This window comes from Seriola aureovittata, chromosome 6, assembly GCF_021018895.1.
Source record: "Seriola aureovittata isolate HTS-2021-v1 ecotype China chromosome 6, ASM2101889v1, whole genome shotgun sequence".
NCBI lineage: Eukaryota > Metazoa > Chordata > Actinopteri > Carangiformes > Carangidae > Seriola > Seriola aureovittata.
The window spans coordinates 22,246,383-22,494,786 of NC_079369.1; the positions used below are offsets into that span (position 1 = coordinate 22,246,383).

At 39.7% G+C, this 248,404-nt stretch overlaps 13 protein-coding genes and 1 pseudogene across 16 annotated transcripts; 7 read left to right on the plus strand and 7 right to left on the minus strand.

Annotated features, from left to right (window-relative positions):
- Nucleotides 1–66,109: 66,109 nt before the first annotated feature.
- On the minus strand, nucleotides 66,110–77,155 carry cp (ceruloplasmin). The gene is made up of 24 exons (XM_056377670.1): nucleotides 76,837–77,155; nucleotides 75,773–76,017; nucleotides 75,447–75,659; nucleotides 74,927–75,100; nucleotides 74,755–74,846; nucleotides 74,215–74,377; nucleotides 73,977–74,115; nucleotides 73,689–73,828; nucleotides 73,270–73,410; nucleotides 73,116–73,160; nucleotides 72,804–73,018; nucleotides 71,653–71,803; nucleotides 71,297–71,509; nucleotides 70,076–70,280; nucleotides 69,589–69,728; nucleotides 69,278–69,406; nucleotides 68,728–68,834; nucleotides 68,550–68,605; nucleotides 68,320–68,391; nucleotides 67,748–67,839; nucleotides 67,464–67,603; nucleotides 67,304–67,360; nucleotides 66,435–66,540; nucleotides 66,110–66,342 (listed from the first exon to the last, which is right to left on the minus strand). The coding sequence occupies exons 1-24, from the start codon at nucleotides 76,995–76,997 to the stop codon at nucleotides 66,317–66,319; spliced, it is 3,222 nt and encodes a 1,073-aa protein (XP_056233645.1). The 5' UTR covers nucleotides 76,998–77,155; the 3' UTR covers nucleotides 66,110–66,316.
- A 1,186-nt stretch (nucleotides 77,156–78,341) lies between these two features.
- Nucleotides 78,342–89,280, minus strand: tm4sf18 (transmembrane 4 L six family member 18). Its single transcript, XM_056378324.1, has 5 exons — nucleotides 89,141–89,280; nucleotides 85,408–85,643; nucleotides 81,679–81,747; nucleotides 80,652–80,794; nucleotides 78,342–79,724 (listed from the first exon to the last, which is right to left on the minus strand). The coding sequence occupies exons 2-5, from the start codon at nucleotides 85,585–85,587 to the stop codon at nucleotides 79,526–79,528; spliced, it is 591 nt and encodes a 196-aa protein (XP_056234299.1). The 5' UTR covers nucleotides 85,588–85,643; nucleotides 89,141–89,280; the 3' UTR covers nucleotides 78,342–79,525.
- On the minus strand, nucleotides 87,931–101,490 carry LOC130170732 (glutathione hydrolase-like YwrD proenzyme). The gene is made up of 12 exons (XM_056378319.1): nucleotides 101,253–101,490; nucleotides 100,279–100,432; nucleotides 100,048–100,201; nucleotides 98,493–98,699; nucleotides 96,882–97,034; nucleotides 96,711–96,798; nucleotides 94,845–95,016; nucleotides 93,520–93,676; nucleotides 92,194–92,376; nucleotides 91,914–91,998; nucleotides 91,101–91,196; nucleotides 87,931–89,320 (listed from the first exon to the last, which is right to left on the minus strand). Exons 1-12 carry the CDS (start codon nucleotides 101,350–101,352, stop codon nucleotides 89,175–89,177), a joined length of 1,695 nt encoding a protein of 564 aa, XP_056234294.1. The 5' UTR covers nucleotides 101,353–101,490; the 3' UTR covers nucleotides 87,931–89,174.
- Nucleotides 101,377–107,644, plus strand: tm4sf4 (transmembrane 4 L six family member 4). Of its 2 annotated transcripts, XM_056378323.1 has the most exons (6): nucleotides 101,377–101,530; nucleotides 103,303–103,360; nucleotides 104,295–104,384; nucleotides 105,876–106,021; nucleotides 106,595–106,781; nucleotides 107,126–107,644. In XM_056378323.1, the coding sequence occupies exons 1-6, from the start codon at nucleotides 101,499–101,501 to the stop codon at nucleotides 107,165–107,167; spliced, it is 555 nt and encodes a 184-aa protein (XP_056234298.1). In that variant the 5' UTR covers nucleotides 101,377–101,498; the 3' UTR covers nucleotides 107,168–107,644. The 2 variants fall into 2 exon arrangements, with proteins under 2 accessions (XP_056234298.1, XP_056234297.1); XM_056378322.1 differs by lacking the exon at nucleotides 101,377–101,530 and having other exon boundaries at nucleotides 102,923–103,360.
- Nucleotides 107,645–108,168: 524 nt separating this feature from the next.
- Nucleotides 108,169–110,660, plus strand: LOC130170733 (transmembrane protein 69-like). The gene is made up of 3 exons (XM_056378321.1): nucleotides 108,169–108,276; nucleotides 109,198–109,242; nucleotides 109,345–110,660. The coding sequence occupies exons 2-3, from the start codon at nucleotides 109,198–109,200 to the stop codon at nucleotides 110,128–110,130; spliced, it is 831 nt and encodes a 276-aa protein (XP_056234296.1). The 5' UTR covers nucleotides 108,169–108,276; the 3' UTR covers nucleotides 110,131–110,660.
- A 620-nt stretch (nucleotides 110,661–111,280) lies between these two features.
- slc25a24 (solute carrier family 25 member 24) lies at nucleotides 111,281–125,803 on the minus strand. The gene is made up of 10 exons (XM_056379153.1): nucleotides 125,202–125,803; nucleotides 122,664–122,790; nucleotides 122,457–122,544; nucleotides 119,630–119,741; nucleotides 115,722–115,880; nucleotides 115,115–115,267; nucleotides 114,725–114,832; nucleotides 113,839–114,006; nucleotides 113,525–113,675; nucleotides 111,281–112,563 (listed from the first exon to the last, which is right to left on the minus strand). Exons 1-10 carry the CDS (start codon nucleotides 125,379–125,381, stop codon nucleotides 112,382–112,384), a joined length of 1,428 nt encoding a protein of 475 aa, XP_056235128.1. The 5' UTR covers nucleotides 125,382–125,803; the 3' UTR covers nucleotides 111,281–112,381.
- Nucleotides 125,804–127,709: 1,906 nt separating this feature from the next.
- Nucleotides 127,710–146,340, plus strand: LOC130171147 (EEIG family member 2-like). Of its 2 annotated transcripts, none has more exons than XM_056379006.1 (11): nucleotides 127,710–127,962; nucleotides 132,806–132,926; nucleotides 134,010–134,039; nucleotides 134,462–134,578; nucleotides 135,164–135,210; nucleotides 136,136–136,230; nucleotides 139,322–139,423; nucleotides 140,421–140,655; nucleotides 141,421–141,557; nucleotides 141,848–141,917; nucleotides 142,683–146,340. In XM_056379006.1, exons 1-11 carry the CDS (start codon nucleotides 127,817–127,819, stop codon nucleotides 142,723–142,725), a joined length of 1,143 nt encoding a protein of 380 aa, XP_056234981.1. In that variant the 5' UTR covers nucleotides 127,710–127,816; the 3' UTR covers nucleotides 142,726–146,340. The 2 variants fall into 2 exon arrangements, with proteins under 2 accessions (XP_056234981.1, XP_056234982.1); XM_056379007.1 differs by having other exon boundaries at nucleotides 139,325–139,423.
- Nucleotides 146,341–146,412: 72 nt separating this feature from the next.
- On the minus strand, nucleotides 146,413–151,786 carry henmt1 (HEN methyltransferase 1). The gene is made up of 9 exons (XM_056379005.1): nucleotides 151,556–151,786; nucleotides 151,182–151,294; nucleotides 150,056–150,190; nucleotides 149,666–149,848; nucleotides 149,307–149,493; nucleotides 148,282–148,495; nucleotides 147,992–148,121; nucleotides 147,410–147,573; nucleotides 146,413–146,818 (listed from the first exon to the last, which is right to left on the minus strand). The coding sequence occupies exons 1-9, from the start codon at nucleotides 151,628–151,630 to the stop codon at nucleotides 146,709–146,711; spliced, it is 1,311 nt and encodes a 436-aa protein (XP_056234980.1). The 5' UTR covers nucleotides 151,631–151,786; the 3' UTR covers nucleotides 146,413–146,708.
- A 3,173-nt stretch (nucleotides 151,787–154,959) lies between these two features.
- Nucleotides 154,960–156,233, plus strand: LOC130170423 (trace amine-associated receptor 13c-like). The gene is made up of 2 exons (XM_056377676.1): nucleotides 154,960–155,126; nucleotides 155,429–156,233. The coding sequence occupies exons 1-2, from the start codon at nucleotides 154,960–154,962 to the stop codon at nucleotides 156,231–156,233; spliced, it is 972 nt and encodes a 323-aa protein (XP_056233651.1).
- An 858-nt stretch (nucleotides 156,234–157,091) lies between these two features.
- On the minus strand, nucleotides 157,092–199,485 carry LOC130170924 (uncharacterized). Its single transcript, XM_056378626.1, has 56 exons — nucleotides 199,206–199,485; nucleotides 198,592–198,852; nucleotides 197,292–197,561; nucleotides 196,426–196,689; nucleotides 193,870–193,988; nucleotides 193,065–193,206; nucleotides 192,312–192,578; nucleotides 191,626–191,886; nucleotides 190,874–191,134; nucleotides 189,382–189,636; nucleotides 188,942–189,202; nucleotides 188,592–188,855; nucleotides 187,598–187,858; nucleotides 187,225–187,485; nucleotides 186,090–186,347; nucleotides 185,715–185,978; nucleotides 185,335–185,598; nucleotides 184,904–185,164; nucleotides 183,934–184,188; nucleotides 182,512–182,775; nucleotides 181,811–182,068; nucleotides 181,432–181,695; nucleotides 180,472–180,732; nucleotides 179,604–179,864; nucleotides 179,014–179,277; nucleotides 178,274–178,534; nucleotides 177,804–178,064; nucleotides 177,348–177,608; nucleotides 176,944–177,213; nucleotides 175,920–176,180; nucleotides 175,475–175,735; nucleotides 174,282–174,545; nucleotides 173,437–173,679; nucleotides 172,483–172,743; nucleotides 171,761–172,021; nucleotides 170,980–171,240; nucleotides 169,661–169,918; nucleotides 169,316–169,576; nucleotides 168,975–169,024; nucleotides 168,643–168,853; nucleotides 168,035–168,295; nucleotides 167,232–167,492; nucleotides 166,875–167,135; nucleotides 165,983–166,243; nucleotides 165,410–165,670; nucleotides 164,995–165,252; nucleotides 163,831–164,094; nucleotides 163,472–163,732; nucleotides 162,185–162,445; nucleotides 161,353–161,613; nucleotides 160,983–161,240; nucleotides 160,470–160,730; nucleotides 159,939–160,226; nucleotides 158,813–159,049; nucleotides 158,136–158,201; nucleotides 157,092–157,992 (listed from the first exon to the last, which is right to left on the minus strand). The coding sequence occupies exons 1-56, from the start codon at nucleotides 199,483–199,485 to the stop codon at nucleotides 157,709–157,711; spliced, it is 13,950 nt and encodes a 4,649-aa protein (XP_056234601.1). The 3' UTR covers nucleotides 157,092–157,708.
- A 6,617-nt stretch (nucleotides 199,486–206,102) lies between these two features.
- LOC130170468 (fibronectin type III domain-containing protein 7-like) lies at nucleotides 206,103–216,383 on the minus strand. 2 transcript variants are annotated; one of them, XM_056377744.1, is made up of 15 exons: nucleotides 216,322–216,383; nucleotides 215,906–215,958; nucleotides 215,065–215,080; nucleotides 214,654–214,914; nucleotides 213,977–214,237; nucleotides 212,612–212,872; nucleotides 211,228–211,491; nucleotides 209,923–210,177; nucleotides 209,578–209,835; nucleotides 208,785–209,039; nucleotides 208,154–208,408; nucleotides 207,781–208,041; nucleotides 207,563–207,592; nucleotides 207,356–207,393; nucleotides 206,103–206,897 (listed from the first exon to the last, which is right to left on the minus strand). In XM_056377744.1, exons 1-14 carry the CDS (start codon nucleotides 216,329–216,331, stop codon nucleotides 207,362–207,364), a joined length of 2,472 nt encoding a protein of 823 aa, XP_056233719.1. In that variant the 5' UTR covers nucleotides 216,332–216,383; the 3' UTR covers nucleotides 206,103–206,897; nucleotides 207,356–207,361. The 2 variants fall into 2 exon arrangements, with proteins under 2 accessions (XP_056233719.1, XP_056233720.1); XM_056377745.1 differs by having other exon boundaries at nucleotides 215,263–215,958; nucleotides 216,322–216,367.
- A 136-nt stretch (nucleotides 216,384–216,519) lies between these two features.
- Nucleotides 216,520–226,747, plus strand: stxbp3 (syntaxin binding protein 3). The gene is made up of 19 exons (XM_056379403.1): nucleotides 216,520–216,624; nucleotides 217,914–217,963; nucleotides 218,144–218,225; nucleotides 218,357–218,433; nucleotides 218,570–218,642; nucleotides 218,785–218,885; nucleotides 219,305–219,450; nucleotides 219,841–219,934; nucleotides 220,319–220,443; nucleotides 220,577–220,675; nucleotides 220,792–220,849; nucleotides 220,948–221,013; nucleotides 221,482–221,562; nucleotides 221,838–221,973; nucleotides 222,363–222,469; nucleotides 222,613–222,711; nucleotides 224,806–224,891; nucleotides 225,519–225,667; nucleotides 226,031–226,747. Exons 1-19 carry the CDS (start codon nucleotides 216,582–216,584, stop codon nucleotides 226,132–226,134), a joined length of 1,776 nt encoding a protein of 591 aa, XP_056235378.1. The 5' UTR covers nucleotides 216,520–216,581; the 3' UTR covers nucleotides 226,135–226,747.
- A 2,687-nt stretch (nucleotides 226,748–229,434) lies between these two features.
- Nucleotides 229,435–239,322, plus strand: ankmy1 (ankyrin repeat and MYND domain containing 1). Its single transcript, XM_056377699.1, has 20 exons — nucleotides 229,435–229,794; nucleotides 230,780–230,926; nucleotides 231,023–231,214; nucleotides 231,616–231,666; nucleotides 231,749–231,990; nucleotides 232,144–232,360; nucleotides 232,576–232,737; nucleotides 233,630–233,760; nucleotides 234,000–234,492; nucleotides 234,579–234,763; nucleotides 234,882–235,053; nucleotides 235,287–235,427; nucleotides 235,534–235,647; nucleotides 236,024–236,131; nucleotides 236,273–236,395; nucleotides 236,590–236,691; nucleotides 237,017–237,182; nucleotides 237,290–237,395; nucleotides 237,530–237,684; nucleotides 237,968–239,322. Exons 1-20 carry the CDS (start codon nucleotides 229,561–229,563, stop codon nucleotides 238,168–238,170), a joined length of 3,444 nt encoding a protein of 1,147 aa, XP_056233674.1. The 5' UTR covers nucleotides 229,435–229,560; the 3' UTR covers nucleotides 238,171–239,322.
- A 267-nt stretch (nucleotides 239,323–239,589) lies between these two features.
- LOC130171165 (E3 ubiquitin-protein ligase RNF14-like) lies at nucleotides 239,590–244,518 on the plus strand (annotated as a pseudogene).
- Nucleotides 244,519–248,404: the final 3,886 nt, after the last annotated feature.

Consider the following 248,404-nt stretch of genomic DNA (forward strand, 5'->3'; position numbering starts at 1 on the left):
TTAAAATGAATGTCAATTGGACAACACATTAGGTTTAATCATTATGACGGAGCTAAAATCCAGCATCAACCTAAAATGTTGTATATTGTCAATGTTCATATTGTGCAACAAACAATAAGAAACTGACATGATCAAAAAGAGGCAGCCATGTTATTCACAGAGACATGGCTTGAGCATGCATGATCATTTTCATCATCAGCAGCACATCTCCAGTGTATATATACTGTGTGTATATATACATATATATATATATATATATATATATATATATATATATATATGATTTGCATATGTGTTTGGGTTTTTGTACTCCAATATGAGAAATTGAGCATAAGGACAATTTTTCTATTTGAGCATTAACATTTGATTCTCGTCTAGGAATTGCCATAATATGTCAATAAGGGTCTTCAAATATTTACACATTCACAGGCCTGTATTTTTCTTTTCTTTTCTCACCCTAACACTAACCCCAGTTAACCTTAAAATTTCATCTTTCCCCTCAAACAGCTGTTGAAAAAGTGAGGGCCCGCCAAAAATCTTCTATTCCGCCCAAAACGCTCTCACTCTCAAGACTTCATACTCAAATTTGTTGTCAAAAAGACATTGCAAGACACACATCCTCAAGGAGCTGCTGTTGTTCCTGTGGGTCAAGTCGTTGGCAGCAGATCAGATGGTCCAGACATGTGACTGAGGGCTTATTCCCTGGTGGCTGAACAGAGTAAAGGGCGATACATTTCCAATAAACAGCCACTTCTCCCTCTCTGTTTCTGTGAGTGTTTAGCTTCCTCGTGGAGTATGGAGTCAATATTTACAACAACATGAGTTACTTTACATTTTAAACTGCCCGTATGCTGGATTTACCCATAATCGTCACCGATGGCCTTAAAGTAAACTTTCATGGACTGCGTGCAAATTCAAATCCTGTTTTGGAGGAAAAAAAAGGATCATTACTGTAGCAGAAAATGCAGTGGAAAAACAGTGTTTAGAGGCAGCTGAGGTCTTTTGTTTCCCTGTTAAATGAAGCTGAAACACAGCAATACTTTCCCTCTCTAGAGCAAATTAAATTAACATAAATTTACATCGCAGATTGTTGTTCCTCCCAAACTTTTCAGGGGAGGGTTCTCTTTATGCACTACATGACATTATTGATGGGTATTAATATGCTTCTGTCTGCGGAGTGTAGATAAAGAAGGCTGACTTAATGACAAAAACTGAAACATCCGGGAGATGGAGAAGTCAAAGTCATTCTTTATGATGACGAAATTCCCTGCCAATTTCTAAAAGCTGGAAGTTAAAGACTGATTCCAACCCTGGACATAAATGCAGATTTGATGTTGTAATTAGTGACTCTGTGCAACACGGAGCAGAGATCAACAGCGTCTTCCAGAGTTCATTCAAATCTCAATTGAAACAAGTGAAACTGTGCTAAAACCGTTCTTGCACCAAGCATTCCCCTACACAGGAATATATCTCATTTAAGCCTCAGCAGATAATGAAAAAATAAATCTCATGACCAATAAAACTTTGGTACTGGAACTTATTAACTACAATAACTTCTAAGCAGAAGCAATCCTGCTCCAATAGTGCTAAACCCACTTTTAATGAAGGCAACACAATCAAACTATTAACTGCACAAGTCAGAATTCCTTGTCAGGAAATTTACTCCAATCAATTTGACTTGTTTACAAGAGAAAAGCTCTGACTCTGCCCTGGAGTCAGAGGCAGCAGGAGGATGAACTGGCCCTGTTCAGACCTGCCATTAACATGCATCTCAGGTGATGCGTTCAGGAGCGGACAGCTCTAAGTAGCCTGCATCAGTTCACACCTGGCATTAGAATGCGTCTCCGCATGCGTCTCGAATGACCAGTTGTGACCGGATCTCACTTCCCCCCTCTGTATGCAGATAATCATGTACATTATTCTTGTGTGCAATTAACAAATGTGTTGTTGTTTTTCACCGGTGGGGAGCAGCAATGCATTTCCTGTGCCTAATCTGCTGCAAATTAAAGGACGAAGTAGAAGAAATCAGAACAAACCAAATCAACTCAGACATTTGACGCACTCGTGATATCTCTGTGGGCTTTTCAGTGTGGCCATATGCAGCTCAGACCACCTCTCAATGTGGTCTGAGTGATCAGATCTCAATGAGTCCTCAGTGCGTCTTGCCTTGTGCAGTCACACCTGTACCTGAAGTTTAATGTCACTCAATTACTGAGTGTATTTAGTAACCTGTATGTTTGTCTATATACCCGAATGACCAAATATATTACTGTATGTTGTATTGGATGATTTCAAAGTTCATTGTCTGGTGAACTATTTTAAAACTATTTTAAAAATTATTGTCTGCTGCTGAACACCTGCTTTATTGTTGGTCAAATGATAATCATCTGCAACAATTAATAAAATAAAATGAGAATGAGTCAAATATCACATTGTCATCAAACACGAGATAGGATTTGAATTTTTAATCCAGGTTCCACGTGACTCAATTGATTTCAACAATTCATATGTAGAGGAGGAAGAAGTACTGAAATCCTTTAGTTAGGTAAAAGTAGCAATATCACACTGGGAAAAATATTCCATTACAAGTCATACATTCAAAAGCTAACTTACATAAAAATGTAAACAGATTTCTGTCTGCATGTCAGATTTTCTCACTTTTATCAAAGAAAAAAGTTAAACACTTAAATGGCTGGATGAGAAGGAGAAGTTTTTCTACAGCAATGTATTATTGTGTTTATTTTCAGAGCAGATTATTTATTTTGTGTGAAAATCCTATACTGCGGGGTAACTAAATATAGCTGCCAAATAAGTCTAGATATATCAAAATTGACAGGCAACTAAAGGTCCTGCACTGCACACTCACGCAGCCGTTTTCACTTTTCTGATTAGAGCTGAACTGCTGAAGCTGACTGCAGCTCTGCTGGGAGTCCTGACAGGAGCTTTAATTAGCCTGAGTGCAAACACTTGTGTGGATGAGCTCCTGTGTAAGTGACTAAAACTTTGTAAAAACAACTGTTCCTCCAATTTCTTCCTTTCTTGTTTCAGTTGATCAATCTGTTGTTAGAAGCAAACCACTGCTAGCACATCTCTAGAGTTAGTTTTCATCCAGCTGTTTTAGATGCATATTCAATTTGCACATAAAAAAAAAAACTCATGGAAACACAAACAATTGAAAAACTGTGTGTCAATAAAAGCAAAGTACAACAAAGTGCAATAAAAACAGACTTAACAAATATATAATGATGACTGAAACTTGTGACTTCGTCCACTAAAGAAACATCAGATGTGTGTGGACCAATAAGGAGAATGTAGCCTTACTCAAATTAATACATGAAACAATTTTTTATCACATTTCCAAACTGAAATCTACGTTTTTGACAGTTTGATGTTTGACTGGTGTTCATTTAATCACAATCTTTTAATTACGAGTCCTACATTTGGATGGAAAGTGAGCTATCGTCACATCCAGGCTTTAGTCAGATCTGTAACTAAACAAATCCTGACAGATATTTAATCTACTTTCTTGTTGGCACTTTGTCTGTTGTTACTGTTTTGTGATTGTTCATTTGTAATTTTTTTTACTTAGTTTTTCTGTAACCAATTTACTGCCATTATGCATACTGTCTGAGGCTACTGTGTTGCTAACACACCATCATGTAGCCTAACTGTTAATTTTCCTGTTGGGCTGATCTGTCATTAACTTTACTTGTTCTACTTTTAGTCTTGTGGACTTTATGTATTTCTTAACTAAAATAATTTCTTCATTACTTATTATGCTGATTTAATTTGAATCTAATTTAATATTATGCTTTTGCAGACAAAGTTGAAAATCAGTTCACCAGAACCAGCAAACTTATTTTTTTTTAATGCACTGATTTTGTTTTAGACAAAAACAGACCTTCTCATCATGTTTTTTATTATTATGTGAAATATATGTGATAGTTCCACAATTGAATTTCCTGAAAATTTACTTCAGTACTCTTTAGCTTTACACAGAACCTGGTAGATGACTTTATCCAACAGCCAATACAGCAAGTCCAGTATATCATCTTTGTTTCTATGAAACATCTCTCCGTACCATCTTAATTTTATTAACGCATGGTGCTGTCAATCATCCTATCTTCACTACCCACATATTGCATAATGTGACATCAGTAAACAGCACACAGCATTTTTACTTAACTGACTCATAATGAAATGAAAACCAAAGGGATCATAGAAACCAAGATTAAATGTTAGATATTGCAGTTTAGTCTGGACAGAGCACTGCTTCCTGCTGTTTGTGTTTCACTTCATCACCCAAGACTCAACACTACAACTTTATTTTGAGTAATAAAAAGGCAAATCTGCAGCATCTCTGGAGAATCTGTCATGTTTTTGATTTTAATAAAGCCTTAAAAATGCCTGCAAAACTTAGATTTAGCATTTTACCCTCTTTGCATATTATCTGAGTGAGAAAAGAGAAAAGATGGACTGAAAGTGGGGATGTAGAGAGTGAAACGACATCTGATTATCCAGTAATGGAACCACAGGGACTGCAGGTCTGATAGAGCCCAGTGGAGCAGAAATAATGAAAAAAATCATTAACTCTTGTGATGCAGTATTCTCCGTATGCCCATGGTATTTAAAATCCTATTCAATGGGTCATTTGAACCCGTTGTATTATCAAATTAAGGAAATGGACATTGTTGTGTGTTTCCAAATCATTGAACTCCATCTTTTTAAAATTTTTTCTATAATTTTCTAACACACTCACTCTGATGGGAGATTCAAACAGCGAAACTGAACGGTGACCTGTGCTAATATTTCACCATGACGTCGAGACAGATGTCATGATTGAACGCTTGCCCGCAATTCTTGGTCTTATAATGTATGGAGCATTAAATGATATTAGATGTGACATTAAAATGCGTTTCCCCGCTGTATTCTCTGTTTATGAGTGTTGTAGTTTGTAAGATTAGAAAGAAATCAGTGGGTCGAGGCTGACGAGGTGGGATCAGCCTGACTCGTTATGACTAATGAGACACACCTGGGGGAGGGAGGCCAGCAGGGCTGAGTTGGGCCACACTGAGATGGTCTTGAAAGGTACAATTGTTTGATTTTTGTTGTTTTCAGGTGTGGAAGTTATATTGTCGTCCATGTTTGTACCCATGAAATGAAAATCTGAACTACCAGTATCAAAAAAGGAGGCAGGCAAGTCAAAGCTGTAAGAGGCCTACCGGTCAGAATGGCCTGTTTCACTGCCGTGCCTTATACTGTAGAGGGTTGGGTGGGTGAGTGGGTCAAACCTGTTTTACCCAGGCCAGTGAAACTGAACACACTCCTGAGAGACACACAGAATGTCCTCACACTGCATCATCTGCTACTGTTTCATCACATCTCCATCATGGTTCAAATGTCCACAGCCGCCTGATTACCAGAATTGTTTTAGCATGTTTTTACAAGCAGCTCATTTATGTGATCAATATGTTAACAGATACTGTACTTGTTCTAATTACTATATGCAACATGCCCCCCCCCCCCCATCATATGTGATGCTGGGTGTGGTCAGAGGTGCAGCAGACTTGAAACTTTTAACCAGGGAGAAATTCACTGCTCTCCATCTGGTTAGAAGTTACTCTTTAAATATTGGCATTTACATAACCTTCACACAAATTTCACTCGTCACAAATTAAACCGCTCTGGCAGGTACTGGAAAAAAGGCACTAATAAGATACTGGTCCAGTGGACACTGGCACATCTGCTAGGACAGTGGATTGTCTCCAGCAGTTGCGACACATCCATGTCCAGTGGACTGTGAAGTCAGGAGGAGGGCACATGAGGTGGATAGAGTTGAGGGTAGGATATGTTCTCAAATGTCCCACAGTGGCCTAATGTGTTGCAGCACACTGTGACGACTCATGGCGATTACAACCTGTTGAAATGGAGCTCAGACTTGTAGCACCCGTCCCCTTGCCTGTTCTCCCTTGTCTGTTCACTCCCTCGTCTCTCTTGTGGTTGGTATGCACGGGAGCCGCTCTCCCTCTGGACTTCATCAGATGATTTAGACTGCTGTGAACGGACAATCTCCAGGTAATTTATTTACCCAGAGTGAGTAATTCGAGCCTTTCATCAGCAGCTTCCTCAGCAGTGAACGGAAAAAGGCAGAAAAAAAAAAAAAAATCTAGGAGAATCCTTGTTAAATTCATAGAAATTTTCATTCCTTCATTTATTTATTTTTTAAATTATTCTAAGTCACTGAATACAAATCAGCTCAGACAGCGAACAGGAGAAAAGAGCGTTCACTGATGATATTGTGCTGGTAAATTGTAGGAAATTGCAGATTACAATGAAAATGAGCCATAAATTCCTAAAGTTTGTTGTCAAAATTTTTATCCACAATGAAGAAGCAACTTGAGATGCACTGAATTAAAGAGGTGGGTTGAATGTTAATAATGGAGGAAATCCAAGCCGGCCACTGCAGCTCGACTCTCTGGGCCTGTTCATCTGATAACCCATCTACAAATTGAACCCGGGCTTCTTGACATGGAGAGAGGTTTTGGATTTGGTTCTTTGAAGTTTGAAAAGTGGACCTCTGTGTATTTGATGCACGTCATTGCTGGCTATTGTTCCACGGCAACAACCACTTTAAACGTTCACAGATTCTTTTCCATTCGATCACTCGAAGAGGACGTTCCTGGGGGTTTAGCTTTTCAATCTACGTGGCCGTCGCAGATAGTTTTACAATCCCTCAGAGCTTCCTTCGCAACTGCTGCTCATTTTGTTTCAGTATCACTACATGCTTACACGATTCAAAATTACCTAAATACCATTAGGATTTCTCCTCATCTCCAATCTAACATGTGGGCTCAGGCTTTCCACGGCTCACTGGAATGATAATTAAATTTAACACACCGCTCACTCAAGGTTGGTGTCAAGTGTCATGAATAAACGGGCACTCACCTGAATGAAGAGAGTTGATTAATGCTTCTGTGCACAGATGAAACACCAGCAATCAGTAGTAAGAGAACAGGCGGGAGGGTGGAGGGAGAGAGGGAGGGAGGGAGCGGTGACTCTGCTGCTGCTTCCTGCTGCATTCTGGAGGTGGGCAGGATAATTACCAGCGGCCTGCTCCCTGATTAGTGATCTGATGAGACTGCAGCGCTACGAGCAGAAACAGCATCACCACCCACCTGATTATAAACGACATCGCAGACCTCTGTTGTCAGTTTGTATCCATCATAATTGCTGTGGAAAATGGATCTGGAATAGCAATGCGGCTTTAATGGTGGCAAAACAGCGTGTCAAGTTTAAAAAACACAAGCAGGCAAGCAAGTCTGATATGGGCAAAAAATAGAAAGAGGTGCTGCTTGGGTAAATATTATTCATGGTCGCATACAGAGCTGGCTCTTTCTCTCTCTGACATGTTGGAGTGTTTCGTTCGTTCGTAGTTGTGTAGCTGTAACACAGGCAGAACGGCACGGCACGTAAATGCTCCTTTATGGGATTTGTCGACAAGAACATGAAAAGAACAAAACCTAACAATGATGAACAAGTGTTGTCTGTCTAAAATCTGGTATATTTCTCTGAGCATAGATCTCTATTGCTTTCCAAAACCTATTAAAAACACACCACTGAGCCACAGTGTTGCAATGTTTGACACATTACTATGGACACAGACACTGTATTTTATTTTGGGTCAATCCCACATACACTGCCCTGCTGTTAAATACTGAGTAAAGCATCAACGTGTATTCTTCCACAACTGTAAATAGTCACCAATCAATGGACTATTTGTTCCTGTCTGAGCAACATTTGCTAAGAACTACAGGGCCCCGCTTTTTTAAGAAATTCCTGAGCCTTCTTTAACCTAGGTTTACCTTAGTGTGGTTGTATGCCTCCCTGTTTATCCAGAATCATATAAAATGTGTGAAATTTTGTCATAATTGTTGTGTGAAATCTTAAGTTATGACGAAAAAGTGTTTTGTGTGGTCACACTGACCTTAACCTTTTGATGTTTGAGATATTTTATCAGAGATATTTTATCAAGAATGGGACAGACGGATGGACGGACAATCTGAAAACATAATGCCTGCGGCTGTTGCTTAGAAATGAACGTATGTATTTGTGTGTCACATTAAAGACACAATTTACCAATACGTTACGAAAAACGTCTCTCATCCAGTTTGCTTCGCAGCATTTCTACCTTTTACTTTGACGGCCACAACCGAGCGGTGTGCCTTGGTTTTCCAGGGATCCCATTTTGCCTTTTTGTTGTAACTGTTCACTGCGTTGTGTCCAGTTCCTAAGACTCATCAGCTGTTTCCCAAGGGCAAAAATTCAGCACAGTCATTGTGTGTCACCAACGTGGGTTCAGAGTTTATTTTTGCCTATTGATACCTTTTTTATAATTTGCGAATGAGAAGTAACAATGCGAAGTTACATCAGGAGGGCACTCTTGTGGTCTCCTCCTTGCCTGCCTCAACAAGAAATTTTAATATTCCTCTTGATTCATATCAATTATCACCACCAAGCCACCTTGAGGCCTCAGCTTTAGATAATATATTGATTCCTCTCAGACATTTTTCAGCATCACCTTTGTCTCTTATCGCCATAGCAGATTTGTGTGTGTGTGCGCGTGTGTGTGGAAGAAGGTGAAGGGCTGAGGTTAGAAGCAGTGGCTGGTTTTTGACACAGCAACATCTACACAATGTAGACTATTAATTAGGAACAGTGCTACATCTCGCCTCCACCCGGCCAGCGTTCAACCCTCCAGTGATCCGATAAGAGTACAGACATAGATCACTGGGCTTTGCTGCTCTGCTGATTACATCTTCAGCAGGATTATGCAGAAGAAGCTCCATAAATAAAAGCGGTGTGGCGGACACAAAGTCTCTAAACACCTCATGTTTTATTGATATTCTCTGTGAAAACAGTCGGAGTTCATCCCTCAGATCACTCACTGCTTCCGTTCATCTCTCAGGATGTCAGCAGGACCTCCACTTCTTCAGCGTCCAAGTGTCGTGATGGATGATGGGAACTAGATGTTTTGTAACAACGTGCAGTATGAAAGCCGCTTGGCTGCTTTTAAACTTGGGAAACATGCAAGAGGTCAAATAGGTTTACCTTGGCATGTGTTTCAAAACTGTTATAAAGTCTGAAGGATGTTAACAGCTGCTCATCTCAAAACTCCAGCAGGCAAGGACACGTTTAGTTGACAAAGAGTGAACAACAACCTTGTAACCCTGAACAACACATTTGCTTATCAGCAGGAGACTGGAAATTGTGACAACAAATAAGCTGATAGTGTGAATGACTTCACTTTTTTTAAAATTAATTTTTTTTTTTTTTTTTTTTACAGTTCACGCAAACTTTTTTTTTCTTCCAGAACTTATGTACTTCATCTTTTTGACTGATTTTAAGGGAAGATAATTGTAAGTGATAACAAGGCTAAACACAAGCTAACTAACTACAGTTCAATCAGGAGAAACTTCATTCTGAGTCAATGAATAAACTTGCAGTGTGCAAAACAAGAGGGGAAAAGTGAGAGATGTGACAGGCTTTGGCAATTACACCCCATCGCGATGTCATCATATGAAAGGGGGGTGAGGCTGTGCGAAATATAGGAAAACAGGCATAAAGATAGAAATCTGCCTGATTGAACTCTCACTTAGCTTCATTCAGCAGCAACAGAAACCTCAGCTCCTCTCTGAAAAGCTGTTTTCTCTGCCCAACGGTCTCCTCACATTCAGTAGCAACTGCTTTACACAAGCTGTTATGTTTTGGCAGCAGTGTAACGTGGCATTCAACACAGATGTCCTTCATGCGCATTGAATTTTTCACACCCCTTGACCTAAACTGAACTGTATTGGTTGTCAAAAAGTAATCTCACCTCAACTTTAGTTTGTTCAGCTCTACGTGAATGGAAACGATAGGAGATGCTGCTGTTGTCGTCTCGCAGCTGCTCCTGTGATGGGTCACCACAGCGAGTCACCACAGCTGATCACCATCCGCATATTTGGCAAAGGTTTTACACCAGGTGCCCTTCCTCATGCAACCCCCCCGGGTTCGGTGTTAGCCGAGGATCGGGCCGCCAACCCAGGGATCGACGGCCAACCTGCTCTACCACATCCTGAGGTAAAATCACTTCCTCTGAGCATTTTCTCCTTCCCTTTCTTTCTTTAAGTTTTCTTTGCCTTAGATTGCTCTCTTCCCTTTTTACTAGGCCCTGTTCTCTTGCATTAACAGTGTTTTTTTTTTTTGTTTGTTTAATTATTCATTTCAGCTCTCAGTTCTTTCAAATTGGGTTGTTGGTTTGTTTTATTGTCGTATCACAGGGTATAATCTGTTGAAATGGGTCCACCCTGTTGTGTGTGATGTTGGTGGGGATCAGCTGCTCCATCACAGATAGTGGAAACAGGTTTGCATCGTTATGTCTTCTTAGCGGTGAAGGGCTCTGCACGGGTAAGATGTAAGCGGATAGGTAAAACAGTTCTGCAGTAAATGGCATTCTGTTAAATCTGGGGCACTTATCGATATGTATGTGTTTGCCCGAAGGCAAATAGTGACATCAGCAGTAACTTAGAAATCTTACATCAACATTTTGTTTATTCTTTACTATGATTATGATGCATGATTCCTGTTTAGCTCACCCTGTACTTACCTGAGCAGGTGGTAGGTTCCAGTTAGATAAAATGCCATTCACTGGTCACAAGGGAGAGATAACAGCAGCTTGCCATGAGGCTGTAGCAGCCTTTGTTTGTGGGCTTCCTTGTTGATTCAGCTTAGGTTATTATGTTTTGCGGGGTTAATAAAGTCCTCCTCTTTTGCACTTACCCCTGCCTACTGACCTACACCTTCAACATCCCTTTTAATGCCTGTAAACCCCTCTTTTTGACATTGAACATCTGTCCTGTTGTGTATCTCGCAGCTTGAAAACTAAATATAAATCACCTGTGAACATGGCCCCTGTTTTTTTTGTAGACAAGTTTGGCCAATTCTTCTGCTGGCTATGGCACCAGAGGACATATCTAGAAAATATAGAAAAAACATGTTTTTTCATGAATTTGAATTTAAAATATGTGGTAGTTTTATTATTAGAGCAACAGGTCTTTTTCTTCAGAATACCCTGAGGGGGCTGACAATCATAAATATATACAGGAAGGTAACATATAAAGTATAACGCTACAATGTGGAGGGTTTAAAAATTCTCTAGTTTGGTGCCACCTAGTGGTAATTTAAGAATAATGCTGTGACAAGCAGAAAGCGACACATAATCTGCACCAATTTTTGGGTTTTTTTTTCACAAATAAAAAAAATGTTGTCAGGATAATTAATAATGATAATAATTATAATAATAATTATTATTAATTAGCCCGATAAAAATATCACATGCTTGTTACATCCGCCTGCACCCTCTCCCACTGCGGATCGTGGCCTTGCTGTGGTGTGATTTGTTGTTTTCAGCTCCTGTCTCGAGGGTTTTAACCTGAGCTGGCACAGTTCAGTGCTCCTCGAGGCTATCATAAGTCCAAGGACAGTTTAATGTGAATATTCACTGCAGCTCAGAAAACAAAGTGTAAGCTTTCTAGAAAAGAGATATAGGTTAATATCTTTTTGAGGCTGATTGGTGATATTTCTTATTTTATTCATTTGACTTTTTGCCAGATTAGATTTCAATCTTTAAGTTTATTAAGTTTACAATATGTGTCTTGGGGTCACAGTACATGTTTAACATGTGGAGGCAGGAATGCATGAATTTGATCATTACCAGATAAAGTTACTGTAAGATTTAGACCTCAGTCAGCCATATAAGCCCATTTAATGGCTTATACCAATGTTAGGAGACGCATTTTGATGTTAGATCTGGCTCAAATTGTGTGCCAGTAAAGGTTTAATAGCAAAATTCATACAAATTGAGAGTTTTTAAAATCAATTTTGGTAGGTCAGAACAACATTATACCATGACATACCAAGAATATCAAAGCCTCTGCATGTAAGGTTGTATAGCATAAAAAAAATGCTATAATAACTGAATTTTCAATATTTTTTTCTGCCTCTTTTGATCTGAAGTTGTTTAACACATTGGAGCAGATGTCAGAGAAGTGGGCACTGATAACCATAAATAAATATATAAGTCAAGATGAGTTTGTTTGGTTCATTTGTTCAGACATGGAGGCACAGCTGTAGAGAGGCAGGCTGGCCCAGGTGGAGCTGGAGAATACAGTTTAATTTCACCATCAGGCAGATTGAACTGTAGCCACAATAGATTCTGCTCCTGCACCTTCGCTCCGTATGCGAGTAAGAAGGTCACATCAATATGTATGCAGAAATGCTCCACTTGAACATTTCCTTGCTCACCAGCACACACGCATGTTGTGTGCTGATCGAGATGACAAAGGAATGAAAATAGTATTAGTTGTGCACAGCCATGTCAAATTGTACCGTTATGTCCCTACACCCAAGAAATTTGAACATAATTTGAATGATTTTTATCAAATGATTGGACAACAAAAAGAATATTGCACACTTGCTTTGTAACCTGAACATGTTGTTAAAAAGTTAACTGTATTTATTTAAAGGGATTTTCATTGCATAACAATTAGGCTGTGCTTGGCTCTCTTTTTTTTTTTTTTTGCTTTTTTTTTGAAAAAGCATGTATTTTGTCCTTTTTTTTTTTTTTTTAAAGTCAAACTGAAAAAATGTATGTCTCACGAGTAACTTAATTTCATCACACTCTGCATGGATGATGAATTCTTGGTGTCTGTAATTTCATTGGTGCATTTTTTGGCAGGCATTAAAAGTGAGAGAGTGGTCATTTGTCATGGCCTAGCTTGCTAATCTGTCTCCTGTTGCTAAATGCTGTATGCAGACCTTTACCATGACCTCAGCTCAGCCTTTGACACAGTGAACCACAGCCCAGCTGTCTGCTGGCATCAGTGATGTGGCTCAGGACTACTTCATCTAATATCTCTATGACAGATCATTCTCTGTTATTCTTGGACATGCCCCCTCCTTTCATGACTCTCTCTTCTCTGATGTCCCGCAAGGATCAATTGTGGGTCCCCTTTTATTTCTAATTCTACCCCTGGTTTCATTGGAGTTTCATTGCTGCAAAGAGGATACGCAACTGTGTCCCAATAAAGCCTGGTACCAGTGATGTGTCATTTATAATGCTCTGCTTTACTGAAATTAGAAATTGGATGTCCAAAAATTTCCTGCAGTTGAAGGAATCCAAATCAGAAATGGTTATAATTACACCTTCTGGCCCCAGCACTAGCAGCATCCACCATCTCTCGTCTAGTCTGGGTGTCTTATCTACTAGGGTTAAAAAACACACCTGTGGCCTTGGTGTTAGTTTCAACTCAGTTGTCCTTTGACAGTCTGGTGACTAAAAGTTGTGCAGTCCTGCTTGTCCATGCTGTTTTATCTCCTCCAGACTCGACTATTACCATGCTCTTTATTCTGGTATCAGCAGGTAGAACATCAAAAGATTATAACTAACACGAAACGCAGCTACCAGGCGACCATATCACATCAATCCTCACTGCCCTTCGCTAGTTACCTGACTCCGAGTCTGCTCACTGCTAATAATGGGTCCAACAATTTGAGTTGTTACTAAAGTTGTTTTTACTGTAAAGCACTTTGTAACTATTTTTCTAAAATTGCTATATAAATAAAGTGATCATTAGTATTAACTCCTGAATGCCAGCTCTCAGGTGTCATCCGTTGCCATCATGGGAAATGTCCAATCAGAGGCCGGAGACACAGTTTCTAAAAATATGCACATTAGCTGTAGTTTCATTATATTTAAAATTCAGTTCAGCTTTAAGAAGAGAATCACACAGAGACACAAAACTTAATGTCTTGCTGGTCAGTTGCGATGATAATGTGCAATCTTTCAAAAAAAAGCAGTTATAAACACAACATATTCATGGGGTGTTTTCCTTTTGCAATGTAATATCTATGGTCATCAGTTTTTGCAGTTGGCTCTTTCTAACCACCCACACTCTGATAGATATATATTTTTTTACCCCACTCAGAATCAGATTTGTGGGTATCTGGATTCAAATGACATACAGCGTTTATACCCGTCCGTGCTGGCAGCATCCAGCCTTTCGTGCTGCGCGTCAAATTCCCTCAACTCCTCCGTGTAATTATTCAGACTCTGCTCCTGTAATACATCAGTAATGCTGTTTATGGCCCAAGGTCAGAGCAGAGAGGCCAGGGAGCCAAGCCTGTGATGGATTAATAGCTTCCAAGGCTTTGAACTCTCTGAGACAGTAACACATTTCAGCAAATCAAGAAGGGCCCCCTTCTTTTTTAGACTCCTCTCTGACACTTGAGAGGAATAAGGTGGAAATATGGCCTCAGTATTTCTGAGTGTTATACTGTGATCTGAACACACATCAGCCCGTAAAACAAAAAGCGTGATCACATATATGATTAATATTACAAAAGGTAGGGTTGAAGTTGCATATCCAAACTGGATTTGTTAGTTTCCCCCCAGTTTCCATAAAATTAATTAAAATGAGTAGTTTAACAAGTGTTGCCTTCTGATAAGAGAATTTGGAAAACTAGTAAGTAGTAATCCCCTTTTCATTCACATTTTATTGTTGTGCTTATTGAGGGCTTAGAGCATTGATGCAATTCACCCATGAGTTATTCTGGTTTTTTTTTTTTTTCTTCTTCAACTGAATACCTAATCATTCAGCCTCGTTCCGTCTCAAAATCCAGATTGATTCTTGTTTTGTGTTGCTCTCTGCTCACTACTAAATCTGCCGTTGTGCCTCATTTTGCCTGAAAACATGTTCAGAATGCCATGGGAGATCTCTTGGCACCCACCTTGAACTTGAAAGGAAAGTTGTTTTCGCTCTGAGCTTCTTGTTCAGCCACGGTTCAGTTGAATGCACGATACAAAATAAAGGAGCTTGTTACCACCTCCTCCAACATCTCCCTCCGTGGTTCGTAGCCTTACTGTGGTTCAGTTTTGTTTGCAGCTGCTGTCTGCAGGGTTTTAACCTGTGTTGGCACAGTTCAGTGTTCCTCGGGGGTGTGATAGCTCTCTGGACAGCTTGAGAGAAATGGGGGAACCAGAGCATTGTGGTTTCTAGAAAAGTTCTGTGGCCATGAGTTTTAGTCTTTAAAGTGGATGGACAGTGTGGAGGACAAAGTTTACAGAATTAAGTATAATTGTTTCAGTGTTAAATGTGTCGTTCATCATGTTTTGTTTTTGTATAGTCGAGAAGAAGATGCATGAGCTTGAAAGCTTTCGGAGTACTGTAGATATTTTAATAAAAATTTACATTTGGTCTGTGATGATCTCGAATGGTCCATATCAACCACTGGAATGAAGAGGAAACATATTCCATGTTCTGCAGTAGTTCCATGTTTTTGATACCAAATTATTTTGTCACTTGGCTGTTTGCTGAGCTCCGCCACCCTTAATTACTGTTGCTACACTTGTCAAGCTTTCCATTCTAACACAATGTGTATATGCAGTTTACAGTGTTAACACTGGCAGACTTACAGCTCAAATTCTTATTAATTGTTTCTTGATTTCAGAGGTAGACAAAAACAAGCTTTCGTGTTTTTATTCACGGTATGATGGATCCAAGTGATAGCAGGTAATATTGTTTTTATGTGTGGCTTCATTATGGAACTGTTGTCTCACTGCTACTATGAATAAATACAGACATAATGATAAAGAAAACAGTAACAGAAACAGAACGGTTCCAGGTGAGGATCTCCCATAAAACGGCTAGAGATGTCACATCTGTCCATCATGCGCTGGACTGCAAAGCAGCAGAGCGGTGCAAACAGTGCACACAGCCATGTGGGTTTGGTAGCTACCTGTCTGAGATGTTCGGTAGAACTGAGGTATGTAGCACTGTTTGAAAAAGGTTTTGGAAAAGCTAATTAAAGAAAAAAATATATCACTCTCCAACCTCTTTAAATACCAAGCCCCACACTCGCTGCTTCAATGTGGAGAAATTTTTTGACAGGCCCACTGTGCCTTGTTACAGTCACTGAGCAATTACAATCGTTTTTTTGTTTTTTTTTGTTAAACAACAATGAACTCCAACCAGCAAGCTAATTATGAGGTGTGAATAAATACATGGTACGCATATCCTGTGCCCTGCCATGACATCTGATCATTTTATTATCTACGCACCTCCATTTCAGTTTGACTTTTGGTCTTTCCTGACCGCTCAACACAGAAAAAGAGGAAAGAAGACAAAAAGTCAGCTATTTCTTTAGTTCTTCGCCATAATTACAGTGTTAAAGGGCTTTGACATCACTTAAAATATCAAAAAAACAATTACACAAGACATGCAAATGATAAGCCACTTATTAGATCCTATTTGAGGAAGACAAAAGAGTTCCATTAAAGTCTCATGAGGAGACATACAAGAGGAAAAGCTTCACACAATAAGAATTAAACCTGCTTATTTATATATTTTGATAATGTCACTGCCAAATGAGAGATTGCAAATATTAGCTTTCCACCTTGGGTATTTCAACCAATAAATTAGATTTATACCCAGAAGCCTAATACAGTGTGGACTCTTCAGTGGAAGATTTATTGTGTACTGTGTTTTTTTTTTTTTTGTTTGTTTTTTTTTTCTGATGGCTTTCAGTGTTGTAATTTCTTCAGGATATAACATTTTATTCATCAACTTATTGTCCAGATGTGTGGACATGGGACTTAATGAGACACTTAAACCACAAATAAAATGTACACTTGAGTATATCTCTGTCAGCAATATGGTATAATGAGTAAAGTGTATTTGTGTGAAATGTGATTATAGTATATCTTTGATTGCTTAGAGGGGGTCGGATGATTTCCACAACAGTCCTAAAAATGACCCGGTAGTTAATTAGCACCTGCCCGACATACTTTCACATACACTGATAAACTTTATTAAGGTTTTGCATTTCCATTACATTAAAGTGCATCAGTGTACCAGTTTCTTATGGAGGACCAGTTTACCAGCTGCATGCTATGTGCAGAGAGGAGACGGATATAGCTCCGTGAATACAATACATTCCCTCAAAAGGCAACAAAACTTGCTCTATAACTTGTATGAAAAGTTGTTTGTCACAAATATAATAACTACTGAGGTAAAACAGCTTTTAATTAAATACCAGCTATTAGTTCACAGACAGAAATTAAAGGTGAATACATTTCTGAATAAAGTAAAACTTGTAAAACTCGTTTTGTGAGTCAATCAGCAAGATTAAAGCACCTGAGTTAGACCTGCATGTTTTCTTTTTTTATTTCTTTCAATTTATTTTTTTAGGTGGTTTTTGCCTTTTAATTTTGATAGCCACAGTGTAAGAGAGACAGGAGACTCGCAGCAAAGAGCCACAGGTCGGACACAAACCCGGGCTGCTGTGGTTCGGTCTGAGCCTTTATAGTACGCGCTCTACCAGGTGTCTTCTTTCATATAAAAGATTACCTGAAACCATGGCCAACAATTGGGATCCTAAAAAAAGATTTTACAAACAATTTCAAGAAAGAATCGTGCAGACTTTATGCTTTGATCTTAAAACAAATATCTGACACTTTTTAAGTAAAAGGCTTCTGGGTTCTTGCTCCTGTGGGGGATGTGTGGAGGGTGTGAGACACTACAGGCAGAAGTCCATCATATTTGTTTCTCACTAAATATTGTGCACAGTGTGAAACAGTTTGCCTGACACATATCCAGGCCCTGGCTAAGATCCAACGCCACGCACCCGCCCACATCCCACCACCTGGTCCCAGGTATCTCGTCATGATCAGATTACATTTGTCAGCCTTTCCTCTGAAGACCCCATCCTGCTCCTTTTTAACACCCTCTCTCTGTCTCTTTGGCTCAGATACAAACTCCACTCTCACCGAGTGTCGCTTAAGTGTCCCCATGCAGTCAGTGCAGTCAGGGTGTACAGTGAAAGCTAATGCGATAATTATTTCTCTATTCGACCCACACACTTATCAAAGGCCAACTGCCAGGCCCGGAGCATGCCAGAAGATTCCCAGGCGGTTGTAGCTGGCCAGAAGATAATTGCCAAGTGTGGAAGTTACAAGTTGGAAGTGTGAAAGTCAAAGAAAAATGGTAAAAGAATAAGACAGTGACTAATGGTGCATTACGGGGAACATATGTACAGAAACCAGAAAAAGCAAGCAGAGTTTTACTTTTTTCATAGGTCAAAACAATTATTATGTGCAGAATGAGAGCGTTTTTCATAAAGTTGTATAGAGTTTTTATAAAGTTTTACTTATGCCAAGAGCAGATTGGCCAATATCAACCCAATATCGGCCAACCCAAACCTACATGGGCTGCTGGGAAGGAAAATGTGATGAATGAGTGTCAGGCACAACAATTGCTTTTTTTTTCCTTTTTTTTTTTTTAATCCTATGTAGTGGTAGACAGCTGGTACAGCATCTGGGACACCTAATGTCATACTGATAAATAAATAAATCTAAATTTTTTGGTTTGTCAACTAGAGCGCACAGAGTGTTCTTCATACTCAAGTGTAAACATGACAAAGCAAAAGAGGAATGATGTTGTATTTCATTTCCAAGAACTCATAACCGCTTGGCTGTCACTCTCAGATCGAGAGCGTTATACAGAAATACCACAATAGTGACAGTGCAGTCACATAGTGCAACATTTTTTACCCACGCTGGGATGGAAAAAGACAGAACCCACCTTCACCTATGGATGATTCCTGGTTCACTTTCACTCATAAAGCTGCGTCTTTATGCGTAGACATTCATCAGGGCTGAGTCAGTCCCTTGGCACCTTACCAATCACCTATGTACATGAAAGGCAGCCAACTATAATTGGTCGGGGTCCAAGATAATCTACAATGTTTCTCAGCCAAGTCACGGCAAGAATTTATGACTTCATTATCTAATCTGACACAGCGACCACCTCAAGACAAAAAAGTACTGTGTTGTATGATCCTACTATTAGCAAATGAAAGAGGGAGAGCTGGGGACACGAAATGTGATCAATGAGTCAACGGCAGCGAGTGGAAAAAAAACCATTACACAACAACACAGCACACCGTGAAATATGAAGCAACATGCAGATGTATAAATTAAAAGGCAGAGCAGTGACACAACTACACAATATTGCACATCACAGCAACTGCACACACACTTCATGCTGAAAAGATCTCTGAAGCTGAGATCAAACATTCGAAAGCACCAGATTCTTGTTTTTGAAGCAAACTGCGGATAATGCAACAGCGTCTGTTAAATTGTTCCTGAATATTGACATCCACATTTGATTTGTGATTAGAGAGACTCAAGTCAACACTCTGCAGTCTCCAAAGCAAGTGTAGAAAATGGGAAATTGTGGGGGTTTTTTGCTGCAAATGCCAGTAAAGCACATGAGATAATGTCACCCACTTTAACCAAGGATCTTCTTCATATGATGAGGATGAAATCAAATCTGATCTGAGCAACCTCTACTCATGTAAGAAGTGGGGTCAGGTCCACATATTAAACAGGAGTTTTACAAGTGGAGTGTTCCCTTGGGAAATAAGGCCTGTCATGGCTGATATTAAATCCACATTTGAGGCTCTTTAACCTTTGTTGGTTAAACATTTGGGATTTCAGTGGACCCTGGAGGAGACTCAGCAAAGTGTGAGTGATGGCTCTTTGCAAAGGCAGAGTGGCAGAGGTTCTGCACAAATATTAAATCTAACCACTGAGGCTTAAAATAGAGGCAAATGAAAATGTATGTTTATTCTGTACATTCCTCATATAATAAAATGTCATATTCTTATCCTAAATCTCTCTTAATCAGGACATACACCTCGTCAATTGCTATCTGGGCATGAATGTTGGATCGTCTGGACTCGGAAAGACCAAACTGGCACCACAAAGCTACTGGATGGATCTGTTCTATTTATGATCAAGTTTCATTCATTTTCACCAAAGACTAATGAGAGGGATTTCATACCTCTGAGTTTCAAACTCTTCCTTTTGGAAACAAGCAGACACAAAACATAAACTTAACTTTGTCAGTAGTTGTATTAGGGCGCCCATATGGCCCATATGGTTAATTTTGTACAATGCTCAAAACACAAAGAAATGGATGATTGCAAACCATCCATTGTTTCCCCAATATTGTTTTTAATGACTAATGAACACAAAAAAATACACCCTGGAAAATCCGAATTGTCCTCCTGCTACACTACTTCCCAAAACATTCAGAAAAAAATATGAAGCTGCTAACGCCTTGTCGTCGAGGCGCTGTACTGTGACAGAGAAGTTAGATGCTTTAAAAAAGTCACGTTAAAGCACAGCAGTTTAGGGTACGTGACAGTCACAGATACAGTATGTTCGAGTCGAGTGCACTAGAGATTGACTCTCACAACAAGTCTGGTCGACACTCTTGAATTTTGCTCGTATGAGAAATTTGGTGAATCCATCAAGTTCTCTTAAGTCACTCGTACTTAATAAATCTGTTCTTACAAGAGGCTGTTGTTATGGTAGAGGCCCACTATGTCCGACTGATGATGATAATCCTCTTTAATTGCCCTCTGCCCCCCTCACCTTTAGTCTCACTCACTCGTCTGTGCCTCTTTCCCACCACCTACTCCTCTTCTACATGAAGCTGAAATGCGGAGATATGTGCAGATATTCAATTTTCCATACAAATCGACACAATTCATGCTGCTAGTCGTGCAAGTGTTACTAATGTTTTTTCAATACCCTTCGAATTGGCCTAATGTGAAAGCCTCCGACTGGCATGACAGCATTATTTCCAATTGTAAAGCAATAAAAAAAGAAGCCTTTGCTGTTCACAGATCCCTCCCACACCTTCCTACCAGCCCACTCAGAATAAGAAAATCCGCGTAATTACAATATAGCACAATCATACTCTGCCCTAATTATGTAAAAGCATGTAAATGATTCTACTGCTCTAATAGTTACATATTCATATATTCATTGTGCAGCGAACCAAATAAGATATTCTTAATGGGAATTGTACATTATGGTCATTGGTTAAATTACTTTCAGAGTTGTCAAAACGATCATACATGAGAAGCTTTCAGCATTTACCTTACGCTGTCATGCCCCTGAAGGACATAATACCAACTAGCTCTCACAGCTCCAAATCCTCCTCAGCTAAACAGCCAAGTACAAATACTGCTGATTTGTGCTTAGCTATTTAAAGGATAAATAGGGATGCTAATGTAAACTAAGTGAGCTGTAACATCAGTATGAATATGCTACCAATTAGTTTGGTAGCATTACAGGAGCTATTTGAAGGTTTTCTATTGCTACATAGCCAACGGTAGCATTAACAGTTGTTTACTCAGTTGTTTACTAGTCCAGAAGACACATTGTGAGTTCAGCATCAAACTTCATTCCTTTACTCACCAAGACCTGTTTCCAGCGGTGGAAAGCAACCCTCTGGATCTTCCTCTATTTCTATGACTTCCTTTGTTGTACTTTGCCCAGTCAGACTGTCCGGTCACTTTCCGATACTGAGTCACTGTAGCAACCAGGCTGCTCTAAAAAAAAATAACACGGAGGGAATATAAAAACCTCTTGTCTTGAGAGCCTGGACTTCTCTTAGTAGGCCGCTACATGAATTGGGCCGGTGGGCTCAATGTGAAAAAAAAAAAACAAATTAGAACAAAACAAAGAAACAGAGAGAGAGAAAGGAGAGAGAGCTGTGTTTTGGTGATCTGCCCAGTCGAGCAGGCCACACCAGACCTTCAGAATTTGAATACAGAAAAAAACAATGAAGGAAAAAAAAGCCACTAAAATGAAAATATGTCTGGTGCTTTATTTACTGCTGTTATGTCCAGTTTGAATTCTAATGTCATACTCTATAGCATACTAACTTCCAGTTATAGAGAGTGGAAAGTGAAAAATAGAAATCTAATTTAGTACAATGCAAACTGAGCAGTAGCTACTTTATTTATTAACTCTCAGTTTGTCTTGATGCTTGTTTGTGTGCAGTGTGTTATAAAGTCATTTTTGAGACTGTAGCTAGTTTGTTGTTGTAATTGTGGCCTGTACAATGAAAAGGTCTTCATAAACTGCAGTATAGAATAAATAAAAATGAAAATAATAATAAAACCATTGTGGAATCTGTAAATTAATTTATATAAATGGTAATTAGACTATGATATTATAATATTATATAAATATATTTTTTGAGTTTGTTTATTTCATCATAGTTAATTTAACCTTGGTTTACACATGATTCTTGTTGGTTGTATGCGATGGTGTTTCTCCAGATAGGTGTTATTTGGCCAGTCCCTTTTTTTTATTCCCACTCTGCCCCTGACATGGAGTAACTAATGTACAGTGCCACATAAGCAATGCTCAAATCAGAGATGGGATGAAGCAATGGCAAACAATGTTGACTAAGACACGCCCCCCAGGAACAACAATGGGCTGTAATTTTGGGGGTACTGGAGCATCACATGAGGCACATCGGCCCTAGAAACATCTTTCCTCACTCTTTGAAAAAATATATACATACATTTTTTTCAAGCAATGGGCCCACTCCTAAAGTGCCCACATCTTCTATAAACCCAGGTTCCTTTGGTGTGAGCAACACTGTGTTGGTGCCTCAAAAAGTCAAAGTCAAAATTTGACACTTAATGCAGTGTCTGATCTTGTCAGATGTTTTGCCCTTGAGTGAAAAGTCCTCCTGTCATGCCAGGACTATGTTCCAGCTCCTTTGCATCATCTAAGTCAAAATTTGTCATAAAGGGTTTGGACTTCATTATGGGACATGGCATTGCTGGAGGAAAAAATGAGGCCTGTTCTTGAAGTGATAGAGAAGAGGTTTGAGACAGTTCATCCGCTTCAGTGTTTGGCTCTGGAACTTCTGTTAGTTTTCTTACTCATCGTTTTCGAGGAAGAACCAGACTTGAGTGACGCAGTGTTGGCATCTGTTCTGGCCAGTGATAGATTCCCTAGTTCTAAGTGACACTGATTGTAACGAGCACACAACACCTACAGCGTCTAAAGCGGTTCTGGACATAGATGCACCCAAGATGAAAACTCGAACAATATGATTCTGTGTCACTCCCCTTTCCCCTCGACCTGCCTGGGGTCGTAACACATACTGATGACCCTGACATCACTGCTTTTTCCCCGACCATTAATGATTCGGCTCCAGACTCAGCAGGGTGATGGAGGATGAGGAATTCAAATCATAATATGGAGGAAATCTGCATAATGAAGTTTAAGTGAGTGCCCTGAGACAGAACGGCACCTATGACCCCTTCCTCCCCCGGGGGTTACAAGGGGAAAGAGACCAGAGGTGAGAAGGCTGCAGCGGCCAAGGTGAAGGACAGACACTTCCTCCTTTCTTTCTACAGGCTCCTTGAGGGTTTCATTCCCTCTTTCTTTGCAATGGTAAAGAGAAACTGCATTGATCAGGTATTAATGGCTGCATGAGTCATTAGTTCGGATAGTAGTTACTGTTGGCAAGGTATCATACTATTGACAAACATGTCAGCAAGGGCTCATTTAGAAGAGAGTATGGAGAGTGGAGCAGCTTGAGATGCTCAGTGTTTCATCTGCTCACCTGCTAAGCTCACACAGACTCATTACCGAGTACACATACACACACACACACACACACACACACACACACACACACACACACAAACAAACAAAGCACACTACTCCCACTCAAGTACAGTACATCATCCAGGGGCCAGTCTTCTTTCTGAACTTTAGGACCTCCTACCAGCATTTTCTGTTTGATAGTTACACACTGAAGCGTACCTTCCTGTGGGGCTGATAGATAAGGCTGCACTATGACTCATTTCAGTCATTTGGCTGGAAACAAATGTAGGAGTTAATAAGCAATTTGGCTGCCTTGTGTGGACTTATCTAGTCTCAATTAGCTGGCTCAGACTTAGTTCAGAGTTGATAGCCATAGAGTGAGCATTCTAAATGAGTTTGCTACCTTTTGCTATAAGCAGTATAAATACATAGTGTGTGTGTGTGGCTTGCATAAAAACACATTTCTAAATAGTAAATGTAAGGAAAGTTCTAAATGTGAATTGATCCATTTTCTCTCTGTCCAACTTTCCACCTGTCTCCCACACTTTGAGTGCTCCTACATCCTAAACACTTTCATTCTTCATTTCAGGTTAGTGTCTAAATAGTTGGGGTTAGGGTTAATACACCCTCTCTTATATGGCAAGAATACCAATCAACAGCAATAAAGGTATTCTGGCAAAAGCTGCAAAGACTGGTACGTATGAGGGGCTCAAACTGGCCATACTGGGAACTGAACAGCTGCCTGCACAAGCTGGTACAGCACAGCTAAAGTAATTAATAGTCATTCATCTTCAAATGTGAATAATAGCCTTGTATTATTATTCTAACTTTTCAGAATGAAACCATCTGTGTAAAACCACTGTTCTGGTTTGTGACTCAGAGTTGTGGGGACCGGGCCTTCGCCATCGCTGCCCTAATTTTCTGGAGCATTCTTCCTCCCAACACCCTATTTTCCACCCGCTGTTGAGATTTTCAAGAGTCGTCTTAAAACACATTTTTCCCATAGCTTTTCGTGCATAACTTAACCTCTCTGTAGGTCCATGTTGTCGATATGTGCTTTGTGTGACCATGTGCCTTTACCGTTAATATTATCATGCCTCTGATTTTCTTCTCTTCTATTGTGTTTGTTTCCTTCTTTTGTCTTTTATTTCCCTCTGTGTGTTCTGTCAAGCTCTCTGGATCAAGTTGAGTGATCATTAGCGTGTTCCAAAGTCCACCAAACAAAAAAGTCTTTGGGATTTTCGTCTTCTCCTCCAGGCTGCTTGATTTGCATTATGAAGAGTCAACACAGAACAGACTGTAAAAACTTCAACACTGCTCTGGAGAGGGAACTGCAGCTCGTGGTGGATGAAGGGCTTTGGACCTTTGGAGGGATCAAAACGTCTGAAAGATACATATAAGATACAATTATGAAAGATGGGGAAGATAGGCAGGAGGAGAGATTTATTGGAGGAACTGTATACCTGTACAGGAAACCCCTCGTCACAGGCTAAGATTAGATTTATTTTTTTAAAATATAAATCGGGGAATCAATAACTGAGTAGCGGTGAAGTAAGTGATTAAAGTTTTAATGGTATGTCTGATGTATTCGTCATAGTGTGTTTTGGGTCCTGTAAAAGGAATATCGATGGAAATGATACAAATAAGAAATTGACCTGGTTTTTCACTTTATAGAAAACCTTGGCAGGAAAATGCCCCCACAGCATAAAAGAGCCACTCGACCCCTCACTGCAGTGGTCAAGCAATTAGGCCTGTACTGCTCTTTGTGTACATCACATATGCACCCCCCCCCCTTTGCAGGTCAGTGTCTATGGTTTGTGCAGCACTGAACTCCCAAATGTGCATTTGTGCATGAGAGAGAGGTTAATGCACTGAAACCCCGCAATAATGTCCTTAGCTCTGTCATGGTAACATTCACCATGTTTCTTCCCCTCCGGCTTATAACTGCTCCCTAACCCATGTACTGTATTTTCATGGACCTTTACCGACTTTTTCCCGCCACTCGCTCTCTACAGCACACCTGCCCCTCAGGCCCATTAGCATACCTGCTCTTCATTACCCTTTTCGCCCTGTACTCAGTTTATTCGTGCTTGTTCTTAGACCTCTGCTGAGGCTCTTCTTGGACAGATGCCCGGTTGCCATCTGCAAGTTTGCTTGTTGACTCAAAGACTATTAAAGCTGCCTTCTCCCTGCTGTGAGTCTGCTTTTGGATTTACTTGGATGTGAGACACATGAAGCTGTTATTTGAATGATTTTTTTCTCTGATCACAGTCTGCGGACTGGAGCAGAGCTGACCTTGATTTGCATGTATCCCAGGTGCAGTCAGATTTGTGTTGTGGCCATCAGAGACACACATTTGTGACTAAAGTGAAAACAATGTGTTAAATCACATCTGGATTTAAGTGGATACAGGGCATTTGAATGACGTGTAAATGGGGCCTTGCATTTAAATATTTTCACACATGATGTCACAGATGAACTGTATGTAAGCTTCTGCATTTGTTGTTTCTCCACTCATTTATTCAGGGTTTCTGCAGTGGATGGCGACAAGAACAGGATTATAAAGTCAGTGCAATAAACCAAGGCTGCACCACAGGATAAAACAACCACTAACAGTGCCAAGACTTTGTGTCACAGGCCCCCTTACATACTGTAAGCACTAAATAAGAACAACCTTCCTACACACCTACACCAAACAGGTGGCTTGGTTACAAGCTAGCACACACATACACGACAAAAACTCTTTTCCTGTGATCCATATAATCCATACCTTGCCTGATGAATTAACTTGAGGTGAACTCCTATAAGAGAGGGAATGGCAGATGGAAAACAGTAATTTTCCTCATTGATGTCTAATGCAACTTCCATTTAAGCTCAATGTACAATCTTGCACAATACATTGGCATCTTAAAACTCTTCCCCTGCCCAGCATGATGCTGTCTATTCTGGGAATGAAAATACAGAAACAATCCCCTCTCAGTGTTGCTGACGCACCCCTCCATCACTGCAAACCAAAATCTTTTGTGTGATCTTACCATGAACCTGTTATCAGACCACAGAGCCCATCTAGTGGCATTTTCTTCTCATGTCCAGTGTCCAAATCTGAATCACCTTCAGTTGTCCTTATCACTTACGAGGCAGACCATGTGTCATCTCCTTCTCAAGTGGCTTACTGTCACAATTGTGGTAGAAGTACATTTTATTCATATTTTTTTTGTCATTAAGCACAAACATATACAGAAAACTTACTGTCTCTTCCAACATTTTAAAGTGTCAGAGTTCATTAACGTGATGACTTACATACAGTAGTTTGTCATAACTCAGTGTGCACTAGTCACAGTGTCTTTTCCAATACAGAACATTATGACAAAGGGTTGTCATGACACCTAAAGACTCATCACAGAAAATTGCAAACAATAACTAAAACAGCAAAATAATTGACAAGGTCCAGTCTCCTCAGGTTGTGTTTTGAAAGATGAAAAATATACTTCTGAATATTATCTGTGAGATCTTCAGATTCTGAAGAAAAGGCTGTGATTTGGTCCAAATAAACTAAAATAGAGGGTATATACTGCTGTTCTAAAACTGTAAAGAACAAAAAAAAACAATTCATTTTCCGCAGTCTGGGGACAAATAAACAAACACCTCTTCCATTGCCTCTTTGCTTGACCCGTGATGACAAGGGTCAATGGTAAAGATTGTTTTGTGGAAACAGACAGAGGAAAATGAAAACAGAGGGTTCGCAGTGAATACTATAGGTGTGAGTCCCTGCAGAGTGGACTAAGTGTAGGGCTGGAGCTGAGGGCAAACCCATGAGCGAGCAAAGAAAATGCTGATCAGAGGCCTCAGGCTGAGGGCTAGATGTGTGCTAGAGCGCAGTGTGAGAGTTCAGGCTGGGAGAAATGCTGCATTGTGTGCAGGATCTTAAATGAGCTGTCAGGGGTGTTGAGACAGCTGATGCTTCTTCTGTTTGAATCTGTGTATTATAAATTTCACAATTTTCATATTTCCCATATTACATAGCTTTTGTTCATAAAAACGCAGCACACACATTATGACCCCTTATTCTATTTTTGGCTCACTATACATTGACTTTGATCCTATTGGCTCTTGCCATTTAAAATTTGTGACTTCTGAACAATTTTCTTGGAGTCTCACACCATGTCTCAACACATCTATGTTCAACAGAAGAAACCAGAAACTGTAATCACTTTATCATTTGAACCTGGCTCCAACTGCTGGTCATATCTGTCTCTTATTTTGAATGTTTTTGTGCAAAATTAGGCGCTCTGTGAACACTAAGTGGGGAACATTTTGTATCGGGATGTTACATTTAAAAGGGAAAAAAAACAAAGTGTGTTTGTTAGTAAGGTGTAGCCTTACACCGAGCTTCCAAAAGAGCTACAAGCAAACAAACACATCGTTTTCCTCCTCCCATGATGATGAGAACACATCAACACAATAACACATTTATTCAGCTGTCTCTCACACGTCAACGTCTTTTCCTTTTCTGACCTCCACTTTTTGCTCATGAAGCTGCAGTGCTTTTTGACAGACACCCACCTCACTGACAGATTTACCTACAAGCTCCTGTTGAAAGGTTCAATTTAGGACTCAGGGATGGATGACGTTAAGACATATGCAGCTTTTGGTACCTACAATAAGTCACAATTTAGATACTGTTTAATATTTTGTGCAGTCATACAAAAATAGTTTGGACTGTTCAGTAGCTCATGTATGGGCATGTAATCCTGTTTGCTAAATGACAATTCTCAGGTCCCCATATGTGTCCATGATAAAATAATCTGGCTGTCCAGCCTAACTGCTGCAAAGAAAATCTTGGCTGTACGGTGGAAACCATCACACATCTTGTCGTTAAATCATTGGTGGTACCCGCTATTAGATATTCTAACATTAGAGCTTTTCATTGCATGGTCTCATGGTGCTAAAGGGAAGACTTTAAGATCTTGATCTGAAGCTCTTTTAGTTGTTGAATCTCTTGCCAGAAGAAGGGGAAGAACTGGGTTTGGGGTGGGAGGGGTGGGGGTATACGCTATGCTGTATAATATTTTCATTCATACAGTAGTTGATTTTATAGATAGGTACAATAAACCAGGAATTAATTCTATGTTTATTTATTTCAGAAGTATATATGTATATGCATACATGTTTTTTTTTGTTGTTGTTTGTTTTGACAACATGAAAACTTGTTCACACAAAGAAATAAAAAGTGGCTAAGTGCCTTTTCACTGTAGTCGTGACTTCTACCTGCACCATGCCCGCCCACGTCCACGAATCGTATTAATATACAATATCTAACTGTCATCTGTCTCTGTGACTGTCCATACAGTCACAACAGACATTCAGCATCCCTACTTCTGTGCTGCTTTTATTATTTCCTTGTGCAGTCATACAGCAAGAATATAAACAAACAATAGAAAAGGTCAGTGGCGTCCCCCCTCTCAAACCTGTTGGACAATGGCGAGCCTCGAGATTTCAGTTGTCAAGTTGTCGAGTCTTGCTCCATCACACACAGATATGAGTGAGAAGTAAAATGCGGTCCGACTGCAGCTTCTCATGAGCCTCCCACGTGTCATGCTCTCATGATGAAGTTCATCAGCTGCAGGTGAACGGAAGGTGCTGCTGCTCACACGTGTCACGGAGGTAGCACATGCATGTCCACACCCTCCCCCGGGCGACAGAGTAAGTGGGGGAAATATCTGCTTTGTGCAGATTGTGATAAATTTAAAGCCACTATGTGTAGAATTTTCAACTTTCGTAAATGTAACTTGAAGCAGGTTTCTGCACCTTGCGGAGCAGCGGACATGTTCCAGATGCTCATCTTCTGCATTAGCAGAATTAAATGTTAACATTGGAAATCCATGCAGCACAGCACATGACACGACAGGCCTCCAAGTCACTTGTCAACAAAGTGGAGAGCTTGGCTGCATCCTTTGAATTACTCAAAGAGACAGACACAAAATACAAAAGCCAGCTGGAGCAGATGTGGCTGTGCTGTCAAGCCACATATATAAATGAAATACCTGGAGATGTGGAGAACAGGGATGATTGATAGCAAACATACAAACACAAAAGCGGGCGTGCACACAGACAGGTGAAAAGATGCGCGCACACAAAGAGTCATATATGTATATACGTATGCATACTGTACATACAGGCATTCTTAAAAGATATACACTCCTGTCACTGCTGCCGATATGGCTTTTCTACCTATTGCCTATAAGAATAATGACTGAGCACAAAGAGTTTTTCAGGAATCTGTAGACACCAGCCCCTGCTCATCTCCTTTTCTTCATACCCTGTTCATCCCTCTTCCCTGCTGAAGATTTCAGGATGATTTCCTCCACAGAGTGTAATAATGTCTGCCTGGAGAAGAGAGATGAGTTGGCTCCTCTGTTGAAGTGCGATTTGGCTCTTTCTTTTTCAGCTTTGGGGGAATTGGAAAAAAACAAAATAATTAAAAGCAAGTACAGCTTCAAAGAGGACCCGATGAACCACTGTGGACCAATGACAATACCTTTCAGAAATGTATTTATTTATTTATTTTTTTGCCTGTGATTGTGAGTGGCCATTTTGGGAAAGGACGGTTATTTTGCACAAACCAATCAGTATGAATTGTTTATCGGACCTTTACAGTAGAAACAGAAGCTGCATGTGTGGTTCCTGAGAACATTTAACTGCTTTTATTTCACTGATCAAAGTAACATGTCATTAGCAATACACTGAGCTTCATTTAACTATTTATTATTTCATCATCAGGGCGCTCTCAAAAGTGTATGGACATCAAGCCTCTCGACTTCTTTTATCCATCCTCCATCAACATACCTTCACAGATTGAAGACTTTGGACCTGAGCCAAATCAGATCAATGAAAAACATACCTCTTCATCATTTAACAGCAGACCTAATCCAAAAGAGACCTGACGATGAGACCGAGCCCAAAATTTCCTGCACTTCGCAGGTGACACAATTTGCCTCATAGAAAAAAATAATTGCTTATAAAAGCAACTATAAGCATGTACTGTTGCATAATAACTTATTCATCATAAGCCTGATTTCTCTGAACTCATTTCTCTCAAGTACAGAAAGCAAGTTGAAACTTTTTCTATAACACATGGGAAGATCAGAGATAAAAAGCCCTTCATATTGTGAAGAATCACCTTAAATGCACTGGGTTTTAGAGTTGTTATTTAGTCTATCGCAGCATCCTTGATAGCTCTATCACTTTCACCCACACTTGTGGTCATATTGTTTGGATTCTGTCTCTGGCAATGACCTACTACGTCTCTCATTGGTTCATTTGTTTCTTCAACTGCCAGGCACCAGATCTTTGAATTGCTGAGCAATACTGAAATGTGGGCAATTTGGGTGTCTGGAGCCAGGATATCATTGCCTTCTCTTGAATATAATATGATGTAAATTATTGGGTATAGTTGCAAACAGTACTGATGGTTCTATTAGTCACTTTGGATCGAGCATTGAGGATAATTCTTATATCCAATAAAGTTGTAAATTTCCTTAACAGGTGCAGAACAACAAAATGTTGCATCAGGTGAATATTAACAGCACTGATGTTTAATTAAAAATGCCATTCGTCATTTGGGCCTGTAAAAATAAAAATAAAAAATGACTGGTGCAGCAACATGATTATGACTCTCAAAAGTCAGATGTCTAACAAAGATGGCCAAAAAATAATTAACAGTGAAGGTTAAGAAAGGCCAATCAAGCCAGCAAGTGTATCCTTAGGAAGCTTGCCAGCTTGATGTTTATTGGGCTGTGAAACTGAGCAGCCTGGAGTGACCCTGTAGGCAGCCAATCAAACATGTTTCAGCACAGTCAGCCAAGCAACAGCAACAAAACTTCAGGGCAATTTCTGCACAAAAACATTGTTCTTTAATCAATAACTATCACAGCGAAGCTTCTTTAGAATTTTTGCTGACCTTTAAGAAACCGCATATTGTGGTTTGATAATAATTATGATAATAATAATATAATGATGATGATAATAATAACTGACATATACTTAAAAGCAGCACATTAAGGTAATTATGTGACAGACAATATCATTAAAGTAATGTCCTACAGAACTACAGATTATTACCAAGTGTGCTGCAACTCCTGCTCCTGTATGTGAGCTGCGATTTGATCTTTGGTCAATGTGACATAGTGTACAAATGTGATCATTGCAACATCAATACGTTGCATCCAGAAAACTGCAAATGGAAACTAAACTTTGCAGTGCAGCTTTACACATGGCACACAGCAGAAACTCAGTTTCCTCCTCAATGGCTGCTTTAATGACAGCAAGAAACTCAATCTGGGGCACGAAATAAAACACTGGGATGAGCCTCAGCAGGTATCTGCAATCGAATCCACCAGCAGCACTCCCCGTTGAGATATAACTCAACTCTTCAATTGTGAAATGTGCTTAAGTCCACAGGTGAACAAAGATCAAAACAGTATTCCTGGTGTGCAGCACAGCAGAGTAGTGTGCTTTCTTTGAAAATCGGTTGCAATGGGGGAAAGGAGAATTTGCACAGGGAATTTTTCCATTCTCATTTCTGGGATAGAAAAAGATTTCTAAAAGATGAGCTATGAAAAATAACCAATATAGCTTTTATATGTGATTACTTTCCAGTGCAGGATTTCAAAGGCTACTGAGTCTTACAGAGACTGTCTCACTCCAGCGAACACTTCCTAGACACTGCGGTTGTGTGTTGTAGTCACACACTGATTTTAGAGGAAACCGTTTTACTTTATTTGTTAAAATCCACTGCATTGTTTACTCTCCTGTGTGATGAAGGGGTGGGGGGGTGGATGCCATTAGTGTAACATTTGCGTTTATGTATATTTTTCCTCCCTGATTAGCAATATCCATTCCCGATTCTTATACAGCTGCTACATGACTGTTTACCTGGAAAAAGTGTTTCCAGTCATTCTTCCAATATTATGCATGTTGTTGTATTTTCACCTGCAGTGAAAATGACTCATCCCCCACTGGCTTCCCCAGCGAACAGGCTACTACTTATACTTTAACTCTTTTCTGCTTAAAACGAGAGGGTAACACTGTCTTCTGTGTAAAAAGAATATGCTACATATAACTTCCACTAATGTGTGGAAAAACAATATCCAACTTATACAACAATAAACATTAGCAAGCTAATGTTCAATCAGCATGTTGTATATATATTTTATATGTGTGACAGTAGGCTTTTATCCTGTGTAAGTATTTTTCTAGTTTTTGTATTTTTCATTTTAAAGCCAACGTGAGTTTAGAAACATCATTTTATACTAAAAGGAGATATTATTATACTGATTCTCGTGGCTTTATAGTGCTTCTTCAACATGCTACCATCACCTGCACTTTACTTACCATTTAGGTAATTTAGCATAGAAATTACTTTAAAACAAACAAAATGTTCTTGTCATATGTTAGGTGTAGTTTGTTTTTTACCTGACAAAAAAAACATCATGTGAAACACAACTTTTTGATTTGCAAAATGAAGTCCACTTTCCCCAGTGAGAATCCTCAGTGAAGGAAACCTTGAACTCATTGTCTCATTATTCATCGTGTCAGCGCTAACGCTTGCTAGCTGTCTCCCATCTTGTATGGGATTTGCATGTGTTTTGTCAACAAAACCTGATAACCTATTTGCAATTAGTAATATTTGTTTTATCAATTCTGATCCGAGAATTGTGGAGGAAAATGTATTTTATCTTCATGTCTGCACAGAGAATGAAAGAACTCACATGGACAGAGGAAATTAATACTCACATAGGTTTGAATTGCACACATTTTTATGAGGGTTTTGTAAAGTACAGTAAGGTTCTTTGCCCTTCACGAAAGGGGTAATAAATTATGGCGTGTAACAACCCATGAAGGTAACGAGGCTAGCTGGCAGGTCTGTGTGGGCTTGCACTGGGCGAATCCAGGGACTGGGAGGGCTGGGTGTCATTTAGGTGGCAGCTCTTGGCGAGCGGCTGCAGAGGCAGCAGGTGGTCCTGGTCGTACCAGACGGGTCCTGTCTCCCATTGGAGGGTTTTTCAAACAGGTGGTTGCCGCTGTGAAAAAGGTTAGTGACATTCCTCGCTGCCCTTTTCTTCCTGCCAGTGGCATTACAGCCATCAGTGATGGTCCGCTGACAGCTCATGACCTGCTCTGCAGTGCAGACGACACTCTGGAGCTTGGCATTGGGGCCAGAGGTGGCCTGCTGATTGATAGGTCTGGAGGGCATCTGAGCATCTCAACTAATTATGATTAATGCCTGCGTGTCTGCTGGATCACAAACTGCAGATGCGTGAAATTAACTTTAATTACTCAGTTTGTACAGTTCAGTTGTTTTTGTTTTGTTTTGCTCTGATAAAGAACTGACTGAGCCGCTGTGCGGATGAGCAAAATACATCAACTGTTTCAAAATGGCTCAGGGAGTGAATTTTAATGTAGTATGTAAATGATATAGGTCAATGGTTTATTTGTGTACTATTAATAATACTGGAAACCTACTATGTTTTTAATATTTCATCAACATGTATTATTAGATGTAACTTAACTGTTTTCGAGGAAGCAAGAATCATCCTCCCTTGAAAGTGGTGAAAACAGATACAGATCTTTTCTTGTTTCTACTTGTGTTCACATCCCTCTGGTCGATACAGATGTCGTACAGATGTAAGCTCACAAAGCCTCCGCAGTTCCTTATCAAACGGTTCAAATGCCTATTGAGTTGCTGGAAATGTTATACCCTTAACTGACTCATCTCTGGGTAAAAAGCTCTTCCTTGTGCTTGTCTACCTACTAAATAGCCCAACCTTACAGACGGCCTCCCTGATGCGAACATGATAAATACTCTTTTAAAGCTGCATTAAACTGCATCATTTCATGCTGGCTGGCTCAAAGATGCATATATCGCACTTAATGGAGTCATAAGATCCCATGCAATATTCATGAGCTCTTCACACATTCAGGCAGTGTTGTCAAAATACGCTGAGCAACTTTTCAAATACCTGCTCTCTCTCTCTGTCTCAGCGCCAGTTTTCTTTTGGGTGGTCAGCAACTCGACTCACCGTGTGTTGATTTAAGGTCAATCCGCTGATGACCCCATTATAGTGGATGATCTTGTGTCCTATTGAGCTACATTCAGGAGTCATTTTCATTTGTAGGGATTTCTTGTGTTTTCCTTTGCTTTTGTTTTGTTTCGTTCCTTGAGGCTGCAATGGAAATTATTAAAGACAGCTTGGATTTGCATTTTGCATTTTGCATGCAAAATGCAAGAGGCTCATGTAGCTGCTCAGCATGGAGACCCATTACATTTCAGTCATATCCGGAGATAATCCGTGTGGGAGGTAAATTCCGAAATCACGTGAGGTCCTCAGGTGATTCTGGTCCATTGCAAATAGGGCATTTTCCATGTAGCCTAACAGAGATGTTTCTGTGTGGAGGCTGTTAAACAACCCACCAGTGCAGCTGAGTAGAAAACAAAAAGCTTTTTATTTTTACTTATTCATTAATGGTTCTATTTGTGAATTTACACCTGATTTAAATAAAATGGCTAAGCCCATACACAAATCCAATTCAAATGTTCAAGATGCATGTTAATGTCAGGCATAAAATGGAGATTTCTTCCCCATTCAGTACAACTGCCTATTAGGCTGACTGTGGTCACTATTTATCACCACCTTACTTAATATTTCCCGCAAGGGTTTTTGCATAGCTCTGCATACCCCCAAACTTTGCCATCATGACGCATTTCAGGCTCCAGAATTTAAGTTCTCCACTGCTTGAGTTTATATAAACGTATTTCAGGATGTTATGGTGCACACTTTATGAGTGGAGAGGTGCATTGTTGGGAGGTGTGAAGATTGTTTACTATTGTGTTCAATGTGCTCGAAGCAGAGAGCCATGGAAAGAGAGCGGCAGTAACAAAAGTAATTTACAGTAATGAAGAACTCTCTCTGTCAGTTAATGTTTTGGAATAAACACTTCAAGGCAACAGTGTGGACCATTTGCAAAGTTAATCTGTGGATTTATGGACAGTTACTGAAGTTGAAGGCCTTTGCTTAAAGGGTTATTGTTGTGCTACATCAGGTGAAGTTTGTGTCAGCCATCTGGGCCTTGGAGCTTATTCAAGTAGACTCCTGTACTTCTTAAGAGACTGTGTATCTATACTATGCTTTGCAATGTCTATTTAGACTTTCCTATGTCAGTGAAGTCTCCCTGATCTTATTGAAGATTTGTCAGCATGTTCTGAATGTGAATTTGTCAGCATGTTCTGAATGTGAAAGAAAAAGAAAATGGAAGAAAAATGGAGTCCGAGCTTACGGGAAATATTGCCTTTTCTACAAAAAATAAATGTCATTGTAAACAGTATGTACATGTGGACTCACCCAGGGTGCATTTTTTTTTAACAGTAAATAAGAAAACTTTATCCCAAATTTTAAATAAATTTAGCCTGAACCTAATGCATCCCTTTTCTAAAACATAGTCAATTTAGCGCTCCAAAAAAAAAAAAAAAATTCTATCTGCTGAGGAAGTTGGTAAGATGCAGTTAAACGCTCGAGAAAAAGGAAGTGGACATTGACTAGATAGTGTTCAAAGCTGCTATTACATTAGAGAAAGTTTTGGTTAAATAAACATTAATAATTTAATAATAATAATAACTAACATATAAGCTACTTAAAAGCAACTTGTTCTTTCCTTAACTGGAGTCAACTGCTGTGAGGCCCGAAACACAGCCGGGACACAAAAGTTTAACAAGGCTGTAATTACCGCAAGTGGATACTGTACTGCATGTGCTAACAGTGCTAATTAGCAGAACTCATGACATGTTTCAAAATTTCTCACTCGACTCACTCCACTTGAGAAATAGTCACAGAGTACCCAGTGACATTTTCTTGACCTTTTTATATTTGTTATGAGTGAGAGCATAGTGCTCTGCCTGCTTCAAAAATCAGCACATGAAAGAAGTCTCTTTCATTCCCCCAGAAACTGTAGCCATAAATATATTCTTATATATTAATATAGATTTTTAAAGGAAATATTAATGTCCTCTAACAACCCCCGTTCATGTTTTACTCACTCTCCAGGAATATTTCCAGTTGGTAAGCCATTTATAAATTTTGGAGAATTATGTCTCTTCCTCTGTTTTTTATTGATGTTCTCATTCAGTTAAATTGTTAATAAAATGCAATTCTTATCACTTGTTGTTCATATTTGTTTAAAACCCCATTTTATTATCTCCCAATTGATTCTCCTGCAAATTTGCTCTTCTTCACCAATAACAGTCATACATTTAATCTCTTCTCCTCCTCAGGGAGAAGGGTGAATGTTTGATTGGTTGACAATTGCATGAATTTATATTCAAATTGAGTTTAAATATGTTCGTATTACTCACCTGATAAAGATTTAATCTAAAACTTAATTGGATTTTTCAGATCGAACAATTAAGTGGATGTGAACATACACACAGAGTCCTTAAAATGAAACTTGCATTAAGCCAGATCAGCTAAAATGTTGTAAGTTTCTTATGTAGTATATTCTCAATAGAAAAATTTTTTGAAAAACCAAATGTACTGATAAAGGAAAAAAATCCAAAAATACATTTTAAAAATGTTGGTTGGGCATCATGCAAACCGACTTTCCTCAAGAAATTATAGCCAGGATGTCAATGTTAAGGCTACTAAAGATTTTATCAACCTGGTGCCTGTGTTTTAACTGGACATGACTTATTGTTGTGTCCACATGTCCTCAGTATGCCATTGTGATTCAGAGCACCACTATACAAGATAAGGAATGACCCCCGAAAACAAAGATAAACTCTCACTGTGGGCAGGCAGATTAAGTAGTGCTTTCTGCAGGAGGCTCTGATAAGCATGAAAACAAGAGACTTAAGGAACATTTGTCTGAACAGATGGACTGTGGACATTAAGGAGCTCAAACATTATCATAAATGGTCAACAACAAATCCTTTGACTTCCCAGCATGGATTTGTCTGACTTGTTTGTTGTTTTACTAGCTTTTTATAGTTGATTAAGCTCTTGTTTGATTTAAATTAGTCCCACTGAGTTCAAAAAAGCTCAATAATGGAAGACCTGGCTAAAACGGTGAGATTAACTGTGATTAACTGTGATTATAATCTGGATCTTTAGAATTTATTCGCCCCAACCTCATGCTTCATATCCTAGTGTCTATTTCCAACAGGCCGGGATTTTATTAGGGCAGGGCTCCTCTGTGTCACAGCTCTAATTTTGTAATTTAAACTGATAACACATTACAAGCAGTACAAGTCAGGGTCAGATATACATCAGGAAAACGCAGTATACTCATTACTGTATATCTTGTTATGCAGGTACAGTATATTATAGATCCCAGTAGGTATGGCAGGTATAATATCAGATAATTAATGCACAATAATGACTGAGTGATTCACAAATGAGTAGTTTGCACCTTCAAATTAGTTACCTAATTTAAGTATCTTTATAGACAAACATCAGTTTATCACAATGACAGTTAGTGATTAGCTGGTGAACATAGTGGAGCATTTAGCAGCTAAATAGCCAGATATCCCCCTAAAGAGTTGGTAGAGACCAAAAACAGACCTATAGGAGGGTGATTATTGGACTTAACTTTCATTGTGTGGCCAGAAACCTGATTCCAAATAAATGATAATGTTGTTCTGTGACTGCTCGATGTGTGAATAGACAACTGTTTGCTATAAGTTTGCCATATTAACTTAAAAGGCGATGAGTCATGTTGTGTTCACAGCTTGTTTCCACTGTCCGCGTTGCCAAATACATCAGTTATTCCAGGTTTAACAAGCCAATGAATACATTCAGAAAGCAAGGCTGCTACCCCAGTGGCCAACTGTGGTACTGCAACAAATCCTCCGTGGCCCAAAAAGTATCTTCCCCTTATACGACGGTTGTAAAGTTTTGATGGGACGCCTCCAACTCCAAACAAGATCAGATTACTGTTTGCATTCAGGTTATGAAGGTTTTATATTGAAAAGCATTTTTTCTTTGCAGGACATAATCCCACTGAAAAGTCAATGGGGCTAAGCAGGACTGAGCAGGCAGGTAAAGCAGAGAAACACTAATAAAGTAAAATAAAAGTGCAAAAGCAAACCAGAAACTGACAAAACCTTTTTAGCTTGTGTACTCAGTGAATAAAAAGCACCCTCTTGGCATCTTTAATCCAGTTCTTACAACACATCCATGTAATGGACTGACATGAGAGTGGTATCTATCTCCTCATCTAATACTCAGAAAGTAAACAAATGACACAAGTGGCTCTGACTGTTATAGCGGCAGGCAGGCAGCTTCAGTTGTATGCCCACAAATGACTTCATATTCCCAAATTAAAAATATTAAGCAATCAGTTGATGAGTTATTCTCTCTCTCTTCTTGCTCCCTTTTCTCCCTTCTCTTTCATTGTCTCAATGCTCTTTGGTGGCCATCTTTGGCTGCAGGAGTTATCTAAATTACCAACATATTACCAGTGGGCTGCTGGTGTATTGCTGTCATTTTCATCTTTGTGCCCAGCTGCAACTACGCAAGAGAGAACAGCGTCTTTACAGTGGGACATCAGTCTGTCTTAGAAAGTGAGAAAATCTTATAGTGTTTGGGGGAAAAAGAGAACATCTGGCTGCCGAGTCTCCAGGCTCTCATTTAATCTATCACACAGACACACACACGTGTGCGCGCACACACACACACACACAGATACACACAAAGGAGTTTGGTTATCCCTCCTAGGGAGTAATTAGATGTTGGCCTGGTCCAGCTGGGAGCCCCCTCACCACTCCACATCACACACACACACACACACACACACACACCCACTCAGCAGCAACAGACAGCAAAGCACTGGATTGTTGCTGAATGAGTCACCAAAATAATTTAAAGGGAACTCTGCGACATAGGATCCAAACAGGGGAGCTCGGGATAAAAGGTCAGCTCATACTCCAAGACAGCCCCATTTTTCCCTGTCCTCAAATAAAGGTCAAGCTCTCTCCTGGTCTCCTCAGCAAGACAGAGCTTAGGGGAGGAAACAGGGGATTGTGGCCAGTCAGTAAAAACACTTAAAAGCCTGGTTAAGGGTCAGTTATGATACTCATTCTTCTGCAGAACATTAAAGTTCCTCTATAGGGACACAACTGTCTTTGTTCCCATTAACAAATTCATTTTTTTTGGCCCTATGGGACCCAACATTGTTAGAGTCCCTGATTATTTTTACAAAGGCATATAATATAGATGGTAAACACACTCTCCAACACCCAAAGGCAATAAAGATTCTGTAGCCATATTTCTACTTAATACAGTACACCAACTAATATAGGTATTGTAGACATTAAGGAGTGTACTGTAATATACTTATTTTGGGCTCTCAGACAATACATATTTAATGCATGTATTAGACACATGAAACAGTTGGAAACACAATGGGAAAACAACTCAAGTGTCTCTACAGAGTCAATACATCTCACAGCATGTATTGGGGGCATGTATTGTCTGAATATGGGGAGAAGTGGTGCATATTTTGTTTCACATGAAAAGCGACAGTCACAGTTCTATCAAGAAGGATGAAAGAGAACTTGAGAGAGAAGTTCAAACTCTGGTTTCTTTCTCACCTCCACACAGCTGGCCAATTAAAGCAAGCAAGTGTTTGTGAATGTCAGATTGTCAGTTTCAGAAAGTTACAGAAATAGTTCGACACCTACACCAACCCCCCCCGCCCACCCACTCGCACCCCCACAATCCAATGTCAGAAAGTTGTAGGGGGTAGGGTGTCTGAAGCTTTTCCACAAACAGTTCTGTAGTGGCGGCTTAACACCTTGCAGATACAGTAACAAGCAGATATGTGTTTGAGGCTCCAAACTGCTGACCATATAGTAATCTCTGAAAAGTCCAATTCCATGTTTGCTACTACGACCCAATACCAAGGCACCAAAACATGTTGCTACAGAGAATAAACCCTGTTATGAAACAACTTTGCCAAACTTCCACATCTACTTGCTCGCATTTTCTTATCCTGCAGCAGTAAACATTCAGTTTATTGAGTCGTCATTATCCAGATAAGGTATCCAGACCCAGATCACATGTTGAATTCAGGTGTAAATGGGACCAAACAGCAACAGTCTTTAAAGAGACTCCACAGAGTGATCCAATTTCACTATCATCCAATAATTACTCACTATCCTTCAGATGACTTCTCTGACCACGCTTAGTGGTGCGGAAGAGACTAAAATTAAATGTCTGCTCCTTGTCGACCCGCTTCTGTAGGGTCCTGTTTGTTTCCTTTGGTCCTTCAGTTGCATGGAGCAGCTAGAACCGAAGCGAAAGGAAATACAAGCTTTTCTGTTCCTCTCTGTCAGCTTTTCCTCACAGCTCCAGTCAGAGCTCCCAGATCTCGCCCGCAGCCGTTGCTTTTGAACACAATGCCAGTGTCTCTTCTCTGACAGGAGCCTTCTTTACCATGATATTAGGAAACTGGTTTTTGTGTGAGAAGATAAAAATAGGGTTTGTTAGTAGAGCATGAGGACAATGAGCTCAGCTACAAGCAGAGGAGCCTTCTTCCACAAACACAAATACAGGGGCCAGAGCTGAAAAATAGCCTTTGGCACAATTACAGAAATGTTATATTCATGTTCACTTTCCTACCTAAAAACATACACCCACAAATATGAGATATACACCTAGTATTGGGTAAGCATAATATATTTTTAAGTGTAGTACAACAAAAAGTTAAGTTATACTTTATTAATTAAAGTAGCAGCCAAATTGAAACAGGTTATGTCCTGGAAGCTTCAAATGATCATGACAATTGATGTTGTTCAAACTGAACATTTCATTGACTGTAGCACTGCAGTTTTAACAGAGGAGAAGGTAAATAAACAGACTTCTACACCGGACATCTCACGGCCACATATTATTATTATTATTATCATTATTAAAGCTAGGGAGGGTACATCCTTGCTTAATCAAAAATAATGGCATCTATAACTCAAATGACACAATGTATAATGAGCTATTGCCATTAGCAGTTTTCTTTTGAATGATTCTTCTGCATATTATCTGTAAATAACGTGTTTCAAAAGCTGTTAATGCTAACGTTAGTGTAGCAATAAAAAAACTTAGAAATAGCTCACAATATATCACAATAGTATGACTTAAATACAGCTAGAACCTGTTGATCCAGTGATCAGTCAAAATAAAAATAATAAGGTATATTAAATATAAATACATGAGAAACCCAATGATGTACAATAACAGAAAAAGTATGAATATCCTCAAATGGCAAGTGGTTGCAGGACATATAATTGGACAAACCACAATATTATTATTTAACATAGATAAAAAATTAATAATTTCATGTTTTTAATCACTAAATGATGAATGATTCTTTCAATATAAAAGGGTTGTTATATAACTGAGCGCTAGACAAATCTTTGATTTCACATGTGATTTTTAAATGTCCGAGTACAATACAACTGACCTGCTTTTCATGACGGAGCAAGGGCACTGATAGACAGCCTTCAACAGAAACATCATTCAGCAGGGCCATGACATATAAATGAAAAGTAAAACATTCACAAAGTGTCTCTGGGGATCTATCCTGACAGAAAATTGCAACGCCTTGCCTGGCAGTCAAACCCGAGGCCGCTCCACCTCTTCTTCTCCTCATAATTCATGTCGCATTTTCCAGCACCAGCCTTTTGAATGCTGCGTAACCGCGTTCACCGTTTATTTCATCATATTTAATCCAGGAGCCAGGAAAAGCGCGGCGATTCAGGCACCCTGAGCAATTAGGACATCCTGAGGTGTTTGAACAGCATGGAAGTTTAATTTCAAAACCACTGAAATTCAGAGGAGAAACACTGCTGTGGACAGACCGGATCACCATTCGACACATGCACTAGAGTTTAGAGGAAACGGAGGTGTAACACACACTGTTTTGAAACATCAATATTCCTGTAGCTAACTTAATAATTGGTTCCTCCAAACAGCACACCGAAGTCTCTCCAGCATATCACAGGGACGAAATAACAGTGTTTGAGTCGTTCTACAAAACGATGTTGAATTCATAAGCTTGTTGCTGTGAAACCATCGAGCAAAAGTTTCCCACCTCAAACGTTTCCAATGAATGTCAATGAGAAAGTGCTATGAACAGGTGCGAACAGGTGCGCTCAGGGCTGCAGAGGCGGGTTGGGACGGCAGACTGTGTGTGTTTTCCCGATGTACAGAATATCATTAAACGCTACAGAATGGCCGATATATATCTTGACAATGGTGTGAACTCTCTCTGGCTCTCTTCCTGAGCTCCAGCCCTCACAGAGACCGTTCACTCTCAACACGTCCGATCACATGGTACCAACGCGACCGTCCAACGTGAACATGACTGGGATATGGACGGTGTTATCTTGAGTCGTTCTAATGAGGAGGAGAGATGAGCCCGGAGTCAGAGAAGGCCGACAGATTGACAGGTCTTCATTAGACTGTTTTGTTAGGGGGGTTATAATTAATCCTTCTGAGACCACCGCTGACTATCCCCTTGACCAATAGAGAAAAGAAGAAGTTAATGGACTGAATGCAGATGCAACATACACTGTGCCGTTAAAGCGTGCAAGCGTGCTCTCCCGCAGAGAGCTGGCGTGCATGCTCGGAGAGTGAGGTTGTTGCTTATGATATATTTGCTGCTTAAAAAAATGGATTTTCAACCTCAATGTTTCTCTGGCTCACACAGTGGGAAGTTACTGAAAGATCTCACAACAGAACGGTGACTGTTTGTTATAATGAGAAGGACTCGGCCACCTCGGCACCTTGTGATCTAAAGGCTCCTGGCTGACTGAGGTTTAGGGTTTGATCAAGACTGTCCACATCAGAAAAACTACAGCACTGGTCATTTGTTCAAAGACTTAAAAAAATTTAATACACACATTTTCCTGAGAAAAGATGCCTTGTGACTGTACAAATTATGGCCATGGTTTGGCAGAAGCAAAGGCCTAAATAATGAGACACAGTAGCTCTTCAGATGGTGTGATCGACAAAGTCAGTTTTGTCAGTTACGGTTTTAACCTTAACTACTACTACTTTTAGTAGCCTAAGCTTACAGGAGCTATTTATTAGTAAGTTTTGCTATTGCTACATACATTAGTATTAACAGCTGTTTACTTACCAGTCGAGTTCAGCATCAAACTCTGTTGCTTTACTCACCAAGAGCTGTCTCCGGAGGTGGACACGTTAACACTTGTCGACACAGATACCACTTCTTGGCAACTGCAAGAAATAGATTAAAGAATGTAAAACACAGTTGTTGTGGGGAATGTATAAAGCATGATATGAACTAATAAAATGTGTCTAGCATTGCAGATGAGATCAGTGGCTACAGCGGGATTCCCGCCAACTCTTCGTATCAAGTATAAATCCAGGTTAAACCTCCACCGCAGAATCTTTTCTGCTGCTCAGATTCTTTGAGAAGTGCTGCAAAGAGCAGAGCCTTGAACCGTAGTCTTTACTATAAACGTTCAATTGCTCGACATGCCTCTGAAAAAGAATTACAAAGATGACTTTTGAGGATTGGATCATTTTGAAACATCAACATACATCATAAGTACTGAACACTGAGCTTTCAGAAAATGACCACTGAAGTCATGAGTAATATTAATGGGACAGTGAAGTTGACCAATGACATAAATGCAGTGTTTAAAACTCAGCCCCAGTTGAAGGTGTCAAAACATCAGCTGGATATGAACTGGACATTTATCATTAGTCAGGAATCACTGTTATACTGTGAAGCAGTTGCTAATATTTTCAACTTAATTATTTATCATATTGTATATTCTTTTTTTTTTTTAAAGTATATTTTTTTGGGCTTTTTTATGCCTTTATTTGATAGTATAGTGGAGAGAGACAGGAAGCAGAGAGGGGGAATGACATGCAGCGAAAGGCCGTCCGATGCGGGATTCGAACCGGGGCCAACTGCAGCGAGGACTGTAGCCTCTACACATGGGGCGCCTGCTTAGACCACTACGCTACACGACGCCCCGATCATATTGTATATTCTTATCAAAGTTTTTAAAATGGAACTTTGACAACTTTCTCAAGATGATGTTGAAACTTTATCTACTTTCAGTTGTAGTTGTAGTTTATTACTGTCATCTTTTTCATATACCTCATGAAATGTGAGCATAATAATTTCAGCGTCAGTGCCAGTCCATTTGATTCACAAGTGGCACAAAAAAAATATTTGATGTCTCTCTGCTTATCTTCAGCAAAATCTCGACGGGAAAACTCGGTGTTAGTTTTGAGGTTTAAAACTCTTCAATCACAGTAGTTCTGAGGGAGGTTATCTGCCACCGGCCACGACAGCTGACCCGTGCAGGTGTAGAACAAGTGCAATACCTCCTTTTAGAGCGCTCTGAGTGTGGGACATGTGTGAAATAAGATACTCAGATCAAATCAATCCATGCAGAAAAATAGTCCCTCAATGCGCTCACCAGGAACCTGTGTGTATATGTGTGTGTGTGTGTGTGTGTGTGAGTGTGTGTGTGTGTGTGTGTGCGCGCGCGCATCCTACTGAGTGTCTGTAGACATCCTGGCTAGTTCAGTTTGACATTCAGGGTGGGCTGTCTATTCTCAGACACAGATTAGCAGGAAAGAGCTCAGGCATTATACTGAAACCCTCCCACCCTGAGGTGAACTTTAGCTCGTCCTCGATTTTGAGGCTCATCTCTCTCAGGTGTTCCTCTCTTTAACCAGCCCGCCGCAAACCATGAATCCTGTGCCTTTGTCTCCAGTGTGTGCGTGTCCTCTCTCTCTTTTACAGGATGCAGAGTAAAAATGCTGCTGCTGACAGAATAAGCGTTAATACTGTGAAAGGTCAGCAGTATGGAAGCAGACACGGAAGAGCGTTGTTAGGAGAGCCGTCCGCCTGTCAAAGTGATTTCCTTTGACGCTGGATCTGATTCTTTTGGGAAACCACGAGAGGCTGATGTGCAGACACACACAATGGCAGATCAACAACCTAGGCAACAGACAGGCATGAAACCAGAAAGACAGTCAGGCGGGGGGGGGGGGGGGGGGGGGGAGACAAAAACATATGATCACACACATAGATGGCAGCTAAAGAAAAAGTGATACGCAAGCAGATCCATCAAATGGGCTCATTCGTCAAAAAGACAGTGAGACTCAGGACAGTTCTTTGGATGAAGCTGACAATATTTCCCTCTGTCTGTGCCTTTGTGCAGAGGGTAAGACATTATGATGAATGGACCCTCATTGTGAGGAAAGATAAGAAAAAAAAAAAAAGAAAACTCATATGAGCTAAGAAACACAAACAAAGACAGGTATTTTTTTTTTATTGTTTTGACTGTGTGTCTAATGAGACGAACTTCTAACAGGTCTTCACACATAGGAAATTACAACACTGTGCTCACCAGACAAGCAGCAGCATTGGTTTTTTTATGTTTATATTTTTCTAAAAAAGCTTTTTCATCTAAATAACGACTGTCGGCTACAGGAGAACAAATCAATTCAAGTCTCCTCATATTAAAAATATAGCTGAAAATTCAAATTAGAGAGATTTAAGTTTAATTATTAACTTTTAAAGTTTTAACTCAGAGTTTGTTCCATAACCATCATTTGATGGGTGGGTTCCTGTTTCGTTTGTATCCTTTGCAATCGCACAGGCACACAGGTGACGCAGTACACACTCCTGTCAATGTCTGTCTCAAAAATGTTGGAGGCCCACACCTGACCCCGTAACAGTACAGAGGCCGAATGATGCCTCCTCAGAGCGCTTCTTATTTTAATGTTAAGGATCAAACATTCAGGACTGAACTGAAGCAGGAGAAACTCAATTTTTTTGTGTGTGTGTGATGGGGGAGAGATCACTTGTCGGTTTCACCACCTGTCTGTTGACTCTCTTTCATTTTATTTCTCCCTGTTGCTAACCAGCTATTCATTTTGATACTCCAGTTTTTTGCCGTGGATTTTTGGATGTAATCTTTTAATAAGTATACAGTGTGGTCCGGCCGGCAACAGTTAATATGAGAAAAAAAAACAGTGAAAGGAGTTTTGAAACATTTTAATTTTTTTTAAAGATGATTTAGTTTAAAAAAAAATGAAATTCAATATTATTTACATATTTTTTTTTATGATTACATCATTTCACCAAACATTTGTCGGTCCACGTGCAACACATTGCGGCCCACCAGGTTGGGAGCCACTGGTCTATGGACCCTCCAACCTGACCACATGAAAATAATCCAGGTAGCAATTACATTTCCTCCAAAACAAATATATTCATTTGCAAATTTATGGCGTGTTTTGTAAGAGATACGGTTGCAGTGTTTGCTCAAGTAACGTGACATTGTTATATAGCCAAAATAATTAACCACAAAAAAAGGGAGGACAAGGCCTATCAGAAAATGTTTTTGAAGGGTAACGTGAGATGACCTTTTTTATGACCTTTCATGAATTTAAGAATGAAAAGAAATGTCTTTAAGACATGTGCAGCCGTCAAAATGTCTTTGTGCCTTCACGTCTCCTCCTCTTACTCCCTGTGGATATCCGGTGTCAGTTACTAGTTGCTCCCTTAAGGTCCACTCTCCTCCTCTTCTCAAAGCATCAATCCACTGTCAGCTCTTCTTGCCTCCCATTGATAAGAGCAGACAAATATCTATCTAAATCTACTGCCAGCATGGGAGATAATAAAACACACTTTATTCTTAGCTCTGCCATTTCGGTGCATTGGAAGCTGGAATCTTGCCACGAGTCAATTGTTATTCTGAAAATGAAACCTATTGAAGGTAAGGCTCTGTAATAGCGGCGTAATACAGCGGCTGTGTGATCTATGAGGTACCTGGTATGGAGGGGGAGGCTGAAGAATGAGCAAAATAATACACAGGACCTTGAGAGAAAATCGCCTTCCGTCTGATGCATCGGTCGGCCATTCTTCTTACTGTAATTACTCTGATCTTTGGATCCCCGGCCCATAAGGAATCGGACCACAGCTCGCGGAAACATGAATAATGGAAATCCTAAAGGAGTCTCAATTAAGATTTTATATTGGGAGAAAATGAATGATTCACATCTTAATATCTCAAGTGCTAAAGAGGCTTTTGGAGATCTCTGACAGATATTGTGTTTTATTAGTAATAAGTTATTACTCCCCCCCTACCCCCCACCCACCCCCACCCCCCAGCAGCAGCGGTGGCTTGGCAACCATCAAACCGTCAGGATTCACTGTCAGAGACAAAGTCAGAAAGGCATGTTATTGTAATTCCACCACTTCCATTTATGTTTCATTAAACAGCTTCATAATATACAGCCCAGGCCAATGACGGATGGAGGGATATGAAGAGCATCAATAATAAAGGAGCAGACATTGATAGTCAGACAGATGTGTGTGTGTGTGTGTGTGTGTGTGTGTGTGTGTGTGTGTGTGTGTGTGTGTGTGTGTGGTCTGCAGCCACCCCATGAAAACCCGACACACACTCACACAGTGTATCCGCAGTCAAACAAGGCCTCCCCTCTGACTCTCGCGATCAGCTTTGCATGATGATTACATCCTCTACACTGATTTATGTGGCGTCCACCAGCACACCTCGCTGCTCTTAACCCAGTGGGAATGCCAATAGCCAGATGGGCTGAATGTGTTGACACGCAGTTAAGTCCACCAGAGGGTTCATTACACTGAAAAGACAAGTACAGAGCAGACAGGCCTTTAGTTCATGTCAACCATTGGTTACCTTCATTCATCACAGGGCGTCTGCCTAATGTCAACAGGGCTTCTTTTAGATGTGCAGCACAGCCTCGGTGTTATATCGGGATGTTTGGCTTTTGTAGCTATAATAAACAACATGTTTTTTCTTTTGCCTGACTTGTACGTGGATCACGATTCCCTTCACGCCTTTTTTTGTAAGACATTGTTAGGTACACTTTCTGCTGCATCATGCTGGCTAAAAGAATGAGTCTGGGTAAGCCAGATAATAAGAAAGAGCACACTGAAGCCAAAATTTTTTTTAAATAAAATTAGTCTCGACGCTCAGAGAATTGCTAAATACGGTTACATTCAAAAAAGAAACAGGTAATGCAGGGCAAGTAGACAACACCTTTACATCCAGCCTGGCGCTGCAAGATGCAACAGGTTGTAAATGAGACCTCAGATGTGGGACGGCAGGGAGGAGCTGGAAACAGAGCTGCCGATAAGTTATCAGAGAAAGATGACTGAAATCCTTCAGCTGGTTAAAATATGTTAAAACAACCAAGATCTTAAAAAAAAAAAAAAAATGTATCGCAAAAATGTGGCTTAAAACTAGATAATAAGTCAATTTTGACGCCTCTGGCAGACAAACACAATGACAACACATATGCAAAGGGAATATGAAACCACTGACAGGCGATCAAATGAAATGGACCGTTACAAAATCACAGATTTCTCTAGGTTTGAGAATTGCTGGAAACATTTGTCAAATTAAGTATATTTAATATATAATAAAACATATAAAATAGGTCAGTGGAAAAGTTACATATTATACCTCTAAGTGCGATGTAAAAAATTAAAAAACAAACACTGGTTGGATTTATAATAAACTACGTCTTATACCATGTGTTTTATTACAATAAAAACACTGATTTTAGTTTTAGAGTAAAATTTAAATCGCTAAACTTGAAATTGTGAAATTGTCAGAAATATTTCTACTTTGGGGGAAAAATACTGTAGTTTTCAAAGCTATTTTGCTGTAAGTGACATTTGTCTTAAATCATGGTCATCTTTCATGGGGCATAATTTTGATTCAAAGGTTTATTCAGCCACTAACAGAGATCTCTATGAAGATACTGTAGTTTAGAGCAGTTGCAGCCTCAAGTGCTGAGCTATACCTCTCTGTATCAGATGATGATGGGAGGCAATTTAAAACAGCCTGAAACCGTAATGATGGGGACACAAGTTCAGCATCTCAATAAACCCCAAAAGATGTAAAATGGCTTTTCAAATTGCTGCTTCATTTTATATACAGTCTATTAGAATAAGGCAACTACAGAAGGGTGGATGATGAAAGAAGAGTCTGATATTTTCATGTGCTCTGCTTCCAGCTCGGGTTTTCATACGTTAACCACAACTCTAAGTATCTGTTGCCTTTTTTTAATGTGCTGCATATTCCACAGTATATACACGGCATTTAACTCTACATCCAAACAGAGATGGTGAACAATCTTTAAAATTATTGACATAAATAAACTGAAACTGATCATAGATTATATTTGTGCTTATAAAATAAAAGTGTGTATTTAGGAACATAAACTCTCTCTGTTTAACAAATAGAGCAAGGATCTATAATATTGTCGCTGCCAAGTGGCTACAGCAAAATCCCTGATTTTTCAAATTGCTGGACTGCTGCTCTTAAAAAAAGTAGATTGAACGTATCCACCACTTCAGCAGACTGTCTGCTGAATCTAATCAAGACGGATCAAGTGGTGAAACTTTAAACTTTCAAACTTTTCCTCTGATCAGAACAAATAATCTGCTATGTGTTTCTCTCATTTTGAAACTCTTAACTTGGATGCAAGCTGCAGCTTACTGCAGCTAGAACAGCATTGTAGATTGAGTGGTCTGGACCTGTGATGTGTTCAAACTGCCTTGTGCATGAAGTGAGCCACATAAATATCTTTTTTACATTGTACACACAGAAGTCCAAAGAGGACTGCACCTGTGTCCCAATTCAACGGCCGCATCCATCAGAAGCTGCGTTTGAAGACTAATTGTGTCTGTCCCACTTCGAAGGGTGCTTCAAATGCGTCCTTCTTTTCATGGGCAAGGCAGGCACCAACAGGTGCATCCTATATGTCCAAACCAAAGATTCATTGCATTTAGGTAATGAAAATAATATAGCAGTAAACAACAGCAACAGAGAGTATTGGGTTTCAGCTCAGTTCAACGGCTAACAGTGCAACTGTTAAAAAACCAAGGGCTTTAAAACCTCAAGCATTTGCCAAGGTTTCTAGCCGACAGGAGCGGCTTTGTGATGCAACAGGAAGGATGGGGACACACAGCTGGGGACGCAAGCAGAAATCCTTCTCAGTATATGATTGCTCCGCCTTCGAAGCCCCAGAATTGGGACACACCTTATGAGTGTGTATGGGTTGTAATATCATGACTCATTTTCAATAAATACAATAAATACAATTCAATAAATAAATACAACTCATAGGTACTGACATGTCTTTTAAAAACTGTGGGCCCCGATGTGCGTGGAAAAGACTGAAAGCAGGAAAACCCATTTTCAGTATTTTTATCCTCTGCAGTGAAAAAGAAAACAAACTCTTAGGGTGGAGACATTGAGCAACATAGCTCATGTGAGATGTTTACATTTATGGAAAGCAACAGCACCAGACACTGCGAATGCTTTGAGACGGAGGCTACTATCTTGACAAAGGTCCGATTTGTTTATGGTAATTATTCCTAGATATCAGCGTTAATTTGATGGTGATCTTGATGTTTAAAATTCTACACCTCATACCTCTAATTGAAGAACGTGACTTGATTCAAAACTAATCGCCACCTCTCCCCGTGTCGGTATGTTTTTAGACTGAGGAAGTGAGTCAAAGCCTCAGGGATTGAGCCACAATGAGACAAACAAGCAGTGAAAGGCAAAAACCCCTCGGCTCCACATTACAATGTACAAAAGGTGTCTGGTCTCTAAATGTTTGATCACCTCATTTAAATTCTCTCTGCATCGAGGGCAAAGGTGCCAATTTTCTGTGATATTCTGGCTCGGTGAGTGACAGCAGATGGGTGAGTTACTGAGTTAATGAGAGCGATGCAGAAAGGCCAGTCTGCTGATTGACAATGAGACCACTGACATTTTTCCACTTTTAGCTTGATTGATACACAGCTGAAACCGCATACATGAAACTCGGGCTTAATATTTGAAGTACGCACACAGACAAACATGTAACCAACATTTCCTCACAGTTTGTGTGTCTCCTGGGGTGAATGCATGTTGTTACAGGATCTCTGCCAGGGATAGAAAGCTGTTAAAGACACTATTAGATACAAATTTAGAAAGCAAAGGTTATTAGGTCTTAGTGGAATATTACTGATTTATTCAATGTTAAAACTGGCAATAAATGTGTTCTCTAGTCACTTGGCTGCCTCAGAGACAAGCTGTAAACACCACATTGCAATATCGTCGTCTTGTAAGTTGCTGCGGAGAAGATGTTTGCATACGGTTGCTAAATTTCAACATTCGGAACATTTAAATTCATTTGGAGGCATCTTTGTATCCACATTATCCAAGTGTTGTTTCAATATTCACTCCTCTTTTAGCTGCGCTTCGCTCTCCACAGACTGCTAAATGTTCCACTATATTCGTCAGCTAGTTGCTAGCATATATATATATATATATATATATATATATATATATATATATATTATATATATATATATATGTGTATACATACAAGTAGTCATGCAATCCATTGTTAATATAAAAATATTGAGTTTTAAGACATTAAGATGTCCTGTCTCTTGGAAAATATGTGCATATATTATTAAATCTGACTCTCAGTTACACTCTGCTGTCAAATGTAAACGTTGCCTGGGTTATGTGATTTGTGTTCTGCACCGAGTCTCACAGAGGTGGTCAGGGTGAATGGTGAGTGTACAAAGATTGAGACCAGGGACGATTGTTCCCTTCATGAGTCGCATCTGTGGTTAGGTTCAGGCAACAAGAGCACTTTGTTAACTTCGAGGGAAACTCATGGTCTGGTTTAATAGAGAAAAGGTCCACAGTGACTGGAGTAACAATGTGTATCGACATTCAGCCAAAACCCCAATCTTTCCCATTTAACCAGAGTGCTGTGAGTGTCTAAACATACGTATAAGAGTTGATGTTGTAATCACTGTGAGAGGATATTGTGCTGCAAGATCACAACTTTTGGCAGAAAACTACAGAAATTCCTTGTCAGTGAACCTCTTAGTTATTTGTTCACTATTGACATGGTACACTGATTAACATTTCCTCATAATGTTAGAAAATACTTGTGGTGCAGGGAGGACAATAAAACAATTTAATATTGCTTGGACACTGACGTACGTTTGGCATGAGTTGAAACCCCATCACCGGCCAATCAGAACTGAGTATTCAACAAAGTCATAGACAAAAACTCCACATCAGGAGCAGGTCTAAACAGTGTACAGCAAGCAGCTTGATAGAAGATAATATGTTAGTGATGCATTTTTAATGTTGGTCTGCATGACAGCACTTTGCACATTGTTTGATTTAGTGTTTTAGATTAAAAGCAAATTAAAAGATTGCCCAGATTAAGAAAAGGAGATAAGAAAATACAGAGATTTGTAGATTAAAAGGAACTTCTCTATTATTCCCTCCAATCGTGCGGTATAGATTTTCTTGAGTCAAGGACAACTTTAGTCAAAAGGATGAGAGCGTGTTAATGAAAAAAAGAGCCTTGAGGGATGAAACAAGGACGACAGGAGGAGCGGTGTGATTTACAAAGTGTGAGCTCTCTCTTTCAGAATGGCTTCTTCACAACAAATCATCAAGGAAAGTTGCACGGTTATAGGTAGTTAAAGGAAAATACTGTACAAGCCGGTTGTCATCTGTAAAAATGAGTGTTTACAGGTTAAAGGGTTTAAACCTGAAACCGAAAATAGAAAGTAAGATTACATGTGTAGTCACTGAATTTAGGTTAAGGTTGATTTACGCCTGTTTAAACCTGAATGAAAACAGGTCTGTGAAATGTCCTCTCCGACATTTTTCTTTGTGTGAAAATTTGGCTGCTGTTTGCCTGTGATAAACCTTTGAATGACACCAGTCTCCAATGGCTTCTTTCACGGGGCATTCAACCAGAAAGCTTCGGCTGAGTGAAGCAACCGGGGGCATTTAGCCAGAATTACTGTAGTACTTCTCTGTACTGTATCTCAACACCACATTTTAACCCCAAATCATGTACACTGCTGACCACTTTCATGCTTTTATTCTCTCCGCATTTTCACACTTCCCGGGAAGCCACCGGTTTCCATTCACCCCATATGGTTTGTAATTTTACCTGCAGAGACTTGATATTGGTAATCCATCACAGTGAACATCATGTTTGCGTTTCCTTTCCAGTTTGTATCACTGTTGTGTAGCAATCCAGCGGAGGCTTGTCAAATTAATCAGCCTGCATCGTAATGCCGTGATAACATGAGCACATTTCAAATCTGTGCAAGTTGATTTTCACACCAAACAATGTCTTGCTGCCTGGGGGAAAAAAAAGAAAGAAAAGGAAACACATTCACAAAATGAAATGTACACCCTGGAAAATCATCCACAGCAGTGTGATATATATCTGACATAACGCTAAAAAAGAGGTGGATGAGGGTCAGTGTGTTTTACTCTGAGGCGCACAGGTGTTGATTGACATGTAATCTATGGGTGAAATCAGTTATGAGACAGTCTCTCGAACCAACAGATCACCCTGCCACTCAGCTGACCCACTCAGTATAGTCATTTCTTCAGCTTGTTATTCCGTTTTTAATACTGCGTGCCTTAATCACAGGATTTAAAGAGGGAAATCCTCTACACTTAATAGTTTCCATTAAGTTTGATCAGGCTTATAGCAGAGGACAGAAATGATTTATGACTTTGTGACTTTAAGCTGCTCACAACAGTGAATTCATAATTACTTTTAAGGTGGCCTGAAAGGTTGTCATTGACAGTGTGGCCACTTTTGGAGAAAATGGCAGAGACTGATGGGGAGTTAAGTGGACATAAGGTGGTGCTTTTGCCAAGCACAGCCGACATTAATAGTGGTCTATTAAACATGTGATAAGAGAAAATTGATAGCTGCTAATAGAGCCTGTGTGTTTCAAATTGGCCGAACAATACACCGCATGTGTAGCCTTTTTAGAGAAGAACGAAAGACAAACAGGACGTCTGACAGCAGTGAATGTTCAAGTCCCCGGGGCGTCTTAATCTGTTGTTGTTGAAATGTTGCTGAAAAAAAACTTTGAGTCTTAAGAATCTAAGTCTCCACATTCACCAGCGCATCGTTTCACTGTTGACAGCAACAAACAAACCCAAGGTCATTCAATCACAGCAACATACAAGAGGCGTTTTTCTCAGTTTTTTGTCACCAGGAGAGTCGACTACAGAGAATAGAAACGTCAGAGTGCATAGATGTCCTTGGCTAAACTCTGTTTGAACTGTTTTATTTCAGGCAGGATGACCAGCTGGCATGAAAAAAAAACAAATAAACAAGCTTTGAAATTCCAGCTGGACTTTAAAGTCCCCAGACAGTCACTTTGCCTTTCCTTTTCATTCTGTGTTACTATAACTCTGGATAACAAGAATTAAATCCTAACAGGAAGACTGCTTTAATCAATATTTGTTCACTTTTAAGATGAAGTCCCATGGTAATGATCTGGCTCCAACTACTGTAAAAAAAAAAAAAAAAAAAAAAAAAAAAAAAACCTCACCTCTCCACTATATGTGTAAATGTTTGTTGCTACAAGTACTGCTCTTGTCTTTATCTAAAATTAAATCTTTTAATTACACTGGTTTGAGCATGTCAGAACCAATCTGCTTAACAGCCAGACTGTCTGGCCAACTCTGCTGCTGGAGAGAGAAATGAGGAAATTAACATTCTGCTCCCACATGATCCTTAATCATCTTCCAATTATCAAAGCCACCACAGTCATCACATGTCCATGTATGTCAAGTATACCTAGTTTCACTATATGGCTAAAGGTATGTGGACACATGAACAAAGTATTAGGACACCTGAGTATTTTGTCCAATACATGATTGCATCACTGTCCCATAAAAATAATGATTACACTACTAATTTAAACCAGATAAACCAGAAAATAGACTCTGAACGAAACCTTACACTTACACTTTTGAGTTGCATTATTATTAATAGAAGAAGGAAATGTTTTTAAAGGGGCTATTTGTAAGCCTCTACCACCACATGCTGTTTCTTGCTGGGAGCAGGCAGTGGTGATTGTCGCTTGAAAAATGCTTCGGCCATCGTTGTGCTTATAATACAATAGATTATCATATCTGAGCAGCGCTGAGTCGTCAGGGCAGATTGGAGGCTACAGTGAGTTGCTACTGGGAAGAGGCAAGATGGGCTGGGGCTAGCTGGTTAGTGTGCTGACTTCAGTAGAAGAAAAGACGTGATAGATAAGAGAGTTAACACTGTCATGGCTTTCCACCGCTGGAGCCAGCTGTTGGTGAGTAAAGGAATGAAATTTGATGCTGAACTCGCAGTGTTTCTTCTAGACTGGTAAGTAAACAGCAGTTAATGCTAACACTGGCTATGTAGCAACAGCAAAACTTACAAATAACTCCTATAATTAACGTATCTGCACGGTCGTAAAATGTCTATTCAGACTGTATCTGCACAGTGCTTACTTTCAAAGTACTTGATTTGTTTCCCTGCATTTTAACTGAACACCTGAACCGTGAATAATGTTTTTGTGGGTATGTTTAAACAACTCAAGGTTGGTTAAGGTTAGGTAGAGATTTTAGTCAAGGATAAATATTAAAAAGTCAAGACTGACTTGAAGCATGAGACATAATTTGTTTTCTTTTTCAATATTTAACCAAAATCGCTGTCAAATAAACTGTAACATTAAAAAAAGCATTATAATGCAGAACACCAACCACAGTCTCAGGTTTCCTGTCATTTCTTACTTACTCGCCATCTACTAAACCTCTACAACCTCCCTACAACAACTGTGCAGAATACAATGTAATGCTTCCAGGACTGGAAACCTGTCTCCAGTGAACATAATATAGGCAGCAATTGCATTTCTTCCAAAACATATTTGGCAAAACCATTTATCAGTATATAAACATAATTTTTGGGAGAGACAGCTGTGCATGGGGGCATTATCATGTTGAAACAGGAGAGGACTGTCCATCAAGTTTTCCATGTGCCTCTTTTCAACCACTAATCCGGGCACTGGTTGCAGTGGCAGCAGGTTAACGTAACTTTTGGGCATGTGCTGTTTCTACTCTGTCGCTCAAGTACCAAAGACTTAGATGTGATCAAGTTCTGTCATTATTGTGATGGGATTTTGTCAATGACATTTTTCTGTTTTTGTCTTTGTTTTTTTGCTGTTTATAGTTAATTTTACTTCATCCATCTATATGTCTGGTAAAGGCCAAGGCTTCTTGTAGAGTATAAATAGGCTGCAGTGCAACTGAAACACTTTAGTGAATTAAAGGTTCTTTTGGGGATCAGCTAGTTTTGCAGAGTTGTTTCTCCACAGCAGATTAAGGTAGTCCAAACATTCTTCTCTCTAGCTACATCCTCCAGCTTTTCCAGAGGGAACCCAAACCCAGGCCAGATGAGAGGTGTAATTCCTTTAACATGCTCTGGGTCAGCCCCGTGGGTCTCTGTAAGTTGGACGTACCCATAAAACCTCTAAAAGAGGTTACCTTGGCTGACTCCTCTTGAACCAAGCTTCCTTCAGATATCTGAGCTCCTCGGGTGAACCCAGCTGCCCTGCTAAGCATACTCATTTCAACCCCTTTTATCCACAATATCAATCTGTCAGTCAGTACCAAATGCTCATGACCATAGGTGAGGGCTGGAACATAAATCGGGAGCCGAGCCTGAAGGCTCAGCTCCCTCTACACCATCAAAGTCCAGTACAAGCCTGCATTAATGCTGATGCCACACCAATCTGTACTTCAGTCTCCCACAATATCTTATCATCACCTGCAAACAAGACTGCAAGATGTCTGAAATTCTTCACTTGGAGCCACAATTCACCCATTTTCCAGCAGAGTACCATGGCCTCAGACTTTGAGGCTCTTAATCCCAGTTGCTTCACACTTGGCTGCAAATTGCCCCAGTGCACACCAGAGGTCACAGAAAAAGTATGTAGATGAGAAAAAGTACATACAGTGGTAGACAAAGTACTCAAATCCTCTACTTAAGGAAAAGTAAAAATACAACAATGTAAAAATAGAAAAAAAGACTCACTTTTAAAATTCTTATTATTAGCAAAATATACTTCTATTTGTTGTTTCCTCTGCTGCCAAACGTGGATTCTTGTCATGAGCGGGTGGTGGTGATTGTAGCTTGACAAGAGCGTCGACCATCATTGCGTTTACAAGACAAGAAGTTATAATACGCTCTCTGAGCAGCACTAGGTCTTCAGGGCAGATTGGACGCTACAATGAGTCACTATCAGAAAGTGACAAGACGAGCAAGGGCTAACTAGTTAGCATGCTAACTTCAGTAGAAGAAAAGACGTGATAGAGAAAAGAGTTAATATTGTCTTTACTTTCCACCGCTGGAGACAGCTCATGGTGAATAAAGGAATGAAGGAAGGAATGTTGCTGAAGTCGCAATGTTTCTTCTAGACTGGTAAATAACATTTGTTACTGCTAACGTTGGCTATGTAGCAATAGCAAAACTTACAAATAGCTCCTTAAAAGTATCAAAAGACACATTGTGCAGTAATTTGTACATCCTGGTGACATATTGAATTTTTCGAAATTTCAATACTGTTGCATTAATGTGTCATTTTACTGTTTGTTTACGATGTTTCAGGTGGAGCTAGTTAATCTACTTTGGATATAGTTAGGTAGTTTTTGTCCAGTAGTTTTGTAGTTTTATCAGATATGCTGTTTCAAGAGGAAAGAAGAAATAACAAAGGTCTTTCTTTCGCAATATGTTCTCTGATCTTTTTGTCAAATAATTAATCATTTTAACTCTTAAGACCTCAAACTGTTACTTAAGTAAACCCTTAAAGAGGACATACCTCTTGGTGGAGCTGCTAACAACTCAGAGACTTTTGAAACATGGAAAAGTGTCTAAACTAGACACATTTTTTTGACAGGCATAAGCCATATAATTTTGAACCCATGCTTTAATTTTTAACAATTTTCAGTTTTATATAATTATATTGTGTTTCTTATGTAAAATCTTAATCACAAAAAAGTTGAATATTTCCTTCTGAAATGTAGGAGTAGAAGTATAAAGTGATATGAGACGGATATACTCAAGTTGAGCACGTACGTGCAAAGTTTACTTAAGATTAGGTCTTGAGTAAATATACTTTTAAAAGTATGCAAAGCAAACAGCTGGTGTATATTTATATATCTATATATGTATATATATATACACACCATATATATAGTCTATATACTTTTTTTCATACTTCTTTTAATGCCAAACCCTCTGCCAAAGGAAGAGGAGTATTTGATGTGTTTGAGACGAGCTTTAAACTGAGGAGAAGATGGTATTTTATGCCCGACAACAGATGGCTCTCACACAAACTGCCAGCCAGAGAAGCACAGAGCTAGAGGAACGGTTAAGTGGAAGGACAGATTCAGGCCAAAGTCTCAAACCTCCAGACAGATACTCGTGGGATTAGGGTGATTATGCTTTTGAATGATGGAGGGATTTTATTGCTGCCTGTTGGCGTGTGGTTTTACTCGTGCACTACTCAGACTCATACCTGGCCTGAGGGGATTTTATTTTTCTGACAGGTGGCTGTTTAGTGTTTTTCTTCTCATGGGAGAGCAAGAAATTAATGTGGTGTGGTTCAGAGGGGTTTATATATTCAGTGAGAGAGCCACAGAGATCACACATGCTGTCCCCTGACACCGGACCTGCTCTGTTTCCATAGAAACGATGCAAGTGTGTTTTCTTCCAGCCTAGCCAGAGGAAACAGGACCTTTTCTTCTTCTGTGGTCCAAAAAAGTAAGGTTTGTTTTTTTTGTAGCAGGAGGAAAATGATAAGTATCATCATGATTATGGTCGTCTCTGAAACTTCTAACTTTTATTCTGCGCTGTATTGTTGTAGTACTGCACCAATAATATGTTGGTGGATAGTAAACCTTTAATCTTGTTGATGATGTATTTTAACTTTAAAGCCCCTTAAAATGTAAGGGATTTAAAATCTTTAGAATAACATCAAATAACTGAGCAAATGGGCAAAAGCAAAACTAAAGTTTGTGGACAAAAAAAACAGACATTCTTAGTTATTATTTTAATGCTCAAAAACTCTGTTAATCTGCTTCATCTGCGTGGGTAAGGAGTGATTAGCAGCGCTGTCAGTCAACATAAGCAAACCACCTGAGAGCTGAGCTGCACTCCTATTGGTGCACAGAAACTTATGACATCATCATTTCCAGACACATTAGTGAGAGGAGTAAAGATAACACCACAAATAAAAAAATCTCTAGTGAAATAACCAAAACTGTTCAAACAACAACAAAAAGTATCCTGTTATTCATAGAAGCTGATTGAGAAAATGGATTTTCAGGGCTTCATATGAAAGATTACATTGTTCTTATTGATCTTAATAAACTCCGAAAAGTTTGGTGGTAAATAGATAAAAGGAGCCAACAGTGATGATGCAGACATACTGTTAAATGCTGGGTTATTGAACTGCCTATCCACTTACAATCCACTATCTGACACTTTGTACAAGCAGTGTACTGAGTGATGCAGTGAGGATTGCGTCACAATCCTGTCGCCACACAAGAACGTCAGTATCAGACGATTCTGATCTCGGAGTACGTTCAGTGACCACATGACAACAGCATTTTGTGTCTAAAGCCAAAGGTTTTCAAATTGACTGTCAGCAGCGGCTCCAGTGCTGTGTGTGGTCACTCGTGCTTTGGAAGCAGTCATGTCCCAAAACATGATCACTGTAGTTCTGTGCAAAAAAAACCAAAAAAACATGCAGACTTGGAGCATTTGGAGAATTTTAGCTTTGGGTCACATTTACAGGTATATAGAGCGAGTAAAACACGAGCCATTACACAGCATGTTTGGACAGCTGGATTGATTTAAATTGGAGAGTATTTGTTGCATCAGACATGCATTAAACATTTTCTGTCATGCCATTAGGGTTAAGCAACCAAAACTCTTGGTTATAAGGTCAGGGAAAGATCATGGTTAGACCTACAGTTAATAAAAACAAACATCTCGCTTGTTCTTTTGCATCTCTGTGGTCGTTTTGTGCCTCTTTGTGACCATTTTGCATCTTTTTGTGGTCTTTTATCTGTCTCCTTCAGTGCCATCTTGAAGGTTTAACCCGGGGTACCCCTTAGCACTTGTGTGTACACGGTAGGCTGGTTTGATTAATCGATCCATGGTGTTTGGAACTAACAAACACTACTGAGAACTATCAGCCTAACTTTATTCATCCAAAATGACTGGGAAATCTTACAGATGGTTGACTCCATCTAGATATAAGAAGAACCAGCAACTCCCTGTAGTGTGAAGGTTCACAGGCAGCGCAGCCTTCAATAAACATCTGCTTTGTTTCACTCTTAAATCGGCAACTTATTTCTTACCGCAGCATGTTGTGGAGGTCACACCGGGCAGATCTAAGAAAGTGCGAGAGACACGGAGAGAAAGGAGGAACATGTGGGAAAGCGTGTGGTGGGAAATCCCTTCACATCATATTACTAGCCAATTTAGCGCTTACATTTTGAATTCACGCCCGTCTCCATGCTCCTTTTAACGCCTCTGCAGTTATCAAATCATTAATTAAGCTTATGTCGAATCTACCCGGTGAGCCTGGCGTGGAGGAGAGATACGACTGCAAGCACCACCAGCCATCTGCTTCCAGCATGCTGATGTCGCAGCCGATCAGTCCTAATAGGCCGTCTGTCCAGGCAGAGCCAGAACAAGCATTTGTTTCACCAGCACACTGACACGGCTGTTTCCAGGCTTGGATACCGGGCAGCCCGCGTTGGAAAGCATCCTGATAGAAAAGACCACAGAGACACCTCCATGAAATGCAATTAGGCACACAGAAGCAGACGTACAGACGACATGCACTTGTACAGATTTACCACAGCGTACACAAAATGAGACCTCATGAGGGCACTCTGTATGCTCTCACCATAATCCACCATAATGGTACAAATGATTTTCTGATAGGTTAGGGTGCTATTTGTACCAATCAAGTCTGAACTACTACAGCTAAAGTCACTGAGGTTGAATTGGTGCAGGCTGCTCTTCTATTGACCAAAGCTGGTCGGTCTGCAGCTTCAGGCTAACTTTGGCCTTCCCACAAAGCAATGCAAGAGCAGGAGCCGGCCGCTCTAAGGGTACACACGGTCACAACAGTGCTCGAGTCAACAAAAGTGCTCCGGCACTTACTCATAAGACATGATGGCACAATGCTGATGTAGGTGATGAATAAATATTGAGCAGAAACTGTAAAGAGATGTTTTTATGGCGTTATCATATCTAAACATATTGCATCCATGTTTCTATTGGCCTACCATGCACATCTGCACAGTGCTGAACCAAGGTGAACTCATTTCCATAAATCAGGAAACACGTGCGAGCTTCAAATCAGGCGAACAGGAATTGAAGTGAATATTGACAGGACGAAGCTGTAATGAGACCAACAAACTCAAAAGGCTCATGTAGGAGGACTGAAGCGGTTACAGTTGTATTTAATCCAGTCAGAAAGATCACTAATGAATTGATCAAATTCACATGTTTTAAGGGTATATAAATATGTTTAGGTGATAAGTGTGTGGAGCATGGTGAGTGTATCAAACTGAGAATATTTCACTTTAAATGCTCAGAAAGTTTGTGTATTATTGTTGAAATATCCTTTTAGGACATTAGAATGTAGTTGTGTCAAAACGTCAGTGTGAACGCAGCTGATTTTTTGTTAGTAGGAAATATTGATTCACATGTATAGAATAAGTACACAGAAGAAGAGAGAAACTTGCTCTTTTTCAACTGTCCACATACTTAATTGTATTGATTACAAACATGTAGAGAAGCTTCTTACAAAACTTAAATGAATATATATATATATTTTTTTTTTTTTACATTTTATGACACTAACACAATATTGCAGACATAACAGCCTGCAGCTACTTTCTTTGTGCTGACCAGAGACTGAGATTTTGTTATTTTAGCTTTCAACAACCATCAGTTAACGGTATCATTAACAGCTGATCCTCATTACACCTGAGTGTGAAGGAGCTGCACCTGTCACCAATCACGTGACAGACCCCGTGAATCAAAAAAGTACTTTGACTTCTGTCTTTTACCTACTAAAGTTTGATTAATAGAGTTGATAAATACATTTAGGATCATTTCATAATGGTGTTGGTGTCTGTGTAATCCTGTTTGCTTTGCTGTCTAAATATTTTTTTTTTCAAAGTCCACTTTCTCTCATGAATGCAGGCACATGAATTCCCAATGCTCTACCAGGTGCTGGCAATCTGGACCCTACCAAGTGTGATTAGGGGGGGGGGGGCAACCCTTGTGTTCTTTTTCTTTTTGTTTGTACTATCAGCCTTAACAAGAATATGTGTAACTTTGATATGTTGTTCTTGAGTTCAAAGAACAGTTAAATGAAGAACTGTATAGTTAAATGACTTGACTGCTTTAATTGTTAGTCTTTTCACGCCTCTCTAATGTGTAGGTGGTTTTGCCCACGGGGTATTTAAAGCTTTTGTCTGGTGGGAAGTCCTGTTTTGTCTGTGGGGCTGGGAAGACTCATTTCTTTAATTTTAGGTTTTGCACAGGCAGTGATGGTTCTGCATCGTGTGTGTCTGTGTGTAATTTGAAAAGGCAGTTTAACAACCTTTCTTTTTTTTTTCTCTTGAGGCTCAATTTACAGTGCTCCAAGCCTCCCAGAGCTGCTGGTTCCCAACCTGACTGAGTTTTCAGATCCATGCCCAACACCGAGGTGGAGAAAAATAAACTTTAAATGCTCTAAAAATGTTGAGCTAAGCCTGACCAGCTGAGTCATGCCCAAAACTAGTAGTATTGCAACAGTGTTTTCCAAGATGTTAGGGAAACGATGCAGAGTGACATCATGACACCTCCTACTACTCCAAACCCTGTTTACAGCGGCAGTGAAACGTATTACGCTGAATTGGTCAGAGTCCAACCATCCCAACCTACAGTTTATGGATACAGAAATTATGGGGCATTTATAAAATGGAACAAATAACCCACTCACTGAGGCTTCAAAAACCCAAATTTATTAAGAGATGAAGCTCAGCCAGGGCATTACTAATGTAATAAAATAAGCTTTCACCTACTGTCGGGTTTGAATTTACTGTTGCTCATCTGTCATGTTATCTAATGTGATGAGTCCTTTGATAGCATGGTCTGTAATGAGTACTGTGATAATATGTATTGTAATGAACACCATGATAAAAGATGGACAGATTGTACATAAGATCATAATGTCACACAGTCCTAAACATGGAGGTTTCTATTATTTTTATTCTATTTCTGTGGTCTGCACTGTGCCACAAAGTTGTAATGAAAAATAAGTTCTGGGAAAAAAAAAAAAAGGAAAAAACTTTACAGTTGCCTTTAGATTTAGTTAACAACACAGTCTCTTGTCTGGTGACACCCCCCACCCCACCCCACCAAAACTTTTCAGTTTTTACCCTGACAGTCATCTGAGAATAACAGTTACTTTTCATCTGTTTCCCCATTTTGTTTTCTAGTGTGTCATGAGTGTCACAGCCTCACTTCTTGCTGCTAGCCAGGCTTTTTTTTTTTTTTTTTTTTTTTTTTTTACACTTTTCATTTTGCTGCAGCTTTGAATTAGCTGCATCAATCAAACAGTTGTGTCTTGTTCAGCTGGATTCAGCAGCAACTGAGAACTGAGATAACACAGAGTTTTTTTTTCTTTTGGTGCAGGGTAAGGCCACCATAGTTTTGGAGTGAGAGTGGGTGTCAAGTTAAGTTTCACTAGTTGAATGTGACAGAGCTGTTAGCACATCATTGAGATTCAGTACAGGTTTAGATCAGAGCTGGCATTATTGGCCACATTTCATGGTCTGAATCTTTTAAATTCCTTTTCCGTGCCAGCTAATGGAGGACTGCAGGTGGCTGCCCAGACACTGATCTGCACTCAGTACAGTGTGTGTGTGTGTGTGTGTGTGTGTGTGTGTGTGTGTGTGTGTGTGGAAGAGAGAGTTCGCGTATGTGTGTGTGTGTGCTTGAAAGTTTTGGGTGTGGGTGTGTGTGTGTGTGTGTGTTCGGTGGTGATAGGTAATCTTCCCGATCTCAGATCCCTTTGAACACTCAAAAAAAGGGCAAAACCAGACTAAAGCGGCTCCTCACAGGCCTGTCAAAATGTTATTTTTAACATATTTTGAGGCTTTTATCTGAGTGCGAGAAAACCTAAAGTGACTCATTGCATCTTCTATTTATGGAATTATTTACACAAAACTGAACTGCATTGTCGACCACTTTCTTTGTGGCATTAGACTCCAGGAATCGCAGACGGAGCTCGCAGGAGTTGTGGCATGTGTGGCAACCTTCAGATGAATGGGACAAGTGATTGAAGTCAATTTCTCATCAGTACTTGTGGACATAGTGCTCCCAGTGGAACCAACTACTCTAAAGGTCCCTCTGTGGGACGCTGACAGGCTCAAAGGCTGCTGGTTGCATCACTCTGAAACCCTATAAGTCAGTGTATTGAGGTGAAGGTAGTTCCGAACCGCCTTGTTCGCAGTGACATCAGCTGGAAAATGGAGGAACTGTCAGCTCTGTGACAGCGTGACGGTTTTTCAAACTTTCCTGCTGCATCACACAGGGGTGAGCTCTGCAGTCAAACCAAAGGATTTCACAAGTAAAACAAGTAAAACGTGTTACTCCTGAATGTGTCCTGAAAGTGGTCTGTTACTGTGTCCATGTTTCATAGCAGCTACAGAGACATCTGAGCTGCTTCACACGAATCACTCCTGTGTCTGTTACAGTGGCAGTACTGCCCTCTATTGCTCTTCAGGTCTGAACCTCTGCTTGTGTCAGAATATGGATGCAGCTTTTCTCTTGTGCATACCTGTGCATAAGTTTCAAGCCATTCAGAAAGAACAATTGCAGGAGACTCATTAGGTCATGTCCTCAGCAGCCAGTTCCCTTAAAATTTCCAGAATTGGAAAGTCATCTTATTCTACACTGTCTGACAACATCACATATTTGGTTTCAGCTTGTTCTCTTTGCTGAATCATCCTTGAAATATGATGTTTCCACAGAGTAAAACACCTCAACCCAAGACTGTTTTTTTTTTCCATGGCTGCGACTTTGATTCAAATAAAGTTCTGTGAGCTTGAACAAAGTTTTGCTGCACAGCACAACTTTGTACTGACTGACTGATTGATGGGAGAGTGGGATTTTAACCTGGTTGGGTTAAGATGAGCTGCTGGGCCTCTACTAACCTCCAGTTCCTCCCTCTCTCAGTTCTCAGTATCCGTATGATGGGTAATTATATAGTCCAGTTTTTGTTGTGTGATCAACTGATTAAATACAAAATCATTCAGTAGTGAGTATGATCTATGTATCTAAAGAATTGCCTTTAATCTAGATCTTGACAGTGGGAAAGCCTCGGGGACGTGAGTGTGAGGACATATGTGTCTCTTCGGTCTTCAAAGGTTCATTTTTATGTTTCCAGCAAAATACAATGTTCACAGCTGCAACAATGGTTTTTTGATTCTTGAAAATCCATCCAGCAGATTTGAACATAGTGCCCCCTGCTGCCTGATTACTGTCATTATGCTCCACAATAAAAAAAAAGTCTTCAACTTCCAGGTGTTATTGATTCTTTAATTTTTCAGATAATTATCATAAAAATGCTCATTTTAATATAAAATGACTCTTGGATGGTGATCTTACATATGCACATGTTCATAATAAGCTGATTTTACAAAGAGAAGTTTTATTGAATTAGCCACTGCAATGTACTTTGAACTGGTCTGTTTACTGTTTTCTTCATTTTGGATTTGTTTTCCTCAACCGTTCAGCCAAAGATTCCACTCTTCTTTGCTGTTGAAGAGAAACAAACATGTTATCTTCCACACAGCATCTTCATCATCACCGTTATCACTTGGCTGCTAGTCAGAGTTTGTCTCTCTTACGTTTCTCAGTGACGGTATACATCGCCTCCATGCCAGCTTTAATGTGATCAGTGACGTGACAGTGGAGCAGCCAGGTGCCGGGATACACAGGACGCATCTTTACTGTCTGAGAGGGAGAGAAGACGAGAGACACAGCATCATTCACGGGTCCAGAATTTCACTTTGAGTGTAGTCCAGTAGCAGTGTCAAGCCAGAGGAGAGAGACTAGATATCCCGTTATTTTTTAAGTTTGCAGGAAAATCAAAGCCTTTTTCTCTAGATATTTAGTATTTGTCTGGTCTTTAAAGATGGTGGGCTTGGCAAAGAAGGACTACACTGATATAAAGCTTGATATAATGTATTGTATAGCCAAGGATCCACACACATGCATGCAGACTATTGGCAGACACTACGATTTAGAGATGTGACCTGAATGCCTGCCTCACATAAGGGCAACAGCGGTGCGTCTTTATGGGAGGTTTAATGGGGTTTATAGTTGTCACTCCATAATTCACCAATATCAGGGGCCACCTTTTCTCCTCGGGGGGGCCCCAGGTATTTGCTTAGTTTGCCTTACCAGAAGGTGTGCCTCTGGGTGTCAACAATACTTGTCAGTTTTGTTTTAAAAGTAATGAAAATTAATTCAAAGTTTCTGTATTAGAGAAAAACTATTTTTGTCTCGTTCAAAACTTTTTTCTGACCAGTTGTTAGAAAAGATGGAGACTTTATCATCCAATAGCTCTTTCTGTAATTACACAGATTCCTAAAACTTACACTGAAGTTGTTAATATTTACAAATGTTAAAATGCAATATGTAACACCTTTAATATATGTAGCAACCAAGTTTTTGGAAAATGCAGAAGTTAAGTCAGGAGACTTTGAGGTTTTACCTGGAAGGTGGCTGGAAACAGCTCATACACATCAGTACGATGAGGACCTCCACTCAGCTGGAGAGAAAAAAGGATTATCCCGGGAGTTAACATCTTTGTGTACTGCAGTGTGTTTGTAATACTGTGATTGCGTTGGTGTGACTTGTGTGTTTTTAGCTACCTTATATTCCACACTGTGTCCATGCCAGTGTGCAGTGTGTATGTCCACTTCATTGCCCATTCCCATCAGGTACCAGTACACCTTATCACCCACCTCCATGGTCAGACCATTCAAGTTACCATACACATAACCGTTAATGGCTGCAATCAAACACACAGAGAATGGAAATAAAATTTAAAAAATTCTTTTTGATTAGACAGAGTAAGAGAGTATCTCATTTGTCCAAAATACTGTTCATTTTGTGTGTGTGTGTGTGTGTGTGTGTGTGTGTGTGTTTATCTCACCGTGCATCTTGTTGCTCTCTATAAAGGTTTCGTCATCCTTCAAGTTTACACGAGGGTTCCTGATGTGGGTCCTGATGTTTTCATCCAGATACCTGTCATTAAAATAATGATGTCATGCTCAACAAAACACAGTATAAGAACAGCAGTTATTCCTGGCAGAAAGATCAACACAAACATTATTTTTGTGTGTCCTGATGCCAATGAGCATGTAGCCAAACCCCATAAAGGGATGACATAATGTCAAAAAGGATTTAGACATGAGGTGGGACCCTGTGACATTTTGCACTTGGAACTACTTTCTACTGATGAAATAGCCCATATGAAAATTACGCAGGTGACAGATCTGTGGATGATCCTGACTGACATTGTTTCAGAAATTGTTACACAATAATTTACAGTGTTTTTGGTAACCCATTTAAAATCCAATTCAAGTGGTGCCATATGTTTCCAGGGCAAAACCTCAGAAAATGTTACACTTTATGTAATACTATGAAGCAATTGTAATTTAGGTGAACCTGACTCTTAAAGGTCTAAACAATTAGTGGTTAGCTTGGTTAGCTCTCTTTACTTACCAGCTTTCGTTCTCATCAAAAACCAGGAAGAGCAATGCAAACTCTTCTATTTCTTTCTTTAGTCCCAAACTCCTGGAAGCAAGTTTATAAAACTGCACATTAGCATTTTAGTCATCGAAATCGTCCACTGGCCTTCTAGGATCTCACACGAACACATTGTGTACTGCACAACAACAGTAAGTATGAAGTAAGATGGATCTCTATCAATGCTTCAGAGTAGAAACACTCACCTGGCCCAGCTACGGCGACAAATCACCAACGGACCAATCAGCCCGCTGTACAGGTCCTTGGAAACAGGAAGAAAACATGGCCTTGTGTTAGTGTGTGTGTGTGTGTGTGTGTGTGTGTGTGCATGTGTGCGCGTGCGTGTGCATGCATGCGTGTGTGTGTGTGTGTGTGTGTGTGTACCTTGACAACATCAACAGTGGAGTAGTACGCTGACACAGAGCACTCCTCCTGCTCTGTGGTCGGTCCTGTATTCTTTGTAACGTACCAATAGTAGGTGTGAGTCTCACCTGGGAATGACATCATCATTAAGTTTTTTTTTGTTTGTTTTTAATCCCATGGCATGTTAATAAAACAGAAGTTACACACAGTCCAGTGGAGCTGAGAGGAAGGACAGGTAGTACTGAGACACACCAGGATTTCAGGTTTAAGTCCCTTTCATGTGGTAAAAAACATGCTTAAATTTCATTCTACAATAATAATCAAATGAAGCCACGATTAAACAGAGCAGCAGAACCGCCTGTGGCTCTGAAAACCCTCAGTCAGACTGGTTGTTCATACTACCTCCAAAAATAAAGGCAAATGCTGAATAATGTTGGGAAAACATTTGCAACCCAAACTGTTTATTGATAATGTCTCTTTAAAAAAAAAAAGCACTTGGGATTTTCTTTCCACTCCCAATATTTCTTGATCGTCCCGCCTCCCTGTCAGCTGACATCTCGCCCGTCTGTACCTGGTTTGGTGTGGTAGACGTCAGGGGTCTCTGTCTTGACTCCATGGGCGTGGATAGAATAAGGTCTGGTTGCCATGTTCTTAAAAACCACCTTCACTTTGTCCCCCACATCAGCATGAATCATTGGACCTGAGAGAGAGAGAGGAAGATTCTCTAGTTACAAGACCAGTGCAGCTGCATAATGTTTCTCATCGAGTTAGTTACTGTATATAAGTTTTTACTTGCTTTTAGCTGCTTTGTTTATCAGGTCAAGGCAGTTTATATGATTTTAAACTCAATTGTTGTGCATTTTCACAGCCCTGAAAGCCTACCCATAATGCCGAGGTGTTCCATATCAGCTGCTCTTTCCACCTGCTTGGTGAACTTGTCGTTGGTGAACTGGCGGTAGACCACCTTCTTGTAACGGGAGCCTATGAATCCACCCTGCTGGTCCAAGAAGACAGTAGCAGGACTGCAAGGGGAGAGAATCATAAAGTTTTATTTTTGAATAAAACTCAGCAATTTTGTGAAACATCCAGGACCTGTTGCTTTTAGCAAATGTTACTGAGAAAGGAGGAAGTAGTGGACTTGTTGGGGAATATTTTTAGCTGCGTATTAATAGAATTTTGTTGCTCTAGTTGGTGTTTACAGCTGCTGGATGGTGGATGTGGGACTGACCCAAAATAAACTACAGTGTGCATGTGTTCATGGTAATACAGGAACATATCATCCAGTGCAACAGTGTGGCTAAGACATCACTCACAGATGATACTTGAACCAAAATTCAAGCAAACCCTAAATCAACAGTCTAATCTCTACCTTTCCTGACCACGGAACATCTCGGCCTCCCAGGTGCGGTTCGGAGAATAGTCCCAGTCTGTTTCCATGGCAGCGATGTAGTATGTTTTTGAATGGAGCATCGTCTCACCCTGACGCTGGAAGATGCTGCACTTCTGTACCGTGTAGTTGGCTCTCATTCCACCACGATAATGGTTCACTGTAGGAGACACCACCTCAAACTGACCTGAAACACACAAATGTAATTATGTGCAGTCACGCCCTGCACTTGTCAGGCATCATATTAACCCCAGAAATGCAAGTCTGCAAGATGGCATCTGTCTTCTTCCTGATGACAAATCCTGATGTGATTAGTTGCTTCTGCAGTTTGCAAGGTACTGTCACACCATGCACATACAGATTTCATGTTAGTAATGAAGTTAGTGTCTGCATTTCTTTGAATGAAGTAATATAAAAAGTACTTAACTTAGTGTTACACATGTTTAGTCACTCATGGAAGCAGTGTTTTATAAAGGATGGAACATTCATCATTCTTATTGGAGAAATTTAAAGGTTATTTCACTGTGTACATGTGTGAGCTCTTGTACTTGTTTGTGAGGATCAATTTGAGTGAGGATATTTTGTCTGGTTTTCACTTTTTCAAAAGGGAACTTTGAAGACATGATTTCAGGGTTGAAGTCAGGTTGTGTTCAGGACTCGAGGCTGGTTACAGTTAGGAGAACAGGCGACATATCATGCTACTTCCTCTTTACCACCTAATTTCTCCAGCCGCTATACAGTAAAGAATTAAGTACAAATATGCTGTTATTGGTCGTTAATTGAAACAATCAATGCTGACAATCTACACTGCAGACACTGACTTCAGTTATTTTTTCAGATAGTAAAATTTTCTTTTGGTTCACTTTCATTTGTCAATTAAAATATTTTTGTTGGTTCTGGTGTCAAATATACATAACAACAATATTATTATAATAATTTTAATGCATATATAAACCTACAGCATATATGGTGCTGTTTCTATGAGTTATGCCCAATTAAGGGCCAAGGACCGGGTTGTGTGGACAGTATTCATTTAAAATAAGTCAGATGGTGATGACTTAGGTGATGTGAAAAAATTGAAATTAAAAAAAGCTTTGTGCATGGGCCCCGTGGGGAAGTTGCCTAGTTTGTTTCTTGGTTGGTGAGTGTATGTATGTGTGTGTGACAGGAGAGAGAGAGAGAGACTGAGTGAAAGATGTATACCCATGCTGTCTGGCTCCATAGTGACCGTGTGTGAGATGTGAGGGAAGACACTGATGGTGTCTCGTCTGTTCTGGCGATAGAGGAAGCGGTTTCCCTGGAAGTAAAGGCTGTTGATGTCCGTCTCTGACCCCAGTCCTGACAGGTGCCACGTTACTTTTTCCGCCTTACACATGGTCAGGCCCGGGAGGTTCCTATACACAAACCCATTGATGGCTAAAGGATGGAGCACAGAAATGAAACATACAGTGCGGTGATTATCTCAAAAATGATAAAAAGGGTTAAAGGTTAATGGGGGGGGGGACACCTTTATAGGCAATGAGTGAGCTGCCGATGATCAGTGTGTGTCTCCTACAAACCATGCATCTTGTTGCTCTCCATGAAGGCCTCGTCCTCCTTGTTAACAGTAGCGGGAGCAGTGGTGAAGGTCCTGATGTTGTCATCCAGATACCAGCTCAGGTTCTCGTCAAACACTGTCGCCATGAGGTGGAACTCTTTATCATAGTTTTTCTACATGAGGAGAAGAGAGACAGGACAAGAGGAAATGTGTCAAACTGTGGTTTCATCTGTGCATGTTGTATTACAAATTGGTAACTGCTTGTACTTTTGGCTGGACCCTTTCCTAACCCTGATTTTCTCTGATCACATCAACACTGCTCGTCTTAAACGTGCAATATCAGAACAGCAGAAACAAGTTGTAAACGGGCATGAGCATTGTCATATCATCACCTTGAAGTTGATATGGTGAACTTCTTTGCTTCTTTGCCGCTTCTTGTGTAAATAAGTAACTGTTTGCAGACACACAGCTACATTATCATTTGGAGTTGTGTCTCTGTCGACCTTATGAACATGGGTCCAACATTCACTCTCCTTTGAGCTCTGCTCTGTTTTTGGTTTTTAAAAAGATTTTTTATAGAAAACAGCTGCCTGAAGCAACTGAAAACGATACTTTCAGAGCAGTGAGTTTGAAAACCAAAACAGAGTCAGGTGATTGTTGGACTGATTGACTTTGACATTTTGTCCTTTTACCACTTCTTTTATTTGAGTCTTCAGCTTCAATAAAGATTGTTTTTAAGGCTTCTACTACTGCACTAACATTCACCTGTGGCCTCATTGACTATCTCTTTTGATACAGGAGGGCTTTCACACATTCATCTGTCACCTTAAGTTGTGCTTGCCTTGAAGCAAAATTTACAGTAATTATACGATGCAACGCGTCTCTGTCCCTACACTATAGCAGCTGCACATTTCTTTAACTGGCATATGATGATTGTTACACTGGACCGACAGAGAGTTGCATGAATTCTGATCTATGCTCAGCCTGAGGTTAGTTTGAAACAAACTGAGTGATTTATGAAGATATGAAATGCACATTCTGAATTGAAAATGTCATTGGCTTCAATCCGTTCACCCTGTCATTATAAAATCAAATCTGATTTACACACGACGTTGTAAAAAGTCTGATGTGAGGCACTTTTAGCCTTTACCCGTTTCCTGACCCTGTGCTCACCTGTACTCCTTTCTTCAGTGATCCCTGTCTACAGACGAGCAGGGGTCCGACCAGTCCGGAATTGGTGTCTTTGACGGGGTCCACTCCAGAGTAATAGAGATAAGTCAGACAGTCAGCCTCCCCCTGTACTGGACCAGCACCCACTGGCACCATCCACTCATAGGCGTGCACTGTCCCAGGTCTGACCAGAGCAGCTGGAGGAGGAGTCACCACTCCTGAAACCCACACACAAGGAGAAGATCAGAATAACAAAAGATTTTTGTTAATGCATGCTAACTGAGACTGCTACTGTGCTTCAGGTTTTTAACTCACTTGGTTCCCTCTTTAGCTCCCGCAGTTTCTTCGCTGTGTAAGACTCTGAAGAGAAGAAGATCAGGGAGGAAGTTATGGATGAGGGACACATGAAAACAGATGAGGCTCTCTAGCTATATCATCTCCTACAATGTGTGTATATGCATGTATTAACCTTCCAATTCATTGTGATAGAGCGTCCCATCCTGCTCTACACTGTATTGAACACCATGTGGTTGTATAGTGTAAGGCCGGCTGGCTTTGTTCTTAAACACCACCTTGATAGTGTCCTTCTCTTCAGCTCGCAGCACAGGACCTGGAGACATAGATGGACACAGACAGACACACTAAGTGCACACATACTGAGTTGTTGGTTTGTTGGAATGTCGTAACAGTGCATACACTCAAAGACCTTTCAAAGACATGGGGTTGCAAATGATAAGGCTGCCAATGAAAATATCAAACTGCTCGAAATGAGGTTAGAAATCTTGGAATAGTTCACCCCCAAACACCTGTAGAATTTGGCATACTGATTAGTCGATCGACAGAAAATCAGATTATTTATGTGCCGCCAAAAATAACGGCCTAGTTTACCCAGAATTCCAAGGTGCTGCTCCTGTGGGTTGCGTAGCATCTTTGTTGTGAAGGTGTTGTCGGTGTACTCCACATAGCGAACCTTCTTGTAGCGGCTTCCGATACGGTTTTGACCTCTGGTTACAAACATTTCTGCCTCACTGCACACACACACACACACACACACACACACACACACACACACACACACACACACACACACACACACACACACACACACACAAGTGTCACCAAGACGAGCCAGGACCATTTCTGTCTGTGTGTATGTGTGTGTGTAAAGTAACCAACCCTTCAGTAGGTGTTGAAGGAGCATAGTCCCAGACCTCCTCTTCAGCAGCGATGAAGAACTGTCTGAGTTCACCGTGCGGTCTGGGCTTATGGACGTTGGGGAAACACTTCTTGATCTCAAATATCGCCTGCATTCCAGCTTAATAAGAGCACAAATCCAAACCTGTTAGCCACCACACAGTGGGCTGACACATCTCGGTGGAATGATCGACCTCGTGACATCAGAGTGTGAGCTCACCCATCAGATGGTCGTTGACGGTGCACGTCAGCAGCCAGTGTCCGGGGTTATCGGCCACCATTTGAGCTGTGGTGCTGGAGGCCGGGAAAAGACTAACTGTGTCTGTATGGTGGTCCTGGACGGTCAGGATCTGGCCGTGGAAATGAACTGAATGCATGTCCACCTGTTGTAGCGGATAAATGACATTTGAACTGGGCTCCTAATGGGAGCTTTTGAATTATGTATACTCATGGAAATCCAGGTGGCAACTCACTGACACTTAGCAGTCCTGCAACTGAAGTTAAAACCAGCTAAAACTAGCTACTAGCTATAAAAGCAATGTTTTTGGACTAAATAACACATTTTCACAAATTAGCTTTTTCAACAAACTATCACTATAGGTAAGATGTGAACAAACGCCTTCTTGAGTTTTCAAGCTCAAATTATCAATGAATATGAATGAAAGTGAGACTGAAAAGCATTACAAAATCAATCAATTACTCAATTAAATAATCCCTGTCAGATTCTGATTGATAGTTATAAATATAATGTAATAGTTACCTCATTTCCTAATCCAATCATGTGCCAGTGGATCGTGTTACCTTGGCACATGCTCAGTCCAGGCAGGTTACCATACAGCAAACCATTTATACCTGCAACACACACTCAGGGTTAAAAGGTGTATTTGTGCAAGTATATGTGGATGTGGATGTGATACCTCCCCCCCTCTGACCGTGCATCTTGTTGCTCTCAATGAAATCCTCATCTTCTTTCAGGTCTCTGGCGGGACTCGTGATGTACGTCCTGATGTTGTCATCCAGGTACCAGCTGAAGTTCTCGTCCGACACCATGAACAGCAGAGCATACAGGTAGTCTCCCGACCTGTCGCCGTGTAAGTCCAGAGTTCCTAGAAGAGAGAGGAGGAAAAGAGATTCAAGATATTGTTTTGGGATTCCTGTTGATCGACTAATTGATTAATTGAAAAATATTTTCAGCTCTAATTTTGGGCAGTTTAAGCTTTTCATGTTTTTGTGCATGAAATTCTAATTGATAAAGTCAGTAGCAATGAGAACAGTTAAATAAATGTAGTGGAGTAAAAAGTACAATATTTCCCTTTTGAATTATAGTGGAGTAGAAGTATAAAGTAGGGAATGAAAATACTCAGATGAAGTACTAGTACCTGAAATCTGTATTTACTGCAAGTACGGTGTTTATGCGACCAGATACTCTAAGGTTAAAAAGGTTTCCAGTACCTCTCTTACAGACGATGAGGGGGCCTATCAGTCCTGTGTTGATGTCTTTTGGGGGGCTGACGTGGGAGTGGTAGAATCTGGTCATGCAGTTTCTGTCCTCTGATGTTGGGCTGTGGGATTCAGGGAGGGTCCACTCATAGGTCACTGTTGCTCCAGGAGCCACTGAGTCATCGCGCTTCAGCTCTGGACTAGTACCATCTGGGTACAGGGCTCCTGAAGAGGCAGACACAAGCGCAAAAACACAAAGTCACACATGTCATTGGTCAGTCAAGCCCGCCTGTGCTCATCAATTCACGCATCGGTTCATTCATTCGTTCATTCCCCACCTTCGTTGCCCTTGCTGTAGTTCATTCCATGTGGGTGGATGCTGTAAGGTCTGGATGCGGTGTTCTTCAGGTGGACGATCATCGTGTCCCCCTCCTCGGCCATCAGCAGAGGCCCCAGGTAGCCCAGCCAGTCCGACTTCGCCACCTCTGTCCTATAGGTGGCGTCAGAGTACTGCTTATAAACAGCCTTCTTGTAGGTGGAACCGATCCGCTGGGGGCCTCTCTTTAAAAAGACTGAGGCTTCTCTACAGGGTGATACACAGGCAGAGAGAGAGAATGACGTGTCTGTTATTACATGGATTACATGTAAAAATCCAGTTACTTGTTGATTAGGCCTTTTTCACCGCAGACATTATGACTTGTCATAGTTGGAAAAGCCACTGGGAAAGAGAACGGGTTTGAAAAGCACAGGTGTTACTAACAACGCAAACAGAGACATTGTTAAATGCAAATCAACCATCATTCATTTCAGTATTTACACCTGTAATTTTCCTATTGTGACATGTTAAAATGTCTTCTGTGAAAAAGGCCCATTGTTCCAGAACATGTCAGAGGGGAAGATACACAGCTTACGTAATTACACTGTTGTTAATGACACATGCGTATATGTCAGCACTTGACACTTGTGTGTCACAAACACCTCTTTTTTTCTAATCAATTTGTAGAGCAAGACATGGCAATAATACATGTTGGCTGAAGTTATTATAAATACAATTAAACAATTAGAATGAAAAATAAATTAAAGTTCAAAGATGAATGTAAAATGCATATTAGACAGGACAAACATCAGATGGACACAGTCTTTAAAGTGCTCAGAGAAATGGAAAGTTGAACATCTACAATCCCATGAGAAATGGCCAAATATCATCTGCTGATGAAGATTGTGTGACATGATCAAAAGCTACTAATGAGGTTGTTTTGTAAATTTTTTTTTTTTTTTCTTAAACACAGTGAAGATTGTTACTGTTGTATTTTGGACCTGCTCCAGGGGGGATGGGGATGACTGACTTATTTTACAATAAAAAGACAATACAACCAGGTTAATGTGAGATGTGTGCACTTACTCATCATCCTGCAGAGTGTGGTTTTGGATGATGTTCATCCCACTCGGGGCGTAATTCCAAGACACCTCCTCTATCCTGAGGAAGTACTCTCTCCTCATCCCAGACACACACACTGCCGCACAACACAGCAGCAACACACTCCGTAACGCCAGCCGACGCATTTTGATGAGAAAGTGTTGGCACCTCACAAGCTACAAGGAAATCCAAAGAAAAACTGCCAGTGAGGCAAGATGAGTCTTTATTTCTATCCAGTGACCCACTGAGTGACGATGATGACGAAGGAGACTGACTGGCAAACTCACTGCTGTCAGTCAGCTGCACTATATGTCTGTCTTAGAGACTTTAGACCCCGTGTGTGTCTTTATACTCCTTCAGCTGACTGATAGCTGGGAACCGCCAAGCAGGGGCAGAGGGGTCACTGACCATCAGACAGGGTTTGAGGCAGCCTATCAGAGGCCTGAGCACCTGTTTGAGCAACAGCTTAGACTTGCATAAGAGCAGAAACTCTGTGTGACATCCGTATCTGATATCCCGTAAATTTTGAAATACCAGATGGAAGTCACATTTAAATCAGACTTCATGTTCTTTGTCTCCTTTTTTTTTTAGCTGAAATAACGGAAACCTGATCCGTGTCACATTCAGTTTTTTTTCATGTGGAGATGCAGACAAAAAATCTGCCGGTGACGAAAACACTTTGGACTTTTGATCCAGACAGTGTCCAAACACTCTGACAACAAACTATGTAACCCAAATCAGTCGAACCAAGCTAAGTAGTTTCAATACTTTAACATCTGAATTACTTCCATCCTCCTCTTAGGTCAATTAAGAACAATTAATTCTACTCTCAATATTTTTATCGAGAGGTTTATCAGTATTTTAAGGCTTGTAGGTCATTTATTTTATAATGTAACATGAATAATTTGAAATTGCCTCCTCACAGACACAATGTGGTGGGGACATTTAATTTACTGAAAAAATGACTTGTAATGGTTTTGACTCCCAGAGTCAGAGGTCACATTTACTCAAGGTTGGGATTTTTACTCAGGCAACTTTGGAAACTCCAGGACACAATCTCTAGTCCACGAATTGATTACAACACACCAAGCAAGCTACATTCGTGCACACATGCAGAAATCCAAGTTTTGACCTGTTACACATAAACTAATACTGGATTTGTGTCACGTACCCTCCCACTCTGTAACAGAGAGTGGGGGCCAAAAGTAGTTAAACTAAAAATAAATAAAATAACACCTGATAAGCTTGCAAACAGTTAATTTATGGTACCAGCTTGTGGGAGGTGCAGTAAGGGCCCTCACACATGAATACACACACATGCACACACTTGCACATCTGTCTCTGCTGCATGCGACCTGCTGTTTACCACCGATATCTTTGGGGAATTTGGCTTTAACTGCTTTGTCTGAAAATAACTGACCTGAAAATTTCCTGACTATCATTTTGACGGTTAAAAAAAACAAAAAAAAACTAATCAAACACTGGATATATAAAATGGAAACAGGTTTTTTTTTTTTATTCAAGGCAGCACAAACAAACATACATTATAAAAATATGTCACTAAAATATATATAAAATGTCCATTAACACTTAACTATAATCTGAAAGACATAAAGAAAACAATTTAACAATTTAACAAAATACTGTGAAAATGAAAACAAATGTACAAACACACACACATTTGCTTGTAACCCATAAGTAGTCCAACACTGTGTATAAAAGTTGGAAACACAAAATAACACTGAAAAGACAAGATGGCACCTTTTAAAAAAAACAAAACAAAAAAAAAAACTAAAGTTAAGGAAATGTTCAGTAGCGCCTGCATGAACACCATGAACAGTAAAATGCCCACAACAACTACACTGGAGGACGTGGCAAACAATCTGTGGCAGCCATCTTGCATGTACTATTGTAATGATATTGATTTAATAAGGCATTATCATCTCCACTCTCTGTATGTTGCTACTGCTCTGTTCATGTGATAACACTGGTATTAGGTTTATGGAGTAACCTCAATGCAAACAGTACAAAATAATAATAATAATAAAGAAAGTGAGCGACCACAAGATTCAGAATATTGGATTTCTTGAAGTGACTGAACAGCTGTCACTAAAGCCTCGCTAAAAATAAAAACAAATACACAAGAAGGAGTTAACTTTCTGAAGATGTGCTATGTTTAACACTGTGTTGTTTGGCAATTGTGCAATTACTTCAGTGAAACCTGTTATCTTGGAAACTACATATCATCATTATTATTATTATTATTATTATGATCAAGGATGCTCTGATTCTTTCTTATTATTTTGTACATGTGGGTCTGCTGAGCTTTCTTTCACCATCCGAGCAAATAAAGTATATCCTGCTCTTCCTAACCTGGAGTAGATATAACACACAGACACATACACACACACACACACACACACCTACATCATTATGGACAAACATCCTGGTGTCATCAATGACTGTATGGTGCTTTTGCTACTTTAACCGGGGCAACTCAAAAGCTTGAAGATACAGTGGTTACACAAAGCTGACAGTTGTCAGAGGTCCATGATAGTGCATGTGTAAGTGTGTCTACATAGTGTGTTGTGTTGTGTTGTGTTGTGTTTTTATGTGTACACATGCACGTACAGTATGTCTGTGCAAGTAATACTACATACACATGTGTGTTTGACTACGCATTAAGACTGTACTCCTGCTTGTAGCAGCAAGGCCGGCACACGGCGTTGACTAAGCCGCTCCCCAGCTGTAAGAGACAGATGATGAACTCCAGCACAGCCAAACCCAGTAAAACACACAGCAGAGTCACGTTCCACTCTACGATATGAAGCGGCTGAAGACACCGAGACCAAGTCTCTGGCTGCAGCAGATACCTGGAACACGAAGAGAGACATCAGTGTAAAGAGGGGATCACAGAGAGACAGAGGAAGGTGCAACAGATCCAGAAAAGAGGCTGTTGAGTGTTGCGCTACACTTGTGTGCAACAGTGTGCTGAAAAACTAAGGAAAGAAGTTAGATGCTATTAAAATTGAAATTAGTGGACAATGATACAGAACCAAGTGCACCAATATATGAATGTATTATTTTCTATATCAGGACACCTGAAAGTCTTTAACTCTACTTATTAGGGCGAGATATTAGGCTTATCACTATTTGTGAGCGTGTGTTAAAATGTCTTTTTTTGCCCAACCAACAGTCCAGAACCCTCGATTTGAAACAATTAGTTGTTAAGTGAGTTGTGCAATAACTAGTAACACAGCATGATGCAGAAATACTGTTGCTATGGTTACATGCCCACAGATTTAGCACTATATCTAAGATGTCATTTTACAGAGACCTGCTGGTCTATCCAAAAGAATTATTGGTAATAAAAGAAGGTAATCAAATTCAAAAATACCAAGCTGATACTTAAATACTTAAGGTGGACTGAAATGGGTCAGTGGGTAAAAGCATTTCCATCTGTTCAGTCAGCTTTATATGCCATAATGCTTTTTAATAATGGTGTATAATGATTCCTTCTTGCATTCCTTCATTTTCTTTTCCTCTCAGTAGTCTTTCGCAATTGTACTTGTGAAATTATTAGGAGTTAATATTAATTATAATAAAAATTTTGCCTTCATAGGACTATGTTAAATGCTTTTACAGAGAACACACATGCCTATATAATATAAAAAAAAGTCAAACAAGCGTGTTTAAGTCTATCCGTTTTATACAAAAACAATACTGAATGCTCTATTTGTTATTTTTTTGTATACACCGCAATGCCACCACACACACAGCACAGTACAGTATCTTCCTACCTGCCCTTCTGGTCTGCAAATGGGTACGACCATCCATAAGAGGTGAAGCACTGGGGACCCTGCACCAAGGCGAACCCTGATATGACGAAACAGTAGCTCGACCCCACCAGGCCGACCACAGCTGCCAACACGGACCCGCACATCTAGAGAGGAACACAGATACACAGTGTTTTTAAAGAACATGCACGTGTTTGGAAGCCTTTGTGGATATTTGAGTGACTGTGTCTCTCTGTACAAAGAAGAAGACAGGTGCTACAGAGACAGGTGCCACGCATGCATGCACGCACGCACGCACGCACGCACGCACACACACATCCTTACTGTTTGAATTGCATCTTTAGTACTGCCATAATGTTGTCTTTTGATTGTCTTGTATTTGATTTTATTGTGGTATGTTTTTATGTGGTTGTGTAATTATGCTGCTGCACTGCCAATAAAGATCTGAGCTAAACTAAATACACACACTCTCTCTCTCTCTCTCACACACACACACACACACACACTCCGCAGCTGTGCATGTGGCTTGAGTGGTGTGAGCCAAGCTTACTTTGTTGAGTGTTACCTAACAATGGGACCCTTGTTGAATTATCATAGCTGGATTAGCATTAGCATTCCACCCCATAAGGACAGGGCTTATTGACAGCTGTAGACAACTGAATTATGCTCCAAGTCATGAGTAAAAAAAACAGGAAAATGGCGGTAAAATAGGAACAAGGGTAAAAGAAGGTTTGGGACCTAAAAGCCGTATATTTGATTAAGGAAACTGAAATAATTAATGGACTATGTAGCAAAGAGAAATATATGAACATAAAATGAAGAATTGCCAAATTTTTCAAACTGTTAATTACCCATTGAGACAAGTATGTACTTCACAATGTCAGATAGCATTGCATTAATCTAGTATAAACAATATGAAACTTGTCTGCCATAGCATTAGCTTAGCATTAATGTCAACACTCCCAGATCTTGGTTACACCATAAAAACAGTAGATTTTAAACATGATTCATAGATTAAAAAGCATCTTACCATTAAGCTCTCGTTCCAGCAGCAGCTACATTTCCCCAGAGTGATGAAGACAACAGCTGGAACCAACATCTGGAAGCACAGAAAAGTACATTGTTTCACTACAGTTCCTGAACAAAAGCACTTTTAAGCACTTTTTGTCCATTGTGGATGGTAATTTATGGGGTGAGGGAAAATAACAAAGGTTATTAGGAGGCTTGAGCTGCATTCTTTTAGTCACATTTTGCTGCATGGACAGATTACCAAACTTTGACCCTGCTTCTCTTTGCTAGCAGTTAGCTAGTGACACATCTACCACTAGACTAGTCCCAGCTGTCAATCACTGTTCAAGCTAAAAGCAGTAAATGGATATTGCCTAAAGGAGGAGGAAATGAAAGATTTATAGCAACACTAGCTGGGACTAATTTTCATTACGCACTAAAAAACAAAAGTTAGGTGAAAACAAACTGTCTTGAGACATGTTGGCTGAATCAAAACCATCTATCCTGTCTGGGGAATTGAAAAATCAGGAATCACCATACATTTCAGTATCAAATTTAGTTAAACTTCACTAATAGTTGTTGTAATATTTGACTCTGGTCCAAGTGATGCATCATTTGGCAACATGGTCATGTCACTAATGCAGCTAACACCGTCCTACCTAGTCATGTTATAGCTGACTATAACTGTAGAGCTATAAAGTGAGGACATGGTGGACTGAAACATGATTTATGGTGGAGTACAAGCAGTCAGTGATGGGTAACACAAACACTGGCTGCATTAAGAGCAGGATACAGCCTGTACTGTACCAACAGCTGAGATACAGTGCAGTTGTGCAGGAGAGAGAGAGGGAAATAGTGGCAATCCTACATGTTTGTGTTCTATTCTTTTACTATTCTCTCCCTCCCTTATTCCTCTCCTCGTCTTTCCTGTGCTGTTGTCTCTCTCCCTGAAGTCAAGGACTTTAAATCACATGCTAACAGTTGGAGGGAAGTTCCCAAGGTTTTACACACACACACACACACACACACACACACACACACAGATCATAGGCATCGTTATATACACATCCTGGATGTCCCCCTAAAGCACCACAGAGGCAGAGAGAGAGACTGACAATACAGAGGGAAGTGCACAGCGAGAAAGGAAGAGAGAGGGGGGGAGAGGGAAAAAAGATGGAGGAAGGAAGGAAAGCTAAAGATAGATTTCTCTCAAAGGGATTCAGTTTGCTCTTTGACTCTTTAACATTCAGTCATTCCATAAAGGAAACCAAAGTGGAAAACATAAGGACAACAAGGAAAAAGTTAACTCAGACAAAGGGAAAAAAGGTATATTCATGTAAGAAAATCTCCTGCAGTGTATGTTAGCTCCTTGTGATACAGACAAACCCAAACAGATTAACTACTGTGCATTCCTCAAATATTGACTAGGCCCTTTATAAACAAACAGGCTTTTATTGGAGGAGTTTATTGCTAAATTCCCCTGCTTTAAAAGTAATCATTTATCATATCTTAGTAACAAGTCTTAGAGTAAAATGTTTTGTGATCTAATCTCATTTGTTGTTGCTCCTGTTTGATGTCAATACAAAGTCAATATTTCCTCCATATTCACATTTAAAAAAATCTTCCATCAGTTCATGTTGCATGATCCCTCATTTTTATTGTGAAACACTTGTAGGAAGGGGAGTGTCATTTAGAGCAGCTCAGTGAATGAGAACACATGAGAACTGATAAAGTTCATCCAGCTGTGTCTCCTACAAAATAAGCAGCGCCCTGTGGATATGAAAGGGACATCTAAAATTCAGGCTTTTCTCTCTCTCTCTCTCTCTCTCTCTCTCTCTCATAAGTGGATTTAATAATTCCTCGGGTCATTGTTCTGCCTCCTCTTCCGGGTTTAAAGTGGCCAGTGCTCTCCTTTCTGTGCTGATTAATCACTGCTATAAATAAAGTTTTCTAACAATGATGAATAGAGCAGCACCAAATTGTTTAAAACCTGTTTAATTGTAAATTTTTGCAGCATTTTACTGTCAAAACAAAGTCTCTCCTCCATGAGAAATATATGAACAGCTGAGAAATGCCTTCTTTTTGAATGGTCCAAAACACACTTTTAGGCCTAGTGCTATAGTGGAAAGTCTTTCATATAGACTACAGTATCTATTTAAGTTACGTGCTAAGATGTTCTGAACAGTTTCTCACTCTCACCTGCTCAGACTACAAACAAAAAGCAAAAAAGAAATGTAAATATTCTAGAGAGCGGACCTTCAGCAGGGTTAATTTTGTCTGGGAAAATACAATCTCTCCTCTGTTCTTGCTTAAAACCAAACTAAAAGAACAGCTCCTTTCTGCTCAGTCGCAGCATAAACCCATCAGATCAGCAGCATGTAGAGCAGACAGATTAATTCACACAGCACTTCATTGTTCTCAATAAAACAACTGCAGATACACTTAGAGTGAATGGTGCTGAAGGGGAGACAATTACCATCTTTCAGGTCTAAAATCGTGTTTCTATCAGTCAGGGCTAATGTTGTTTTAAGTAAATTACAACTAATCTATAAAGAGATGAGTGAATTAAAATCCTACTGACTTTAAATCAGCAGTGGTTGTATTTGATAAACACACTGAGAAAAATAAAGATGCCTCAGTTTGTCACCAATGGATCAACATGTACCAGCGTCTGTCTCTGCATAAAGGAGAAAGGGAGGTGGTAATCATTTTCACACAGAGTTTCTTCTGCAGAGTGACTCAAACACTGTCAACATTCACTTTTTAAATGTTTTGTTTTAAATGAGGGAAAAAATGTGGTTGAAACGTGGTTTCAAAAGAATTTCACTGGCTTTGCTTCCAGATGAAAATTGAATCTCATCACTGTTGTTTTCAGCAACTTTTTCTCTCTCCACTGCAACTAATAGTGATAATTGTCACCATGTGGTACAGTGACCTCAACTGAACCTACATCCACTAATTGTTTTAGCCTCTGCCAGGCAAAAAATTCTGATCTGAAACCACATCGCCCCCATTCAAAACCCCCCTCTATTTTTACCTTCACTTCTCTTCATTCATTATAGTGAATGAGGATTTTTGTCACAATCAAAGTCAAATATTTTATACTTTGTATGGAGTAGGACAAATGATGTATTACTCAGTAGTCCTACTATATAGAAATAATTGCAAAAACATTTCAGAGGCACAGAATTTAAACTTTGAGGATGTTAAAATGCTGTACACCAAGCATCTCTGAAAACAGTGGCTTACATCCAATATGTTTGAAATTTTGAAAAGTAAATGAAGGTTTTGTCCAAAAACTTGTCATTCAAAAAGAAACAATAATTCTGGATATTTTTTTATTATTAATTTAAAAAAAAAAAAAAAACAGTTGAGAAGCAAGCATTGGAAAACTGAATGACTGAACCAAGACTTTGGAGTTCTTTAAGTCAAAGGAAAGTTATCCCATGATATTAAAGTTGTGATTTTAGAGCCCCTCTCACTCCTTTCCACCACATTTGGTGTGTTTGGTTGAAGTCCAGTCAAAATATTGGTGATAAAATCCAACAACTACAGCTCAGTGTGCAATCATCCTCTCTTCGAAATGCCATTGCCATGACCCGCACCTAATTTTGGTTTGCATCTTCCAGACACAGTCGCCACCAGAATAATCAGAAAGCTGTAAAAAGCAGGTATCAAAATAAAGTCTACAAAGAAATCTAGATATAGGAGGACTTCATCCTCTCATTAAAATTAAAAACAATTCACTAACCATCAGTCCTCCACCTCCTAGTCCACCAAAGTACCAGATGTAGCTGGCCAGGCGGTCCTGCTGGATGTAGGTGATTGCTCCCATAGGAAACAGCAGCAGCAAGTTGGCCAGGATACAGCAGAGGGCCAGAGGCAGCAGTGCCAGACCCAGAGACCTGGCGAAAGCCACCGAGCAACACATTGTTCCCCCGAAAACAAAACACGACCGCAGGAAGGAGAGGAGAGAACTGGAATGGACTGAGGAGAGCAGCGAAAGACAGACAGAGGGGAGGGAAGGGTCAGAGCAGCTGGGGAGCCAGGAAACAAAAACAAGTGTGTGTGTGTGTGTGTGTGTGTGTGTGTGTGTGTGTGTGTGTGTGTGTGTGTGTGTGTGCGCTGAACAGATTCTGCTTCCCTTACTGAGGGAGTTCTGCCATGACACAACGTGCGCCAGGAAACACACTCACAGGAAGGCAGCTGACCAATAGCTGCACAGAGTTCAGCCAGAAATATGAAAAATCCCACAAGACAGAGAGAGAGAGAGAGATCGTGTGTGTGTGTGTGTGTGTGTGTGTGTGTGTGTGTGTGTGTGTGTTTCCCACAGCCTCTCAGCCAGCAGGGCCTCACACAGCACTCTAAAGAATTAATTTCCCTCAGAATTACTGAGTCATAACAACAGGTTGACATGTTTAAATACATAATCTGTGAATTTTCACCTAATCCCTTTTTCCTACATGGTGCACACATTCATGTTTGAACCTTTAGTCTGTAAAATGTCACAGAAAATAGAAAAAAAGCTCATAATAATTTCCCATTACCCAAAGTGGCATCTTCAAACTGCTTATTTCTTCCACCAACAGGCCAAAGCCCAAACAGACAGTCAATTGTCTCTGGTAATTAGTTTATTCAATGATTAGTTCATTGATTAGCAATTCTGATAAACAACTGATAATTTGAGTAGTTCTTTAAGCAAAAAGGCCCAAACTTCACAGGCTCCAGCTTTTTAACTGTGAATATCTGCTGTTGGTTTTAGTCTGAGTCTATAAACTCAGCGTCTATGGGTTTTGACTGTGGGTCTCGAAAAACACGCAACAAGAATATGAAAAAAAAAAAAGCATTTTCTGATATCTCATATAAAACAATCTGCAAATGATGTAATGAAAAATAAAGTGTTAGTTGCAACCCTTAAATTTTTGATTGATAAATGACTTAAATGAGGAATAATTTAACATTATAGCTGACAACTAATTTTCCTCTGATCAAAAAACCAATTAATTGATTCATCATTTCAGCATTAATCTGCCCTTCACTTGTTTAGTAGATGCAGACAATGAACCAGAAATCCTGCACAATTCTCATTAAATTTTTGGTCCTCTATATGTGGCTGTCTTTGCTTCTGATTAAAATGTTTTATGTCCATTAATTAATCTTTTATTACTGTTCTCTCTATTACTTTTCTCTGTTTCTCTCTTTAAATGTTCTGGCTGTTTATCTAATGTTTCTTCATCTTTTATCTTTTTTATTGCTTTCGTATTTCACTTCCATCGTGTTCATTAGTCTCCAGTTGTTTTATAATTTATATTTGTTCTTATTTTTTGCTTGTTAAACCCCCGAAAAGAAAAGATTCTGAAATGCACTAATCTGTACGAAAGGTGCTATGTAAATTAAGTTTGAGTTACTGACTGATTCAAACTTCATGGTGAACAATAAACCCTCAACATGCAGTGTACAGTTCTAAAATTAAGAAAGGATTTCCGCCCAAGAGAGATTTCTTTCAACTCCTGACACAAAAGTTTGTGCACTGCAGTTTAACAAGGACCAATAAATCAAAATGTTTTATACATGTTTCCAAATTCCCCTAAAAATCTTTGTGATTTCTTTCTGGGTCAGAATGAAACAACAGCTCAGCAGGTCTATGTAGGGCAATAGGGCACAACATGACTCCTCATAGTGCTGCGTCAGAAAGCAAGAGAGACTGTGTGCATGTGTGTTTCAGGGGTCCAGGATGTTGTGAGCTGCTTTCTAATCCAGCTGGAATGTAGCACATCCAGATAAACTGCGCTGTAAACTGGAATGGGCCACTAACAACCTGCACTAACAAGCTGTGTTAATTAGGACAGATTATGTGTGTATATGAGTGTGTGTGTCTGTGTTTGGGTGACAGAACACACGGTTCTTTATAGGAGTGCAGGGCTGGTACCAAGAAGGGTTTGGAGCTGTAAGCAGATCAACATTGAAACAAAGTCCAACATCATGTTTCTACATGGAGCGATTTGTGCTGAGGTGGAAACATGTTTGAGCTGCCTGCTCCAGAGTATAAGTGGCTTACAAGCTGTTTACCAACTGACTCATTTTATTTCACAAAGCCACTGCATGTTGTAATATTATTTAGTCTGTCTGTCTGTCTGTCTGTCTGTCTGTCTGTCTGTCTGTCTGTCTGTGTCCCTGCATGCTTGAAAACATGACACATGAAAACGTGCAATGAAAACGATGCATCATATGAAATGAATGGAAAAGGCCATGTAGTGATCCAAATGCAAAAGACTAGAGGAGCTGGAATGCACACAGCTAATTTCATGGTAACATGCATTACAAACTGTGAGATATCTTTTGTTTACAGCTGATATTTAGGCTAGTTAGTGCTACACCAGAAGCTGCACGGAGCATCCGAAATGGGAATGGTTTGTCCTCAGGGGGAGGCATGAATGTGCTCAGTAAATTTTATGGTGGTGATGCTGGAGAAAAGGTCAGAGAATGAACAAAACATAAGGATTCACCCTCTGGGGACTATGAGTGACATCCCACTGATAGTTGTTCAGATGTTTTATACAAAGTTTCCAAATTTAGTCCTTTTTGAGACATACTGCTCGGGACAGATGAGCTGATCAAATGACTGATCAATATATATATCAGGTCCTGCTGAGGACAAAGTAAAATACCACATTACCTTGAGCTGTAATAGTACACTGGAACCAGGGATTAGAGCTACAAAATATTTGACTGATAAATCAGTTTGTTTTCAACAACAGCAGAAACAAATATTTACTTTAAAATGTAGGAAAATGATGCCAAAAAGATTTTGACTTAGTTCACATCACATTATTACACGATCTAAACTCTATTTCTTTATAAAATGTCCCCTTGAGTAAAGATGCAGCTGTCATTTACTGCGGAAGGAGAGTTATATACAGTCTGTAATGATACTGCTGCCTTTTCAAACAAACAGTCTCTTTAATTAGTTGCTGCTGATCTGCTGTCTTTTGGTTGAGATAATTCTCAGTTTCAAACCAACATCAGGAAAAGCATCCTTGGTGTGTATTATAATATTACATGAAGATTTGTTTTCCTGTTGCTGTTAAGAGCAAACAAAACCATCACAAAGTGCAAAATCTTTTATAAATCGATGCACTGCTCTGCTGCTGTATGTCACAGACTACATGGATGACATAGAGTAGTAATAATAGTTTACATACATAAATGTATGTGTAAACATACATTTATGTATGTGTAAACATACAAGAGAACAATCTAGTAAATGCTGATACAAGAACATGATGAAATAAGACACTTCATGAAGATTCAATATATCTATTATGACCTTGGGCTATGACTGAATTATAAACCTGAACTGCTGTCAAGTTACACGTGGTAATAAAATCAATCAACTGAATAAAGGTCTCAGTCTCAGTCTAACACTGATGCTATTTCTCCTCTACATTTCATGTGTAAGCATTTGCCTTCAGAAAGATTATTACTTCTGCAGAGGAGATGAAAGGAGGTGAAGGACGTCTAGTAACCCTGAGCACATCCATCAGCTCTGGGGTCTGATCCTGCCCACAGCACCCTGGTTGGATGATCGGCTTGACTGACAGATGGGTTCCACCAATCCCCCACTGTGATGATCTGTCCCCGCCCAAACTGAGACCTCTTGTGGCCTGTGTGTTTGAATGAGAAGATAAATGGGGAAAAAACGCATTAAGCCCATTAAACTATCCCGTCTTTTATCTATCTGTCAGTAAAATGCAGTGTATAGCAAAATATTACAAGTGCAGCATGTTATGATCATGAGTTGAAGGTCTCTGGTTTGAGGGTGACGAATCAGCCCATAATTATGCAGCACTGTATTTTTTTCTATAATGTATAGGTGTTTAAAAAAGTTGTGTTAGTGTCTGAAATGTCTCCCTGGGGGTTTTATTTCAGTTTTAATTCATATAGAAACCTCTGGATACATCTGGAGAAACTGTACTGCATATTAATATCATCCATACAATAAAAATAACATAAACTCACTGATTGAGTAGCACACAATAAGACAAACTATGCTTCTGCAGATACGAGATATGATAAATTAACACACAGAATATTTATATATATATATAGATATGATAAAGACAACAGCTATGAATTAATATATCAAAGGAATATTTTAAAATCTTAAAATAAGTTGTGGGATGAAGGTGGCAGTTAGGAGGTGAGGAAGATACACACAGTTTTATTCTTCTGTGATGTGCACAGTGATGAGCAGTTTGACATTTGGTTCCTTAAATTGGATTTTCTTGTTAATGATTATCAAAACATACAACGATTAGTGTCATAACTTAAATGGCAGGGTCACAGGCCAGAGGAGTACGTGAAGCCAGCCTCACAAAGCTTCAATGGTTCACTTTAGTATCATAAATTGTGCAATTAAGTTGTCAATAAGTTCATAAATTAGCACAAATTTCTTTCATATCAACATGTTTGTCTTTGAATGCTACATATCTGGTCTCAATTTGAACTTGTTGGCTCAAAGCATTAAGGAGTTACAGCAGTTTGTGGGATGTCTGTCTTCCTCATTAATATGCAAATATATGCAGACAGATGCTTCAAAATCTAATAAGAACATTTAGTGCCTGCGGTGTAAGTATGTAAGTTTCTGCTATATATTTTTCTTTCATTATCATGTTCATAAGGATGTGTTTACAGAGTCATGGACGCCAGCATGATGACATAATGTCCCACATACATATGTGTTTTTCCATAGCTGACACCTAAAAACTTTACTATAAAGAACCATTAGCAAGAATTAGTATCAGAAATTAAGCACTCTACAGTAATTTACATTTAAATGTGCTATTTGTTGCTCTACATTATGGATACATCATTGCAGTACAGAAATGATCAAGAACACTGGCAGAGCTTCTTCTCTGCATTTTCCATTGTGTGTCACTGAGCTGGATTTGACAAGTGATTTGGTCCTTTCCACAAAGGGATATTGCCCAATGAATTTTGGCTCAAGTTCACTCACATGTTCATGATATTCATAAAAGCCACAGAGCAACTTAACTGACCCAGACCGATGCCAGTGTAGGAAGGAGGAACAAATAAAAACGTCCTGTCCTGTTTGCAACAGGAAGCAATAGTGTTTTGGGGAACTGCGGTCTAATCCCCGTTTCAGCCATGATCTCATTTGTCTATGGCCATTAATGTAAAACAATATAACAATTAATGTGACACATTAACTTTTGAGCAGGCTACAAGCAACACCCATTTATTATAAAATACGTCACCAATGAAACAAATGATAAAACCTCCACTTGTATTTGCTTGAGTGCAAAACTGTTTGCAATGGTCTTCATACAAAAACGGATGAATTAGTGATCTTTTTTTCTGGAACAATGACAAACTTCACATGTAAAATATACTATGTAAGTATTAAAACCAGTTATTTTGTACCTGTGATTGGCCAGCGGACTTTTTGGCCTCGTCTTTTCAGCTCCTCTGCCACCTCCCGGTCGACCCCCTCCTCCAGATTAACCCACCACTCCTCAGCTGGACACAAAAGGTTTGATCAAACCATTATTATGACAAACAGTGCTCTATAAAAACATGGAACATAATTGTGTTTTTACAGAAAACTCCCATAATTCTCACCTTACATACCCCTTAAGTTACAATACGTGCTCATCAGAGCAAAGTTATGAGGTAATCCGACTACCACCCATATAAAAATACACGGCTTATAGCCAATAAACAAGCACTCCAGCATTCCATTTTTGAATGACTATAAATATGACAAATATGATAAATATATGTAAAGGTATTTTTACTAATGCTATATTTCATATACTGCAGAGGGATTAAAAAAACTCATAATTAGACAAAGCTATTGGACGTGACTACAAATCACATTCAATGTTTTCTCTATATGACTACAAATTCTGTGCTTGTTAGTGAATCAGTTGTACCATGATGGACTGTGATAACAACAAACCAGAGCAAATATAAAGATAATTTTCTTAAATTAATTAATCTTAAACAAATTTATACAATATACTATAACCACATTAAATAAATGTCAGTGTGACTTATCTAATCAGGAGAACTCACAAGAGGAAGTATACCACCGTACAGTATTTTGACTAAACACACATAATCCTTAATCATTAATAAGAATATAGTGTTCAGCTGTATGTACGACATTTAAATGGTGATAAAATCTGTTTGAAGTGTGTGTGTGTGTGTGTGTTGGCGGCAGAGTGCTAGTACTTTTTAGGTCATATTGTACATAGACTCTCGGTGCATCCAGAGCTTGTTGAGGATTCATCCCGAACTCCAACATGTTCAACAACACCTAAACACAAGATCAACATCAGTGGATTCAAACATTACAAATGTAAGGCTGAACCAGAAACCACCAGGGTACCACTGTAAAACCCAATGCAAGTACCACTAATGTGATGCACAGAGAAAAAAAAAAATAGCTAAATCATACAATAATTAGCGTTAACTCTTTCTTCCCATGCCTGATTTCCTGCTTATTGTGTACCTGGATGTGTCCCTGCGGTTGCATAAATGCCCCCATGACCCCGAGTGCAGCGAGGAGTCTGGGTTTTTCTGACTTGGTTGCAGAGGTAGTGAGGAGCGCAGGTATTATGGTGTGATATGGCCGTTTCCCCCCAGCAACACAGTTAACATGGTTGGGACGCAGAGAAAAGCTGGCACCGCGATTCTGATAGAGGCAGATAGAGTTTTCATTAACACATTATAATGATACACACAATAATTCAACCTGTTCATTTACATTTTTTGTTTGTTTTTATGTCTTTTTTGAGAAGCAATTTGGAAATTCTACTTTTGGTGAATAAGTTGGATAAGTTCTATGAAGATCAAATTCAATATATATTACCATGTTACTACAGCAGTAGGTCTGGTTCATGATTACCAAAAATATTTCCAGGTTAGTACACAAACACGCCATTCATTCCTGCTCTTCTCAGGTAATGTTATTATGCAAAACAGCATAATAAAATATGAAAAATTGTCCCTTCTTTATTCATGCCTGGTGTTTTATAGGTCCTTTTTGTGTCACCAAATATTCCCACACTTATGGTGCTGATCTAGTAAATGACTACTGTACTTCAGCATCACACTCCAGTCCATCTGTTCATCTATTAATAATCTGAGCATGTTTTATTTAAAGTAATATAACTTTATTTAAATATCATGTGGAGACAAGAAAAGAAAACCAGTTGAAAGTTCTGCTGTGGGATTTTTACACACTGTCTCAATTGTGCCTGTAGAGATAATTTTATTTTAATGTTTTTTTAAACTTCTAATTCTTTCAGTGATATACAGACAAACATAGACTTTAAATGTATATATATAATAAATGGTGAAAAAATATGTTCTACAACGTTGACATATTCCATAATATTATTGTGAGTGATTATTACTCCCCCTATAAAATGTATAAGGGCCTGTGTTATGTTTCTTATATTCTTAGTTTCCTGGCAGCTTTAACTTAAAATTGTAATATCACAGCTTGTGCTGAAAAAATGAGAAGGACAGTTTGAAATGTGCTGAAAAAAGATAAAAAGTTAATGCAAAGAAAGTCAGCCAAAATGAACCTGGAATTATTCATCAGATCCACTAATGTTGCCACCTACTCTGCAGTGACTCAACAGCTTGTTAGTTTTGTTACCCATTGCTACCTTACATGCGCGTGCGCGCACACACACACACACACACACACACACACACACACACACACACACACACACACACACACACACACACACACACACACACACACACACACACACACACACACACACACACACACACACACACACCCCTTTCCAAGCCTTCAGACCTGTAGTGAGAATCCACAATCTTTTGGGACCAGCCCGCTCCCAAAGCCCATGTACGTGCTGTTCACAAACGAACAGGCGTTCCCCTGACTGTCGATCACACAGAAATAGACTGTGTCACTTCCTGTGATCAGGCCAGGCTCCACTCCCTCCATGGCCCTACGAATACACACACAAACACAAAATGTTTATATTAAAGACACAAATGATTAATGATGATGGTAATTTTAATTATCATTATTATTCTTATGTAAAATCCATATTCTTTTATATAAATGTAAAAAAAACTACATTATTTGCTTTTTCTCTCTGATGATGTTATCACAACAGAAAAAAACTTTAAGGAATTCTTTAAATCATTTAATTTAAAGACTCTCTGTGGCTCAAAATGAGGCGAAGATTTGTAAGACGAATGTAAATGAAATATTTTTAATGAATACTCTTTAGAGGAAGCACGACTGCTATAACTTGGGATAATCTTTATGACTGTGTGCTTTCTTACCGAGCCTGTCCTCCCACAGTGTCATCAGTTACAAAACAGAAACGCTTCAGCCTGTAGCAGCATACATCACTAATAAACTATATGCCACCCTTGATTCAAAAGTATTATATGGTGTTGGCTGAGAAATCTGATTGGGGACCAGCTGCATGTAAGCCCCGGTTTTAACCAGGTTATTGCATTGCAGGTAAACATGATTTGTAATTTCCTGCTTTCACTTGATTTTTCTCAGTTACCTGGTTTATTATGTGCATGTCAACACAGAGACTGCAAAGACTTTCTTACTGTTCATGTTAATGAGACACATTAGTCTGATGTAGGGTTGGTTGAATCAATAAGGTTGGGTTAGGTAATACTGGAAGGTGTGGGGTTAGTGTCAGTATTTGTGTTTGCTGCTTAATGCAGTAATAAACTCTCAGTAATTTAAGTGTGTGTGTGTGTGTGTGTGTGTGTGTGTGTGTGTGTGTGTGTGTGTGTGTGTGTGTGTGTGTGTGTGTGTGTATGCGTACGTTAAGGGATAATTATGTTGTTTTATACTTTTATTGTCTATTTGTCTTACAAATGATAAAGACCTACAGTTCAAAGTCTACAGCACTGAAAAGTAAATACAAATTGCTTCCAAAAAACACACACACACACACACACACACACACACACACACACACACACACACACACACACAGCAGACAGAGCAGTGGCGGAGGGAAGAGGTATGAAGGGATGAGCTTTAAGGTAGTGAAGAGGTAAAAGTCTACAGTCCTATCTAAAGTCAACAGGCCACGACTAGTACACACTGGTACTAACGGACACACACACATAAACACACACCTTTCCATGCTGATGTGCTGTGCTCGCCAATGGCTGTAGCTCTTGTCCAGTAAGGTTTCCAGTGGGGGGGTCACATGGTCTGGATCGCCCAGGTAACGCAGAGCATCTGTTAGAGCCAAACGCACAGCCTCCACCAAAACATGGACATAGTCAGAGCTGTTGTGGCCCATAGCTACACACACACACACACACACACACAAACACACACACAAACACAATCAAAAACACAATCAAACACACACAGTTTCACACAAAAAGATGCTTGAATTTTCAGAAATCAAATTCCATTATCCTTTCACAAACATTGTACTTCAATAATAATGCACAGGGTTTATACACTGTACATACAGTACATAATAAATAAATAATTAAGACTTTTTTTCTCCTTTTTTCCTTATTTGACTCGAGTATCTGACAGATATTTGACACTGGGATTTATTCCTTTAACAGTTATACAATCATTGTGCTTAAACTTTGCACTTCCAAGTAATCAGTTCTCAAACAAAGAGCTAGCTCAAGATCCTTCATGTGATGATGAAGTTAAGAGTTTCTATGGACGTTGCTGTTTTTTTTATTATTATTACTTTTATTTATCCCTTATTTATTTATAATGGTTCAGTTGTTGCATCTTCAAATATGTATCACTTCACTTTGCATGCACCATTAAGGATTGTTCTCTTCAAAGACCTACCAGAGACTAAATGTTCATAACAGCAAAAGTTCATGAACTTTTTGGTGTATCGGCCAATACCGAATAGCCGAACACTAATTACATCAAACAGTGACTCTACCAAAACTCCATCCTTACAACCAACACTTAACCAACTAATAAACTGAATCAAATAATGTAACAATACAGCTTCACACAGATTCTTCAACAGATCTTTCAGATCTAAGAAAACCTGACTTTGTTCCCATAAAGTGTGTGAGAAACATATTAAAACTGTCACATAAAACAGCTTCTTTTGCTGTAGATGCAATAGCTGCATGTCTAATTAAAAGATACACAAGACTGAAATATCTATATGATATTCAAAGTAAAAGCTCATTATGGTCACATTTCTGTAACTAGATAACCTTAATGTAACACTGATCTACTGCTCATCAGCTGACGTCAGTGAAATGTTTTCTCTCTAAATGTCTTGTTTTAAGATAATGTGTGGAGCAATATATCTCTTCACTCACCACGCTTTGTGCTTGTTACTGTAGCAAAGTGTTCAGCCCAGTGTTTTTGCCCTGACCGGTTTGAGATGGTGGTGAGAAGTAGATCAGAGCCAATAATGACACACACAACATGAATCAGACACCTGATTGTATCACGCCCATGTCCAGACAGATGTCAGATGTCACTGGAGACACTGAGCTGGCACTGGTTTGGTGGCTGTCCTAGTTTCTCTTTGAGCAGGGAAGCTGCTTAGAATGGAGCCATGATACAAAATTATGTATTTTAGTTATTAGAAATTCTATGACTGACTGATCAATGTTATGGGATATGTATTAGGACAAACGGATCTCACATCTATAAGTAACTTATCTGAACACTCGATCCTGTCTTTAAACAGTCAGTTAAGGACTTATTTTTACATCTAACTTTATTAGTATAGCCATGTAGATTTTTGGTTTTATGCGTTTTGGAATTTCAGTGCTCGAAACATAAAACTATACACAACAAAAGCCACTGTTCCTTCCAGAAACAATCCTCCCTCCACTCACTGTGGATCTGATACTTCAGAGTTCATTAATATTTGAATCAGCACAAACAGAGGTCCATTCACCTCCACATGAGCTGTGGAGGACATGGGAATCAGAGGCGGAAAGCTCAAAATCCCAGTACATAACACTTTGCTTCTGTGTCCCCGTGGTTACCTTTGAGAGGGAAGTTCTCCAGGATGTTGAGCAGCAGCAGGGCAGCCAGTCCCTGACTGTTCGGAGGGGGCTCCCACAGACGCACCCCCTGAACACACAATGAGTCACTCACTCTGCTGATCTCGTTATTAAAGCACAGATACAATAAGTGTCTATGGTCGCCCACCTCACCTTGTATTCTGTGCTGATAGGGGTGATGACCTCACTGTCGTGGCTGCTGAGGTCATCCAGGGTCATGACTCCACCGTGTTGGCTGATGACGTCAACGATGGCTTGGGCCACTCTGTCCTGGTAGAAAGCTGCTTTTCCCCGTTCACCCAGCTCCTGTCAAGACACCAGTCCATCAATGTTACAACCAATCACTCTACTGGTCAATCAATAACTTTATCTCTTTTCATCCATCTACATGTTTGAGTCAGCTTAGCATGATGTAAGACCACACTAGTCCATAGTTTTACAGTTATGCAGGTGACGTGTCCACTATTGTGTATACCCACCACTCCAATCAATGTTAATGAATGAACAGGAAGGGGTGTGTGACTGTGTGATTCTTCACCACAAAGAGGCAACACACACGATCATCGCTGAGGAATGAGCGCTATGATTCCATGGAAACAATCCATCAATGAGGGTGAGGTCACTGCTATTGTTTTCACTGTCAGGACCGTGTGTGTGTGTGTGTGTGTGTGTGTGCGCGTTTGTGTGTCATGGGTGTAACTTGGCAGTTTTGCATTATTGCATTACTAATGAAAGAGTGTTTGATGTAGTAATACAAAAGAGCAACAACCAGTGCATGCCTTAATGGTGAAGCACAAGCAGATGAACTTGCACGTGGTGAGGTCAGCCATAGTTCGACTGACGTGTCAATGACAGATTTGCATTGTCCACACATACAAACAATCATGGTCAATCATGCTCATATTTTATGTTGTATGTAATGTGTGAGCAACCAACATAGGCTAACCAGCGATATAAGCTACAAACAGAAGGAATTGTTTTGTGCTGATGATGGCTTATTGCTGAAACGCGTTTGTGTATTGCCCCATATTATTCCACTATATGTGCCAGCATTTTCTTTATCTTGCTGAAACAGAAGGAAGGTATCTTGCCATATTTGGTGAAAACCTGACTGTTTGATTTATACTGATCACAGCGATAAGCTGTGGAGAAAAGGCTTTATTTATTTATGTTTTCATACTTTTCTGGCCATGGTCAAAATTAGTCACCCTCACACCCTGGGAAATTCATTACAATGAATTCTTTACCATCTCCATCATCATTGCTTATTATGTCCTTCCCTTCATCCACTCTCTTCTATTCTGTCTCTCTCTCTCTTCACCATTTCCCTTTTGCTTTTTTGTTCCATCCCCGTCATCTTTTCCTTCTCCTCCTTTCACTCCATCCCCTCCATTCTTCCCTCTCAATTTGCCTCAATCAATGCTCTTCCTATTTTGCTCATCCCTGTACAGTCTATATCCCCTTCATTTATCTTCCTAGTTTTTCTTCCATGTCAAATCCAACATCCTAGTGGGGTCAGGGGTTTTTACCCAGTGTGCCCCTGGGTTCATGTGAGATCTTCCCATACAGAAGACTAAGTCAAGTTTAGAAAAGCAAACAACCTCTGGGAGGATGCGCCATGAGCACAGTGGGCTCTACATTGTTCTGTTTCCTTCTTCTCTTAATAACATAAGTTCAGAAAAAAGGTCCCAGTGCTCCTCACATGACCCCTGATTCTGTGTTTTTCTGTTTTTTGTTTTTTGTATTTCATTTTCAAGGATTTACCTTCAGGGTCCGGGCCAGGGCAGGGTTTCTGAATACTTGTCCACATTTTGGCGCATGATTATCACTCAGCAGGTCCCCACCTAGTTCCTTCCCTGCATCTCTCAGAGCAGACACCCAGTTTGCCCAGTGGTGAGCTGTTACCTCGGCGACAGGAAACCCCACCTCTGCAAGCCCCACCGCCCCACTCAGCAACTCCTGAAAGGACAGCTGGGGAAAAAGGAAGAGGAAACACACAGTTATTACCTCACAGGAAAGCTGAGCACTGAACAGGAAGAGTGAGTCATTGTTTTGAGAAGAAATATGTGAAGACTAAAACTGGTTGTAATTTTCAAGACAAGAAAAAAAAACATTAAATTCATCTCTTAATTGTAAGGGATGTTCCAAATTTACCTCAATATTTTTATTCTTAATATACTTCTACATCAGCTAGTAATTTACTACAATTTTTGATATTAACTTATTCACAACAGAAATTTGAGTGGACATGCACTGCAAAGATACCATACATGTTAAGAGCTTGTAACACCTTAATATTCATTTTAAAACAGAAGTTCAAACTGCAGGCACTGGCACCATATCCAAGCTTTTTTTCCCAATATAAAGCTTTTCCATGCACACAATCTCAGGAAACATTATGCTACTAAACTTGAAGGGTACTATGCTAGATGCAAGGGAGAGGAGAGAGAAAAAATTGTTGTTCAGCATTGGAATGAATATAGTTTAATTTATTCTTGAGAAAAAAAGTATCAAGTGTTCAAACAGCTCCCCTTGGAGACAACCTGGCCCCAAATTAAAGGGGCTACATGTAAGTTTTCTCTGTCACCTTACATGGTCTCTTGGGCGTGGGTGATGGTGATTGTCGCTTGACACGAGCTTCAGCCACCGTTTATAAGACAAGAGATTACAATACGCACTCTGAGCAGCACTACATCTTCAGGACAGTTTACAGTGATTCGCTATTGGAACGTGAAGAGACAGGCCGGTGCTAGCTGGTTAGCATACTAACTTAAATAGAGGAAAAGACGTGATAGAGACAACAGTCAACATCGGTGGTAAAGGAATGAAGTTTGATGCTGAACTCACGTCTCTTCTAGACTGGTAAGTAAACAGCTATGTAGTTAATAGCTATGTAGCAATAGTTAAACCTACAAATAGCTCTTTTAAACTGTTAGACCCCTACTTTAAAAGTTTGCCTATACTCTTAAGAACCTGCGGAAACCCTACCTTAGATGGCTATGTCACTGCTGTTTTGACCAAACTGAGGAAATATCAAGAGCCCAGTGATAGTTTGTCCACACCTTGTTTATATATCCTTGACTGACCTTCAACACCACTGTTTAGAACACACAAGAGTCAAGAGTCCTACTTCCAAGTGTGTTTGTGCATGTAAGTGGTGTGTGTCACCATGGTACCTTTTGAAATGTGTTTACATTTAAGTTGTTTATGACATGTAAATGATTATGATAGATGGGCTGTTGACTACCTGAGTGTTGAATAAAACACACCAGCGCAAACAGTTCTACACAATAAAACACACAAACACACACAGTCAAACCTTGTGGCTACCAAACAGCTGGACAGTGTCACACCAACAAGCAGGAGCCCCTGGAACTGTGACATTCACTGCTTCAAAAGGTGAGGGAGGGGTCTCTGCAGAGTAACCACGGCCTTCCAGGAACTCCAGGGTCTGGGTTCTGGGTGAACGACCACTGAGGACACAGAGAGTGGCTCAGCCAATCATTCTGTATTAAAAAGACAACTACAGCTGCGCGAGAAGGGTCTCCACCTGCCGTTAATTCCTCTGATCTCTCCGGTTTTTCCGTTGTAGAACAAGCAGAAGGCATCTCCACCAGGGCCGGTGCTGCACGGCTCTGTTACCGCCAGTGCTGCCGCTATGGCAACCGCAGCATCTGCCGCATTACCACCACACTTCAGGATATCTGGATGCAAACACATATCCAAGAGTAATTGATATGACTGACTCACATTAGCATTCCTGGCATAAATGGAGATCACCTGAGTCGTTTTATGAATTTACTACATGTGGAGTGATTTTCCACTGCATATTAAAGTCCCTTAGAGTTACAAATGAGCTAGTTTCAAGGTAGCCACCCAAAATACAACAACTAAGACATGTTTTATCACTTGCTCCCGGTGGTATTTATCCATGCCAATCTTTTTGGTTTTGTATGCACAGTTTTATACACATATTCATTGCTGAAAAAGGGGAATCATTTATTTTCACTATAATTCCACCCATAAGTAACACAATGACAGAATGTATGACTATTTGGTCATTGGTTTCAACGATTAATCGATTATCAATAACATTGCAGTACACTGCCACACACACAGTGTGGGGTTTGGCAGGTTTTAAGTGCTGCATAAGTATAAAAACAATATCTTCTGCACCAAGTGGTCACAGTGTTTCGTGTTAATTCCCCTTAGTAAGGTGAAATCACTACTTTTAAACGCCCTCTGTTTGTTGTGTTCAGTATTTCCGGTCCTACTGTTTTCCTCAGTGGTAGCTGTTGTGATAGTTTGGAAGCTAGTTCACTATCCGCTCCCTGTCTGTCTGAATCTCAGTGGATTCTCACGGTTTGTGGTTCCAAAGTGATGCTATTTGTGTTCACTCGTTTCTGCTATTATGAACTGAAACAGAAAATTTACACGTGTTTGAAAAAACTGTGAAACATTTCCAGGAGATTGTTGTTTAGCTGCCAAAGGTCCAAGATCTCTATGGCAACTGTTACCACTCACCTAGACCTATACTTGAAGCTAGCGTCTGGCTGGACGCTGCACAGCCGTGTAAACACACTACAGGAGACCGACGAGAGGAGAAAGTCAAGCCGGTGTCCATCCCGCTTTAACTACCAGCGACTGTTGGCAACAACTAGGCATAAAACACGGCAAAAAATAAACCGTATTGGACTTTCAACTTCTGATCGGTTACTCGGGTATCGGTTGAGTTTGGCTCAACTAGGATGCGGCAACACAGAGCAACCGATGACTGATCACATCGATCGATTGATGCTGAGGTAAAAAAAAAAAAACTTTTACGAGAAAATATACAGATTAAATCATTATTCTCACAGCATTAATATGTAAGAATTTTTTTTTCATTGTTATAATTGTAAATAATATGATTATTCTGAACTTCAAAAGGTCCACAGGGTCCATTTAGCAGCTGTTCTGAGCTTTCAGTCATGTCACATGACCTTAATCAGCAGATGGAGTAGTCATGACACTAAAGGCGTTTCAATTTCCATTTTCTAAGCACTTTAGTTACATATTGTTACATACAAAGGCCATTTTTACAAATCTAAATTACAAATCCCTTTTTTTTTTTTTCAGTTGACAATTTGAAAAGTGAACTGATGAAATTCCTGCAGCCTATAATGTTTTATTTTAGGCAAATTTTCATCGACATTTTATATTTAAACAAAAAGTAATTCAAGCAATATCATGATGTGATGACTTGTATGTTGTGAAATATTTTGTCATCTATTGGTGCAAACAACCACCCTCTAAAAAACGTCACCACCAGAGGTGTTGCTTGGGTTTTACAAAGGCTATAACATTGTTAAATGATTACTGGAGCCATGATGATATTAAATAAAGTAGAAATAACCACATGCACTGTTGTATTTGGATTAAATTCTCATATCACTGTAAAATCAAAATTCATAGAATAATACAGTCTAGTAAGTTTGGGATGGATAGCAGAATTTCCTAAGGAATTTCCTCAGTCTGACAGCTGAAGGGAAGACACTGTTTTTCATTCTTGAAGATTAATCATATACACCTCTCTGATAAAGAGATCCATTTAATCATTAAATTGACACCAGAGGCCAGGATCCAAACTAAAGCAATTTTATTAAATAGTCAACAGATTAATAAATTATTTGGGTGTGTTTGTCTTTTTTACGGCACAAAAAGCAAAAAAAAAATATAAATCTTTTAAAATCAATGATTTTATCAGTGATGCTAATTTTTAACTAATATCAACTTTATAGTTATAAATTCAAAAATCAGTGTTCAGCTCTCAAAGGTCTGACATATCTTGGCTTATAACACAAAATGAAATATTATTTATGGAAAATGACGTACACCCAGATCTGAAAAAAAATGGATTAGACAATACTAATGAAAAACTAATGAAGACGTCCTTTATGTTACTCACAAAACATGTGGAGATGCACATCAGCTCTGTGGGCCCCTATCGACCAACTGTCACTTCCTCTTCTGTCTCCATGTACACAAAACACCTGGTGGAACATTAACCATTGTGTCTTCACAGGTGTGTCTGTGTGCACAATCCTACATTAATGGCTCTATGTCTGTTTGTTTGTAGCCACACTGCGCATGCATGTGTATTTGTACGTGTGTGTACCACATGAGGGGGGGTCTATAAAGCCTCAGCTGTAGTGCCAACCACAACCCCAGAAACAGGATAGGTGAAGCAGACAGGATCATTCAGTAGAAACAGTAAAGAGTGCAGAGCAACCAAGAGATAACACATCCATCTAATACAGATTTAATCCTAATTTCAGGTTTACAGTCAAGACATCCTTGCTTTGTGATTTTGACATAATTCAATTGAAAGATCAGTCTGAGTGGAATTTTAAAGCTCACAAGGTGTTTTTAAAACCCAAGGAGTTTTTTCTCTCAGAGGTGGTTTGAGCATCAGTGTCAGAATGTGTTCAGGCAGTTTTGCCAAGTGTTTGGGGATCACTCTGATTCCTCTGTCGCTTGCCTGTGTGCTCTGCAACATCCTGCTCTTCTTCCCCGGGGGGACATCTGTGGACAGCGAGAACATCACGGATGAGGTCTGGTACTTTGGAGGCATTCTGGGATCTGGAGTGCTGGTGAGTGCATTAATCAACAACACTGACCGCTGACAGCTGGTGATATCCACTCCACCACTATCGGATCACGTTTATCACAAAATAGAAGATGCACACTGTGTGATATCATCTGTTTTTATCATTACTTAAGACACATTTTCTGGATTCTTGAGATGTACAGTTTTTCAAATTTTATGTCAAATGTCGTAATACAATAGCACATGATACCATTTTGTCATCTAGATGATGTTTGTGTGTCTGTGTACACTCTTGAACACAGTAAATTATAAACCACACAATGAAAATTCATTAGGCCTGCGATTCTTTTAATCATAGATTAATCTGCCAGTTGTTTCCTCAATTAATTAGTAATTGTTAATTCTATAACATCAGAAAATGGCAAAAATATTCCTTATAATATTCTAGACCAAACATGGTATCTTCAGATTGCTTGTTTGTCAGATCAACAGTCCAAAACCTAAAGACATTCAGTTTACTATCATACACAACAAAGGAAAAAAAGCAAATCCTCACATTTGAGAAGCTGAAATGAAAGAATGTTTAATATTTTTTAACTGATTGATTAGTTAGTCAGTTAATTAATAGTTTCAGCTCTAAAATTTACAGACAGTTGGGCTTTACTTTACTTTTGCTTGACTTTTTATGTGTTTAAAGTGTCCTTCAAATGATTCTGATGCCATGTTTGATGAAAATGAGACAAAAACTGGTGTAAATTAGTGTAGATGTAGCAAACGACCAGTTGAGGAACCAGTTATATAACAGTGTCTGTCTTACTGATTATCATTGGAAATTAGGCTGTTTAGTTTCCTCCTGCATATGGCAGAGTAACACCTAATTCATCATCTGCTCTGTGTGTGTGTGTGTGCGTGCGTGTGTGTGTGTGTGTGTGTGTGTGTGTGTGAACTTGGGGTGTGTGTGTTTTTTTTGTCGACAGATGATCTTCCCAGCTCTAGTCTTCCTTGGTCTGAAGAACAATGATTGCTGCGGTTGCTGTGGCAATGAAAGCTGTGGGCGGAGATTTGCGGTGAGGAGATGTTTCACTGTTCTCACCAACTTCTCACCATAATCAAATTAGTATTTACAGCTGTGGCTGTCAAAACTTTGGGTGAGTGGTTTCGAATTAGAGTCACAGAACAGAAAGATTAGAGTCCAGTTCCCAAAACAATTCTGCGGAAATTGTTGTTTTTATTTTTGTTGGGTAAATGATAAACACAGTATTTACTGTACATGTACCACTGTAATCTTGGATAAGTTCAGCACCGTAAACTTTATAATGTTTGCCTAATGCCCAAACAATTTGGAGTAATACGATTTTGGCGTAGCGACCACAGTCTGAACGGCAGGTCACATGATGCCCAAGGACGTATTAGATCCACTAAAATTCCTGTAAATCAATGAAGATGTCCTGAGCATCACATATAATTCATAGAATACACTTTGAAGGGGTCAAATAATAATGTAAACCATTAAAATTTGCGTTGAGATATTATTTTCTGGCCATAAATGTGTGTGCTGACTAAACCAGAGAAAGACACTGATGGGGACTTCACATAGGAGGCACTGTGACATGTAACAGTAGGAAATTTGTAGTCACTGGTCAGTTTCAGGGTCCTGGTTTTTCATGCTGGCTCACAAGTCAAAATGTCCGCCATGAGAAAAAACATAACTTGAGTGGTAATGACTTGTTTTTTTCAGTTTTCAAAAAAATACTGTAATTAATTTCTAATTCTGAAAGATTAATTTAAAAAAAAAAAACAGGTTAAAACTGGATTAATTAGCAACAAAAACACTTTAGCGCAACATTGTTGTTTGATTGATTTATTTCACTATGCGGGACTCTGGTCTTCACATTTTTGTCTTTACTTTCTATTACAAATAGCATATTCTGAGCTTCGCTTGCCACAAGATGGTCTCTATTTACATTACCATATTTCATTTAAAAGTCTTTTTGGTTAAATTTGGTAAAAATGGAGAAAAAATGTATTTGAGTATTAAAGCTTGCGGTGTGTCAACTCACTGTGGAGCTGCTGTACCTGTTAACTGTTAACTGCAGAATCTAATCGGTTTTAATGGCAAACAAACACAATTCCACTGTGTGTACACACACACACACACACACACACACACACACACACAAACTGATGAGATTTCGATCACTGTGATGAGAAATTCCTCGGATGGGAGTTTCACATGACTTTCCCTCACAGAGCTGGTATTGTGCCGTGGCAGACACACATACTGATCGATACTTCAGGAATGTGTAGGTGTGTGAGTGTGAGGAAAGAATCAACAAACAAAAGTCTGTCAGATCTCACACCGCACACACACACACACGCATTCACACCATCCCAGTGGTTCTGTGTTGGCCGCGCTCTGTTAATGACCCTCGGCCTGGTCTCTGCACACCAAGAGAATAACCTCATTGTTGCCATTGTTTAAGAATTTAAAAGCTGAATGTATTGATTCTCGATGTGAGTGACTGCTCCTTCCGTCCCTCTCTCCACTCTCTCTGCAGATGCTGAGCTCCTTACTGTTTGCAGCTGTGGGTGTTTTGGGGGGTGGTTACTCAGTTATAGTTTCTGTTTTGGCCATCAACTACGGCCCTCGGTGTCTGGTGGTCATTGAAGGCACAGAGCAATGGGGCACTCCCTTCTTAGACGGGTGAGACACACAAAATTATGACATATATTAAAGGTCCCAAGGTTAAAGGTTTGACATTTTTTCAGTGTTGATCCATAAGAAGATATATTTGTGGTTTTAAGAATGTAGTTTTACATCTCCTCTCTCAGGCTTCTCTCTGGAGCTCTAGTAACTACAGGTCAGTGAGCCAATCAGAAGAGAGGAGGCTCTGAGCTGAGGCTGACTGTTTTCTGAGTGATCGAATAAAAATATAGCAGATTTCTGGTAAACACTCAGACACCGAATCCTGCAAGGCTGGATGGTGGGGGTGTTGTTTGTTTTTTAAATATAATTTTTCAGTATTGTGGGCATCACAAATATTCACCTCTTTTGTACTGAGGTCTTCAAACAAATCTTTTTTTATTGGTTTTACCTTTGCTGTAGTTCACTCTTTTAATCTAAAGTAACTGGGACTGTAGCTTACAACACCAAACTATTAAAGTGCCTGTAAACCACTGTGCTCCCTCATTGATGAACCTGCTAATCACCAGGTTAAAGTGTCCACAGATAAAAACGTAAAAACGTGTTGTCTCTTTCTCACCCTCCCCTCTCCAGATCCTACCTGTCCAACACATCTTTGTGGTCCGAGTGTCTGAAGCCGGACGGCGTGGTTAGCTGGCATCTGTCTCTGTTCTCTGTGCTGCTGGTTATGGGTGTAATCCAGGTGGCACTGTGTGCTGTGCAGGTGGTGAATGGACTCCTGGGAGCTCTGTGTGGGGACTGCTGTAGGTGCAATGAACAGGTCAGTATCTGCTCTTACATGAGTTTACTTCAGTTGAGTCTATTTATGAGAGGAGTTTGATGAATTTGAAGGAAACTCTGAATTCAATCGACATAATTTCTGTCTGTAATCAGACATGAGACTTAGTTTTCAAAGAAGACTGAGGCAAACATAAAATACTAAAGAAATATTAATGTGAAAGAAAAACAAATACGCCCATTTAACCCCAAATGTAATACACTTGGGTGGTAATTTGAAGTTATCTGAGAAGAACTCATTAACTTGGATTCAGTGTATTATCATATGTAACTGACTACTGACTTCAGGGTTTTATTCACATGAAAATGTTCATGTTTGTCTTTCAGCATCATAGACATGATCATACACATGATCATAGACATCACTGAGCGCGTCCTGCGGCAGAAAGAAGAGAAGAGAATCTGGAGGCAGCTGCTTTTCCTGTATTTATTTAGTTTCTTGCTTTATTTACTATACGCTGCAGAAACTTGAGCTCATTGATTACAGTGTGTGAATTTTCTAACAACACTGGTAAAATGACAGAACTCAATTTTGAAGGGTTTCCCATCAATGTGTATCTGCTGCTATTTTATGGCTCTAAAAAAATTCCACCACTAACCACCATTAATGCATTTTCTACTCCTATATCCTTTATATAGCAACATATATATCTCTATATATTTGTATCTCTATGCCTTTTTAGTGATATTCTGTAGTGCAATGGTTATATTACATTAAACAGTAAATAAAGATGCTGTTTTTATATACATATGAAAAGTAAATGGGGGAGGATGGGAACATGTTATTGCTTCAAATGTTCTGTTTTTATTCTCTAGACAAAATAAACGAAGATAACCTGCTGTAAACTATCTTTCTTTCTTATTATTTCCAATGTGTTGAACGCCCCCTGCTGGGTGTTTTGGTGTGTGTAATAGATAGATAGATAGATAGATAGATAGATAGATAGATATGGGATAGGTATCAATAAACAGGTCATTTAAAGTTAATGAAGTTTATTATCATTTATAATCACGTACAGCACAGCCTCACTGTTTGTTTTATTTTTGAGAAACTAATCTGCACATATCTGGGTTTAAAGAGAGTTCAATACCCTAAAAGACTGTTTAGTCTTATAAAACATGCTTTTTAATTGTTTAATTGTTTAATTTATTGGTAAATGTTTCCAAAATAACATTTATCAAAATGGCTTTGATAAAACCACACTTTTAAAAGTAATAGTGGCTATTTTCTTTCTTTCTTCTTCTTCTTCTTTTTCTTTTATTTTTATTCATTAAACTAGCCTGCTTCTACCCAGACTCACAGCATGAAGCACTCACACTGCTGCATAGTGGAACCAAGGGTAGAAAGACCATGCCGGTTCTTGGCGAACACGGAAGAAATAAACCGTGGTACCAGCTCAAAGTCGTCTAACTACTGACTGACCCTGGGGATAAAGAGAAGACCGTGTAAAATATGAGGGTTTTATGCTGAAACAGAGGTAACTGTAGTGTCTGTGTTACAGTAGTGTGGTTTAAGTCGTGAGGCTTCAGCTGTGTAACGTTAGCTATTTATCTAGTAACGTTGTTGTATCTGTCAAACGTTAGTCTGCGGCATGAAGCAACAATGCTGTCAACAGTAAACTGAATGCTTCTGTCTCTCTGAGCTGCACAGTTGTAGTTAGCAGTGTAGGAATTTGAACACTAGTACATGAACCTAGTAAAGACAGACTTGTCTGACTGGTTTCTGTACCGAGTGTTTAAACCCTTCGCCTTGTGTCGACAGTCCGACCTCAGATCTGTGTAGAGGGGAACACTCCTTAGGTTTCTCGTGAAAGTGCACGATTTTCTAGATGCACAAAGTCCCGTTTAAACCGGAAGTATTTTCATGTGTGTCGGTTTTTGTTTGGGAGATTTGGTGTAAAATATTTTGTGTAAGATGCGCCTCTCATTAGTTTTTTCCTCAATTTCATTTTATTTTTATATTAATTTCAGACCTGAATGAATTCATCAATTAGCTGATAGACAGAGAAATAATCTGTAGTGATCTTGATGATTAATTCATTATTAAGGTGCATTTTTAAATAAAAAATGTAAATATTATGTGGTTTGCTTTGTCTATGAGAGTAAACTGGATTTGTCTCGGTTTTTAAGTGTTGGTCGAACAAATCAACCAACTTGAACATGTCAATTTATAGGGAAACTGTGATGGGCTGGGAAAATAATCTATCAGTATCAACATTTATCAGTAAATAAAATCATTTGCAGTGCTAATCCATTGTACATATCATTATTTTATATTCTCTTCTACTCTTTTCTTTTCTATTCTTATTTTATTTTTATTTTATTTTTCATTTACCTGAATAAATTAGCCTTCATTATGTGTTTCTATTCTGTCTAACGTGACCTGTTTGATTTTTCAGATGCTTACTGTCATATTTAGAAGAAGCACCTTTGCAGCCCAGAAGGTATAGGACCATTTGTGATACCCCAGCTTCCAAAGCACCATTGTTCATATTCGTATTTATTATCAAAAAATCAATTTTAAGATAAATGTTTTTTTTTCTCAGGTATTTCACTGGGCAGGTGCTCCACAAAGATGCTGGACATCAGCCTTGACTAGAGCTTCTGATGGTGGATCCGGCTCCCTGCTGGCCTGCTGGGCCTTATCAGCAAGGGCATCTACAGAAAGGGACAATGGACTTTTAAAACCTCCTGCTGTCCTTGGTTTCATGAGGACTGAGCCCTTCCTTAGGACTCAAACCCATGTTGCTCCATTCCTAGTGAGGAACCAATATTTCCACTCGTCTGCTGTGAGGTTGAAGAAGCGACTGCAGCCTGAACCTCCTCCCAGAGAGCTGGATCTGCTGCGCTATGACATGAAGGACTTGTGGAAGAGTCCCAAACCTGCTTTGTACCTGGGGTTTGCAGGGCTGATCCCCTTTGTGGCCCCTGCTGTGCTCATGGCTGTGACTGAGAGCTACTTCCCAGAACTGGCCTTTGCACAGTTAGCCTACGGTGCCTCCATCGTTTCCTTCCTGGGTGGAGCACGCTGGGGATTCGCTCTTCCTGAAAGCAGCCCAGCCAAACCAGACTGGATAAACCTGGCCAACAGTGTGGTTCCCTCCCTGTTTGCCTGGGTGGCCATGGTGATGAGCGACAGCATCGTTCCCACAGCCACCATGGTTATTATGGGACTTGGAATCTCGTTGCATTATGATCTGTCTTTGCTGCCCACCTACCCCAGCTGGTTCAAAGCCCTGCGCTCCATCCTGACCACTGTGGCATTTTTTTCTCTAGTTGGTACACTCATAATAAATGGAATATACCCAGAAAAGAAACTTTTTTCAGATTAATTAATATAAAAAAAATTTATTACTGTAATACTGGACAAGAGATTCCTGTATTTACACCACAGTTTTGTTTTGATGATCCAACATCAATGTAATTCTTTATTATTTATCTGCCCCATTAACTGTCTTAATCAGAGAGAGACGTGTAAGGTTGAATGCTTTTGTTAGGAGTTGTATGTTTTTATATTATGCCACAGCCTGACCTGTAAAATCAACAGAGAAAAAAAATATTTCATGTGCACCGTCTTTCACAAATGGGGTGCAGTTACCTAAAGACAAAATTACGTTTCCTCTTTTCTTGTCCAAAAGTTTTGTCTTCCACATCCAGCCATTATATTAAAGCCTCTATGTGTAGAAAATGTGAATGTGAGTGTACAATCTTTGAAATTGTTCAGAGGAAATAAGTATTTGTCAGTGATAAAAAACTGCCACTAGGAGTCGCCAAAGGTAAAGAATTTCTAATCTTAAAATGGAAAAAAAATCATGTCCAATGCTTAAGTCCATGCTTAATGAATATAAAATAAATGAGCTTGTATCTTATAACATTTGTTGTTCTTTTTTGACTAAGGAAGATTGATCATTTAATCAACATTTTTGTAGTTCTTTCAAATCATTTACAAAGTGATGCCTGAAATCTCTCTGTTTTTAAGGACACCCAGAAGTGATCAATTTAGGTTATTTAGGTTACATATTTAAGAATCTGTAACCAGCAAATGTTTCATGTTTTAACTTAACAATTATTCTGTTATCCAAATCCAAATAAGTTTTGATTTGAAGTTTTTTTCAGCAGGGATTTGATAGCAGGAAAAGCAATTCTTTTCTCTCAGTCCCTTTGTTAGTGTAGTATTACTAATTAGCAGAGCCACTCTTACTGTTTCCTTTTACATGCTTAGGATCAGACAGTTAAAGTCAGGAGTAATGACATCACAGGGGAAAAGGGTATTACGTAAGATCTGAAATGGAGTAATCTGTACTTAAAGCCTCAGGCTCAACTGCACACCATCAGATGGCACAACACACAGGGCTCCAGTGAAAGCTCGTACTCAGTTTAGAATATATGGAGGTTTAAAACTAATATCACATACATTCATTCAAATTAAAACTCATTTCATCCACAACAAACTGACAGCAAATGCACTCAAATCTTCTCGTGTGTATTCAAATGTTTTTTATTACTGTAAACACCAGTGTCTAATTAGCCAAATATTGGAAAGAAAGGCAAGAAAAGGGAGGGTGGAGAAGTCCACAGACGTCTGAGAGAAATCACATAAGGCACATTACTCCCCTGTTCACAATACTCACTGAAAAGGTGCCATAATAATGTCCGATATCAAGGAGACCTTTGTGGAACTAACAACACAAGTGAAATCCATTCTCAAAAGACAATACCTGCCTCAGAAATTAACAGTGAATGTCCAATGTGTAAATACATTATTGCACTTTGAAAGTTTCCTCAGATTGCTCACACAATTTTCAGGGGAGCTGTATAAAGCTGGAACAGTGTCTGGAATTAAATGAACAATGACACTTATCAACTGACTGACTACTTTTGAAGATCACAGAGAAGAAATAGCAAAATTATGTTTCCCCACTTTAGCAGATGATATCTTGGATTTCCCATCAGAATCAAGACTGGTACAATAAGGTGCTTTTTGGTCAAATATTAGCGGAACATGTGACACATTTCTGGTGACGTGACATCAACAGGATCAATACTTAAAATGACTTATATAAAAACATTGACATTTCTACTCAAACTAACAATTAAACCAAACATAAATGTGTCTTGAAATAAAAAAAAAATAACCTCTCCAAGTCTATGTGTTTTCAAAAGGTCTTAATATCCACTTCTTTGGTTGATTAAATGGAAAGTCAGTTGACCCAAACTCTGCCCTGAGACCCACAGTGCACTTAAATCTTTGGGTGCATCATATATGCAGTCTGGACAACCTCCACATAGATGGAAACACTGTAGGAGTCTTATTTATTTATTTATTTATTATGCGAGTGCTGCAGGATTTTCTAAACAGCTTCTTTCTCGTAGTGGCTCAACAGTTTAGCCAGAGTCCTGCAGTCACTTTAAAACTTCTACAGTGTCTCTATCTGCAGCAGTCTGAGTCCAGATGTTGGTGACCTACAGGTAAACAAGTTCTTTACATGACAGTTTCCCTAATATGTAAGAAGGGAAGTGTTTTGAAATACGACATTGCTGCACAGTATTTTATACTCTGGTATTCACAGATGACTCTGCTGCCTACTTCTGAATCCCCAGGCCAGAGCGCATGTACTCATACACCACGTAGCTGATGCTAACAGCCGGTATGACCTTCATGAAATTGGGCAGGATGCCACGGTAAAGTCCAAAGAAGCCTTCCTTTTCCAGAATCTTCTTCACCATGCGGCTCATGGGCATCTGCTCTGAGCCCTCCACAGAAGCTGAGAAAAGAGAGTTCAAAACACACGATAAAGGAAAACTGAAGTTTGTGACATTTCTGGGTTCTTGTCATGTTCAACGCTTATATATTTGGACAGTAACATAGTTTATTTTCTTATCTCCTTGTGTAAGCACAGGGGATTTGAAATGACACAATAACTGACATTGAAGAGCTGTCTTCAAACAGTGCAGGATTTTTTTTTTTTTTACACATAATCCCCTGAACAGGGCTACAGCTCCTACAATGATCCCCAAATAACAGTTTTAAATGCCCTCAGATTAAAGGGGAGAGTCAGCACTTTAACATCATAGTCACTGTTTTGTTTCAAATCCAATGTGTTGAAGTACAGAGCCAACACAAGAAAACTTAAAGACTGCACTGTACCAGGTGTCAGCAGATCAAGTCACTACTTAATAAGCACAATCAATAATTTTTTCTTAAAGTTTATGAGCCATTTGAACTAATCTTATGTACAATATTGAAACACACTCCAACCTACCAACAGAACGCCATCAGAAAAAAACATTTATATGAGCTTTTGGCTTTGAGTGGTATTTACTCAGTTTTTACCTTAGCTACACTATATGCCTTACCAAGGCTGTCCCCCCGCAGTGGAATATAACAAGGTGCATTTATAAGTATGATTTTGAAGTACTTGTACTTTACCTAAGTATTTTTGTTTTCTCTGTTACTTTATACTTCCATTCCACAACATTTAGGAGACAAATGTTGCACGTTACTTCACTACATTTATATCAAAGCTTTAGTCACTTTTCAAATTCAGATTTTGCACTGTATATGATCGGTTAATAAAATGTGATGCCTTTGTGACTGTGTGTATGTATTTTTGTAATTATCTTTTTATTCACTTTTTAATCTCTGGATAAAATTGTCAGTGCACTGGCTAGATGCCAGCAGTGACATTGTTTTTTTTTTTTTTAAATGGGGTTTGGTCATCATACCTTGAGCCTGCATCCTGGTGCGGATCAGAGCCAGGGGGTAGCTGGCTAACTGGCCACATGTGCTGGATATGGTACCACATCCAAGCAGTACCAGAACACCTGGGTTAGCTGTGTCTTTGGCGTAGTGGGACAACCAGAGGTTCTTCAAGCTCTGAGGATGGATACACAGAATGTCTTAATTTTTCATACTTAACAAAGTCAATGTATGGCATCTACAGAAAATATCTGGCCTTTTATTGTTTATAGAAAGATGTGTATGAAAGCAGAAGTTTGCATCTATATTTTCCAGACGAGAATCATTCATCACCACGTACCTCGTATACTGCAAGATCTATCCCAGCGTAGGGAATGATGCCCAGAATATTGGGAATGTAACCCTTGTAAAACGCCTTCACTCCCTCCTTTTTCATGATTTTCTTGGCACAGTCAAACATTCCTGAGTACTGCCCGGTCTTCCTCAGGGTCAGACGAGTTTTCATCACCTGAATAGACAGAATTTATCACTATTCTTCACCAGGCAGCACTTTGACCTTTTAAAGCTACTGTTAGCATATATATAGTGAGTGCTTCATACTGAAAAGATTATTTATATTCATACAAAATATTATACTCAAAATGTTTATTTTCTGCTAGGCTTGATCCTGTACTTCTTGTGGTAATCTATTCTGATGTTTTACCATTTGTAAAAATTCTTATTTTTTTAATTCCTTTGGCTATAATTAAGTCCACAATGTGGGAGAAATAAGTTCAAATGAAAATGAAATTGATGAGACATCACCTGACTGATTTTCTTAATTACTGGATTTTTAACTGCTCTAATACTAACAACAAAGCTTCATTATCCTATCAGGAAAGCCATCTGTATAATTTCTCACATTACAGGCACAACATACAAAGCTATTCATTCTAAAAAATCATGTCACAAATCAAGCACAATTAATGTAGACCCAACAAAAAAAATACAAATGTCAACACCACATATTTATGAAAATGAATCTTCTTTAAAATAATGCCACTTTTAGCGCACACAGAAATGCAACACAAACACTGTACATACTATATATGTACATCACATGTCTCCACAAGTTGTGGAAGGTTGTTTGCCTGTCTATTCTGTGGCCCGCTGTAAATATTACTACCACAAACAAAGACATACAAACCCTCCATGTTTCTCTACTGTTAAAGCTACATCTCGCTCACCTCCATGGGGTAGATGGCAGTTTGTGCTGTGGCTCCAGCCATTGATCCAGCCATGAACCTCTCGTGGGTCTGGACCTTCCCTGGCTCACTGGACAGCAGCTTCTTATACTGTTGAAACACAGTGAACACAGGAGTGAGGCATAAATACTCAATGAGAATCTATTCAGGATCATCTAATGTCAGTATTCAACTTCAGCTGAAACTACATTTTGTGGTATTACTATACTACAGTATGCTATAGTACAACATTATGATCTTTGATAGTAAAAAGTTATATCTGCTGATATGTGCTGCTCAAGCAGAATGAACATTACTGGCACTGTTAAATAGCAAAATAGAATTCATTTTTATTTGGCTGCAGCCAAACCTGAGGTGTGTGAATGAATTTACCTGCTCATAGGCCATGAACTTGATGGCCGTCTCAGGGGCGATCTTCAGGACGTTAACACCGTTTCCTCTCCACAGAGATGTCACACCTCCTTCTTTTAACATTTGCTTGAAACCACTGACCAGGCTGATTTTGTTGCTCTTAGAAGAATGCACCTGGAAATAATAAAAAAACAAAACACTTGAAACTGTACGCCATGAGAAAGGAAATATATTTATGAAGTATGTCTTAGAAGCATGTAAAAATACAATATATACAAATATAAATAAGAACAGGTTAACCACCTAAATAAGGAATTTATTTTTACTTTTGCCACATTATGTATAGGATCATCCTCTTCCTTTTCAACTGTAGACTAGTTCTGTACCATTTCAGCAAACAACACAAGTATGATCATATGTGGGATCACTTTATTTTTATTAAAATACTGAAAATACTGAATACTCTGCACCCTGCTTTGATTAAACCATGTTTTTGTTTGCTCTGAGTGACATATGGTCCCCTTAACAGTACATCTAACAACCCCTGAACCCAATAAGCACATTCAGATCATTCAATATGTGATTTATGAAGTAAACAACCAATAAAAGTGCAAGTCATATCACACACCTGCATGAAGACCTTCATTCTGTCCAGTGGGGCAGTTCCTGTACGGGACACAGCACCTGCCATGGCTCCAGCAGACAGCTGCTTCCACCACATACCAGTGGTCTTCTCCTCCTCTGTGAACTCATCTGGGATGGCGAGGCTGTCACCAATGTCCAGCACCTACACACAACATAATACCATTTAATCACAGTCAACGATATTCATTAAATACTGTGTGAAATGTGTTTAAGTGCTAATTCTGGCAAGTGTTTTTGAATCAGTTTTAGTCTTTTACCCTTTTAATGAAAATGTGCATTAGTTTTAGCCGAGTTTTTATCACTTTCAGTTTAGTTTTCGTCAGTGAAACATTCGTGTCATTTTCGTCACACATTTATATTCATTGCTTTATTCAGTTCAATGCTTTTTGAAGGTACAGCTGCCGCTATCTCGGTGTGCAGTTACCATGGTTACAGGCGTCTCTGCAGTACTACACAACACAGACTCACTTTCTGTTAGAGCAGAGACTACAATCATACTATTACTAGTACGGTTGTTCATGCTTACCTAGCATTACAGCAGCTAACTGTGGATTAACTCACCTAAAATATTCTTCATTTTGGGGTTTATTTGTGAGGAGGCGCTATATATATAGTATATATTGTTATCTTTGTTTAGCTAACACCTAGAGGACGGCACTAAAGACACCCGCCTGAAAATAACGTTAATGTTAGCTCCACGTCCATGTCGTTGGACATGTCCATGCTGCCTGCTCTGTTTTCATAGTTTGAATCAGATGTTTTATTTCCGCCTCTTGTCTAAATCTCAGTGGATTTGGGATGCAAGCAGTTTCTTATTAACAGTTGTGTAACAGCTTAAGCAGCTAAATCATCTGAACAGCGGAGGAAACTTTTATCAGGTGATACAGTATGTATGTATGTTGCTGAAGACTACATTAAAACATGTCCATTCGTCCGTCTTTTACATTATGTTTAGTTTATATTCGTTCAAAAATGTAATACATTTCGTCATAGTTCTCTTTACAAATGTATCTCTCTTTCAAGTTTTAGTCAGTTTCGTCATGAAAAAGAAGGTCGCTAACAATTATTTCTCCCATCACATTAGCTTTTTTAAATTAATAATTAAAAAATTATTAAAGCTTTTTATTTATTAAATTTCAACTTGTCAGTTCTCTCTCAAACTTTTATATGTAAACTTTTATATTTATGAGTGGTTTGTTCGTCATAGATCTGTGTGTATCGAATTGCTCACTTGTGGACTGCTTTTGAGATGCATTTTAACACACAGCCTCAAACCCACAGGTGACTCGCAGCATCACCTTGAATTAAACGCCTGGCAGGACCACACACACCATGTCCTCATCCAAAATCTTGCATAACTGCAGGTCCATGCTGAGAGATTAATTACATCACTGCAGGGCGTTTTAGAAAACAGGTTGTCTCAGTAACATAAAATCAGGTCAGATTGAAAAATATGTGGACAAAATCCTCATGTGATAAGAAGGCTTGAATTGATATTAGTGATTAATCTTAAAACATATTGTCTTGTACACAGACTACTGGTTCAGTCTTTGCTATGAAACCACAAATAGATGTGTAACAAATGAATAACATTTAGAGAAAACATTGATGTGAAACATCACATTACATCTGATATGAGATTAGAACATGGAACCAATCTGTCGTCATATAGATGCAGGGCCAACAACATGAGCATCTATTCAATGTAATAAAACACTACCTTTGTGAACCTGATAACATTTCTGTGAATTGAGATTTTGTCAGAGATGCGATGATCTAATTCTAAGATGATTTTTGTGGCTGTTTGATTATTGTACTATGTTGTATTTTATGGTAAACATAATACTTTGTCATCTCTTGTACGTACATGAAAGCGGAACGACAACATATTAAGAACCCCTTATAATATTAATCAATCCAAAAAACTTTTCCACCAAAACTACACTACACCCTCAAACTTTAACTATATAGATATAGACTATAAAATAGAGTCCACCCAGTGATGGATCTTTGAGGGCAATCTTGAAATCAACATTTGACACTTTTAACAATCCAATAAAAATGTACAAAATGTTAATTTTAAACATAAAGATACATTTCTGCTAAGGATCCCTCAAATTAGCTTAATATAGAATTGTGACCGTACTTAGCGAGACTTTTTACAGTAAATGGACAAAGTACATACTATACTACTAACACTAAATCTAAATTACCTCAGAATATCTCTGGCATTTCTGTACTGCAGTTTATGTTATTTACTGGCTGAAAGACACCAATACGTATATACAGTATACATGTTAAGCTACCCAGAGCTCTACTGTAAAGACACTTTCTTCGAATTCATGACCAGATGGCAAACTGAACCGAAAGGGGCAATACACAGACCTACCATATCCACCTCCACCTCATAGATCCCCCCATCATCTTCAAAGTCGATGAAAAACCAGTTTCTCTGGTGCTGCTGCTGCTGCTGAGGCTGCAGCAGAGCCATGGCCATCTCACGCCTTGGATGAAGCTGATCCAGTACTATGTAGTCCCAGTTTTGTAGAAGCTGCACCCCTAAACTGATCTGGATCCTTTACACGATTCTAATGAGGTGCCCTGTCAGATCCAGAGGGTCTGCAGATCCAATACAGCCTGAGGTGAGAAACTCTAACCATCGGTGTGTATTCTGGAGGTAGGGAAGCTCTCATTGCCATAGATGTTACCAACCACTGTTTCAGTCTCACCCTCCCCTCTCCTGTACTGTCCTGTTCTAGACTCGCTTCCTCTCTCGTCGACCTGTCCCAATCCCACTGACGAGCTAATCCCCCCCCCCCCACAGGTTAGACTGAAATTAGCTTATCTCTGTCAAGCTTAGCAGCTACAGGTTTATTTAACCTCTGAGGTTGTGCCAGTGAACACAGGCAGCAAACGTCAGAGATTAGCCATTGACTGGAACTGGCATGCAACAATTGTACATGTCAAGGTATTAATTCCACTTAGCCATTGATATACACCTGAAAATTCAGTTTAGCGTGGTAACAGTTGCAATCGCCGTTGTAAAAAAGGTCTTAAGGTCTAATGTCAAGATTCTTTTCCAGTGTCAACCTCTTATTTCTTTACAGTACAGACTTGATCACATTCAGAAGATACAAACTCCTCAGTCTCCTCCTCTCATCATGCTCTTTCCCCACGTTTCTCCCTCCTTTTCTCACCTCTCCCTTGAAAATGAATGATCTTAATCTGTTGACGCAGAGGTACTGATCTGTTGCCAAAGTCCTCTGCCAAATCCATCAGCTGACAACTCTCTTTCACAACTTTCCCCTTTAGTGCTGGGTTGGATCTTAAAATGAGGTCTGAGACGCACAAAGGACACTGAGGGAACAAGTTGGACGATTAACTCTTTCGCCTCCACATTGCTTCCATTTTAATTGAAATGATGATTTCTTTTTCAATGTGAGAGCATCCTCGACCTGCTCAGATTAGCCTTGGCTCCGGGGCAAAATGAAGGTTATAAATAAAATGCGTATTTTATGACTAATTTAGTTTCTTGGCTGTAATCACACCTCTTTTCATTGAAGAGAATATGTGATTGCAAAATGACTTGGCATGAGGAACATGTTACTGTCTCTTCCACAGGAAACAAAATCTATTCACTGCACTAACCATTCATGGTAATGTAATCAAAACAAAGGAGACATTAACAAGGAGTTAAAAATACTCATCTTTAAAGTTAGTCAGTTTTTTTGTTAATATTATTCTCTCTGTGTCATTTATTAAACCTTACACTGTAATTTACACTAAAATACTTTGAAATATACTGGCCATTATTTTGGTCTGTGTTTTATAGGTGTATTGCTGTATTATGGATGCATACAGTGTTGTTACTCAATGGTGCCTGCCCCTTACCGTGGTGTGCTTCCAGTAGCGGATAATGTCCTGCAGGTTGGTGGCAGGGTTAAACAGGAAGTGCTCCCTCCATTCATTCCAATCCACAGTCATGGTGCCGTCCACGTCGATACTGTACAACAAAGACAAACAGGAGAAATTTTACTTCACGTCTCCAATGATGTTATCTCGAGATCTTGCCTCAATTGTCCTGTCTATAAAGGCACTAGTTTGAGCTTTGGATTGGCTGATGTACAGAGATGTGTTCATCCTCCTTCATCTAAAATTTTATTTTATTTTAAAATGTGAACTCAAGCACCAATTATTTCAGACTCATAACTGTAACCATTTATGTGAAGGAAAACAACTGTGGACATTATTATGAGCACACAAGCAAACACCAACTATGGATGGAAAATAAACTGAATTTATCTAATAACACATTATAATTCTTTTACCAAGAAATTTGTAAATTTGTTAAGCATTTTTGGTAATTTTTGCCTTTTTTATTAGATAAATGTAGAGAAGAGCTGACTGGAGAGGAGGGGAGATAGTTGGATGACATACAACAAAGGTCCCTAGTCTGACTTGAATCTGAGACGTTACACGTAAACCCCTAAGCCATTAGGACAAACTTTGAATTTTTCAATAAATACATTGTCTGAATACTAAATAAACCTAGAATAGTCAGTGACTGATATCTAACCAGACGTTTAACATGTCAATCAATCCACAGTCCAGAATCTGTGGGATTAACATAAAGTACAAGAAAAGTAACATCAGGCACTAATTTATATTTTAGAAAACATAATTACCATTATATTTATCACAACATTGACCTCTCTGCCAAAGGAAACAGACAACTGGATCGGTAATAAGGCTGAAACTAGTTACTGTTCCAAATTCCATTCACTTTTTAAACCAATTAAATTGCTTCTTACCTCTGCTCATTCAGAGAGAGAGAAAGAGATTTGCCTGATGCTAACAGATCATGGTGAAAGAGCATACAAACAAGAATTAGGTCACAAGTCATTAAGAGTGAAGTCATGCAAATCACCACCAATTACAACACTAAAAAAAGCTTTACATGAAGTCCTATTAAAGAATAAAGTATCATACAAAATTAATAACTGAAATAGTTTTGAGCTTGTTTTTGTATGTTTTTAAACAAATTTATAAGAATATGGAAACCAAGTCACTTCCCCTTTGGTCACCTCTACAAGTAATGTCTGTCCTCATCTGCCTTCAGTGTAGGTCTTTTATTTCCTTCCTCTGTGTCACTTCAGTTGGATGGCACACATATCATCACTCTGTGGTTTTCAAACAAATCTATCAGTCTGATTCATTGTCATACACATCCTGCTTTACTTCTCTTTCTCGCTGTGTGTGCAGCTTCAAACTTTGTATATGCAAATACATGACATGCTGCTCAGCTCCCTGCATAAACCTGAACCAACTTGCAGAGCAACAACACTATGAAGTTCTATGTCTTTCTATTATAGTCAGTCAGTTTCTTTAAACTATACTTATACTCTCGCTGATACAATAATCTGTTTCCATTAAATTTAACAATTGATGTGGTTTTGCACAGAATTAAAATGACAGCAGGGCTTTGGAGTAAGCCTTAAGGTAAGCCATATGGTATACATCCTCTCCAAGTTACAATTTTTAACAAGGGACGTCATAGGGACTAAATGTTTGTTTCCCCACGTCCAGACATAATTAAACATTACCAAGCAAGCAGCTAGTGGGAGAGCCTGCTTTCTCCTTACATCTCCGTATAACAGTGCAATGAAGGAAATGAGGGTGCAACAAGTTTTTTTGTTTCCCCTGTGGCAATAGGATCTGACCGATCACTTCAGTCAAAAAGATTCATGATTGGATGAGAGACACTCCAATTTTTACTGAAAGGATAGCTAAAATTTTTCTAGCACTCTTAGCAATACAGATACTAGGTACTGTGGTAACACTTTACTTTAAGCCCCCTTATTTAGCATTTATAAGCAGTATGCAAACATTTTATAAATGCTTCATACACTGTAATGTAGCTGTAAGCAGGTATAAGTACATTTTTGTGTGGACTGCGACAGCAGGGCCAGCCCTATAAACAAATGTCGCTGACTGACTGAGTGATGAAGTCACACCATTTGTCTTGGCACGAACAAGCAGCGTTGCCATCTTAGCCTACTGTGTTAGTGTTTAATTATGTATTTGTCAACAACTATAACTCCTCTGGTAATGTATAGTATCATTGATTGGTAAATATCTATCTGTATTTAATTTTAAAAAATGAATAAACGATTTCTGCTACAGAGGGTGCAGGATGGAAAGAAATCATTCACTTTCGGCACATAACTGTGCTTTTATACTTACAAAACTGTGTGATTGCAATAACAACTTACAACCAATTAACTTGACCAAATGATTAGTGTTATGGTATCTCGAAGAACTGCCCATCCATCTTTGCCACTAAAAGTTTGAACACTTGCTGGCTGACAATATGCGGTTTGTTCAACCATTGGTACCCAGTCCTGCAACACATACATCACTGAGCTACCTCTACATTTACAGAGGATCCAAAAGTCAGAGACCACCTTCTGCACATTAGCATACTGTCTACAGCCCAGTCAGACTTCTTTCCAGCTCTTTATCTTGTACCATGTACACTTTAAACAGTTTATCAGTCCCTCACACTGGTCCCCACCTTTAATATCTTGGGCTCCAAACTGCTTTCTTTCACTATTAGTTTAAGATTATGAGGTTTATGCCACAATCCACAAGTGACAGGAACATTTTAATGAACCTGGGTCGATACATTTATGAGCAGCTACAAAATAAGCAGAAATACCTTTTAAGGATCTTCTCTGCATCCTCCTTGGTGATTTCCATTCCCAGCTCAGCAAGCGACTGCTTTATCTCCATAAAGTCAATTCGACCTGTTGAAAATAAAAACACAGTAGTTTCAGGTAAATTTCCGACATTAATTCAAATACTATTTGTACTGTGGTTAAATCCATAAACATGAAGTTTGCTGGAAAACAAAATGACACCATACCATCATTGTTTTTGTCCAAGCTCTTGAAGGTCAGCCGTAATTTCTTCTCATGCTCCTTTAGGTACTTGGAAAACTCATTGAAGTCGAGCCCTTCATCTTTGTCTTGGTCTCCGGAGGAAACTATTTTCTGAAGAAAAAAAAAACCCAGTATATTATAAATCCAGTTTCTTCATGTCATACAGCATCCACACCTGTTGGCTGTTAGGTGCCTGACCTGCACACTGAGTGAAGGTAGAAGTTTTGGTTCTGCTGTGACATGAGGCAAGTCTGCCATTTATTCCTCAAACAGCAGCTGCTGTTGCTGCTTCTGCCAGTTGGTGGCAAAATAACAGAGAGAAATGCTCTCTCACTTTATCTGAACTCACTTCCTGTGTAAACTCCATGACTGAGGCCTATTTGTCTTCCATTATCTTTCCCTTCCATAATTTATGCTGCTACCTCTTGATTGTATACTGTCTGCTTTACTTTCAATGATTTATCTGTGTTTTTGTAGAGGGATTATCCGAGGTCAAGAAAGAATTTCATTCAGTTGTCTTGCTACGCTGTGATGTTGCACAAAAATGTGCTGATTCAGGATCAGTTCCTCAAGAGATCAGCTGAAACCTAAACCTCTGTGTTACTATTGAACTGTTTCACAAGTCAACAGCTGATCCAAGCCATGTGGGTAGGTGCAATCCATATGGAAAATTAATGAATGGAATGAAAAATATGAATTATTATGATGCATATGGACTCTACTGGCCAAACGATGCTGTTGGAATAGGAGCCAGTGCGCATGTTTATTCCCTCTTTATCATATCATTATCATGTAATTGCTCAGATAGGGAGCGCTCCTGTTTTATAGCACCTGGTCACATGCAACACTGACCTCTTCTTCTGTCCTGACTCATGCTATTACAGGTAACGGACTCACTAATGAGCGTGAGGAATGCAAGACTATTTGATTAGTAAAGGTGGGACCATCCCTCTAAAAAGTCACAACCTACAGATAAAAAGCTCAACTACACTTAACAGTTTGACCTTTAAGCCGGTTTGAGAAGTTCAGGCACACCTTTTTATCATCAACTCTGCTCTTTACCAGCCTTTCTGGTATTTTTCAAGAGAAACCAGATCACTGATATAGTCGTGCTCCAGGCGATTTGTAATCATAAGAAAACAATGTGTGAGACAAGCCTGAGGAAACGAGACTCAAATTGAGATTCTGAAAATTTCTCATGAAGGTGTAACTTCAATTTGCATATCAGCTTGCAAGAAGCTGAACTTCAGCCTTGTCAAACACTTGGTCATTCATGGGTTTAGCTGCCAAAGTGTGTTTTTTTCCTTTTATATTTCTGTTTAATCATCCGCTTATTTTTTTTTTTTCTATTTGCATTATTGTCAGGAAATTAAAGAAGAATACTGTGAAAACATGAAGACAACAGATATGCAACAACAGTGCATGAAAATAATGAACTCCCTCCCTTTTTTCCTATTAGACTTGTCAATGTGAGAACATCTTCTGGAGATCATCATTTCACCAAAGGGAGTGTCTTTTGGTTTAGGTGACCTGAGTTTAGGTTTAAGATTAGGATTAAAAACATAAGCGATGGAACAAATACTCCATTCGTTTTTTAATTTAACCTGGGAAGACAGGAATGTTGCACGCTCCCAGTTATACACCCGCAAACTGCCGTGAACTACCACAGTCTGGTCTGTTTGACACTGAGTAGACTCACTGTTGCAGTTTGGGGTTAACTGCCTTGCTTAGTGGTGGTGATCAGAGAGCAGCAAAAATAGCTCTTTCAAGTCATGAATTCAAGATTTTACTGCATCAACGAAAAAATTCCCAAACTTAGATAAAATTAAATTGAAGATATAATAAGCTTAATATGCTGATGTGAAGATCATGTGATACACTGGGAAAGCTCCAGAACTGATACTTAATGGCTCATAAAACATCAAATCTACATTTCCGTGACCACTAAAGACAAACGGCATCTGTTGAGAAAGGTCATGTAATATTAAGGAACGCTCCTGAACAACTACTAAATGGACCTCTTGCTGAGACACTGATATCTCAGCTGTTCAAATAATGTTTTAAAATGCAATGTATTGCTCCTGAATTAGTGACACTGCAAACTTTTTTACCAGACACCATATTTACAATACTGAGTGGGCAGTATTTGGAACAACTACTGCGAAATAAATATAGTACAACGTGCAGACAAGTAAAGTAGTGCTTAAGTTAGTAGATGAGTTGACCACTGATGAGTAATTTTAAGTCATTTATCTAGGAACATTGCCAATCATTTACTATCAAAAAAATAATCAACAGAGTAAATGATAAATAGCTGCAGTCATAAACTAAAGTGAATGAATTGGCAGCATCTTGAATGAATGTACTGAGGCCTGTAATTAAGAGTTGGGGTTAATACTGAGGAACCAGCCTGTTCAGTTTATTCAGGAATGCAGTGCTACAGTAAGTATTTGTGACAACTTTCTCTCCCTACAAGGCCTTTAACTTTTTGTCAACTGTTCATTCTGCATCCATGTCTCTACCTGAGCTGCTCCCTTCCCGGTTTTGATGCCCATCGCAGCCAGGCCTGCCTTCAGCTCGGACACGTCCACTTTCCCATCTTTATTGGTGTCCAGCTTGGCAAACAGATCCTCGTACTTTGTCGACGCATCTTCTGCACACTGGCAGTCCGTAAAAAACAGCTTCCTTACGACTTGATACATGGTTGAATAGAGAGTGAAATCTACAGAGGCCTCTACAGCTCCTCACACACACACACACAGACACACACACACACTCACTCACTCACTCACACACACACACACACACACAAACATACACACACACACACACACACACACACAGACACACACACACACAAGTTGGGAAACTGGGCAGCACACACAAATCCTGCGGTTGTCACTTCTGGTTTCAAGCAGTTGGACGGTCCCGTGTTTGTTTCAAAGAGATTTCCGCAGTTCAGCTTAGAAAAAAAGCGGTACAAAAGTCCTCATAAACTGGTGTAGTGTGTAATCCGGTAAATAACGAATATAATGAAGATTTACAGAACGCAGTGGCGGATGAGGTAGGTTAGTAGCGCTGAGAAAAAGGGTGGGGAGATTCGGTTCAGTTTGCCTAAGAAGACCTCCTCTTTTACTGCGCGCACACACACACGCATACGCACATTACGGAGACACACCCTTCAACAACAACACACTGATCTGTAACTACAAGTATATTGTTTCATGCTGTATATTTCCATGTATAGCTGCCAAGACAGGTGAAACTTTTACTTTATAGTTTTCTTCAAAAAACATCTATTCATCATGTATTATTAAGCTTTTACGTTCTGATTTTTTACACACACGCCAACAGGATACAGACTATGTATTCATATACAGTATAGTATAATCCCTGCCCCCATAGTGGGCTCAGTGGTACAAAGTTAATATGAGTAATCTGTTTCAGTTCAGTGAGTCATACCCACAGGAATCTGACAGCTGGTTCAAACAAAACATGTCCCCAGAAGTTTTTAATTGGGGGTCCATTATTTTGAAGGCGAGAGAGGCAGAGAGGTGGATGCTGTTGAGGGTGGAAGACATCAGCACCAAGGAAATGTTAGCATTTAAAAGAGGAAATCCGATCAACTGGATGTCAGATTGATCTCTTAAACTCTTATTTTTCCATCCTGGTCTATTTTTACAAACTTTTAAAAAACAAAGTTTTAAAATCCTCCTAGTGTGGATCCGAGAGTTTCCAAAGATGCCAAATGTTAGACTGATATTATTATTATTATTATTGTTATTATTATTATTATTATATTATTATTATTATTATTATTATTATTATTATAATACATTCTTAATATTACTTTTATTGTTGTTGTTGTTGTTGTTGTTGTTGCTGTGTGCCGGTGTAAGAATAATATTGGTTATTGCACAAGAAAAAATATTAAGAGGCATAGATAAATAACTATATCAATATAACATATAAATATGACGGATGGCTTTGAAGTAAAAAACAATTTGAAGAGTGTAAAATATTTGTCTTCAAAAGTGCTTTTCATAGCAGTGGCTACATTGTACCACAAGGTGGCGGCAAATGTTATGTAACAGCAGCTGGTTTCACTTTGTTGTTATTATCTGATCAATCAGTGCTGCTGTTGTCCTGACTGTCGCCAGGGGGCGATACAGGGAGGAGGCGGGCTTTATTGAACTACAATCAAGGTAACAGCTGACATCACAGTACATCCGTTACATTTATACTTACTTCAAAATAAAAGCACAGATAACCGTGAACCATAACAGAAAAACAAAGTGGTATCTAAACATTTTTGTTATTCTTTGAGTGAGATGTGATTAACCATTTCCTGTAACTTTGGATCACATGGACGATGAATATGACTGATTCAGAAATGTTGTAGAAGGAGGGTTGGCTGCCTAAAAACACTGGAAGCTGTGATGTTAGGTATAGGGGGTAATACTGAGTGCTTAATAACTTTTTGCATTTTCAAAAATGAATTTTGACTAAGCTTTTCTGAGAGATGATTATAAGTGGACAATGTTACACTAATTCTGTTGAAAATTTGTTAAAGAAGTGTTTATTCAACTGTACGAACATTTTGGAGTCTGCAGTTTTGCCTGCATTGTGTTATGATGACAGGTGTTTTTTTATTATTTTGTGAACCCCTAACCCTAACCCCAATGTGGGTAGGATAAACAGCAGACACACCTCTCTGTATAATGCACTACAGTTCAACTTTCATGAAGGTAGGATTTACTGCAGCAATGTTAGACATTAGACTGCATTAGTTTTAGCTACGTGTTCCTAATAAACTAAGAACTGGGTCTAAGAAGGACATGAACATGGCTGAGGCCCATTTGAAATTATGTGCTTTCATACAAGCTTTAGATAAGTGGTATGAATCTTTAACAATATAAATATTAAAGCTAAGAAGAAAAAGGTGCCTTTATTTTGAAAATCCAACAGAGGAAGTTGCTCTCCTTCTTCGCGTCACTCAATGTGACTGTTGTCACCAGCAGCTTCACCATCCTCCCACAACACAACACTACACTGTATCTGTGCCACAACACAATGGGGCTGTAATGTCAGCGACAGGCGAGATTAGAGCATCTTCTCAACAGTACTGAGTCTGTGTATGGATTTAATGATGATGAAAAAGAAGAAATTCAAGTTCAAGGTGGATTTTCAGCTGGACGAGCTCTCGTCGGTCCCCTTTGTCAACGGTGTCCTCTTTTGTAAAGTCAGATTGCTGGACGGCGGCTTCTCCGAGGAGTCCTCTCGGTGAGGATGTTTGGTTTTAATACTGTTTTATATAACACTAACAGGAGTATTTTCTCTAACACGCAGGGTTAAACTATCTTAGTAGCTTCAGCCTATTAAACTACGTTCATAGCTAACGACCTAGCAGGCTACGAGATTAACCTAAACGAGCTAACGTCTGTCAGTTGTCTACCACTGTAACGGTGTTTTAGTTGTTCAAATTCAACGTTACTGTCCACTCAAAGCTATTCTAACTGAGTACAGCTGGGCAGTATTGTAAACTATATGTTAGCATTGACTGGCGGAAACACACATTTGCAAATGTAACAACTAGTGCAGAAATATCCGTTAATTAGTTGGCATTTTCTTCATGTTCAACACGACATCGTCTTTCTCAGGCGAACTTCCTCGCTGGGTTGTGGATTGATTCATTGACTTGACACATAACTGCTATAAAGCTAAATGTCACTCCTGTATAGCTATTGCAGCACAATCGATATTGTCTGTTATGTCCTGGATTGGCTTTGGTCCCTATCTTGTCGTAAAGTTATCATGCAAGTAGGTGAAAGGAAGGTGTTTGACTCACTTGCTTAGTCAACCCGTTATTGATTATAACTGATCGGGCGATGTCCACTAGTTTTTAATGGCAGTGCATAGCTGTACATCCTCAAAAGTCATTTATAGTAGGACAATACTGTCTCAAATCACTTCTGTCTTATAGTTGGAAAACGTTTCTGTGTAAATGATTGGGAGGAGTGTGGAGCTGCAACGAATGAATGTTGTTATTATCGATTAATTGTTTTGCTTATTAAAGGAGGAGTAAATAGAGAAATTATAATTTTCCACTAACCAAGGTGATGTCATTAATGTCTTGCTTTGTCTGGCCAGAAGCATAAGATATTCAGAAGAGAAAGAAAAGCATCAACCTGAAGAAGGAAGAAACAGCAAATATTTGACACTTCTGTTTAAAAACTGCCTTAAACAACTATTCAGATTTCAAAATAGTTACTGATTAATTCTCTGTCCACCTACTAATCAATTACTCAATTAACTGTTGCAGCCCTGAATTGAAATAGTGGCATGAAAGGAAATGACTTATAATCATTATTAAGTGTCACCCCTGGGTCCACAGCAGTGTCATGATAATGCTATTATTGCTGTCAAATTGAAACCATCAAAGACAGTTCTCTTCTCTTTCACTCACAAGTTACAGTTAGATTAGCTTCTATCACTGTCACATTATAGATTAAGCATGTGGGACTGCAACAAACAATTATTTTCATTCTTCAAGACTATTTTCTTGCAAATTCATTTGATTTATACAATCTCAGAAAATAGTGAAAAATGCCCATTACAGTTTCATAAAAACCCACGGTGACGTCCTTATGTTACATACGTGTGATTATTATTGCATTAAGACACAGGAAAGCTGCAGACCCTCACAACTGAGAGGCCGGGACTTGACAATAACTATTGTAGTAAACTCCCAGCTATTTCAGGCCGACTGCACATGATGTGTCATTTTCCTGTCAGTCAGTCGCTGGAAAACTGAGACAAGACAGAGTCAAGCTAGTTTGCTAAACCTAATGGATAAATGGCTGAAACATCCAGCTTCTGACCCATAGAGTGGTACTAGTACAAATTCAAAATCGTGTAACCCTGTTGTGTATGACAAAAATATTGTAAATACGGTATATACAACAATAGTATATGACTACATCTAATTATATATTATTTCACACTAAAATAATAGTTTGAAATAACATCCAGTTTCAAATAAGTTAGAATGAACATGACAGGTGGTATCAGTGAAAGGATACTTGAGCTCACCTGAAGGGACCGTGGGAATGTCAGACAGAAAAGATTTGGAACCACTGCAGGATGGCGAATGAAGCTGAAAATTTGTTGCTTTACAAAATACAGGCCATAAAATTGTCTGTTAAAGAGAAGAGAGATAATTGGCAATGAAAGGAAATGAACTATACCAATTGTTCAGTGTCACTCTGGGCTCCACATCAGTGTTAATGCTATTATTGCTGTCAAGTTGAGACAAAGACAATCCTCTCTTCTGTAACCTGTTTGGGCTTTCACTCATAAATTAGACGGGCTTCTAACATTGGGCAAAGGGAAAAGCATTGTTTTGGAGGGAGGCTGTACAGATTAGATGGTCTCACCCTGATTATATAACAAGCCCTCTGTTTGCTACAGTTAGTAGCTCTTATAAAATGGCTAAACAGAAAGGTCCAGTGTGCGCTGGACTTTCTGAATCAGGATGCATCTAAGGTCATGGCATTTTAAATAGCTACAATTTTCTCTGGATCTTTCTTCCCATGTGAGCAGCTACTCCAGCTAAATAAGACAGACTATAAGAGGTTCTTTTAATTCCATAACCCAGACAGTGAAGTTTTGGCTCTAATGAAAACATCCTGTTCTGCCTCTGTAGTGCTTTACACTCCAGCCCTTTGTTGTTTTTATGTCTTAGCCTATAGATTTTACTCAGAAGAAGATGTGATCACAAGTCTGAGGGTTGTTAAATCACATTTTTCTGCAGCAGTTTGATTTGTGAGACACCCCAAACTAGATTTCCTCTGACACCCTTTGAGTCATCTTAACTGTGAGTCTAAGGGAAGTGGAGATTGTTGTTTTATTAGCCTTTTTTCCCTTCGGTGTTGGTTGTCATCAGGGCTGTGCCATTGTTTCAGCCCAAACAAGTTTTTCTTGTTATATAAGTTTGCATTTTATGACAAATTCAGAGTTGATGCTTTCGTTGCATTTTGACACAGGAAAGCTTTGCATCAAATGCATAGATTTGTTTTCTGGATAGCGAAGTTTATGTGCGAAGTCTGACCGCAGCTGCCTTTAAAAGGAAAACAGCTGTAGTTTAACAAGATATGTGACCCATGTAGAGAGAAGAGAGTGACGACCTCTGCTTGTGCTTAAAACTGGACTTACTCACGCTCACTAATGGGATTTTGCTGTGCTGAGAACTGCTGCGAGCTACAGTGCATGTAATCAAGCCAGAATTCCTGAAGCACACAGTGTCCAGCTGGCTGGGAGTTCCCTCTCCGACTCTGGGAGTTGACTCTGATATTTCTCGACCTCAGGATGAAGTCAGTGTTTGTAAAACTTTGGTCACACATCTGCTGCTTTTTATTTATACTGTGCAAAATAGGCCTGTATATACAGTAATTCTCAACCGTCTCAACAGTGATCCCAACACCGTGTTAATCATTTAAGTCTTATGCTATCTTTAATGCATAAGCTATTATGCATGTGTCCTCAGTCTTTTGTCACTATTTCCGATGAATACACTTGTCAGATTTGCTTCTCTTGCATTGAAATCCAGCACAGACTTTCAAAATGAATGGCGTGTGGGCTGTCTTAACAGAAGGGAGTTGGTTAGGTGAGTGGGAGAGAAGACGATGCCAGTGAAAGAGAGGCCATCTGGGCTATCGTAATGCTGCCCACGCGCGTCTTTCTCTTTCACTTCATCTCATCCTTTCACTGAGAGTAGGCTACATCTCACAATCATTTTAACTCCTATCTGCTGGAGGATGTGCATTTCTCTATTTCTCCCATGCCGATACAAGCCACACCAACCGCTATAACCTTTGGAATCACCAAGTTACATGAATCAATAGGTGAAAACATGACCGTAGTTAATTAGATCCTTTATGAAGTGGCGAGAGGAATCTGAGGATAAGCACATGAGCATATATTGGCAGTTTGAGTCCATAGCCTTAAGCAGGGAAGAGATGTGAGCGCTGTTAATCCAGTAGTCATTCAGCCCAAGTGGTTTTCATTGTTATGTAATAGTGATATTAAAATTGATGAAATGACAGTGTGTGTGGTTGTGAATAGTGCTGCATGAGTAGGGCTGCGTGTGGCTTTAAATTTCTTGATACTATTGTGAATACATTACTTTTTGTCTGGAACGATACAAAACATTTTTTTTTTACAATATAAACATTTGTTTCCAGAAACACTTTTTCCGAGCGTCAGTATCTGATGCGAGAATAAGTAAGCAAGATAATTCAGTAACAGAATTTGATACTATTCAATACTGAGAGTCTCTTAATATGCCGTGCTATGGATACATTTCAGTCAGAACTAAAAGGTTTTGAGGTTTGATACTTAAGTGTTTTTTCTTGTGTGTGTGTGTGTTTTAAAAAGAGCTGAACAATATGCATTTTTTAATTTTCACTGAAAAAAAAAGAATAATAATAATGGTGTTATTTTTGTTGTCTCTTGTACCAAACAAACATGTTCCTTTTTGCATGGAGAGTATGATTTGTAGGCTGGGGTGTCTCTGTAGTACCACAGTGCTTATGGTGATAACAATGCACAACAATGTTGTGACATATTTTACCTTTTATCAAAAAAAGTTGCAGCTCCTGTGATCTTTTGCAGCTCCTGCATTTTGGATATTGCAGTTTTTCTTATTACGATTTTGATTATATTTCGATTGATTGTGCAGCCCTTAAAGTAATAAACATCCTTTCCCATGTGCAGTACATGATGCATTACGATTCTGGTTCTGAGCCAAACAGTTAATCAGTGGTTATAGTGCGAGTTGTCCAAACCGCTAAAGGAAACGAACCAGCTTTTCAGTTGTATGGTGACATGCTCTAATGATTGAGCTCCATAAGGAATGAAATCCCAGTGTTGTCAGTGTTTGTGACTCTTTCTACCTGTTGAATCTGACAGAATTACCTGATATGCTACTTTTTCTCAAAGCTGTTTGTTCAAAGTTTGTAAAATCCAGTTTTAAAACTGACTTAAAGCCAACAACATTCAGTCCGTGCTCCATGTAATTTTGACCTTAGCTTGTGCCTAAAGATGTGTTTGTGATTTCCTCTTACAGGGAGCCAGTGCAGGCCAATTGTGTTCGATGGAGGAAACAGTTCTCTTTCCCCTGCAAGATGAGTGCCAATGCAGGGACAGGTGTACTGGACCCTTGTGTGTGTCGTGTATCGGTCAGAAAGGTACAATATGTGGCTGCTGAGCTCCACTAGTGTTGATGCATGCATGTGAACAAACAATATCAGGTTAAAGATGCAGCAGACAAAGTAAAGTCTACTGGGCATGTCAGTGTCAAAATAATATTGCTGGTGGTTACATACAGTTTTATGTGCTAAATTGAAACTGGAGAGTGAAACCTGAGCTCTAAAAGTGCAGTTAGCAAGCACAGCATTCTGAAGAAAAACAGACTCATCAATGTGAGATCTTTTGCCTCCTATCCTTTTGCTATCCCTTAACCTTTAGCATTTAACATGAATGTGCTCGGTGCAGTCTAATCATGTCGTTCTACATAGTTTTTATGGATGTAAAGGCTAAAAACAGCAGTAAAATCGAAGAAATTAATAAGCCTAAACAGGCCTTCCTCCCTAGTAAATGCTTCTTGTGTGTCCATGTTGTGTCTGTGTTCTGGGTCCAAATGCATCAAAGTCTGTGTAGATTTATGACTAAAACTTGTGTGTACACAGAAAGACAGAAATATGCATACACATTCTTTTTGTGAGATTTATAAAACCATATGTGGGCCTGGTTCTTTTTGTAAATCTCAGTCATTGTGGAAGAGGGCGCACATGCACAAACCTCATTTCCACTCCTGCAGTTTTTCATAAATGGATGTAGAAATGAAATCAGAGCAACTGTCAACCATTATCACAGCTGCGGCTATTTATAGCACCCATACCATTAATCTATCGCATATATCTGTAAACAACCATTGCTGAAATATCTCAATCATCATTTTCAAAAATGATAACACAGTTAGGGAGATTGGAAAAACACCTAAGCAAATTGATTAAGGTTACGTCTTTCATCTTACTTGGAAAATGGCACATGCATGTTTTTTTGTGCATACACATTGTTTATATATCTCTTCACTTTTATCTGTATGTAGCCAAGTATTTTGGAATTTAGTTAGATCTCAAACACGTGTGAGGGGCAGATGGTGTTGACTCTTTTTAACTAAATCATACTCAAATGAAGCTTTGAGACTTGAGGATTTTAAACGTTTTGTGTAACATTTTAATTTAAATGTTTATGCTTCTCCTCTCCAGGAACTGAAGGGTGGGAAAGCATATGCAAAGGTAATATGCTCACATACTTGTTATCTAACCCCCATATCCTAACCCAACCTCCAGGTCACCTACATTTACAGTAATCATCCATATTGATGTAGTTAGCCTTTTGAGCCCATAGCAAACAGATGGCCTTCACTGCCTGCAGGTTGGCTCATTATCACATTATCATGTGTTCTCCCTTCCACTGTTTGAAAGTAATTATGTATGTAATTATTATATTCCCTCAATGTTAAAATTGCAGAATGTTACCAGCTTGTTATGGAAGAAAAAATGATTTAGAAGATGTGTCAATATTGTTCAGTTTCTCAGTTTCTCTCACTCTGAGTCCTGTCTTTTCACATCTATAGATTGTCACATTGCTGACTGAGCAGGAGATCAGTCTCCTGAGAGAAAACAAAGTTCACCCCTTGTCATTCTTTCTCCTTCAGCTTGGTTTTGCAGATCTGAATTTAGCAGAGTTTGCCGGCTCAGGGAATACAACCCGCAGATGTCTGCTGGAAGGCTACGATACCAAAAATACTCGTCAGGATAATTCCATTCTCAAGGTAACATTGAGGCAACAGTAAAGCATCCACAGCACCCTGATTTGACTCCTTTAGGAGGTTACTCTGCTGTTTTGAATATAAGCATGGTATTTTTCTTAACCGGGAACGAGGCAGGGAAAAGGTTTTTGCATAAACATCTAGCATTGACAGTAACAATGGCCAGGTGCCCAGGTAGTCCATTAGATTGTAGCCAGAGATGAAACCATTGATGAAATCTGGAAAATAACTGGAAAATGTTGAATTTGGCCTTAACCCTGCCAGTATCTGCTGCATTTCATGAAGAATTATAACAACCTCTAATGTGTGACAAAACCCCTACAAGAAAAAAAACTGCTAAAAATCCTCACGTTACATTTGTAATTGATCAGTGGGTGCAGATTTTCCCATAGCTTTTTAAGATTAGTTGATTAAACTGCAGTTGTCCTGTGAGTTTTGGAGTTTGTATATTTGATTCATTAGTACAACTATGCTGAACCAAAACACCTTTCACCTTTTTTTTTCTTTGAACAAAGAATCCACACTAATGGAAACCTTGAATGCAAGTCAAACCTGAATCAATTAACCAATATCTTTTTCTTGTCATAGGTAATCATCAGTACACATCTCATGTCAGGAGATCCCTGTTTTAAAACGTAAGTTAAAGTAACATTTTTCTGCCTTTGGTATGGTATGGTATTAAATCTGGTGTCGTCTGCAGTTGATACTGTATTGGGTCAGTCAGGGTTGGTGTCAGTTTTCAGACTTGTAGTTCTGTCAGTCGAAAATCTTGACTGTAAAACGCTTATGAATTAAGGATTGCACTGAGTTTGAGTATTCTTGGGAAAGTGAACCTTCCCAAATTTTGATATTTATATTACCTTTGAGAAACCAGAACCCACTGACCTTCACTGTGCTACACTCTAAAAGCCATGTCCTCTTTGCTCTTCTGTGTGTAGTTTAAGCAGTGCGTTGTTGATTACTTAATCTTACTCAGTCTCTATAGGGGTCCATTTTTTAAACAATTCTTTGCCAAAGTTGTGACATCAAATCTGCTGCTGACTGCATTAGTTTGAGAGCAGTTCCAAGAAGGTGTGGTCCTCACAGCTGTCAACACTGTGATTTCTCGGACTTGGGAAAGTTTCATGGGAATCAAACAATACAGGATTATGCAAGCCCAAGTAACTGTTAGATAATCAGATTTTCACATGTCAATAGCACTGACTGATTTCATTCTGCAAGTAATAATCGTACTAATTCCTCTAGTAGAAACAGTTTTCAGTTAAAGTATGAATCATTAGAGATACATGCTGCTTAACCCAAGGGCAAAACTTGACCTAAAAATTATTCAGCAATCTGTATCATGTATTTATGTCAAAAGCTGAATGCTGTTTTGAATGGTAGTAGTTTACGACCTGAATGGTCTTTCCCTTGATTAAACTATATTTTTTAATACTTTCCCCATTTCCCCGTTTTTGTCTTTATCACTTACCCTTGCTTTTTTTCAGATTGATTTAAATACCTGACACATTGAAATACAAGAAAGCAAATAAAGCCTCATTGTCTTTCCTCTGTCCTCAGGCCTCCCTCCACAGCCACAGTGATTGGGATCCAGGGTGACGGAGAGAGCCTGCTGGAGGAGAGGAGGGGAGGAGACTCACAGAAAGGCTGTTCTGGTGAGACTGGCCACACCACATTACACTCCTCTGCTCTGCTTAGTCATGCCATTTTACAGGGACCTGGTAAAGAATGCTCCTGGTAATCACTGGTATAGATTCACATTGAAATGATGAGTATATATTTCCACCAACTTACGGGAAAACTAAAATATCCCTCCTAACCACAGAATGTATATAAAGATCTTACCTCTTTATATGCTCCCAACATTTTGGATTGTGTCACAAGGCTGAAACAGGATCCCATCTGCAGAGTTGTGTGCTGTAGACAAGCACACTGTAGAGAAAGCTCACTCTGCATGAGTAGATTTGCTCAACATTACGTCATTGCTCATCGTTATTGTAACATCAGTTTCTATTCAATGTAGCTGTTTCAGATATCAGATCTTGCCCATGATGCTGAAAACAAAATAAGAGACTGAATTTGTTTGTTATAGTCCAAGTTTCCTGTCTAAATTCAGATCAGGAGAGGACATCATTTACTGTAAGTAATACCTTCTGTTTGAGTCTGGTCTGAGTACTCTTTTATATCTAATTTTGCTCTTTAACACCTTTGGCAGTTTACAGCAAGTAAATGAACATCACTTTTATCATTAATTGTAGCATTACCTCTGACTTCTTGACATATCCCACCCCATCCTTTTGTCTCTACCAAGTTTGAAAGCAAACTCAGTCCTCATTGCTAATACAAACTGAACATTGCCTGATGTTGCTTTACATTATTAAAAGTTTTAGATGGGTAAATGACTGGAAGGCTGGAAGCAGCTACAAGAGGGAAGCCTTATTTACCACTAAGATTACAAATAAACATCTACATTCAATCTGATATAAAGCAGTGGATTATTGGTGTACCAGTTAACTGGTAAGAAAAGCTGTATGTGACAGCAGGTGCACACCGCAGGTTGGTTGTTGAACTCAAAAACTCCAACACATAGCACCAAGTACCACATCTTACTATAGTGTCCTGTAGTATGTTGTATGTAAGCATACATACACCACATGTGATCATGATGCAGTTACTCCAACTTTATGAAGTAGAACCTTGAGGTTTTTGTATTGGCAAGTTCTTTAGTTAAGCTGCAGATATCAATCTGATAACCCATGTCTGATTTTCTGTGTGTGCATGTGTATGCGTGTGTGTGTGTGTGTGTGTGTGTGTGTGTGTGTGTGTGTGTGTGTGTGTGTGTGTGTGTGTGCACTCACGTCTCTACAGTGTGATGCATTTCCGCTTCATGTAACTGCTGTTTATCTCCCATCCACTACTATGAAAATATTTCTCTTGCAGCTGTCCCTTTCTGCTACATTTGTCTCCCTGGTTTCACCCTCTCTCTCTTTTGCTTTTTGTGTGTGTTCATGTGTGAACACATCACAGTGTTGAATGCTTGTTCCTCCTGGAAGCTTCAGAGTGTAGTGCAGCTCTTTCATGTATAATTTAAACTAGCTCTCCTCTAGATTAACTACAATCTGCTCTGACCCTGTAGGCTCTTACATGGTTAAAAATAGGACTGTGTGCAAGTCTGTCAACGGGGGTTGTGTGTTTGCATGTGCACCCTACATGTGTATTTTTCTGCTGTACACAATGCTCTTTCCTGTCAGCATCATCGTGCCTCAGTTGTGCATGTTTGCAGCGTGTGTGATCAGGGAGGTTTGGTCCATTATGAGAAATTTGTGATTTGTTTTGATAACTTCATGTCTCCTTGTCCTCTAAGACGAGCAGGAGTTGGACAGTTAATCTAATGAGATATTTTGTTTAGCTATAGATGCAGAGGTCATGTGAAACGACACTCTTCCATAAGTGGGTCAAACATAACTCATATTAGAATCAGTAGTTTTTATTAATAATAAATGTTATCCTCATAATTTTGCACAAAATAATTATTTGAATTTTATACAGGGGTTAATGATTTCTAATGTTGATTCAACATTTGCACACTGGCATATTGCATTTTACACAGCTGTTGGGCTTGGCAACTTGGCCAGATGTGATTCTTTTATTTTCACTCTGAGATCTCAGACAAGATTTTTGAGGAATACATTTTTGACCCACCTATGCTGACATCTGAACTCTGAAATGTTTCCCCTCTCTGCCAGCTCAGTCTTTTGCCAGTTTTGACTGCTTGACATTAAAAGGAAGGTGCATGTGTTCATGTTGCCGCACATGTTTTAAAAAGGCTCAAACTTAAGACACAATTATACACAATGTTCCACCTCAGCTGGCAGAACTGTCATGTAACAGAATGAGACAATTTCAGTTTCCAAAGATATTGTGTATTGCAGAAGATTTCCTTTAGATTGCAGAACTGTCTCTTACATGGTTATCATGAACCAAATATTGTGATGGCATCACATCAGGAGTTACCCTGTGATTCCCAGACACTCTTCTAAATGTGATTATTCCTGCCTGAGCAAATCTGATGCTGTGTCCACACATTTGCCAACTGTGGACACTCGCTCATTAGCTCATGGAAGCTGAACTGAGGGAAAGTGTGCGGGAGGCAGAGAGGGGAGTTTTCAATGTGGTTCTACTGCTGACAGTTGATAGCAATAAACTACGAATCAGCAGCACATTGATAAGATCCAGGCTGTATGAAATAGATCACTATGTTCTCTATAAGTAGCAAAACAGAAACTGGGTTTGTGTCTGTGGTCTAAATCGAAAGTTGTCTGGTTGAGACGGAGCTCAGTATCTGGGACCCAAAGTTTGTGGTTATGTTAGGCTAACCTGCAAAGTGTGTTGACACATATAATGGAAATTTTACAAACACAGCATGCAGTGCAGGCTGATTTATTTTCATGTTTTTACTGTGTTGCTGTTTTATTTCCGGTTGATGACAATCAACCACGAACCACATCATCACTTCAGACACAAGTTGGATCACTTTGTTCAGCTGAGAACGAGCCTGGTAATAATTAAGCTCACAGACTGCACCTCGACTGGTTTCGTATTTACTTTGCACTAGTTTCTTTCTGACTGTAAGAGGAAGAATAAAATCCGTACATGTAGTATTTTTGATCATTTTTTGCAGTAGAACAGATTCTTGTTGAACTTTCAGGAATGTGTCATCCCCCGTCTGTCTTTTCCTCTGTCCAGCAGAGAGTCGTGAAGGGAAGTGTCCGGTTGTTTCTGATGAGCTGGGGGGCTGCGGCCATTCCCGTACATCCAGCTACGCCAGCCAACAGTCCAAACTTTCAGGTAGGGACACCCCACATCTAAAGAAAATGCTGTTGTGGGCCTGACATGGATGGCAGACAATCATACAGACCAGATGTAATAAAACAAATGTAACTTTCCAAACTAAAACCAGTTGTTATCAGCCTCAGCTACATAACACTAATTTTTTACTCTCCTAAAATCATTTTTTTATTGGAGGAAATGTGTGTGGAAGATCAAACTGAGGAAACCCTCTGACTAAGCAGGAGGGAAATGAGAAAACATTTTTCCAGTGACACTTCACTGCAGTTCAGACTAGAGGCTCGAGTTTCCATTACAGGCAGATCAGATGACTGTAATAAAAGATCACAGGAAATGAAGAGATGCACAGAGAACAGCTCTAATGGCCCTCTAATTCTGAATTTGAAGACGTATTTCCTGCCACAAGTAACTCTTGATAGATTTATCTTTACCTCGTATTAGTGGGAGTGAAGTTTTCTCCTTCTTGGCTGTAATGAACTCATTTCCTGAGATCTCTTTTGCTTTAAATGGCTCACTGAAGACATGAACAGCACGTGAGTGTGTGGGTGTCACCGCAGCTCTACTGAACTGCTAAATCCTTACACACTGCAAATCAGGTCTGCAGGACAGCAAAATTGGTTTTAACAGAAAAACTAATACTGTATAAATGCTGATTATTGACTCGTGAACTAGTATTTTAATTCTGGTGTTGGTAAATCTGTATCTTTCTTTCTCTGTATCTTTCTATTTATCTTCTTTCATCAATGTGTTAAATACAGATTGGACCACTGGTGCCATTACTACATCAATGTGTAATATTATGAATGCTACAACTTCATAGGTTCACAGGGCATACATTTACTTAACATTACTGACAGTCGGTTGCATCAGCCTAGTGGGAGAGACTTTTAGAGGAAAGGTACGATCAGTTTAACCTAAAAATGTCAAGGCACCTCAGAAGTAACAGAATATTATTGAAGAACTGTTACTGTATAGTTTTAAAATCATTCTTTCGCAGGCTACAGCACGGGACACTCCCGCTCATCCAGCATGTCAGAGTTCAGCCATCGGAGAAACCATTCAGTGGGCAGCGCCTCAACGGGCATCGGCAGCATCCCAGAACCCAGCGAGGACCGAGACAAAGAGTCGAGACCCTGTCCTGCACTCCCTGAACACCCAGTCTCCTCCGCCACCACTAGCAACCCACAAGGCACACCAGTACGGAGTGCCTCATCCTGTGAACGACTCAACAGGTAATTTGGCAAGTAAAGCATCACAAGGAGATGCGATTCCTCTCATAGTAATATTTAATGAGCAGAAATGCGATAACATTTTATTGTAGATAATATAATGTGTACACATTAGAGGGGCAGTTATTGTAGGCAAGGTAAACTGTAGACATAATCACACCTGAGACCTGTGTTACATTTCAGGAAGCAGCTGCCCTGCAGTGAAATGCTGCGAAGCAGAACAGCGGAAGAGTATTTGTGGTTTCATCATGTGGTGTCAACAGGGGCTCTTGTGTATAAAAAAAAAAGTTAGTCATTGTGTTTATGAGCAGCATGTTAGCAGAGCAGCAACCGCCTTAGTGCCTACTGTGTGTCTATTCACTGTACACAAAGTGTACAGCACAGAGTTGTAGGTCACCCATATATTGGAAGTGTTCAGAGCCCAATAAACAATCATTTACGGGCGCATAGCATGATTAAAACACGACAGCTGGATTCATTAAAATAGGAGAATATCTGTTCCAAGAGACGACGACTGAAAAACGCAGCAGCAAGTGGCCCTGGTAAGTTTGGCGCCACTAGCAAAAGCACTTAATAAGAATGGGTCGACTAAAGTGGGCATCGTTTCCAACTGCTTAAATTTGAATCCCATGGCTCCCTGGTCAACCTCATCCCAGATAAGCACAAAATGAAAAGTCAAGTTCAGGAAAGAAACAGCACTTTAGTTTGCAGTGGAAACCATTAGTGGTCAAATAGACACAAAATGATTCTGCTATATCTTTCTGTCAGACATCCAGTGAAACAAGACTCCATGGAGTCTCAGCTAAAGAGAATGGACGACACACGGGTGGATGCTGATGATGTTGTGGAAAAAATTCTTCAAAGTCAAGATTTCACACCCAGCTTACTGGACTCCAGTGCTGAAGGTAAATCGCACACACAAAGACACAGAGTGTGGCCTTTTTTTTTGGAATTACCATGTCTGTAGGTTGGTCTCATTTTGACAATATTCTGTCATCCCATGAGCATGAGCTGTGTACTTTGTTTTGTATTCAAGGTCTCATCCTGCTTAAAGCTAGGAAAAGAAAGCTGCTGTCAATATGTGATTATTTATAGATTGCCTAGCAACTGGCTTCTCTTCATGACAAGAATTATACAGGAGGATGCTGGTGTTCTCTGTACTGACTGAATGTTACCACATGTGCGTCTGTTTCAGAGGAAGGCTTGCGTCTGTTTGTTGGGCCTGGGGGAAGTACAGCCCTTGGAAGCCATCACCTTCCCACCAGGTGAGCCTCACAAGCCTCCAGATATTCACTGAACTGAGGCCACTTTACATGATTTGTTCCTTGGTGTAGCTGAAATGGGTCATTAGTAGTAGATTTAATTATCAATGATGATTCCAGCTTTGTCTGGTATTCTAGTGCAGCCTGTCTGCACATCTCATTCCCAAGCTCACTGCTTTCAACTGAAGATATAAAAATTGGTCATAAATATAGTTTTTGTTTTTTAAAAACACAAAAGGTTGACAGTCTAGCATTTAGCAAATATCACTCAAATGGGAGTAAATAGTGCTTATTCAGGGGACTATTTTCAGCTGTGGATTAATACAAGCTACTGAGTATTTAAACCAGCAGGGCAGTGTATGAGATGTGACTAAAAATAAACTGCAATGCACATGTTCATTGTAATGAAGGGACAAGTCCCCCATTGCAAAAGTGTGGCTCAATGATGGGTTTTTAAATAGTTCTTGGACAACTATGGAGCTCTGTGGCAGAAGAAGAAGCTACAGTATACCGGTCTTTGGATACGCAGACAATACTTGTTAGTAGGATCGATACGCTGTTGGTTTTGCTCTTTGCTTTGGAGGTATTGACAACAACAAGAGATAATATCACCAGATGTTCTTTAGTGCCCTTGTTTGGTGTAGTTTGAGAAACATTTTAACAATAGAAAATAGAATAAGATGCATTATAAGTTGTGAGCTTTACTCTGTAATGTCTGAGTCTGTAATTACATACAATGGTTAATTTTATCCTTTCTTGTCCCCCTAGGGTTGGAGCTGGAGCGTATGAGCAGGTGGTGATAAAGCGTTAGACCTACAGCCTCCTTTATGATGGACTGACACTGCTCACATCCAAAAAATTGGAAACAAGGCTGTGTCCATTTCAATCTCCATTCCTAAAGCTCATTACCTGATCAGCATGGTGTCTAACCTGATCACCCTTTGAAAGGTTGACATTACAACAGTGCCCTCCTGTGTTCATATCTGCCGTTTGACACAGTAGCTTCCTGGCAGATTTTTAACTGGCAGAGGTGGACAGTTATCATCTCAATGTAAACACACACAGCTGTGAATTAAGGAAACTGATACATTGACCAGATTGTTCAAATCATTTAACGTATGTCACAGAAACTGCCAACACCTCACTTTCTGGGGATCAACTTTGTCACCCAGCATCCAACCCCAAATCATAAACTGTTAGTGACCGGAAGAAAATGATTAACCTTTCATCTCCAATGGAGGACTGAAGGACTGACTCGAAGGGAGATCTACACTGAAGAGGAGTATGCCATACGTTTTCAATACATTCCTTTTGCCTCAGTGTTTATTTTAGACGTCCTTCTTAAACAGGATGTTCTATTTAATATTAGCCTATAAGCTGCAGTTGTTGGCGCTCTAACAACAGTCGGTGTTTTGGAGCTGAGAATATTTTACTATGAAGACGAGGCGTCAGACTTGAGCTATTAGATGTGTGAACGCGGGCTGTGAGTGTGGTTATGTGTCTGCTATGTAGTAAGACTACTTGTATTAGTAGTAACACAGTGTCTCCCCTAGGTTGACTGCCTTGACAGGGGGGGTGGGGGGTAGGGGGGGTGTCGGCTCTCTTTGTAGCTGTAACAGCAGGAGAACTGCTACGGCTCTTAGGACTACCTTCCCCGACATTAGCAGCAGAGCTGCTAGTGTCCTCGCCACTGTTACACTGCTATTTTGGCCCGACTTTCAGATGGTTGGGGTTGACGTCAGTCTTTGGTTTTAGAGGGATTTATAACAGTTGTTGGAAAGCTTTTATTGCACTTACCGTAACAAGATGTCAACTTGTCTCCTCCTCCTTCCCCACAAGCTAGTGGTAGGGGAAACACTGAGTAACCGTTATCCTGTTATCTTGGATGAGGGATGGATATATGATCTATTGTGAGAAATGCTTTGTTGGTACTTTCAAAGAGAAAATGAGAGAATACGACAGTTTGCTTACTTGTAATAATAGAGGTCCCTCTTTGCTCTTATCTGCTGAGGATTGTTGTAGAAAATCCTACAGTACTTATCTGCCCTACACAAGCAAAAAGCATCAACAATGTATTTGGTCAAAACTCAGTTGAGACCCAGATCTGACCTTCTGAAATCTGCTTTGCTGTATCACCAAAACAATACTGTAGAAATGCAAAATTCCTGTTAAAAAAGAGCTTTCAAACACCAAAACACAGAAACTGCACTCTGGCCGTATAGATACTGCACTCTGGGTTTGTATTGCTCCTTGGTTTGCGGTAATTACACTTTGGTTTCTCCTTCATATACAGCCTACTTGAAGCTAAGGCAATGCAGCTACGTATATGAAAGTTAGCTGGGGACATAGCCACACCTAGCCTGAAGTTCAAACAGATGCACTTTTTGCCCTTGTTATATGTAAATGAAAATATTGTCAGTTACTCAGTTTCTTATTCCACGTAACTAAATGAGACAGAAATGACTGAGAAAAAAAACAGCAAACTACTGCTTAGGGTAACTAGCTTAGCAGACCTTAGTGACTTCCATTTTTGCTTTTCACTCCAGTGAGTTAGGTCGTGTGATTTGGTGTAGTTAAGCTGCCACTAAGTCACATATTGTAATGTACTAAATAGTAAATTCAATTATGAATTTAGTTTTACAGATACAAATCAGATTCCCATCAGCTATAAACTAAATAATCAAAATAAAGTTTATTTTCTTGATTAAACTAGCTTAAAAGGGGAATAAATCTAAAAGAACACATTTTGTTGGTACATACTGTGTTTTCATTACACATCCCCTGAAAATAATCCAAATGCAGAGTGCAGAATCTATGGCAATGACTTTTTGGGGGTAAAATAATCAGGCTAAACAGTTGAAAATAAAGGTATTGCAATATTTGTATGTGTTACATACTTTGCAAGCCAGCCTCAAAACATCTAACCTGTTTTATCTTGACATCACTGTTTCTGTAAATTACTGCTCTCTGCCTATGTAGGGCAGTAAATGCTGAACAGAATAGTGGCTCTTATGGTAAATACGCTTGAATGGGTATAAATCCCAGTGTTTCAGATGCGTATCTATTTTATATCTACGCTTTTCAGCTATATTTCTCTGAGCTCGCCTGTTGACCGGGTGGCTTATATCAGTGAACAAATCAAAGCTCCTGTTAGGCATAGACAATTTCAACACTGCAGTATACAGTACAGTGAAAGACTAGTTTAAGTAACCCACTGCCATGAAGAAAACACTAAACAACAGTAGCAACATATCAACTGTTGGGTCAAGCAGTCAGATTCATATACGATTAGTTCTACAGAAAGAAATCTAATGTAACAACAATATAAATCTACTGAGAATTTTGAGATCCTGCTTGTGTCATGCATATAGACCATTTGCATTTCTAACCTAATAGGGGATTAGGTTACAATTTTTTAGACTGAGAGCAAATTAGCCAAAGTACACAGATCTTCTCAGGCCTATGCATAACCTGTAATGACAATACTAGACAAATTATGACTAGCGAACAGACTATACAGTATCTGCAATCTTCAGTCTCCTGTTATAACCCATAGCAAAAGTGGGATACAGCCTCTTCTAGATAAACTATATACATGTTATATCAATATCTGCACAAGCGTCATCAGTGTATGGTGTTTTAACTATACGTCAGTGTTCTCTGTTTTTATGTTTGTGTGTTCTGCATGATTAAGATGTCCTTTTGTTAGCGTGCAGAACTTGACAAATCATCTTTTTCCTAATTTGATATTGTGCCATCTTTTAATCTCAAATTTTGACACTGAAGGAACAATTTCACTAGGCTGTCCAGCATGTAGAGTCATTTTGTTCTCATTACTTATTGTTGAAAGCAGATATCTGCACAAATATCAGTGTATAACTGTAAATCCGTGTTCTCATTTTGTATTTGTGTGTGTCTTTTTTTATGTTCAGCATGGTTTAAATGTCCTGTGTTGAAAATCACATCTATAGGATATCGGTGTCTTTGTTTTTGAATCTTTCATTGCTGATATTGTGCCATATTTTAGCTAAATATTTTATTGTTTAGGGTAAAAAAAACATTCGCACTACATAGTTAAGACAGTATTAAGAGTATAGCTACCAAATGTCAACCAGATTTTTTTTTTTTTTTGTCTTTTTGGATAAAAATCACTTGTTTTACCTGTGCGTCACAGGTATGTTCATCTTGGTACCTAACATGTTGTTACAAACATGGTTGCTTCTTCTCTTCTGTGAAGCTGTTGTCTATATAAAACTGTAAGACGTATTCTCCTGTAAAGTGATGTTCTGCGCTGTTTTGACACTGTCCAGTGTTACCTGTTACAGACTTGTTCTTTCGACCAACATTTGCTTCCTTAACAAGTGTACTGGATGCTTCAAACGTGTACCTTGCACTGAATTAAACCGTTTAAAAGCCTCAGCAAATACAGAGCCTTCAACCTGTGGTATAATTCACAGCATTCACAATATGAACATTTTCTCACATTTAGAGTTTTATTGTGATTTTTACATTTGGATTTTCTAAGTGGTTTTCAGTCTGTACAGTGATATTTTGGAGGCCAGTGGATATTCTGTCTTCATTGACCCACCTTAAGACATTTTATTCATACTCAAAACACAAAGTTGCAGTCCAAACAAGCCATCTAACAAATCCAAAAGTTTAACAGTGCATCTTGGGATGTGTGAGTTCAACTTGCACTGTAAGGCAGGGAAAGCCTTTGGTTACTTCTAATTTCCCTTATTAAATCTAAACAAATCACCTACTTGTCCTGAAAACAAAGCTCCATCCTCCAGATCAAACATTTGCCTCCCAGTTTTCCTCTTGTTCAGCAGTGTGGGAGTCCTGCCTGGCCTCTGCATACCCGCTGTCCTCCAAATCATTATGATCCTCCTCTTCTTCAAGGTCTAACAACACAAATGAATGACCAGAGTCACAACCACAGAATTATTCAGTCATCAAATTCATAGGCTGATGATACATGATTTTTATAAACTAGTGGTGATTGTGGAGACTAAGCTTTGAGAACCACTGAAGCACTAAGGAGCCAATGTGCGGTCAAAATGGCGACATCAGCTGGACTAACCTTAGTATTGCACTTTATACATTGGGTGTTGCTCACCAAAACACAGTGTTTATCTTTGAGGCCTGATAAACAAGAAAAATGCATTTTCATCCTAAAAAAAAAACCAACTGCAAAGCCAATTTTCAATCCAGTATTGTTAAAATCTATCTATCAAGTTTGCATTCTTCTTCTCTGACTTTTTTTTTTGCATTGCTGCACATCTGGGTATGTTGCCACCACCTGTAGATCAGTGAATAGTGTGCCATCATTGGCAGGATTGAGTATCATGTGACATCACCAGCAACATCACTAGTGGAGAGGAAATATATACACTACTAGGGGAATAACTTCTCATACATCTTCTTTCCCTTCTAATATATTAATGTTGACATTTTACACTTTTAAAAAAGAAACAAAACTGATCACATGGTACCAGTGCCTTGTTCCTGGTAATTGACAAGCACAGCAGCGCCGTCCTGGCTGAGTTTAACTTCGGGTTCATCCAGTAGTAGATGTCTGAGATTACAGACACTTCCAGTCAAGGCACTGATTTTGGGGCAGCAGGACCACAGTACATCCAGTGGTACGGATACACACCTACCAGCAGAGACAAAAGGCAATAAAAAGTGGTTACTAGCTGGAGGATATGGCTGTGTCTCAGCTTAATACTATCTTAATATGAAGAATAAAGTATGGTTGATTAGTTTTAGCTGAATGAAAGAAATATGACGGCCACAACATAGCTGCGTTTTACTGGCAGCTACATGTAAACAGAAATAAGTACAAATATCAAAATTTTAAAATTTAAAAATTTGGGAGGAAAAGTTGAGAAGTTGAGTTGAGCTTTTCCGATACTCTTTAATTATTGGCAAGGCATGAAAGGTTATTAAGAAAACTGTACTGGAAGAGAAGACAGTATCTTCCAAAATAGCACCACAGGTCCTGTTCATAATTTGCTTATTTCTAATTTACTGTGGAAATACTATTCCACCTCATCTTCCTTGAGGAAACTCACCTGCGCAATGTGCAAGAATCTTGTTGTCTTTGGCTATTTTTCCAAAATACATCTTCCTCCTCTTCTTCCTGATCCTCTGACACACTTCTCCCACACTGCACTACTAGACTTCTCATCTCTGCTCCACATGCTGAAGGTGTGACATTTGAGTAGGTAGAAAAAAAGAGAGCAAAAAATGTGTTTTATAAGTGTACGATTAATCAAGTTAATCAACAACACCTAGATTCAAAACTCTGGAAGTACAAACACGTTCCAAACTTTTAACTTGAGAACTACTGTGGGATATTCACCTGTTTGCTTCTCTTCCATCTCCATGCTTTGCTCTGAGACACATCCCTCTCCTCCTGCCGCAGTCTGACACAGTGAATAAGCACCACTCCCCTCACCAGTTCTCTCCTCCATCCATCCACTCTTTAGCTTTTCTGCCCAATACAACACCTCGCTCACCAGCACCTTCCGCAGGGTGTTGTTGTCACGCAGGCTGGGAAAGTTTATACTGTACAGCTGATATAGAAACACATAAAAGACATAGATCAAAAATCAGAGCTTGGATCTGTACATAAGGATGATCAAGAGAAACTTTTGCAGTTTGAGATGTGATATTTGTGCTGTCATAGTGATCATAAAAAATCTCTAGCTACCGACATCAATGCTGATTAATTCTAGCAGGTCAATATTTGTTTACACCAGTGAAAAGAACATCAGACCTTAACATTTATTTTCTTAAATCACACACAAAAGAAAATAATCTGCCTGTCCAGTTTACTTGTGTCTATTATCAAAATTTGACTTTGTGACTGTGTGATTTACAGGTTTCCCTCATTCAAGGGGACATTGAGGGTGATCTGTACATGGGTGTGGTACAGGTGTCAAATCAACCTTCACTGTAGTTCGTAAGAGCAACCAGCAGAGGCCACTAAAGCTTAAAAATTACCTAATGCTGTTTAAAAAGCAGAGTAACTGTACCTGCAGCCTATCATAAGCAAATCAGTTTTTTATTTGAGCATTAAAAGCTGTTTTTACTGTTCATTAATGTCTGTTTTCAGTAATTGACAAAGTGTTAGTGTCAATTCTATCAGTAACATTGCAGGACACATGGACACTGCAGTAGATCTATAATCTGTATTGGAGCCGCAGTCATTAAGTACCAGGTGTTTTTATTTCTTCACAACAGGGACGTTGAAATTGGGAAGTACAATTCTCCCATCCTCACCCCCTACTCTCACATCCCTGTGGGGAGGAGCTAAGAGGCAACAAACTCTGGGCCACCAGAAAGTCCAACACACCAGTAATACATAAAATTAAACATACTCACCAGTGTGTATGAAAAAACATCCTCTGCATTGTCACCCAGCACCATGTTGCAGCCATCTCTCACCCCGCGCCGGCGAAACACCCCGATCTGAGAGCAGAAGCCGACTCCCTCCTGCTGGCCTGACGGAGCCTGTCCAACACCGGTGAACTCCACCTCATAACCGAACTCCAAACACACCTTCAGAGCCCTGAGGAGGGTGTTGTTTTTCCAAACTAAATTCAGTTCAAATCATTTAACAGCACTGATGACTTTTTGGTTCGATCCACCCATTGATATTTTCCGCCACTGCCTTCCTCATTAAAACTCTCCACATCAAAAATCTCATCTTAACGTGGATCTTTAAAAACACCATACTGTACCAGGATCTGAACTCTGCTCTGGTCCACTCAAACTTGTGGTCACTGTGCCTGAAACCAACCAGTCCGGGGAGAAGGGGGTTGAACTCAGAGTTCGGGGTGCTGACGATAACCGCTACTGGGGTCATGTAACCAAACACCACCTCAGAGAAGCTCTTCACATCAGCAAGAGTGAGGTGCTCTATGCTGGACACAACCAAGGAGGATACAAGGTGATAAATAATGGCACAGAGGCACAGACGGCAATAGAAAGATGAAATCGACAAAGAGAGAAAGACAGACAGAGAGAAAGATACAAGATCAAAAGAACAATAAAATATGAAAAAGACTCATGTTAATACTGGCAGATGCTTTAAGACGCTGAGCCTTAACATTACAAGAACAGCCACTTACAGCTCTATACTGGTCACAAGATCAAATCCTCTGAGTCGGGCGTCTTTTTGTGTGACTGAGCCCTGATACAGCTCAATGCGCAGCTGATCATAACTTGGCTGCAGATAGTCAGTTGATATAGGAACTAATCTGTGCCTGGCAGAAGATACAAGCAGAGTGTACACATTATCAGTCCACACAGTGAAAGTTACCACAACAACTAGACACACAAGGTGAATGAGGAGTCAAAGATCAACCGATGCTTTGACAATCACTTTATTTCTTTTTACCTCTTATCCACTAAGCAGATCGAGAAGAGGTTCATGAAGACAGCTGACTTTTTTTCTTACCCGCCACATCTGGAAATAGTTTAACTTCTTAAGGTTGACAATTAATATGAAATGTTTTTGACTATTTTTGATGTTGATTATGCTGTTTGCTTTCAGTACTTTGGGTCTTTACCAAAGGAACTACAAATATTTGGATGTGAATCCAACTCTTTAGATTAAGCTTGTGTTTGAAATGGTTTCACATGTGTTACACTTGTCCAGACTAACCTCTTAGTTGGGTTACTGATTTAATAACAATAACAAACTGGGCAATGATTCAGTGAAATCATTTATCTACATTTAGTATAGTGATATTATATTGTGTTGAAACATGTGCTTGAAATTGTTTTTTTCTGATGTAAGCATAGAGTTTCATTACTAATTCCTGACCTTTTGCATATGTCACTGATTATTGAGAAGAAAGAGAAAAAAAACGGGCATTAATATTAGAAGAAAAGCAATTTTTTCTTGTCTGTTTGCTGCATGAGTTGTAGTTACATCTTTTCACCTCAAATACCAACAACATATGTGCTTAATGTATATAAAATAATGTAAACTGCAGTTTTGCAACACACCTCTTTACATTAAACTTTAATTTGACAATTGTGTGTAACCTTGCATCAATCTATTGCTGCAAAAAAATTATCAATTAAACTGTCTGTTTTAGTCTTTGAAATGTCAGAAAATAACGAGCTCTACATAATGTGCACCTGCCATACCGTGATACATCATGCATATACTGATATCAGAAGAAGAAAACGCTTATTTCAACCATGAATTATAAAGTATTCAGATGCACCTTTGATTTACATACATACATCTTTTTCTTGACTGTGGTCCCGTTGATGTCCACTCCAACCAGAAGCTCAACTTCACGGTGAAACTTGAGCTTTTGGAGGAGGCTACACTCACTACACCCCAGGTCCACCACCTGAGGAGGACAGAGACAAGACGTGTGAGACGTTTAATCAGCCAGAGGAATAAACCTTTGGCTCCAGGGAACAAAATGTTAAAAGTTATCCCAGCAATGATTGCAAAGCCTCGCAAGGGGCAATTGATGCTAAAACCCACTGTAGCTAACATTAGCTTTAACTGGTTCGGCGACAAAGTTAGCTACGGTCGCCCAAACAAACGTCAGCATTGAAGCTAAGGTGTGTAAAATAAATATGTTCTTGATTAAGATGTTAGCTACCTTTTTAGGTTTGTTCCTCTTGACAAAATCAATGACAAATTGATGTCTCTGCCTGTGAAGCGGCGGACTGAACATCTTGACGTTTAGCTAACATGTATCACTCCGCCGGCCTGCAGATGGCGCTGTTGTTATTATCTTTGTCCATGTTTTTTTTTTTTAGATTAGGCGATACTTGTAAACCAAAGACAGGTGTGTGGTTGTGAAGGCACATTTTCCACTTTTAAAGTAGTTGAGCCACACATAGGTTTAGGGATTGCTCAGTCCACCAATTATATTCTGGCAGAAATTAACCTCCATCTGGATGGATCACATGTTTAGACATTCATGCTCCCCAGAGGATGAATCCCACTGACTTTGTTGATCCCATGACTTCTTCTGAGGCCACCAGCAGGACAAAATGTATCCTTCATTTTTTCAAGTAAACAGTTAATAGCTTGTTTTGTCTTATCCACGGGTGGTTTACTAAATGATCCTATCTCAAAGCAACCACAAAGAGACATAAAGCAACAACAGAAATACACAAAGAACCACAAAGAGGCAGAAAAGGACCCTGAAGACTGTGATGTGAGAAAGATGTGGACGGGACCACAGCGATACAAACAAATACAAAAAGACACAAACCAAACACAAAAACATAAAACAACTATAAAGAGACACAAAATGACATAAAAAACAACTATGTGAAATGACTATAGAGAGATAAATCAACTACAGAAGGACAACAAATAGATACCAAACATATACAAAGGAATGGAAGATGACCACAAAGAGATGCCACTGATTTCAGTTTGGTTGTCTTGCATCTATGTATGAGGGGTGGGGGCCTTGTATGTCTTAAAATTATAAAGAATTTCTAGCATTCGTGATTAAGAAATTACTTAAATGACAAAGCAATTATGAAAATAGTTGCAGATTATTTTGCTGTGAGTGGATGTGACTTATAGTTATGTTAATATTTATATTTTTCAGAGTCTTCCTAAACTAACTAATGCCTAAGACATATGATATTCCCTAAACTGACAAACACTATGTCATTATCCTACCAATTATGGGCCATATTGCATGTTGGTGCTTCACACCTTCTTGATAAATAATGATGTCTCAAACCACAGGGCATGCCTCCAATCAAAGGTGTTAAGAAAACAAACCTTACGCCATAAACACATCATTCAGTCTCTCATCAACACATGATGTAATACTAGTTTGGAAACAATGACAGTTGTATTTCCAGAACAGTATGTGCTGCTTTGCCTTTCAGTCTCAAGGCCAAAGGCACTGTTGTGAGTCAGAGTGCAGTTGTATACGGGTACAAGAGTGTTTTATTGACACCTTGAGGGGAAAAAACATGTCATTGTAGAAATTTTCTTATTATAACGGATTATTTCATTTCATAACATATTTTTGAACAACATTGTAGCTTATGGTCATCAGAGATATTCACAGTGATTAATGCATTTTTAAAAGGCACTATGGTTTATGTAAAAAAAGAAATACTACAGTATAGTCCCTTTCCAGTGAATACATTTTGAGATGTTACAGTAGGAAAAGTACAAGGATAGCTAATATTAACTTCATGATGGCTGACTTGAATTTAGCTGCTTCAGTTTCCGGGTCCCTGTGATGAGCATGCCGCCTCGCTGTCACGCTGTCTTGGCTTATTGGGGCCCCTGAATAGAACAGAGCCATCGTTTATGTAATTAGAAACACATGTGCTTTTTCTTCAAAGATAAGTCAAAATGTCTGCTGTGAAAAAATCCTAATTTGAAGGCTTTTTTAATCTGAACAAACATGGGTCGTTTCAAGATTTATCAATTTATCATTTTTAAAATCACACAAAAATATATATTTACGACAACCAGTAATTGCCTGACTTTGTGACCTGTAACTACATTGCAAAATTACAAATTTGATACTGAATATGCTACTGTAATAAGAACAAAGGGGGGCTCCTGTTCTGTCACTTTGCATTTGACTAGCAACTGAAAACACCTTTAAGGCCTTTAAGAAGTAGTTCAGACTTAAGCTATTAAAAGTACTTGGTTTAAGGTCTGTTTTTCACAAATTCGAATGAATTATTTAGAATTTACTATTATCAGCAGATAAAGTTGATATGGTGAATGTGTTGGCAAACAATGGCTAATGTACACATAAGACAGAACGCAACATTAGCATTCATTTGTATATTGTATATTTGTCATATCTATGTCCACCTGATGAATTTAAGCCCAATATTTACCCTGCTTTTTGACAATTGGTACTGGTTGGACTCCACCAACTCCTGAGGGAAATATGTGGCTCTTTAGCTGCTAAATTCTCCACTGTGTTCACCAACTAGTTGCTAACTGTGTCTGTCAGCCATTTTTTTGCCAAACAAATTGCTGCTGAGGCCAAAAACAACACTGATGAGAGCGATGAGAGTGAACCAGAGCAGTAAGTTGGGGGCTGTAACATCAAAACAATGCGCTAAAAGACTTTCACATCACATGTTGACATTTCATCTATTTTTATTTAAGGGCAGCTTTAATTTTAAGTGTACTGACATATATATATATATAATATATATATATATATATATATATAGATATATATAGATAGATAGATAGATAGATAGATAGATAGATAGATAGATAGATAGTTTGTTTTATGTGCCCAGGTTTTGAGATATTTATCTCTGAGATTTTTTGCTACCACCACTGAAATGGAGGTGAATGAAGATTTGTTTTATGTGCTCACAGTACTGCAAAGACATTACATTCAAGTGCAGCATCTCTTTACAAATATAGTGTCTCTGTTTCTGTAGAAAATGCCTACTCGCTTTTACTCCAACACCAGCACTTAATCGTATTTATTTTTATGCAATTACATTTATTCTAATTCAGTCTTTGTTTTATGCTTTGTATGTGATTATTTGGTATTTTATACATTGCACTTGCATTATTATGCTTATCTTTTACTGTGTGCTGTAAGGTGTCCTTGAATGCCTATAAATAAAATGTATCATTACTATCATTATTACAATCCACAGAAAACGCTGTCAACAGTTTTCGGAAACTGCTTCTTTGTAGATCCAATAAACACAGTGAGGTCTGTGACTTTTAGTCTATTTTAAATATATATTATATACATCTTGGCAAAAACAGGGTGAAAGAGATGGGGATTAGTGCACAGTGGTATTTTGAAAGAGGGAGGACAAAAATGGCGTGGTGAGAGAATGATGAAATTGTTGGAGCTGGAGAAAAAACAAGCTGATGGGAGGCAGTGTGTGGCGAGGGACAAGAGTGGGAGAGGGAGGGAGGCCGATACAAATGAAGAAGATAAAATATCTCATCTCGTGAAAACGTCAGTCGGAGGGCTGCTACAACTCAACAGCTCTCTGCTCGGATCTGCAGTCACTCCCTCTCATGATGGTGCAGACACTGGAAGATAACCTCTGTACCCCTGCCCTCAACTCCTCCTGCAGGTTAATGCCTGTCACTCCCGAGGTCGTACTCATCAAAACACTGCTGTACTGCATCGCTGTGCTCACGGTGATGCTCAACTTGTTGGTCATCATCTCCATCTCCCACTTCAGGCACATACGCTTTTCTTGAAATATAACAGTTAATAGTGTGTATGGGTTTAGTTAATGGATGGAAGCTTTGTGTGTAAGACAGAAAGTTTTTTCTGTATAAATGTATCACAATAGCAGCAATCATGATAAACTGTACAGCTTTATTTGGCATGTTTGGTTTTCATGTTGCCGTGTCTATAAACATAAAATTCCACTTTCCATATTCTGCCTGTATTCTCACAACAATTGCTGTGATCTAAACTTATTTAAACTGAATATGACACCATGAAGAAACTATCATTCATCATATTCTTCCTCCTCAGGCAGCTCCAAACCCCCACCAACCTCCTCCTCCTCTCCCTGGCTGTGTCTGACTTGCTCCTGGGCCTTGTAGTCATGCCGACTGCAGTCGTCTTGGTGCAGTCCTGCTGGTTTATGGATCGAATCACATGTGCCCTTTCGTACCTGTTGGGCCTCATCCTCACCTCCACCTCTGTCAGCACCATGGTCCTCATATCAGTGGACCGTTACGTGGCTATCTGTGAGCCTCTGCACTATTCTTCCAGGATGACGACAAGCAGAGTTAAAATCTGCGTGTCTGTGTGTTGGTTCTACTCTGTTACCTACAACTTAATAATAATGAAAGATCACTTTTCACAAATGCGTACGTCTGATTCCTGCTACCAAGAATGTGCAGTCACCATAAACTACATTTCAGGGGCAGTAGACTTGGTTCTCACCTTCTTCGGCCCCGTTACCGTCATCATAGTTCTGTATACGAGAGTGTTTGTTGTGGCTGTGTCACAGGCCCGAGTCATGAGGTCTCAAACTGCAGGTGTCAAATCAAACACCGTGACTGTGAAGAAATCTGAGATGAGGGCAGTGAGGACTCTTGGTATTGTCCTTTTTGTGTTTATACTCTGTCTCTGTCCATACTACACCCCCTCTCTGGCAGGACAGGACACCACAGTTGTTGAATCACCAGTTACAATTTGGCTCTTTTTCTGTAACTCCAGTTTCAATCCTCTGATCTATGCCTTTTACTACCCCTGGTTTAGAAAAACAATTAAACTCATTGTCAGCCTTCAGATACTGCAGCCAGGTTCCTGTGAGACCAAGATCATGTAGAGAAAAGAAATATATTGTACTTAAATGGGGTAAATTCTGTCTAATGGAAGGTGTAGTACTGTTTTAACTGCATACTATCAGATCACAATAATTTTTAATGAATACAGCAAAAGCAAAATGTCACAGCAAAAAAAAACAAAAAAAAACATTCATATTTGAAACCACTATGCTTTTGAAACAACCTGTACCATTGAATTTAATGGAGTCGTCAACCTTGGTTTAGAAAATGTACTGAACATGTTTCATCTCAGTGGAGTGTACTTTAAAACCTGAGCAGTTTTTATGAGTGAGGAATAGGGGCAGCCTTAATATTGCAATTGCAATATTGTATTTTTTTATGTTTATTTTTAATATAATCCTTTTTTTTAATACATTTTTTAATTTAATAAGCAGATGTGTAGGATAGAAACGAGGTCAGCAAACATCAGCAACAGAAGGTGTAAAACATTAAAATATTATATATATGTATATATGTAAAACTGAAATTGAATGGGTTGGGGTATAATATGACTTGACTAGTGAGGGCTCCTCATCAGGAACATGAACTGTTTGTCAATTTGTGTGCATTCTCAAAATTAGAAAATTAAATGTTTACCCACAAGATAATGAACTGCAACGATTAATTAATTCATTAATCAACCCACGGTAAATTAGGCAACTATTTTGTAAGTAAGTTTTCAAGCAAATTTGCCAAACATTTGATTCCAGGCTCTTAAATGTGAATATTTGCTGCATGTCCTCGTCTTAAATGACAGTAAATTGATTTTGTTCAGATTTTGGACAATTTTCCGATTGTGTGTGGTTAATGCAAATTTGAACGCAAAGTTCAAATTTAAAAAGAAGGAAAGTTTTCAACACTGATTTTTATACAGAGGTGTCTTTAATGTTTCACAGATTTTTTATTCCTTCATTTCTGGGATCGTTAAAAAAGATCTGTCAAAGTGTCCACAAAATGAGAAGAAATATAGTACATCTTAAAGAAAATATACTGCATGGTTTTAAAAATATTGCTTGATAAATTATCTGTTTATTTGTTTACACTACTTTTTGTTTGTTTAACAATCATCCAGATAATCTAATAAAACTATCTCAAAAATAAATCCATTTTTGATAAATACAATTTCAGCAATACTTTGTTAGACAGCTATAAAGCCACATGCTGCTATGATACCAGCCACAATTATGAGTATGTATACAACCTATTTCTAACAAAGATTCATAAACATTCAAATCTAAAGGTTTCCTCAGGTTTGATCATAATTTATTTGTGACATGTAAGGCGCCCCTCAAACAGAACAATTCTGTTATGGCTCATGAAGTCGTAATTACTTATTTTTTACACTTTTCCCCCTTAGAGATTAAACTGGTAATAATTCTGTAATGGCTGCTAAAGAGTGGAGAAGACAAACATATAACCCATATAATGGTATTTCTGCTGAGTCCAGTGTATATTTAAATTGAACTGTGCTACTTCATTAGGAGGCATCGGTGGTTCTGCACTCTGGCCTGGAGTAGTTGCTTTGGCTGATGGCGTTCTTGGCTGCGAGCCTGACGCAGTAGGTGGTCCAGGGCTTGAGATCAGTCTCTACATAAGAATCACCTTCCACGGTTCTCACTCTCGGTGGCTGATTAGCCTGCTGCTCTCTCTGCTCCTCCTCAATGACAACTGTGTACTCGGTTGCATCCCTCACCGTCGTCCACTTCACATACAAGGAAACTTCACTTACTCTAACGATCAGCAACTCCGGCGTCTCAAGTTCTGAGAGGGGGGGGGGGGTTTAAAATAAGAGTTGTTAGATAGTACAGGCCTATCTTTTATGATGGATTTGATTGACTACTATGTTTAACACTATCTCTGGGTTGTGTAATACAGTATGTGATATATAATAACACCACAGTTACCTTTGTCTAAATGGGCATAGACTTGACTGGCTCGCAAATCTCTTCTTCTGCGAGCTCCTACTGGACCTGAGGAAGAAAACATAGCAATACAGAAAAGGAGGTGACTAAATTAAACAGGACATTGGTTGATTTTTGCAGCAGTGAAAGAACTGTAGTTGTAAGTAGCTAACTCTGCCTTTTCTCTCTGTGAGGACCAGTCAAATACTTGGGTGGGTTTTGAGTTATCCATTTCATATCCATTCCCGCCTCCATTTCCTCCCCAACTCGCACAACGCTGCTTGAATGTTTTTGCAGTGACACTCTGGTTTGTCACTGAAGGTCTGTTGGTCCTAAATTGATAAGACTCATAGTCAAATACAATTGGACATACAGAAGTAGATAATTGAGTGTTAGTTAAACCCTATCCTTAACAGCAATTGTCCAATCATAGCTAAGCAACCGTGACAACGCATGAAACACAAGCTTTTGCTTTCTCCTCATGCTGAGGTGGTGTGTACGAGGCTATAAATACTCTGTATTTAAAGAGTGTGGAGGGGCGGAGTTGTTTTTAGTTTACTACCTACAGTAGTAACCTAGCATTACTTCCAAAGCAAAGGAGGACTCGTTAACAAGAACAGTTATAAAGTAACACACACATGAGTACTGGATGCTATCAGAGTGAGTCCTGTGTGTCTGACCTGTAATAAATCGGTTAGGGTTGCTCTCTCCCACAGCATTGCTGGCCGTCACTTCAGTGGCACTGGAATTGAAGTTAGTCAGCTGACAGGAGAGCCCGGTGGTGCTGCAAAGCTCGACACGGCCTCCTCTCGATATACTGTAGACAGTATAACTTGTGGCAAACACCGACGCGTCCCAGGACAGCACAGCAGACTGTGTGTTACCACTGTATTTTATATTCTGTGGAGGACACGGGTCTGGGAGGGGAACAGTGAAAATGCTGTTAACAAATGGAGAGGGAAGTGTTATATTTTAACAAGACTAGGTCAAAATAAATGGCTTGGCCGTGTCGTAGCCTATTTACATTTTGCCTGGTGTCAGGCGGTTTCATCTGTTTACTTCTCTCCTACACTCTGTGCTCACATATACAGTATTTTAATACAATAAAGCTGTTCTCAATAACATGTTTTTCCGTTTCTGTATGAAATACTTACTGAAACTACCCACTAAGACTACATGTTAACCAGCAGTCATTTCCAAGCTGCTGCTAAAATCCTGATTTTACACCCATGATGTCTGACAAAGTGAACAAACACATAAATTGAAAACTGTGCTGTGATTTCAGCTATATTTACTTGTAAAATGATGAAAGTAACAAAGCTCAACAAGCTCATTCACGTCAGCTGCCATACAGTCAGCATAGAGAGGTGTGTCTGTGGAGGGAAAGCCTGATCTCACGCTTGTGGGACAATACTGACAACTTTTATTCTCTCTACTCTTCTAAGGAAAGTAGCTGAAGTTCACTAGATTTGTTGATAGGTGCTTTAAAAAATATTCTTGGTGAACAAAGGTGAACGAAGTTGGCAACTCTGCATGTTCGCATCAATTCATTTTGAAAAGAGCAAGGACCAATGGTGTAACTTCATCACTCACTCATGTAGCAACATTTGTGTTTATGGGGCTGGCCCAGCTGTTGCAGTCCAGCCAAACATGCCTTATATGTATATAAACATTTTATTTACGCCACATAAACTTGAACCCAAAAACAGAAAGGAAGGAAAAGTAATTTTACATGAACATGTAAAGGTCACTAAAAACTCTGTGTAACACTGTGTAAAATCAGGGATGAGTAGAGCGTATAGTTACCTGTGACTCCAGTAAAGGCACTGGAAGGTGCGCTGACCCCGGCTGAGTTTCTGGCACGTACAGTGAGGTTATAAGCTGTGCTGCAAGGCATCAGGAACTCAAAGTATCTTCTGGGTAGCCAGTAGGAAGCGACTTCCATCAGGGCCTGTGGGCTGTTGTTGATTCTACCAGTTATCTCCGCCAGGTACTCAACGTCAGAACAATTGACACTGTTCCACGACGTCCTGGCCCAGTAAGCTTGGTCTATCTTCTGCATCCGGACATTCAGAGAAGTTGGAGGACAGGGAACTGAGGAGAAAAGAGTCAGTATTTTACCAGTGGAATGGACCAGTTTTTTCAGCTCTTGTTCAGGAGAGGTGTACCAGCATACTACATGTAAAATGACTGGGAAGTAACAACCATGATTGAGAACTACTCAACTTGATTATTATATTTTACCTGAGCAAGACTATACAACATTTTTAACATCTCTGTTCTACAGTAAACCAACAGAAATCTTGTCGGTAAGTATCACTGGTACTTTTTATTTACCTGCTCCCGCCTTCAGAGGTGCACTAAACGAACTATTGCAGATGCCATCAGAGGCCTCCACGGAGAAATTGTACATTTTGCCACACTCTAGGCCTTCGAGGGTGCAGGAGGTAACAGTGCTGTTACAGTAGAGCGCGTCTCCATCCTTAGATTGAGCACAGCCAAAATACTCGGCGGCGCCCTCACTGGCGTTCCAAGACAAGACGGCAGAGTTTCTCTTACAGTCGAAATCCACTGCGAGACCAGAGGGCTCACAGGGCACTGAGAGTAAAGAGAGACGACTCCTGTCAGAGATTCAAGCATGGAGCTGGCCTGCAGTTTATAGATGTTTAGGATAATGTTAGCTCAGCCCTTTATAGTAATGAAATCAAGTCAAGAGAAAAATGCTCTACTACAACTTCAGCGCATCAATGTTCAAAGTTTAACAGTTTGACAGCGAAGACCTCTTGAAATTCTTGTCAACAGAGAAGAAAAAAAGAAGAAAAAACAGAAAGCGTCTTATCGTGTCTAGACCTGTTCTGAAGGACGAAGTGCTGGGCATGCTGGTGCAGTTGTCTCCACTGGCAGTGATGCTGATACTGTATGACTGGCCACAGTGCAGATCAACCAGTGTGAAGTTGTTCACTGAGGTGTTGTAGCTGGCGGCATTTCCATCCATTCCTGTGGCTGTTAGCTGGTAGGATGTGGCAACAGCGGAGGGTGCCCACGCCACTGCTGCCCCACGCTCTTCACATAACTGTACCACAGTCACGTTGTCTGGTACACAGGGCGCTAAAGAAGACAGAATACATTTCCATAGGTGTTGAGTGAGTTTTGGCTTTGCTAAAAGATTTCATTTGTAGCATTTCAAGCAGAGACAAATGTGATATGTATGAAAAAATACCTGTTTTAATCTTCTTAGGTGGACTTCTGAGGCTGCTGCACTTATCAGAAGAAGCTGACACTATGATGCTGTATTGCATGCCACAGCGGATTTCCTGGAGTTCACATGAATTGGAGGAGCTGTTGCAGGAAATAAGGGTTTGGTCATGACCCTCAGCGGTCACCAGGTAGAGGGGTGTGTCCACGGTCAACTCCCATTCAACCAGGATGGTGTCGCTGTTGCATTGTGTCACTGCACTGATGGATGTCAGAGCACAAGGACCTAGAGGATGGGCCGCATATGATTAAAAAGTTGCTCCACAAAGTTCTTTTTTCTAAACCTTTCCAAACCAAATATGAGACCTCACTGTATTCCACTGAGGCTACCTTCGTTTTGAGTCTTCCGGTCAGTTCATACAATTCAAAGTCTCTGACAATCTCGGACTCAGGCTTGTACAACTTTGTGTATTAAATTGTATGCGGTTTATCATATAGTTCAAAATAGGAGCTCAGAGCGAATCCTATATCACAGATGATCAGCTGTCCTACCAAAGGACTTCCCAAAGTGGTGTCCAATCTAGAAGTCCAATTATTGGGACAGAAAAGAATTAATTCTGATTAATAATTAATCGGAGATGTTTACAGTGGAAAGTCACTTTTATGAACAAATGCGACACAGTCTGCTTCATTTTCAGGGGTCAAGCCAACATGGAGGAGGAAATTTGTGCCAAACAAGATTTAGTGTTTGGTTGATGTGGTAAAATGCCTAGTAGATATTTTTCTTAGTAACCTTTCAAAGATACTAATCACTTCACACAGTTGTTGTCTTGAGGGTACAGAATCTAGATGAATACCTGTTTCGAGCTCAAAGGTGTTGCTGTGATTACTGCGGCAATGTTTGTTGATGGCAGTGACGTGGAAAGTGTACAGCATCCCACATTTCAGATCTGGGACATTACAGGGAGAGGAGGTGGAAGTGCAGCTGGAGTTGTGTCCGTCCGTCCCTTGGCCAAGCACAAAGTAGCTGAGGGCTCCCTCTGACTCATCCCACGTCATCCAGGCTGAGTTTGATACACAGTCCAGACCGCCTTTAATGTTCCTGGGCACACATGGAACTGTGGAGGGAAATGTAAAAGAATGAGCTGTACTGTAAGAACTGTTTTTACACTTGAGGCACAAACACATGAACAACATTTGGGCGATATATTCCAAGAAGAAGCTCAAGTATCATGTGATCCCTCTTGGAGAGCACTAACCCCCTCCCAATACTGAGGGAATATATCATTTAATAGGGGGAAAGGCATACGATACAGTGGGCCTGTAGACAGAAGGCAGAGGAATGTTTGTTGGGTGGTTTTCAGCAGCTGTTCTTAAATGCCACTGTAATCACTTCTCTTCACAAATTGTTTGTGTTTGCTTTCTTTACAGACATTTTCAAATTGCTCTTTTCATATCTCAATTTACTTCTCATTTCCTTGTCATATTTAAAGACATTCTCTAGAAGCATAAAGATACGTTTTTATGTTAACGGCAGAAAACCCAGTCTTGGGCCAACCTGGAAATGTAAAGTAACAGCTGCAGCAATGGCCAATGTACACGATCTATAAGCATATCACATTTTTATCAATATTTTACTATCACTAATCACATGGTAAAAAGAAACATGCTTGGTAATTGTATTTCAGAAAATTAGACTGATTCACAAAGAAATAGTTACAGCACATAACTCCCCCTGAAACTGCAAATTACCATTTCTTTTGTGTGAGGGTTAAACAAATGAGATACAAAATGTTGCCTCCTGGCACCAGCTCCATACTTACAGTAACACAAATGAGTGTGGTATCAATCTTCTCTTCTAACTGTTGAAAATAATGGTGTAAGTGTATCTCCCAAAATGTTGGACTGTTCCTTTAAATGTAAAATATAAAACCTAATATAAAAAATAGAAACTGCTATTGTAACAGTCATTGCCTCCAGGTGGTGCAAATCTGTTGCAGCTGTTACTTTCCTCTCCTATAGGTGGCACAGGTTGGGCTGATGGTAATTGCACAGCTCCCCCTTGTGGATAATCTGGAGCCTGCAAAGCCAGTTCCATTTGGACGTGTGTAATCTATGCTTCTGAACAAACAGCTGAAGTTTACCTGAGGAGGTGTGTACCACGGGGCTCTTCTTGCTCTCACAGCCATCTCTTACAGACAGCACAGTAACGTTATAGTTCTGTCCACATGGTAGACTGTTTATGGTGCAGGTAGTGCCTGTTGAGTTACAGTACAGTCTGGCCCCGGTGTTGCTCATTGCAGCTACATGGAAGTACTGGGCATCAGGGTTGGGAGACCAAGACACAGTTATAGCATCTTCATCACACTGTGCATCAACAGTCACGTCGTGGGGTTCACAAGGGGCTGAGGGGGAGAAAGAGAGGGGAGAGACAGGCAAGTCACACTGAGGGAAAAGCCACTCCACCCATTCCACTCTAACAATAATAAGGTATTCACAGTACCTGTCCGCACGTAAGCCTTGTCGCTTTCCATGCTGGAACAGGACTCATCTTGGCTGAACACGCTCACGTTGTAGGTCTGTCCACACTGCAGGTCACTCAGATCACAGTGGGTCATGGTGTTGTTACACTCAGTCTGGTGACTTCCGTCCGCTGTGACACCCACTGCAAGGTAGGATACTGCCCCACTCGCTCGCTCCCATGTCACTGCAGCAGAGTTTGAGTGGCACCGTAGAGAGGCCTTCGCGTTAGTGGGTCTGCAAGGCACTGGGAGAGAGAAAAAGGACAGACAAGGAGCAAGTTGTTAGATGAGGTACTGTTGTACATATATGAGAGATTAGACAATTCAATTGTCACAACACATTTGAATCACTCAAGAAAGGCTTGTGGTTTTAATACACATTGTAAGCCTGAGGGCCCGAGAAGGAAACTGATGGACAAACGTTATTATTATCCAGTGTTGCATGGATGATGTATTTTTGTAGACCAACCCAGAAGTTAGCCTCACCCTGGTTCCCTCGACAAAAAGCCAATTGGATTTTTCCATTGGCTTTTGGATTACTGCAAAAAATAAACTCTGTGACCATCAAAAGTTTATGATACCTACATGTTTTGTTCAGCAACATTATCTTTACAAATTAACACCTATTTTATTATTTCTGAAGCCTAATTACAATCACCAGAAGTAAAAAGCTAATGTTAGGCTATAAAGGAACTACAGCAACGTCAACACCACTAAACTTCCAACTTGTAGTTTTGTTTAGTTCTTAGGCCGTAAAGGCGGACCGATGAGCCAAAAGGCACAGTACAAACAGGAGTCATAAGCTGTTCGAAATTTGTGACTGTTTTCTGTCTAAGGATCACTGGGGTTCGGTTCTGAAAACCAGCTCCATTTTGCTGGTGATGGAAACCCAAACATTTCTGCTGCCACCTTCAGATGTGTTTCTGTTGGTTGGACTAATGTCATGGTGTCAGTGCACCAGATGAATCAATATTTTGGACAGACCTTACTTTACTTATAACAACATCAATATCCCAAAAAATGTCCTATTAGACTATGAGCTGTAAATGCGTAATGATAGAGAGAGAAAATAAACTCAAACAACAACACTCAACTCGTAGAAAACCACACTTGTCATACTAAAAAACTTTATTGTTTACACTTACCTGACTGCAGGTTGAGGAAGGCGCGGCTGTTGTCACACTGTCCATCCTGAGCTGTCACTGTCAGGTTGTAGAGCTGACCACAATGCAAGCTGGGTAGCTGACAACTGGTTTCGGTGCTGTTACATTCAGTCTTGTGTCCATCGGGCCCAAAAGCTTGCACTGTGTAGGAGGACACGCCCTCTTCTTCCTCCCATGACACCACGCCTGTGTCATTACTGCAGACCATCTCTGCTGTTACTCCCTGTGGTACACACGGCACTGCAGAGACAGACAGACGGATATGAATAAAGAAAAATATTAGTAGAGCTTTAATACAACATGTTTTATGCCTTACAGCTGCACCTAATGCTTCTGTTTAGTATAGATGTTTGATGAAGGTGTAAGATTATTATAATAAATTAAATCTTGAGCCTACATGTGTTGATCTCCACAGCAGAGCTTCCAGCGCTGCTACACGTCCCATCTGAAGCACTAACATTGATGGAGTAGTTGTGGCTGCACATCAAGTTGTTGAACAGGCACGTTGTGTCGCTGCTGTTGCACGTTGAGGCATAGCCGCCGTTGCCCTGGGCAACTGTGGTGTATGATGTTGCCCCTTTGCTCGGCTCCCATGAGACCGCCACAGCACCTGACTCACAAACCACCCGGGCCTCCACATGCTGTGGTACACAGGGCACTGAACAGACACAGAGAGAAATATGAACCTTGCTTAATGATTCAGGGTCAATATTGGTCCAATAATCATCCTATCAAGAAAAAACCCCCACTGATAATTATTCACAGTAGCAGTTTTATCAGTTTCATGTATGTATAAGTACTGTGTAAAATCACAAAGATGGAATTCATAAAATACAGCATGTTTTATTTAGCTTTTTTATGGCAAGTCTATATCCTGACCAGGAAACAAACATATTTTGATATTTCCAAACATGGTTTTAAATTATCTGTAACATGGCTGTCTATCATGTTGCCAGGTCACCAACTATACCTGCTTGCAGCTGTGTAATGCCACTCTGTGACACATTACACACGCTGTTAGCGGCGATCACACTGATGTTGTAGGTGTAGCCACAGAGGAGGTCTGGGAGGACGCAGGACTCTGATGTTGTCTCGCAGACGGATTCGTGTTCTTCTATGCCGACCGCTTGGACAATGTAGGAATCAGCCCCACTGCTCGCCTGCCACTCGACCCGGGCTGTGTTATCAGAGCAGTCCAGGACAGGCACAACGTCCTGAGGAGGACAAGGCACTGGTGGAGGGAAGAGAAAGTGAGAGGAAAAAAAGGTAAGATCACAGAGGACATTGTGTACTTAGCCAATTATTGAAGGTGAAACTTAACACTAAACTAAAAAACCTTATTGAATGACCTCCTCTGGCCAACAGTTTCAAGGCTACTGTATCTCTGACCACACTAAGCAGTTTGTGTGTAACATAAGGCCTGACATATTAAGTTTTTTTTATCTATATTCATCATAAAATACTCAGATCTTTTAAGGAGCAGTAGATCAGTTTGAACTGAAAATGCTTCTGGCAGTGAAGAAAAAGATTGAGAAAAAAACATAAATGAGCTGCCTATCATCTGCCAGAATTTGTAAACTGTTAAAATATGACTGAAAGGTGTTATTTGCTTTTTTAATCCAGGTAAGAAATATTGTGAAAATGTGAAGAGAAAATAATGACCTGCAGCCATATATATCAGTGATGTCAAGTATGCAGTGAACACAACATTACACTGTCACTGCAGCAACATGAGGATTTCAGCCACTAAATGTCAGTAAAACTTACCAGTTGGCTTTAAATGACAACTCTAATTTGTATTTAAATCAAATTAATTCATTATATTTCAATTTTTATTAAAGGTGCTTTTTTTGAGACCTCACCTGATTCCACCTGTAAACTGGTGCTTGGGGGGCTGCTGCACTTCTCATCTGATGCCACAATGATCACATTATAGGTCTGACCACACTGCAGGTTCTTCAGCTCACAGTTGGTGTAGTTGGTGCTGCAGGTGGAGACGTGGCCGTTAGAGGACTGGGCTGTTGCGTTGTAGTCCAGGGCACCCATGGCGTAGTGCCAGTCCAAGAGGGCCGAGTTGGTGAAGCAGTCCAGAACCACTGACCCAGGGCTGGGTGTGCAGGGAACTGAGAGAGGGAGGAGGCGAAGGGCTTGTGAGTCGAGCGTTCAGATGTAAACACTTGTAACATCCAAATAAAATTCTGTTATTCCAGTTATTCTACCTGATGTGAATTTTGTAGCTGGGCTGGGCAAACTTGAGCAGACATCATCTTGTGCCACCACCTGGACAGAGTAGGACTGCCCGCAGGTCATGTTGGTTAAAGTACACTTCAGATCTGTGCTCTCGCAGGAGGAGATATCTCCCTGTGTGCTCTGAGCCCTCACTTTGTAAGACAGAGCCCCGTCGCTGGCACTCCAGGACACGAGAGCTTCATTTTTGGAGCAGTCCACCGCCACCTCCACATCAGTGGGAACACACGGCCCTGGAGAAAGACAGGGGGAAAGGAGAGTGAATATCCGATCCTACAGTGACGGCAAAATTAAACCAAAGCAAGTCGCAGGAAAATCAATCTGCTCATTTTTAAGGTGTCAGGTTCAAAATATTCACTGAACTGAGCATAAAAAATAATCACAGTTTTGTATATATTTCTTATCACCCCCTATTGCCTGGCACTATTAACGCTGATAATTCCTTTCAGATGGTGATAAAGAAATTAGACAGCGTTTGAAATTTATTTGAACACTATTTATAATTTTAACATAAAAAAAATAAAAATAAGTAGAATCTACTGCAGTGTGAGGGAACAGGAAAATAAGCCTGAGAAATATAAACCAATATTCACTATATTATAGAAATAAGTAGATGTGTGGGATAGAAACCCTAAAAAACTGTATAAAACTGAGTATAGAGATTGACGAGATGACTATGAGTAAGAGTGATGCTTTACTTCATTTATTAAAACATTAAGGCCACCTAAATCGTTCCTATTAGTTTAATGACCCATCTTCACTGTATGTAACTCACCTGACTGCAGGGTGTCGGCCTCACTGGGGTCAGAGTCACACTTCTCGTTGGAGGCAACGACAGTGACGGTGTAGTTCTGTCCACACTGAACGTTAGGCATGCCACACTGCTCGCTGTCAGATGAGCAGGTTTTCGATTGGCCGTCTTCCTGCGTTACTTTGGCGGTGTAGAACTCCGCCCCAGCTGAGCCGGTCCACGACACCACAGCAATGTTAGAGAGGCAGTTCATGAAGCTGGAGACGCTGGTGGGTGGGCAGGGCTCTGTGGGAGAGAAGGGGAACAGACTGAGTGAAAATGATTTTAAATGAATTTAAGTGGTTTAAAAGTCTAAATGAACTTGTTTTAAAGAAAATGATCAATTGAAACAGATAATTGAATTCAAGGAAATAAGAATGTAGAATCCTTGATATTTTGCAGAAACTAATCTTAAAGTTACAAAATATAAAGTCATTAAGTAGTAAAAATTAGGGATGGTAATCCCTGTAGATGCACTTGTTTTGACGAGAACATTGTAATATGAGCCACCTCTTTACTTTTTTTGGAGAGTAGTGTTTAGACATAAATGGCTCACTTGAAAAGTGGTTTCGGGGAATAAAATAAGATCCTACCTGACTTCAGCTTTAAAGGCTGACTGGGTTGACTCCTGCACACAGAGTCTACGGCCTGAACAGACAGGAAGTACTCCTGGCCACATAGGAACTCCGAAATGAAAGTCCAGGTTTCGTTGGTGCTGAGCTGCACTTCATGGCCACCGTTGGTCTCTGCAGTCACAATGTAGAGCTCCACAGTTTCACTGGCATTCCAGGTCAGTGATGCCGCCTTAAGAACACATTACATTTTAAGTTTAGTTTATAACATAATAATAATCTAATTAATTTGTATAGCCCCTTTCAAAAGCAGAGCGGAAATTAACTTTTAGAGAAACAGGTAAAATATTCACCTTTAATGAGCAGTTCAGAGATGCTTTCAAGTTCTGGGGTGCACATGGTGCTAAAAACAGAAAACAAAATGTTTACTTGTGATTAAAATTAATAATATTATTATTATCATAAGTTATTTTTCTGACTGGTTTTTCACATTGTTCCGTTTCAGAGCAACACTCAAGTCTGATTTATTTGCTAATTTCTTAGTTAACCTGTCTCTAACCCTTAAAATCATCTAAATGTTCTATGGCATTCTGTTTATTCATTTTCATGTGTGAAAAAAGTCCAGACCAGGTTTTCACATAACATTCATGGGTGCTTGGAAATCTCAACATGTAAACGATATAATCATGTTTACCCATCCGTATTGATGTGCTGTTGCTCGGCATGCTGCTGCACAGGTAGTCATTGGCGATGACGTGAACGGTGTACATCTCTCCGCAGTGCAAGTCATCCCAGGTGCAGGTGGTGGTGTTTGTGGCACACTCGTGGGTGTGGCCGTCCTCTCCCGTTGCGACGGCCAAGTAAGACTCCGCCCCGTCGCTCATGGCCCAGCTGACCGAGCCCATATTGTTCTCACAGTGTGTAAAGCTCTGAACGTGCTGAGGGACGCAGGGGCCTGCGGAGAAGGTGACCTGTTGAATCATCATGAACCCACCAACCCACATGTTCTATAAAACAAAAATATAAAGGAGCCATGTACCTGTCTTGAATTCTTCAAGCAGACTCATAGCGCTGTCACATTGAACATCCCGGGCTTTTACAGTGAAATTGAACAGTTGCCCACAAAGCAGCTCAACCTCTATCGTTGTCTCATTGGTTTGGAAAGACCTGGTATATCCCAGGTCTCCCTTGGCTATCACCATGTACTCTGATGCTCCTTTAGCTGCTGCCCAATCCAGCACCACCGTCTCATTGTAACACGACCCATCCACTGTGAGGCCAGTTGGCCGGCAGGGTTCTGGTGAAGAAGGAGTTCGACACAAATGTCAAATTACTTCATAACACTGCTTCAGTGCACCACTGATTCATTTTAGAGCTGAAAATATTAGTCCATTAATCAGTTGAAAGATTATGCACTAACTATTTTGATAATAGATTCAGTTCCTTTCCAAGCAAAAATACCAAAAGATATGCTGGTACCAACTTCTTTAACTTGACTATCAGCTGCTTTTCTCTTTTCTATTTAATTGTAAAATAAATATCTTTGGGTTCTTTTGCTAACAAATTACTCTGCTTCAGTGATTATTCACTTCAACACAGACTGTTAAAGCAACTACTGCAGGACAAATGCATGATACAGTCACTGCATAGAGTTGCCTGACAGACAGCAACTTAATGACAAAATGACAAATATTTTGAAAAGATGAATAAATGATAATATGATTCTGGTTCCATAGTTTGTCTGTTGCATGAAAAAACAGACAACCTCCTTAAAAAGGTTTTTAATCAATAAAATTAAAGACTTTGAAAAAATTAAATAACAATGACAAAATAGAAATGTAGACTCTTGCACTGTCAGAAGGACAATGAAGTCTTTAAGGGTAACTAATGGACGTGAATTCAATCAATCCCTAACTAGTTTTAACTTGTTGATGATAAGGCCCCGTACCTGTCTGGATCTCCACAGTGCTGCTGGCTTCACTGTAACACATGTTAGAATAGGCAGTTACAGTGAATTCGTAGGTTTCTCCGCAGTTCAAGTTGGAGAACTGGCAGGTGGAGTTGGTGGAGTTGCACTGCAGTGTCTTTCCCATGCTGCAGGTGGCAGTAGCCAGGTAGAGCTCCACTCCCTCTTTTTCCTCCCAGTACAAGTTGGCTGTACTCGTCCCACACTGCAGGTCCACTCCAACGCGCAAAGGTTTACAGGGACCTGAACAAGACTTTTCGTTTAGTATCGGAAAGAAGAACCAAAATGTTTGGTATCAAAGAGAAATGTATGATCCTAGTTTTAAGTTCAGGATCAGTGGTTTCATTCACTTCACTCTCAACTGCTCTGGGACGAGCTGTTGCTCCACTCACGTGTACTGAAGGTGACATTAGTGAGTGTCTCAATTTCGCACTGGTCGCTGATGCTTGTGAGGCTGATGCTGTACGTCTGACCACACTGCAGCTCCATCAGGTCACACCGGTTCTCATCGGTCTCACATGAAGCTCGGTCGCCGTCGGCTGCTACGGCAGTCACCGCGTAGGACTCGGCTCCGTTGGCCGAGCTCCAGGAGATCTCGGCTGTGTTGTTGTCGCAGTCCAAGTTAGCCGTCACATTTGCAGCTGCACAGGGAGCTACAGACAGAAAAGGAAGGGGCGCAGGGAGGGACATACAGGACATGGATGCAATTTCATTAATTTCACTTTAAAGCTGCACTGATCTTCACACTTAAAGGGACTTTGCTCCAAATCGTAGTTACCGTTTGAAAGATTTCAATTTAAGTACATAGAAGTGATGCCACAGCAGCAGTGTTGCTTTTTTAGAAAGTAGCCTGCTCCAACGGTTACTAGAACTAACTTTAATTTAGGTAAACAGAGCTCAGTTAGTGAGGATTAAGCTCTCTTCTCTACTGAAGCCCCTAGTTGATAACAAGAGGGTTTTTTTTTTTAGACATGAAAATTTGTTTCTGAACCAAAAAGCACAGGAGAGATGTAGGAGATGAGTTATCCATTTTTAAACTAAATGTAATATTTTAAGTGCCTCTCAAATTGATTAATTTAAAGGAAAAACTACATGTGAAAAGTGTGAGAAAGGGAATAGTATTTTAAATAGTATTTATCTAAAATAGTATTTCAATAAACTGAAGCCACATACCTGAGACCAGCACAACAGTGGCGGAGGCACTGCTGTTGAGCGTCTCTCCGATGGCGATGACTTTGGTGTAGTAGGTGATTCCACAGTGGAGACCTTCTACATCACAGAAAGTGTCGTTAGAGTAGCAGGACAGAGAGTGGCCATCGCGCCCAGCGAGACGGGCCTCGTAGGCAACGGCACCAACACTGGTCTCCCATGACACGGTTCCCGTGTCGTCCTGACAGCGAAGGCTTGTCTCCACATTGTTGGGCGGACAAGGCTCTGTGGGCAGAACAAGAGGCAGAACAGGTTGAATGATGCAATGATGATCTCTTTCATGTACTCTGCATAATAAAGACAAATACAAATACACAATGTTATCTATGGATCTACATATTCTATTTTTAAATAATTTACATCAACAGATACAGATGAAAACATGCCATTAAAAATGCCTGTCACAAATGTCTTAGATGAAGATTATGCTCTCACATGTCTTAGTTTGTCTAATCACCCTGAGATCTCTAGATATTTAGTTTACCATCATAAAAAACAAAGATAAGCAGCAAATCCTCAAAAGTGAGAAGTTATAATAATGGAAAGCTTGGTACTTTTGCTTGAGCACTGACTTAATAAAATCCCTCATCTCTTCAATCGTGACACTATCAATGCAGACCACATCAAAGAAAGTCCTCATGCTGTTAAAGACGCATCTTTTCTCTCATGGAGAGAGATTTTCTCACCTGTTGCAATCATAGCTGTTTCTGTCGACTCGGATATGCCTTGGCACACATGGTTGTTTGCTGTGACACTTATATTGTACAACTGGCCACAGTCCAAGTTATACAAGGCACAGTATGTGTCATTAGTCATGCAGGAAACTCTGCGACCCTGCTCTGTTTCCCCCTCCACTGTGTAGAAATCAGCACCAGCAGCCATGTCCCATAGCACCTGGCCGATCGTCAGACTGTACTGAGTGTTGATGTGTTCAGGGACGCATGGCGCTGGAAGAGACGATGGAGGAAAGTGTCGAGGAGTTAACAAAACAAAGACTAACACATAATCTACAAGTTTCTGGGATGAAGATGGAAAATGTATAAATAAAATACAGATGAATAATGATGAGTAAGAAGTATGTTTTTAGTCTTTAACACAGGAATGGATGGATTACTGATGTAAAACAGAACATAGGTATAGTGCATTAAGATTCAGGATAAATTATTGTCATTGTAAGATATTTGCTTTGTTAAAATCCTCTATATAAACGTTCGTTTCTTTGTCCAAATGTGTTGTAAAGTCCACATCTTTCTTAAAGCAAGACAAAAACATCTGCAAGTACATTGAGATGATTTTAAGCTATTCCTACCACAAACCATGGTGTTTTTCCAGAATTTTCCAGAATCAAGTGTCTTTTTCTTTAATCTAGTGCAGAAATTTGCTTTGTATCAAGATAATAACACTTAGTTAATTCTTCAAACAAGTTGATTTGAATTGGAAAAAAGTTTGAAGAAAATAAGATTTCCATATCTCATTAATTATTCATTTATTAAAATCATTTTTTTGGGGGGCACCCACAAATGAGAAGCTCTACAGTCTCACATTTTCAGATTCCACACAAAGTGAAGTCAAGTTAAGCAACTCTCAGTTTTATGATATATACATTTAAGTCATTGTTAAGCCCATGTGCCATTGCTCACCCGTGATCAGCTGTCCTGTCATGTAAGCGATGCTGCTGCAGGTCTGGCCCACAGCTTCGACAGACACAGAGTAGCTCTGACCACAGCTCAGCTCCAGTTCACAGGAGGTGGTGTTGGTCTCACAGGTGATATTGTTGGCCCTCATCACGTACAGCAAAGCTCCATCACTTGGGTACCACGTCACCAAGGCTGTGTTTGCGTAGCAGTCAAACACTGCCTTGATATGTCTTGGTTCACAGGGGACTGACAAGGAGGACAAGATGACAGTCATGACGTTGATATGGGTCAAATATATTTCTACATAAAAAGCAAAGACAAGCTTGTTAATGATGATAAAAGTAAGTATATATCATAGTGTATTGTAGTATAAGATTATACACAAAAACAATACAAGTGCAATATAGAGACAGCATACTTCACTAAAACTTAAATGGCAATACGAGTTTTTCACACTTGACAGATATAAAAAATATTTACTGCACTAAAATCGGTGCAAATACTGAGCATAAAAGCTCATTTTTTCATTAAACTATAGTAGGTTTTCACATCAACATGCATTTCACCTGGAGATGAAGACTTTCAAAAGGTCTCGTAATCCTAAAAGGTCAAACAATCTCTTTAACCCCAAAAGAAACTAAGAATCCCTTTATTTTAAGTGTAAAATATGAAAAACAATTACCATATTAAGCTTCCTCGTGACAGAGGGGAATTCTCAGTGTACCTGATAGTTCAGTGCAATCTAGTGCCGAATATTTCCCTCTTCATCTCTCTACAAATCTGTAGCTTCAGTCACACAAATGTCCTTAACATACTGTACATGTCTGTCTCTTGGCTCTCTTTCCTACCCGACGTTGTGTCTATGACAGGAGTGGGAGGGCTGTCGCAGTATCCATCGGAGGAGACGACATAGACACGGTAGATCAGTCCGCAGCCGAGCCCCGTCACGTTGCAGGAGCCCTCTATTGTGCCCTGACAGGTTGTGGTATGACTGTTGCTGTCCTGAACTGTGGCAATGTAGGAGTCGGCTCCTGAACTCTCGGACCAGGACACAATCAGAGAATTGAGCTCACAGTCCACCTCAGCGGAGGCATTTGCAGGGGTGCACGGCACTGGTGAGAAGAGGTGGAGAGAGGGTTTAGTGAGGAACTTAATGTCTTTTCTGTCACCTTAGAGAGTTTTTGATCACTAAGTACTGAATAGGTGAGAATATAATTGAAATTTTATTTTGAAGATTATTACTGGTGTAGAGTTACAGAAACAGTTTGACATTTTGAGAAGATCGATATCACTATTATGTCTGTGTGCTAAATATGAAGCTAGCGCCAGCAGCCAGTTAGCTTAGCATAGCATAAAAACTGGAAACAAGGGGAAACAACTAGGCTGGCTCTGCCCAATGATAACAAGGTCATAGGCATAATGGGCTTAGGAACCAGACTATGTCTTGGAAAGGCGCAGTGACTTCCGGCTGGTTGACTGCTAACCACAACTTGTTGTTTTTAGACTTCATCTTTTTACAGACTGAACAAACAAGCTATAACACAGCTTTATATTTACCACACATACATTAGAGTGGTTTCCATCCTCTCAGCAAACTTTTGGCAAGAAAGCAACCAAGCATACTTCCTTAAATTTCACGCTATTCCAAAATCATGTGATGTCATGAAATTTGTTAAAAAAAACTTTTTACTGAATATTTGCTGTCAGTTAGTTATTTCCTGAAAAAATAGCATGAACTGTAACAGCAAATGTTGCTTTAATGAAGAGAAAGAGAAATAAGCAGTATATGTGAAAACTTCATGACCAAAAATCAGCAGTATTTAGAAAAAAAAATCAGTATAAATGTGTAATTTTTGATTATCAGGTAAATTAATGAGCTTTTTGATTGAAGTCTATGATAATTTGTTGTATGCAGCTGTGAATAACTTATGTTCCAGGTGAAAACTACACACTAGCACTTGTACATGTTGTAAATAACAATATTTCAGATTTCATGAACACATACAGAAATCAGTAACATATAGCGTTCAGCAGTACACACCTGTCTTGATCATCACACTGTCGCTCGGTTTGCTCTCACAGTCAATGTCTTCTGCCGTCACAGTAGCTGTGTAGTACTGTCCACAGCGCAGGCCCGTCAGATCACACTGGTTCTCAGGGGAGACGCACTCGTCCTCGTGGCCATCAGCAGTCACTGCTCTCACTCGGTAAAGCTGCCCTCCGTTGCTCTTGTCCCACGACATGGAGGCCACATTATCGCTGCAGCTCAGACTGGCGTTGAGGTTCTGAGGAGTGCATGGCACTGAGGGGAAGAGGTCAATACGGAAATTTACATCTGCATTTTTTTCATTTTAATTGTGCTTATTTCACAAATCCTGAACAATGCAGCTATAATGGTTTTATTATCTGTTTCCATTTCTCTCCACAATATGTCTACGATATACAGAGTATGTATGTGTGTGTGACATGCACTGTGTATACCATACCTGTTCTTGTGACGTCCCCTTCGCTCTGGGAGCTGTTGCAGGTTCGTCCCTCAGCTGTGACGTGCAGGATGTAGCTTTGTCCGCATGGCAGGTCAGTGATATTACAGCTGGTGTCCGATGTGGTGCAGCAGGTGGTGTCTCCATTTAACTCCTCCAGCGTGGCCGTGTACATCACTGCACCAGGGACAGCGGACCAGGTGACGCTGACTGTGGCGTTCTCGCAGTCCACTGAATTTTCAACATCCTCAGGAGGACAGGGAGCTGGGGAAGGAAAAACACTTTGAGGTACAATTTAAAAATTAGCTTCCTGACTATCACTCTCACCCTACACACACCTCTAATCTTTACATTCATAACTAAAAAATTTTTTTGTTGGTACTCCATATCAACTAACAGCCAAGAAAAATGCACAAAAGCGACAAATGAAACTGCAAATTAGAGTCTAGCTGTTCTAAAGAATATGTAAACAAGAGCACATTTCATTTGAAAACCTTCATGAGAGCCACTTAGCAAACAAAATCCATTCTTAACTGCCAAATACTTCACTGAAAATAGTAAAGTTCAAAAAAGCCATCGCCCTTCAAGGGTAGCTCATTTGCCCTAAATTTCTACCACTAGCCACTATGTGTATGTATAGATTATTTGAATGTAGCATCTTTCAAGTTATTCTAACAGCATTAGCTTTCTTTGCAGAAAATGTAGACAATGCTGATTAAAATGAGCTGTTTCATCTCAAGGTCTTTAAGTCAGATATGGAGGGAGGAACGCATTTCTGTCAAATCTGAAGCATCATGTTTTAATACAGAGCACCTACACCTTCAGCACACTTTGTTTTGTAGCCAGACTTATTGAAATAATTTCAACCAAGCAAAGCCATTCATAATGTTTGGAGGAAACCACATTCACAATATCAACATGTACACAATATGTCTAAGTTATAATTGTTAGAAATTACTTCCTGTTTCCTAGTTTGTTTTTTTTACTTTTCATTAATGTTTATAGTTTTATTTTGGTTTTCATTTACCCATCTCAGTTGTGACAGCGTTGCTGGGTGGACTCGGACACTGCTGGTCACTGGCCTTGATGGTGAAGGTGAGGTTCTCACTGCACTTCAGCTGCGGCAGAGCACATATCCCCTCTGACGTGGTGTTACAGTCAAACATCTGGATGTCACCCATGCGGTCCGTCACTACGGCGATGTAGTCTTCAGCCCCTGCAGACTCCTTATATATTACCCAGGCTGAGTTTGTCAGGCAGTCGATCTCCACGTCAGTTAATTCAGGTATGCAGGGAACTGGAGGTAGCCAGGGGCAGATCAGAAAATTAGTTGTGAATAGTACACACATTCACATTCACAAATTTTACATGTAGATGCATAATGGTCTCCTTATTCAATTTAAATAAAATCTAAATATTATTGATCCTTGCCTGTTGTGATCATTTTTGTGGGGGTGTCTCTGCCCACACATCCATTCCTAGATGGTGTGATGGTGACACTGTACTCTGTCCCGCACTCCAGGGTGCTAAGATTACAACCGCTGTTTGCGCCGGTGCAGTTGTGACGGTGACCTGTTTTGTCAACCGCTGACACCGTGTACAAGACTCCTGCCACACTGTTGTTCCAGGTAACAGATACAACTCCAGTGCCACAGTTCACAGTAGGAAGGAAGGATGACAGAGGACAGGGAGCTGAGTGGAAGGGGAAGAGGAAAAGTATAAGGAACAGAGTAAATCAAATGTCAAACTGCACAAAAATCAACATTTATTTAAGGTTTTCACACCGCAACAACATTTTAAAAACACAGAGAAAAAGACAGATGTGCCCTTTATACCTAGTTGTTTCTAATCAGATGTACTGTAACCATCACCTGGAGCTTTACCTACCTGCAAGGACCTGTTTTGTGGGGCTCTGGGAACTGTTGCAGCTCATATCTTCAGCCACCACTGTAACACTGTAGGTCAGATCACACTCCACGTTGTCCACTACGCAGTAATGCTTGTCTGTCGTGCAGGTGCTGACGTGACCTTTGCTGCTCGCCACGGAGGCGCGGAACTGTACAAAGTAACCTGTCGACTGCCAGGTAACATTGAGGACACCAGACACACAGTCGAGGTTGTTCTGTATGTTCTGTGGCACGCAGGGAGCTGGAGAGAGAGCAAAGAGAGTGGTTAGATAAAACATCCTATCACTGTATGTTGACAGGATTGATCACAGGCGAGAGTCCCTGAGGAAGACACTGAAATACTACTCGCTCACTTGGATGACCTGGAGGTTAAATAAAATTACTGAAACAGCAGATTAAGTGGTGGTGTTGTATTTGTTTGCTGAACATCATTTGGGTTTAAATACCTACCGGTGCGAATCATTTTAATGTTACTCTTGGGTCCAATACAGTTTTCATCCACACCAACAACATAGACCTGGTACTGCTGTCCACAGAGCAGACCAGATATCTGGCAGCTGGTGCTGCTGGTGTTGCAGGACCACTGGTGGCCCTCCGCATTCTTAGCCACAGCTATGTAGGACACCGAGCCCTGCGAGGGCTGCCACGTCACCGAGATATTGTTTGATATGCAGGAGGAGTTGACTGTGAGGTTGGTGGGAGGGCAGGGAGCTGGAGGAGTGAAGGATGAATGGTCAGTAAGGTCGTTTAAATGCAATAAAAGAGCATATATAAAACATTTTGGGTTTCTTTCAAGAGATAGATGCTAAAATATTCTGTAGATTTGTTGGAATGTTTATTTTGCTGTCAATTTATTCAGACTGCATGCTGTACAATTACTAGGTTTACATCTGAAGCTGTTTAATAGTTAGCTGAAGTACTTTAAATAATTTGCCAGAAATAGAGTAAAATAGAAATAATAATTACTCTTAATTAATTTCTAAACAGGTGAAATAATTTGCTAAAAGTAAACATCTGAAAAAAGGATACAAAATAATGGACAAACAGAGGAAATAGTACTCTAAAAGAAATGAACTAATACTTCAAATAGTCAGGTGGTGCTGAGGAAGGGATATTTGAGCTCATCATCTTCCAGCAAATTTTAGATATTAGCAAACTCTTACTTACTTAACGTATTCAATATAAGTTACCTGTGACAATTCTGTGCCAGTCCTGGGCCGGACTAGGGCAGTTCTGTCCCTGTCCACTGACGCTCACCCTGTAGCTCTCCCCACAGCGCAGAGAGGTGACGTTACAGGAGGAGCCGTTGGTGGAGCAGGTCTGCTTGTGTGCAATGTCAAACGCATCGGCCGAGGCATTGTAATACTGGATGCCGCTGCCGGGCGTCCAGGACACCACAGCTGTGTTGGTCTGGCAGTCCAGTGTCGTCTTCAGACCACTGTGGGGACAAGGACCTAGACAGAGAGGGAAAAGTAAATATGTAGATGGAGGATCATGTGGGTGTGCACTACATAAAATAAAATCTAATTTCTAAGTGTGTTTTCCAAGTTCAGTTGATTTTATTGATTCTGCTTGGATTTTAAATGGTCACAGGACTCCATGTAATAACAAGAATAATAAAAGTGTATTTTGTCAGGTACAGAAGAGCTAACAGGAGGGTGAGGGAGTTGTCAGCCAAACACTCTGTTCACACCAATAAAATCCTGCCTGAAGGTCTATTTAACATGATTAACTAATCAGATATCCTGTGTTATTAGCTGTTGTAGTTGTGTTTCACTACCTGTAGTGGCAGTGATGGACTCGCTGACCAAACTGACACAGGAGTCGTGACGAGCCAACACCGTGATGTTGTAGTCCTGCCCACATGCCAGGTTACGGAAGTCACAGTTAGTGTCTGTGTTGTTACATTCAGCATAGTGGCCGAGACTGCCCCGAGCATAGACGGTGTAAGATGTGGCGCCACGTGCGGAGTCCCATGTGACCACAGTGATACCGGTTTTGCAGTCCACTCGTGCTGTGAGGTGGGTGGGAACACATGGAGCTGGTGGAGGAGATAAAGAAGTTAATGTGCGGCATGGCACATGTGTTACTAATAACTATATAATACTCCTCCATCCATCCTCATCACCAACATCATGAAAATACTGCATACACATTAATACATCAGTAATAATGAAATAAATATGTTAGTAAAATACTTTTTTTTTTACCACTACTTTAAATGCAGGACGTCTACTTGAAGTACTGGAGGGTTTCTGCTTTGTAGTATTGCTTTGTAATCACACTAATTTGCAACAGCTTGTGCAGAAACCACAGATAATTACTCCCTGATTTTTCAATCATCAATTTTAATCCAGTAATCACAGAGCTTTGGACCTTGATGGTTCCAAGATGTAGAGATCTTGAGTAGAGAACTATTCTTCATGTCATGTTTATTAACTGTATTCACACTCATAATGATGTTTTTTCAGTTTGTCATAAAATAATATCAATCAAGTTCCATACCAGTCACACTGGTATGCATGGATTTACACCAGCTTTGCATATGGTTATTACTTTCTGTTGCAATGGTGTTATTCCTGCTTTAGTGTAGACTATAAATGTATAGTTACATTTCAGAATTGCATTTGCAGATGTAAATTATTTACCTGTGTTGAGCCTTTGAGCAAGAGCTGGTTCACTGCTGCATGTATTTGTGTGGCCGACCACACTGATATCGTAGCTCTCCCCACAGATCAGCTGGTCGAAGGTGCAGTTGGAGCTGCTGGAGTTGCAGGTGTGGATCCTTCCTCTTCTGTCCACTGCTGACACCACCTGCGTCTGGTCTGGGCCTGAGTTTCCCCAGGTCACTAACGCCGAGTTAGCGCTGCACTGTGGATTCACCAACACGTTGTCTGGTTTACAGGGGGCTGGTGATTTAGAGGACAGATAGAGCATAAGATTTATTAAAAATAATGGAGTGATAAGAATGAGGAGATGTGAGTTTTACATAGATTAAGGGTCTAGTTTAAAAACAAAAGTTATCCGCCATTTGCAGTGTCAGGTCAAGTCATTTTTGAGTAATAGAAACCTTTATTTAAAGGAAAAAAACTATGTAGCAAGATATTTTAACCTGTTTCTAATTTAAATCTACTTCAAGAATCTAAGGATAATTTGATAATTTTAGGAAAAATGCAGATGTTGTAAACAATAAAAAAGCAAGATATAGATTGTTAATGAGTGAACTTTAGAGGTTGTTATCTTTGGACAGAGCCAGGCTACCTGTTTCCCCATTTCCAGTCTTAAGTGAAACTAAACTAATTGTCTGCTGGCTGGAGCTTCATATTTACGATACAGGCAAAGAAAGTGGTATTTATCTTCTCATCTCGAAAGAAAGTGAATGTGTCTCCAAAAATATCAAACTGTTCCGTTAAAGAAATTAATTTTTAAGAATCATGAATCTTGAAAAGCCGAAAACTATTGCATTTTGCTGCAGTGGAATCAGAAAAATTACAGTTTTGTTTCCATTGTTTTCTTTTTTTCTTTACAAAAGTTGAACTGTAGTGAAACAGGTTGAAATTATTCTACAGCACTGCCTGTAATACCTCTGTACCCTGTCCTTGTGTTACCTGACTGCACTCTGTAGTCGGAGCCCTTGATGGTTCCACAGTCGACTGACGATGTAGTGACGACGACGCTGTAGGTGAGGCCACATTTTAGGTTGTTGATGGTGCAGTTAGAGTTTGTAGAGTCACAAGTCACACGTGTGTCATCACTGCCAATGGCGATCGCAGTGTAAGAGCCAACATCGCCGATGCTCCCCCTCCACTGCACTGCGAAGGAGTTGACATTGCAGTCCAGCTCCGCCTCCACCCTGTCAGGCAGACAGACGGCTGTGGGAGGGGGAAAACATTCAAGTCATTCATTCATTGGTGTTGAGGTTCAAAACAAAAAGACACACTGAAAGTCCAAATGAGACAGTTGCAAGGAGAAGTAGTTTTCATTTACCTGAGTTAAATGTCAGAGTGGCCCCCGCACTGCTGTTGCACGTCGCACTAGAGGCAATCACAACCGCAGAGTACTGATGTCCACAGTCCAGCTTCACTGAGCAAGTTGTTGTGTTGGAAGAACAGGAAACTTTGTGGCCGTGGGTACCAGTCACCGTAGCTGTGTAGAAGATGGCGTGGGCACTCGGGGCCCAGGACAGCATTCCCAAATTGGTGCCACATTCGGCAGTGGCAGTCAGGTTGGTTGGTGGGCACGGAGCTGGCAGGGAAGAGATTAAGGAAAAAAGAGAAATACATCAGATCATTCACTTTATAGTGAGGTTCTGTAAACCTAGTCAATGTAGCTACAAAGAAGAAATATATTTCTTGTTATTTCATAGGAAAATATGTAATAACACATGTGCATTACTAATCACTGTGACGGGAGAAAATATTGATGAGATAATGTTTCAGTGTATAATACGAAAAAGAAGAATCCTGTTTGCAGACCTATCATAAAAATCATATACCAGTTGGTTTACCTCTATTTTCACTAATTTCTGATGTTTTATAAAGCAAACACTTAACCAATGAAATGAGAAAATAATTAGTAGCTGGTGCCCAAATCACCACTGATTGCTGGTAATGTGAGAATTAATTCATCTCACTGTGATAACTCTGGGTTTCCGAAGATGAGAAACCGAGATATATCCAGATATTAACCTGTTTGAGTTTGTATCGGCTTGCTGAGGACGCTGGTGCAGTCAGAGTCCCTAGTAGCGACTGTGAACGTATACAACTCGCCACACTGCAGCCCGGTGATGACATGGGAAGTCTGGGTTGTGGAGTAGTTTGCACTGGCACCTCCATATTCTTGGGAGTGGAGGAAGTAGTTAACACCACTTTCAGGACTGGGGTCCCAGCTTACTGTGATGTCATTGTTCCCGCAATCTGTCACTCCAGTCACATTGGTGGGAGGGCAGATGGCTGAGAACAAGAGAGGGACAAGGAGATAGACATTTTGAAAATATTGTAAACAAAACAATTGCAAATTACAACCAATATGATAATAGTCCATATGATTTCATATGAACACTTCAAACATTCCAAGAATTATATTAAATATTTCTGAATATGTAAAATAAGAATAATGAAAATAATAAATTATATTAACTCAGTGATAATGTTCCAGTTAGCAACACAATTAATACAAGTAAAAACAAGTTTTTCAGTTACCCTAATAAACAATTAGGTTTTGATTGACAATGAAGATAAAACAACTAGTGAATGATATGTAAAACCTAAAAGGAGAATTATGAGGGCTCTTATAATTTTACACTGTCTTGAAAAACAGTATGTACAACATTATAGGAACTGACTGGTATTTGGGGAAATACATTGATGTCTGCAGTAAGTAGTTGGAGCAATTAGCTTAACTCAGCATAAACCCTGGCAGCAGGAGGAAACGGCTATTCTGTCCATAAGTCAAAAATACACATGCAAGCATATCTAAAGCTCACTAATTACTAAATTACATATATTTTCTATACAAAACTGTAATGTAAAAACAACAATTAGCTGCTGAAGGGAAGTTTGATGCAATTATTTCCTAGCAAACAAAAACTGGGCAGAGGGTAAATTGCTATGCGGATTTTTAAACTTTGGACAGGCCAGGCTAGCTGTTTCCCCCTGGTTCCAGTCTTTATGCTAAGCTAGGCTAACCACCTCCTGACTGGGTCTTATCGGTCACAACTAACTATGGTTGATGCAACATATATTGCAAGTTACAAGCGTTGCTGGCCTGGTTGTCTTTGCCAACAGCTCTTATTCTTTTAAATTCCGCATTTTAATGCTACAACTGCCTTTTGCTGTTCCTCGTTTGCAATATTTTTTTTACAACTAGCGACCTGCAGCAGTAGACAATCTACTTCCTGTTTACACCGGTATACACATGTCCAGTGTATAGCGTTTTCAGGTGCGTTAGTATGGACGGAGATCATTTCTGATACGGAACGCCGTTTTAAAATAAATTATCTACTTAATCCACAGACACGAGATCGAGCTTAGCACGGAACTCTTGGCAAGAAAGCTAATATTTCCCACAGTGTCAAACTATTCAAACAAATGAAGATGTTATTCTCTGACCTGTATCGAAAGTGAAAGACTGGCTGGGTTCGCTCCTGCAGCCCCTCTCGATGGTGACCACTGTGAGGACGGACGTCTCGCCGCAGTGGAGGTCTGTCAGGGAGCAGCTTGATCCATTGGAGGAGCAGGTGTGTACGTGATTATCCAAACCTGTGGCAACATACAGATCTGCTTGCGGGGCAGGGTTCCAGGTGACATGGCCCACGTTACCGACACACTGCAGGGACACATGAACATCGGTGGGAGGGCAGGGGCCTGTGAGAGAGAGGGAGAACGGGGAGATAGCAGAGTTGAGTGAGCATGTGACATACAAGTTACTGATATTTTAAATAAAAATTAATATTTGAAATGACCACTCAATATTTAATATGAGAGTTGTTGAAGTGAAGTTAGCTACTGAAATCCAACAGTCAAGAGTCTGAAGTGGCAGCTAGAGGAACTACATCAACATTCAGTTGTGATGATCAAACATACAAGGGTTTTCTTGGTATTTGGATGTAGGACTCTGGTGTGTATGCTTGTTTGGTGTGGTTGTTTTAGGCTGTTGTGAAAGCTAACAATTAAACTGTAGTGCAGCCTAAACCACTTTTTCAATTGGTCTTGGTCAGGCTGACTCGTGCAGTTGCTTGTAGGTGTGAAACAAAAGCAGATCAACCACAGAATTACCGTGTTAGCAGAGTTACCTTATACATCATAAAGTGAAAAGGAGTAAAACTGGAGTGTTTTGTAAATTTCCTAATTAAAAGGAAAGTGTGATGCGGGGGTGAATACAGTCACCAAAACTGTCCAGTGAATCAGTTATCTGGCGGTTCACTCTACATTTACCTTTGATTATAAGTCAGTGTGAACATAAAATGGATCAGACCCTCATTTTTTTACCCTTATAAAATGATATTAAAATCTACACTTTTAAATACAATACTATTTAATCGAGGGCAAATGTTAAAGTGCATTATGTGGTCTTCCTCACCTGCAACATAAGTTAATGGGTAGCTGTCGGATCCCTTGCATTGACTAGAGAATGGGGTGATGGTGATCACATAGGTCTGGGCGCAGTGCATGTTAGGTAGGTCACAACTTGTGTCATTTGTGGTACACTCTTTGATATCGCCATCTCTGCTGAGCGCCTTCACTTTGTAGGAAATTGCACCGGGACTGTGTTGCCAGCTCACTGCCGCTGTGTTGTTGTGACACATCAAGGAGGCACTCACGTTCATGGGAGCACAGGGGGCTGATGTAAAAGCAAAAGAGGAAACATCATACATGGAAATCAAAGGAGGCCTGAAATGATGGGAAAAGTTACTCTTCACCCTCATCCACACAGACACACACACACACACACACACACACACACACACACACACACACACACACCTTGCAGATGTCCCATCCATCTCTCACCTGTCTGTATCTGTGTTACCCCAGCCATGCTGCTGTTGCAGTGGTCAGCCACAGCTATCACTTTCACGTGATATACGTCACCGCAGAGCAGTGGGGGCAGGGAGCAGTCGGTCTGGGTGGTGCTGCAGGAGGCCATGTGGTCTCCAGAGTGGGCGTGGGCGTGAGCGTAGAAACTCTTCCTGCCCAAAGTCTCGTCCCAGCTAAGGAAGGCCAAGTCAGTCTCACAGGAGTATGTGTACTCCACGTTTGCAGGGGTACAAGGAGCTGGGTGAGAGAGGAGTACAGTCAGTTCCTGAACACCTAACTTTAACCTACAATTTATTATAATCCAATCTTAAACCTAAACCTTTAAAAGATAATGTGTCTTAATTATAATTTACCTGTGACAATCTGAAAAGCAGCGCTGGGTTTGCTCGAACAGTGGACTCCTTGTGTGACAGCCTGGACGGTGTAGTCTTGTCCACACTGCAGTTCATTCAGGGCACAGCTGCTGTTGGTGGATGAGCTGCAGGACGTTGAGTGTCCCAGACTGGAGGTCGCATTGACGGTAACACTCATGGCATCCTCATCCTCAGCCCATGTGACCCAGGCGTGGTTAGAAACACAGTCCAGAGAGTGATCCTGGATCACTGGAGCGCAGGGAGCTGGACACACGATTATCACACATTACTAATTTGTTTTGTAGGATAAATTTCGATATTGGCTTTGAAGCCTTAAACGGAGGAGCTCTTCATTTCTATAAGGTCTCTCTTTACCTGTGGTTACATTGGTTTTGGCGAGTATGGAGCTGTTGCACTTCCCGTCCCCTGCCAGTACAGTCACAGTGTAGGTCTCCCCGCACTGCAGCCGCATCAGTTCACAGGACATGCCAGTGGAGTTACAGGAGTCAACGTGTCCGTTGCCCTCAGCCAGGACTGTGTAATAATCTGCTCCAGCGCTGGCCCACCAAGTCACCGTCACCAAACCAGTGAGGCAGTGCAGGGCAGCGGTCACATTTGTAGGAGTGCAGGGTGCTGGAGAGGGACGGAGAAGATGAGCATCATGACTGTGATTATTTTATGACTCGATAAAAAAGATTATTCCGCTGTACTTAGACTCAGCTGTGTTTGAGCTGAATGCTAACAATGATCTCATTTAACATATTAGTCATTAAAAAATATAGCGATTTCATCAAAGCTTTAAAATGTTTTGCTCTCAATGTCTCCAGAAATATCATCAAGGAGAAGTCTTGATTTAGGCTTGATTTAATTGAACAATTTAATGCTCACAGAATGCATTAAAATAATTGATGTGATAATAAAATACTCTACAAGACAAATTATCAAATAAAAAGGCAAATGTACATGCAATAAGAAAACATCTGTTAAAGTAACTGAAATTATGGAGAAATGTTGACTAGTCAACTTTTTTGCTGTTATTCTGTATTTTGAATGCTGTGAAAAAATCCTATGAAATGAGCAAAACCAACAATGTTGGTCTGTCTCACTATACTTTCCGACTTCCCTACACTCTCTTCAGCACTCAGCTCCAATCGTATTGGTACCTACTGAGGATGTAAATCTTTGAGAACAGGTTGCAAATTTGTAGTTTTATTTATATATTTATTTATTTGTTAAAAGTCTGAGTAATATCCCAAAACAGCTGGGCACAGTTTTCAGTAAATGTTGGATATGGATTGACACCAAATAAACATGAATGAAAATGTTACCCAGTGTAATGCTGTAGCTCATTAAATGTGTTTTTAATAGTTTTTTGGACAACAATAGAGCACTAAAGCACAGAAGTATAAAATATATCAGTTATAAATACTTGTTAAAAAGATCAATTAATTTCTAGTTTTGGTCTTGTCATGTTGATAATGAGAACAATGACAGGATATCACCATCTCACCGGTTCTCGCTGAGATTATGGCGCTTTTGGAGCTGTTGCACTTGTCGTTGAGGGACACCACACTCAGCATATAAGTCTGAGCACACTGGAGGTCAGAGAAGAGGCAACTCTGGCTAGATGTAGGACACGAAGTAGAGAAACCTCCTGCTCCCTTCAATGTGGAGATGTAGGACACTGCGCCGGCAGCTGCATCCCAGGACGCCTGCAGCGTGTTAGTGGAACACTCCACCATGCCTTGGACGTTCATAGGAACACAGGGAACTGGGAGAGAAAGGAGGAAGGAAAAAGCAGGGAATCATTTTAGTATTCACAGATATTGTGTCTCATATTTAATTTTTTTCCTTGCTCTGTGGGGTTCAACCGACAAACTCACCAGAATTAACAATCTCCGGGACGCTGCTGTGTCCTTCACATGTGCTGCTCATGGCTTTGACTGTCACAGTGTACTGCTCTCCACACATTAAATTCGTCAGCATACAGCTAGACTCCTCTGTGACGTAGCGAAGCACAGTTCCATCTCTGGCCGTGGCGGTGGCGCTGTAGTTTACTGGCACAGATTCAGGGGTCCAGCTGATGGTTAGCATGTTGGTGCTACAGTTCAGGGTGTTGAGCACATTCTGAACAGCACATGGGGCTGACACAGGAGGCAAAGAGTTAGACTCAGTGGTAGTTGGATTACAAATGTATGAAAAGGACTGTAGTAATTGTTGAATTACTTCAAATTGCATTAATTGATTTTGTTTTCTGGCCACAGACTCATAGATACACAGCAGGGAAATCAAATCTATTCAGTCATAAAATAGCTATGTACTTACACTAATTTATAGAAAATAAATGCACTACTCATATTTACTCGTATTTCATATATAGATATGAAATACTGTCGGGCTTTCAGGAAAGTCAATTTTAGGAGCTGCAAAAAGTGTCTTCTCTTGTCTCTTTATGAATGAATGAATGTAAGTATTAATAATCTTGACCTTGAAAACAGTAGTTGACAAACAATAGACAAAACACAAAGTCCATTTAGTAGCTGTTCTGGATTCCATCAAGTGCATCACATGATCTTCCTCATCAGCAGGTGGACTTTGCTCAGCTGTGATGAAGCTTCAGAACAGCTACTACATGAATCTTATAATCTTATTGCATTTTGTCAACTAATGGTTTTTGAATGTTGGGTTTTTGAGGAGGAGGAAATTTTAAAAATCCAGGAAGAAACAAAAGGAGAGTGTGGAAACAGGATAAGGAAGATGAAGAGGAAAAGTTAAAGACAAAAGTAAAAGGGAGATGTAGAAAAGGATTAAAAAGAAATGGTTTAGGAAGGGAGTAAGAGTAAATAGAGAGAAAGCAGAGATGCGACTCCCTCTCACCAGTTGTACGGATGACTGGCTTGCTGTCAGGACTCTGACAGTCGCCATCAGAGGATGACACAGTGAAGCTGTACTCCTCGCCACAGTGCAGACCCTCCAGCTGGCAACTAAGCCCTGCTCCTGCATCACAGGTCACATTATGTCCGTCTTTGCACACTGCCTTGCCAGTGTAGGACACTGCATTGGGGCTGCTGTTCCAGGTCAACAGTGCAGAGTTACTGCTACAGTTCATTGTGACGCTGAGCTGAGAGGGAGGGCAGGGCGCTGAGGAGGAAGGACACAACAGTTGGTATCAGCTATAAATAAACATATCTCACAGTTACAAAACACTGATTTCTGCTGATCTTTACCTGTCGGCCCTTCCACTGCAAGGCTCCCTGTGCTGGTGCAGGTCTCGCCCACAGCAACCACGCTGACATTGTAAACTTGGCCACATATCACGCCCTCCAGGCTGCAAGACGTCTTGTTGGATACACATTCCAAGCGACTGTCATCTTTACCCATAGCAACGGCGGTGTAGTTTTTGGCGCCACGGCTTGCTTGCCATGTCACTTCCATAAAACTCTGGCCACAGTTTTTCTTCGCCATCACATTAGTAGGTACACATGGTGCTGGGAGTGGGAAAACCTCAGATCAGCTCAGTACATTTTGTTTAATATTTCAATTACTGTCTTGCATCTCAGTAGACATATTTTCACTTTCATGACCTGATTCAAAATGTCCTAAATCACTTTAAGCCAAAATATAAACAAATATATAGTAAACTCTTTACAAACTGAACTTCTCTTACCTTCGCTGACAGGTATGACCGAGGGAAAACTGACACAGGTCTTATTGATGGACGTCACCTTCACTGTGTACTCCAGTCCACACTCCAGTGTGTTGATGCTCAGTGTAGGCTGTGTGGTGTTATAAGACTTTTGCATGTTGTTATATGAGATCATGGTGATGTAGCCTTCTGCGTTTCTGGATGCGTTCCAGCCAATGGTCAGTCCACCTGACGCACAGTCTACGTCAGCCTGCACGTTGGCCGGCCCACAAGGAACTGGACGGAGAGAAGAAAGGTGGGTTAAGTCTGGCACCTAAGAAATTAGTTGGTTATTATGGCAACGTGAAAATGCTCGAAAAATTTCTTCCATGTAATTATATATTCAGATCTTATGTTGGTCTCAGACTACTCTTGCAGGTTGATCTAATCTAGACACTTTCCAAAAAGGAAATGCAGAGGTGTGAAGTCCAAATCCTGAAGTCAAGCTGTAAACATGAGCACTAGACTACATGGAGCCAGGCTGTAATGCTCTTTACACACAAAATAAAAAATGTAGTATGGATGAAAAATACAGGCAGAAAATTGCAGTTGTAAGATCCTTATCACCAGTGGTGTAAGAAAAGAACATTTTGGCCTGAGGAAAGGACATGTTACAGTAAATCAAATGGCATGGTCCATTTCAGGACTTCTTAGTCTGAGCTTGTCAGGCTCAGGTCTGAAGTGCAGGATTGTACTTAGTTTTCATCAGTACCCTGATAGTGCACCCTGATAGCTTCTGCTGTAACTAGCTGAATACTAAACTACCTAAATTAGAATTTCATACAGGGCCCATCTACAAGACAGAGTTTAGGTGATGATGCAGGGCTCCACTTAAAGGGTCAGTTCACCCAAATAATAAAAAAGCAATTTTCAGATTTTTGCCCTTGTAATTTTATTGGCATATATTATATGTCAATCTGATCTCCTGAGATGCATTTGAAACATTCTTATATGCCATATAAGAATGTTTCAAATGCATCTCAGATCAAACTGAAATTATCTAAAAATCTAAAATCTAAATTGTCTTAGTTGTTTCAAAGCTTTTAGTTTTTAGTCTCCACGTCTCTAGGACGGCCTGGAACAGCCTTCCCCAGGGTCTGAGAGTAGCTGAATGTGCTGACATCTTACAAGTAAACTTAAAATTTATTTTTTTACATGTAGATCCCAGTGCGAGAACATGAGAAAATATTGTATAATACTTTTATTGTGATTTATTTGAACTGAACCTGTTCCTGGCATTGACCCTAAACTGCTCATAATTTCATTTCATTCAGTACTAGAGGTATATTCCCAATTGAAATTACAACATACCAACCAACACACGCTTAGTTTGGGGTTTCAGGCCATATTCTAAACAGTTCGTCCTGTTTATATTCTGTAAGTATTTTTCAATAGCTAACTGAGGAGATGAGAGATACAGTGACATGAAAGTAAGTTATAGTGTAGACGAATTATGAGCAGAATGTGTTCCTACCAGACTCCAAGTAGATGGCCTTAGAGGGCATGCTGGGGCAGATGCCATCATGGTGGCAGACAGTGACGGTGTAGAGCATGCCACATTTCAGGTTTTGTACCCTACAGCTGGTTGTAGTGGAGCTGCAGCTGAGAAGTCCTTGGTCTTCATCCACGATGGTGGCGGTGTAGGAGTTCATTTGGGGCTGACCATGCCATGAAATCAGAGCGTCATTGGCTGCACAGTCTAGGGAGGCAGTAATGTTATCCGGAGGGCAAGCAGCTGAAATGAGACAAAGGGACAGTTAAGCAGCAGAATGAAACAAAACATTATTAAACTTGGGGTATTTTGATTAAATGCTGATTACAGTTTTTAATAATGAAAATCAGGAGCTTAAGATTCAGATTTTAAAAGGAAGATATCTAAAATATAAATAAAAACAGCCCTGAGCTCTCTGTATTCAGTCTGGTAATGGCAAATAACTCAGACGATGTCCAGCAATAAATCTGTCTGACATTTATAGATTTTAAAAAATTTGCTTTCCAGAAATGTGGTCAACTCTTTCAATATGCTGTATTACAGATCATTGATACAAGTTTGTTCAGGGCTTTCAGATAAAGATATTGACATCTTAGTCCTTAACACTGACTCAGGACCTCTTTCAGATGAAAGAAGCACATCCCTCTTTCTGTTGTTTGTCAGTCTGAGAAGTCACCTAAGCATCTTTACAGTAAAATAACCCAGAAGAAAGAAAACAAGCATCCTCTCAGTACCTGTCTCTATGGTGACCGCCTCGCTCTCAGAGCTGTTGCACATGATGTTGGAGGCAATGACGTACACTGTGTAGTTGGTGCTGCACTTCAAGCCCTGGATCTTACAAGTCAGATCAATGGCGTTACAGTTGTGAATGACACCCTCGCTATCCTTTGCCATGGCGATGTAGAAAATTGCACCTCCGGTCAGCTGCCAGGTGGCGGTGATGGCGTCCGCTCCACATTCCTTCACTGCTGATACGTTGGTAGGAGTGCATGGGACTGAAAGAGAGGGGACGAATCACAATCAGAATACATTCCACCATGAAACCCTTTCCTTGTGAGAGGGGAGCAAGAGTTGATGTTGCCGGTGTATTCAGAGGTTAACAATGACACTCACAATCAACTTAGTTACAATCATGCTTGTTTTGATAGATAGATATGAAATTTATAATGATATAAAACTGTGAAAAGCAGCAAACTTTCACATTGGAGAAGCTATGAACAGTTTGCTTCAAAAACAACTTGAACAACTGATCAATTATGAAAAGAGTCTCTGTCAGAAGACTAATCGTATAATCGACTCACAGTTTCAGCCTCAAAAGAAGACTTACAAACACTGGGTGCACAGATGGTTTCCCAGGCTCTGGATTCTTTTCCCACCACTGCTGGTATCTAATAAACAGACACTACCGGTTTTGCCTCACCTGTTTCAGCCACAGGCCCCAGTGACCTCGGACTGGCGCATTCATCGTCAAAAGCCGTGATGTAGACAGTCAGATACTCTCCGCAGTGGATTCCCTCTATGGAGCAGCTGTTGGACATTGAGCTGCAGTTGAAGCGGGAATTGTTTCCCTTGTTGCCGAAGGCCTCCACAGTGTAGCGCAGAGCCCCCTCTGCCAGGTCCCACTTGCTGAGCAGAGAATCTGACTTGCAGTCGGCCGATGTTTGCAGATTCTGGGGAATACAGGGAGCTGGAGAGAGGCAAATAAATACAAAGATTATGCTATTTAATATTTTTATTTACAAAAAGAGGTGTAGTGATTCTGTTAAATATGGTTTGTAATAAATATCTTATTATTATTATTATTATTATCATTATTATTATTATTCTTAAGTTTATTATGAGTGCTTATTTTTTAAGTTTGTGAATAGGCGTAAACGTGAGGACTTGTCACCTTTTTATCTGATACATACAGGTCCAGATAAAAAGCAGCCTGATTAGGTTTACAAAAGTATCCATCAGAGGGCGCTCACATCAGCATGGACAACTGCCCCAGAGCTCAGATCAGCTCTTCAGAGCAAACAGTCATATTTTAAATTGTGTTGTACACAAGTTGCAGCAACTTCGAATTATGGAAATGAAATGATGAGATCTCAACAATGACATTCATATTCATACTGCACAGATATAAAGCTTTTGATATAGAGAGATGAGCTGTAGATATGTGTGGTCATACCTGTGCGAATGTCAACAGTAGAGCTGACCGCGCTCTTGCACTCCCCTGAGAATGAAACGACTGTGAAGTAATAGTGTCGTCCACACACTGAGTGTGTAAAGAAACAAGTGTTGTCCTGAGTCAGACACTCCCGGACCACTCCCTGGGTACAGAGAAATCACACAGTATTTACTCTAAGTACCGACTGTAGTCGTTAACTCCTGTTCTCTCATGTCTGTACAGTGAATGTGAACCTACAGCTAGCAGCTGGATAGTTTAGTTTAGCACAAAGACTGGAAACGAGGGGAAGTAGCTAGTCTCAGTCTAAAAGTAACTAAATCTGCACCCGCCAGCCCCTTAAATTCTCACCAATTAACACTTTATATTTCATGTGTTTTATCCTTCTGATAGCGTAGAAAACAAGCTGCAGTAAGGTGGTTAGCAGAAACTTCAGACAGGCACGGCTCCCAACCAGGAAATAGTCAAGTCCATAACCTTCTGTAAAGCCACAACTTGTCATTTTTACTCTTTTTGTACAGACTAAATAACAAGATATACACTATGTAAAGTTGTTAACCTTTGGACCTCCATTTCCAGTCCTTATGTTATGCTAAGCTAACTAGCTGCTGGTTGTGGTTTTATATATAACATACAGTCACAATAATTGTGTCAATTTTTTCATCTAACTCTCAGCAAATATTATTTACAAGAATGTCAATTAATATCTTTACACTGACTGTACCTGTTATAGAGTTAATCTGGAATATACAATTTAAATTTCATAATACATTCAGCACTCATTAAGAAAAAAGAGTGCAGTCAGTACCTTGGAGTCTACTGCTTTGGCCAGGTAGTAGTCTGTGTTGTTTGTGTGCTCCCAGGAAAAAGTGATGACATCGCTGGAACAATCTCGCACCAGCTCCAGGTTCTTGGGAGGACAGGGGACTTAAAGGAAATAGATATTTATATAGATAGATAGATAGATAGATAGATAGATAGATAGATAGATAGATAGATAGATAGATAGATAGATAGATAGATAGATAGATAGAAGGGACAAGAGAGATAACAGAAAAAACAGTAAATGGGGTTAAATATCAACATCAAAGTGAGCGTCTCAAATCCTCTTTCAGGTTAAAACGCCCTGATACTGAAGATTACGCTCCACTGTTGCTTTTCACTGTATGAGGTTTCAGGTTTAACACAAACACAGGCTTATTCTGAGCGGCCTGAACCCAACACAATATGATATAGACAGTAAAGCTCAATAGGAGACCCAGTTTTCAAAGGAGACACCTAGTGATGCACACAAATAAACGTGTGAACTTAGACGACAAACAAAAGCAGGGGGGGAAAAAAGTTGTAAACAGCTATTCCCAAATGACTTCTGACTGATATGACCTCAGTAATACCTATCCTCAGGTAAAAACAAATTAGGTGTGGTATATTAAAATAAGAATTTAAGCTTGATAGATTGTGACCATACAACCTTGTGCATTTTAATGCTAACAAAAAGCCCATCGTTATGTTAAAATCCCTAATGTTGAATTAAATTTTAGTTTAAACCTGCATTTAACGATCAGCTTTGTGTGATTCTAATGTCCAAATACTGTAAAAAGTCTTCAGAAGATAGTGTTACACATCTAAAAATGATGCCATTTCCCTTTTCTTGTGCCTTTAGGCTTTTATAAAATAAGGTTTTATATCACCAGATTGAGTCTCAAATATTAAATGGTTGTTGACATGCAACAATTACTTCAATTCAGCATCATCCAAGTCGCAGCAGCTTAACAGTGCACAATGTGGCCCCAGGGGTGTGGTTGGACAGAAAATCTCGACCAGGCTCTCCGACAGAATAGAGTGATATGTGAGATGAAAGGATTAACTGCCTAGACAAAATAGATGGCAGGGTGAAGCAGTAGAAGTGTCATCCACAGTTTTAATAGACCAGTTACATTCAGTTGTAGTTGACTGGCATGGGGAGCGTTGGGGGGGGGGCGGTGGGGGGCTGGATTAGTCAGATGACTTTCTCTTCTGCAAAATCACAACTTAATACAGAGCTGGGTTGGAGTTTGTTTCTCCAGTGTAATCTATTACTAAAAGAGCTTAGACCATGTTTTCACACTTTTGTTTGGTATGATAACTTGTTTCTCTGCTTACTTAAAAACTTGGAGAAGGGTGAATCTGTCTGTAATTATCATAGACTCTGTTTTACAGTCACCTCAGGAATACTGGTATTTAAGTTAGGGATAAGTAGCCAGATAATCACTTCTACAAATTCTAAAGATGTATGTAAGAAACCAGATTATTGAATAGGAGGAATACATGAAAAGCCTGATTCCGAGTCAGACAAAATCAAGCATCTAGGTGAATATATTTCACATGTCTATTCAATTGTGATCAGTCTTACGAGGTAAGCCAAGAAATGGTTACGAATTTTTCCACCTCCTGCTGAGGAGAAAAATCTGCTTTTGTACAAAAGAGGCTGAAGCTTTATCTAGAGTTCAGGCTTGTAGTGTGCCAACTTCAGATTTAAAGTGTCATTGCTGATTTTACATATGAACTCTGCCTATGAAAGCCATTCTACAATATCTTCTGTGGCTCTGGAGGGGCTTTCAAAAGTCTAAGAAAATAACCCTGATGATGCTGTAGTGTTGTCGTTCGAAGGTTTTCTCAGTTTGGGCTTGGAGACACAAATTTATAACAGTAAGCTTCTGTTACAAGCTGTGAGGGTGGAGGGGAGTTTGAAAGATGTGTGCGTTCATCAGGCGATAATGCTCTAATGATAGATGCTATTGCGTTACAATATGGAAATTGTAGGATTATTTTTATTCCTCTTATTAATGTGTCTGTCACAAGCTTCCCAACTTAGTGAAGCAACATCACCCAGAGGGTTACAGCTCTTCCTGTCTCCATGTCTTTTCTGCTTGTTCCTGTTCGTTCTCATGCAGTCCCTTTAAAGATGTGGCGGTTAAATAGTTGCGATGGTGATTTAGATATACTACTGCAGCAGTCGGCTGGCACAAACATTTCAATATTGTACCTGTGAAAAAATTCCAGGTCCTGAATTGATTCCAGGAAGACTTAAAGAGAGTCAGCTAAACAGATCCTGCTGAGTCACTGAAGGAAAAAGCATCCAGTTCTTTATGAAGAAAGGCCTACTGTACATCAAAGGCTGAGTTGGCTGGTCATCAGAGGGTCACATTGTCTCTATTGAACAAGCTTGGTCAAAATGGACACACAGTGTGTTTGTGTTTCTTCTTTTATGTGTGTGTGTGTGTGTGTGTGTGTGTGTGTGTGTTTATACATGTTTATATCTGACACGTCTCCTGATAAATGTAGTGATCCTGTTTTTGTTTTTTTTGTTTTTTTTGGCTCTTACCCGTCTGAAAAGTGGCCGAGGTCTTGTTCATGATGTTCTTGCAGTTCTCTGATATGGGAGTCACGTGGACCACATATTTCTGACCACAGTTCAGTCCGGTGATCGCACAGCTGGTGCTCTGGCTCGTGCACATCAGCTGTGTGCCATTTTCGCTCATCGCCGTGGCTTTGTAGGAGTCGGCCCCGAACACAGCCGTCCAACGCACCGTGGCAGAGTTATTGGTGCAGGTGTAGTCCACCGATACTGATGAAACTGATGTCAGCTCTGCAAGTAACACAGTGCATTAAGAGTATCCTTTTTTTCAGCTCAGTGTACATGACAGTTACAAAGGCAGGATGTAGAGGACAGGCAATTTATACTCTCAATCGAAAGGATTCTAGACGGGAGTCACATGGGATACATTTACCATCTTTTAGGCTAAATAGAGGGGACAATTACAGACTATACTTTTGGGGCAGCGATGGAAATTTCCTCAGACTAACTTTGTACGTATTCAGTTGTTGGTTGGTGATTGGATGTTGTTTTTCAACTCACCCACTTGACATTGCTCTGTTTAGAAGTATCACATTATCTCTGATTGGGGCTAATGGACAATATAAATGCTGTGATAAAGTGAGAACAGATCCAGGTCAAATATCTCATAATTAATATACTGTAAAAAGACCCGAAAGCACCTTTGATTTCTGTTTTTTCTCAGGTTTATGTTTACGTGACAGCCTCAACAACAAGTAGGTTGTCAGGGTATCTGAACCCTTTTCCCCCTGAGGATCATATTCTGCATGTCTGAAAGGAACGCCTCAGAGAGAATAGCTGACCTAGATCCTAATCACAAAGTTATTGATATTGGTTTGGCTCTGCCGACTCACTGTTGGTGGAGTATGTGTAGTCTGTGGGCTCGCTCGGGAAAAGGAACTTGTTGAATGAGGACACTGATACCAGATAGGTGGAACACGGGAGGATGCCGTGAACATCCAGCACGATGTCTGTGACGTTATACACTGACGGACTGCTGGTGGGTTCGTCAAGGTTCTGGATAACAACTCTGTACATGAGGACGTCCTCCACTGGCTGCCACATCACCCTGGCTGTGCTCCGGCCAGTCTGTACAGCTGTAATGTTCACCGGAGGCTGTACCACTGAAAGCAGATATAAGCACTTAGTTAAGAAGGAAATATCATACAATATTACAATGATAATAATTTAATTACTGTAATGAAACACTGAAAAAGGCATCTCAGTCAAGCAGTTTGTTAAAGGATCAATTCAACCAAATCATAAAATGCATCCCCCTGAAAGTGAAGAGAAATGGGATGACAGAAATGGGATGACAGTTTTGGTTTTATGTGCTGGGGGATTTGAGAAAGCTTTAATGAATAATAACATGTCTGCCAGAGGCAATGTTCCCATTACTGATAATCCACACACCTCACTGCAGTAAAGTATTTTAAGGAATTATTTCCCCTGAAGAAGGTAGTTCCAATTAAAACTGTCCACACAGCGAAGTCTATGTTATTGAGAGTGACAAGGAAAATTGTAAATGTTTAACACACATTGGATATGTTACTGTTGAGTTTATGTATATAAAATATAATTTTATCAGTTTTGAGCACCACTTAATTCCACACACATCTATATCCATCTATGTTGGGATGATAGAAAATTCTGATATCAGAGAGCCAGATATGTCAAAACCAGGACAAGTAAATCCAAACCTCGGATACCCCTATAGAGGCAAAGGATTTTGGATGATTTGTGTGAACTGGCCCTTTAATAAATGTGAACGGTGTAACTTTCCTAGAGTAAGAAACAGAGTCACAAAGTGTAAAGTGTTTTATACCCCAATGACAACATATCAGGCCAACCCCCCTGAAATCAAGACCTACCTATTGAGGAGCATTTTAAACCAGTAAGAGTAGTAATCTAAATCAATTTCTGTTATCTAGTGTACTGTAGGTATATATCATTTCAATGGGAATTTGTTGTCATATGGATACATGTAATTTAAGTATAGTCATTGACGATACAACATAAAATGTACAAACTTTCTTCCTCTTGATTTGGTTACTTGACTTCATGTAGCCTTTTCAGCAATAAATTGACTCAAGAAAAATCATTTACATAAAGCAGTTGTACACCCCCCCATCCCGACTGAAAGTGTTCACTCACAGGTCGTCATGGTCCTCACTTTGCTTCCTCTTCCCGCGCCGGCCTGGTTCACTGTGTAGACGTAGCAGTCGTAGTTGGTAGCGGGCTGCAGGTTCCTCACTATAACGCTGGTGTTGGTGTAGGTGAAATTGAACGTTTGTCCGGTGGCCTGAGAGCGCACCATCAGGTGGTAGTAGTCCGCCGAGGGTACCGTAGTCCATTCTACAAGGATTGAAGAACTGGACAGTGCCCGGCCAAATTCTATCTGCGCTGTGTCGGGGACTGAGAGGAAAGAGCAGGGGAGAAAGCATCGTTTAGGATGCTACAAAGCTGCGCTGCGTCAATGCGTAATGGCGCGTTTTGCGCGTAAAGGCGCAGTCTGAATGGACTATAATTTCATAAGGTAACATCATGAAAACGTGGCTGATCAAATAACTGTTTTGGGAGCTTTTCTTTTAAATATTAATGTTCTGTGTCTATATATATATATACAAATGTCTGTCGCACTTTGACCCCTGAAGGCGAATGGCATGATGAAACTGCTCAACCAAAATAACGACAATCCAAACCACTACCACGTTTTGAGAGATGTCACAATAACTTCATGTCAATATTGTGTTAACTGTCTTCTTTACCTGTAGTCGCCACAGCTGTATCCATACACACCACAAAGTAGAACTGGAAGACTTTGAGAGTCACAGTATACTCGGTCCCCGGTCTCAGACCCTGGACATTCCTCTCTCGCGCGGTCGATGGCAGGGTCACCACAACCGGTGCAAAATTTGTATTGTTTTTCACCCGAAGGTCCAAAAAATAGCTTGTTGCCTTATCGTGTTTTTCCCATTTTACCAGAATCGACGAGGAGCCTGAGGGGGTGGCTGACAGGAGTTTGCACCCTGTGAGAGATGGAGACATGGCGCTGAAAACTGGAGCTTTGGTTTGAGTGAAGACACTTTGTCATTGAAGGTAACTGAACAGTTAACATTACAACTGGAAGAAAAATCTATTTAAGAATATCTTAATTACACAGTAACTTCCACTTAGTGAGATTTCTTTAGGTTCAGTGATCCATTCTGATTTGTACATATTGATAACATAATAATTATTTATTCAAAATAAATCCAGCCTATGCAGACCCACATGAGGCCTAAAATAATAATTCAACTAAATTTCTTGGTTTACTTACCCTCTGCACTATTAGGTATCTGTAAATAACAAAAATAACATAATCAGCAAATATTTTCATACTGCATCACATCCAATCAGTTTCACATGTGTTAAAAAAAAAGATCTTTACCTGAGTTAGCGATACCAATGCTAAAGAAAAACTTATGGCTCCCAACAATCCCATCTTTGACATTGACTGCATGCAGGGTTACATTTAGTTTAGTATACACGGGAGTCAAATACAAAAGGTGTTCTGGATTCTTTTGAGCTTTAGCCCAGCGTGTGTGGGAACCAATCAGTATTCCCCAAATGGGGACAGGCTGTCCCACCAACAGCCCTGGGCAGTCAGAGCTGCCCTGAGAACACAACAGGAGGGAGGGATGGAGGGCGGGATGAAAGGATGGATGGATGGATAGATGGAGGAGAGTTTGGTGAATTTACCTGTGGTGACATGAAAATGAGGTCTCTCTCTCTCTCTCTCTCTCTCTCTCTCTCTCTCTCTCTCTCTCTCTCTCTCTCTCTCTGCCCACCCCTCCCCCTCTCTCTCACACACACTGGCTGTCATGCATCTGTCTCCATCTCCATCAAAGCAGTTTTGTCTCATAACTGGTCAGTCTGCCTGTTTGTTCTACATACTCTGGTCTCAGACACATTACACAACATTTCAAAAAATAATTTAGACTAAATTTACTCTGACATTGTTTATAAACTTAAAACTTCATGAATCCAATTTTATCAGAATTGCTGACGAACTGATGCGATTCAACATCCACTACAGAAAATGATGCATTAATTCCATTTGGGCTCTCAGAGATTTAAACATGGTATATGACTGTAGCCTATATTCTTTTATTATATGCTCCCCGAATCCAGAGGACACATACTGTGCACACTGTGTATGTGTGTCAGTAATCTCAATTTCAATTTCTGTTACTGTAGTTTCTAATAGTTTGTCAGTTTGTCCATAACACTGTGTATATGTTTGCTTATGTCCATGTGCAACCCATATAACCGTATAAATATGAAATATCATCTTATTTAGTGTAATATTAGTGTTTAATGGTCATTTCTGTCTCATCTCACTTTGATAGTTTCACACATTGTGTTTAATAAGGTCAGAAGAAAAGAAAAACATTTTTAAAGGCAAAAAATGGTTGATTTTGAAGTTCCTCTCATTATTTTTTCACCTACAGTTCGGCATTAGAGTCTGTATTATCCTAAATTAGGAGGAAGTGAAGACAATTTTCCCAATCATCAAAGTTGACTCGACAAAGAAATCTTAACTCCTAGTTCACTTTCCGCCTATTTCCCGAGCTTTCAACTTTCATCAGCAGATGGAGTTTGCTTTTTGCTCAAAGTTTTGGAAAGTGGACTTTTGTTTTTTAACTTATATTTCTAATGAACTCAACACTTAAAAAAAGTTTATGTATTATCATCATACAACACAACAAAAATATTTAGAATTTATAATGGAAAACACATTTATGCAGTTGCGGTCTGCTGTTCTAAACTTTCATTTTTATCTGTAAATATTGCTGTAGCATTTTGGTTCATATATCAACAATAAGGTCATGTTAGGTCAAAAATTTTGGTGTTGAATTTATTGAAATAGAATATAAAGACAATAACCATCAAACTTTAGACCCTCACAGAGGAAATGGAAAAACTTGTTCAAAATGTGACAGATTTTTTCCAGATTTAAATCCTATCACTGAGCTGTGAACTGCACTTTGTTGAGCTTTACAGGTCAATAAATGTAACACTGGTGACAATAACAAAGGACTCAAGTGAAAAGGTACGAGATGATCCACTTTAAACATAAGTAATTCTATTGAAACTGATCACAGGTGTCTGACCAACTTTGATCTTATCGCCGGAATATGTCATTACTTTTGTATCCAGAGGCCACAGTGTTCATGTAAGTGACTTTACTGACCTACTAACACAACAACTACCACAAGAGGGAGTTGCATAAAAAACTGTCTATGCATTACATATATCATCCATTTGTTTTCTTTCTGTCTATTTGAGCTTGTTGATTTCTCTTTAGTCCGTGGTCCACATTTTATTTCTGTCTCTTTCCACCCTCCTCCCCATATGAGTTGCTGTAAATATCAGACCTCTGAAGGCAAGCTGCGACTCCACACATGGACATGTTTCTGTGTTAACTGTTTTTTTTTTTTTTTTTTTTCATCCCTGTAACAATACATGAGAACGCAGTGACTGACCTGAGCCAAAGAGATAAAGGCTTGGGAGGGGCCGCCGAAGCAAAAGAGACAAGTGCCACTGAAACCAAAGTTAAGAATGCAATCTTGGGAATTGGGACTTGGGGCTTCATTTTAATGGGCTGTACTTACAAAACACATCAGGGCTATAACTGTTACTAAGTTGGGTCTTATTTAAACTGTTAGCCTTCGAAGGTTTGAAGGTGTTTGGTAAAATGAATGAATTTCCTCCTAGATAGACAAATCCCTAAGCTGGCTTTATGTAGGCTACATGCTGGGCTGAAAGGGATCTTTTATCACAGGAGAATAAAAGGGTATCACCTCCTAGTTCCTCATCGTGTATTAGAAAAAAAAGGAAGTCAACATGAAAGGGGATACGGGCCGTAATCCTGGCAGGAAACTTAAGCTCCCCCACTTAAACAATAGCAATTTTGAAACATGTTGAATAAGGACAAGTGATGTGAACACCTTGATATTTCATTGTATTTTATGCAGCTGTAATATTGTCCTGAAGTGGATACTGTTATAGGTCAAAGGTATTGAACCACTTGTGATGCAACTTCCCAGAAATCTCTCAAGTCATTTATAGCTGTCTGCAACTCTTCCTAAAATTACATGACAAGAGAATAAGGTTGTTTTTTGTTTTGCTGCTGACTCATCTAAAGTGTTATTAAAAAAAATACATGGAAACACACAAAGAAGTGGCGAGGCCATGTGCTCAATCACACATACAATGCATTGGGAGAACCTGAAAGTGATCCTGAGGATGAAAAAGACAGACTTCATGATGCAGTGAAGGTGCCACTGAGTCTAGATGAACAGTACATTCAAAGTAAGCACTGTAGGTCTTCATTCTTCAAGTGGGTTAAATTTGCTTTTGCCACTGACTAACTGAGTACATGTCGGTGTGAAGCGGGGCCTTTGCGATTGAAGCCAGTGGGTCAGTCATCTTTCTGAAGAGTTGTTGATGTGTGTGGGCAGGTTGTCTTTAAAAGGTGGTATATTTGGTATGTCAGTGGCCTTTACAATGTGTACCACTAGGTTTTCTTTCATTTACAGTGCTGTGAAAAAGTTTTAGGCACATTAGAAGTTTTGATTTTTATCCATCACGCAAATGATTGCAAATTTATTCTGCAGCATGACAATGAAACTTGGTTACGCCAAACATTGTTTAAGTTAACTGAGAAATAAAAATGGCATTATTTTTGAAAGCATATTTACTTTACTAATATAGTCTAAAACGTTTTCACACTATGATGTAACACAGCATGCTTTAATGCTTTGTGGCACAAATGGGATAGGGAGTGTCACTTTTCCACTGTAAACACAGTAACACTGGAGTTTCCAGACAACTGAGTGGACTGAATGAGAAATTGGGTGATGCTTTGTGCAACAAAGTGAGATCTAAGTGTAGATACAGTACCTTCATCAAAGTGGTTATGTTTGTTTAGTCAAAAACCAGAACAGATTTCAATGAAAATCTGGTGGAAATTTAGAAGAAATAAGCTGTGTAAGTGCAGACTGAAGACTTATTATTGGATATCTTAACACTGTAAGACAGGGCACAGGAACATATTTGCTGTTTAGTCATCAACTACTTGGAAAATCTGGCACATGTACCCATGATTGTCTGTCAGTCTGTTTTGATGCTGATAGACTGAAGAGCCTTTCTGAAAATTTTCTTTATTCTGGGAATAAATTTAGAGATTTAAAGAGACTGAAAGACAAAACAAAAGTCTGTGAAAAGTCGTGGGGGGGTTGTCGTGCTACCAGAATTTACTCCTGACACCGTGCGGGTAAATTAAATAAATTACCTGCAATGGGATCACCCCCTTAAGCATCTGAGCCTTGCCTTAAACGGTTTTCCATGGTGATCGTAATGTTTGAAATGAAACTCAAAAATACAGTTTTCTCTAAAGTAACTTTCATAAAAAATACTGACATTTTCACACCACCAAAAAAAAGAAAAAGAAAAAAAAAAACACTTGAATGTGAGAGGCATCTGCTCGGATTACTCATTATACTGTGACAAAATATCTTTCAACATATTGGCATGAGATCAGGTCAGATAACTTCAATAAACCCTCAGGAGACAGGAACTTTTCAAAAGCAGGTTAAAAAACATCCAAAAAAGTTCATCTGTCAATGAGTGTGGTTTGAATTGAATCTTTGTATCTTTTTTTTGTTTGTTGTTGTTGTCCAAAACCATTTCCTATCATCGTGTAAAATCTTTTTTCCCAGGAAGCAGAGACTTCACACAATAAAAAAAAAATCCAATAAAGGGAATGGCACTCATGTGTATATACATGTTTATTCCAGACAGTAATATGTCTGAAATTATGGCAAGAAATGTTACATAAACAATCTCACTTGGTGGTGGTATGTCATGTAAGCTGCTACAAGACCTCCAGGTTTGGGTGGAGAGGTCTCCAAGATGCCTTCTCTTTGGCTGAGTCATGCTCCATGTATTAGTGTGAATGGCAACAATTCCCCACTGAGAGCCGCCACAGTATCATTATTGATAACCTATACTGTTTGCAGTTCACTCAGGATAATACCAGAACCATGCCTTTTGTGTTTCTAGGGACTTAAGCCAACTGAAACCTGTTGTGACAAAGGGGCAGGGTGGCAGATGTGTCTGGGATTGGTTCCCTGTGAAGGTGGTGGCTGTTTGGGTTTTAAAGGACCAGTGTGTAGGATTTAGGCAAAAATGGAATATAATATTCATAATTATGTTTTCATTAGTGTATAATCACCTAAACCTAAGAATCCTTGTGTTTTCCTTAGCTTAGAATGAGCCCTTCATGTCTACACAGGGAGTGGGTTCTCTTCTATGGAGCCCGCCATTTTGCTACGCCATGTTTGCACAGTTGCCCAGACTGGACAAACCAATCACTGGCACTGGAGTGTCCTTTTACATTTTGACGTTACCTCAAGGCCACCATGGGTTCTCCTACATGCTTGGACAGGGAAGGATGAGGAGGGGGGTATTCAGTTGTAGTCTGCAACCTCCCCACTAGATGCCACTTAATCCAATACACTGGTCCTTTAAATAAGAACTGTGAAACAGATTGACACGTTTTAATTGTCACGAGTGCAATTAGCTTAATATAAAGTCAAGTGCTGAGTGTTTCAATATTGTCATGAGCTCTGGTGATAAACTGCAGTCTAAACACAAAACTCACAATTTTCTTTGTCACTAGTGGGAGGTGCATATTGATGCCTAGTAAGATCCAAGTGTGCGGATATGGACAGATATTGTCATTAGTTAAAATCTTTAAAACACGTTTGATTCTGAATACCAAACATGAGATGGCGTTTTACAATTTTCAAGACATTTCTTGACAGCAGTGGTCCTCAATAAGAAATGGCAAGAGGAGTTGGAAACAACATCTATCTAGCATTTTCAATACATCAGAAATAACAGTAATGTACAGTTGTAATAACTTTCTCATCTGGTTTCTTTGATTGTATGAACATTAAACATGTCTTCCCTCAAGGCTTCATTCTTAGACCTCTGACATTTAACCTATATATTCCCTCTAAAAGATGCACATCGTGAATCCATCTCTTCAGCAACACTGAAAACTGTGAGGTTTCCCCCCCTATCAATGTGCATTACTGACACCCCACTACTATTTAATACCTTTGCTTCATACTTTTGCAGTGTGTGCATTATATCATATGGATTCCCTCAGTGAGTATTACTATAAGGTTTAAGCACAGGTTTGGAGATTTTGGATGTTGTTAATATCCCAATAGTTTATTTGGTTTTGTTGTGACAGTTTTGTTGATTTTATTGTGGATCGTTTCAGGTCATAAATTCAAACCTTTGATTGGTTGTTTCCTCACATAACCATGAGTAGGCTTATGTCAGGCAATAGTGGGACATGCCATCCCATTGTGGTGTCTGATGTCTGAGCAGACATAGAGTTATGAAAGGCTGAATTACAGTGAGGACTGGTCATCATATTGCACAACATGGGCTCTCCTTTGTAAACCCTTTTCTTTTAAAAAATAAAAAATAAAAAAAATAAATAAAATACTGATCTATGATGAAGAATGAAATGACTGTGACTTAAACTATCAGTGCCTATGCCTATGCCTATGTTAAAAACAAACCACAAAACAAACCATAAATAATGCTGGGAATTCTTTATTAGCAGAAATATGCATCAGGTTTACACAATCGCAGTGACACATATTCCAAAATGTTTAATTCATCCAGAGAACAAGCAGCAGCACAATGAAGAAGCTGGAGGCACAGATCAGTGTCTGCCACTTATAATCGGGAGGCTTCCTACTTAGGGCTGGAGCTATGAAATGTATTTTAATTTGGTCATTTCTCAAATGAATGCTTCTTAAAATGAAGTTTTCATGAATAATGTAAAATGTCTGTTGGGGCAGGCTGTTACCGTTTTTCTGATAGATTTTTGCCAATTAGAGAATCAATCAATCAATTACAGAATTTATTTGTAGTTTTTTTAACCCAATAGCAATTTGCAATTACTCAAAATTAGACTGTTACAACTTTATCGTTAAAGCATGTAAATTTAGGTTTTCAGCTTTCATCACTTTCACCATTTCCATACCATAATTTACTGCAAACAAAAGTAACTCCTGTTATTCACTTGTCCATGGCTTTCTCACATTTAAGTACTTGATCATGTCTGTTGGGGCACAATAATGTTTTTTCTTGGCCATGATACTTTGCATGAACATCATTTAAAAGCAGGTTTACAATATCTCAAACATTTATTTCATCATCATTTTATATCATGGCCGACAGACAGGCATGTTTATTCTTGGTTAACAGTTGTTGTTCTCTTTATTTATCAGATGGGCTTCATCCACTTGACCAGGGATGACCAGGGGGTGGGGGTGGGAGTGGGAGTGGGGGGGCTGGAAGTGCTTGTTGTCTCTGTGGAGAAGAGGCTGTGAAGACAACAGATACAGATACTTACATCAAGTTTGCTGGATTTTTACATGAGTAGGTGTAAATTGTACGTGTTGTTTCATTGTAGTCAACAGAGGGGGACATCAGTCTACAGCTACTGGGTGTTGTATTAAAATGACTACACTTACCCCACAGTTATTTTAAACCATGAAAAAAGATGGTTTCATTATGACAAACATATGTGCCTTTTTTTAATTCACTAAATGTCTTTATATATTAATGTTGTGCAACAAACTTTTGTTCTTAATATTTGTTCATCTTCATCTTTGAGCTTTCCTGATTGTCACAAATATATTTTGAGTTTATTGTTTGTTTTTTCAAGATGACAAGAAAAAAGTCCTGCATAAGGAAATGTAATTTCTCTGACTTCACAAAACGTTCTCTCTACTGCATCAGTTTCCATCCATTACTCTTCAGGTGCAATAAATGCACTTACCTTATGCTAGTCCACGCTTCTCTTCCCTCTGTAAATGACTGAACAGATTGAAGTGATATTAGAAAAATCATCGATCTGTGGCATCCCCTCTTCTAAAAGGTTTTGCACAATATTCTATTCTTATTCATAAAATATGGGAGATTGTTAATTTATAATACAATAATAAATCTACATACAGGTTTAAATTCAACATGGTAACATACTCACCTGAGCCAATGTTGCTGTCTGAGCATGTGACTACAAGAAGAAGAAGAACAACAACAAGTCAAACTTGCTCAAAATGTTGTCATCCATGTTCACAATGTTTCAGCTGCATTATTTCTCTTTACTACCAACTGTGTGTTAATACTGCACATTTGTATCATAAAACATCAAGGAATATCTGCTGTCAAAATATTCTTCATCACCAGACATTACTGTCATACCTGAGTACAGTCTCTGAGGGCAGAACTGGACTTTTCTGCCCTCTGGTGTGAGCGGAGCCACCACCACGTGATAGATGTCCCCACACTGGATGTTGCTAACATCACAGCTGTTTTCCCCGGGAGACGCAGTGCAGGTGAAGTTGTTGCTGCCGCTCATCATCTCTGTGATGTAGCCGTGGCTGCTGCCAGCGCTGCGCCAGTACACCCGCAGAGAGTTACCAGCCATCCTGTAGAGCCTGACACCCGAGGGACAGCAGGCACCTACGAGATAGAGAGACAGTAATCAAGTGACGTGCTGCATTGTTTTATTCTATGTGGACGTTAACTACTCAAAAAAAACAATTTTTGTGGGTGCAAATACATCCTCACTCACTGGACGAGAAGCCCTGATAAGTGCAGTTGGCCCTGCGCCCGCTGTGGCTGAACGCCTCCATGGTGACGGTGTAGTTTGTCCCACAGGTGATGCATCCCATGAGGCAGTGGGAGTCCTGGGTGTGGCAGCGTGCGTGACCACGCGGCGATGTCAGAGAAGTGATGAACGAATGCGCCCCTTTGGCGTGAGACCACGAGACGTTGGTCATTGCCTGAGTCACCTGAGCCACTGTTAGATTCACCGGGCAACAGGGTTCTGAAAAAGAGGATGATATATGTGTACCTCAGTTTATCTAATAATAACATTTATTTCAACCCCACCAACAAAATCTTTTTTTAAATTAAGTCTAAATTAAAGCTTCAAATCTATTTATGGTCCCTAGAATGGATGAAGTTAGTGGGAAAATACAAGTCAGATTTGCAGTGGCCATGTTGCATGACTTTACAAGGGAGGAGGCCCAGAGGAATGCAAAGCTGGTCTGAAGTGTCTAAGATAATGGCAATGCGGTGAGAGGAGGTTAAAATACATTTTGTTTGAAATGTCTGTTAAAAAATTTTTTTATTGTTATTGTTCTAATCATTGGTACACTTTTATATTGGTTTTTCCTCAGTCCAAACCTTGGGTGACTCACCTGTCTCCAGAGAGTCAGAGTAGCTGGGTAAACTCTGGCCAGCGGCGCTGCTCGCTGTGACGCTGACTTCATAGGTGGAGCCACAGGGAAGGTCAGCGATGTCGCAGCTGTTTCCAGTGGTGGTGCAGGTGTGTTTGCCGTCATCTCCCATCGCGCTCGCTGTGTAAGTAGCTGCCCTGTTGTTCGCTGCCCAGCTCACACTGACGCAGGAGGAGTTCTTCGGGTTCAGCATCAGATTCATTGGCATGCAGGGAGCTGATGGGGATGAAGGAGAGCAATAATTAATTAAAAGCTGACTGAGTTCACTGAGCATGTCCATACCTTTTGAGGGTCCTAAATGTTTAGTGCATTTCCATTAGATAAATAATCATCCAAAGCAATTACAGTTATTCAAAACTATCAATTTGTGGTAATTTAAAGAGGCAGTACATCAACCATATAGTCATTAAAACAAAATATACAAGCTTTTATTATACATGCTTTTTTTAATATCAAATTCATTATAAACTCACTGATAAAAATTCTTCTACCAAAGTAAATATGTTTAGCTTTAATCAAGATGAAACGTGAAGCAAAAGTGGGTAAGCTCATTAATATTGTCAAGTATGTGTATTGTAGGCTACACCATATTGAAGTTAATGTGAAGTTTTAATTGTGTTTTTAAATCATTTTTATGTGAAATCTAGGATACAAAGTTGGCCACAGTGCGACTGTACAAGACAGATAAACAGAACCAAAGTGCAAAGTGAAACGGGATATATATATAATGTATATATGAACAGGAGTTTTCAACCTGTGTCTTTGGTGTGAGCTTTGCATGCAAGGTTGCATCCACTGATTTCATTGCAGGGCGTCACCACCACGCTGTAGGCACTGTCACAGCTGAGGTCAGAGAGGGCGCACACCGGGGCCGTGTCGTTACACAGGATGACCTCTGAACTGTCCGCAGCCCGAGTCTGGTAGAGCTCTGCCCCCCGCGAAGCTGTCCACATGATCTCCAGAGTGTCAGCGCTCACCAGGGAGACGGATACACCCTCGGGACAACAGGGCACTGAAAAGACACAGGTGACGCACAGGTAAGCACACGACGATAAACATGTATGATGATGATAAACATGTAATCTCTGCTGCCACTTACAGGTGGTATAGTTGAGAGTCTTTCCTGGAGGACTGGCTCCGGCCTGGTTGAACGCGAGCACAGACATCAGGTATGTGTAGCCACACTGGCAGTGGTAGGTACAGTTGTTGCTGGTGGTGTTACAGGTCTCTTCACCACCATCGCTTCTCTTGATGAAGGCCACGTAGCTGTCAGCGTGAGGCACCGTGTCCCACGTCAGCGTGCAGTTTCCTTCTGTCGACTCCACAAGATCCAGAGACTCTGGAGGGCAGGGGACTGACAGCACAGGGTCACACGGAGTTTAGTCACAATTACATTGAGACAGTGCTTTCAAAGTTGTCTAATGCCGTGTCATATTGGATCCATAACTATCGCAGATGTGGTATTGTAGTCTGTTTTTGTCTCTTTAAGATACAACATGTTTTGATGAACATGTTTACTCAATAATTTTTCTCCAGTAATCAGAAACTAATGATTTAAATTTTCATGAAAATTCACACTTTATCATATGAAGTGTGATAATAACTCTTGTTGCATATGATAAAAAGAACTGATGAAAAAAGTACCAGAAAGTAGTGGTAGGTAATTTTATCTGATGAAGCCCTGTAGCACTTTTGACCTCTTCTCTCTTTTATGTTTTAGGAGAATATGGTGGTAAAATAAACTAATGGCTGTCTCATAAGTAAATCTCAAATATGTACTGTGTGCAGCTCACATCTTATCTGTCCATGCAGTTCAAATCCATTTGTCTGCTTATGTGACAGGGATTTAATTCTTGACAAATTCTTGATCTGCACTTGTGCTTAATTAAACCAGTTTGCAAAAAAGTCAAAACACAGCTCCACAGCAAAACTAGTGGTAAAAAATAACTCCATGGGGCGGCTCTAACTCTGTGTGGACTGAAATTAAACTCTCTAACACATTACATATTTTTGCCTACAACTTGTTGTATAGCTATTACTTTAACAATTAAATGCTAAATCTGATTTGCGGTAGCAGGCGTGAGACATATGGATAAAATCTTTGGTTGTTTGGTGGAAATTTATTTAGTAATATTGAGTGTGATATAAAAAATGTCTGTTAACTAATAGATAGAATAACTAGATGTGAATGTTCCTGATTAATACAGTGAATTAAATACCTGACAAGTCAATGTATATGATCATATTGCTGTAAAAAACTTCTAAAACCTAACCTAAGCCTATAAAATCTATAAATTAAATCTCCCAATATTTGATCCAACTTATATCTGTGTAGTATGAAAGTCAAAATAAACCAATAACAGGTAAAAACAATAAAACAGACAATATTAGCTCTACTACTCACAGGTGATGAAGACCTTGGGGCTGGACGGGAAGCTGGGCCCGGCCTGGTTTGAGGCGGTGACCTGGATAACGTGTACCTCTCCACAGGCCACCGGAGACAGGGTGCAGGAGCTGGACGTGGAGTTGCAGGTGAGGTTCTGGTCACTCATTACAAAATACTCGATGGATCCAAAGACCTCCGCTTCGAGTTCCCAGGACACAGAGAGTTCGGCCACATCGTTACTCATCACCACAGAGACGTTGACAGAAGACGGTGTTGGAGGTCCTGTTGAAAGAAAAAATCATAAAGACACAGCCAGTGATGCATCAAACACACATAAAGTACACATAGGAACACACAAAAACACCAATGAAACAGTCAAAAATATATGTACATACAAACATATACCTGATAGTACTGTGAATCTAGACACTGTGTTACTAAAGTGTACTATTTGAATACCAATTTGATGTTTACTTTAAGTCTTAATATGTTTTTCTCCACTGCATTTCTGAGGGAAATTGTGCCCTTAATGTCACTTATTTATCAAATGGCTGTATTACAAGTTACTTTTTTAGATTAAGATTAAAATGTAGACAATTAGTTGATAAAATATGATGTACCCTACCCAACACACAGACACACTATAGCAACATTTAAACTCTGTTTACATGTAAAACACCAATTATTTAATTTATTCATTCTTAGTTACATTTTATTGCTTTATTCCCAAGCCTCTATGTGTAGAATTTATATATAATTGCTCCATCTTTCCTCTGATGGTGTGTGTCTTCATCCAATCTATGTGTTGCTATCAGCCAAGTAATGCTTAATGATCCGATGTGTCTGTTTCGATATTATCACTGGGAGGCGCCAAAGTTGGACATTTTCTAATTTGACACAAAAAGTTAAACTTTTTAACTTTTCCTCACAATGAAGTATTTTTCCGTTGTGGTATTTCTCCATTAGTAATGAGTAAAGGCTTTAAACTCTTACAGTCTGGGCATCAAAGCTAATATGCTACTTTCTTTGCTAAAATGGGGCAACGTATAAATTAATTCTATTCAGAAAACGTATCTCTTTTTACTTTTAGTTGGTGATGGGATGCCTCATGACAAACACCTACTGGATGACACAGTTTAGCTGCTTTCAATGGGTACAGCCACAGCCAAACAGTTTTTATAGGTCACCTGATACGTATCAATCCAAAATATCACACAGGTGAGAGCTTTATCTTACATGGCAGCAGAACTATGAGCCTAATTATTTGTTTGTATATCTCTTCATATATAATATCTCTCGTTATTATAACAGGATTATCGACTAATAATAGGTGTTAGTGGCTGTTGCTAATTACTATGTGGCACTTTGAAAACACACGCTGTGACAACAAGTGCGTCCTTACGTGTTGTCTGGTTGATGTGCAAACTGCCCTCTCCCTGTCGGCCCTCAGGGTCCCAGGCCAATCCCTTGATCATGTAGAGTGAGCCAGCATCCAGGCCAGAGATGGTCAGATTGGTGTTGGAGGTGTTGTGCTTCATGTTGGTGTTTGAACCAAACTTGTATACGGACAGGGTGTACTGGACAGCGTGAGCAATGGGGGGCCATGACACAACGATGCTGTCGTTGGTGGGAGAGGAGGTGGAGAGCTGAGGAGGAGGCAACACTGTGGAAGAGAGGAAAGTTTGACATGTTTTACATGTGAGATGCTCTGATGGATCAAGACTGCGCTAGTCTTGTTGCAATGGTGTGTAGATGACAAATAACTCCACTGGGCTGTAGTTTATATCCCTACAAGTTCCATCCAAGACTATTTGTCTTTCTTGGACACAAACAAACAGACACAATGTCACTTTAGTAGATAGTGGTAGAGCATTCAGAGCTAAAAGTGTTTGTGCCACAAAAAGTACTGGAGAAAAACTCAGTAAAATCGCAGATACAACAAAAGACTTTGCAATTTTTTTGCACTTTTGACACCAACTTTAAGAGAATATACAGTTTAATATAGTAAAATTGAATCTAACATATTAAGTATAAAATTATTCACTTAGCAAACACATTACATACTGTATGTGTATAGCAAATGTCAAACCATTGAGATAATTGTTCTTTATCTGTTTCCTACCTCTTTGTACTTCTCTTCTGTTTCTTGCTCTGCTGTAATATGAATTACACATTATTTAAGTCTTATCTCGACTTATCTTTTTTTCATTTATTTTCTAGACAGAGTGAAAGAGAGAGATTAAGTACTCATTCCACCACTGAGGGACAAAGGAGATGAGTTTGAGATATTAAGTGGTGTTTGTCCTATATGATGAAATCCAAAGATCCATAATGCTCGTTGCATGTTTTTTTAGCTCATGAGGATCAGATTTTCCCCCCGAGGTAGAAGGGGAGGTGAGAGGTGACAGCTATGTACTCGTGATGAGGTCAACTCTTTGTGTGTTTGACATAGAAGGGTCAGGTATAGGCCCAGGGGGATGCTGATGCATTCCTTGGGTAAGACAAACCTGGGTTTACACACATTTTACTGAATATGATGCATGTATACATTCTCTCACAGTGTTGTATATAATGGTTCTGCTGTGGGACAATGAAGCAGATCAAGTGACTTCTGCAGGACATGATGAGTGATGACAAAAGTGCTCTGTGTCTCTTGGTGAATATGTGACTCATTTCTACGCATAATCCAACCCTATGCCGTTATTTTTCCCGTTTACTCTGTGATAATCTCACACACAAATAAAGATAATATGAGAAACACCAGTACCTGTCATTGCAGTCACAGGAAGAGACGGCTGGCTGCGGCCTCCGCTGTTCACAGCCATGATGCTGAGCGTGTACTCAGTGTACGGTGTGAGGGACTGAATCTCAGTGGGGGAGGAAGAAACTGTATCTTCTCTGTAGAAGCCATTGGAGTTCTGGATGCGTATGATGTAGTGAGTCGCCCCGGACTTCAAGGTGAAGTCCGCCATCAAGGTCCTGCTGTCCTTCGGTTTCACTGTCTGGATGGGCTCCATGGTCTCAGGGGCTAAAAATAGTCAGTTCAGATTAGTAATGGTATCCAACAAGGGGACACTTATTGTAAGATTTTTGGTAGGGGGACGCAAGGGATGGCCTCCACATGATCTCCCATGTTGACTGATTTTAGGAGTTAAATATGGGGAACATTTTATTTCCTCTCTTTATTTCTTCTCATGTAGTTACACCAAATGTAACTACAAAATGTATCATATTAAAATATTTTTTATCATAACTGAAGACCACTATTATCTTTTTTACCCAACTGTAACTACTGTACACATTTATAAAGTATTTTAAAACAAAGTGAAACACACAAAAACGCCAAAATATAAACTAAAAATAGCTTGTTTTGAAATGGAAAATGAATGATCAATGAAGCACTAAGAAGAATATTCTGTCATTGGGTGCAGGTTTAGACCTCACCTGTAGATGACTCAACATTGGCAGCGCTCAGTGTTCCTTGGGAGTTGTCCAGAGCTTTGACTGTGAAGACATAATTGATGTTTGGGGACAGAGAGTTGACAGAGCCCATCACTGTGTTCGGACCAAACTGGGCAAAAGCGATGGGGTTGCTTGGTGAGCTTTTGGGGGCAACGGAGATCTTGTATGAGCTGGCTCCAGAGTACCTGGTCCATCTGAGAATCATTGTCTTGGATGATGCTGAGAACACGGATACTTGGATAGCTGATGACACAGATGAAAGAAAAGGAGATCATTATAGCACTTATCACCCTAAGACATGACATAATCAAGAGTTTGTGCCTGTTCATTCTCATAGATGACAGTGATAAAACATCTACCGTGGAATATATATTAAAAGATAATATACAGTACCCGATTCAGTTGCAGCCTGTAAATATAGATGAGAAAATATTATTAACAATAGTTTATGTAATTATATCAAATCCAAGTTACTACTGCCTAGTTAAACACTTTGAATGTTATTTTTCCATTGCATTGTGCTCTTCCCTTTTCACAACCAGAATTTGAAATAAACTGTCTATTATAATAAATTAAATTTCATTACTGTACCTGTGAGCATATGCCCAGCAAGACAAAAATCACCAGCCACTTCATTGTGCCCATTCTTCACGTCTGTACCTGGAAACACTCCTCTCACTGTTTCTCACAGTGTGCAGCCTCTGTTAGATTTTTTTTTTTAATGCTTCACTCTTAACTGTTTTACCTTTTCTAAAACATATGTGGTATCTGTTTTACTTGAAATACCTGCATCTGGCCCCTCCCACTGGGAGCAAATGTCCAATCCTGCTGAAGCAGAGAGATATAACTTGGGGCAGGTGCAAGTTGAATAGCACGAGAAGGAAACACCTTTGTAGCTATAGGCATGATATTCCATATTCAAGGATGTAGTCAAGGTGCCAAAAAAATACAGGGGTTTGGCAAAGGGACTGGACTTCCCCTACCTAGAGGCCTCAGAGCACTCACATTGAACATAATGAACACATTTTCTAAATTCGTAATTAGTTTTTTAAATTTTAGAAGCCCTTTTATTCCAGATGTTACCAACCACTAAAGACAAACAGGCTGTAGGGAGCACACATCAAAAAAACTTTTACAGGTTGCCAGATCAAAAAAATAAATAAAAGAACAAAAAGAAAAACTGAAGGCAAAAGTCATCAAATAGGTGGTTGTTATTTGCAGTTAATCTACTCACTGGACCAATCAGAACAGAGCTGGATATCATTGTGTGATACTCCATGTAGGGGCCTGGAAAAATACATAAAACAACATTTTACAAGAATATCTCATATAATAGCCTACATAAAAGAATCAGTCAAATGTAAAGTATAAATCACATAAATCATCCAGAGGAAACAATTATAAATACTAAAAGTTCTAAGACTGGATATGAGATAGAAAGTCAAAACCTATAAGTGACTTAATATCTCAAGACTATGAATAAGTATTACATTATTTTTTATGTAAGTCAAAATCTTATTATTTCATACTTTTGATTTACTTAATTATCTCAGAAATTTGTCGTTTTTTTCTCCTCATATTAGTATACAACTCATAATTTCTTACTTGTTTGAAGTAAAATCTTTGACTTGTCTCATAGCTTTAACTTACCACAGGTCATCACTGGCGAAAATGGCCGTATTAATTTATAGATAGATAGATAGATAGATAGATAGATAGATAGATAGATAGATAGATAGATAGATAGATAGATAGATAGATAGATAGATAGATCCATGTTGTTAATAAATCTTTTGCAAAAAAAAAAAAAAAAAAAAAACTACAACAGCGCTCCGACGCACACTTGTTGACGCAGTTGACGTCAGAGTCCGAGGACACGGGACAGGAAGAGGCACGGAAGAAAAAAAAAGATGGCGGGTTCAGAACACGGGCTGAAAAGGATAGTTTGGAAAAGTAAGTTCAACTCAGTGAGAGAGTGTTTATTGTACATGTGAAACACCGTACCACTTCTTTTTCATAAGTTAAAGGCTTAACAAGTAACTACGTGCTGTTTTTATCAACAGTTTCTTCCACAGTGACTTTGCATCTTGGAGTGACAGTGAACGTTACATTTCATTCTGTAGTTGTTATTTTTTTGACAACGGAAGTTTACAAGTGTGGTTTGACGGGAAGAATCGACGGGGTGTAAACAACAGGATACACTGGGGTTGACGCTCCGAGCTGTTGTTCTATCATAACTTTACCGGCCTTGACACTTGTAGTCCATTTTTAGTCGGAGTGAGGTCTCTTTCTATCGACAGGAGCCGCGCCTCGCATCTGCAGGCTGCAGTTAACACAACACATATCAATGTCTGTTTCCTCCCGAATAATGTTTGTGTTTCCCGTGCCGTTGTCCTTATTGCCTGGCTGGGGCAAGGCAAGGATAGATTATCAACCGGGCGAGGAAAGAAAGTCGAATATCAACTATCACTATGCACTTGTCATGTAGAATGAGTGTTTGTCAAAATCTACTTTAAGACCTAATTTACTTGCGTTTATATTGAATTAATTTGTTGTGAAGGTATGTTTGATCAAATTGCATGTATTTTTTTGTCTGTCAAGTAGTTTATTCAATTATAGAAGAAATTTAAGGCTGCAACCTGTCTGACAGTTACTTTCTTTAATAATTGATAATTGATTGTTTAGTGTATATAATAATAATAATGATGATGATATTAAGTTCTCGTAGGGCTGCTTCAATTCAGCAACTTAACCAGTAGCCAGGCCATAGTGCTCTAGAAGTGATCAGTAAAATCTTAAAATCACCTCTAAAATGTCACAAATAAGAAGCAACAGTTACAAATACAAACAAATTGAATTTAATATAATAGAAAACTTTGGAACAATTAATGAATTATCAGACTCATTGACAATTAATTTTCCGTCAATCAACTAGCTAACTTCTGGGTGTCAGGGGAAATAATAAAAGTACCATGTATAATAGGGTAATGGAGGTTAATCCAGCGATTAGTAAAGTTATGGTTAAGGTGCCACAGAGATGACTAGTTGGGGTTAAGAACTGGGCTTGAGGTTTACCTAAGGGAAAAAATAACATTACACTCAGCTGTTGGGCTATTAGGCAAAATTACATCTAGCTACTACAATCTTTGAAGCAAAATATGCCACACGAAGGGTTACCTGACACTGACTGGTAAGTATAAATAGCTTTGTTTTTCATGAGTCATGTTTTTTGTCTCTTACAGGAATAAAAGACACAATTATTACAGACTGCAGAAAATCTGAAGTATGGAAGGTAGGACAACCGTCAATGCAGAGTGAATGGACAACCACCACATTACTGTGACTCAAAACAGAACTGTAATTTATCAATTCGGCAGTGTTGCTTTTTTTAATGTGCGGCTCCATAGCCCAGCAGCGTATTACAGTGTGATACATGATTTGACTGACTGCTACTGCTTCCTCTTCTTCACAGATATTGATTCTGGATCCTTTTACCACCAAGCTCCTCTCATCATGCTGCAAAATGTCCGATCTGATGTCAGAGAAAATAACAAGTAGGTCATGTTGCCATAACAGTGAAACACCTATTTTTACATTGTACTGGTGATAGACTGAATAACTGAAGACCTTATGTTAATGTCTGTAGCTGCTCTGTTAAAACAAATATCTTGTTTTAAATCTCTAGTTGTGGAGGACCTCTTCAAAAGCAGGGAGCCTGTCCTGGAAATGAAGGCCATCTACTTCATGTCGCCAACCACTAAGGTTTGCCATTATAACCCTGTGATGGTCATATTGCACTTTTCATTCTGATGGAGGTTTTTTTTCAGTTTCATTTCAAAGTTTTTCTGTCAAACCGTTTTCTTTTTGTAATTTCTAAAAATTACATTTCATTTTATAGTGTGTGGAAGCCTTCATTGCGGATTTCAAGCACAAACCCAAGTATAAAGCAGCATATGTTTATTTCACTGACTGTAAGTAACAAAAAACTAACCACTCATATAAACCATAGTTGCAAAATAACTGACAAAAAGACCTTTCAACTAACATGATCAAAATGTTTGTTTTATTTGTTTGGCAGTTTATATGCAAACTAAACACATTTCGGTCCCACAGACTGTCCCGACGACCTGTTCAACAATATGAAGCTGCACTGTGCAAAGTACATACGAGTCTGTAAGGAAATCAACATGTCCTTCATGCCACAAGAGGCACAAGTGAGTGGCTGCAGTGTGTGTGCTCTTTTAGCTTCTTTTGTAATGCTCCATTTCCTCTTTTAATGCAGATTCTGTGGTCACTTGGTAACTGAGGGAAAGTTCCATTGTGTTAGTTTGTTTTAGGGCATGTTGCTGCTAGGAGAAACAGATTTGCAATATTCTCAGTGAATCTTTAATGGGTGTTGCAGTGATGTAATGATGTTACAATTTTGGAATTACCTTAGTAACTAGCTGTTCTCTGTATTTTGAAGATTCTCTTATAAAGGAAATTAAAGCTCTTATTTATTTATGTTAGTATTTAGTTCTGGAGCCAGAACATTATTATAGACTAAAAATATCCGTTCGATTCTTTGTTATTTGATTACATGTTCACTTAAACACTCGTTTTTTTATACATTGGTGTGTTGAATCCTTTTCAGGTGTTCACGTGTGATAATCCGAGGGCTTTCAAGAGTATCTACAGTCCAAAGAGTCAGGACAAGAAGAAGACACTGGAGACACTCGCAGACCAGCTCGTCACGCTCTGTGCCACGTTGGATGAGTACCCAGGGGTCAGATACAAGAAGTAAGCCAGAGAAGATTTAGTTTCTCATCGTACAACACACCTCAACCCTCGAGCACAGAGAGACCTTTTACGAGAAAAGCTAGAGCTGAGACCATATAATGTGTTACTCAACTGTTTAGAGCTGGGTTATACTAGAAAAGAACTAGTTAGTGTGATGTATTGTCCGACCACATAAGGAATCAAATGTGTTCATACCTGTCCTGCTCAGCCAAAGGTGGAAAAGAGTCACAGACAAGGGGGAGAAATGATATTGTTTGAAGTGCACTGTGGCTGGTTTAGTTACCCTAGAGATGACATGTAGTTTTAGTGTTTTTTTCCCTGTTACCATTCATATTAATATACATAATATGACTGTGATGACTCATGGAAAGCAATTTATATCATAACTAGGGACAACAATATGGAGAACGCCAAGACCCTGGCAGAGCTGGTGGACAACAAGCTGGCTGTACACTATGAGCTGGATGACAGTGGCAAGAAAAAGGTGAGACACCTGCTGAACAAGGAATGTTGATGGAAAAAACAAGGTCTTAGACCAGGGAGTAAATGGAAACCTCGAAATACAGTGTCTTCTGCCAATGACAGCTTATCAGAGGGTATCAGGGAAAAAAAATACTCCCTTCTTCGCCTTCAGCAGATTAAAGTGTTGTTGCCCTTCACTAGAAATTTGAAAAGGAAAAGTTTGCAGTTGTTGCTTGCAGAACCCGACTGATGTTGGATTTTTGGGGCCGACACCGATACTTAAACTACGAAACTTCACTTCATAAAATAACTGTGAAAACTATAAATACAATTTTTTTTTTTTTTTTTTATAAAAATGCATCGTTATATTTGATGTTTTCATTTGTATATTTCCTCCTATCACCAGGGTAAGACCCAGGCCCAGCTGCTGATAGTGGAAAGAGGATTTGACCCCGTCAGCCCCATCCTGCATGAGCTGACCTACCAGGCCATGGCCTATGACCTCATTGATATCCAGGAGGACACCTACAAGTAATACAAGCTTTTCTCACTCTATTTCTCCATATTCACACTTAGATGTAATATACTCATTTGGCAGATAAGCTATTTTTCAAATGTATACATCTCTAGTTAAAACCAATTATCTGGTTATTTTTGTGGCCAGGTACAAGTCTAAAGATGGCGCAGAGAAGCAGGCCCTGCTGAATGAGGACGACATGCTTTGGGTGAAGCTGAGGCACAAGCACATTGCTGAGGTCTCAGAGTAAGTGTGCAAAACCTGAAGGATCGATGTGTCCTATTCCTGTCTTCCTCACCCAAACCATGACCCCCTGTCCCTGTCCCTGTCCCTTTTTCTTTTTTTTTTTTTTTTAATAATAGACAAATTCCCAAGATGGTAAAGGAAATATCTGCTAGCAAGAAACAGCCAGATGGGAAGGTACAGTGCTGTGCTGCCTTGATCTCTTTAACTTTGTATGTATGTATATACTTAAAATTAATTCCTTGAGTTAACATTTTATTTCTTTTTCTTTCTAGATCACAATCAGTAATTTGGCTCAAATGATGAAGAAGATGCCTTCATTCCGTAAACAGCTGACAGAGGTATGAAGTATCAATAGTGTTACATTGTTTTTGGAGTGTTATCTCTACGACTTTGCAACCATTAGCTTACCTTAAAGTTATCTGTTCAAATTGAGTCAACTTCCAGGGTTGAGTGGGGATTTTCTGGGTGCAACATTTGGGATCTGACATGCCATAGGTTTAAGTGCAAATGTTACTCTGGTATTATTTGCTTCCTACTAGTAATTATAGAACTAAGTGATCATTAAATTGTGGTGTGGTGCTTCAAATGCCTGTTATCACGTGTGCTCGCCTTAAGCATATTTTTAGCAGCAAAACTGAATGGATAGTCATAATTTCTGGCTTCTATGATAAGTATCTTTGTCTATCATTGAAGAAAATTATTTTGAATTCCAGTAACGATACATAGAGATTACTTGTTTTTTTAATACATTTTACTTTTTTAACATGCTTCAGTATACTTTGCTTTTCTCTGCGTTTCAATTTTAGAAAACCGTTCATCTGCAGTTGGCCGAGGACTGCATGCAACAATTCTCAAACAACGTGGAGAAACTCTGTAAAGCTGAACAGGTCCGTCTACTGTTTTTGGTGGAACAGGTGCCAAACATTTTCACCACTCATCCTTGCTTGAGCAAGTCAGTGGGTGGGCAGTTGTTTAGTGAGTGATGCCGACATTTAACAGGTAGAAAACCTCACGAGTGCAAGCATTTATCCTCATGAAGTGTCCTTGAGATGGACATTGTTTTCCAGTCTGACCTCTGACCATCCTCAAATGAGAGACTCAGAAGTGTGATAGTTTTACTGGTCAGTTTCAAAAGATAAACAATGTTTTTTCTACTCTTTAGGACCTTGCAGTGGGGGCAGACGTGGATGGGGTGAAGGTGAAAGATCCCATGAGGACCCTGCTGCCTGTGCTGCTCCACCCATACAGCACCTATGACAAGATCAGAGCTGTGCTGCTCTATATCTTCAGCCTCAGCGGTACGCCTTTCTCTACTTATCACTGTCTGTGCATTAGCAGACTGTCATGTAGCCTCTTGCTCTGTAGAAAATACATTTCCAGGGGCCACTCAGAGTGCAGACTATCAGAGAGACCCAGAACACTAAGGCAATGAAACTCAGTCAGTCGGCCAGGTTATACATTATGGGGCTGTCTTTTCCTAAAGACATCTCGTCTGGTGACTACTGTCATTTTCCAGTTTAGAGTAATAGAGAATTTCTGTCAAAAACAGCTGTAAAATGGACCTAAAACCTAGAATTTCCCATGTTGACCAAGATCCTCACAGCCAGTAAGTTATCTAAGAGGATACAGCCCTAATAAACTATTACAGATTTTCACACTGGTTCGTTTGTTTGTTGTGTGTAAACAGGAACAACAGACGAGAACTTGAACAAACTCATCCAACATGTAAAGATCGAGGATGAACGAGAGTTTATCCTGAACTGGAAAGAACTGGGCGTGCCTATCATCACATCGGTATGTGGAGAAGAGGATTGATTGATTTTTAATGCTTTTGATTGTAGACGAATTCTTTATCCTGTGTGTCATCATGTTCTCATCTTGTTCTGTCATCAGTCCCAACTGAGTCCTGCTTATTGTTCCATGTACTTTTTCTCTAGCCGAGTTTCTTCTCTCGCAAACCTACCAGACGGGATCGTTCCCAGGACCAGACGTACAGCCTTTCCAGATGGACTCCTGTCATAAAAGATGTGATGGAGGTCAGTGAGGGAAGATTAATGTACTGTATAAAGTATTTGTTGTTATTTTTATTTATATTTTTCATTTTTTATATATTCATATTACTGATTCTATCTGCAGTTATCATTCATGCTTGATCACACACATTTATGCCTTTATTTTATCCAATTTACATACAGTTCTGTGAAAACTCTTTTCATCTGCACTTTTGTTTTTTTGCTTTGGTTAACAGGAAGTTTGGTGACTATGAATACGTTAATGAATTAAGTGACATAACTCATAAATAAAAGGATTGGATGCAGCAAGGAGACAGTGATTTAAAATGGGTCTAGATAGGATGTATGATAGGAAAGGAAAAGAAAAATCAGACACAATGTAAGTTATGTCTAAAATTATACATGCAGCTCGATCTAGGTCACTGTGCTACCCTTTGAATGGAATTCGTGAGATAATAATGAACAGAACTATGAAAGCACCACAAAAGGAGGTTATCAGATTCAGGTCATCTGATTGGCAATGTTGCATATACTGTGTGTTTGTGTTGTTTTGTTGTTCTGCTTTATCCATTTATAAAAGACAACATCTTAGCATCTACAAGGCAGAGTACACAAGGCAGTTGTGTGGTGATCCCTTGGGAGGACCCTTCTCTTTCAGCAGCTTCCCTTTGTACTGATCCTCAAATGCTTTTATTGTATGTTAAATGGGTCCCATATAGGAGGCTTTTATAATAAGGTGAGATTATGTTATAGTTTGAAACAGAGGTAGGATGTCACAGTCACCTGCTTCCTTGTTTAAGTTTGTACTATGAAAAAAGTCATATTGAACATGCAATTATCTCATTTACCTTTTCATTCTATCTTGTGATTAAGTTTGCTTGTGGCCGTTTGTTTTGAATCTGGTAAGTTATATTAGGTGTAAGCCATTAGATACGGAAGGAATAATATGTCTATATTATTGTGAGATCTGCTGTTGAGTCGAGTTCTCAGAAATGAATGGGGAACTGAGAGGCAGAGATACTCCACCGTCCTCGGGTCATAAAATTAAGTTATTTCCAAACTCACTAATTTACTGAATCTCAGTTCCGTAATTCTACAGAACTGTACAGACTGTTGTTAACAAATGAAGCCTAATGAACACACAAGAGGCGAGACAAGCAAAATCTTAAGTCTGTGGCTCAACTGTTGCTAGGGCTCTTTGGTATGATTTTTTTTTTTTTTTTTTTTTTTGCTAATGCCATTTGTATGCACTGATTTTTATGTTTAAAACTTGTTAGGTTAGATTAGCAATCATCCAGATGGTGGGAACAGTGGGAACTCTGGTTGATCTGTAACGTACGTTGTTTTGTGTTTTCTCATTTTCACTTTCTAGTTAATATCTGAAAAGCCATTTCATAGACGTCTTCACCACCTGAGCACCTGGTTTTCTGTAAACTGTGGTGACCAGTTTCCTCTTGCAACAGGAAGCAAGAGGAAAGGAAGCAAGGGAGCATAAAATCTGCTTGAAATCAGTTGAAACCAACCTGCTCCTTTTAAAGAAAATCTGCATTTTTTAGCGAACAATTCTTAATACCAAGAACATTGAGCCTCATCACTTGAGAACTAAAAGTCTTGGAGACTGAGAAGTGCTTGACAGCAGATTGTTTCTCTATCTTAAGCTGTGTTGTGTAACCCCCTGACCCATCCTGTAGTTAACAGCAGAAATTGTAGTGTAGTTATGTGCTTTCGCTATAGTTGAAGTATAACTTGGTCACTTCACCTTGTACCTACAGTGAAGAATGGCACCAAAATCATGTTTTTTTCTTTGCCAATCGGCTCTATTCAGTGTAAATGATGTGGGTCTGCTTGAAGTAGTTTCACAGATGATGTTTTATGTCATTAAAATGAAAGGTCAACTCTCACTGTCAGTGTAGCCTTTCTAAATACTTTAATATAATACTTTAATACTAAATATTTTTAATATTATTATATAAATTAGAAGTTCTAGCTTTATGTGCATATGAATATAAGTAGGATATGTCATAAAATGTACCAACAAAATCAATGCTCAAATCTATGAGGGAATTAACTATTACAAACAACAGATAAATTAAAGATGTGTTTTTATTTTTTATTCAGGATGCCGTGGAGAACAAACTGGACACCAAAGAGTGGCCCCACCAGTCTGAGTGTCCCGCTGCCTGGAATGGCTCCGGGGCTGTCAGGTGGGTTTCTGTGAATGATCACAGTAAACTGGGTCAGTAAGCTTCTGGATGTAATTCTACCAGAGTTGTGATCTGATCAGCCTTTTTTCTAAGGTTGATCCCAATTACAAACTTAAGATCAAACCTTTCAGATAATGTGAAAGCCAACACTTTTTCCTGGTTTCAAAGTTTTGCATAAGTACATGATATTTTCCAATTTTAAACACTGCTTTACCCTTTCTTTATAGCACATATTACTCAAAAGTAATAGGTAGCTCTTTTCATTTTCATCTGAAGAAACTGGTTGACAAAACAATCCTAGGGACATGTTTTACACTGAATTTGAATTTAGAGACAAACGCAGACAGTGAAAGGGTGATGAATCAGCGCCCTCCAGTGATCATTAGTGCTACTGCATCCAGCTCCAGCTTTGTATTGAGGTGTTATGTGGGATTGTTGAAAGTGTCTGGGTCAATTTTTGGGGATCTAGAGATAGTTCTGAATATTTATCCATCACTCATTCCCTGTCTTTCTTGCTGGGATGTTGATTTTTCTGATTCTTTCTGTAATTTGAACATGTAGCCACCAGATTTTCTTTTAAATTTGTCTCCGTAAATCCTCTATCCGTCGATCTGCTCTGCTCCACAGCGCCCGTCAGAAGCACAAAACCAGCACACAGGATGAACGCCGGGGTGGTTCACGCCTCATCATCTTTGTTATAGGAGGAATCAGCTTCTCTGAGATGCGCTCAGCCTACGAGGTCACCCAGGCAGTCAAATCCTGCGAGGTCATCATAGGTGAGCATTAATACAAGATCATAGGTTATATCACCTTTTTCTCTAGGCATCTTTCAGCATTTTGACTTCATTTTATATCTCATGGTAAGTTTGTACTCAGTCAAAATGGAAAGAATATTTCTATAATTCTTATTGAACCTGGTTGGCAATAGAAATGATATGATGACTTACTGAGTTGTGGTCATTTAAATAAACTGAAGGTGGCTTTGATCTTTTGCCCTGAAACACCCACTGAAATGTAAACTAACAGCCACTGCCTGTTTTTATGTCCAGCCTTTTAACACCCACTGCTGGAGCCAGTCAGAAACGTGTCGGGGTTTTATGCTCTAATTTGGGATCTAACTGTTTATACTTTGATTCTAGGGTCTTCCCACATTTTGACCCCCACGAGTCTCCTGGATGACATCAAGGCCCTAAGCAGCGGCCCCATGGAGACTTTCACAATAGAGGAGAGGAACAATGCCTGAGCAATCTGGCCCTCCAACTAACAACCCCCCCCCAAACTCTTACCGTCTCCCTACATCTCATATCACCCAGCACAGTGCACTCAACTCAACTTCCTGAATGGAAGACTGAAGGGAATTTACCTTATACTCATCTTTATGTTTTAATACTCTTTTCAAATCTAATGCACATTTACGGTAGGTATGAGGAAAAATTCTCTTCTAAGCAGATTTCCATGTTGAAAAGCTTTTGCCATAAGACTGTGGTCTGCTTATGGTGTTTATACACAGCTAAATAATATAGATCATATTAAAAGTGAATTGACCTCATCCTACTAAGAGCTTTTTAAGTAAAAATTCTGCTCACCTTTATTGCCTTTGTCCTTAAGAAAATACTTGTGAGGTTTCATGTTAAAAGACCTGAGAAGCTCAGAGACAAACTGGATGGAGGGAATTAGCACAAAGCTAATGTATATACTGTATGTAAGCACTGAGTCCTTGCTCTACCATTTTGACTTTTTCAGTCACTGCTGTTTATAAACACTTAATGTAATTTTGAAGAGTGTTTTTAACATAGACTATTTACGTTTTTCCTGTATTGAACAACTGACTAATAAATGGATGAAGTGGTTCAAAATTTGTAAGAGTTCCAGTTAATGTTGATGTGTTTGTAGACTGGGAGGGAGTTAAATATATCAACTCTGTGTTAGATGGTTACAGAATAATTTCTGTAGCCTAACTTGTTTCTATACTGTTGTGAGAACAAAGTTAACAAAACAATGTAAGGGAATTAGTTTAGCACTTGAATGGGCTGAAAAGTGGCTGAGTTAAAACCTGATTCCTGTTATTGCTTTGACCTGATTCAACTATACACCAAGGGGCTCAGATATGTTGTTGGATAAAACAAATGTGTGCGTGTGTATCTGGATAGGTGGAGTAGTTAAAAGAAACATAGAAAAATCACTACAGTAGTAACTTAATATTCATCATCAGAAAAACCTCAACCATGTTCACTAGACAATCAGCAGGAGCACCAGCGTCCAGCTGCTCTTGTATCTGCTCAAGAGACAATAGGTGAAACCAGGATATTATGAGATTTTGTAATATAATAGATTAAATCTACCCTACTTCTGCAGGTATGATACTTTAGTTACATGGCATTGAGAATGTTAATCACATAGTTAAGACTGTACACAATACAGGAAAGTGTACATATTTCCTGAGTGTTTTCAAAAGGGTAAACATGAGAGGGGTGTTGAATCTTTAAGTGGTGAGGCTTTGTACTGTAAGTGAATGCAACAAATGCTACACTGTAGGCTGGATTTATAGAAAATGAATGGAGGCATGTTTTAGTCCAGTTTATGATGTAACTCTAGCAACAAAAGAAAGATGAGGAATAAATTAAGGGCTTTATTTAACTTAAAGTTAAATAAAATAGTTGAGTATGGCATCGAACTCTGTCCCACATAGACAGCATCTCCACGTCATCTCAGGTGTCTCATCTCCCAGCCTCGATGTGCTAAGGAAGGCGTTTCACAGTGTTAGAAGAACAAGTCAGCTAAACTTAAAGTGTAATTTAATCATAAACTATCACCTGTTAATGCTAGTGGTGCGCCGGGCTTGAAACAGAGACATGTCAAAAACAATTATAGAAGGCGTTATTGTGTTTATAGTTTGACAAATTCAGAATTTAATGGCAGTTAAATTAGCAAAATAAAACTTAATTTATGTTTTGTTTGCATTTATGGCAGAGCCAGAAGGCAGGACATAGATCATGACCTGATTTCCTGTGATTCTTCAGACACACAAACACGATACTTGTGAGAGTATCGTGTTTGTGGGAAGGAGAACATATCAGAGCTCATCAGATGTGATTAAACGAGAGAACAGGGCGGCTCTTTTACAGTGAGCTTTAAATCAGAATCACATTAAATTCATTTTTGTTTCTACTTTTAGTAATAAAACAATAACTTTATTAACAAAGTAATTTGAATACACATTTTATTTCAATCCTGCATGATTGGTTTTTATTCTGTCTTCTGCACACCATTAAACATGTTTTCCACTATGCTGTGAGAGTAAAGTAGATTTTCCTTCACATGATTGATCAAAACTACAGTATAGGAGCTGTGATCATGAGGATCATTGCAGACCTCCCATCAACTCTACATTAATGATTATTTCTACTAGTAAAAGATACAATTATCCTACAGAACAACATTTAATTGAATTCACTGTTTACAGCCAAACTAATGCATATTGACAGTTTCAGATTCTTCTTGGACTTTTTTTTTGGACGCCAGAACAAATATTATCTGAGGGAGGAAATATTAATGGTGAAATCTCTAACTGAACTAACTGTCATCTACCACTACCTAACTCCCACAGCATTGGCTGAAACCAGACGCAGCAATGTCAGTTACAGGGCAAGTGTCAGGTGACATACTGTATGAATACACTCACAGACAGGGTGGTCCTGCTTCACTGATCCTATAGAGGGACACTTACCTTCAACAAGGTGACCCTGCTGTCTAACAGTGACCTACTTTCACTCTCCTCTCCTGTTTATATTTAATCATCTCACGCTACCTTTAGTCTGTAGAGTAAACATACTTTTACAAATGTGGATCTGTTTGTTAAAGGCTACTGAAAAATGCCTAATTTCTTACCAGTTTTCTAAAAAGTCAGCAAGACAGCAACTTGCCATTAAAGGTGCACTAATCTGTAAATCCCCTGTTTCTCAACATCAACTTGGCAAAGAGGGCAATTGTCCAGGGGCCCCAAAAACCCTAGGTTTACTCTACTCTAGTTCTGTCTACATATTTTAATTATCCACAGATTTGTCAGAAAATTACACTGAAGTATAAAATCATGTCAGGTCCATGAAGAAGAGTGTGCATGTTTATTCTTGTACGCATCTCTGTTGAAAAAGATATGACAACCTAAATGAAACTACCTGGTTCACATTAAGGATTAAATAAATAAATAAATAATAAACAAATAGAGAGTCATGTTACTCAAATTGATAAAAAAAAATACATACTACAGTAAATCAATCATGTATCAAAAAGCTATAACTTGAAGTAGCTTATTGCACTAATACTAATATTTACAATAAACTGTTGTAAACTGCTGCAAATTAGTGCCTGAAATGATTAAAACTAAGTATGATTGACACTAAAGTCACGTGTTTTTTTAAAAACTTTTCATATACTTTGCCTTTCGCCTGCGCATGCGTGAGAACTCTCCACCCGCACAGGTTTCTACTGTTGTCATGACAATCGTCGCTTAACGTTACAGCAGAGTCAAAACTCAAATCTGATTCTGATAGTTAAAGTTTTCTGTCTCCTCTAACTAGAAACCTCCGTTAAAGTTCACTGTAAACTAACTGCTGTTGTACTCTAATGGATTCAGGTCAGTTACTTTAAGAGAGGATACGTACCGGTTAAAATGCTGTCGACGACCGGTAAAGGTGTAGCGGCAGCCCCGCAGGGGAGAGGAGGAGGAGGGCGTGCGGATCCAGGGGCAGGGAGGCAAAGCACCGGCCACAGAGGAGCTCAAAGCGGTGAAGACAGACGAGAGGGGCTCGGTGTTCAGGAGTGGTCCGACGGATCCAGATATGAGGGAGACTTTGTGAACGGTTTCAAACACGGCAAAGGAAGGTACACCTGGAGAAACGGAGAGGTAACTAATGTGAAAATAACATGATCAATGCTGGACGAAGGAGCAACACCACACTGAAGAAATAGTGTTACGTGTAAAAGTCAAGCTTTCATAATTGTACATTAGTAAAAGTAGTATAAACATCAACATATACTTTGCTGAAAGTAAAAGCACTCATCATACAGAATTGCCCATTTCAGGATAATATATATTTGCCTGTTGGCAGTGGTAGAAGATCATAATACAAAACAACAGTGTAGAAATACTGGTAAAGGTCAAGTAAAATTAAATATATTTAAAAGTAGCCTACTGAAAGAGAAAATAGCTATTATACAGAATGACCCATTTCAAAATAATGTATATTAAATAATTGGATTATAATTATTGATGCATCATGTATGAGGAATCACTTTAATGTTGCAGCTGGTAAAGGTGGGTCTAATTTTGATGACTTTTATGCGGCTGGGTAGCTTGTGAATTTGTGATCAGTAAGGTATTAGCTTATCTTAGTCTATGATAACATATGATCATTTATTTGTTGTTTATATTTTCTATAAATAATCTGAATCTGCAAAGTAACTAGTTACTAAAACTGTCAAATAAATGTAAACAAATAAATAAATCTGAAATCTAGTGGAGTATAAGTATAAAATAGCATTAAATGGAAATATGCAAGTAAAGTACCTCAATATTGTACTGTACAGTAGTTGAGGTGATGTACTCACATACTTTCCTCCACTGAACATGATAACGATTCAAGCAAAAAATATGTCAGAGCATTTTTGCCAGTTTCCTTCAGCGAGCTAGCTGTGTTCATTTTTAGGAATTTACTGTATATTTTTGCAAAAATAGGCAATAATAGGAGGGTCATCATGCTATCGTATGTCCTGTGTGAATGGCAGAAAGCATTTACATAAAACATAATGACATTTTTTCACTGTCTCCTGGAGTTACCCGTAAACAAAGCAAACTACTGTTTGATTTCCCTGTCTGCTCCTTTGTGTAGTTCTATGAGGGCTCTTTCTACAAAGACTACAGGCATGGGGACGGACTGTACTGCTGGCCCACAGGCCACAAGTTCATTGGCAAGTTTTACCTCAACAGAAAGGAAGGATATGGACAGCATCTGTTCCCTGATGGAGCCACCTTTCAGGCAAACTGGATGGATGGATGGATGGATGATGACAGATATTTGGGTAGGTTTTGTTTTTAGTTTATAAATAACAATGAACTTCTCCCCTCCTCTCAGGGCTTGTACTATGCTGACCAGAAGTTTGGTCCAGGTGTGGTTAGTTATCCAGATGGCCGTCAGGATGTGGGTCTATGGCTCAGGGAATGCCTGCTAAGGCTCTGCACCACTGTAGAAGAGGGCTTTAGCCTGAAGAACTTTCCAGAATACGCTGCCTACATGGACCCAGCTGCCACCACAGATTCGACTCAGGTATATGCTGACCACTGTGTCATGCACAGGCCAATTGGCTAAAGCATCTGTATTCATATTTGCTTACACATTCATTTTAAAACAATGACCCAGACAAAAAGATATAAAACATCTCTCCTGACTGTAGGTCCAGAACCAAAACGACTTTGAGACACTATGTCGTTGTATTTGGAAGTATTTTTTCACACTTACATTTGTCATCAAACCTTTATAATAGTCAGCTCCCCTACTGGACAATGTAAGCAAAATAATGTCTTACAAAGAAGAAGTGGATATATAATTTCTTTCACATCTATACATATGTAGTGCTTAAGCAATCAAAATTGTGTGCTAAATTATGTAATTTAATATGTACACATTTGCTTCAACTGACCTCTTTGCTTCTTTATTCTCCTCACCAGCCTCCCATTCTCTCTAGTAGTCTACACACAGAAGCCAGGACACACTCTGAGGTAAAATACTGCTATAATGATTAATTATATGAGCTTTGTGACTTGACTCAAAGCAGATCAATTAGTCCCCCATCCTCTTCAGGTGCATACAGACAGAGAGCTGCTGCAGTCAGATGAGAATTTTATCCTTCCCCCCGGCATGGAGAGTTACTCAACAGATGGCGACCACTTGCCACTTCCCCCTGGCCGAAGAAGAGAGTTGGATCAACTGTTTTATGGCGAGCTGTGGGAGCCGGACATTAATCCGTACCAAGGCTATGAACGAGACCCACTCTCCACTCTGCCCTTACAGGCCCGCGTGCAGGCTCACATACACAAACACAGGTCAGACATACAGTACATCAAAAAATGTTGTTTGAGCATTGGTAGCAAAACATATTGTACTGTGAAAAAGAAAAAAAAAAGATGTATGCATCCTGCACAGGTATGACTGCAAACAGTACTGCAAGTGACTGATCTGTTGTGTGTGTCTCTCAGACGACATGCTGAAAATGTGGGCTGGGACGTGGCTGCCGTTCTCGCTCTGAACAGGGAAAGTTTTGGTCCCAAAGGGCCTTTGGAAGTCAGTTCAGAGCGGATGATACAGCACGCCTCCCAAGGGGAACTGCAGACTGTTTCTCAGATCCTCCGGACTGGTTTGGTCCACCCTGATGTAGCAGATTCACAGGGACACACTGCACTGATTGCTGCCACAGTAACACATTATTAGTTGTTTTTTTTGGCTCTTTGTTTGTTGATTCAATTTTTTCACTCATTTGCTCTTTGATTGTTATCCATTAACAATTAGAGTCAACAATTAAAGTAAAATGAATAAAACATTCAAAGGCTTTTTTATTGTTCTTTGGTTTTAGTGTCATGTTTGTCTCGCTGACTGCTTTATGTTTGTTGTCTTTTTCTTGCACCTGTCAGGTAAACTGCCACAATGACGTGATCCAGCTGCTGTTGAATCTGGGTGCTGACATTGACAAGTTGAACTGTGAAGGCATGTCTGCCCTGGCTGTGTGCCATGTTGTCTACTACCCTTTTCAGTCTCTGCACACCACTTTGGCTGAACCATCTCCCAAATCTCAAGTAAGACTGAACTTAATGTAGTTTTTAGTCATGCTCGATGGATGGCAGTGTTGGTCTGTCGGTTAGTCCTCTGTTCCACACTGAAATATCTCAATGATTATTAGAAGGATTGTCCAGAAATTTAGTGCAGACATTTATGATAACTAAGTAAAAAAAAAAAAAAGCAACAAAGTGCTTCACATGAAACGAATCAAACAACCATGATAGCAACAAGGTTACAAAGAAAATAGAGTTAACAAAACAGAACTATAATCAACCCAAACAACACAATCAGAGCCACTATGAAATTTTTGGTTTTTTAATGACATGTTGAAATTTGTATAGACATCCATGATGACCAGAGTATGAATCCATTAGACTTTGGTGATCATCTGACTTTTTCTCCATATCTTTTTCTCAGCAAATATCTCAACATCTACTACATAGAGTGGGACCAAACATTGCACAGACACTTGTGGTTCCTGGACAATTTATCCTAATGACTTCAGTGAATTTCTAGCGCCATCATCTGGTCAAGATTTGAATTTGCCTCATAAATTGGTTTGACCAAATACCCGCAAAACTGATGACATTCCCATCAGCCTCAACTTTGCTTTGTGTTGAGTGCTAATCAACAGCTGCTAACATGCTAACACTCTAAACTAAGATGGTGAACACAGTAAACATTATGCCTGCTTAAGAATGGCATGTTAGCATTGTCAATGTGAGCATGTTAGCTTGATATTAACACTGATGTTAGCTTTTAACCTAAAACACCACTGGGCCTAAGAATGGCTGTAGACTCTTAGTCTTGTTTCTTAGTGTTTTCTCATGACCCGTAGTTTATATGTATGAAACTGTGTTTTGCAAAGACGATTGAAATGAAACAGCCTCTACCGCAATGTGTCATCAGGTTTTGAGGTCTCCATCTGCATGTGGGAGCAGTCCCCAGATCAGCCAACCTGGCTTCACTAGAGACACACCTGGGCTTCACGACAGACCCCAGACCACTATGCAGACCAACCAGAGCCAACTCTGTGACCAGTAAGGATACAGCTAATACCACTGCTTTCACATATCATTCAGCAGAAACTGTATATAATGTATAACCTTTTATGCACAGCTGATATCTCCCACTGTTAATAATTAAGATAAAGCAAAGTGATAATGGTCATGAAAATGTTATATTCAGAGCTGTGTGACTCCTTACAACAGTTATGAGGTGTGTCTCTAAAACAAACTGATGTATTAATTTATGTTCCCTATCTGTTGTATTTTTTCAGGACAGCAGAAGAATTAACACAGCACATCTCACATCACAGCAGTAAAGCGTCCAATGATAGTGAGCTCATCACTGAGCCTGGCCTAAATGAACCTGAGACCCCTACAGACACCGAACACCAACTTGTGGGGGAGAGAGAAGAGGACAGGAAGGAGAAACAAAGAGAGGGAGAGGTTCGAGAGAAAGGAGAAAGCAGCCATAGGGATTATGAGGGAGAGAGCAACGGTGAGGAGAGAAAGACTGTGGAAGAACATGATCAAACAAGGGAAAGTGAAGTAAAAGGCAAGGAAACAGTCATTGAGTTGAGAATGAAGGATGTGGAGTTGAGTGAGGAGGTCGAGGAAGGTGTAGAGGAGAAAGTGAGTCATGTTCATGAAGAGGATAAAGAGGACAGAGGAAGTGTGGAGCGCTCCATTCAGGTGTTGGATGGACACATTGCACTGGGCAGCGTGCAGTGGAAGGAATGCCGAGCTAAGGCAGCAACAATAGTTCAGGTATAAAGAGTTCCCTCCCTATAATTGGTTTGATAGGTTGGTACTTGTTTGAACACACTGATGTCTACTCATCTGTCTGTCTGCAGCAGGGCAAAGACAAAGAGCTGACCCAGAATCAGACCTTTGATTCTGCCCGCTCTGTCAGCAGCTATAACATCCAGGTCACAGAGGAAGTGATGCAGCTCTCGGCAGAAGCTCTGAGTCACACAGGGATTCCTCAGCGCTCTGACACACAGGAGACTGTACGCAAAATGGCTGCTATGAAAATTGAGTCAGTTCTCTTTCTCTCTCCTTTCACCCCGCTGTTTGTTTTGTTCTGATGATACTTGCCTTGTTTCCATATGTGTCTCTCTGAATAACTTTTATTTGTTGTGTGCCTGTCTGACCAGACACCGTCTTCGTTTGAAAACCATGAAGCTGTTATTGGAACGGGGAGCTGACCCCAACGTATCCAAGGTTCCCATGCCTGTCATCTTTTTAGCAGTTATGGCAGCTGACACTGAGGCTGTCAGGAGACTGCTGCTGTGTGGAGCTCGTACTGACATTCCCCTTCCACCTGAGGTAGGAATTAGTGTTTTACTTTCTCTAAAGGAGAAGTTTATTAATGGGGGAGGGGGGTTACAAGTTTGTTGAACCACGGAGAAACCAAATGAGTGATATCTTAAAATTAATATATCTCATATCTTGAAACAAACACACACAAAACAAAATGAGAACATGTATATTGCACTCCTCCCTCCCGCACACAACCTTCTGTCCATCTTTTCCAAAAACCATGAAATTCATCTTTGTAGAGGAGAGGCCTTTATCCCCTGCATGTAGCTGCAGCACTGCCAGGTTCACCAGGTCCCAGAATCACAGAACTGCTGCTGTACACTATCAACGACCCAGATGCACAGGCACAAGACCAGGACAAGATCTATGAACCGGATAGGGTGCGTATGTTCTTGCACATGAAGCTTAATTTGTGTCCTTGGTAGTAATGGTTTTGGCAATAGTTAAACTGAAAGAGAAAAGAGTTTCTCTCTTGGTCTTTTACAGATTTTCATGAAGGCTCAGAAGCCACTGAGCACAGATGAGTCACATGAGTCACATCTCAAAGAAGGAGGCAGGACGGCCCTGCATGTGGCCTGCCAGAGAGACAGTGACTACCGGGTCAGTACATACTGTGCATGCACATGCTCATTGAAATCTGTAGCATGTTGCACACATGATACATGATTATTTTGAATTCACCCAATCCCATAGAATGACAAGGGACACTTGTTACAAGGAAAAAATACATGCAGAGTGTATTATGTTATTTCACATTGAATAACAATTTTGTCATGTGTCTGGAAAAAATTAAAGGCAATAATTTGGCTACGTAGATATTTAATATTTAAAATCTTTTTGGAGAAACAGTTTCCTCTTCAAAAAGCTAACAGCTGTGGGATGTTTAGTGCGAGGCAGAAAATCACAAAAATCATGAGCTTTTCTCACAGTAATATTTTGTTCTATTTAATGGACCTATGTGTTTGTTTACTGACAGAATGCCAGTAAGGTGGTAGCCCTTCTGCTCTCCCACAGAGCCAGCACAGACCTCCTCTGGAGTGGACACTCACCTCTCTCCCTGGCTATAGCAAGTGGCAATGACCTGGTAGAACACACACACACACACACACACACACACACACACACACACACACACACTGTCACACACAGAGTCACACATACACATACTGCACATGTGCAACAAAACTTCTTTTTTGCCTGGTCCCTGTTCCTTTTTCCTGCGTAGGCAGTGGAGGAGCTGTTGAAAGGAGGTGCAGATCCCAACATCCCCCTTGGCCGTGGGGTGGGCAGCGCTCTCTGCGCTCTCGCAAACATCAACTACCACTTAGGTGGCAACAGAGCTAAACTGGTACCCAAACAAACACACAAACAAACAAATGGCCATATATGAGTGTTAAACAGCCTAAAGACAAGAGAGAAATTGCAGTGACATTATAAGGCATTTCTAAATTTCCAACATATATCCTCCTAATATATTAACAGTGAAAAGATCAGTCGCTACTTTGAGTCGTTCAATCATGCATATTTGTATCTGTGATGTAGTTGGATGTGTTAGCCAAGGCTGGTGCCGACATCTTGATGCCAATTATGGTGGGTGATGTTGTGGGAACTGCAGTCGACTATGCACACCACTCCTTTAACCAGGTAAGGCACCTTTTGTGAGAACTCTCTATACATCTAGTTGAATTCAGTAAACTTTATTTAGTCTTTGCAGGCAATGAAAAGTTTGCATGGCTGAGCGCAGATACACACATAATGTACCATACACTGGATTACCACTATATTATTATAATGTACACTTGTACAGTCTGAGTACATTACACTACAAAAGCCCTGCAATAAATCCTAGTTGTAACTTTAACTTTGTGATACTTTTGAGGCTATAGTTAGAAAAAGCTTTAAGTAGTTTTTTGTTTATTTCTTTGCCACATCATTTCATCTGAATAGCCGTCTGTATGTTACCATCTAGGACTTGCGTATTGCCAACACTCCCTTCCACGCTCTGAGCATGCGGGAGAGGGAAACGTTCAAAGCACGGCGCCAGTTGCTGAGCATGATGAGAGATCTGCTGAGACGGACTGCTGGCCAGTGGGAGACCAAGAATTTAGACGGAGAACAACATCTCACACTAAATGGTCAGTACATTGCATTTGTGCCAAAAAAAAAAAGACAATTGTTTTGTGTTTGTGAGTATGGTTGTAAATCATAGTGGGTGCATGTGTGTGTGCATGTGTACTAACAGGTACCAGTAGTGCAGAGAGGTTTGTGCACAAGGGGGCAGGTGCCATCTCCTCAAACAGGCCCCTCCTCAGCAGTGAAAGTCTACCACACATAACAGAAAAACACAGGTACAAACACACATTCTTTTTCAATCCCCTGTCATGCTCTAACTCAAATCAAATTTTAGCGTGAGAGTTGAGAGGGAAAATAAAGCAACACAAACCTTTCAGGAGCCTGTTTCCAACTCTATGTTTTCTCTTAGGAAACCATTGTTTAAATTCTGCTATCAGTGTGGTCGCTCTGTGTCCGTGAAGCTGACAGCTTGTAGCCGCTGCCACAAGGTCTTCTACTGCTCCAGGTCCTGTAAACTGAAAGCATGGGATGAACGACACAAGGAAGAGTGTATCCGGATGTCAGGTGGGAATCAGGACCTCTCGCTCCCACAGTTACAGCCCAGCAAACCCAACCCCCAAATCCTACCTCAGCAGCGCCGAAGCTGAGACCAGAAATATCCCAAAATAAGCTTTTAATAAAATAACTTTATGTAACTTTGTCATAGTGTTTTGAATCTGTAATATCTACAGGATAGACTCATGATTTTGAGAAATATTAATGATGTACAATATCTTGGAAATTTGGTTTTAGATTTTGGATGATTAGAGTATGTAAATACTTTGTCTATCTGTCTCTCTCAATCCAGCATCTGCTGATGGCATCCAGAAGAGAGTTGCGTTTAATTCCCAAAGAGGCCCCAGGCCCATGACTGTCATGTTGAAATCCAAAACAGTCCCCAGGCCCTTGAGTGTCAACTTGAAATCCCAAAGCTTCTCCAGGCCCCTGAAAATGGCAGAGAAGGTCTTGGAGAGCCAAGTCAACCTGAAGGAAAACTACAGCTACAACTGATGAACACTAAAATTTAACTTTATCCTCCTAATATTGCAATGCACTTCTGTTACATCATGTCTTTCCCTGATTCTAGGTCTTAACTTTATATATTTGGCTGATTGGTGATATTTTGTGCCATAATCATTTCCCTTTGTAGGCTTGCAATCTGTAATAGTATTGTAATAATGTCTGCCTGTGTTATTGTCACAGAAACACTGACAACATTGAATGGTTGCATTCATTTACATATTTACCAAATGAATCCAGTAGGTCTCAGTGCCAGAGTTGGGCTTTTATATCATCATTTTTAATGCTATAACTGTTGTTGATCTTCTTTTCTATAATATAGAGAATAAGCCAGCTTCACCTGCTGCTTCATATTGTATAGTAGTTCACAGCTTCCTGTTACTCAGTCAATGGAGAGTGAAAATACAATAATAACCACCACAGTATTACACTGCTGCACTAGATTCCACACTATCCATGTTCTTGCAGTCATACTTTGAATTGTAGCCCACATGGTGAGGACAGGCATCACAAACCTCTTCCACAAACTCCAGTAGGCCGATGCTAATGGGTCCAGGCTGGTGCAAACCAGTGGTTCAGGCTGGAACTCAAGGCCTTTCGAAACCAGAACCTGCAGGTAATGAGGCACCTCTAGCCTGAAGTATACAAGTCTCCATAGAAGCCCTGCAGCTTTGGGTTTGTGCTCCTTATCTCGCGGTGCCACCATCAGGAGGAACTCATTGATCTGGAGAAGAGCCCAGATAAGTTTAGACTCTCCTAGAGCTGCATTGTCATCCTGGTTGACAGTAATGACCCTGTCCGCAAAGGTGCTCAAAGATGGCTGCTCTCTATAGTTGGAGAATGACAGTGTTTGGTTAAATATGTAGTAAGTGTGGTATAGGCTGAATAAAAGTAATTCATGTAAAAACTATTTGAACAGTCTGCATCCATGTCATCTTCAGACATGTATCTTTTTCTATATCCAAGATGGATAAAAGCAGAGAATCTTATTGGGAGAGGAAATGAAACATTTTCAGAGGAATCTGCTTGTGCTTTTGTGCTTTTTACTTACTATTTTTATGCGTCTTTTATTCCTGTTAAGCACATTGAATGACCTCTGTATGAAAATGTACTACACAAATAAATTTGCCTTGCCTTAATCCAGTACTGATTGACCCTCTAACTGATTGTCCTTAACACACCTTTCAGTCCAGGAAAGGGATCTGTTGTTGTTTGGTCCTTCACAAGGTTTTTTTCCCCCCAGTATCACCTGTGTAAAAGTTTAATTATTTTAGAAATTGCATCCTCTAGTTTTTGTTTGCATGTATCTCCCAGTTCTGCACGACAACATAATAGTATATTGGTTCTTTGTGCAAAGAAAAGCTGACTAATGTTTGGCCTGACAGCAACAACAGAGATTGATGTGACTGCTGTATATTGTGTCTTGCATCATACACACATTAGTCATCAGTGGGACGGGCAAACATAGACCAGCGCCTGGAAGGATTTAACAAGCACTTTTAACTTTGCACTATTTCATCTTTTAAAGAGGCAAAGCAACATCTGCAATCTCAGTACGACGACTTTAAAAGACGAACTTCGACTCCAGCAGGACACATCAAACACGTAGCCTCACAAACAGTGCGAGAAGGAAGTGTAAGTTACTGTGATTGGGACGGCAGGTATGAACACCGACTTGGAGGACCAGGAAGACGAGCTACTCGCTCTCCATAGTATCTTTGGTTTGGAGGAGTTCGTCCGGAATGAGTCGAACCCTGCCGGAGAAATCCGAGTGTCAGTTGAGCTTCCTGCGGACTTCACCGTGGCTCTGACAGAGGGTTAGTAAGCCAATTACAGAAAAGAGTGTATTGAAATTAATATTAAATGAAGGGTGTGGACGATAACAGCATGTCGATGAGCCATAACATTGCCGGGATTGGTCAGATATTTTGATAATGTTCAAATCATGGCTGTCTAAATTGCTTTGCACGGGAAACTACTGCTTCCCAAGCCCATAGACTGAAGTAATCTTATCTCATTATAATGGAAGGTAAAAAGTAATAAGTAGTAGTAACCAACAATTTCCCTCATTTGAAAATGAATAGCTAAATATGAAACAGAAATAAAATTTAAAAAAATGTAATATAATAAAACTGTTATTGAAGAAAAAGAATCTCTTAGTTATCAGTTTTTCCAACAAATAGACATGCTTTCATCATATTTTAGTATCATATGTGCTTGTTTTTATGGCCTTTTTGTATCATTGTAAATTGTTTGTGTTTAATGTTATTTTGTATGTATTATTGAGTGTGATGCATTTTAAAGGGACAGGCATTGCAAACTAGCTTATGCTATAAATGCTTCTGTCTCTATACAAATAAACATTAAATAAATATAGACAGCAGAAGGTCAGCAAAAAATAATGCATATAACATGATTATTTAAAAGAAAAAGAAAGAAAGAAAGAAAGAAAGAAAGAGAAAAATGGTCAGTCCACAACTGACAGTCTTGATGAACATAGTTTAGTATTTATGTGTGTAGTAATGTACTTTATTCATATTGTCTTGTTGTTTTTCTTTCTAAGGTGAAACGGTGAGGCAATATGAGATATCATTCCTGCCACCTCTGCTCCTTACCTTTGAACTCCCTGAGGACTACCCATCCTCCTCCCCTCCCTCCTTCACCCTCACCTGCAGCTGGCTGACACACATACAGGTATCAGTAGAAGCAATGTGGGTCACTTACAACATTATTGGTCACATTTACAACTCTCCCAGTGTGTGTGAGTGATTGCAGAGAATCTATAAAGCTTACCAGCTGTCCCCCTACAGCTCTCTGCACTGGGCGCTCAGCTCACTGATCTCTACCAGGCAACCGGAGGCGCAGTGGTGCTCTTCTCCTGGGTGCAGTTTCTCAGAGAAGATACCCTCCAGTTCCTGGACATCCATACTCTGCTGGAGCTCTACTCTGATGAACACAGCACTCTGCGCTATAGCCAAGACTCACAAAATGCTGCACTTTCAGAAACAAAGAATAATCAAGACACTCCAAAGTCAGATGACCAAAGTTGTAATGTTTCAGATCTCCCTGCACAATCCATGGAAGTTCAGCACCCGAATGTGATTCTTGCTGATGGCCAAAATCCCTCAATCTCAGACCAGAGCAGCACAGACTCTCAGGGAGTCAGCAATGTCAGCCAGAGTCGTCAAAACTCAGGGTCTCCGAGTGATTCTAACCAAATTATACAAGCCTCACATGCAAAGGAGGCTGAACAGACCTTCCAGCCCTCAGAGTTAAAGGCTGACAGCCAGAGGGATCTGTCTTCATAGGCAGGCAAATCCAAGCCTCCTCCATTTTTCTGAGTCTGATCAAATTGTCCAGGAAGATTTCTCAAATGAAGGCGGTGTTTCGGCCTCATTATTGCCTCCAGATGAAGTAGATCAGAGTGGACAAGAAGGAGCTGCTCCTCTGGAAACCCACCCCAGAGAATCCTTTGAAAATAAAGCGCAAACCCCCTCCCTAACTCCATCACAAACTCTGCTGTCCCAGCTCTTGATCTATGATGCAGCCCAGAAACAGAAAGTGTTTGCCGCCACGGTGTTTGACTGTAGTGTGTGCTTTGTGGGCTGGCTCGGTTCGGAGTGTGTGCAGTTGCCTGAGTGTGGCCACATCTTCTGCCAGGCATGTCTCACTGAGTTCTGTAAGCTCCACATAACAGAGGGGAACGTCCGGGGTGTCACCTGTCCTCAGGCAGACTGCAAGGCCAGCCCCACGCCTGCACAGGTACAGTCTTCACCTCTCTGTCTGTCTGTCTGTCTGTCTGTCCTGCCAAATACAGCTTCATTCTGATTGTCCTCTTGTGTTTTGAGGTTTTGGGATGTTGAGCAAGAATTACTAAATTTGTTTACTTAGATCCTTATTTAATTGAAAATATATACTCAAAGATATATATAAGTATATATCGGCTTAGTATTTAGTGTTTTAATCTTCAGCAGTAAGATGATATATTTGGTATCTATTTGTTTCTGCAAGGGCTTTACTGACATGCACTGTCTCATTATGCAGATATACTGTATATGCCTTTGTTAACATATCTGCAATAAGCTCATAGCGATTGACATATTTGGTCTAACTCAAAAAAAACAACCTACAAATTATGGGCAAAAGAAATCTCCTGGATTTTAATGTAGATTATCTGACTTCTTTGCCTCATTCTGCCGTGTCTGATTTTCTGTTTTTCTGTTTTGAAGGTGAAAAGTCTGGTGGGGGAGGAACTGTTCAGCCGCTATGATCGTCTCCTGCTGCAGTCGACTCTGGACCTCATGCCTGGTGTGTTTCCCTTATATTTCTTGTAAAACTCAGGATGCCTTCAACGCCTTTATATACCAGAATGACTCAAGATAAATAAAAACCTAATTTAATTTTCCATCGGGTTCCTGTCTCTTCTCTTCTCCCCTCCTCTTCCGAGCAGATGTGGCGTACTGTCCTCGGCTTTCATGTGCTTCACCTGTCATTCTGGAGAAGTCCAGCACTGCAGCGCTGTGCTCTGTGTGCGGCTTTGCTTTCTGTGTCACCTGCAGAAAGACCTACCATGGAACAGATGACTGTCAGGCAAAGAAGGCCATGAAAAAACAGATGGAAGAAGACCTCAAGCAAGGCAATTTAGAGCTGCCAGAGTCACAAGGTATGTGTGTGTGTGTGTGTGTGTGTGTGTGTGTGTGTGTGTGTGTGTGTATTTTTTTTGCATAAAAGGTATTGTATAAAGTGAGATTTCCATGTTTTCTTTGATTATAAAGCAGGTCTAGGTTTCTATTTTAATACTGTGAAAATATCAAAGCGCTCAGTCCACAGAGAAATGCACACAGCCTGTATTCAGAAACTCGACCCGCCCACCTGGACCCACCATCCAACCGTACAGGATTTGGTTTCTCTCAGTGTTTAGCTGAAACCTGCAATACTTTTATTCCACCACTCAGAAAACAGTCAGCCAATCAGAAGAGAAGCTCAGAGCCTCCTCTCTCTCACCGACCTGTTGTTACTAGAGCTCCAGAGTGAAGCCTGAGAGAGGTGATGTAAAACTGCACTGAGATAGTTTTTGGTTCTTAAAACCACAAATATATCTTCTAATGGGTATCAAGATAACATTTATTTGACATGAAATTATATTTAAAATGAGCTGCACTGATTTCTTGTCTGAACTTTTTCTTGGTACTTGTGTGTTACAGCAATGTGTTAAACCTAACAAAAGCTGTAATGATGAGGGGTAAGTCTGTAAAATGAGATGTCTGTCTTATTAGGCTTCGTCAAGCCCAGGTGACCTACAACTATTTAATTAAGAATTACAAAGCTTTAGAGCAATAATACATCAAATAAATGTATAAAAAAACAGAGCAAGATTCTTGAATTTCTTAGGTAGCAGAGAGGAACGTCTGTCTTAGTGGAAGCAGATGACGTGGCAGGTTGATAATACTGTAGATAACAGGCAAATAATAGAAAACGGTTTTTTTTGGTTAACTTTTAATTACAGTCCCATCACTGGATTGAATATTCAGTTTGTGTGGATGCAGATGTGTGTGCGGTGCAGTGTGTCGGTGTGTGTCTGAAGCAGTGCTCTGTGTTGCTGTGTGTGCCTCAGAGGGGTTGAAGGCTCTGTGGGACGACTATACCAGCGGCAGCAAGCAGAGGCAGCTTGTCCTGCAGAGCAGGTACAGCCGGAGGGTGCTGCAGGTCAACCTGGAGGGCAGTCTGAGCGAGCACTGGATGGAAATCAACAGTAAGAACTGTCCTCACTGCTTCTGCAGAATAGAGGTATTTATTAATTCATCTATCAGCATTTATTTCTACACATACACATGAACTCATGAGCGCCGACAAATATGTGTTTACAAACTCATTTTTACAGTGTTTAAGTGACAGAGTTGGGCCTTGGCACGCCATTTGATTATCTGACTGTTTTAGATCAATGTTGTTTCTAATACATATGTTGTTGCATTTTATGTTGCAGAAAAACAGGGGATGTAACATTATGACATGCTCTCAGTGTAGAAAGTGTTTCTGCTGGGCCTGCCTCACCAGACTGCCCTACGCTGGTGCAGGCGTACACTTTGAGGACAGTCCCTGTTCTGTCTACCAGTGATCGCTGACATAGTCCTTCAGCCACTTTGACCTCCAGCCATGGAGGGAACTGAGTCAACACATTTTGCATATGTTATGCTATATTAATTGCACAATCATCGGAGGGCAGTTTGCAATACAAATAAGTGCTCATTTAATGAAACATGTAAAAAACATGATAATGTGGAGCATGTTTTCAAAAAATGATGATCTCAACACAGTTGGGAATAAACACTCTTAACATTAGATCCTCTATGGTGTTTTGCTGTGAATGGGCCAACATGTTATTTGTCACAGTTTATACAAAAAAAAGCCAAAATCATACAAATGTCATGTTAGTTTGACTCTGAGAATTTTACATTTTAAAACTAAATGTTTAACATCCTACTATCACTGATGTCAAGTCATTCAGAAAATGACACCATGTGTCTGTTATGACCAGTAGATGGTGCTAAATACCATTGCTCTGAAGTAACTTTACAAGCGGTTCCCATTTGTTTGTATCCTTTTTATATACAGTCTATGGTTATATCAAGAATTAGGGTCTGCAACTGATGATTGTTTTCATTATTGTTCTGTCTGCAAATAATTTCTTTGATTAATAGATCAATTAAATGCCCATCATACTGTAAGTTGCTTTGTTTTGTCTAAAGTGTCCACAACCTGAAGATGTTCCATTTAATGTCATAAAAGACAAAGAAAAAAAGCTAAAAGACTGAAACTGGTAAAATCATCCCAGTATTGCTTAAAAAAATGACTTAAACTGAAAATTTGAGTATCAAAACTGCTGCAGTTTGCTTTTCTGTTGATCGTCTAATCAATTCAATGACTGATCATTATAGCTCCAGTATGTAGGGAGTCACTTTTTAAACTCTTTCCACTCCCTGTTACGCAGTTTTATTTTCAAAAAGGATTATATCCTACAGCATCCAAACAACTGCTCTACAGGAGTTTTCGATGTACAACGCCTTTACTGCTTAACATTTTAAAGATACATAATCACTCCCTGTTCTTCTGAACTGCACAAATGTTTCAATTGTGTTCAAAGGACACCCTGCAGGTAGTTTATGGGGCATTTTGCCTCTACTCACTGATTGACTTCCTGTTTTTGAAACGCCCCCCCCCCCCCCTTCCTCCACTGTTCTGTCACAACAGTGGAACAAAGACCACTGCTGCACGTCCCCAGGCTGTCTGAGACATGATCGGAAAGCTACAGCTGTCTCTCATATGAAGCCAAGAAATGCTGGCCCTCTCTCTTGTTGTCTCTCTTCATGTGTGTGTGTGTGTGTGTGTGTGTGTGTGTGTGTGTGTGTGTGTGTGTTCCTGTATCTTTTCCAGGAAAAATCCAGTTTCCAAACAGGGGTCATCACTTCCCCATAAATGTCTAAACAACTGTTTGCCTTACTGACCCACAGTCCTCTCTAGCGGGGCCTGGAGGACTGGAACTGGAGAACAGGACGTGTGTTTATGGTAGTCGAAGCTTTTTTGGTAAAACGTGACAGAAAGTAGAAATGCAAAGGCATGAATCCCAGAGAGAAATGTAATATATGACATACAGTATATCTCCATATATCAAGAGTGATGTTGCCATATATGTCACCCTTTTTATATAGAACGCATATGTAACATTATATATTTAATTTTTAATTATTAAAACAACATATATGTTTATATATGTTTTTATTAATTTATCATTCATTTTAAAAATGTCTATCTACACATTCTGGGAAAGTGGTCTCAGACTTTTGGAACATAATGTATATAATATAAACATATACTGACAGGCTGTGGGATATATATATATATATATATATGTTTATGTAACATACAGTATGTAATATAAGCATACACACATAAATGTATATATTTGTATAGCTAGATATATATGTCAATATATGAAATTGTTTTAATTTCTAACAGGTTCCATGTATGAGTTTTACATACGTATATGTACATATGAAAGAAGAATGTATATTAAATATATGGAAATTCAATACATGTACATATGTCACATTTGCATATAGGATGCACCTAAGCACTGCTATCATAAAACCACTGAAGTAAGGCTGACCATACTTCTCAGAAGTGATTGTCAAAAATATTAATATTATACGGCTCAAATGTACCAGGGTGTGAAACCACTGTCAACACAGAACAATCTGTCAACTTCGTCCTAACCTTTAAGACATCACTCCTGTCGCTTTTAAAGAGCTTCTTAAATCCACACTGAACTACGCAGGACAGAAAGCTGCTGCTGGGCTTTGGCATTCTCAGACATGATGTACTTGTGGCCTCATGTAAAACGATTATTTGTCAAAAGCGAAACTCCTGCGGTGAAATCATCGATCGGGGTGAAGCAACACGTGGAAAAGGCTTGAACCCGCAGAGAACAGAGCAGCGGCAGTGATTGTGTTTTCTGATAAAACCTCTCTAAAAACTCTAATTGATCTCTTGTGCGAGCACACATAGATAGAGTGGCTTCAGAAAGTATTCAGACCTCTTCACTTTTTTTTTTTTCACATTTTTTGCCCAACAATCTACACTCAGTGAGCCATCGTGAAAAAGTGAAAGAAAATCTGTGGGGAGACCTGACGATGGCAGTTCAGACAGGAACTGATCAAATCCATTCAATTCAATTTCACTTAAGCTGTAACTGGGGTTTCCAGACAGTACTGAATCAAAGGTCTGGAATCTGGATACTTTTGAAAATGAGAGATTTCACTTTTTGATTTATATTAATTATCTTCACAGCTAGAAGGTTCTGGGTTTGAACGTGCCGGGCGGCCGGGGCCTTTCTGTGTGGAGTGAGCATGTTCTCCCTGCGCCTCTGTGGGTTTCCTCTGGGTGTTCTGGCTTCTTCCCACAATCCAAAGACATGCAGGTTTTGGTTAATTAGTGACTCTAAACTGCTCTTAGGTGTGAATGTGAGCGTGAATGTGTTGTTTGTCTCGATACATCAGCCCTGTGACGGATTGGTAACCTGTCAGCTGGGATTGGCTCCAGCCCCCCTGGGACCCTAAAAGGATAAGTGGTATGGCTAATTAATGAATGAGATGAAATCACTGAGTTTAGATTAATGGAAAAAAATGACATATTTTATTCATTTATAGTTAAATTTACAACTAGATAAAGGGTGCAAAAAAAAAAGGAAGGGGTCTGAATACTTTCTGAATGTACTGTGTATCAGTGAATCAGTTAAGCCCAGTCAGGCAGGCGTCAGATCAACTGACCTTTTCACAGCAGACATTTTGAGTTTCACAGTAGAAGGTGTTTCTGATAAAATCATTCCTTTGAATCTTTTTGGCAAAGAATACATTGCTGATATGAAGAGTGATGTTAATACAAATCTGAGATGATTTGTGTGATATGATTTGATATTAACACCCACTGTGACGTCCTCGCCCCCAGTTGTTTGTTTTATCTTCTCCATCAAGTTTTTTCTTCTTGAGACTGTTTTTTAAAATCTATATCTGAGATGATTTTGAAAATTGGTTTCCCCCTTTACAGCTCAGGTATATTCTAAAAGTACCATGTCACCCCCCCCCACCCCCCCACCCCCACTCACCCCCCACATGTAATATATCCTGAATAAATGTCAAAATGTAAAATGACTACGTTTAGGATGCTTCACTTTGAGGGTCCTGGTGTTGTGAATGCTGCCCATCATTAATGTTTTTAGTGACACTGGTGCTTTTCTTACTGTGACTAATCATAAGGCCGACCAGCACGTGTCTCAATGATGAAGTTGCTCCTCATCAACAGCTACATAAACTGTCTGTAAAGGTGTTTTCAGACAGACACCTTTCTTCCTAGACAAATAGATATACTGTAAAATCAGAATGGTTAAACAACTGCGTGGCCCAATTCTGGCCATAGATTTGTTCCAGTACTGATTGGAGTGGATAACAAATCAGAACAGAAGACAGGTGACAGCCCAGTGATGTGTTTGTTCAATCTGCTCCACAGGAAGTGTTCATGTTGGTGTCTGAGTGAGTGATTGAGCTGTCAGTCATCTACTTCAACTGTCTGTTTGAAGCAAATGCTTAGTGAGCCTTTGTGAACCGCAGTGACAGATGCACAATTGTGAACCTGGTAATGAACGGCTAAACATTTAGTACAGAAAACCAGTAAG

Excerpts from the sequence above, each read along its gene's own strand:
- cp (XM_056377670.1), bottom strand. The coding sequence starts at position 76,997 with ATGCGTCGGCTGGCGTTACGGAGTGTGTTGCTGCTGTGTTGTGCGGCA. Across the intron at positions 74,116-74,214 it reads CGTCAACGACCATCTGATGG|CTGGAATGCAGGCGATATTT; the intron begins GTGAGCTCACAC and ends GCTCTTATTAAG. Across the intron at positions 70,281-71,296 it reads TATGGAGCCAGACAGCATGG|GTCAGTTTGAGGTGGTGTCT; the intron begins GTATACATCTTT and ends TGTGTGTTTCAG.
- tm4sf18 (XM_056378324.1), bottom strand. The coding sequence starts at position 85,587 with ATGTGTTGCTCGGTGGCTTTCGCCAGGTCTCTGGGTCTGGCACTGCTG. Across the intron at positions 81,748-85,407 it reads TAGGAGGTGGAGGACTGATG|ATGTTGGTTCCAGCTGTTGT; the intron begins GTTAGTGAATTG and ends CTGTGCTTCCAG. Across the intron at positions 80,795-81,678 it reads GCTGGAACGAGAGCTTAATG|ATGTGCGGGTCCGTGTTGGC; the intron begins GTAAGATGCTTT and ends GTTCCTCTCTAG.
- LOC130170732 (XM_056378319.1), bottom strand. The coding sequence starts at position 101,352 with ATGGACACCGGCTTGACTTTCTCCTCTCGTCGGTCTCCTGTAGTGTGT. Across the intron at positions 96,799-96,881 it reads CTATCAGCACAGAATACAAG|GGGGTGCGTCTGTGGGAGCC; the intron begins GTGAGGTGGGCG and ends TTGTGTGTTCAG. Across the intron at positions 92,377-93,519 it reads ATTGTGGATTCTCACTACAG|AATCGCGGTGCCAGCTTTTC; the intron begins GTCTGAAGGCTT and ends TGCCTCTATCAG.
- tm4sf4 (XM_056378322.1), top strand. The coding sequence starts at position 103,190 with ATGTGTTCAGGCAGTTTTGCCAAGTGTTTGGGGATCACTCTGATTCCT. Across the intron at positions 103,361-104,294 it reads TTCTGGGATCTGGAGTGCTG|ATGATCTTCCCAGCTCTAGT; the intron begins GTGAGTGCATTA and ends TTTTGTCGACAG. Across the intron at positions 106,022-106,594 it reads GGCACTCCCTTCTTAGACGG|ATCCTACCTGTCCAACACAT; the intron begins GTGAGACACACA and ends TCCCCTCTCCAG.
- LOC130170733 (XM_056378321.1), top strand. The coding sequence starts at position 109,198 with ATGCTTACTGTCATATTTAGAAGAAGCACCTTTGCAGCCCAGAAG. Across the intron at positions 109,243-109,344 it reads GCACCTTTGCAGCCCAGAAG|GTATTTCACTGGGCAGGTGC; the intron begins GTATAGGACCAT and ends TTTTTTTCTCAG.
- slc25a24 (XM_056379153.1), bottom strand. The coding sequence starts at position 125,381 with ATGTATCAAGTCGTAAGGAAGCTGTTTTTTACGGACTGCCAGTGTGCA. Across the intron at positions 115,881-119,629 it reads GCTACTGGAAGCACACCACG|GTGCTGGACATTGGTGACAG; the intron begins GTAAGGGGCAGG and ends TGTTGTGTGTAG. Across the intron at positions 112,564-113,524 it reads CACCAGGATGCAGGCTCAAG|CTTCTGTGGAGGGCTCAGAG; the intron begins GTATGATGACCA and ends CTCTTTTCTCAG.
- LOC130171147 (XM_056379006.1), top strand. The coding sequence starts at position 127,817 with ATGGATTTAATGATGATGAAAAAGAAGAAATTCAAGTTCAAGGTGGAT. Across the intron at positions 135,211-136,135 it reads GGAGATCCCTGTTTTAAAAC|GCCTCCCTCCACAGCCACAG; the intron begins GTAAGTTAAAGT and ends CTCTGTCCTCAG. Across the intron at positions 141,918-142,682 it reads AGCCATCACCTTCCCACCAG|GGTTGGAGCTGGAGCGTATG; the intron begins GTGAGCCTCACA and ends TTGTCCCCCTAG.
- henmt1 (XM_056379005.1), bottom strand. The coding sequence starts at position 151,630 with ATGTTCAGTCCGCCGCTTCACAGGCAGAGACATCAATTTGTCATTGAT. Across the intron at positions 147,574-147,991 it reads GATTCTTGCACATTGCGCAG|GTGTGTATCCGTACCACTGG; the intron begins GTGAGTTTCCTC and ends CTCTGCTGGTAG. Across the intron at positions 146,819-147,409 it reads TTACCAGGAACAAGGCACTG|ACCTTGAAGAAGAGGAGGAT; the intron begins GTACCATGTGAT and ends TTGTGTTGTTAG.
- LOC130170423 (XM_056377676.1), top strand. The coding sequence starts at position 154,960 with ATGGTGCAGACACTGGAAGATAACCTCTGTACCCCTGCCCTCAACTCC. Across the intron at positions 155,127-155,428 it reads ATCTCCATCTCCCACTTCAG|GCAGCTCCAAACCCCCACCA; the intron begins GCACATACGCTT and ends CTTCCTCCTCAG.
- LOC130170924 (XM_056378626.1), bottom strand. The coding sequence starts at position 199,485 with ATGTCTCCATCTCTCACAGGGTGCAAACTCCTGTCAGCCACCCCCTCA. Across the intron at positions 177,609-177,803 it reads CACAAAACAGGTCCTTGCAG|CTCCCTGTCCTCTGTCATCC; the intron begins GTAGGTAAAGCT and ends CCTTCCACTCAG. Across the intron at positions 172,022-172,482 it reads AACAGCTATGATTGCAACAG|AGCCTTGTCCGCCCAACAAT; the intron begins GTGAGAAAATCT and ends TTCTGCCCACAG.
- LOC130170468 (XM_056377744.1), bottom strand. Across the intron at positions 211,492-212,611 it reads GCACATCAACCAGACAACAC|GACCTCCAACACCGTCTTCT; the intron begins GTAAGGACGCAC and ends TTCTTTCAACAG. Across the intron at positions 209,836-209,922 it reads GACTCTCAACTATACCACCT|TGCCCTGTTGTCCCGAGGGT; the intron begins GTAAGTGGCAGC and ends GTGTCTTTTCAG.
- stxbp3 (XM_056379403.1), top strand. The coding sequence starts at position 216,582 with ATGGCGGGTTCAGAACACGGGCTGAAAAGGATAGTTTGGAAAA. Across the intron at positions 218,643-218,784 it reads ATATGTTTATTTCACTGACT|ACTGTCCCGACGACCTGTTC; the intron begins GTAAGTAACAAA and ends TCGGTCCCACAG. Across the intron at positions 222,470-222,612 it reads GCGTGCCTATCATCACATCG|CCGAGTTTCTTCTCTCGCAA; the intron begins GTATGTGGAGAA and ends CTTTTTCTCTAG.
- ankmy1 (XM_056377699.1), top strand. The coding sequence starts at position 229,561 with ATGCTGTCGACGACCGGTAAAGGTGTAGCGGCAGCCCCGCAGGGGAGA. Across the intron at positions 235,054-235,286 it reads ACATTCCCCTTCCACCTGAG|AGGAGAGGCCTTTATCCCCT; the intron begins GTAGGAATTAGT and ends TCATCTTTGTAG. Across the intron at positions 237,685-237,967 it reads AGAGTGTATCCGGATGTCAG|CATCTGCTGATGGCATCCAG; the intron begins GTGGGAATCAGG and ends CTCTCAATCCAG.